This window comes from Rhinatrema bivittatum, chromosome 11, assembly GCF_901001135.1.
Source record: "Rhinatrema bivittatum chromosome 11, aRhiBiv1.1, whole genome shotgun sequence".
NCBI lineage: Eukaryota > Metazoa > Chordata > Amphibia > Gymnophiona > Rhinatrematidae > Rhinatrema > Rhinatrema bivittatum.
Genome location: NC_042625.1, coordinates 51,891,504 through 52,155,241, shown reverse-complemented (window position 1 = coordinate 52,155,241; position 263,738 = coordinate 51,891,504). Strand labels below are relative to the sequence as shown.

General features: G+C 46.3%; 2 protein-coding genes across 4 annotated transcripts; both read left to right on the top strand.

Moving 5' to 3' along the window:
* The first annotated feature begins 15,473 nt into the window (after nucleotides 1-15,473).
* LOC115073065 (glutathione hydrolase 1 proenzyme-like) lies at nucleotides 15,474-42,524 on the top strand. Its single transcript, XM_029571205.1, is given in 14 exon segments — nucleotides 15,474-15,498; nucleotides 15,501-15,521; nucleotides 18,373-18,462; nucleotides 19,441-19,633; nucleotides 25,686-25,737; nucleotides 25,740-25,848; nucleotides 28,092-28,241; nucleotides 29,982-30,118; nucleotides 30,796-30,840; nucleotides 30,842-30,984; nucleotides 31,898-32,025; nucleotides 32,977-33,089; nucleotides 39,571-39,684; nucleotides 41,322-42,524. Coding segments are annotated over 14 exon segments (1,467 nt in total). The 3' UTR covers nucleotides 41,469-42,524.
* A 24,047-nt stretch (nucleotides 42,525-66,571) lies between these two features.
* LOC115072958 (glutathione hydrolase 1 proenzyme-like) lies at nucleotides 66,572-251,296 on the top strand. Of its 3 annotated transcripts, XM_029571000.1 has the most exons (14): nucleotides 66,572-66,826; nucleotides 83,704-83,856; nucleotides 98,528-98,658; nucleotides 99,601-99,690; nucleotides 100,642-100,834; nucleotides 132,121-132,281; nucleotides 140,038-140,187; nucleotides 141,332-141,468; nucleotides 146,293-146,480; nucleotides 152,392-152,519; nucleotides 214,693-214,785; nucleotides 224,676-224,788; nucleotides 240,486-240,599; nucleotides 250,966-251,296. In XM_029571000.1, the coding sequence occupies exons 2-14, from the start codon at nucleotides 83,705-83,707 to the stop codon at nucleotides 251,110-251,112; spliced, it is 1,797 nt and encodes a 598-aa protein (XP_029426860.1). In that variant the 5' UTR covers nucleotides 66,572-66,826; nucleotide 83,704; the 3' UTR covers nucleotides 251,113-251,296. The 3 variants fall into 3 exon arrangements, with proteins under 3 accessions (XP_029426860.1, XP_029426861.1, XP_029426862.1); XM_029571001.1 differs by lacking the exon at nucleotides 99,601-99,690; XM_029571002.1 differs by lacking the exon at nucleotides 214,693-214,785.
* Nucleotides 251,297-263,738: the final 12,442 nt, after the last annotated feature.

The following is a 263,738-nucleotide window of genomic DNA, read 5'->3' as shown; positions in this document are numbered from 1 at the left end:
GTAGAGTTTCTGCCAAGCGATCTTTTCTGAATCCATAGTCTGCAGAAATCTCTGTTTAGGCCTAGATCAATTGGGTGAGGGGTCTGGATCTACTGGAGGGGTGTAGGGTGAAGAACCAGAGGGTTCCGAATGACATCGAGATGGACCGGGCAAACTGATGGACTAATGGGTAAAACTGGGAATGGCCTTCACGTGAGCAACTGTTAAAATGGACTTCCCTGCACACATTAAAGCTGACGAATCCTTAAGGAAGATACACAAAATACATTTGCTGGATTAATCGCTTAAAATTAGCAGCACACATAGGTGCGTAGGTGTACCCTAAATCTCATGTGTAAATGCACACATGATTTAAAATTCCAGCATATGTTCTCTTGCGCACCCATACACATCTGTATGGGCACCCATGTACTTGTTTTAAAGTTACTGTCTCTGTTTTTAAGGTCCTCCGTGATCTTATGCCTTCCAGTATTGCTTTTCTGTACAAAGACATTGCCCTATTCGTTCACTTAGCACCTGAAAATCTGCTAGAAATTCTTTCACTCGAGCATAGTTGTCTGGCTGTCTTGAGATCATATTTTTGGCATTGCAGGTCCAAGTCTATGGAACAAGTTATCGGATGAAATCAAAGCAGAAAGTGACCTTCCCTGGCTTAGAAAGTTGTTAAAAATGCATCTTTTCTCCTGTGCTTTCTCTGATTGATGCTGCATGCTGCTTTTCTAGCATTAAGTGTTGATTTTGAACTTAATACTTGCATGTATGGTTGCGTAGTCACTGTGCATCGTGTAAACTAGATTGCTGCTTTTGTTTTTATGCAGTTACTGTTAAACCTTTTACTATTTTATGTATGTGGTTATGTAGTCCACTGAGATGTGCGGATAGGTGGAATATAAATAAATAAAACATGAGTTTTTGTGTACATAATTCACAGCAGAGAGACTTCCCCACCCCGAGTTTAAAATGTGCATTCAGCCTGTGCCGAGCTCGGGTTTGTGTGTACCTTCTCCAGTCAGAGCACTGTTTTAACTCCCGACGCATCACCACAACATTAGCTTACTGCATCGCGAGTTAAACATTCTTTAAGCTGCGCATTAAAAAGATGTGCGCTGAATTTCAGCTCGCAGTTTTAATCCACACATTATTGCATCAGCTCCTTAAGATTGTGAACCCTCCAGGGACAGGGAAATACCTATAGTTCCTGAATGTAATCCACTTTGAAGCAGCATGAAAGGTGAAACATAAATAAATAAATAAATAAATAACAATATTAAATCAACCAACCAGAGACTCATAAATATCACAAGATATAATAACTTAAGAGCTATTACAAGAATATCAACTGGATAGAGCTGGTCAAGAGAATGGCTACTAAAACGATGGCTGGTCTTGGTTCTAAAGCTGAATAGTTGGTGTGGATAGGCAGACTAAATAGGCTGTAATGCTCGTTTTCTGCCATCAGGTTTCTATGTTTCTGTGGTGTTTGTTTGTCCAGAAAGTGCTGTATCTGACATACATACACCTTCTCTTCACCCAGCCTGCAATGTTTTCATGAGCCCCCCTCCCCCTCCTCATGGCTTTTCCCAATTTATAAACCCCTTTCTATGCTTTCAGAGGGAGGGATGTTCAGTTCAGTGCTTTGCAGGGATGCTCATCATCCAGCGAGCACTGAACTGAACATCCCTCCCTCTGGAAGCCACTGCCTGTGCATCCTCCTCCTGCTCAGTGACCCAAAGCAGCAGAACCAGAGCCCACTGGGGCATGAAACATTTCTGGGGCACATCTGTGGCAGTGGCTGCTCCTTCTATACTTTCCTGGTTTTAGTTTCATGCTCCATATATACATATATATTATATATTATATCTATATAATATATATGTATATATTATATATATATACATATATATTATATATTATATATATATATATAAAACATGTAATCTCGTACCCAGACAGTCAAATTCCATCTACTCCCCATGATATTGTAACTCCCCAATAGCAGTCACACTACTGCTTTGGCCCTGTTTGATCCAAGCAAAAGGCAAGTGAGGGTAAGAATTTACTTTTGGGTTTTGTTTTTTTTTTTAATATTGAAGGTAATTGAATTATATCTATGAAAGTTCTGCTAATGGCCTGTATTGAAGGTTGTGCTGCTGCTCACACGTCTCGAACTTGTGCTTAATTCAACCCTTATAGGTATAAAATAACAAGTTAAAATGACAATTTGACATTGCAAGTGACAGTTCTAGTTGATTACATTATTGCATCTCCCTGCTATTTTGTTATAAAAACAATTACAATCTGAAATTGTCATTTCACAAGAAGCCAGCCTTGAAACAAAAGGGACCTCGCTGCTGCTGACCAAAATGACTGGGGGAGGGGGATCCCCAGCCCCCCCCCCCCCCCCATGATCACATCTCCTATGAACACAACTGCTTGACCAATCATCACCCACGGTCAATGATTGTGAGCTGCTGGTACTTTGGAGCAATGCTAAGTAATCCTGGCTCCAGGTCTTCCCTTACAGCCAAACCTATCAGGAGAAAGACACTTTTAATAGGAATTCATCACCTATCAACTGTTCTGGCAGCTCCCGGTTGTACATTATTGGAAATGTGACTTTAAAGGTTACCATTTAGGACATTCTGTAATAACTCAAACCTCCCTTAGTAGCTTCAGGAAAGAATTTAACTCCATGCAGCAATCTCCCCACCTGGGCTCTTCTAGCGCTGAGCCCCATCTTCTGGCCAGGAAAAGGCTTCAGCATCTGCCTGGGACAGACAGTGAGTCACCGGGACACCTCTAAGCTACTTTTTCTGAAGAAAGCATGCCCTCCCTTTGAAGCTCTCCAGGGCTCAGCTGGGCTCCATTACTGACCTGTTTCCCGGGGTTGCTGGTGGTGCAGGGAACAGGCAGTACTTTTCCTGACATGCTCCAGGAGCAGGATGTATGGGAAGGGCGGGTACTCTGCCCACCTCCATGCCACCTTTTTGAAGCTGCTTTTAAATCTTAGGCCTGATTGTCTGCTTTTAGCCTCATTAATTAACTTTCTTTTTCTTTTCTTTTATGGTGTGCCCAAGTCTCTTGTCCTGTATGTTTGTCTTGTAAGCTCTATCGAGCAGGGACTGCCTTTTGTGTGTTTGTACAGTGCCGCGTATAGAAATGCGAAGTAATAGTAGTAGTAGTACCTAGCTGGGTGCAGCCCTGGATTTGTCAGTGCCTAGGGTGGAAAACATTGCAGAGCAGCAGGCTGGCTTAAGATTTGCTGCCTTCCCGCTCTGCTGAATCTCATTCAGCAGAGAACAGCTTTCTGTTACCTTGTAATGGGAGGTGGGGAGCTGAAATTAGATTGTAAGCCCTTTGGGGGATAGGGGAATACCTACAGAACCTGAATGTAAGCCGCTTTGAAGTGCCAACAAGCGGAATACAAAAAAAAATCTAAAGAAAGAAATACAAGTGCCTTAGGGGCAAGCAAGATCCTAAATCCTCCCTGGCCGTGTGCCCCCCCCCCCTGCCAAAAGGGCAGGAGGGCTCCAGACCTGCTGGCACAGACCCTGCTGCACCCCTCCTGCTTTCTGAAGCAGGCCAGGAATAAAAGGAGGATCGGAGTGAGCATGAAATACGATTATAAGGGCATCAGTTGGAATTCCGGTACCCAGGCCGCACCTCAGCGCGATGCCAGGTTCCAGTCATACCTGTGGCTGGGAGCCTGCCCTGGCCACTCCACGGGTGATGAAAGTTTAACCAGCCCTGGATGAGGCTGGCAGCAGGTGAACGCCAGCGAGAAGAGTCGGCATTCACCCCTCAGCACGGCGGCTTCCCTCCCTCCCTCCCTCCGGCAGGTAGGGAAGAGTTTCTCTCCTCGCCCCCCTTCCAGAGCTGATTGGGCTCGCCCGGTTCTGCTCAGACCGTTCCTGCAGTGAACCGGCCCTTCCTCTGTCTCTGGGATGCTTTTCAGCACATGGGACCTCCATGCTTAGAAGCAGGATGGGAGGTTTCCTACCCTGGCAGGGGTAGCAGGTCCCGTAAAACTACTAAGCAATGCTCAGAGTTGGATCGGGAAACGGTGCCTTAGAAAGTCAGCGAGAGAAGGGCTATTAGCACCTTCCGGTAAAAAAAAAACCAACAAAACAAACAAAACAAACCGATTTGGCTTGGTGCTTGATTTTCCTTGTTTAGTTGCAAATCGTTTTTTCTATAGAAGCAGGGGCCTTAAAACCATGACAGGACCCTCCCTGCTGGCTGCAGGGGGTAGGAAGTGAATTGGGAAGGCTCCGGAAGGCAGCGTCATTCCCAGAGCTGAGCCACCTTGGCAGCGTTTAGCAACTTGGGGGATGAGTAACGCGGGCGCACCGCTGCCAGGGCTTCGTTACCCTGCTGCTGCTACTGCTGCTGCTGCCACGGACCGAAACCTGCGCCCAAGAAGCTCGCAGAAGCAGAGGCCGAGGGCTCCACCTCGGCCCCGGGAATGGGGAGCCGGAGTCGTGGGAGAAGGAAAGCTTTTTGGGTTGGAGGGTGGGGGTCCTGTCCAATCTGATTGCACTCACTGTTCCCCTTCCTTTATCTGAATCCTAGATTACATACACGGCTCGGATTCTCAAACGAATTTTATTGGCACAGTAATATGAACTTTGTATCTTATATTTCTTTGATATATATATTTTTTACTGCTGATGTGATATTTTATGCTTGCGCGCACTGCTATATTTTACCACAATGTGTTTTGTTATTGATGTCATGGAATGGTTGGAAGCTGCTTGGCTCCTTGGAGTAGGGCAGTATCTAAGCCTGGCATGGAAAGAGATTCAGGCACTTCCTTGTGCCCTTTATGCTACTCAAAGACCAAACCGATCCATTGGACTCTTTCCGGAGTATAATCTGAGATGCGCTACTGCCTATGGGGGTCAAATCATTCCCGAGCCAGGTTGATCTCCATTTACATAGCAGCTTTTCTGAATGGCATAGAAGGAGCTCTTCGGAGCAGGCTCCACCCGTGCTCTACCTTCCCTCCCAACCTCTCCCCCCTCTCCATGCACAGCTTTTAACCATCTCTTAGCCTCTACCCCAACGTCTTTATTCCTGCTCAGGGCAGCTCCCCTTTTCCTCAGGCACCTCCTCTTCTGTCCTATGAGAGGAAATGGATTTCTCTTTTCTTCCTTATTTGCCTTTTACAATGGCAGCTCAAGGGGAAGTCTACATTTCTATCCCTCCCATGGAAAATCCTGGGAGCCAGTCTGTGTCACCCACTTTCTTTTCACTCTATCCAGTTCAGTTAGAATGGAAGCCAAAAAGTAAAAACAAAAAAAAAAAACAAAATAAAAAGCATTTGCAATCATTTCTACTGAATTTGAATTTATTACAACTTATCTACTGCACTTTCACAGGGAAACCATTTCAAGGCAGCTTGCATAACCACTTTCATAAAAAATAAATAAGTGCTACACTTCCAGAACAAACTATACATAAGATGATGCAACTAACAAAACAGGCAATCAAATCTTGAGAGCCTTTTAGGATAGCAAAGTTTAAGAGCACTCAGTCTGAGCTGGCTTAGTATTTAATTAAGCTGGAGAATCCAGGTTGTAAACCTGATTAAATAAATAGGTCTTTAAAAGGGACAGTATCTTAATCTGTGCCACACATTCTGGCACTTGACAGACTGTGAGTGCTGCACAAGCATTTCAGTACACATGCATTCACCACTTACTCCCCGGTACATACCATTATCAGGACCTACCCTCTAAACAGACATTCACATGCCTGCATTCACACACCCATCTTTTGTGTGCTCACACTCCTGCACTCACACCCATCCCTTGTGTGCTCACACTCCTGCACTCGCACCCATCCTTCATGCTCACACTCCTGCACTCGCACCCATCCCTTGTGTGCTCACACTCCTGCACTCGCACCCATCCTTCATGCTCACACTCCTGCACTCACACCCATCCTTTGTGTGCTCATACTCCTGTACTCGCACCCATCCTTTGTGTTCTCACACTCCTGCACTCACACCCATCTTTGGTGCTCACACTCCGCATTCGCACCTATCCTGTGCTCACACTTACCCACATCCGTGCTCACACTCGGCATTCGCACCCATCCTTTGTGTGCTCACTCCTGCACTCGCACCCATCCTTTGTGTGCTCACACTCCTGCATTCGCACCATCTTTTGTGTGCTCACACTCCTGTACTCGCACCCATCCTTTGTGTGCTCACACTCCTGCATTCGCACCCATCCTTTGTTGGCTCACACTCCTGCACTCAACCCATCCGTGTGCTCACACTCCTGCACTTTCACCTATCTTTTGTGTACTCACACTCCTGTACTCGCACCCATCCTTTGTGTGCTCACACTCCTGCACTCGCACCCATCCTTCATGCTCACACTCCTGCACTTGCACCCATCCTTCATGTGCTCACACTCCTGCATTCACACCCATCCTTTGTGTGCTCACACTCCTGCACTCGCACCCATCCTTCATGTGCTCACACTCCTGCATTCACACCCATCCTTTGTGCACTCACACTCTTGCACTCACACCCATCCTTTGTGTGCTCACACTCCTGCATTTACACCCATCCTTCATGTGCTCACACTCCTTCACTCGCACCCATCTTTCATGTGCTCACACTCTTGCACTCGCACCCATCCTTCAAGTGCTCCTGCATTTGCACCCATCTTTCTTGTACTCATTCCTAGTTTCACAAAAGCAGGTACTGTGAAACGGATATTAATCACAACATAAAAGTGAGCATCACACCCCTAAGAACTATATTATAATCTATCAAACAAGCGCTGTTTACCTCTGTTAACTCTGAACCAGAACCAAGCATTGAACTTTGTATGGAAATTGTAGAATATAAGAATGTTTAAAAAAAAATAAACAAGACCACCCCAACGTCTGTGACTGAGCTCCACTATGCTGCTAATGTAGAAGTGTGTGCTCCCTTGGAAATGGCTCTTTGGCAGTTGTTGTCATATTTACCAAGGCTTACAAGAAAATAGGGCAGATGCTTACCACTGAGAAACGTCAGGGGATACTCAGACATCCCCCAACTCCAGCAATTCAGCTTCACAGTGGGGCAGATGCAATAAATTTGCGTAGAAAGTGGGCGCTGAACAGTCGGTGCCCGCTCTCTTAATGCACTCCAGGCACCCCCAAGGGAGGGGGGGGGGGGGTCACTGTATTGCATCGGCCCTAGTGTGAGTAGAGAATACAAAACATTTCCTGTATCTCAGAATCTCTCTCTCTTGAAAAGCTGTGACAAAAATACCTGAAAGTGCCTTAAATTTTCAGCCTTCATTTATCTGACAAAATGGACACCCCACAATCACCAGCCACATTATCCTGTCCCTGAAGCAAGGTTTTTCTCCCTCCTCAGCTGGAGGCATAACTCAGGAGGGCAGAGAAAGCTCTTCATGGACATCCTCAAGGTCAGCATGAAAAGGTAGATAGTCACCACACCTGGAGACTAATGCCCAGCATCACCGCAGATGAAGAGTCTGCTACAAGGATCTCATCTCTATGATGGCAGCTGGAGGTGGAAAAATGGGAGCCTAATTGGCAACTGACTTGGAAATATGAGCCCAAGCCGAGACAGTGATAAGAACATAAGAATTGCCATACTGGGTCAGACCAAGGGTCCATCAAGCCCAGTATCCTGTTTCCAACAGTGGCCAATCCAGGCCATAAGAACCTGGCAAGTACCCAAAAACTAAGTCTATTCCATGTTACCATTGCTAATGGCAGTGGCTATTCTCTAAGTGAACTTAATAGCAGGTAATGGACTTCTCCTCCAAGAACTCATCCAATCCTCTTTTAAACACAGCCATACTAACTGCACTAACCACATCCTCTGACAACAAATTCCAGAGTTTAATTGTGCCTTGAGTGAAAAAGAACTTTCTCCAATTAGTTTTAAATGTGCCACATGCTAACTTCATGGAGTGTCCCCTAGTCTTTCTATTATCCGAAAGCGTAAATAACAGATTCACATCTACCTGTTCTAGACCTCTCATGATTTTAAACATCTCTATCATATCCCCCCTCAGCCGTCTCTTCTCCAAGCTGAAAAGCCCTAACCTCTTTAGTCTTTCCTCATAGGGGAGCTGTTCCATTCCCTTTATCATTTTGGTCACCCTTCTCTGTACCTTCTCCATCGCAATTATATCCTTTTTGAGATACGGCGACCAGAATTGTACACAGTATTCAAGGTGTGGTCTCTGCGATCTGACATCAGACTGACATCAGACTCCTTGGCCATCCTCAGACCGAGACACGGGACAATCCTCGACTGAGTGATTGCCAGTGATGATTATAATCGTCCTCTTCAATTCATGCATACACACAAACCCTGAGCCCTGTCCTGCCGACTGTCTGTACCTGAATTTGATTAAATTTCAACATGGTTATAGCCACTCAACAACTCATTTTCAGAGATTAGACTAATTACAGTTCTGACATACAGAAATTTCAGCCTTCAGTCACTCCCCAGTTGTTTTGACAGCAAAAGTCAGACACTAGTGCTCCTGATGAGAGACCTGGAAATGCTTCTTCCAAATGGCCAATGTGGGGCAGATGTTAGAGTGAGTAGTGAATGGCTATGATATATTGAAAAATAGAGTTTTAGGGGAATTTTCACACTGCCTGAAGAGGCTGCAGGTCTGTGGTGACAAACCAAGAAACTCTCTGCAGAGTCCCTTTCCCTGTGAAAATGTGGACCAGCAGGGAAAAGAGGCATCATATTTTTAAAGTCAGTCGAAAATGCATGCATTCATTTCCAGTGGGAGTGGAAAATGAAATCCCTGTGCGCACTATCCCTCTCCTGACCTAACCCAACCCACTTTTCTCTGCAGGTAAAGTCCATGAGCTGTGAAACACTGTGAAACATGCGCGAACCTTACTCGTGTAAAAACAGCATTTTAAATCTGCTCCCTATTAGCGTGGGCTACCTATAGCCATTTTAGCTTTTCTGAGGATATACGCCAAAGCCACTGATGTGTGAAAATCAATTCTCTCTAAACTGCCCTCCCTCTGTATATACTTTTAGCTAGGAAACTGCTTTTGGCTGGCCTCATTTTGATGTCAGCACCAGGGGGCAGGAGCGACTGAGCATTACTTCTGCCTCCTCCTGACCCATTGATGGAGTAAATGAATGGGTGGGGGATGGGCAGGAGGCTGGGGGGGGGAGGGGGGGCTCTTTTTGTTTTGCCATATTCAGAATTGTCATCGGTCTCAGGTCAGCCAGTGGCTCCTGTCCCCTTTTTCTCTTACGGGTGGGTAGGTGTCTGGGAGGGGGGCTTGGGGGTGAATGACTGCAATGTAAGCAAGTCTGGGAGGGCTTTCTTTGGGGAGGGGAGGGTGGCATCACAGGCTGATAGACACCATATTTTATTTTATTTTTGTTCTTTCCTTTATTTCATTTTACATGAAACAAATTGAACACGAAATGAAACCCACCCCCTCCTTTTAGCCACATTTAGAGGAGGGGTTTCTGTGGCACAGAAAATTATGCACCCAGACTGTGTTTTCATTATCATCTTATAGAAAATCTTGCAACAAGTTTGAAAGTGAAAGTTCACCCATAAACTGTGTCTGAGACATGGTGGGTAAAAAGTACCTACAAAGTGGACCATCTGGATATTGCTCCCTCTGTGTCTGGCTCAATCTGGGGCCTCCTTTGAATTGTCTCCACCTTGTCAGTGTCCTTTTGAAGATGCAGTGCAATAATATTTTTACCTTCTGGTGCTGCTGAATGGTACTTGGCAGAAATAAGGCACACATACAGTAATATATATGTATGTATATATGTCTTATGATAAAAGCAATGATTATAAGAAAATGCAATATAAGCAAAAGCAATATTCTGTTAAGCATACTGTGATTATATAGGACCACTTATGAGAATGTTCCAAGAAGAGAGAAACAAAACAGAGAAAAAATGGTTTACAATCAAGGTGAAGTGAGCCCCAGTCCCCTGAAAGGTCCCCTTCATTTGGGTATGTTGGCTCTAGAGGTCCCACTAAGAAGAGGAACATCGTTTTTCTCTCTCCCGGTTCTTGAGGATGCAGCACTGGAGAATCAGATCAGTTCAGGGTCTCATTTCATTTGTTCCATCTTTTTATGCAGTTGGCTTCCTTTTATAATGTATAAAAGGGATCTTACTGATACAGGCACAGTCCTGTTTTCTGTCCTTTGTAATTCAGCCAACACCCCAGTCAAGAGAAACAGGGGGTCCTTGCTTCTACTAAAGCAAAATGTAATTTCTTATTTCTAAGCTACAGTGGTTAATTCCTCATTGTCTGATTTACAAAGTCCCTTCAGACTATAGAAAGCATTCTATATATATTTCAAAATAATATTTAAAAGCAGTTTTCTGTTATTTAGCCTTGATAGTTCAAGACATTTTCTTATCTCTAGACTGTAGGTCTATGCGTGCAGGGGGCACAGAGGTCTCCTGTTAAAAAAGTACTTACATACATTTGCAACTTTGCTTACTAGCAGAGTTTCCTTATCTTTCAATGTCTCTTCATCTTATCTAGGCAAGAACAGCTTCACATATTTCAACTATAAACCTTTCTAAGCACAACAATATTCAGCACTTCAATGGTCATTCAGCTTAAACAATTCACATAGGAGGTAATTTTCAAAGGATTTACACTTGTAAATGTAACATACTATATCACAGCAATTTTTAAAAGCCATTTACTCAAATAAAGTGCACTTACACGAGTAAATACTATGGACAATTCAATTATATATATTGTAGCAATTTTCAAAAGCCCAATTACTTAAGTAAAGTGCATTTACAAATGTAAAACCCAATTTTAAGTGTGTAAATGCTTTTTAAAATCAGGCCCTAACTGTTTCTTTGCTGTGTTCCACTTTCTGGTGGCTTATTTGTTGCTATATATCACATCGAAGTGTCTTACAGTCCACTATCCCTAAATAAATCTAACACTCGCAACCTCAACGAATTAAGCACAATTCTGAAAGTAGTGCAGAGGTAGTACGATGCTTCTCTTCATATACTATCATCCTTCCCAACTTCTTTATCACATGGATTCATCACCATCAGCTCTTCAGAGATGACTTCTGGCTCTCCTTTCTGTTTGGTGACTCTTAGTTCTTCCCCGCACAAATGTTAGTGCAGAAATCCAGTCATATTTATTTGTTTATTAAAATTCAGTTACCAAATCCTTGAAGTGAAGTGACTGAAAGTGGCATATCCAAACTGTGACAGGAACCATCATTTCTTCTTCCTCTGATGTCTTTTCATTACCATCTTCTCTTCTCTAGTTTAGTTGAGAGGCTCACCAAGAGGCATAAAGGCTGTTTCCTATGCTTTTTTCAGTCCTCCATGAAGTTAGCAAGTAGCACATTTAAACAAATTGGAGAAAGTTCTTTTTCACTCAATACACAATTAAGCTGTGGAAATCATTGCCAGAGGATTTGGCTAAGGCAGTAAGAGTAGCTGTATTTAAAAAAAGGTTTGGATAAGTTCCTGGAGGAGAAGTCCATAAACTGCTATTAATCAATAGGGAATAGCCACTGCTTGTAACCGGCATTAGTAGCATGGGATCTATTTAATGTTTGGGTACTTGATAGTTACTTGTGACTTAGATTGGCCATTGTTGGAGACGGGATATAGGGCTTGATGGACCCTTGGTCTGATCCAGTATGGCATATCTTATGTTCTTATGTTATGATTGTATATCGTCTGGGTACAATCGTTTTTACACCGTCTGCTGATGAGTCTTCACCAGCTTCATGCCACAGTATCTTCTAAGATTCCCCCTCATCCTCCTACTTCTACGCTTGCATCACTCTTGTAGCTGCTTCCACTCAGAATTGCTCTGATTTACCAAACATTTCCATTTCTCTGTCTTCATTTCATTATCTGAATCAATAGTTAAAAATTATCTCTAATCTTCCTGGTGCCAACAGAGAAGAGGTAAAGGTAGGGTTAGCTGCTGGTGGAAATGGGATATGAGTTTGGTTGTGTTTGGAACCCGCTCCCATCTCTGAAATCCAAATGAAATGAAAGGTGCATGTCAAGCTCTGATTAGCTTCTTGCATTTATAATTTGTGTCTGCAGAATGATAAAAAAGAAGCATATGTTGGTTGGCCTCCTAGCCATACTCCTGTTGGCCCTGGTTCTGTTTCTGGGGCTTTACTTTGGACTCCGTTCTAGACCAACCACAAGCCAACACATCTACAAGAGAGCAGCAGTGGCCACAGATGCTGGGACGTGCTCAGAAACTCGGAAGGTAACTTTGTCAGTACATATTGAGGAGGGCGGGCAAGGGGAGGGGGGAAGTTGTTTGGTAATATTTACTCTGCGACTTTACTACTGAATCTGCAGTTATGGCACTGTATGCCAAGAAGATTCGCTCTTTGAGATAAGAAGGGAGATCTAGAGCTACCAGGCCATTTGTAACAGGTAGGATGAATGGTGATTATTATGTCATAGAATACACAACACACCTATTTATAAGTATAGAAATGTTACTTACAATTCTGAGAATAAGCAATGAAAGCATACAAGATTAGATTTTGCATTAAGAATATATACAAAGATATTTCCCCTCATAGTTTCCAGTGTGAGACTTATATATCTTGGAAAATTGGAAACACAGCATTGGAGAACAGGAACAGGTCAGGTCATTAGTCATTTTAATATCCAATAAGCTATTCTTCAGAGCTGTCCTTTCTCTGATCTAATCCAGTCTATCTTGACTTTGATCCTTTATGTTAATTGTCGTGACCTATGCCCCTGTTGCTTTTCTGGGCTACTCCCATATGTTCTTGTCATTTGTTGAGGTCTCAACTGTCTATGCTAATCATATCAGCAACAGTTATGTGTGGCCAGGTTGCTGATGTCTAAGACAGTAACCAGTCAAACATAGCCACAGCAAATAAAACAAAGCAAGACCGTATTTCATGGAAAGAAGTTCCTTTATTAATGTGATAAAAAAACAGCCCATTGGTCTGACCCAGCATAGCACTTCTTATGTTCTTATGTACAGGATGCTGGGCTCCATGCACCATTGGTCTGACCCAGCGCGGCACTTCTTATGTTCTTATGTACAGGATGCTGGGCTCCATGCACCATCGGTCTGACCCAGCACAGCACTTCTTATGTTCTTATGTACAGGATGCTGGGCTCCATGCACCATTGGTCTGACCCAGCGCGGCACTTCTTATGTTTTTATGTAGAGGATGCTGGGCTCAATGCACCATGATGTGACCCAGCATAGCACTTCTTATGTTCTTATCCTGTGTTAGGAAAAACAAAGATTTGTTTCATGATCAACCACAAGAATATTGGCTTGATTTTCAAAAGTATTTTCATGCTTACAACTGGGTTTTACATGTGTAAATGCACTTTACCCATATGACTGGGCTTTTGAAAACTGCTACAAAATCCAGCCGGATTTACGCACGCAGGGCACTCACGCGCCAGCGCGCCTATTTTGCATAGGACGCCGGCGCACGCATAGCCCCGGGAAGCATGTAAGTCCCGGGGCTTCGTAAAAGGGGCGGGAGGGGCGTGTCCGGGGGCGTCCGGGGGCGTGTCCGGGGTCAGGGGGCAGTTCGGGGTGGGGCCGGGGCATGGCGCCGGCCTGGGGGCGTGGTCGAGGCCTCCGGACCAGCCCCCAGGTCGGATGATGGCGCACCAGCAGCCCACTGGCGGCACAGATTTATGCCTGCTTTCGGCAGGCGTAAATCTGCCAACAAAGGTAGGGGGGGTTTAGATAGGGCCGGGGGGTGGTGGGTTAGGTAGGGGAAGGGGAGGGGAAGGTGAGGGGAGGCAGAAGGAAAGTTCCCTCCGAGGCCTCTCCGATTTCAGAGCGGCCTCAGAGGGAACAGGCAACACGTGCCAGGCTCGGCGCGCGCAGGTTGCACAAATGTGCACCCCCTTGCGCGCGCCGACCCCGGATTTTATAAGATACGCGCGGCTACACGCGTATCTTATAAAATCCAGCGTACTTTTGTTCACGCCTGGTGCACGAACAAAAGTACGCGGCGCGCGTAAATTTATAAAATCTATCCCTAAGTGCACTTAATGCAAGTAAATGGCTTTTGAAAATTGCTGCAATATTATGTGACATTATATGCTAACTTTGGGGCCAATGCAATTATGTGCGGCTGAAAGCGGGCACTGACTTTTCAGCGCCCACTTTTTTTAATGTACGCACGATGCCCACAAGGGGGGGTGCAATGCAATATGGAAATTAGGGGATCGCGCTAGGATGCAGAAGTTATCGGCGGCCATTTTTATTTCTGGCAGAAGGCAGTTATGAAAACCGACGCCAAGTTTACCGGTGGTTCGGCGGTCTGCCGAGTTATTTTATTTTATTTTTTTTACTCTTTAAAAAGAAGTACAGAAAAGCAGTTTTTCTGCTTTTCTGTACGTCTTTTCAATGCGCTCAGCTATTAACGCCTGCTCCAGGCAGGCGTTAATATCTGAGCAATAAATGTGCGTCTGAGACGCACATTATTCTTTTTGTATTTGGAGTGAATGAGTTAATAAGCTCATTCACATGCATTTGATTGTGATGAGCGCTATCTCATTCACTTCGCGTTGGACGCGCATTAAATAGGCGCTAATCCCCCTATTGCATTAGGGGTGGCTTAGCGCCTTTTTTCCTCCTGCGTCCGACTGCATCCGACTGCGGGTTATACAGTGTGCTCGGCTGAGTGCACTGTATTGCATCGGCCCCCTTTAATACTTATCTGGGTATATTCAGCAGCATTGCCGTGTCACTGAATATCACATGTAAGTAAGTTTTAACTGGCTAACTTGCACAGCTAGATTTATTTTAATATTGGTCCCACTGGGGTAATTTCAAAGGAGTTACGTGCATAAATGTAACTACTATTGTAGCAATTTTCAAAAGCCATTTACTCACGTAAAGTGCACTTATGCGAATAAATCCTATGGACGATTCAATGGCATATATTGTAGCAATTTTCAAAAGCCCACTTACTCGAGTAAAGTGCATTTACATGCGTAAATCTGGGTTTTACGCATGTAAATGCTTTTTAAAATCAGACCCACTGTTTCTATCCCAGGTTAATTTTAGCTTTCAATAAGAAACATTGCACTACATTACTGTAGATCTAGAAGAAAAACAGAATGTGAGATGGGAATATGAACGTCTGACCCACAATAAATCAAATAGACTAAAAGTACAGGGCAGGTTGGTGCAGTGGGGCTCTGCCATCAGCTCTCCAGCTGTAGTGCAGTGGAATGATCTCCCTGATAGGTGTCTGGTTCTGGAATCTATAGTTATTTATTTCTATCCAAAGTGGATTATAAATATATATCACATCCTGCACTGATGAAAGCCTGCTGTATCTGATCTTGTCCTTTTGGTGCAGGGATATCCTTCTGGAGAAAGGCCTCTGCAGTGGATGCTGCCATCGCAGCCCTGCTTTGTGTTGGTATCATGAACCCCCACAGCATGGGGATCGGCGGAGGAGTCATTCTCCTGTCTACAATGCCACCACAGGTGAGAGTAACAAGATAAACTTTCAGCCTGGGTATCATTATCTGCTCCAAATTACTTCAAAATCTTCATTGTATCAACAAAAAGAACCCTGATGAAACATTCATTTTTTAAATGAGGTTGTTAGAAATCCATATTAATCAGCATTATAACATGCTGTGCTTGGTCAATTCCTGTTCTGTTCTTAATGATATGGTATCAGTGATGTAATACCAAGTTGTCCTCAAACCGAAGACCTCCTGATCTGCTGTCTCTTTCTGCTGTCCTCAGACTGAAGATCTCCTGCTCTGCTGTCTCTTTCTTGCCATCCTCAGACTGAAGATCTCCTGTTCTGCTTGTCTCTTTCTGCTGTCCTTAGACTGAAGATCTCCTGTTTCTGCTGTCTCATTCTGCTGGCCTTAAGACTGAAATCTCCTGCTCTGCTGTCTCTTTCTGTTATCCTCAGACTGAAGATCTCCTGCACTTCAGTCTCTTTCTGCCGTCCTTAGACTGAAGATCTCCTGCCTTGCTGTTCTCTTTCTGCCATCCTCAGATTGAAGATCTCCTGGTCTGTTGTCTCTTTCTGCCATCCTCAGATTGAAGATCTCCTGCTCTGCTGTCTCTTTCTGGCATCCTCAGACTAACGATCTCCTCCTCTGCTGTCTCTTTCTGCCATCCTCAGACTGAAGATCCCTGCTGTGCTGTCTCTTTCTGCTGTCCTCAGACTGAAGATCCCCTGCTGTGCTCTGACTGCCATCCTCAGACTGAAGATCTCCTGCTCTGCTGTCCTCTTTCTGCCATCCTCAGACTGAAGATCTTCTGCTCTTTTCTCTCTTCTGCAGTCCTCAGACTGAAGATCTCCTGCACTTCAGTCTCTTTCTGCCGTCCTTAGACTGAAGATCTCCTGCTCTGCTGCCTCTTTCTGCCGTCCTCAGATTGAAGATCTCCTGGTCTGCTGTCTCTTTCTGCCATCCTCAGATTGAAGATCTCCTGCTCTGCTGTCTCTTTCTGCCATCCTCAGATTGAAGATCTCCTCCTCTGCTGTCTCTTTCTGCCATCCTCAGACTGAAGATCCCCTGCTTTGCTGTTTCTTTCTGCTGTCCTCAGACTGAAGATTCCCTGCTGTGCTCTGTCTGCCATCCTCAGACTGAAGGCCTCCTGCTCTGCTGCCTCTTTTTGCCGTCCTCAGACTGAATATCTCCTGCTCTGCTGTCTCTTTCTGCTATTTATCTTTCTGTAGATTCTCTCTGCCACTTCATAAAGATAGCCACAGCCAGGAGGGTCATCGTGCTGTGCTGGCGCTGGCACTGGCATGTTACCAGTTTTGGAGTGGCATACGTACATCCTCTTTGCTAATCTTCCTCAGTTTTCGCATGTGATTCATTTCTTGTATCATGTTTAAAAATTCAAAGGCATTTCCATGGGTACAAGAAGTTGAAATGGTTTGTTATAAATTTGCACTATGACGTTCACCGGCTCCCTTTTACCTTTGAATAACACAACTTGTTTATAAGGGACAGTCATAGAGAGGCCCACTCTGATGCTGGGCGTGCCATGAGTATAATCCTAGGCCCATTTTGGTACACATTATTTTTCATTCTTATTCATAGATCTGTCTCAAAATGAGTGCACACAGCAACTTAAAATCCAAGTTACAAAATCCTCAATGTTCACCTGATTTGCACAGGTTAGCAAAGGTAATTGTGTGCAGGCATTCATGGAAGGGTCCTTTTCAATGCAAACATTTGCGTGTAATTTCACTTTGAAAATTGCTGGGGTTTTTGCCATACATTTGCCGACTTTCTTATGGGGCTATTTTAAACTTACCCCCAGAGTGGAAGGCGAGCTGGTCCACACTGTGGTGCCATCACCAACAGAATCCAGAACTAGCAAAGTCATCAGAAGCAGAAACCTAAGTCAGGAAAGGATTAGTTATTTTAACCCCATCTCAGACTAACAACTCTGGGTCTTCCTAGGCATAAATTAAACACCAAAGATCTCTTCTAGTTTTCTCCTGGTGTTTTTCCTGGGATATCCGCATTGATTAGCTGTGGCACATGCAGTCTTCTGCAAAGGAAGAAACCTTTGACAATCTGCCTCTGCTCGGGGCATTTTCCAAAGGTGTCCCTTACAGAAGTACAGCCCGGCAGCTTTCCAAGGTGGCGTTCGGTTTATTTTTCTTTAATGTAAGAAGACAGGAAGCACCATGCTGGGTCAGACCAGGGTGCATTTCAGCCCAGCATTTTCCCTCTGACAGTGACCATTCTGGGTCGCAAGTATTTGGCAGATCCCATAAAGTAGACCCAATTCCTTTTACTCACTCCCAGGGATAGCTTACCTGGCTAATGGTAGGTTAAGCACTTTTCCTCCAGGAACTTCTGCAAACCTCTTTTAAACCCTGCTATGCTCAATGCCTTGATCATGTCCTCTGGCAACAGATTCCACTGCTTGATTGTGCACTTTCTCTGATTTGTTTTAAATATGCCAGTTGTTAGTTTCCTGGATTGTCCCCTTGCTTTAATTAATCCATATCTTTACCACCTTTTCAACATTTGCCCATGGTGGGGTACTTTCCAGTTCAACCCCTAATGATCACCTCCCAGTGAAAGACTTATTCCCTCCTATACTCTGAATCCAGTTATAGAAGAATTGATTTATTTTAAATTTGGTGACAAGGGAATACAGATTAAGACAAGTCTTGTTTTCAGCAGAGTTCCAAGGGAGAAGAGGCAGGTAGCAGTGCACATGGGATATTTTAAACGTAAAACTGTGGAACACATCTGTCATGTGACTACATAAATCACTAGATTCATTCAGAGCAGGATTGAACCTTGAGCATGCTGTGTATGAGACCTACAAACTCTTCATGTTCTAGGCAAAATGGAAGTAATTAATGCACGAGAGACTGCTCCAAAGAATGCATCGCGAGACATGTTTGGAAACAACACAGACCTGTCTCAGAAAGGTAAAGCATTGCCAGCATTTTATCAAGCCCTGAGCAAACCGTGCTGAAATCTCTGTTCTTCAGGAGGGCAGTGCAATACAGCGCTGTCTTTTTCTGGATTCTCCTTATCATTCTTCAATATCCTTTTTTTTCTTTATTATAATTTATATCTCAAATGTGTGTTCTTGTTGCATAAGATGAACACAGTGGTGATTTTTCTAAAAAAATAACAATACTGGGTTGGTACCAGTGGCAGTGTCCACCTTACACTCCAGTACAGTGGGGTAAAGGAAGCAATCTGTAGAGTTTGGTGATCTGGCAGAAAATCAGCATTGGGTTTACAACTTTTCTATTAGGATCATTCCCTGTTTGTACAGATCTTTCCTGAATCCACTCTCTCTGTGCTGAGTGAAAGAGATGCAGGCTCCTTCTCTGCTCAGAATCATCGGGACACAGTGCAAATAATGTCCAGAAATAAGACGAGAGTAAGTGAAGTCACATTCTGCAGAGCGCAGGCACATTATCCTGACGGTTCCTGCACTGCTAGCTCACATGTAGCATAGTACTTAGGCTCTCCTTTCTGGTTACTTAGGTGATTCTGGATTGTTGCCAGTATTTAGGCTTTTCATCCTATAAGTTCTGACACATCCATACATGGTATGCATTACTAAATGCTGCAGATTCTCTATTGCCAGATCAGTCAGGTACTTTGTGTGCAGATTATCAGCCAGCGACAGAGCATGGACCAAACTCCCACTTCCTCAGCCCCCTTTCAGAAGCCTGGACAACTATCATTGTTTCAGAAGTTAATTTGATCAGATGTTAAGCCCCTTCTTCCACCCTACATCGTTTGTGCCATTCATAGTCTGTCTGTCTAGGGGATCCTCGGCAGTGGACACCGAAGGGTTACCTCTCGTTTGTAGACTGCCATTGAACTGTTTGCAGATTTTGCTTAAGAGCCCCATAGAAGCTGACTGCTCTCTGCCCTCCCTGTGCTAGGAGGACTCTCCATTGCAGTCCCAGGAGAAATTCGGGGCTATGAAATGGCACATAAACGTCATGGAAAATTACCATGGAAACGACTATTTGAACCCAACATCAAGTTAGCAAGAAATGGTTTCCCTGTTGGAAAAGGGCTCATGCAGGGCCTCCGGAGTGCTCAACAGGACATTGAGAAGGACCAAGCATTGTGGTAGGTATCCCTGTTGTTGTCCTTTAATGCTGTCAATGCGTCATCACAAAACAATCTGATCCTATAAAGATGAGGGGGGATGGGGATTAAGGGTCTCATAGACACAAAATGGGAGAAATTCCTTAGTGCCTTTGAGGAGTGAGTTTTGATGAGGGGATAGAGAGTATCTTTTTAATTTCAAGTCTTGAGACTTCCACAGTAGCCCAATAGAAAGCCTGCCAGGTAAGTGCTGGCTGATATTTCTGCTTCAGGTTCCTAAATCTGCTCTCTCCTGCTCTCTGCAGACAGTGGCTCTATAGTGAGGCAGTTTCACATGCAGTGAACATCTCCTGAATTATAGTTCCCTTCCAGTGCATTTGAATGGAGGAAAGGTCCTGGCTCCAATGAACGAAGGTGTTATAGTGAAATAACTTGCTGAAAGAGCAGAGCGAAGAGGAATTCTGTCTTCTCTGCCAATTTCTATTAGCTTAAATCAAGTATGCACGTGGGATAATCCTACTCTCTTGCAGGATTTTTCAGTGATGTAATTCTGGATGCTCTGCTAACTCACCAGCCTTTTTGCTGGTTTTGGTAGGGAAAGGCCATGGGAGAGATGCTCTAGGCCAAAGTGGATTTGTTTTTGGTTGACATGTGAATGTCAACTATGGGTCAAGATACTCACAGTTTCCCTCTGTTTTTAGTGATGAGAATTGTTTTGTACTTCCTCTTCTTCTTGATAGTGGCCGAAGAGAACAAGCTTTGGGTTGAGAGCCCAAATGCAGGCATCTGAGGCAGGATCTCAGAGCAGATGTAGGAAGGCTCTACTCATGTAAAGGCTGGAGAGGGCTTCTGGGCTACGGCACTCTATAGTGCAAACTGGGGAAAAGGGACTTGGAAATCTTTTAATTTTTAACTTAAAATCAACATAGCACAGTTAGGTAGAATTGCTCTGGTTGCCGGATAGGATGGATCAAATTGATGGGGAAGGAGGGGTGGTGAGCCCAGAGTCAAATAGGATAAATATCCTGCAGGAGACACTTAATGCACTTTGGAATCCTTGAGAGTAACTTCAACAAAAGCACGCAAGCACTCATATATGAAGATAAATGTACACATGCGTGCCCGCTCATGTATTTTATATTACGCATGTAATTGCATGCGCGCACGATATAAAATATGCGTAAATCTACCTAACAATACATTCGTGTAGCTAAAAGATATGCGGCATGTAATGTTAAACATAGCTGGATGAGTTGCAGTTTTTTCAGACTTATCCGGCTAAGTATCACAAATCTGATTTTACGTGCGTAGTGTTGCTCCTAATTTTAATTATTTACACGAGAAGATTTAACTTGTGTATTTTTCTTATCGATTGTCGGCTACTACCTGCATAATTCCTCAAATTTTGTTAGTCCCTCCCATGCCACCCAGACCTCTCACCCAATCACTTTTTCACTTTCAAGACATTTACGACCACTTACACCAGATACTGAGCAGCAGTAAATATACGCAAGTAAAAGATTTAAGTGAGTCACTTTGGCAGGTTTTACGTTAGCGCAAATGTTGGCTGCACCTTTCTATTATGCCGTTTTTCTTTCGCTCACACACGTGCATGTACATGTCTACTTGGCCACTTTTAAAATAGGAGTTGTGCATGATTGGCCTTTATACTTGTGTATTTGGGCCCTTTTATGTAAGTAATTCCTTTCAAAATTCACTTATTTATGCAATAGAAATTTCACGTGTGATGGGGAGAGTATAGCAGTGGCCGAATGAACAGACAGACATGAAATGCTAACAGAAATTAGGGAAGCTAACACATTTGGCAGCACAGAAATAATGGCAGATTTTAATTACCCCCAATAATGATTGGGTAATTGTCACTTCAGGACATGCTAGGGAGGTAAAGTTTCTAGGTGAAATAAATGCCTGCTTCATGGAGCTGCTGATCCAGTAACCGAATGACAGGGGGAGCTATTTAGACCTAATTCTTAGGGGAATACAAGATTTGGTGCAAGAGGTAATAGTAGTGTGGTCACTTTTGCAACAGTGGTCATAGTGGAACAAATTTGACTTAATAACTGGGGGGGAGGACATTAAGGAAAACTACTGCACTAGCATTTACGTTTCAAAAGGGAGACTTTGATAAAATAAGGAAAATAGTTAGAAATAAACTAAAATCTGTAGCTGCATAGCTGCAAAGGTTAAGAGTTTATATCAGCCATGGACGTTGTTTAAAAATTGAAAAAGAAAATAGTGGCTTAGAACATTTTATATATATTATTGTGGCTCAGACTTTTTATGCCTTCCAGTTTATGATAGACATATGACAATTGCCAAACACCATGTTTTTCAAAATACTCAAGCCATCAATTGTGTACAAATTTTTATATTAAATAAAGGGTATCAAACGGACAAGTCAAATACATGTTTAAAAATAACATTTTGGAAGCCCAGACCAGATGCATTCCACACATTAGAAAAGGCGGAAGGAAGGCCAAATGACTGCTGGCATGGTTAAAAGGTGATATGAAAGAGGTTACTATAGCTAAAGAACTTCTTTCAAAAAATGTGAAAAAAATCCAAATTAGAAAATAGGAAAAAGCATAAGGAACTGGCAAGCAAAATGTAAAACATTGATAAGGCAGGCAAAAATTTGGAAAGAAGCTGGCCATAGAGGCAAAAAACTCATAATAAAATCCTTTTCAACATATCAAAAGCAGGAAGCTTTTAAGAGAGTTAGTTGGACAATTGGATAATTGACGAGTAAAAGAGGTAGTTAAAGAAGACAGGGCAATATTGGAAAGACCTAAATGAATTCTTTATGAAAGAAGATGTTAGAGAGATACTATCGAGACCAAACCAATTTCCCCAGGAAATTTATATATGTAATAAATTCTGAAAATTTTTTTATGTATGTAGGCCCATATTCAAAAAACCAGCCTAATTATAATGAAATAAGACTGCATACAGAGAGTCAGTCCAAATTGCTGTATTTTTTTGTATTTTTATAATCCAATGCAATTCAAAATAAATAAGTAACACAATCCTAACCAGCATAGAAAAAAAACAAAACCATTGAAATCCCAACGGACCCAAAAGGATAGAAAAATGTGGAGAATATAACACAGTATCCAAGCTGAAGAAAAACACTTAGCTTAATACCTTTGTTAACACCCTGACACGGTGCTATGTTTCGAGGAAATTGCTTCGGGGGTATAGTTGAAATCCCTTATGGATTTTCTCAAGTCAAGTATGGACTTGGTTTGATGTTACAGTCTTCCTAGTTCTTTGAAGTTGACTTCTAAAGTGAACTTGGAGGACCATAATATCAAACCATCATCAAATCTGCTCATTTTTTTGAAGTGGTTAATAAACATGTGGTTAATTGTATGCCGGTGGATATAGTACACTGTAGCAGAGGACGTTTGATAAAGTCCCTCATGACAGATTTCTGAGAAAAATTAAAAAGTAATGGGACAGGGGGATGGTGTCCTATTGTGGATTGTGAAGGTGTTAAGACAGGAAACAAAGCAGGACTAAATGGTCCATTTTCTCAGTGGAGTGGAAGAGCAGGCCTAGAGGTAGAGCAGTGGGCTGCAAACCAGGAAAACTAGGATTCACATCCCATTGACACTTCTTATGACCTTAGGAAGCTTCTTTGCTCTCCATGGCCTCAGGTACAATTTAGGGCCTGATTGCTTAAGGCTCTTCTCCAATTCTATGTCTATGGGAAAAATGCTTTAGTAAGTGAGGCCCATAGAATATGAGCCCTCTAGAGTCAGTGAAATACCCTGCACCACCTGAATGTAATCCACTCTGAAGTGTCATGAAAAGGTGACGTACAAGTAAAAAAAAAAAAAAATGGTATTAAATAGTGGAATCCCCTGGGGGTCTGTACTGGGTCTAGAGCTTTTTAATATATCTATAAATGGTCTGGAAAAGCGAACGACATGTGAGGTGATCAGATCTGCAGATGACACTAAATTATTTTGAGTTGTTAAACACAAGCAGATTGCAAGAAATTGCTTTGAGGACCTTATGAGACTGGCAGAACTGTGCATCCAAATGGCAGATTCAATTTTAATATAGATAAGTGAAGCACATGGGGGAAAAGTAATCCAAACTGTAGTTACATAATGTTAGACTCCATACTAGAAGTCACCACCCAGGAAAAGGATGCAGGCATCATCGTGGAAGATACATTGAAATCCTCAGCTCAGTGGACAGCAGTAATCAATAAAGCAAACAATGTTAGGAATTATTACAAAAGGAATGGAAAATAAAATAGAAAATATCATAATGCCTCGCTATTGCTCCAAGGTGAGACTCACATGGAGTACTGTGTGTAATTCTAGTTGTGACATCTCTAAAAGATATAGCAGAACTGGGAAATATTTAGAGAAGATAGACCAAAATGATAAATGGAATGGAACAATTTCCCTTTGAGGAAAGGCTAAAGAGGTTACGATTGTTCAGCTTGGAGAAGGGATAGCTAAGGGAGGATATGATAGAGGTCTATAAAATCATGAGTGGAGTGGAATGGATAATGGAAATCAATTGTTTAGTCTTTCAAAAAATAATTAGGAAGGGACACTCCTTGAAGTTAGTAAGTAGAACATTTAAAACAAATCTGCAAAAATACTTTTTCACTCTACTCACAATTAAGCTCTGGAATTCATTGATTGAGGATGTGGTAAAAGCAGTTAATCTACATGCATTTAAAAAGGTATGGGCAAATTCCTGGAGGAAAAGTTCATAAACTGTTATCAAACAGGTAGATTTGAAGAAAGCCAGTGCTTATCCCTTGGATAAGCAACTTGGAATTTCTCTACTATGGATCTTGCCAACTTGTGGCCACTGTTGGAAACAGGATTCTGGACTTGATGGATCCTCTGTCTGACCCAGTATGGCAGGCAGATCTTATGCTCTAATCCTATGCTCTGTCAATTGGGGAAGTTTTCAGGCACTGATTAGTGGACAATCGCTTTGCTTCTTACATGGAAAGAGTTGGGGGAAATGCTGGTTTTTGTGGCCAATGGTTCTCTGATAAGGTTTGGAAGAGAAAGAATAGAAGGTTTATAAGAGGATGATGAGCAGGAAAAAAAAAAAAAGATGCTGAGCTTCAGATAGTGTAAGCGCTTTAAAATTCAATTAAGCCTCCTATGTATGAACTTTTTTAAGTCTGCCTTTCTTTGCGGTAACCTGGGTTGGAGCTGAGCGTCAGGATGATATATGGCACTGTACTTGCTGCTGCTGGCCATTATGTAAGATTTTGTGGATGTAGAGCTGACCCAAGCTAGCAAGGTACAGGGCCTGGGGCAGATCAGCCTCAGTGCCGCTTCCTCCTCTCCAGTGTAATCCTCTCTCCTTCCCTCCTGCCAGCAGGAGAAGAGCAGCTCTCCTTACCTGTGTCTGCTCCCAGCTGTACCAGCTGCAGTCTGAAGCCCGACCTGTGCGAGAGTACAGGGCCCCCGCACATTCAGATTGAAGCTGGCAGAGGAGGGGGCAGCCACAGCTAAGAAGTGCAGCCCTGTCCTGCCAGTTCAGTGCCTATCAATGGAGAATGATGTCCTTATGAGATGTTGGTATCAAGAAGAAATAGCTCCACTTTTATCCTGATGATTAGCACGATTTGTAAATGGTTTTCAGCATTCCAGTTTCTTACAAGGGGAAAAATGAGCATTACAGTATAAAACACAGTGTACCTGCTCCAGGTGAGTTCTTCCATTGCTTGTTCAGGACCTGTTAGACTCATTATCACAGAGCATGAGGTTGCTTCTCCATGACATTAAATTCCATTATAAATGCAATGATCTCAGCTGCTTACCAAACTGCCTTTCAGATACATGCCGTCTCCTCGTTGATCTTTAAACCCTGCTTTTATACAGAGAAAATAGAGATCTGACATGGAAGCACTGAGGGAGAGGCCTGGCTGCACATTTCTTCCTTGCTAAGGCACTCACAAGCAATCTCCAGTCTCAGCTCTCTTCAAGTCCTCACTCACTCACTCACTCACTCACTATAAGACTTCCATGTTCACCATGCACATCTTGTCTCTCTATGTTCTCAGTGAGGTGTTTTGTAACTCGCAAAAGAAAATCCTGCAAGAGGGAGAAACCATCCCGATTTCCCAAACTGGGCAGAAACATTGGAAGTTATAGCCAACGAAGGCGCGGACAGTTTTTACCGTGGCTCGCTGACCCGGCAGATAGTTACAGACATCCAACAGGCAGGTGAGTGGCATTCAAATGTTTAGGGTCTGTGTGGCAAAAGCTTAGTAAAACTGGCACTGAGGACCTGATATTCAAAAAAGCTGAGTTTCTAAATGTAGGTATCTGAGTTATGTGTCTAATTTGAGCCAAATTTAGGGAATTACATTTTCCTGGATCACAGTTTCCCAACCATCGTGACCTGGCACATTGGTGTGCCTTCAGACGCAATCAGATGTGCCATGGAAAAATCACCACTGTCTGATGCACAGATCCAGGTCAGCACATGGGCTCTGCTCTCAGCACCTCGCAGCAACAAGCGACACCAGAGTTGGCTCTTAAACAAATAGGAGTTCCTTTCTGAGAACAGGAGTAATCATGCATGCCTCTCCTGCTTCTTCTCAGGTACAGCTTGTACTCTGGAGTGTGGTAATTAATGGGCAGCTTGCAGGGCAGGGATAGCCCGGTCCTGCATTGTGCAACATACATCACCTCCTCATCTCCTCTGAGTCCTTCCAGCCTCTGTCACATCTCCAGGCTGAGTGAGATGGGAATAGTGGGTAGTGAGCACTGGATGTGACTCTCTCTGAGTGCTGCAAGCTGCAGCCATATTCGGCAGCCTGAGCCAAGTAAGCGAGCCAGCTACCCACAGCACACTGACTTTTCCCTAATAAAGAAGGAGCTGGTCCATCTTGATAGAGTCATGGATGCCTCCATCCCCTCCCCCATTTGTTTTAAAATTTTGGAAGAGACACCGTTGGGGCTTTTAGTGCTACTCCAGCTCTTCTTTGACCATATGTCCGTACTGCCAAGGTATCTGGTAAGTCATTAGCTGAAAAATTATAACCAAATAACTTGGAGGTGTTCCAGGGACATTTCTGGGCAGAGTTAAGCGAATCTGGCTAACTATTGGGCCAATTCAGTAAAATGTGCGGGAGAGCCGGCGCTCCGAGGCGAGTGCTCGCTCTCCCAACGCGCGCCCAGACCACTCTCCTGGGCGCGCGATTCTCTATGCAAATAAGGGCCCGCAGTAAAAAGGAGGCACTAGGGACACTAGCGCGTCCCTAGCGCCTCCTTATTGGCAGAAGCGGCGGCTGTCAGCGGGTTTGACAGCCGATGCTTAATTTTACCGGCGTCGGTTGTCGAACCCGCTGACAGCCACGGGTTCGGAAAACGGATGCCGGCAAAATTGGGCATCTGTCTTCCACCCCGCGGGCCGTGGGCAAATTTTTTAATTTTTTTATTTTTGGGGCCTCTGACTTAATATCGCTATGATATTAAGTCGGAGGGGGTACAGAAAAGCAGTTTTTTCTGCTTTTCTGTGCACTTGCCCGGTGCTGCCCGAAATTAACGCCTGCCTTTGGGCAGGCGTTAATTTCTGAGAGTATAATGTGCGGCTTGGCTGCACATTTTACTTATTGTATCACGCGGACTAACCAATAGGCTCATCAACATGCATTTGCATGTTGAGGGCGCTATTAGTTTCGTGGGGGGGGGGGGGTGTGTGTTGGACGCACGTTTTCCCACGCACTATTACCCCTTACTGTATAAGGGGTAATAATAGCGCGTGGAAAATGCGTGTCCAAACGGGAGCTAACGGTGCACTCGGCCTGAGTGCACTGTACTGAATCGGCCTGTATGGTTGCACCCTAGTGTAGTCCTAACGTTTGCTGGATTATCTTCTCCGGCTATAAGAGAGCTGGGTAGATTCAGTGATGCCAGTGTGCACAGTTAGCGGTTAAGTTTATTCAGCTAATTCTGCTGGCTAAACAGAGGCTGGAAATGGACTCCTTGGTGTTTATGACATTTCCATTAGTGGAAGCCTCTTGCTTGGGACTTTTTTATTTCTTTTATGGGGAAGTGAGGAGACAAGCAGGGCAGTTGCCTGGGGAAAGCTGAGTGACATAACTGAGACATAGCCTTAGGGTGTCTGGCTTTGCTCAGGCCGAGCTTTCATTTCTGCCCTGGGCCCCAGTGTATCTATCAAGAACCCTCCTCTAGCTAATATAAAACAAATAATGTGGTGTGGTGTATAGGTTATCTTCCCCCACCCTCTCCACAGACACATAGTGAAACATTTGCTTTTCTACGTCTGCTCACTGATCTGCTAATTGGGAGATTATGTTGTAGAAACTGCCCAGTGTGTCTTGAATGAAGTTGAAAAACACTTCAAAGTCTCTGACCCATAATTCTGTGCTAAAGTTCCTTCTTTCCTCTTTGACTTTCTGGAGGTCTGGAAATGTGAACGGTTGTTCCTTATGTTGCAGGGGGAATCATTACAGAGGAAGATCTAAAAGATTATAAAGTTGACCTGAATGAGAATCCCCTTACTGCACAGCTGGGAGACTACACTCTGTACAGCCCCACTGCCCCCCTGAGTGGGTCTATCCTTATCCTCATCCTCAACATCCTAAAAGGTAAGAAGGGGATGGGTGAAGGCTTGCGCTGTCTGACATCTGAGCAGAAATTTCATTTCTTCCCGTCTCTCAGATTCTGGGCTTCTGCTGAATTATTTATTGATTGATTAAGTTATTTTAAAACAGCTTTTGCCTGCTTCATCCACAGTTCGAGGCAGGGAACACAGTTAAAACATACATCGCTTTGTAGGATGTAGAACCAAAGAAGATAAAAAGGAGATCTGAGCCAGAACCAATAATATCAGCTGCTGGCCCAATGCAGGAGGCCTCCATGATGCTGGCCAGTAAGGCAAGCATCAATAAAAAAGTGGCCATGGTGCTGGGGTTATGCCATGCCTGGCAACCATTTGGACTGACTGATCTTACTGCAAGAAACGTGGAGGATGGAGCATTAAGATGTTATAACCAAAGAAATAAAATCTTCGCTTCTGGGAGATGGCAGTTAAGGCCATCTCGGTTGGAAACAGTGGATAAACACTCCTAACTGATCACTGCAGAACTCATAACAGAACATTTAACAGCAATTTCAAGCTTGGGGGCCTGATTTATGAAGCATTTACCCCATTGAGAAGTATGCCTGAACCAAAATGGAGAAATCCCCAGAACCCTCTGCGTGTCTTTGGCCTGCCTGGGCTGAATGGACTTTGAGTGACTTACAGAATGTCCCTGGATATCTGTGGAGGCAAGCTGGCACCAGACAGGTGATGTCTATTCATAGAGTCACAAAGAAGAAACCACAGAGGAGCTTCAGGCACTATTCTCAGGAGTTTGTAATCCACACAGTCACAGACGTGTTGATTGTCTTGACCAGCAAGAGTTTACCAGAACAAAGAAAGTCATGGGAAATGGGCTACACATCCTGGGAAGCCAATCAGGGATAGTTAGCGATGATTTAATCATGCAGTTGACATCACAATTTATGTAAATGATCCTTTGGGCAGTCATGCAATTCTCTGGAACCTTCTACCCTGTATTTGAATGTAATCTATAAAACAAGGATCATTTTCTGTATACGGAGAGATGCTAGACAGTTCGAAAGCCTGAGGGCATCCAGTACTAGACATCTCCCGAGAACACTTATATTGACTAATAAAAATACATTATACTTTTTACTAAGTGTTCTTGTGTCCCTGGCCATAAGCACAGAGTAAGCTTAACACCATAGACAGAGAATGGGAGAAAAACCTTGTAAATGACCCCCACTGCCACACTTGGTGAGTTCCATTCTGCTATTCTAGGCTTGCTTAAGTAAATGTCTGTAGAGCCTTTTGACTGATTTAGTGTGAGTGATCATACACAAAGGCTCGGGAAGGGAACTGCAGAAGAGTGGGCCCACCACAGAGAAGACCCTGCCACAAGTCTCTGGAAGATGGGCAGCTCGTCACAAGGATACCGACCTCAGTATTCACAGTGGGGCATAGACCTGCAATAACGAATTAATCCATGGAGCAGAATTATTGTTAAGAAGTTTGTGAATTAACATAGCTAGTTTATACTTGATGCTTCATAGCTTCAGAGCACCGGGATCCAAGAACATTTTCCAGCTATTCACACTTACTGTAGAGACTTTCCAATAAATGTGTTCTGGTTGTCTCTTCATTCCACTGCAAATATTTTTAAGGAACTCTGCTATCATCAAAGCAGGTTGTGATTTTGGACAAAGTTTGTTCTTTTTTCTGTTTTAATAAGTTGCAGTACAAACTTTTATGTTAAAGTATCAAACTGAATTTGCTTGTCTAGGCTTTCATCTCACCAGTGAGGACGTAAAGACTCCACCAGCAAAAGGACTGACTTATCACAGAATTATGGAAGCTTTTCGTTTTGCATATGCCAAGAGGACTTTACTAGGGGATCCCAGTTTTGAAAATGTTACAGATGTAAGTGGAGATTGTAAGGCATGACCTTTTAATACCAATTAATCATGCGCAGGTTCTACCCAGATCTAAAGGAGCCCCAATCTCTCTGGGACACAGACATGTCACCTCTAGGACTGGAGGGGTCTGGGGATGGCACAGGGATACAGAGCCTGTCACATGTAGGAGTGGAAGGGTCAGGGGACGGGTGTAGGGATACAGAGTCTGTCACCTCTAGGACTGCAGGGTATGAGGATGGGTGCAGGCATTCAGACCCCGTCACATACAGGAGTGGAGGGGTCAGGGTTTGGGCACAGGGGTTACAGAATCTATCACTTCTAGGACTGGAGGGTTTGAGGATGGGTGCAGGGATACAGACCCGATTATGTGTAGAAGTGGAGGGGTCAGGAGGATGGGTGCAGGGATACAGACTCCATCACCTAAGGTCACTGCTGTTGGTAGTGGCCAAATGCAGTTTGGTGGCCTGGCTGAGTCTTGCTTACATCTGAGACATTATTTTTGCCTTCCACCATGCTTATGTGACTACTTTTTAATAATCATCCTGACAGCTCTTATAAAATGTGATTGTACCATAAGTTCTTCTAATGTTTAAGCACTTTTTCTGTGGACACCTTGGTGTGTAGATGAGGTTGTGCTATCTAGAAGTTTCACGTTAAGAACAGCTTTTCTTATTTTCACAGGTGCTCCAGAACATAACGTCTGAGTACTTTGCTGAAACACTCCGGCAAAAAAATCACGGACAATACAACCCATGATGTGAGCTACTATGAGCCTGATTTGTACACGCCAGATACTCATGGCACATCCCATCTCTCTGTGATGGGCGAAGATGGCAGCGCTGTGGCCGCAACCAGCACCGTTAATAAATAGTAGGGAGATTTTCCTCTGCTTCCAGTGCTTGTCCAGTAATAAATGGTCCACCATGTCCTGCCCACTCAGCTGAGCTGGACAGTATAAGCAGGGACAGTGGGTATCAAATGGCCAAAGCATGAAAGACATTATCACCTCACATTTTGTCCAAATTAATTTTGAAATGATGCAGGAACGTCCCACCTTTAATAATTAAATCAGCTTTGTCCCTGCCCCAAAGCCAAAGTAAATGCTGTATGTGGGATTCTCCTGCAGGCTGGGACCCAAAAGATCCTCGATTAACAGGACAGGATTGCAGTTTGCAGCCTTCTGCTCCGTCACTGATGATTTCATTCTCCAGCAGACATTCAAAGCTCAAAGCTGATGCTAACATAATCATGAAATGAGACCACAATGGTGATGAGGGAGAGGGGGCACCTGGGGATCTCAAGAGCCCCTTCTTGAGCTATTTTATACCTAATCAGAGTGCGTCACTAAGCGGAGCATTGCTAGTGACTGTGAGACTCCTGGTCACAGCCAGTTACTGAGGGTAGACCCCGACACCATGTTTGCCTGTTTTGTGCCCACCCCCCTTCTCTCTGGGACTCTGGCTCCCCTTCACTATGCCAAACTGGCCAAAGTAGGGAAGATTTGACACTTTAAAGAGAACAAAGATCATTCATGTTTTGTGTCCTTTCCCTTTCCAATTTACACAAAGCCCCTCTCCGCCCCATCATGTCTCACTTTTGTTGTTGTTTTTAGCGCATGCTATGCACAAAAATACGCACCAGTGTGCACGGGAACCGAAATGAAGAAAACAAATGAACCTGAAATGAAGGGTTTGCAGGCTCGCCCCGGCCTGGGCCAGCGCGCGCTGCTGCTCTGGGCCTCTGCAGCCTTAAAGCTTCATCTCCTTTCCCTGCTTGCCTGCAGCTTTGGATCTCTCGTCCTCTCCCGCGTCAGTGGAATCATCTTTAACGATGAGATGGATGACTTCAGCTCGCCAGGCTTCACCAATACGTTTGGGATCCCTCCTTCCCCGAATAATTTCATTAAACCAGGTAGCTACAACCACTCTCGTGGCCTTATCAAAGAGAATAAAATGTCTGAACATAGAGAAGCAAGCAGTGACATGCACTCAAGGTTCTGCTAAATGAACATTTAGGGGCAGATTTTAAAACCTGTGCGCGGCCTACATTTGTGCACGCTACCTGGCACACACAAATGTAGGCCCGATTTTATAACATGCGCGCGCAGCCGCGCGCATGTTATAAAATCCAGGGTCGGCGCACGCAAGGGGGTGCACACTAGTGCACCTTGCGTACGCCGAGCCCTAGGGAGCCCCGATGGCTTTCCCCGTTGCCTCCGAGGCTGCTCCAAAATTGGAGCGGCCTCGGAGGGAACTTTCCTTCCACCCCTCCCTTCCCCTACCTAACCCGCCCCCAGCCCTTCCTAACCCCCCCCTCCCACCTTTATTTGATTTATTTATTTATTTATTTATTTATTTTATTTAATTTAATTTATTAGTTGCGCCTGCCTCTGGGCAGGCGTAGGTTGTGCGTGCCAGCCAAGTGCCGGCGCGCGATCCCCTGGCCCATCGGCCATGGAGAGGCCTCTGGCCATAACCCTGGACCACCCCACTCCCACCCCGCCCCTTCTTTCAAGCCCCGGGACATACGCGTGCCCCGGGGCTTTACGCGCACTGCTGGGCCTATGCAAAATAGGCTCGGCGCACGTAAGTCTTTTAAAATCTGCCCCACATTGCCTCCCTGCTTTCAAAGTTTGGCAAAAACCAAAACCAGCAGAGAAAAACAGTCACATGTGTTGGGATAAGAGGGTGAGCCAGGGCTTTTCAGCAAGGCCTTACAGGCAGTGAATATCGGCCCACATATGGTCTAAGAACAAAGCTAGTTTGCATTGCTAGATCAGAGCTGAATGTGGCCCTGGAGAAACCATGAACTGGGTCCCTATACTGTGCTAGAGATGGTGACTTGTGTGTGTACTTTCAACAGGCAAACGCCCTTTATCCTCCATGACTCCTTCCATCATCCTGGACAAAGAGAAAAAGGTTAAGATGGTAGCAGGAGCTTCCGGAGGGTCGAAAATTACTACAGCAACAGCCCTGGTAAGTAGGATAAGTCACTTACATGATACCTGTAATCAAAGACTAAATACAGAACCTTATGCAAAAGCCAGATATATATCAAAATCCTTAAAAAAAAATCAGATTAAGAAATTCTAGGTCATTTAAGGGTTCTGAGTCTAGGCAGATGATAGGGATGGGTGAAGAGAGATTGTACATTATTCTCTGTATAAAGTATCAGCTGATATCAGCAAGGCTTGTTATTGAATCCCATGAACTATGTCTCTCTCTCCTCCAGTAAATATATTCCCAGTATCGGGGGTCCTGCCCTCCTACTGCCGGTGCACTTACAAAGCAATAACTCTGACAGAGTCCTTCTTGTATAGAATTTGGGATTGGTGATTTCAGCTGGTTCTCTCTCCAAATTAACCTCCCTCTAGCTATGTTTGCCAGCTTGGAAAAAAAAAAATCTTCCTCTCCTCACCCTGCGGACATTTATTTTTCAGGAGCCGGTGCAGAGCCTGATTCTGGTGGTGATAAAAGCTTGTTCTGAAGGTGTGCAAGCTGGAGACAGTGTCAGTATGCGCTTCGTGGCACTGCCTCCTATACAAAAGCCAGGAAGGGGCAGGGCACTACAGGGACCAACAGAGGAGAAAGCACTTCTCTCCCTGGCCCACATCCTTCAGAATAAGCTGACACCACCATGATCAGGCTTTGAACTAACCCTTCCTGGAAAAGAAAAGGTCTGTAGGCAGGAGATGGAATCTCTGCTAGGCTGGAGGCTAGTGGTCAGCAGAAAAATGGCAATTAGTATTGGCCGGTTTTGTGGTCCTTGCAACTGCCAGCCTGCCTAAAATAAGTCCCTTCTAATCAATACTCAATATACAATATGTCTAAACTTTATTGATATCACAAAAATCTAAAGCATCCTATCTGAACAATTAAAAAACTGTCTAATCACACAGCACACTCACACACTCGTACCACTTAAAAACAAATAACATTTGTAAACATAGTGACCATAAATACACTTTACAATTTATACAACTGTTTTTATACACTGGCATTTTTTACTGTGTCTTCTATATCAATTCCCCACTTATAACTCAGTCCAAGATTCTTATCTGGATCTCCCAACTCGGAATTCTCTTCTAATTTCCATCATAAAGAACAATCATGTTCCTCCAAGTCCAACAAAGATCTTTGTTTCACCCCCCACCTGGGGCTTCCTCAGGGACTCATCAATATAATAATATCCGAGATATCCTTTTTCCACACCTACCCACAGACACAAACATCATATTAACCACAATCATAATTTTTAAGTTACCAAACCTCACACTATTGTAAATTATCCATACTAACCTTCCGATCTGAACTTTTAATCACCGCAAAAGGCTTTACTTCAAAATATCCATCACCATTGCGCTCATCAATCTCATGGCTTATACTCAATATTTTCAATAGTTTATCTAAAAACCGAACAGGCAAAAACATGAAGTTCATCAAACCTCTACACATATATCCAACCCATTGCTTACAACCCCTACACCTTCAGTATACTCACAATCCAACCAGAACCGACAAACATCACATGGCATAGAACGTCATAACCTGGTACCACTTCCTCTTTCTTTATATATACTACTCAGAACCAAATTTCATTATCGAGATCGTCATTGGAAATACCATCTACGAGATGCCACGCACCTGTTCCCACCACAAACCAGCATTAAAAAAATACACTCCATTCAATAGGGCCATTTAAACCCCCGGGAACAACAGTTCCCCACTTTAAGATAAAGAGTTGCTCCATCCGTCTCAGTATGGATGACAAATCGCCCCCATTGGATAAATAAACCTTCTTAATGACAAAACATTTTATATCATCTAATGTGTGTCCACACTCAATCCAATGGCCAGGCCAACCGATGGGCATCCCTACACCTTTCTGCCTGGTGCCCCAGAATTTGGGGTCATCCTTTGCCTGGGATCCTCCCTGGTACCAACTATGGCTTGCACTCTCCAGGCATCTTTCTCTGTTCCTCCTGGGTCAGCCGGCTGCACCCACTTTTTCCTGTATTTTATTTTTAAATTCTTGCCTTGGCTGGGGGTTAGAGCCCGGGTCTCTTCTTTTTCGTCTCATGGTGTCACCCAGGGAGTCTCTTTGCCTGCTTTTAACTTTAGATTCTTTTATTTCTCTGATCAACTTTATTCAATATGCTTCGACTCTGGGGCTGGCTTTCTTCTTCTGGCTGCTGCTGTGCTTTGATGCATGCTCCCCCATCACATTTGTTTAACCATCAGAAAACTTTAAACTTTTGCTCTGGGAAGGGGTGGGGGAGATAGAAAATAATGGGGGGTGAGCCTAAGCCTATGTAATGCACTACAGAGTGAGCTTGTTCTAACATACTTGAGAAGATAAAGCAGATTTTATTCTATGCATAGGGCTTTTTGGTACAGCTTGAAATGGGAGGAAGTAGCATCTCTTAAGAGAAGGATCAGTAAGACAAAGAACTGAACAGAAAGCAACTACCACAAAATGCAGAGGATGAGCCAACAAGAAAAAAAACAAAAACATTTCTCTCCCTCTTAATTAAACCCCTCAAACAGAACAGTGCCACCAGTGGCCTTACAATACATTGCAAGCTCCATATAATAGGCTTTAAACTTATGGCTCTCCTGCTAAGTGAAGGTCCTGCAGAGCAGTAAAGAAACCCAGGGAAAGGATTAAAAAATGTAATGTTTTGATTAATTTATTGTAAAAGCGGTATATAAACATTTTAAATAAATAAATAAATAAGCCTAGAATTGTTGCCCCATTAAGGGCACCATCAGTTCCTCTTTTCCTGCCCTTCTAATATAAGAGGGTGCAGAGGACAGAGAGAAGGAGATTTAAAAGAAGCTCCTGGAGACCATGTCTGAATCCTGGCAGAGGCAGCTGGGGCAGAACATCAGGCTGTGGGGGGAAAGGAAGGAGGGAACCCGGAGCTGTATAAATGAGAAGCTCTGAGTTAAGCTTCTACATAATGAGCCCTAGCTCACAGCACATTCTAACTATTCAAAGCGTCTTAGAGTAAGTTCAGGTAGTTTTAAGATTATTCAGCTCCAGCAACATGGAAAGAGAGCTGAGCTGAGCAGGCCAGGAGGTCAATTTGACACCTTCTCCTGCCCCCCGATTAGCACATTCAACATTTTGTAAGCAGTTATCCTTATGCTAGAAAACAACAAACTTCTCCCATGCCCTCACCTTTAAACCTTAAACTCTAAGGGGCCAAGGCAATAAAGTGTGCTCAGCTTAGCGCACAGGTTAACCCATGGATGGATGTGTGTTTTGGATGCGCTGGAATAACAATCGCAATAAGGGGGATTAGCGCATCTAAAATGCATATCCAAACAAATGTGTAGCTAATAGCACTCATCACATGTAAATGCCATGTAGATGAGGCTATTTAGCTGTTACCTTCCCAATGCAAAAGATTGCCAGTTGACCAAGGTACCCTTTTTAACCTGGCAAATATTTTGCCAGCCCCAGCATTGATGTAGTCATACCACAAGTCAAGAGCACATGAAAAAACAAAGCAACCTGGTCTACGTGGTTTCTACGACTTAGTATCATTGAGATACTACAACATGGTGTCGTTCCTAAACTACTATAACAGGCCTCAGTCCTGCCCATAATCAAAAAACCATCAGCTGATCCAACTCTTATCTCCAATTACTGCCCGATCTTTTCTTTATCATTCATGGCCAAAAGCATAGAAACAGCAGTTCTTCACCAATTTTGCAACTACATTGACTCTAATAATATACTTAACCAATATCAATTTGCATTTAGGAAACATCATAGCACTGAACTACTGTTGCTTTCCAGCTTTGTCACGGTGAGACAGGGTTTTGATCAGGGTTCAACTTTCCTTCTATGTCTCCTTGACATCTCCTCTGCATTTGACACAGTAAATCATCCCATTCTACTTTCCCGATTGCACTCCATTGGTATAACTGGATCTGTTCTGTCCTGGTTTGCTTCGTCCCTCAATAACAGGACCCAACAAGTCCATATCAATTCTTTTACTTCCTCCGTGATGTCCCTGAGCTCTGGGGTATCCCAAGGGTCTACTCTCTCCACTGGCTTATTTAACATGTGTTTAACACCACTATGTCGTACCCTTGCTGGTCTTGGAGTTCATTATAAGATTTATGTGGTTGATATCTAATTCTTTTTTCCACTGAAAGAAACTTGGGCCCTCATGGAATCATTCCTTACTCACTGTCTTGTAACCATCCAAAAATGGCTTCACAGCAATAAATTAGCTCTCAATATCTCTAAAACAGAAATTATTTTCTATCTCACTTTCCTGTGGAAAACACACCCAACAATTTCTCTTTTGATACTCATTCCATCACAGTCTGCCAAACTGTATGTAATTTGGGAGTCACCATCGACCCTTCTCTCTCTCTGCATGACCATATAAGAGCCATTACCAACTCATCTTTCACAAACTCCGTCTGCTCGTCACCTCAAGCCCCTTCTTGAACCATTCTGATTTCCGGTCAGTCCCTTCAGTCCTTATTATTCTCTGGTATAGATTACTACAACTCTCACTTACAGGTCTCCCATTATACGCAATCCTTCCACTGCAGATTAACAAACTCGCAGCAAGACTGTTAACTAGCACTCCCATTCATGAACATATTACTCCTGTCCTCTTAACGTGGCACTGGAATCCAATCTCATACCATATACAATACAACCTCACCATGATCATATCCTCAACTATTTACAATTTACACTCCCCCTGGATTTCCTCGGTACTAAAAATCCACACTCCCTCCCAGTCCTTCAGGTCAGCAAACCAAAGCTTACCCACCTTGATGAAACCAGAGAGCGTGCTTTCTTTTCTGCAGGTCCTCTCTTATGGAACAGCTTACTAAAGGAAGTAAGATGCCTCCAGGAGAGAATATTCTTTAAAAAAGCACAAAAAACCTTGCTCTTCAGAAAAGCATTTCCAGCCTAAGTGATAATGTATTATCCCTGGTGTCTTCCTCCTCAGTGAGATCTTTGTAGCCAATTATTGGCTTCACTATCAGCTCCTCTATCTTAAGGGATGTTGTCATCTGCTGTGCAAGGTTCCCCCCCATATTGAAGAATTTTGGAATGTGTTATTTTATCATGTTCCTTTGATTTATGTATGTTCATACTGTATCCCACCCTGAACGTAGGAAGGGTGGGCAATAAATGCTTTTAAATAAATACTAAGTTCTACTGCTTGAGGCACTTAAAAGTAGGGAAAAATGTAAGGAATTGATTATAAAAAAAAATTTCTGGGCGCACAATATACACGCAACATTGTACACGCTGCTGGTATGTGTGTATATTGTATGTGTCAGTTATCTGTGGTGGGATAAAATGGACGCTCGCATTGAGTGCCCGTTTTCCTGGCCCGTGCGCAGCCAGGTCTCCCGGGCGCCCGATGCTTTTGAACACAATTTTAGCTGAGCATGTCCTTATTAATGTGGCAGCTCATTTACATATTGCATCAGGCACCCAGGAGACGTGGACGTGCGTGCGTTAAAAACGGGTGCAGAGTTTGGCCGCATGTTTTTTACTTGCACTTTATTGCATCGACCCCTATAATTGTACTGAAGAGAGCTTGAGGAGCTTTCCCTGGAGCAGAGGAAAGTTACAGAATCCCCTGCCAGGCACCCTGGCTACATGCACTGATCTGCCCTCCCCAGTAATCCCTGCAGCCAAAGTCTAGAATCGGTCATTCCTGTAACACAAGGGCAAGCTTTAACAAATGAAAGACGTCAAAACATCAACAACAGACACTAAGTGGAACATTTCATTACTGACTATAATCTGTCTTCTTAAAGGCTGAGCATTGACGTGGACTCACACTGCTATACTGTAACTCTGTATTTAACACTCAATATGCTAAGGCAGCACTGCAGAATAATCCCTGTAAACGATACTGCCACGTCTGTGCTTCAAGAGGTGTTCTCAGTCAGTGGCTCAGGGATAGCTGGAGACAGATTTTTGTACATGATGTTTCTTCATATTTAATCAGACTTGCTGGCAGGGTGTGCAGTCGGTTCTGGCTGGCAGAGCTGAGAGCGCAGGGCTGCATTACTTGAGTTTTCTGCTGCTTGGTGACTTGCATGATGGGAGGAGCAGCTGCTGAGGCTCACCTGTTACTAACACACGGGGGCCAGCTCTGAGAGGCTTGAGCTCCCCAATATTGAACAATCTCCTTCACTATGTCCAGGGAGGGGTAATTTGAGTTATTGGAAAGTAAAGAGCATTCAGTCTGCAGCTATACTCAGTGGGTACAGCAAGGTCTTACCAACTTGCAACAAGAAACCTAAAATGCTCATTGAGGGAGGGGGTTAGTGTAGGTTCTTCATGAAATGCTGTAAGAAAGCAGAACTTAGCTTTGGATGTTTCTGTCTTCTCGATCTATTTCTGTGTCCTAAAAGCAGGCCGGGGAAAGGTTCTCATTTAGGTTTTTCCTTCTTTCAGGTGATCATAAATGCGCTCTGGTTTGGCTACGACATTAAGAAAGCCGTAGAGGAGCCTCGTCTTCACAACCAGTTGCTTCCCAATGTCACACAGCTGGAGAAGACGGTAGAGCAGGTCCGTCTCCAATCCTGGGAGCGGGAGTGGTGCAAGAGACCTTTCTCAGCAATCTGCATGCGTGGCCCTGGCAGCGAGGATGCGCCATTCGTGCTTCAGGGCAGCGCTTTTAAAATTCCCCCTTTGTGTCTTGATCTCCAGTGATTACATGGGTTGAATCTTTAACCTCTACTGCCCACATTGCCTCCCGTCTCCCGGGTAGCTGGGATTTTCCTGCTCACCTGTGCAGCGGCCTGTGATGCCTGTTTATTCACCTGGCATCAGGCCTGGTCCTGTGCCACTGCCGGGATCTGCAAGACTGATGGAGCGGTGCATTGTGGGTTGCTGGGGGTCGGAGGTCTCTCCCATAGCTTAGCAGGTAAAGTGCCGCTATGGCACATGGACCCTCCCCCACCCCCCCTTCTGGAATTGAAGCAGAGGTTTGACAGAGGCAAGAGGGAGGGGCTCCTCGTCCTGCTCTAGACCACTCAGCAGTGGGCTCTTTTTCTTTTTTTTATTCCAGCAGCTGCCTCCTGCTCCCTTTGGCTACCAGCTTAATCAGAACTGGTCTCTACATTCACAATTAGCCAGGGCATTCCACCCAGCCATTGCAGTGACCCAGAAGCTAATACACCTGCAGCCTACGTCTGGCCAGCAGGGGTCACCGTTAAACCAGGGCTGAGAGTCCCACCTCTCAAGGGCTGGGAACGCTACTTCTGCAGCATTCACAGCCCTGGCTCTTCCAGGCAGCACGTCGCAGCTCTGCTTAAAGCAGGGACAGGGATCTCCCCTGGAACCGTGCAGCCCTGTTCCTGAGAGCACATTTTTGGCTGCAGTTGGATAGCATGGAGGCTGCTCCTCCCTCATGGCCAGTGCAGGGATTAGGCACCGCAGAAGCAGTGAGAGTATGGGGATTACCACCAGGGCTAACCTCATCCTGGCCTGGGGCACATGTGGCTGAGTCTTAAAGGAAGAAGCAGATAACTGCAGAAGTGAAAAGGTTCCATTGTTATGAAAAGTAGCACAAGGGAAAAGGAAGAAAATAGGAGGAAGGGATGCATGAGCCGCTAGAACAATTTCCTTTTTGAAGGCTACGTTTTCAAAAGGATTTGCACAAATAAAATCTGATTTAATGCACACAAATGGACAATTGAAAATTGGCTTAGTGATGGTGGAGGGGGGATATCTGTGTGTTTAAAAGCGCACGGCAAAGTGATTTTACACTCAGTAAGTGTTCTGGGGGAAGAATTGGGGTGGGAAAACCATTTCCGCGCACAGTTTTCAGGTTTTTAAAGTATGTGCAACCTGTACAGCTGCTAATGAGCAGACATCCATGTGTGTCCAGAGGCCACAGAGAGTTCTGCACCCACTTGCATGTACGTTAGCTTTCAATGTTTGGGCTGCAGTCTGCCTGTCCTTTCTATCCACACGATTACTAAATGACCCTCTAAATGTCTAAATACTAAGCCTTCTGGCCAGAGCGTGGAAATTCTCTGGGTAGTGGGTCCATCCTTCCTCCTGCACAGAACTGGGCCCGGTGCACAGAAGGCTGACCTGTTACTCCTCCAGCTGTGCCCGCAGTCTTTCAAGCTTCTTTATGTTTTCACATGTGCCAAGATGTTCAGCTGGGCATTTTCATGCTGTTTATTTCGTTTCAGAGTATAGAAGACAGTCTAAAGGAGAGACACCATGAGACCATGCGTATTCCAGAAGCTGGTTCAGTTGTTCAAGCTATTTTACGAATGGAGGACAAATGGGCTGCAGCATCAGATTCCCGGAAGGGGGGCTATCCGGCAGGCTACTGACCTTCGGCTGGGCAGCTGCTTTTCATGAATATGCTGATCAACTCATGTTGAGATGGACCTGGGCAAAATCTCAGGGGGTCAAGTCTTACTATTGAGGAAAGTGCTTGAAACTTCTGAGACCCTCTGAATATAAATGTATATAAATCCAGAGCAATTATAAAAACTGTAATAGTGGTAGCACCCTCACCCTGGCGTCACCTTCCCTTTTTCCTCCTTGCACACATGCACTGCGGCAGTTCTAGTTTTTTGGTTCGAGGCGGCAGTCTACAATTCTTGTAAATAGTTTACACCTCTCCCGCCTCTCCTTCTCTGCTCACACCCTCACCTTGTAACCTTTGTGAGTTGGGCTTCCCCTATGACCAATGCCAGAAAGTAATTTGGGTGCTAGAGGGCAAGTGGATGTCATAAGAACATAAGATATGCCATACATGCTCAGACCAAAGGTCCGTCAAGCCCACTATCCTGTCTCCAACAGCTGCCAATCCAAGTTACAAGGACCTGGCAAGTACCCAGACATTAAACAGATCCCAAGCTACTAATGCTGGCAACAAGCAGTGGCTACTCCCTATTAATAGCAGTTTATGGACTTCTCTTCCAGAAACTTATCCAAATCTATTTTAAGCTCAGCTACATTAGCTGCCTTAACCTCATTCTCTGTCAATGAATTCCACAGCTTAATTGAGCATTGAGCAAAACATAATTTTCTCTAATTTGTTTTCAATGAGCTACTTGCTAACTTTATGGAGTGCCCCCCTAGTCCTTGTATTATCTGAAAGAGTAAATAACCATTCCACATTTACCCGTTCAAGTCCTTTCATGATTTTGTAGACCTCTATCATTGTCCAGGTACTCTCACCACTATGAAAATGTCCAAGTGCTTAGAGGAGGATCGGAATAGCAGCTCCCCAAACCTTAAGCACAGGGTTTTTTGCTTTTGCATTTTATGGCTTCCTTAATTGAGAGCACAAAACCTATGAAAAAATATATTTTAAATTGTCTTCCTCCATTTCATTGTAAGAAGTGAAAAAAAACAAATATATATGTTTTTTAAAAGCAGAAATATAATTGTACAAGTTATTGGCAGTATGGGGGATGAGTCCACAGAAAGAAAGCCAGGGAGGTGACAGCTAGGACTGGCAGGAGTAGCAGTGAGCATCAATGAGATCAGGGTGAGATTGAGAGGAGGAGTAAATGAGGAGGAGAGAGCGATGAAGGTGGAATAGGACTGTAGAGGAATGGTGCTGGTGGAAGGGATGTGAAAGCGGAAGATATTAAAGAGCTGGGAAGGATTATGAGCCTGGAAGTAGTTAAGGGACTGGTCCCAGCTGAAGTTAGCAGGGTTTAAGGAGACAGTGAGATAAACAGAGCTGGTTTTCTTCTAAGGGTGTTCAGGTTTACAGAGTTGGGGACGATTACAGAGAGAGGTGTTTAATCATATTTGAGGATTTGATGCTGGAAGGATGATGATTGCACTGAATCCAGGGACAGGAGAGAGGACAGGAAAGTAGTGAGAAAGTCATGGATAGAAGAACCATGAAGGTCAAGGAAATGGTGATGGGCAATAACCCAGGCATTGCAGTCTGAGGGCGGGCACAGAGGAGGAGAATGAATTGAAAAGATAGTGGGTCAGGGACAGCAATGGTGGCTTCCATCTGCTTCGCTAGCTGCAGTCGGGGGAAAGGAAGCAATTTGCTGTAGTTCAAATATATTCCAGGTCATTGACTTGACAGAAAATCAGCCCTGGGCAAGACCTGCAACAGAAAGGCGAGATGAGGATGCAAAAGAGGCAACTAAAAGCAAATGGGAATGCACACAATGCGGGTAAGAGAATTTCTCCTGGGCCATGGACTGTAGAGAGACCAGTGCTGCCCAGGTACATGGAGAAGTCTGTACTGTGCAGTGCTGCTCTGATCCTTTGCTGCATGGCAGCTTTCAGAATATCCCTAACACATAGGCAGGAGATTGAGTAAGGAGGCAGTGTGCATGCAATCCATTGCCCATTCATTAGGGATCTCCTGAAAACCCATCCGGTTTGCGGACCTTGAGGACCAGAGGTTTTCCACGCCTGCTTTACTGTTTTCTTGATACCTGGGCCTGGCATCCTCTTTCTGTCACATCCTTGCTCACTCTGTGGAGAAGGATGGGCAGAAAAAGCAAACGTGCAGGGGGCAGAGCCTGCAGGAAGGTCAAGATCTTGGGGGGGTCAGGTTACCACTGCCCCCCCCCCCCCAAGCCTCAGCAGTCTCTCATCTTCCTCCTGCCAGTTTGCTTGGATTGTTCAGGGCCACATTCCTTGAGAGTGGCCACTTTTGTCTTCCCATCTTCCATCCTTTCAGAAAGGTTTGGGATACAGGAAAGATAGTTCAGTGATGATCACTTACGGCTCAAGGCCCAGCGGCTTCTCCACACTTTGGGGTAGGTTTTAAGAGACGCGCCGATTTTATAACGTGCGTGCGTTGCCATGCGCGTGCTATAAAATTAAGGAGCACACTGGGAGGGAAATTCCCTGTCCCCCGTCCTACTCTGCCTCGACCCCTAAAACCCCATTTCTTACCTTTTTTTTTTTCTATTTTGGAACTTCCTTCACCTGAATTGATGAAGTAAGTTCCGCGTGCCGGCCGACTGCCAGCGCGCGCTTCCCTGGGACAGGGTCTAATGGCCGCTGTCCCGGTCGGCCCCCCCCCCCGCCCACCCCTTTCACAAAGGCCAGCACCTCCGCGCGTATTGGAAGATATGCGCCTGGCCAGACTCTTGCGAAAATGCACTCGGCACAGCCATGGCCCGGTCACGTGCGTATCCCCCGGGTTTTTGCGCGTGCTGGGCTTTTAAAATTTGGGCTTTAGCTTTCAGAGTCAAACCTTGGGCAGGTGATTGCAAGGCACAGGGAAAGAAAGACATTCTCTTCATAAGATCACATTCTGCAAAATACATTTGTATTAGAATTTGGGTAAAACAGAAAACTAAAATGACATGGGGTAGACAGTGCTGTGCAATGCTGCTCTGCTCCTTCGAGGTCCGGCAGGTTTCAGAGTATCCCTAATACATCAGCAGGAGATAGAGCATGGAGGCAGTCTGCATGCAATCACATAGCCATTCATTAGGGATCTCCTGAAAACCCAAGCGGTTTGAGGACCAGAGGTTTCCCACGCCTGCTTTACTGTTTTCTTGACACCTGGACTCCTCTTTCTGTCACCTCCTTGCTCACTGTGTTATTATAAACACAGAAGGTGACAGGGCTGCCATGCCCCAGCTTCACATTCATTAAAGGACTGGGCCTTCCCTGCAATTCTTCTCCCTACAAGTCACTAATGGGCCGATACAGAGCGCACTGTTAACCCGCCATTGGACGTGCGTTTTCAATGCGCTGGCATTACCCCTTATTTAGTAAGGGGCCGAAAAAGCGCGTCCAACCCCTCGAACTAATAGCGCCCGCAACATGCAAATGCATGTTGATGACCCTATTAGGTATTCCCGTGCAATTCAGAAAACAAAATGTGCAGCCAAGCCGCACATTTTGCTTTCAGAAATTAGCGCCTACCCAAAGGTAGGCGCTAATTTCTCCGGGCACCGGGAAAGTGCACAGAAAAGCAGTAAAAACTGTTTTTCTGTGCACCCTCCGACTTAATATTATGGCGATATTAAGTCGGAGGTCCCGAAACTTTCCAAAAGTAAAAAAAAAAAAAATTTGAAGTCGGATCGCGGCTGTCGGGTCGAAAACCGGACGCTCAATTTTGCCGGCGTCCGGTTTCCGAGCCTGTGGCTGTCAGCGGGCTCGAGAACCGACGCCAGCAAAATTGAGCGTTGGCTATCAAACCCGCTGACAGCCACCGCTCCAGTCCAAAAGGAGGCGCTAGGGACGCGGACTTTACTGTATCGGCCCATTAGTGCTTCAGCACAAGGCAACATGGCCATCAGAAGTGCAGGTCAGAGGTTAGCGTGTGCAGAGCACCTAGAAGGGCTAACGTGGTGGTTCTGCAGTCGGCATGGCCATTGCACAGGGCAGGAGGGTTTGAGAAATGTGAATATCACAGGGAAAGGATTTTGTCACAGTTTCATATTTCACAGAATTTGTGCAGCCAAAGGGAGATGCAATGGAGAAGTTACCATTGCAGCCTCCCTCTACCCACATATCCAAGCACAACCTGAAAATCCAAATGTGAGACTCTGTGTTCTGGCCCAGGGCATGATAGGGAGGGCAGCATCCATTCCCCAAAGTTCACATCATCTTCATACCTGGGCCTTGCAGTTCTTTTTAGCTGCTTCTTCCTCACAAAAGTAAAAAATATATTCTTTAAGTGTATAAAAATATAAAGCATCATTCTCTTTCTATCTCCTGGTGATGGCAGATGTCCTCTGTTTCAGGGAACCCCAGGGTTGGGCAGCAGACATTGTCGATGGCATCCTGAGAGTCGCTGCTGGGTTTGGACTGGCTTCAGCTGCCCATGGCACTGTCTGTTAATACCCAGCGGCTATCCCTCGCTTCCTTTTGTCTGATTCAGCATAGATACAGGGACCCTGCTTCAGAACTGCCTGCACTACATTTAAAAAGTAGGGAGATGTTTTGATCTGGTGCCCTCTGTTCCTTAGACCATTCTTAAGAAGCTGGGGAAGAGAAGAAGAGACATTCGTGTTCAGGATACAAAAGATCTCCCTGTCTATCAGATCACAAGAGCATCTACGGATTCCAGGCTGTAATTGTGCATAGACTAGAGATGTGCATCGTTTTTTGTGTTTGTGTCGTTCTTCGTTTTTTGGCCGCCATGGAAAATGTCGGTTTTTTCGGTTTGGGTCTTTTTTTTCGCGAAAAATCGATTTTTAGTTAGTGCGCGCTAACTCCCCGTTAGTGCTCATTAACAAAAACCGTTAGATTTTGTTAGTTTTTGTTAGTTTTTGTCAGTGCGCGCTAACGGGGAGTTAGCGCGCACTGACTCCCGTTAGTGCGCACTAATCGGAAAAACGAATTTTTGCGAAAAAACGGGAAAATCCTGATTTTTTTCGGGCTCCCTGAAACATGCCGAATTGGACAATTTCGTTGCAATTTTCCAATTCGGCAAAAACGAATGCACATCTCTAGCATAGACTGCGTTTCCTCACTGAGCCTGTATCAAACACTTCACAAATAGCAGGGACGATGAATGCGATCCTCACATTTCTGGAATCCAGTAATGGATGCTCAACCCACATGCAGGTGGAGAGGAAATGGTGATTAGTATCTGAAGATCATTCAGGACATACGAAAAGCATCAATAGCAGGATTGGTTTAGATGCCGAGTGAGCTGGCGCTTTCCTGAATGTGAGGCACAAAGCAGGCAATGGTAAGCTCTGCTCCCAGGGCAATCTGACATAAAACCCTTCCCATATTTTTCTTTCACTGAGTACTTTTCCATTTGCCTCTCAAGTGACATCTTCCCTGCTTCCCCAGTCTTGGATGCATCTTCACCTTCTCCTGTATCTTCTCTGGTCATCTTCTCTTTCTTAGCCCAGAAACGTCCCTTCCAATCACAGAGCCACCTTTGGAAATAAATCCATGAAATATTCACACATTTATTTTCCAAAGTGGATTTCTAAATATTAATAGGACCGTCTTAAAACAAATTTTCTGGGTAGCAAAGTAGGTATTTAAGTAAAACAGCCCTTCAGAAAGTGCCCTCCTGTGCTGCAAAAGATCAGGGCTGGGAAAAGGAGAAAGTGGGGTTGCAAGAAATGTGCAGGAATATAATTTTGAAATCCCAGTTTTATGGTGCAAGGGGGAACAGATTACCCAAAGACCTGTAAGCAACTGGAGGACTTTAAAAACAGCCCCTTAACTCACTGGACTTGTTGAGGATTGCACTATTTGGCAGCCCTCGTAAGCGGAAGGACACTGTGACAGTGCTTTGTGCCTGGGAACTTTACTCCAAGCTTCCTAGCGAACGTGTGCAGGTCTGTTCCTTTTGGAAGTAGCCTGGGCACAGAGTACCTGCTCACATTTGCACCTGCTTTGTGCACGGGTTCTTTTTTCATGGAAAATCGCACACATTCAGTTGAAAATTTGATCTACGGGCATTAGGGTCATCCCCAGACCAACCCACCTCTGGAAATATTTCCTTGCAACTATGGATAAAGGTCTGCACATTGTGGAACACCTTGGAAACATTTACCCAGTTCATTTACAGTTGTACAATTACCCATCTTTGGAGATTCCCCTTCCCGCCTCGTGTATGAATATTTTACATTCCTCAAGACCATCAAACAGAAACTAGAGGTTCCACGCAGAATTAAGTTTCCAAACCATGGATCTTGCAGGCTCTCTTGACCAGGATTCACTCCCCTGCCCTCCCCTTACCTGCATCTCCCGGATCCAGCCCACCCTCTGCACGTAGGGCGCCGGGCTCTTCCTCTTCAGCACCCCGGACAGCTTCTCGGAGCCGAGCAGGAGGGAGGCCAGCTGCAGGGGCTTGCGGGCCGGGCTGGCAGCCAGGTCCTCTGCGGAGGGGCTCTCGTCCCCCAGGCTGCTCCGCCTGCTCAGCCTGCCGCCCATGGCGACTGCCCGGTGAAGGCGCGGGGGGAGGCTGCGGCTGATCCCCGGGAAGGACTTGCTGCAAGGCTGAGGAGGAGAGGCTTTGGCTGGGATTATCTGAGCAGTCGGGCTCCAGCCCTGCAAAGAGCCATGTTTGCACTGGGGCTCATTGTGCATGCAGAGCCTGTGCTGCTTGTGACTGTAGCCGGTCTGAGCCGGTGCTGCCGCTTGGCTCCTTACTGGACAGGGCCTTCCTGCAATCTGCTTTCATCTGTCGCAGGCGTCTACCCAGCAGAGAGTCATTTCATTATTTTGGAGCACTGATGGCTTTTAGAGATGGGAGCAACCTGTTTGCAATCCCCCAGCCCAATTCCATGAAAAAAAAGAGACAGAGAGACTTCAAAGCCTGAGTTTTGCACCGGACCTCGGCCCCTTCCTCGGTTCTGCCCATTTATTGTTGATCCAATGAAAGGGGTCACCAGCCATTGTATTTATTGATTGATTTACAGACCACCTGATAGGGGATTTCAGACTCATTTACCAGGCAATTTAACAGTAAAAGCAGTGTCAGTGTATGGGCAGAAGCTTGAGTTCTGTCATGGGACATGTAATCAAGATTTATGTATGGAAAACCTGCTCTGCATACACAAAGCATATTGTTATCTGCACATACAAATTCTTTCAGTGCAGAGAGTATTTTATGTGTGCATAAATCATGTTTTGTGCACAAAAATAACGGTTGAGAGACACCCCCCTCCCCCCCCCCCCCACATTTTACAATCTGTGCACTTTCATAACGCCGGATCATTAGCACACTATTAGCTTACTGCATCGGGAGCTGAAAAACATGCTAAACTGCTGAATTTTAGCGCACAGTTTTAACCGATGCGTTATTGCATCAGCTCCAAATTGAAGGAGTGCAGGAGTGCATCTGCGCTGCAGAATGGGAGCTGATGCAGTACCATGTGCTGCGGCTAGCATACGGCGTAACAAACGATTGGACGCGCATTTCGGTCCTGTGTCCATAACACCGGATGCAATACGGGGATTAGTGCATCTAAAACGCATGTTCAAACTACCTCGTAGCCAATAGTGCTCATTACGTGTAAATGTCAAGTAGATGAGGCTATTAGCTAATACCCGCAATGTAAAAAAATTTCCCACATGGCCAATGCATCCATTCCAACGCGGCAAATTTTACACCAGCCCGGGGCTTATTTTATTTATTTAGCATTTTTATATACCGACTTTCCAATAACAGAATTACTGATCAATTCGGTTTACATTCTAAACAATAACATTGACAAGTAATGTTTTACAATGAACAGGTCAATATAACTTGGATTAGTACATATGGGGTTAATAACATAAGTAAAAGATACGGTGCCTAATGTAGGCTAAATAAACAGTTGATAGTTATAAGACTGGGTTTTGATATTAGACTGCCAAAGTTCAAGTGAGTTCTAGAGATGATCTAAATAGTTCTCTAGTGGATTACCACTGAAGGGATCATTGGCAGGGATATTCCGCAGGTTGATGTTATGGGAAAGCTTGCGTAAAGGTTTGCCATGCTCAAAGGCTCATTGACAAAAGCAAAAATTCCTGTGTTCTGTGATCTCCCCTGTTAGTGTCATCGCAATACTAAATAGGAGGAACCACAGAAAGCAAATTCCAGTAAAAAAAAAAATTTCAATTAAATAAAAATAATTCTGGGTGCCCAATATAAACGCACAAGATTCACGGTGCGGGAGAAAATGGCCGCTCGTATTGAGCATCCGTTTTCCCAACCCACACCAATAGCCTCCTCTCCTGTGCGCCCGGTGCTGAGGAGGCGCTAGGGATGCACAATTTCCCCTCGGGCCTCCTTTTTAGCGCAATCCCTCATTTAAATAGCGCAACGCACGCCCAACATTGAGCGCCCGTTTTCTTTGCTCAAATATTGCATCGGCCCCAACGTGTGGCCAGGTCATACAAAGCCCAAATGTGCCTCCGTGCTGCTTTATTAATAAAGACTTCTGATGTTAGATTAGATCTTAACCAATAAACACAATATATTTGGGACTACCCATATCAACTATCCACCCTCTGCCACTTGTCCAAAATGCTACAGCTCGGATCCTGTTTAACCTACCTCGGAGAGAACATCGCGCCTATCCTCCAGCAGCTCCATTGGCTACCAGTATCCTATCGCATCACCTATAAAATTCTGTCAGTTCTCCACAACTTGTTATATAATTGTAACTCAATTTGGCTCTGCTCCCTACTAAGAATATACAAACCCACCAGACAGCTTCGATCCATGGACAAATGCACACTAGAAGTACCGTCTGTAAAAAACGCAAGTTTAGCGCTGACTTGAAAGCGGGCCTTCTCTGTTGCAGGCCCGATCCTATGGAACTCTCTCCCGGAACAAATTCGCCTAACCGCTAATAATGAAGAATTTAAGAAAGCTCTGACAACCCACCTTTATACCATTGCCTACAATATTCAATAACTATTTACCGCATACTCGCAGCAGAAATTATTTTAATAATGTTTTACTGTAAATGTTTTAATTTTATGATAGCTTGGTTTGTCTTCAAACTATGAATGTCTTTATTTATTTATTTATTTTTAATTTTTATATACCGAGGTTCCTGTATGAAATACAAATCACTCTGGTTTACATAAAACTGTAAATTAGCCAAAGGCTGTGCATAAAACCGTACATTAGCCAGAGGCTGTACATAGAACAGTGAAAAACGTTAAATACGTTACATATAACAAGAGAGAATGAATACGGTACATATAACAAGTGAATGAATAGGGAACATGTAACAAGTGCATGAATAAATAAAGCTGTATAATGAATACGGAACATAACAGCCGATGAATGAAAACATATAGCCAGTGAATGAATACGGAACGTATAACCGATGGGAAAATGAACTTAAGTCTGTCCTCACATCATGGCAGTTTTAAGTGTCAGGGTAAGCTTGGATGAAGAGCCAGTCTTTAGCTTTTTTCTGAACTCCAGGTGGCTTGGTTCTAGTCGTAGATCTGGGGGGGAGCGCATTCCATAGATGGGGGCCTGCTGTAGATAGTGCGTGCTTCCTTAGTGATGTATTAGCTGGAGGGGCATACAGTGTGCCTTTGTATGCACTTCTGATGGGTCTGGATGAAGTATGCGGTCGGAGTTGTGTGCTTAATATTATGGGAGAGAGGTTGTGTGTCGCTTTGGGGTAGATTTTAAAAAAATGCACATTCGCGTACTTTTGTTGGCGCACCAGGCGCCAACAAAAGTACGCTGGATTTTATAAGATACGCGCGTAGCCGTATCTTATAAATACGCGAGCAGGGCTTTTAAAATCCGCCCCTTTGTGAATAAAAACTTGGGGGAGCAGCGATGTTCCCTCCCTCTGAGTTCTTATCAATTCGAGGTGCAGCTGTGTGGCCTTCACGCTCTCAGGCTTTAGTATCAGTTAATTGCTTACTTTCTCATCATAGGACTACTGGAATAACTACTATAACAGACTCTCGCCTGTTCATAAGCATTTTACAGGGCAAAACAGTAAATATGAGTTCACTCAGCGGTTCACTAGTCTGTTTCTGGGTGAATCTATATAGCCTAACCTCTACATACATCCTCAGCCAAAGTAGTCAGATATAATTCCATTACAGAGCCTCATGAACCATCGCCAAGATGAGAACTTTAAAGAGGATCCTGTATTTGATAGGCAGCCAGTGTAGGTTACGGAGGATAGGGGTGATGTGTGGTCTTTTGTTGGAGTTTGTGGAGGATTCTAGCAGCGGCATTCTGTACCATCTGTAGAGGTTTGATGGTACTAGTAGGGAGTCCGAGTAGAAGGGAGTTGCAATAGTCGATCTTAGTTAGGATGATGGATTGTAACACCAAGCGGAAGTCATTGAAGTGAAGGAGTGGCTTTAGGTTTTTGAGGACTTGCAATTTGTAAAAGCAATCCTTTGTGGTGGTGTTTATAAATTTTTTTAGGTTTAGTTGGTTATCGAGCCAGGCTCCTAGACCTCTGATGTCCGGTGAGAGATTAATGTTTAAGCTGATAGGTTGAGAAGGGCTTGCTGGGTTGACGTCTTACTGTAAACTGCTTGGACGGTCAGATTCCTGTCCTATTTTGCGGTATATAAAAACTTTTAAATAAATAAATAAATACACCTCAAGCAAAAAAAATAAAATAAAAAAAACTTCATTCCCCTGTTAGCTTCTCAACCCTCTCCTTTGCTGACTTGGATCCTTTATTCTGTTCTTGTGCCTTTTCTGCAGCTGCACAGATGTGTGTATTAGGTACCTGCACCATATAAATACCAGGGGGTAGATTTTTAAACATATGCGCGCGCTACCCGGCGCAAGCACATGGACGCGCACATGTTATAAAATCCCGAGCGGCGCGCACAAGAGGCGGTGAAATAATGCAATTTTCGCACGGCGACAATTTGCAGGCTTCCCCTGTTCCCTACCGCTCTGCCCATACTCCCTCCCTCTTCCCCTGTGCTCCCCAACCCCTTAAAAGTACCTACTTTTTTTTTCTTTGTTTCAGAACTTACATCACCTCCCGAGCTGGCGTAAGTTGCGCACGCCGAAAAGCTGCCGGCGCGCGATCCCCCAGCACAGCAGCAAATGACCGCTGTAAGGGCTGCCTCCAGCTCTGCCCCTCCTCACCTCCGGACTGCCCCTTTTGTGAGGCCCGGCTCTTGTGCTCATAGCGGGGTTTACGTGCGTGGCCAGGCCCCTTCTAAAATGCGCAGCGCGCACAAGGCCCGGCCACACGCGTAACCCCCGGATTCTACGCGTGGCGGGTTTTAAAATTTGGCTGTAGGTTTTTTGGTACTCTCAAAGAACCCCTAATTAGCTGAAAAATAAATACTTAATTTACATCTTACATACACCTAAGAATAAAAGCACTAATTATTACGTAGCACCTATTTGTTCTAATAAATCTAAGCAGATCTATCACACTTATCACCCTATAGTTATTATGAAACTCTGAACAGTATCTTATAGGCACCTGTCTAGTTGGTATAATAAACGCATGTAGCAACATTAATTTATGTGCCTCATTGTTAACCGTTGTGACGGCTCCCAGCTTAATGACGGTATATAAAAGAATTTAAATAAATAAATAAAATAAATATTTAAAATGAAAGCAGAAGATGGATCTGTGCTCCTGGAAGTGCTGTGGAGGGGAGGTCATTGACCCAGATTTTCTGCCCCTGTGTAAAGACAGCAAGCAAGCCTGGAGAACAGAACACCCGCTTTCACACAACTTTTGTCTGCAAGGATAGCAACCAAAGAATGAAACCAAGACAATTCAATCCCCTTCGGTTCATCCCAGCATCTCCTCAAGGACAAGGAACCCACAGGCCAATGCAATATCAGTGCACGTTAAACAGGTGCTCATGTTTGAGCACCTGCTCCCTTAATGCGCGCCGATCCATCTCTCTGGGGCACCCAATGAAAAATGCAAATGGGCTGCTGCAGTAAAAAGTAGGTGCTAGAGGAAATTGCATGGGCCTAGCTTCTCCTCGGCAGCGGGCGCCCAGGAGAGATGGCTGTCAGCTGATTACGAAAACGGATGCTCAATTTTAGAGCGACCATTTTCCTAACCTGTGCAAAGCCACAGGTTAGGAAAATGGACGCTCGTTAATTGATCGTCCCTTTTGTTAACCTGACCTCCGGTATCCTTTTTTTTAAATATTTTTTTGGGGGGACTTTCTAATTTTTTAGTTCCTCCGACTTAATATTGATTTACTATCGTCACGATATTAAGTCGGAGGAAGTTCAGAAAAGCAATATTTTCTGCTTTTCTGTACACTTTTTGGGTTCCTCAGGCATTGATTTTGGCGAGTAAAAATGTGCGAGGCGGGTACACATTTTTTTTTTTTTGCATCAGGGGGAATAGATAATTGCCTCATCAACATGCATTTGCATGTGTTGAGCGCTATTACCTATGCATGCGATTGGACGCACTAACCCCGGTTTTGCATCGGGGGATTATGTGGGTTGAGCCGTACGCTGCAGCCAGCGCACGGCATTGCATCAGCCTGCCAGTTTGTAAGAGGAAGATCATCTTCAGAGTCATTTATCAGGGTCAATAGCAATTTACTAGCATAAATTGGCTGAATCATCCTTCCTTGATGGGGCCAAAATCCGCCTGCTGTTAGCTGCTTTAGGTGATGTTTTGGTTAGGATCGGAAAATAACTCCTAGATTGTCTTTTTGAGCCTCTGCATGATGATTTTTCTAGAAACTCTGGATAGGCAGATCAGATGCAGAGGTCCAGGGTTGCTTTGGATATGCATGATGTACCAGCGCATAGACCACAGGTAAAAAGCACCCACAGCCTCACCCCCTCCATGCCTTTAAAAGGCTTTTTATGTATTATAGCATCTTTAGCTTGGCGATGGTTCATGAGGCTCTGTAATGGAATTATATCTGACTACTTTGGCTGAGGATGTATGTAGAGGTTAGGCTATATAGATTCACCCAGAAACAGACTAGTGAACCGCTGAGTGAACTCATATTTACTGTTTTGCCCTGTAAAATGCTTATGAACAGGCGAGAGTCTGTTATAGTAGTTATTCCAGTAGTCCTATGATGAGAAAGTAAGCAATTAACTGATACTAAAGCCTGAGAGCGTGAAGGCCACACAGCTGCACCTCGAATTGATAAGAACTCAGAGGGAGGGAACATCGCTGCTCCCCCAAGTTTTTAATGTATAAGGGGAAATAACAGCTAGAGAGAGAGAGAGCTTCCAGATGTCATAGCACATAATGCTTTATATACATACATATGCAGCAATTGTTGTTATCCTCAACTGATTCTTCGTTATGATCTGATTTTATTTGTTCTGTCCTCTTATTGCTTAAATAAACTTACTTTCTTAAGACCCTGGAACCGTGCTGTACTAAATCAAGGTTTGTGTAGGGAATAAGCTCCTGGGTTCAAGCCGCCAGGTATAATCCCAGTAATTGTGTGTGTGTTTACATTGGGTAAGCCCCCTGAGGCAGTCCTGTGTGCAGGCAGACGAGAAGGCCCTCAGGTAACTCCCAGTGCAGACCTCAGTGAGATTATCACCCAGGTCAGAGCTCCTGGGAAGAATGCCAGTGTGCAAGGTCTGAACCCAGAACAAGCTCCTCATGTAGTCAAACCGGAATCAGTCCCGGATTTAGAAGTAGGGAACCGCCTCAGGTGCCAAATGTTGACGCTGTTGAAAAGGGGCCTGCTGCCACTTGCTGACAGGCTATGTGCCAGCACTGCTTTGAAGGGCTGTCAGCACAACATTGTCTTCCCATTCCTCTGCCTATTGGTTCAGCCCATGGGTGCCAAAATCTTTTTTTTTTTTTTTTTTTTTTTTTTTTAGAATATTTTTATTCCAGAGACAGCATTCAAAAACAATCCACAACGATATTTATTTACTTATTTTATTTAGACATTTTATATACTGTCATTCCCTGAAAAAGATCACAATGATTTACAAAAGTAACATTCATAGCTATAAATCAACATTCATAGTTATAAATCAAATAGCTGGAAACCTGCCTTCTTACCTTCAGACGAAAACTTAAGACTTGGCTTTTCCTCCAAGCCTTCCCCTAATTTCTAAAGTGTTCTACCCAGACTCAATCCAACTGAGGGGACGTTCGCAGTAGTCCCATTACTATTCATATGTATTTTACTTCTAGTTAATTGTTAATTGTTGTCTTTCTACTTCCTGGCTACTCTAGCCCCCAAGTTCTATCTCCTTGTTATATGTAACTTTGCTTCGGCTCTCTTGTTTGGTTTACTAGTTACTCCCCTAAGTTCCATGTAAACCGGCCTGATATGAATCCCTTCATGAAGACCGGTATAGAAATATGTTAAATAAATAAATAAATAAAAGTATTAATGGGTAACGGAGGTAGTTTTCATAAACAGGCATTGACATCAGTTAATCGAATTGTTCCTATATTTTTGACTCAAGGTTTAAAACATGGTTAAGGAGCAAAGAAAGTTAAAATAGGTTAAAGTCATTCTTAGTCTTCATAGTTCTTCAGAAGCCCTTTCTCTAGAAATCTCTGCAACAACAATTTTGGCTTCCAGATTTTATTTAGTGGGCAGCATCCAGTGGAAGGCGCTGTAGACCAGTTCAGCTACAACCAAATATTTACTGAATAATAGTGCATTTGGGACACAAAATCAGGTAACAAGGTAAGAACAGACAACCATGAAACGAGAGAAACTTAGAAGTAAACATCTCTGATTTTAAAGGCGGCCAGTCAGTGTGATAGAACGAGGAGGAATGCAAACAGTTTGCTCTGGTACATAAGAAGTTACTACCAGGAGCAAAAAAGTCCATCACTCTTGTACTGGACAGTGGTGGAATCCTCCTCCCTATCCCCAGAAGAATGCTACATTTGGTTCTGGAGGCTGTAACTTCATAAGGTCACTGGGAGGATGGAAACCATTCAGAGGATGGCCAAAATGGAACAAGTCTGCAGCACAGCCCCTCCACACACAAGCTTATGACACTCAAACGGGCCGATGCAATACAGTGTGCTCAGGACGCGCATCCACAACCCTTTATGCAATAAGGGGATTAGAGTGACCAAAATGTGCATCTAACCCTCCGCGAAACTAATAGTGCTCATCACATATAAATTACATCCCGATGCAAAAAAAAACAAACAACTGTGTGCCCGACACTCACATTTTCACCCTCAGAAATTAGTGCCTGCCCGGAGCATGTGCTAAGTTTTGAGGAGACCCTAAAGTTGACAGAAAAGCAGAAAATACTGCTTTTCTGTAGTTCCTCCAACTTAATATCGTGGTGATATTCAGTTAGAGGAAGTTAAAAAAAGGAGTTAGCTAAAAAAAAAAAAATTAAATAAAAAAAAAAAGTGCCAGCGGTCAGGTCAGGAATAGGAACGCTCAATTTACTAGCGACCGTTTACCTAAACTGTAGCTGTGCACAGGTTAGGAAAACAGATGCTCGTAAAATTGAGTGTCCGTTGTCCTAACCTGCCGACAGCCGACCTCTCCCGGGCGCCCGCTGCCGAGGAGACGCTAGGGGTGCACAATTTCCCCTAGCGCCTCCTTTTTATCATGGCAGCCCATTTGCATATTGCATCGGGAGCCCCAGAGAGGTCAATCAATGCGTGTTAGGAGAGCAGGCACTCAATTGTGAGCGCCCGTTTTCTGCGCGTCGATATTGCATCGACCTGAATGTGTACTTGAAGAAAAGGGGATAAGACAGAAACATTGAAAGATCTGGCAGACTTCAATAAGGAGAAGATGAGGAAATACTGAGAGGGGGGTGGACCAGCAGAGGTGGTGGAAATCAAAACTGACAGCATTTTAAGCACGGGAAGGGAAGCAAGAGGGTAAGGGGGTGGGAGCTTGCTTTGCTTGTACCCAGAACAGCAGAGACAACGCTGCCTTTCATGGAGCGGTGCTAGGGCCCTGTGACACTCTCAGGTGTAATTAAAGGGGAGATGGCAGATCACCAGCATAGGCAGTAGGATGACTTTTGTCCACTCCTAGTAAATGGCAAAAAGGATAAGGAGTGACATCCTGCAGACAGTCCGGCTTGTACAGCTGACAGCTGGGAGATCTCCTTAGCGCAGAGGGTAGTGATAAAGGCAAGGAAAGGTCACAACTACAGCACTGTAGGTGCAGACAATTGGGCAGGCTGCATGGGCACCATCCACTGTTACACCACACTGGTAAGCAGTCAGCAGGAGCTGAAGTGGCTCCTGTACCAGCAGCCACCCTTGCCTTGTCTGCCCTGTATGGAACTTGATTTATTGCTATGGTTATGGATAAGACAAGAAGCAAATATACTCGGTGCCAATACATTTCTATCAAACAATCTGAACAGTAAACCGTTTTTTTTTTCTTTTTGGAACCTTGCCCAGCCTATGTCAGCAGTACCGAGGCAGAGTTTGAGCACACACCCTCAGAAAAGAGACTTGGAGCTCTATTGCCCCCCTCCCCCTGTTTTAGAACATCTATACAGGGTTTGGTAGGACTGTCCAAGGACTAAGCACTGGGACTGAGTGTGTCCTCTATCATCATAGCTACAACTGGAAGAGGAGCTAATATCTATTAAAAAAAAAAAAAAAATGTGTGTCCTGCCATCCTTTAACATTCATAGTGGCTGTCAAGTAACATTGGCAACAATAACATAAATAAAACAGACAAGTAACTGATATAACAAACAAGCAAATAATATCAAGCAGAAAGGATGGAAAAATATCCCAGATTAAGAATTAGCCGAGAATTTTTTAAATGACAGATTTTCGGTTTGGATGACCTGAACCAAACCGAAAATCAGCTCATTCGGATCAATATCCCATTCAGATTATCTGAATGCACATCCCTACCATTAAAAGAGCTGCTGGAAGCATCTTATACCAGAATATGTCTGGTATAAGATGCTATGTGCTCAAAAATTGCTCAGGATTTCCAGTTGCAGTCAGGAGAAGTATTTTAGGCACTGTTTATACATCAAGGGCAATATCCAAAACCATTTCTCCTCTCCCTGCTCGTCTACAGGCAGGGCCGGCGTAACCACTAGGCGAGCTAGGCCTATGCCTAGGGTGCCGAGATTTAGGGGGCACCGCCGCTGCTCGCAACCACTTCAGGTGGCAGAATTTTGAAGGGGCACCTTTTGCCCCCTGCCTCACTCTGCCTCCCCCCCCCCCCCCCCCCCCGTCGTGCCATCCTCCTGACTCCCCGCTGGTGGTCCAGCAGAGGGCCCGGGAGCGATCTGCCACTCCTGGGGTCTCGGCTGCCACTAACCAAAATGGCGCTGGTGGCTTTTAGCCCCTACATGTGACAGGGGCCAACCAATGGCTGGACCAGGTGTTTTGTGAGGGTTTTTTTTGGGGGGGGGGGAGGTTGGGGGAGTGGCGGCATGTGGTCCCTGCCCCTGGAGTCGGGGCTGCGACCAGGGGCGGGGCTGGGGGCGGCGCAAGGCTGAAGGTGCCTAGGGCGCCCAATCCCCTTGCACCGGCCCTGTCTACAGGTGTGCATGGGCTTCCATAGTGTGTACGTTCTCAGCTCTCCCAGGGGTCTGTAGATTTCATTTGTCCCCGCTTGTAGTTTGTGGCTGCTAATTTCTCAAAGAGAAGCTACCCACGTGGGCTATCTTTGAAAGTTGACTACAAAGCATGTGGCCTGAAAGTGCCCTCCCTCCTTGTGCTGCAAATAATGCCAGAACCACCCTCTCAGTGGTCATAGCTGGTCCATATCCTGTAATGACTCTCCATGTGTTACATGGAAGGGCTTTGCATTGCTGGGCCAGAGAAAAAAGATGTTCAACCAAGTTCTCTGCCCAAACTTTCCTCCAGGATTCCTCAGCATTATAATCTGAAAGATGCTCGGCTTGTGCCCAGAAAGGATTTTGTGAAATCGTACAACGAGCAGGCGCATCCTAAAGGTTTATCCTCATTTATTTCTCTTCGTGTTGTGAAGGGGAATCACGGTTGATCCCCCAAAGTGGCAGAAATACTTCCTGTTGTGCACGATGCCCAGCTGCTGAGGAGAGATGTGCAGGACGGCAGCTTTTGTGCCAGCTTTCAGATCATATTCATTCATGCCTTCATTTTTATTGCTTTCTTTTGAAGGCGACGCTGTGAAAAAGTAAACATAATTCTACAGCACAACATTGGCGGACTCTGTTTTCCAAGGGGAGGTGAGAGTAACATTTAAGGCCGTCTGCTTGAAGCTTGCACTTTAAAAGATGATAAAGACTGGTGCTGCCACATCTTGCACTGCAGCTCCAGGTTGAGACATCCTGAATGTCACACTGAGACTGTCTGCCTCTGACTGCCACAGGGCCCGATAGATGCAGTAAGGAGATTTTGCCATATTTTGCCTATAGGAAACTGCTGAATACACCGGGCCTCTGAATGGATATCCTGGCTTGCTCCCGCACAGCTTAAGCGATTTTATTTATTTATTTATTTAAAAACTTTTTTATACCGGCATTCGTAGGACACATCATGTCGGTTTACAAATAACTGAGAAAGGAAAGGAAATTACAATGAACAGGGGAGGGGTTAACTGGGTGATATACAAAGTAGAGGAGAGGAGAGTCAAACAGGCAGCGTTACAAAAGAACCAGTATACATGGTTAATTGGCATGTGCACTTGGGATATTTAGTATATGAAACTTATTTACAGTAGGACATGGGCAGGTGCACGTAGGAACGATTAAAAGGGGGGGGGGGGGGGGGGGGTAGTGGGAACCGGGTACAAACGGTGATAGTTTTCAGGGAGAAGTTGATGGCAAGTTGTTGTCGTCTCTCTTTTGTTTCAAATTTTCTGCGTCTTAGCACATTTTCAAAAGGGATAATGCAGGTACTGAAAGGCTGCACTCTCTTGTTGCAGCCACAGCCATGGCCCAGGTGCAGCACAGCTCTCCCCCCGCGCCCCGCAGCGGGGCTAGCCTCAGAAGGCAGGGTTAACGGTGATGGGGAGGAATATTCCTGGGGTACACATGAAGATTACGTGTCTGTTCCCAGAAGGGACCCCTACCGATCCTGGACCGGGGTGGGCAAACATGACAGGCACCGAGGGCTGGGGAGGCCTCATCCAAAGCAGCTTCCATCAAGACAAAAGCTCTGCTCTTTCTGAGTTACTTTACCTGCAAACCTGTGCACCCTGCTTCCTGGTTCAATTTCCCTTGCCAGCAGGGTGTTCACAGAAGAGCCAATGATCCCTTCCGCTTTTCCTTCCCACGACTGAAACATGAAATGGCTTATTTGCTTTTCTTTTCTCTGACCTGTTGCCACACGTCGTCACCGTCCTCCAGCAGCCTTCCTGAGACTTACCCGGTGCTCCTGTTTCCCCTCCCAGCTCACATCCGTGTGCCTCCACTTCTGTCCCCGGGCCCACGCCCACCGACCTCCAGCAGCACGGCCCACAGCATCTACAGTGGCTGGTAGTGACGTGCTGATGCGCGTGATGTGGGACAGGCTGCTGGGGGATGGCAGGAGCATGGTGGCAGGCCAGAGACAACAGAGGATGCCCAGAGGTAGGCGTGCTGCTAAAAAGAGGGTGACGAGCCAAAGTTTGCCCACCTGTGCCATAAACTCATGTTCCTGTAGCTCTAACCTTGTGTTAATCTGATCAAAGAAGGGCAGGGGCAGTGGCTGCTGCGTCCTCCAACTCAGTGATAAGTGCTCTTCTGGTAGAGGTCGGGAGAGGGGGATTATGGAGAATTTTTCTAAAGAATGACACAAATCCACCTCTCTCCACAAGAATCTGCCCATGAATATGTTAAATTCTGTCTTCCTTCCATTCAGCGTTGAATCAGTAGATTTACAGACTTTGTTTCATTATTTTCTGAAGATGGAGGTTGTCTCACCAGGTAGGGCAGAGCCAGAGAGCCCCTGGAACATAAGTTGACAGACAGCATATCACTGATATAATGGCTGCCAGAGCTGAGGCTGGCATGGCCCTGATCTGCTTCCTGAAATCATGATGCCAGCTTTCTTTTCATCCAGAAACTGTAACCTCAACAAAGCAGTTGGGAGCTCGTTCACAGGTGTCCTTGAGCACTCTGGCACTTTCTTTCCGCATGTACCCGTGATAGCTTTCAGCTTTCATCATAGAGAGAGCAAATGGCTTGGGTTACAAGTGATTGGAAATCATCTAGTTTCTCAAAAGTGGGTACTGTGAAATGTGATCTTTTAATCACAACATAAAAGTGCGCTTAGTCAGGGCCGGCGGAACCACTAGGCGAGCTAGGCCTGTGCCTAGGGCGCCGAGACTTAGGGGGCGCCGCGGCAGGCAGCAGAATTTTGAAAGGGCAAAAAGTGCCCGTTCAAAATTCTGCCAGCCTTCGACTCGCCTAGATGGAGACCAAGCGCCGAGACTTAAGGGGCGCTGCGGCAGGCAGCCTCCACGCCAGTGCCACCCTCCTGACACCCCCCCTAGTGGTCCAGAGGAGGTCCCTGGAGCGATCTGCCGCTCCCGGGGCATTGGCTGCCACTAAGCAATATGGCGCCGGTGGCCTTCAGCCCCTACCATGTGACAGGGGCTACCGGTGCCATTGGTTGACCCCTGTCACATGGTAGGGGCGCCATTTTTCTTAGTGGCAGCCGAGGCCCCGGGAGCGGCAGATCACTCCCGGGACCTCTGCTGGACCACTAGGGGGTTGTCGGGAGGGTGGCACTGGTGGGGAGGGAGGACGAGTCGGGAGCTGGCTGTCTGCCGCGGCGCCCCCTAAGTCTCGGCGTCGATCTTCTTTCTGTGAGTGTGTGTGTGTATGTGAGAAAGGAATCTGACAGTTTAAAAAAATGAAATATGATAATACATATACCTGAACTTTTGAAAAGTTGGATGGAAGATAAAATTACTGAATTTTAAGCATTCCTCTTCTGGAAAATAAAATTTAACTTAAAGTGGGTAGAGACAAATACTAAAGCAAAACAAATTAAAGTATTTAAAATGTTCATCTCAGTAAAATCACAAATTTAAGATACTGATGCCAGGTGGGGTTTTTTTTTTTAAGCATAATTTAAGCATGAAGACTACATTAGAATCTGAAATGGTTTTGCTTTTTTTTTTAAGTCTTTAGAAAATGTATATTTTTAAATTACTAAGACTGGAATCTTCCCATTTAAAAGGGAAGCTGACTAAGGATGTCTTTCGGTTCCATATCTCCCACATGAATAATCATACGACTGATAGTTTGAAGAAAGACACTTGCTTTATTGCCTGGAAGCATAAAACAAGAGAAGCTGTACTGTGTGAGTGGCTGTCCCTTGGGAGGACAGAACCTGAAGGAAGGGTGTCATTTCCCCTTTTGATAGGAATGTGGTTTTCTTATTTAACGGTTGGGAGCATCACTTTCATTTTTAGTAAAAGTGAAAAATGCTGCAAGTCTGAAAGCAAGATGCTTCTGTGAGAGTGTAATATGTATGTGAGACAGGGAGGGTGCTTCTGTGCGTCAATGTGAATGTGCGAGAGAGATGGAGCATGTTTTTGGTTGGCTTGTGGCTGTGAGAGAGGGCATGTGTGCGATTGAGCCTGTTTGTAAGTGAGATAGAACATGTGTGTGATTGAGAGCTTGTGTGTAAGTGAAATAGAGCATGTGTGTGATTGAAAGCCTATGTGTAAGTAAGAGAGAGCAAGAGCATGTGTGATTGAGAGAGACTGACCAGAGAGGTGACGTGTGTTTGTGTGAGAAAGGCTGATCAGGGAGATGACTGGCGTGTGTGTGTGTATGTGTGTGTGTGTGTGTGTGTGTGTGTGTGAGAGACAGAAACTGGTCCTGAGGGTATGACTGGTGTGTGTGTGAGAGAGAGAAGAGACTGGTTGTGGTCCCTAAGGAAGAGGTCTGTGAGGACAGCTTCAGCAGCTACTGCTGCTTCTGGTATGGTCTGCAAGGGAAAGGAGTAGGAGAACTGCTGGAGAGGGTAAGTAAAGGTGGCTTTTTAAGTTCATTTTTCTTGATTGACTATCTTTTTAATTATTGGATAGTATGTGATGTGTCTGCTGTTTGAAATATTTTATTGGTGTTTGGTAAAGCTTTCAAAATTTGCATGACTCTTTAATTATTGGATATTCTATTCATCAGCTTTTTTGAAATTATTTTATTTGTATGATTTTATAATTATGATTAATGATTTATATATCTTTATTTTATTGATTTGTTTCATGAGGAATGATGAAATTTTTGTTTTTCCATTGTTACACTGTATAGAGTCTGGCGTGATACGTTTTACAGTTCAGTTTTTGACTGTACATTTCTATTTATACTTTTTGTGGCTTTATTCTGTATTTGGTGAGGGTTTGTGTTCTGCATGCAAAGACTGAGATGAAGCACTCTTTTAGCATGTGGTTTCTCTGTAGGGGTCTGTAGTAGCTTAGCCTGTTCTGTTTTCCTGATAGGAGGTGTATTGATATTTTAGATTCTGGTGTAATATTTTTGGTATTCTTTTTCATAGGTAGGGTTGTTATTCTTTGAATGTTGGCAGATAGTATTGTGTTGATACGGGAGGACCATGCCGAAATATATCATAATAGGTATGATGTCATATGAATTCCAAGATGCAAAGTTTTCTTGTTGGCATCACAACAGTGCATGAAATTATCACAACAACTTGTATATTAATTTTACCTCAGAATGTCATTTTTCATGTAAAATATGTTATAAATGCATAATTTAAAATTGTGCATGGGGAGGGGGCGCCAGACTGTAAGATTTGCCTAGGGTGCCTAATACCCTTGCACCGGCCCTGTATTATAATCTATCAAAGAAGCTATTTTACCTCCTTTGACTCTGATCCAGAACCAAGACTACTCCAACTTCCGCGACTGAGCTCCACTTTGCTGCTGAGGCAGAAGTGTGTGCTCCCTTGGAAATGGATCTTCAGGCAGTTGTTAACACGTTTAACAAGGCTTACAAGAAAATGCGGCAGATATTTACCACCGAGAAAAGTCAGGGGACACTCGGACATCCTCCAGCTTCACAGTGTGAGTGGAGAATACAAAGCATTCATATTCTCCACTACTCTTGCCATTGTTAGATTACCATAATTGTCTGTACATTGGCCTACCAAAGTCGGCCTTGAGAGCACTTCAGAGTTTGCAAAAGGCCGCAGCAAGACTGATTTCATATCACTCCTGTATTGAAAGACCTAAATTGGTTATCGATCACATCTAGAATCTGGTATAAAGTCTTGAAGTTGGTCCATAAGTTATTGGCAATGGACTCCAATCCTTAGGTGAATGTCCTTCTTCGTCACTAAATCCATCTCGTGCCTTGAGATCCTCGCAGAGAGATCTACTTGACGTGCTGTCAGTTCGCTAGGCATTACTGCCGACACATGAGAAGGTGCCTTTTCTGTGGCCACCCCTGAGCTCTGGAATTCTATCCCACACGAGCTGCAGGTAATGAATTGTACAAAAACTCCTTTTCAGGCTAGCATTTGATTTAGTGTTGAACTGTGGACGTTTCTGTTGTTCAATTTCATTTATGATCTTTTTATCCTTTGTTTTGTTATTTTAATTGAATTATGTATGTTTCATTGTTCACCGCCTAGGGCCATGGAATTGGCAGTACACAAAAATAAATAAATTACATTAAATAAATCAATCTCAGAAGTCATTGTCTTGAAAGACTATAACAACAATAAAAAATCTGATATTGCCTCAGATTTGCAAATACAACCTTCATTCATCTGAAGAAATGGACACTCCACAATCACAACATCAGATTAAAAACCAAGCTCATGATTTAGCTGGTCAAGATCCCCCAGCCTAGTGTACACAGCTGAGATGTGGATGACACTGGAGAGGTACCATCAATGTTGCTTCCAAATACAGTCAGATAAACAGATGCACCAACATCAGCCACCCCTCCAGGCAAAATACAACAAGCAGCAAGTTAATGGATCATTCAAAATCAACCTCACTGAGCTAGCCACATTATCCTGTCCCTGAAGCAAGATTTATTCTCCCTCCTCAGCTGGAGGCATAACGCAGGAGGGCAGAGAAAGCTCTTCATGGACATCCTCAAGGTCAGCATGAAAAGGTAGATAGTCACCAACACCTGGGAGACTAATGCCCAGGATCACCGCAGATAAAGAGTCTGCTACAAGGATCTCATCTCTATGATGGCAGCTGGAGGTGGAAAAATGGGAGCCTAATTGGCAACTGACTTGGAAATATGAGCCCAAGCTGAGACAGTCTGTCGATCTGAGATCAGACTCCTTGGCCATCCTCAGACCGAGACACGGGACAATCCTCGACTGAGCGATTGCCAGTGATGATTATAATCGTCCTCTCCAATTCATGCATACACACAAACCCTGGGCCCTGTCCTGCCAACCCTCTGTACCTGAATTTGATTAGATTTCAGCAGGGTTATAGCCACTCAATAACTCATTTTCAGAGATTAGACTAATTACAGTTCTGACAGACAGAAAGTTCAGCCTTCAGTCACTCCCCGTTTTGACAGTCCTAGCAAAAGTCAGACACTAGTGCTTCTGACGAAAGGCCTGGAAATGCTTCTTTCTAACGGCCCATGTGGGGCAGATGTTAGGGTGAGTAGTGAATGGCTATAAAATATTGAAAAATAGAGTTTTAGGGGGGATTTTCACACTGCCTGAAGAGGCTGCAGGTCTGTGGTTACAAACCAAGAAACTCTCTGCAGAGTCACTTTCTCTGTGAAAATGCAGACCAGCAGGGCAAAGAGACCACATACTTTTACAGTCAGTGCAAAGTGCATGCATTCACGTCCTTTGGGAGTGGAAAATGAAATCATTTCTTGTCTTTCTGCTCCACCTGTCCAGAAACAATTCATCCCTTTCCTCTCTGCTGATGGGGGGGGGGGGGGGGGATTCCGTTTTAATTATTTTTTTAATGTCTGACATCAGCAGCACTGTGAGGGTTGCCCTGAAGTACCGGGAGCCCTTCAAAGCTCTCTTGGAAGAGTTTCTTTTTCTGATTTGACATCTCTGCTGAGGCCTGGCTCCCAACCGAAGGAAGGGGTGGAAGGCCCTTTAAATTAATTATTTAATATGCCTGACATCAGCGACGCTCGCTGGTGCTGCTGGAACCCTCGCTGCTCAGTATTCTCTGCTTCCAACTGCTCTGAGGGTCGCCCTGAGCTACCAAGGAGCCCTTCAAAGCTGATTTGGAAGAGTTTGGTTTTCTGATTTGGCACCTTTGTTTGGGCCAGGCTCCCAGCTAGAAGGCTGAAGAAGCGAGCCCACCTTATATTTGCTCCCTCCCCTGCCAGCAGAGGGCACGGTGGAGCGCAGCGGCAGTTAAGTTCTGAAGCCATTTTTAAAAAATAAGAGGGACCCTCTCTAAGCTTTTCCTTTCCTTCAAAAGGTCAGCCTCCGAGGTAAGACTCATTTTAATAGGATGTATCAAACGGAAAAAGCAATGCATGAGCTTTACTGACAGGGTGCTGTTTATGAGAGAGGCGCTGCACTGAAGGTAGCAGAGTCACATTTGTGTTTGTAGCCAAAGTCCACTCTGGAAAAAAACAACTTAAAAAAAAGCACTATACAGGCAGAAAGAAGCCAATTTCAACGCAGATGCTTACTTCTGCTCTTGGTCAGGCACAAGTCTGAAAAAAAACCTGACTGGGTGAGGGATCTGGGTAAATCGGGGGTGTGGAGGCTGAAAATCCAGAGAGGTCTTGATGACCTGGAGATAGATTGAGCAAACTGGTGGACTAAGTGGTCAAAATGGTTCTTTCCTTCACATGCGCATATTTTAAAATGTGCTCACTTGCGCATGTAAAGCCGACAAGTCCTAAGGAAAGATACGTGAAGAACATTTCCTGGTGTAACTGCTTAAAATTTAGAGCACACGTGCATTAGCTGTAATTTAAATTATATGCGTGCACTTGCAGGAACAATTTAAAATTCCAGCATATGTGAGTTCACACCCACCACATACGTGCATATATACGGTAGGCACATGCGTGCTCATTTTTAAAGTTATCATCCCTGCCTATAAACTATGGCAACATCACACATTTCAGAGGAGGAGAGCTAAATGACAATGTGCAGTCTGACACTTATCCAGTCATGCTGCAGAGTTAGTGACCACTATTTAGTTGATACAGCCTATCTTGGGGCTGAGAGCACTGTATAACCCACAGTTGGACGGCGGTTGTATAGGCGTTACCTAATCCCCTCATGCAATATGCGGAGTGGAACTAATAGCGCTCATCACATGCAAATGCATGTGACTGAGGCTATTAATTATTCACTCTGAATGCAAAAAAAAAATGTGCGTCTATGATGCACATTTTTGCACTCAGAAATTGTCTGCCCGAGCAGACGTTAATTGCTGAGCGCTCCTAAAAGTAGTATAGAAAAAACTGCTTTTCTGTAATATCGCTGAGATATTAAACTTTTCTGTAATATCGCTGAGATATTAAGTAGGGGGAACAAATCTTTAAAAAAATAATTTTAAAAAAAGCGCTGGCAATTGGGTGCAGGAAATGGATGCTCAATTGACAAGTGTCTGTTTCCTGAACCCCTGGCTGTGCACCGTTTAGGAAAACAGACGCCGATAAATTCAGCATCTGTTTTCCTAACCGGCGGACGGCCAACGATTGCGGGCTCTTGTTTTCAAGGAGGTGCTAGAGGCGTGGAAGCGACCTTAGTGCCTCCTTGATAACATAAGCCCTAATTTAAATATTGCATGTTGCCCCCAGGAAGGGCAACATGCAATATTTGGGGCTCGGATCGATGAAATGAGTAGTGAATTCAGTGGAGGTCCTGGCATTTAACCAAACTAAGGACTCTGGCAAGAGCGAGGGTGCAGGGTGTCTTTTTTTTGTCAGCGTCCTTTTTTATAGTTCTCAGCAGCCTTACGAAAGAGTTGGTGAGTTCTGCCCCAGAGGTCCAGGGACCTGGCTGCTGGTGTCTCTGTGTTTAAGGGTACTGGAAGAGGTACCCTGGAGTGTCTACCATAGACAATGAAGAACGGAGAAACGCCTGAGGATTCTCGGGTATGATTGTTATAACAAAATTCTGTCCATGGTAGTAACTGTGGGAGGCATAAGCCCTAAGGAAGGCCTTCAGGGTCTGGTAGTTTTTTTCTGTGAGTCTGTTAGATTCTGGGTGATATGCCGAAGAGAAATCGAGAGATGTCTTGAGTTTAGCATACAGTCTCTTTCAGTACTTGTGTTTCTCACTATGGGGTAAATTTTAAGACCCGCATGAGTGCAAAAGTGAGCGCGTTTGCCGACTCGCGCACATGGACGCAGTGAATTTGAAACTATACGTGCATATATGCATGTATATGTGCGTGTGTTTTAAAATCGGCTGTTTGCGTGTACATGTGCACATGATTTCATATTAATCCACGCATGTGCGTGCAAATGCTGCCTTGCTTGCCTAAGCAGGGGGGATTTTACTAGATACACATGCCAACACAATTACCTTCTTTCCCAGTTCGTTCCCAGTCTGCCCCAGTAAAGGAGAGGAATTCATAACCCCCTGTTACGATTTTTGTGGATCCAATGAGAGAAAGTAACAGTCTTACCTTGAACGGAGACTGTTGGGCAGGCCTCAACTAGGTCAAATAGGAAATCAGGACAAGCAGAAGTCAACCTGTTCGAGATCAGACAATGGTTCTGGAGTTCAGCGCCAATCCTGGTCCAGAGTCCAGCAAGGGTCAGAGGAGGCAGAGAGCAATACAATCCAGAGTCCAGGCAAAGGGTCGAGGCAGGCAGCAAACAATGCGGGGAAATCCCCCGCGGCGCCCACGGATGATTTCATGGCTTGTGGCCCATAAAAGGGCCTTTCCTCCTACAGTCCACGCTGCAGCAAAGGTCGACTAACTTACGGGTCGATACAGTAAAGTCCGCGGGAGAGCGGACGAATGCCCGCTCCCCCGGCGCGCGCACCGGCCCCTCGCCGGTGCGCACGATTCACTATGCAAATTAGGCAGTGCAGTAGAAACGGGGAACAGGAGGCGCTAGGGACACTATCGCGTCCCTAGCGCCTCCTTTTTGACAGGAGCGGCGGCTGTCAGCGGGTTTGACAGCTGACGCTCAATTTTGCCGGCGTCGGTTCTCGAGCCCAATGACAGCTACGGGCTCGGAAACCAGACGCCGGCACAATTGAGCGTCCGGTTCTCGGCCTGACAGCCGCAGGCCGAATTCAAATTTTTATTTTTTTTTTACTCTTCGGGACCTCAGACTTAATATCGCCATGATATTAAGTCAGAGGGTGCACAGAAAAGCAGTTTTTACTGTTTTTCTGTGCACTTTCCCGGTGCTGGAAGAAATTAGCGCCGACCTTTGGGTCGGCGCTAATTTCTGAAAGTAAAATGTGCGGCTTGGCTGCACATTTTACTTTCTGTAACCTGCGCGCATAACTAATAGGGCCATCAACATGCATTTGCATGTTGAGGGCGCTATTAGGTGCCGCGGCTTGGATGCGCATTTTCCTCCCCTTACTGAATAAGGGGTAAGGGAAAACGCGCGTCCAATAGCAGGCTAACAGTGCGCTCCGTTGGAGCCGATACAGTACAGTGCGCGCCGTTGGCGCGCACTGTACTATATCGGCCTGCTAGCTAGAGCAAGTTGCCTCAGCATGTTCCTGGTCTTCGTTCCTGTGTTCCTGGTCTTTATTCTTGTGTTGCTAATTTTTGTTCCTCTGTTCCTGTTCTTTGTCTTCATAGTCATAGGTCTTCTTCTCTGAGTTCTTTGTCTTCATCTCATGGTCAGTCTTCAGTTCTTCATCTTCAGTCCTTCAGTGTCTCCTTTTGCCTGCCTGTGCTGTTCCTCGCTTCCCAGCCTGCCTATCCATCTTATCTTCCCTTGGATGGATCTCTGGTTCTAACTTTGGCTTGCCTGACACTTGACGACAACTGAACTCCACCTGCCATTGACGACTGCTTGTTTCTTGATTACAACTGAACTCTGCCTGCCACTGACCACTGCCTGTTTCTTGATTACAACTGAACTCTGCCTGCCACTGACCACTGCCTGATTCTCGACTATGCTTGAATTCTGCCTGTCATTGACCACTGCCTGCTCTTCGACTACATCTGAACTGCACCTGCCCTGGATCCTGGCCTGTCTACCCAACCAGCTCTATGGATCTCCAGTTCATCAGCAGAAGCCCTTGCCTAAGACCTGCTGTCCCCAACACCCGAAGGCTCAACCTAAGGTGAACAAGGGCTGGTATAGGTGAAGCTCCAGTTGGGCCTCTGCCTCATCCAGCCAGCTGTTGGTGAGGACCTGCAGGGCTCCACCCTGAAGGCTGCACCAGCTCCACCTCAGTTCAAGGATCCACACCCGCAACATTCCATGGCATTCTCAAATAGAAAAAACTGACAAAGAGAGGGAAAAGGATCAAAAGTCCAATCCAGAAATCTCAAACTAATTAATGGCAAATGACAATATCATAAAAATCTTTGCTTTGGAATTTCAATCTGCAGCCTCTCGCCTCGCAATGGGCCGCAAGCTTCAATCAGCTTAACAAAGCAGAATGTAATATTTAATCATTTATTGTCATCTTCGACTACATCTGAACTGCACCTGTTCTGGATCCTGGCCTGTCTACCCAACCAGCTCTACGGATCTCCAGTTCATCAGCACAAGCTCTTGCCTAAGACCTGCTGTCCCCAACACCCGAGGGCTCAACCTAAGGGGAACAAGGTATAGGTGAAGCTCCAGCTGGGCCTCTGCCTCATCCAGCCAGCTGTTGCTGAAGACCTGCATGGCTCCACCCTGAAGGTTGCACCAACTCCACCTCAGTTCAAGGATTCACACCCGCAACATTCCATGGCATTCTCAAATAGAAGACATTTTATCTTTTTTCCAAAAATGCTTAGATAAAGGCTTAGGTACGTTGAAGGTATAGATTGCAGTTACTGCACACTAGAAAAGAAAAATTAAAGGTTTGCCAATTTCTTCACATATGGATATTACTTGTTTCAAAAAAGCAGTTCAAAGGATTCACCCACCATTTAAACCTGTTGTTCTACAGTGGAAAATAAATTGGAGGTCCAACAAGTTATCCATCTAAAAGACAAAATAGGCTATTCACTCATTTATCTGGCTAAATTATGTAATTATCCAGCTATAATTTAGCCAGATAAAAAAAGGGGCATTACAGGGGCGTGTCTGGGAGGAGTTGAGTTATCCAGCTAACTTAGCAAATATCACAGATATCCGGCTACATTATCTGGCCTTGTGAGGCCAGATAATTTGCTACTTATCTGGATACCTTCAAAAGCTAAAGAAGTCTAAGAAGTAAGATGGGAGAATTAGAGTGTATAGCAGTGAATGATGATATAGTCTTAATTGGCATCTCAGAGACATGGTGGAAAGAGGATAACCAATGGGATAGTGCTATACTGGGGTACAAATTATATCGCAATGACAGAGAGGAGCATCTTGGTGGCGGGGTGGCACTTTATGTCCGGGATGGCATAGAGTCCAACAGGATAAAGATCCTGCATAAGACTAAATGTACAATCAAATCTTTATGGGTAGAAATCCCTTGTGTGCTGGGGAAGAGAATAGTGATAGGAGTACTACCATCCACCTGGCCAAATTTGCGAGACAGACAGTGGAATTCTAAGAAAAATTAAGGAAGCTAACCAAACTGGTAGTGCAGTAATAATGGGAGATTTCAATTACCCCAATATTGACTGGGTAAGTGAAACATCAGGGCATGCTAGAGAGACAAAGTTCCTGGATGGAATAAAAGACAGTTTTATGGAGCAATTGATTCAGGAGCTGACAAGAGAGGGAGAAATTTTAGATCTAATTCTCAGTGGAGCGCAGGATTTGGTGAGAGAGGTAAGGTGATGGGGCCGCTTGGCAAAAGTGATCATAATATGATCAAATTTGAATTAATGACTGGAAGGGGGATAGTATATAAATCAACGGCTCTAGCGCTAAGTTTTGACAAAATGAGAAAAATAGTTAGAAAAAAAATGAAAGGTGCAGCTACAAAGGTAAAAAGTATGCAACAGGCGTGAACATTGTTAAAAAATACCATCCTAGAAGCACAGACCAGATGTATTCCACGCATTAAGAAAGGTGGAAGGAAGGCAAAACAATTATCGGCATGGTTAAAAGGTGAGGTGAAAGAGGCTATGTTAGCCAAAAGATCTTCATTCAAAATTGGAAGAAGGATTTATCAGAAGAAAATAGGATAAAGCATAAGCACTGGCAAGTTAAATATAAAACATTGATAAGGCAGACTAAGTTAAAATTTGAAAAGAAGTTGGCTGTAGATGTAAAAACTCACAATAAAAACTTTTTAAAATATATCTTAAGCAGAAAGCCTGCAAGGTAGTCAGTTGGACTGTTGGATGATCAACGATCCAAGGGGTACTTAGAGAAGATAAGGTCATTGCGGAAAGATTAAATGATTTCTTTGCATCAGTGTTTACTGAAGAAGATATTGGAGATATACCCATTCCAGAGAAGGTATTCAACTGAATCAAATCACGGTGAACCTGGAAGATGTAGTAGGCCTGATTGATAAACTAAAGAGTTGCAAATCACCTGGACTGGATGAAAGAACTAAAAAATGAAATTTCAGATCTATAAGTAAAATTTGTGACATATCTGTTGCGACCGTCACTTCCCGACGGCTTCACTCCGCCTACCTTTTTTTTTTTGCGGCTCCTCCTACTCTTCACGGATGCCTGGCTGCCGCGGCGTCCACCTGCTGTCCTCTCCGGCATCCCCGAACCGGCTTGGGCGCTGCCTCCTGCCATGTTCTACAGGTTCCTTAGGGTGTGCGCGCTGCGCCGCCCTCATTCCTATTTCCTCATTGGCGCGTTCCTCGGGGGAGTCCCCCTGTGATGACGTCACGCTGCCCGGATATTTAAGCCTACAGTTTATTGCTAGCCGTTGAGTTAGCAAGGGGATTCTTATGGATGGGATTCGCTCTCCATACCCAGCTACTCTGCCTCTCCAACTTCCATTGGACTCTTTCTGCTAGTGGGGTACCCGCTCCTCGGGGGCCTCTTTTGCTTCTTTCAGGTCACTATCAGGTAACCGGTATTCGCTCCTCGAGGGCCCATGTTCCCTGACCAGCTACCTGCATCTATCTCCTCTTCTACTTGGAAGAATTCGCTACAGACACCATCAGTGAGTACTACTATCATCTACTCCTCAGAGCTGCCTCCCTGGAACCAGGTACTCGTTCCTGGAGGGCCTGCCTCCGTTCCAGCGCCAGTGCCATCTCCTATGTGGAACCGCTGCGTGAGTACTTTGCCAATGAGTCTCTCTACCTCCAGGGATCTGGTACTTGCTCCTCGAGGGCCAGCTCTCCCTATCTCGGGGCTTCTCCATATTTGGGACTCTGTGAATGTTCTATTGTACTCATTCTCTCAGTTCTTTCCACTACAGCACTGCTACCAGAGGAACCGCTGTTCCAGCGCCCTGGGGAATACTAGCCCAGCCGGGCTACATCTTCTATTTACTACTGCCACCTCTGGTGGCTTCTCAAACTGTCTAAATAAAGAAATATCTGTGTGTGTCCAGTGCTGAGCCTGACCTGTGGCCCCTCACGGGACTTCCCCCCGTGGGCATGGTCAGCTGCCACAGTATCCAAGGGTCCACCCAAACCTCACTAACTATAACAGATTGCTAACTCCATGGATCCGGCACAGCTCAATGCCCTGCAGGCCATTCCGGGCCTGGCCCTGCGCATTGCTGAACAACAAGACGCATTGGAGAAACTCACATCTGTGTTCCATCAGCTGCACGCACAGAAGAATCAATGCGCTGCTTCCAGTAATGAAGGTCAGTTACCTGAAGTAGCTATAAAGACTACGGTACCTCTGGCTGCTCCAGTTCGTTTTTCTGGAGAGATTCAAAGAACTAGAAGTTTCCTAAATCAGTGCTGCATGCATTTTGCATTACAGCCTTCTCACTTCCCCATAGCCTATGCCAAGACTACTTATATTTTATTTATTTATTTTATTTATTTAAAAGCATTTATATACCGTTTTTTTTAAATAAATTTTTGTCAAAAACGGTTCACAAAAATAAAATAAAACATAAAATAATCAAAATAAAATAGAATTTTTTAAATTTTACATAAAACGGTCAATGGCTAGTCAGAGTGCTAGCATTAAGGCTTATATAAATAAAAAGGGTTTGGTGCCGTGGGGCTTATTATTTTGGGGGAATGGGTAAGGTAGAGAAAATGTGAAATATAGAGGTTGTATAATATTATAAGGGGAGGGAAGGATGTGTTGAATAGAGAAAGTATGAGGTGAGAGTTATGGAGAGAGTGAGTATGTTTTGTAATTATAGATTGTGTGAGGTGAGAGTTATGGAGGGTGTAAGTAGCTTTGTAGATGTAGATTGGGTATTGGTAGCAGTTTAGTTAGATGAGGTATTAAATGCAAGTTGAAAAAGGTAGGTTTTGAGAGATTTTTTGAAGTGAGAGGGATTGGAAATTGAACGGAGATGGTTTGGTAGAGAATTCCAAAGTATTTGTCCGGCTATTGAAAAGGCTCTCTTTCTGGTGAGATCTAGTCTGGCTTGTTTGGGGGAAGGGATATCTAGTAGATTTTGGTTAAGTGATCTTAAATGTCGCGTTGGTTTATAGATGCGTAGTAGTGAGCAGAGCCAGGTGGATGTATGATTATGAATTAAGCTATGAATAATGGAGAGAATTTTGTATTTTATTCTGAACTTTATGGGTAATCAATGTAACGATTGTAAAATAGAGTAATATGGTGGCGTGGAGAGGTTCTGGTTAATATCCGAGCTGCAGCATTTTGAATCAGTTGAAGTGGGTAGAGTGAAGAGTCTGGCAATCCTAGGTAAAGAGCATTACAGTAATCTAGACCGGAGAAGATTAAAGATTGAAGAATGGTTTTGTAGTCTCGGTAGAAGAGTAGAGGGCGGAGATGTTTTAAGAGTCGTAGTTTGTAGAACGATTTTTTTGTGAGTAAGGAAATATGTTGTTTTAAGGAAAGATCTGAGTTTATGCCCTCTGGAACTCTATCCCACCAGATTTGAGACAGGAGTCATGCTCGCTAACATTTAGGAAAAGACTAAAAACTTGGCTTTTCAAAAAAGCATTTCCAAGCCCTGAATAAAACCTTCACGCAACAGCACAATTGGATCTATATACTGTGTCATATTTATTCATATTCTGTGGCATATTTAGCCATCCGGTTACTTATGTTCCGTTTCATAGTGATGTACCGCCACATTTATTCGCATAGTCTTATTTACTCATCTTGCTACTCTATTACATTAATTGTCTGAAATGTAATTACATTAATTGTCTGAAATGTAAATATTGCTCTGTTCTTTCTCTCCCCTCTTCCAGTTCCAAGTTAATTTTTCCCCGTTTTATTGTAACTTTCTCACATCCTTTTTCTGATTCCCTGTATTTAAAAGTTCAAGGTTCTTATTGAGAATATTGTTTATTACGCTACGTTATGCTTTCACACTTTGTTAATTGTAAACCGGGTTGATGTGATGCCTGTCATGAAACTCGGTATAACAAAAAACATTAAATAAATAAATAAATAAATAAATAAATAAATAAAATGTTTACACCAAGGCTTATGGCAGAACGTGTTATGGGAATAGTGACGTTATTGATTGTCAGATGTGATGGTGGACCTAGTGAAGTATCGGAGATAGAGGATAAGTGTATAAGTTCAGTTTTTGCCGGGTTTAGTTTTAATCGATTATGAGAGAGCCAGGAATTGATGGTAGATAAGTAGAGAGAAACTAGGGATAGGGTGTCTGACCATGATGTTTTATATGGAACGAAGAATTGGATGTCGTCTGCATATATTTTGAATTGAAGGTTGAGAGAGGATAGAATGTTACATAAAGGGAGAAGATATATATTGACCAGAATAGGAGAAAGAGATGAACCTTGAGGAACGCCGGAGTTAATAATGTAGGGAGAGGAGTGATGCTGATTGTAATTGACTTGTTGGGGTTGGTTGGAGAGAAATGATGAAAATCAATTCAAAACTGTACCTGTAATGCCTATGTTTTTAAGACCTGAAATGAGTATCTGATGATTAATGGTATCAAATGCTGCTGATATATCTAAGAAAACTATAATATAGTCTGTATATGAGTCACATGCGCAGAAGAAGGTATCAAAAGAAGATAGGAGGAGTGTTTCTGTGGAATGACCTTTTCTGAATCCATGTTGATTGACATGAAGGATATTATGTTCAGTTAGGAAGTCGGTTAGCTGGCGGAGTACTACAGATTCTATTAATTTGGCTAGGGAAGTAAGGGAAGCTATGGGTCTGTAATTGTTAAGATCGGATGTATCTTTTGCTTTTGCTTTTAAGTATGGAGGTCTTTTTCAGGATATGAGGGAATTCACCTTATCTTGATGGAAGGGCCTTGTCTTGGCCCTCAACGCTGTGGGAAAGTAAGGACCCATTTCTGCAGGATATTGATGGATTTTTGGTTTTGTTTAAATCCATTTTCGATGATCCTGCTCGAGTGACTGTTGCTGGTTCTGCTTTAGTGGACCTGAAGCAAGACAACCGACCACTGGCTGATTTTGCAACAGAGTTTAAGACTCTTGCTACGGAATTATGCTGGGATCCCAAATGTCTGAAAACCCTCTTCTTCAGAGGTCTGGATACTCGCTTGAAAGACGAGCTGGCCGCTCGTGAGACACCTGACTAGCTGGCTGAACTAGTGGCTTTGGCGACTAGAATTGACCACCGGCTTCGTGATAAGGTGAAAGAACTCAAGCCTAGTAAAGGACCGGTTTAGAAGGAGGCTCATGCTAAACCTGAACTTCGGATGGTTCCAGCAATACCTGTCGCCAGTGGAGAGGAACCGATGCAACTTGGTCACAGTCACCTGACTTCAAAAGAGAGAAGACTTCGGAAAGGCATGGCCTGTGTATGTACTGTGGACAAGCTGGTCACGATGTCCCAACATGCCCAATTCGTCCGGAAAACGGACGGGCCTAAGTCCTGTGGGAGGACTATTCTTAGGCCTTACTACGCCCTCTCCTCCGCTCTCTCTCCCAGTCTCTTTGATCTGCGAACCATCTGAATTTCAAACTCTTGCCCTGGTGGATTCAGGGGCAGGAGGCAACTTTATACTTCGATGCCTAGTGGAACATTTGAGGATTCCCCTCGTCACTTTGAAAGTTCCACTGCTCTTATCATCTAGCCATGGAGAGCCTTTGCGGGTGACGTGACCTGTCGCACCGACCCGGTGACCCTTCGCACCGGAGCCCTCCACACTGAGTCAATTCCCTTCTTTGTGTTAGAGAAGGCCATGCACCCTATCGTTCTGGGGTTACCCTGGTTGCAGTTGCATCAGCCTCAATTCGACTGGTCCACCTTGGAACTCTCCAGCTGGGGCCCAGGTTGTCCTGGCAATTGTATTAAGGAGATTTTTCCTGTCCTCTGCATGCCTACCACTCCAGTGATGTCAGGACTGCCCCCTCAATACGCATCATTCTGTGATGTGTTCTCCAAAGAAGTTGCTAACATCCTTCCTCCACATAGATCTTACGACTGTGCCATAAGGCTGAAACCGAACAATGAAACTCCTAAAGGACATGTCTATCCACTTTCTGTAATAGAGAATAAGGCTATGTCCAAGTACATCGAGGAGAATTTAAAGAAAGGATTCATTAGACCATCAAAGTCTCCAGCTAGCGCAGGCTTCTTCTTTGTGGGGAAGAAAGATGGTACTTTACGTCCTTGTATCGATTATCGAGGTCTGAATGAGATCACGATCAAAGACCAATATCCCCTGCCTTTAATCTTAGAGCTGTTCGACTGACTTCAGGGTGCCAAGATATTCTCGAAACTTGACCTGAAGGGAGCCTATAACTTAGTTCGCATTCGCGGTGGCGACGAATGGAAACAACCTTCAACGCTCAAGATGGTCATTTCAAGTACTTAGTAATGCCCTTCGGCCCATGCAATGCACCTGCTGTGTTCCAGAACATGATGAACGACATCTTGCGGGACCTGTTGTACAAGAGTGTCGTAGTATACCTAGATGACATCCTGATATTTTCTCAGGACTTGTCTACTCATCTAGAGGACGTCAAGCAAGTACTACGAAGACTTTGAGAACATCGGCTCTATGCCAAGCTATCCAAGTGCGAATTCCATAAGGACTCTGTGCCTTTTTTTGGCTATATTGTGTCTATAGATGGCTTCCAGATGGATCCCCAAAAATTAGAGAGTATTAAAAATTGGTCCCAACCTACCAGCTGAAGGCCCTGAGATGATTTTTGGGGTTCACTAATTACTATAGAAGCTTTATAAAGAATTATTCTTCTTTAACTGTGCCCTTAACGTCTATGACCTGGAAAGGGGCCAATGCTTCTAAATGGTCTGCGAAGGCCATTTCCGCGTTCGGGGATTTAAAGACTGCCTTTTCCACTGAACCATGCCTGCGTCATCCAGACCCCAATAAGCCATTCATCGTGCAGGTCAATGCTTCTGATGTCAGTGTGGGGGTTGTATTGAGCCAAACTGGAGACTCCAAATCCTTACGTCCCTGCTCCTTCTTCTTGCGACGTTTCTCTCCGGCAGAGAAGAACTATGGGATCGGAGATAAAGAGCTCCTGGCTATTAAGTTGGCATTCGAGGAATGGCAGCCTTGGCTCGAAGGCGCTCAACATCAAATTACCGTGTTTACGGACCATAAGAATCTAGAGTATCTCCGCCATGCGCAACGTCTTAACCATAGACAAGCCAGATGGTCCTTATTTTTTAACCGTTTTGACTTCGTGCTCAAATATTGCCCCGGAGACAAGAATACCAGAGCTGATGCCCTGTCACGCTACTTTCTCTCGGAGGATGTTCCAGAAGAACCTCAGCATATTATCGACCCGATGAAAGTCATCTTGGCGGCTACTCATACTGTGCCCGCTGGTAAAACCATCGTGCCTAAACATCTCAGGAAGAAAGTGCTCTATTGGGCTCACAATTCCAAGCTGGCTGGCCATCCTGGTCAACACCGTACCCTGCTGAAGCTACAGAAGTATTATTGGTGGCCAACTGTCAAGGAAGATACACTGTCCTACGTAGCATCTTGTGCCAACTGTGCCAAGCAGAAAGCTATTTCTGGCCAACCGTGGGGATTGCTGCAACTGTTTCCAGCTCCGGAACAGCCCTGGACGCATATTGCTACTGACTTTGTAGTCGATCTTCCCCTCTCTGGAGGTATGAATACCATTTGGGTCACAGTCGACCGTTTCAGCAAGATGGCCCAATTCATGGTGCTGCCTGACTTACCTTCAGCCTTGAAGCTTGCGAAGCTCTTTATAACCCACATCTTTTGCCTTCACGGCCTACCGAAGCGCATAATCTTGGATTGAGAATCACAGTTCACGGCAAGATTCTGGAAGGCTTTGTGCAAGCTTTTCGACATTTTTCTAGATTATACATCAGCCTATCATCCTCAATCAAATGGCCAAATAGAACAGATGAATAAACCCTGAAACAGTTCATTTGGGCCTATGTGAGTTGTAGTCAGAATAATTGAGCGGATCTGTTCCCATGGGCTGAATTCGTCATTAATTCTCATCCAGCATCATCCACTGGATCAACACCTTTTGAAGTGGTATATGGACGTTTACCATCACCGCCACTTCCACTGAAGCTCTCAGTGACGTCCCCAGCAACTCAATCCACTGCTGATGATATCCATCAATTATGGACTCAGACAAAAGAAATGCTACTCACTACTGCCACCTCTGGTGGCTTCTCATTTCCAATCCTCCGATGTCTTGGCAACATCACTTACAGTCTGAAGTTACCACCTGGATTAAACATCCACAACGCTTTCCATGTTTCACTTTTGAAACCACTCATTCTCAGTGAGTTCTCTTCCAAGTCTCAGGAACCATCTCCCATCAGTGCAGACGATGACCTAGAATACAAGGTCGAAGCCGTTCTTGATGTCCGAAGACAAGGCAAGTCTTGGGAATACCTTCTTTCATGGGAAGGTTTTGGCCCCGAAGAAAATTCTTGGGAGCCTCTGGCTAATATCCTTAACAAAGAGATGCTCCATCAGTTTCATCTCTCGTATCCTTGGAAATCAAAACCTGGTACCCGCAGTGGAGACCGCCCTTTCAAGGGGGGTACTGTTGCGACCATCACTTCCCTACGGCTTCACTCCGCCTACCTTTCCTTTTTTTGCGGCTCTTCCTGCTCTTCACGGACGCCTGGCCGCCGCAGTGTCCGCCTCACTGGCGTCCCCAGACCGGCTTGGGCGCTGCTTCCCACCATGTTCTACAGGTACCTTAGCACCGCGTGGCCCTCATTCTTATTTCCTCATTGGCGCGTTCCTGCCCGGATATTTAAGCCTACAGTTTATTGCTAGCCGTTGAGTTAGCAAGGGGATTCTTACGGATGGGATTCACTCTCCGTACCCAGCTACTCTGCCTCTCCAACTTCCATTGGACTCTTTCTGCTAACGGGGTACCCGCTCCTCGGGGGTCTCTTTTGTTTCTTTCAGGTCGCTATCAGGTAACCAGTACTCGCTCCTCAAGGGCCCATGTTCCCTGACCCGCTGCCTGTATCTATCTCCTCTTCTACTTGAAAGAATTTGCTACAGACACCATCAGTGAGTACTACTATCATCTACTCCTCAGAGCAGGTACTCGCTCCTCGAGGGCCTGCCTCCGTTCCAGCGCCAGTGCCATCTCCTACGTGGAACCGCTGCGTGAGTACTTTGCCAATGAGTCTCTCTGCTCCCAGGGATCTGGTACTCACTCCTCGAGGGCCAGCTCTCCCTATCTCGGGGCTTCTCCATATTTGGGACTCTGTGAATGTTCTATTGTACTCATTCTCTCAGTTCTCTCCACTACAGCACTGCTACGGAGGAACTGCTGTTCCAGAGCCCTGGGGAATACTAGCCCAGCCCGGGCTACATCTTCTACTCACTACTGCCACCTCTGGTGGCTTCTCAAACTGTCTAAATAAACAAATATCTGTGTTTGTGTGTCCAGAGCTGAACCTGACCTGTGGCCCCTCACGGGACTTCCCCCTGTGGGCGTGGTCAGCTGCTACAATGTCCAAGGGTCCACCCAGACCTAACTATAACAATATCATTAAAATCATCCGATGTATCTGAAGATTGGAAGATAGCTAATGTAACCCTGATATTTAAAAAGGGGTTATCCGGGAAACTATAGACCGGTGAGCCTGACTTCAGTGCTGGGAAAAATCGAGGAAACTGTTATAAAGAATAAATACACAAAACATTTAGATAGACATGGTTTGATGGGACACAGCCAGCATGGATTTACCCAAGGGAAGTCTTGCCTCACAAATCTCCTACATTTTTTTAATGGGTGAATAAACATGTGGATAAAGGTGAACCGGTAGATGTAGTGTATTTGGATTTTCAAAAGGCGTTCGACAAAGTCCCTCATGAGAAGCTTCTATGAAAACTAAAAAGTCATGGGATAGAAGGTGATGTCATTTTGTGGATTGCAAGTTGGTTAAAAGACAGGAAACAGAGAGTAGAATTAAATGGTCTGTTTTCACAGTGGAAAAAGGTAAACAGTGGAGTGCCTCAGGGATCTATACTTGGCCAGTGCTTTTTAATATATTTATAAATGATCTGGAAAGGAGTACAACGAGTCAGGTGATCAAATTTGCGGATGACACAAAATTAGCATAGTAGTTAATCTCAAGCGAATTGTGATGAATTGCAGGAGGACCTTACAAGACTGGAAGATTGTGCTTCCAAATGGCAGATGAGATTTAATGTGGACAAGGGCAAAGTAATGCACATAGGGAAAAATAACCCTTGCTGTAGTTACACAATGTTAGGTTCTATCTTAGGAATTACCACCCAGGAAAGAGATCTAGGCGTCATAGTGGATAATACATTGACATTGTCGGCCCAGTGTGCTATGGTGATCAAAAAAGCAAACAGAATATTAGGAATTATTAAGAGATTTTCAGAAGGTGTTTGACAAAGTCCCTCATGAGGATGTCATTATGACTCTGTATCGCTCCATGGTGAGACCACACCTTGAATACTGTGTGCAGTTCTGGTTATCACATCTCAAAAAGGATATAGCTGCACTGGACAAAGTGCAGAGAAAATGATAAGGGGCATGGAACGGCTGCCCTATGAGGAAAGGCTAAAGACGTTAGGACTGTTCAGTTTGGAGAAGTGACGACTGAGGGGGGATATGATAGAAGTCTACAAAATCATGAAAGGACTTGAACAATTTAATGTAAATTGGTTATTTACTCTCTCAGATAATAGAAGAACCAGGGGCCACTCCATGAAGTTAGCAAGTAGCTCTTTAAAACAAATCAAAGAAAATTCTTTTTCACTCAGTGCATAGTTAAGTTCTGGAATTCATTGCCAGAGGATGTGGTTGCAGCAGTTAGTGTAACTGGGTTTAAAAAAGATCTGGATAAGTTTCTAGAGGATAAATCCATAAACTGCTATGAAAGTAATTACTAAACAATAGAAGCTTCATAGCTTGTGATCTAATGTTTGGGTACTTGCCAGGTACTTGTGACTTGGATTGGCCACTGTTGGAAACAGGATACTGGGCTTGATGGACCCTTGGTCTTATGTATGTTCTTATGGGTAATTAGTGCTTTTGCCAACAAACAAAAGAATTAAAGGGAGCTTCCTCTCTCCCCTCACCTAATTTTAAAGATGCCCTATCGGCCTTTGCATCCCCCCACCTCACATCTCATAAATAGAAAAATATGCTGAGATCGATACGAGCCATCGCATGCACCTCCCCCCATGACAAACCCCATCCTCAGAGCAAAACCTATAACTGAGGACAGGCCCTCCCATCCACCGCCCACAATATAAACTAGCACCCCTCCCTCTGGACCTTCCCCCCACTTCCCGAGGCCTAGAAATCCGTCGGGAGCGGGGTCTGCACAGCTTCTGTCAAAACTGATCTGGAAGCATAAACTACACTAGCTTCATGCCACAGTATCTTCTAAGATTCCCCCTCATCCTCCTACTTCTACGCTTGCATCACTCTTGTAGCTGCTTCCACTCAGAATTGCTCTGATTTACCAAACATTTCCATTTCTCTGTCTTCATTCCATTATCTGAACCAATAGTTAAAGATTATCTCTAATCCTTCTGGCGCCAACAGAGAAGAGGTAAAGGTAGGGTTAGCTGCTGGTGAAAATGGGATATGAGTTTGGTTGTGCTTGGAACCGCTCCCTCTCTGAATCCAAATAAAATGAAAGGTGCATGTCAAGCTCTGATTAGCTTCTTGTATTTATTCTTTGTCCCTGCAGAATGAAGTTCTTGGTGGTTGGTCTCCTAGCTGCAGTCCTGTTGGCCCTGATTCTGTTTCTGGGGTTATTCTTTGGACTCCATTCTGCACCCCAATATATCTTCAAGAGAGCAGCAGTGGCCACAGATTCTGGGACGTGCTCAGAAATCGGAAGGTAACTTTGTCAGTACATATTGAGGAGGGCTGGCTGGGGGGGGGGATGAGTTGTTTTGGTAATACTTACTCTGCGACTTTACTCCTGAATCTTAGTTTCACTACAGAAGGTTCCCTGTTTAAAACAGCAGGGGACACCTGGAGATACCAGGCCGTTGGGAGCAGGCTGAGCCCCATCTTGCTATGTAGAAGGAAGATTCATAATTCTTACAATTTTCCTTTTGAAACTCAGAAATGCAAGAGGACGAAAGGAGTCAGGTTTGGGCTGTTCCTGATGTAGCAGAGAGAATGTTTCCCCAGAGTGATGCATCATCACACAAGCTCTCCCCACTGGATTGGAGGCTTCAGTTTAGGATAAGTCACTTCCTTTCTTAAGTGTGCGAATCCAAGTAAAATAACTGAATTAACCTTTTTCATCAGAGGCACGCAGTAAACCCCTCTGACAGGGCAGATCTTACACAGGAACCTGTTGTATCTTTTGCCATTGGTGTGCTCTATATTTCCTGACTGTCACTTTTACTATTACTACTATAGTGCTACATGACATACGCAGCACTGTTCAAACACACACACACACACACACACACACACACAAAAGACAGTCCCTGCTCAATAGAGCTTACAAACTAATAAGACAAACATACAGGACAAGAGACTTGGGGTATTTCATAAAGTAAGTCACTTTAAAAAAGAAAAGAAATGTAGTTAAACTTTACAGCCTTTATTCTAAAATAAAACAGAGAATATCAGAATGCCTCTGAATCAATCCATGGTGCAACCACACCTTGAGAATTGTGTGCAGATCTGGTCGCCCCCATCTCAAGAATTACGTAGTGGACATAGAAAAGGTACAGAGAATGGCAACCAAAATGATAAAGAGAATCCAACAATTCTCCTATGAGGAAAGGCTAAAAAGGTTAGGTGCTCTTCAGCTTAGAAAAGAGATGGCTGACGGGAGATATGATAGAGGGGTATTATAAAGTCACGAGTGGAGTAAAACAGGTAAATAGGGACTCCTCTACCTTCTGATCCACAGTCCTGAACTTATAGGTTAGTTCTCATCCAGCAGCATGCAGGTAGAATTCTATATACTTTTTTTGTTGAATGACATCACCAGCATATATATTACACTTGGAACTAATTCAGCCAGTGTTCTCGGCCTCCAGCCGCTGGATGGACTCTTTGAATTTCAGCACGTTTTGAACTGAAAGATATTTAGTTAGGATTTTAGCCTATTTACTAATCTGCTGAATGATTTTACGGGTTGTATTGATCCATGCTCCTGCAGTGAAGCGCGCTTTGACTGCATTATTGTTATCCCCGCTCCCTTTCCAAGGTCGGTAAGGTTGAGAGCAACAGCCGACTTTCGACCAGTGTTTTTAGCAGCGTTTTAAAAGTTTTATCATTTACTTTGTAAGCTGCTTGCTTTTCAGAGCCTTCAGCTTTGTTTAAAGCTTTAACGATGTCGGAGAAAATTCGCCGCTGTGGCGGGTGTGGTTCCAAACGCTTGTCAGCTGAAGGAGGTCTGTACTCGGTTTGCAGCAGCAAATCCGATTCACCCGAATTACCTAAATCATTTCTACCGTGAAGAAAATTTCGTCGATAATGGGGTCGGGTAAACAAAAGGTTTCTCCTAGAGCAAATTCGGCTTCGCTGGAGCCATTAGTGGCTTCTGTTCCAATGGCTGACTTGGATGGGCGGCCATTTTGAATGACTCAGCCAAATCGTTTCATCAAAGGCGGGTCCTTCGTTAAGTCAGGGACCTCTCAAATTGCTACCAGCCTTTGAATTTCTTCAGGTAGCTAGTCAGGAAGTCCCTAGTACTAGTGCTGGTTCTTTTTCACCTGATTTTCTTTTTCTTTTTCAAATTTCTACATCAGGCTTTTTCATGCCTTTCAAGGGCAGCATGATAATATTGTAGATCAGGGGCGGAGTAACATTTTACATTCTGGGATAAAGAGCCTCAAAAGAGAAAGAGATTTGATTCAGAGGAGGCTGAATCATACTCTCTAGATTTTGATTGTCCCCGTTAGTTAAGATTAGAGGATGAGAGAGTCGGTAGTACTCTGCATTCTTTAGAGGAAGGTGAAATCCAATTGGGAGAAGAGCAGATCAGGTTATTTCATAAAGAGGAGATGTCAGCATTAATTTTGCAGGTTATTTCTGCATTTTGTGTAGAAGAGTAAAAATATGAGGAGACACCCTGTTGGGATCCAATCTTGCGAGGAACATGGAAGACAGCATCTACTTCCCTCTTCACCCAGAAATTGAATCTGTGATTCTGAGTGGGAATCGTCTGAGGCAGCCTTTAGACGTCTAAGAATCTTTAATAGGCTATATCCTATGCCACCAGAGGTGCTAGATCATCTTTTTCAAAAACCAAAGGTTGATGCAATGGTTGCAGCAGTTACCAGGAAGAGTACTATTCCTATGGAAGGGAATGCAACTCTTCGGGATGCACTGGATAGGAAGCTTGAATCAAGCATCTATTTTCTGCAGGCTCTTTTCTGCTTCAAGGGGCAGTTTGTGCTAGTTATGTGTTCAGATCAACAATTATCTGAATTAGAAAGTACTGCAAAACTAGAATCGGCTACGGCTTACTTATCTGATGCATTATATGATATAATTAGAATGGCTTCTAGGTCATTATCTCTCTCTGTGGGAAGTAGATGTCTTCTGTGGCTAAGAAATTGGTCTGCAGATTCTTGGTCTGAGGACCTAGATATTCACGTTTGCTGTTTAAGGATAAATATTTCTTTGGTGAAGAACTGGATCATCTGATAAGAGATCTGGGAGATCCAAAATTACAGAGGTTACTAGAGGATAAAGCCCAGAAATGTTTTTATCCATACCAGACTCGTTCTCAATTTATGGATGCAAAGAGATATAGACCTAGAAAAGTTATCCCTCAGTTCATGAAGGGTAAAAGCAGGTCCCAGCCTTTTCACAGAGCAAAAAGACCAAGGAGCGATATTACTTGAACCCCCAGTACTTCTCAGAATTCACAATGAGGCCCAAGGGATTCATTCTCTAGGGGAGCCTATAGGGGCAGGTGACAGGCTTTTCTCAGGGAATGGATCCAGATTACCTCAGACCAATGGGTTTTAGATATAATCCAAAATGATTACACTCCAAATTTAAGAAGATTGGTAAGTACTAAGAGATCATTTTGTTGTTTCACCTGCCCATTCTCCAAACAAGGTTGCCGCAATTCATGGGACATTGAACAAATTGTGCAAGCAATTTGCCAAGTTCCAATCAAGGAACATCAAAGGGGCTACTATTCAATTTATTTTGTGATTCCAAAGAAGGACGGTTTTATTTAGACCCATTTTAGATCTAAAAGGTGTGAATCAGGATATATATATCCCTTGATTTCACATGAAATCTCTGCAAACGGTTATCGCTTCAGTTCGCAAGGCGGGTTTTCAATGTCTCTATATTTAAAGGAAGCTTACTTTCATATTCCAATGAAACCAGATTTCCTGAAATGTCTTCATTTTTGCATAATCAGCCAACGCTATCAATTTATTGCCCTACCTTTTGGTTAACAAATGCACCAAGGACTTTTACAAAAGTTATGGTTGTCGTAGCTGCCTTTTTAAGAAAGAAGGGAATTCTGCTTCACCCTTATCTGGATGATTGGTTAATAAGGGCCAAGTCTTATGCCGAGGGAATGGTTTCAACAGAGACAGTAATCTCTTTACTCCAAAGACTAGGTTGTGTGATCAATTTTACAAAGAGTCATTTGCAGCCCTCACATACAATAAAACATTTAGGAGCATGATTTGACACAGCTGCAGGCATGAGATACCTTCCTCAGAAGAGAGTTTTAAAAATTCAATCCCAGGTGTACAGTTTTTTAGATCAACAGGTACCAGCTGCTTGGCATTATCTACAGCTTCTAGGCTCAATGGCTTTGACTCTAGAATGAGTTCCTTGGGCAAGAGCTCACATGAGACCACTGCAGATCTCTCTTCTTTCGAGATGGAAACCTCAGCTTCAGGGCTATGGGGTACACCTTCCATTAACCAATGAGATTTGAAGGTCTCTAAAGCGGTGGATGCTTCACTCGAATTTGACAAAAGGAATGCCATTGGAAAGCCCAGACTGAGTTATCCTGACAACGGATGCCAGTTTAAGAGGCTGGGGAGCTCATTACAAGAATCTGAGCCTTTGGAGCCAAAGCCAGAGAGAGATACATTGGTCAATAAATTGCCTGGAGACCAGAGGTATCAGATTGACTCTTTCAGAATCTTCTTCAAGGGAGGCAGTGAAGGACTTATGTTATATAATGCAACAACAGTCGCTTTTATAAACAAGCAGGGTAGCACATGCAGTCAGAGTGTATCAGAAGAGACAGATCTATTGTTTGCTTGGGCTGAAATTCATCTAGTCCACTTAACAGTTCAACACATAGCAGGTAAGAGCAACATTCAGGCAAACTATCTCAGCCGGAACGTAATAGACCCTGGAGAATGGGAATTGTCAGGAAGCTTATGTTCAGATAGTGCAAAATGGGGCCTACATCAGATATTTCTGTTGGTTTCCAGCAAGAACAAGAAAGCTACAAGCTTCTGTATCTTTTCCCTCTTTGGCCATTAATAGCAAAAGTATTAAGGAAAATAGAAAATAAAAGAGTTTAGTGGTTCTAGGAGTTCCAGACTGGGCACAAAGCTAAAGAGGTTGTTACTAGATCAATCTCTACGTCTACATCAGGCCAAGGGCCTTCTACATCAGGGACCTATAGAGCTAGAGGATCCAACTCCATACTTACTTACAGCTTGGCTATTGAAAGGGCAAGGCTAGCTCGGCGAGGTTATTAACCTCGCCGAGCTAGCCTTGTGTGGTGCATTTTTTAAAAAATTTTGCAAGAATAGAAATTTATCACCATGGTCCACACAAATAGATGATATTCTTGATTTTTTGCAGTGCATATTGGATAAGGGTTTAGCCTTAAATTCTTTAAAGGTGCAGTTAGCTGCCATTTCTTGTTTTCATGGGTTTAATTTCTTCCCACTTGGAAGTTTGTCGTTTTCTTAGTGGATTAAAACACATATATCCACCTATCAGATCTGTTTTTCAAAATTTGAATTTAAATTTGGTTTTACAGGATTTATCTAGGTCACCATTTGAGTCTTTAGGTCAATCAACTATAAAGGATTTGACCTTAAAGACTATCTTTTAAGTAGCGATTACATCTGCAAGGCCCAAATTTCAGAATTGCAGGTGCTGTCATGCCAGACTTCCTTTTTGAGATTTACAAAAACTATTTATTTATTTATTTAACTCTTTTATATACCGACATTCGTTTGCACATCACATCGGTTTACATTAGAACAATTGAACTAAGAATTCAATCAGGCGGGCGTGGTCACAGGATAACACATGCTGGCGTTGTAGTGGATCAGCACGCACGTTCCAGGATTGTAATTTTGGGCATGCGTGTTCAACAGGCGTAGCTACACACCGACTGACAAGGTGCCCGGCGGTCCTACGACCGGGAGTAAGGCGGGAACGGTCTGGGAGCCAGCAGTTCAAGAAAACACCATCACCCAGCAAGTTGGAGGCAACATCAGGGTCCACAAAGTATATTTTGAGACATGTCCCTTTTTTCTACCTAAAGTTGTATCTTCATTTCATATTAATCAACAAATTGTTCTTCCTGCCTTTAATAAGAGAGAATGTAAAAATGATTTTCAATCATTAAAATATTTGAATGTAAGATATGATTATGAACTTATCTGGTAAGATCAAAGGAATTTCGTAAATCCGAAAGATTGTTTGTCCTTTTCTGTAGTCCACGAAAGGGAGAATCTGCTTCGAAAGCATCAATTGCTAGATGGTTGAAGAATGCCATTTCTCCTTTGTTGGCATATTTATTGCAGGGTAAAGTTGTACCTAAGATGATTAGGGCTCATTCAACACGAGTTCAGGCTTCATCTTGAGCAGAAAGAGGCGCAATAAATACAATGGAGATTTGTAAATCAGCCAAATGGACTTCTTCATTTGCAAGACACTATAGGTAGGATCTTCTCGCTAGACAAGATACCATTTTTGGTTCTTCAGTTTTAAAAGCAGGATTGTCATCCACCCACTCTTTAGATGGGCTTTGGTATTTCCCATAGGTTCGGGACTGGTGGAGCAGAAGGAAGAGGAAGGAGAAATTATGTCGTACCTATTAATTTCCTTTCCTTTACCTCTGCTACATCAATCCAGAACCCTTCCCATAAAAAAAATATGACTGTTTTGAAGTTTGTAGAGGAACAAGATAGGGGTGTCCACTATCTCCTATATTATTCGCCTTATTCCTGGAACCCCTGGCTATTAACATCAGACATAGTTATGAGATTGAGGGCTTTCGAGTAGGAACTGAATACTATAAGCTCTATTTGTTTGCGAATGACATCATGTTTATGGTCACGAAACTTCATACCTCTTTATTGGGGATAGAGAGAGTGCTCCATCTCTTTAGTGATGCCTCAGGGTTTAAGGTTAATTGGGAAAAATCCAAAATCCTTAATGTTACCTGTACAACAGCCAATGCCCAAAGGTTACAGCAAAATCACCCTTTTAGATGGGCTTCCCATAAAATCAAGTACTTGGGTATTTATTTGTCCAAACACCCCGCAGAGCTTTTTAATTTGAATTACACCCCTTTATTGCAAAAAATTTAAACAGATCGGGAACAATGGAGCAAACTACCTATCTCCTGGCTAGGGCGCATAGCCACTATCAAAATGAACATTTTGCCCAAACTGTTGTATCTGTTCCAATCGCTTCCCATATTTATCTCCACTGCTTTCCTAAAACAATGGCAACGGAAAACCTTTAGTTTCATCTGGAAACGAAGGCCACACAGAGTGAGCAGAAATGTGCTTTATCAAACCAAATTAGAGAGAGGACTAGGGGTTCCTCACTATCTCTGGCATTTTATGTCACTGTTATGATTTATATATGTGAATCCAAGGTAGTCCAGGATCTTATCTTCCGGAATGGTAGATCTGAGGGAGCTCTCAGCCAGTGGAAATGGCACACCGTACTTCAGGCCGGGGTAAGCTAGGTAAGTCCAGAAACAATCCAAAATCAAAGGCAGGCGGCAGGCAAACAGGTCCAGAGGCAATCCAAAGTCAAAGGCAGGCGGCAGGCAGAGCAGGTCCAGGGGCAATCCAAAGTCAAAGGCAGGCGGCAGGCAAACAGGTCCAGAGGCAATCCAAGGTCAGAGTCAGACAGGAACCAGAAGTCACTCACAGGAGCACCAGCACAAGCAAGCCTGTAGCCGAGGCAATGCTGTGCTGGGCTCAGTCCTTTAAATACCCGAAGTTCCCGCGTAAATGCGGGGACTTCCGGGTTAAAGTCCGATGCGCCATGTGGGGCGGAGCTAGTGACTGAATCGCGTCGGCCCGCGCTGCAGCCCGAGAACGTCGCTGAAGGAGCCGGGAACCTGACGTCCTCGCTCATCGCGAGGTAACAGTACCTCCCCCGCAAAGGCTCTCCCTCTTGTTTCTCGGGTGAGGTTTTTCCGGAAAATATTTATGAAACTCCTGGAGTAAACGAGGAGCCTGTATGTTATGGATAGGCTCCCAGGAATTCTCTTCTGGCCCATAATTTTTCCAAGAGATTAGATATTGTAATGTCCCTTTTGATCATCTGGCATCCAAGATCTCTTTGACTTCATATTGAGACCCGTCATGCAGCACTGCTGGGGTTTTCTGTTTAAACTTTCTGGTGGGCCAGGTTAGTAGTGCAGGTTTTAATAAAGAGATGTGAAACACATCTTGACTGTGTAAGGTAGGAGGCAGACGGAGTTTAAAGGATACCTTGCTAATTTGCCTGTCGATAGGAAAAGGTCCGACAAATCGTGGTGCAAATTTTTGGGACGGTGAACGTAATTTGGGATTCCATGTGCTCAGCCACACTAGGTCTCCCGCTTTTAGCGGGAGTTCCGGTCTTCTTCTCTTTTCTGCTTGTTTCCTCATTTTGCTGGTCGCTCGTCGTAATAAGACTTGGGTCTTGTCCCATAAAGTTGTCATGGAACGAACAATTTGTTCTACTGCCGGACAGGCAGAAGAGGTCGGAATGGGAAGTGGAAGTCTAGGGTGTCTTCCAAAGACCAAGAAGAAGGGTGATGAGTTAGAAGCCTGGTGGATGTGATTATTGTGACAGAGCTCAGCCCAGGGTAGTAAAGATGCCCAGTCGTCCTGATGTTGATTTATGTAACAACGTAAAAATGTTTTGAGTGTTTGATTTGTTCGTTCAGTTAGTCCGTTGGATTGGGGATGATAAGCGGAAGAAAAGTTCAGGTCTATTCCAAACATTTTACAAAGATCCCTCCAATATCATGCCGTAAACTGGACTCCTCTATCCGATACAATACTAGAGGGTAGACCATGGAGTCGGAAGATGTGCTGAAGAAATAATCGACCCAATTCAGACGCAGAGGGCAATCCTGGCAAAGGAACGAAATGTGCCATGTGAGAAAAGCGATCAATAACAACCCAGATTACGGAATTGCCTTCTGAGTGAGGGAGATCTGTAATAAAGTTTGTTGCGATGTGATTCCATGGCCGATCTGGAATCGGAAGAGGTTGCAAAAGTCCACTCAGTCGTTGTCTAGATGATTTTTGAGCCGCATAAGTAGGGCAGGAGTCCACATACTTCTTGATGTCGGCCACCCACTGTGGCCACCAATAGTGATGGGACACGAGGCTCTTAGTCCCGAGTCTGCCGAAGTGTCTAGCAAATAAAGAATCATGGGCCCAGCGTAACACTTTTTGTCTGGAACGTCTGGGTACCACTGTATTCCCCACCGGATTAGTGAAGGTTGCTGCCACTATTATGTGAGCCGGATCGATTATATGTCGGGGTGATTCAGGAATGTCATCAGGGGTAAAACTTCGTGATAATGCATCGGCATGAACATTCTTCTCAGAGGGTCGAAAATGTAAGTTAAAGTCGAATCGGCTAAAAAAGAGTGCCCAACGAGCTTGACGTGGATTTAGACGTTGAGCATGAGACAAATAGGCCAGATTCTTATGATCTGTATAGATGTTAATGGTAAATTTAGCCCCCTCCAAGAGATGTCGCCATTCCTCGCGTGCCCTTTTAATTGCCAAAAGTTCCCGCTCCCCAATGGTATAATTTTTTTCCGCAGGGGAGAATTTCCTGGAAAAATATGCACAGGTACCTAATTTTCCTGACTCGGAGGGCTGTAAAAGAACCGCCCCAACTCCTAGGGCTGAAGCGTCAACCTCCAAAATGAACAGTTTCTCCGGGTCAGGGTGTTGTAGACATGGGTCTCTAACAAACTCTCTCTTTAAAAGTTGAAAGGCCTGGATTGCTTCAGGAGGCCAATTACGATTTGGAGCTCCCCTCTTGGTTAGGGCAATCAGTGGAGCTACTAGAGTGGAGTATCGGTAAATAAGTTGACAGTAATAATTGGAAAACCCCAAAAAACGCTGCAGGGCTTTTAGTCCCACTGGTTGAGGCCAATCTAGGATGGCTTTAAGTTTTTCAGGGTCCATGCGCAGGCCTGCGCGAGACACAATATAACCTAAGAAGGGTAGTTGCTGCTGGTGAAAGAGGCATTTCTCCAATTTTGCATACAATCTGTTCTCCCGCAGTCGTTGAAAGACTTGTTTAATATGAATCCGATGTTGAGTTTCATTTTTAGAAAAAATTAAGATGTCGTCCAAATATACAATGACGTGAGAGTAAAGAAGGTCTCTGAAAATGTCATTAATCATAGTCTGAAATATTGCTGGGGCATTACATAGTCCAAACGGCATCACTAAGCATTCATAATGTCCGTCGCGAGTGTTAAACACCGTCTTCCATTCGTCTCCTTCGCGTATTCTGATTAAGTTATACGCTCCTCGGAGGTCCAATTTGGTGAATATCTGTGCTCCCTTTAATCGATCAAACAATTCTGAAATAAGTGGGATTGGATATCGGTTCTTTTTAGTGATAATATTAAGTCCTCTATAATCAATACAGGGTCATATCGATCCATCTTTTTTCGTAACAAAAAAAAATCCGGCCCCCGCCGGAGAGGAGGAGGGTTTGATGAAATCTCTGTCCAGGTTTTCCTGGATGTATTGCTTCATAGCTTCTGATTCAGGTTCTGACAGGGCATAGACCCTTCCCCTGGGGGTTCTTTCCCTGGAAGTAAATCTATCCCGCAGTCATAAGTGCGGTGGGGTGGTAACATCTCAGCCTGTTTTTTGGTAAACACGTCCCTAAATTCCACGTATACTTGTGGTAAACTGGATGGAATGGTTAATGAACAGAAGACGGTGGTAGTGGGTGGTGATATCCGTTTTACACAATTCTGATGACAGTACTTGCTCCAACTGGCTAATTGTAAGGTACCCAAATCGATCTGGGGTTGGTGAAGTCTTAACCATGGTAACCCAAGAATCACTTGGTTGACTGAGGAGGAAAGAACATATAATTGAATAGTCTCTTGGTGAAGAATTCCGGTGGTGAGATTGATGGGTTTAGTGACTTGAAAAATTTTATTCGACAATGGTTGCCCTGAAACAGATGACACAGTAAGGGGTACTGGTAGTAGCTCAGTAGGAATCTGGTATTGACGAACTAGGGCCTCCTCAATAAAGTTACCGGCCGCCCCTGAGTCCAAGAAGGCTTGCAGATGAACGGTACTATTATGAAGTGTTATAGAAACTGGAATTAGGATTTGTGGAGAGGAAATGACATGACCCAGGGAGGCTTCTACCAGTCCTAGATCCGGGAGTTTCCCGACTTGTTCGGGAATTTATTGATAAAATGTCCAGTGCCGGCACAATAAAGACAAAGATTGTTCATTCTTCGCCGACGTTCCTCGGGAGTTAAATGACACCGGTTGATCTGCATAGGCTCTTCGTCAGTTACCTGAGGTTCTGGAGTTTTTGGAGTAAGGAAAGGTCTTTGAAAAGATGGTGCCAGTCTAATAGGTCGTCTTGCGAGACCCCGTTCTCGAGATCTTTCCTGGAATCTAAGATCAATTCGGATCGTGAAATGAATTAATTCCTCTATGGACTCTGGAATTTCATGGCCTGCTAATTCGTCCTTTATAGCTTCGGAGAGGCCTTGTCGGAAGATGACAGTAAGACTGTCATTACCCCAACGTAGCTCTGGTTCTAATGTTCGAAATTGGACTGCATATTCTCCCACTGATCGTGACCCTTACTTAATTTGTAGTAATTCAGAGGCTGCCGAAGTCATCCGACCAGGTTCATCAAATATCAAACGGAAGTCTTTTAAGAATTGTTCCAGATTGTCCATTAATGGATCCTCTCGTTCCCAAAATAGTGATGCCCACGCCAATGCTGGTCCTTCTAAGAGGGATAATATAAAAGTGACCTTTGTTCTATCCATGGGGAATGACGCTGCTTGGAGTGAGAAATGCATTCTACATTGGTTCAGAAACCCCCGTCAAAGCTGAGGATTCCCATTAAAACGTGGTGGAGGCTTCAAACGTATAGGAGGAGAAAGTAATGAAGGAGCTGGATTTACTGAAGCGGCCATAGAAAGAGCGCCATTCTGGTCACCAGTCTTTCTAAGACTCCCATAACTTGGTCCAATGCTCCTTCTTGTTGATGAATTTGTGTCGCCAGTCCTGGGATGGCCTGCAAGGCTGAGAGGTCTACCAGATCCATGGCCTCGGCTACCTGTTATGATTTATATATGTGAATCCAAGGTAGTCCAGGATCTTACCTTCCGGAATGGTAGATCTGAGGGAGCTCTCAGCCAGTGGAAATGGCACACCGTACTTCAGGCTGGGGTAAGCTAGGTAAGTCCAGAAACAATCCGAAGTCAAGGCAGGTGGCAGGCAGAGCAGGTCCAGAGGCAATCCGTAGTCCAGGCAGGCAGCAGGCAAACAGGTCCAGAGGCAATCCAAAGTCAAGGGCAGGTGGCAGGCAGAGCAGGTCCAGGGGCAATCCAAAGGTATGCGGCAGGTAGAGCAGGTCCAGGGGCAATCCAAAGTCAAAGGCAGGCGGCAGGCAAACAGGTCCAGAGGCAATCCAAGGTCAGAGTCAGACAGGAACCAGAAGTCACTCACAGGAGCTCCAGCACAAGCAAGCCTGTAACCGAGGCAATGCTGTGCTGGGCTCAGTCCTTTAAATACCCGAAGTTCCCGTGTAAATGCGGGGACTTCCGAGTTAAAGTCCGATGCGCCGTGGGGGGCAGAGCTAGTGACTGAATTGCGTCGGCCCGCACTGCAGCCCGAGAACGTCGCCGAAGGAGCCTGGAACCTGACGTCCTCGCCGCCCCAGCTCATTGTGAGGTAACAGTCGCAGCTCAGTTGCGACCATTAGTCATGTGGCATAATATGCAGGATAGGAAACACTGGGCCCATATAGAAGAATCACAAATGTCTGGCATGCCATTATCATCTATACCATGGCAACCACGGAAAACTTGGAGGGCATGCCCTTCTATGCTCCCAACGACCAGGCATACCATGCAGATCTGGGATAGGTGGAAGGAAACATTAGTAGGCAAAAAAGAATATTTTTATTTGTCTCATTTATTTCATAACATTGAGTTCCTCCCGGGTCTGCCTATCACTGCCTTCCGGGTATGGAAGGAACAAACATTGACTAAGCTGGAATGTACATGGGGAGGGGACAAAATACTATCATTTGACTATTTATGTTAGAAGCATCAATTACCTGCAACTGAATTTTTAGCATATCATCAGATTTCCCATTTCTGTCAGAGCAAAAAAATTCAGTCAGCCTTAAAATTGGGAAAAACTTTGTTCGAGAGATTCTGTTCTACCTCAGCGTGACCAAAAGGTCTTATCTCTAAAGTTTATAAATTACTGAATGTCAGATTTAATGTGATACAGCCCCATATTAAAACCTGGGGGAAAGACCTAGCCAAAGAGATGACCCCTGAGACTTGGGAGGATATTTACTTCCATATCAGTAAAACCTCGGTATCATCTTCTATAATTGAAAATGGGTATAAGCTTTTATACCATTGGTATATTACTCTTGAGAAAATCTCCAGGAGTACTACTGATGGTTTATGTTGGCGGGGTTGTAAAGTCCCTGGGACGTTTCTATACATGTGGTGGTCAGGGGACTGCATCAAATCCCTCTGGACACAAGAGGTATTTCTAGTTCAAGTGTTATCCGCCACAGTAAAACTATCTATTGAAAGTGCATTGTTGCATTGTGTCGACGGGGAGGGAACACACTGGGGCGGATTTTCATACTCCGCGAATAGGCCTACTTTTGTTTGCGCTCCAGGCGCAAACAAAAGTACGCTGGATTTTAGTAGATACGCGCGGAGCCGCGCGTATCTGCTAAAAACCTGGATCGGCGCGCGCAAGGCTATCGATTTTGTATAGCCGGCGCGTGCCGAGCCGCGCAGCCTACCCCCGTTCCCTCCGAGGCCGCTCCGAAATCGGAGCGGCCTCGGAGGGAACTTCCTTTTGCCCTCCCCTCACCTTCCCCTCCCTAACCCACCCACCCGGCCCTGTCTAAGCCCCCCCCTTACCTTTGTCGGGGGATTTACGCCTCCCAGAGGGAGGCGTAAATCCCTGCGCGTCAGCGGGCCTCCTGCGCGCCGGGACGTGACCTGGGGGCAGGTCCGGAGGGCGTGGCCACGCCCCCGGGGCCGCCCCGGGCCATAGCCACACCCCCGGGCCCGCCCCCGGAATGCTCCCGACACGCCCCGAAAACGCCACGCGGTTCGGGCCCGCCCCCTGACACGCCCCCTCCGAAAACCCCGGGATGTGAATCGGAACCAGAATCCGAACCGATTCCGGTTCCGATTCACATCTCTACTCTGTACACCCTTTTTGTATTCAAGTCTGTATTGCGACCAGGCTGGAAGTAGAGAAAGCGTGGAGGAACAGAGAGGGTCCTACCCTCGCAGCCATCCTCAGACGATTGGATCAAGTGTGCACGATGAACAAGTTAACAGCAGAGAAACACCGAACTATGCAAAAATTTCATCAAATCTGGGATCCATACTTACGTTGGCGCGACTCTTGGGATACGTAAGGGCCTACTATGGATTACGAAGAACTGTTCCCATCCTACTGGATACTTATAAGTGCTTCTCTAGGGTGGGAGACTTTGATGGGGTAAGATACATTGTTGAGATTTCCATACAGGAACTGCGCACCATGTACAATCGGGAAGGATACTCATGATATGTTGGAATGTCTGATTATTGTTAAGATGGATAAAGGAGAGGGGAGGGAGGGGAGGGTCTTTAGGTGAAATAATGGACGCAAAACAGTGACATGATTGTATTTTATATTGTTTATTTACAATGTTCATTTGTTATCACCAATAAAAACATTAAAACAAAAAAAAAATATGAAAGCAGTTTTGGGTGAAGTTATATTTGCTGTTTGTTGTAAAGTGAGATTGACTTTCCTTCAATTATTTTATATTCTTATTTAAGTTAAACATTTATTTTAAGAAGTAAGCATAGTTTTGAAGGGTTGTGACAATGCATGAAAGGTCTTGCAGAGTACATGGCAGATTGGTGCAGTGAGGCTCTGCCATCTAGTGTCCAGCTGTAGTGCAGTGGAGTGGTTTCCCTGGAATTTCTAGTTATTTATTTCTATTTAAAGCAGATTACATATATATCACATCCTGCACTGATGAAAGCCTGCTATATCTTATCTTGTCCTTTTGGTGCAGGGATATCCTTTTGGAGAAAGGCTCTGCAGTGGATGCTGCCATCGCAGCCCTGCTTTGTTCTGGTATCGTGAACCCCCACAGCTTAGGGATCGGCGGGGGAGTCATTTTAATGATCTACAATGCCAACACAGGTGAGAGTAACAAGATGAATGTCCAGCTTGGGTATCTGCTCCAAAGTACTTCAAAATCTTCAGTGTATCAACAAAAGGAACCCTGATGAAATATTCATTTTTTGAGGATGGGGAGATCAATATTCAAAGCACGTCAGCACTATTTATCTGCATAAGTATAGCTTACAGGGCTAAGTAACAGCCATTGAATATGTGCTTACATTCAGTGTCTGCCGCTTAGCAACATAAGTCACTTATACAGCTAAAATGTTAGCCGCATAACTTGTTGGTGTGTAGTGGGCGGATCAGGGGGATCAAGTTAGTCATACAAGTTATATGGTTAACTATCAATATACGGTCTTAGCCCACATAAGTTATGTGGCAAAGTTTAGACAAGCTATACAGCAGGATTAAACTTTAGGGATGTGAATCGTGTGATCGATCGTCTTAACGATCGATTTTGGCTGGGGGGGGGGGAGGGAAATCTGATCGTCATGGTTTTTTTTGTTAAAAAATCATAAATTGGGGGAGGGTGGGAAAACCGGCACACCAAAACAACCCTAAAATCCACCCGACCCTTTAAAACAAATCCCCCACCCTCCCGAACCCCCCCAAAATGTTTTAAATTACCAGGGGTCCAGTGGGGGGGTCCCGGCGCTCATTGCCTAGATTACATCCTCTGGCAACAGATTCCCATTGATGGGTTTTGTCAACCCCTAATGATCACCTCCCAGTGAAAGACGTATTCCCTCCTATACTCTGAATCCAGTTATAGAAGAATTTTGTGACAAGGGAATACAGTCTTGTTTTCAGCAGAGTCCCAATGGAGAAGAGGCAGGTAGCAGTGCACATGGGATATTTTAAAAGTAAAACTGTGGAATACATAAATCACTAGATTCATTCAGAACAGGTATGAACCTTGAGCATGCTGTGTATGAGACCTATGAACTCTTCATGTTCTAGGCAAAATGGAAGTAATTAATGCACGAGAGACTGCTCCAAAGAGTGCATCGCAAGACATGTTTGGAAATGACTCACAACTAGCTCAGAAAGGTAAAGCATTGCCAGCATTTTATCAAGCTCTCAGCAGTGAGTGCTGAAATGTCAAATGGCGCTTCCTTTGTCTGGATTCTCCATACCATTCTTCAATTTCTTTTTTTTTTCTTTATTATAATTTACATCTCCAGTGTGTGTTCTTATTGCATAAGATGAACACAGTGGTGAATTTTCTAAAAAAATAACAATACTGGGTTGGTACCAGTGGCAGTCTCCACCTTACACTCCAGTACAGTGGGGTAAAGGAAGCAATCTGTAGAGTTTGGTGATCTGGCAGAAAATCAGCATGGGGTTTACAATTTTTCTATTAGGATCATTTCCTGTCTGTAGAGATCTTTCCTGAATCCACTCTCTCTGTGCTGAGTGAAAGAGATGCAGGCTCCTTCTCTGCTCAGAATCATCGGGACACAGTGCAAATAATGTCCAGAAATAAGAAGAGAGTAAGTAAAGTCACATTCTGCAGAGCGCAGGCACATTATCCTGACAGTTCCTGCACTGCTAGCTCACATGTAACATAATACTTACGCTCTCCTTTCTGGTTCCCTCGGTGATTTTGGATTGTTGCCAGTATTTAGGCTTTTCAACCTATAAGTTCTGACACATCCATACATGGTATGCATTACTAAATGCTGCAGATTCTCTATTGCCAGATCGGGTCAGGTACTTTGTGTGCAGATTATCAGCCAGCGACAGAGCATGGACCAAACTCCCACTTCCTCAGCCCCTTTCAGAAGCCTGGACAACTATCATTGTTCCAGAAGTTAATGTGATCAGATGTTAAGCCCCTTCTTCCACCCTACATCGTTTGTGCTATTCATAGTCTGTCTGTCTAGGCTCTAGGGGATCATCCTGTTATCTACGGATGTTTGTAGACTGCCATTGAACTATTTGCAGATTTTGCTTAAGAGCCCCATAGAAGCTGACTGCTCTCTGCCCTCCCTGTGCTAGGAGGACTCTCCATTGCTGTCCCAGGAGAACTTCGGGGTTATGAAATGGCACATAAACGTCATGGAAAATTAGCATGGAAAAGACTATTTGAACCCAGCATCAAGTTAGCAAGAAACGGTTTCCCTATTGGAAAAGCACTCATGAAGGCCCTCAAGCGTGTTCAACTCAACATTGAGCAGGACCAAGCATTGTGGTAGGTATCCCTGTTGTTGTCCTTTAATGCTGTCAATGCATCATCACAAAACAATCTGATCCTATAAAGATGAGGGGGGATGGGGATTAAGGGTCTCATAGACACAGAAAGGGAGAAATCCCTTAGTGCCGTTGAGGAGTGAGTTTTGATGAGGGGATAGATATATCTTTTTAATTTAAAGTCTTGAGACTTCCACCATAGCCCAATAGAAAGCCCTGCCAGGTAAGTGCTGGCAGAGATTTCTGCTTCAGGTTCCTAAATCTACTCCCTCCTGCTCTCTGCAGGCAGTTTCACATGCAGGGAACGTCTCCTGAATTATAGTTCCCTTCCAGTGCATTTGAATGGAGGAAAGGTCCTGCTCCAATGAACGAAGTTGTTATAGTGAAATAACTTGCTGAAGAGCAGAGCGAAGAGGAATTCTGCCTTCTCTGCCAATTCCTTTTTTATTGGCTTAAATCAGTATGCACTGTGGGATAATCCTAATCTCTTGCAGGATTTTTCAGTGCTGTAATTCTGGATGCTCTGCTAACTCACCAGCCTTTTTGCTGGTTTTGGTAGGGAAAGCCCATGGGGGAGATGCTCTAGGCCAAAGTGGATTTGTTTTTGGTTGACATGTGAATGTCAACTGTGGGTCAAAATACTTCACAGTTTCCTCTGTTTTTAGTGATGAGAATTGTTTTGTACTTCCTCTTCTTCTTGAGAGTAGCAGAAGAGAACAAGCTTTGGGTTGAGAGCCCAAATGCAGGCATCTGAGGTAGGATTTCAGAGCAGATGTAGGAAGGCTCTACTCATGTAGAGGCTGGAGAAGGCTTCTGGGCTACAGCACTCTATAGTGCAAACTGGGGAAAAGGGACTTGGAAATCTTTTAATTTTTGACTTAATATCAACATAGCACAGTTAGGAAGAAATGCTCTGGTTGCCTGATAGGATGGATCAAATTGATGGGGAAGGAGGGGTGGTGAGCCCAGAGTCAAACCGGATAAAGATCCTGCAGGAGACAATGCACTTTGGAATCTTTATGAATGGAAATTCCATGTGGGATGAGGAAAGGTTTAGCGGTGGGGGTGCATTACCATCCACCTGGCCAGAATGAACAGACAGCAATTAGGGAAGTTAACACATTTGGCAGCACAATAATAATGGCAGATTTTAATTACCCCCAGTATTGACTGGGTAATTGACCCATCAGGACATGCTAGAAAGGTAAAGTTTCTAGGTGAAATAAATGACTGCTTCATGGAGCAGCTGATCCAGGAACCAATGACAGGGGGAGCTATTTTAGACCTTAGTGGAATGCAAGATTTGGTGTGGCCACTTGGCAACTGTGATCTGGAGTCAGTCCATAGGGTGGCTACTAAAATGGTCAGTGGTCTTTGTTCTAAAGCATATGGGGATAGACTTAAAGATCTAAACATGTACACCCTAGAGGAAAAGCAAGATAGGGGAGATATGGTAGACATTCAAGTATCTCAAAGGTTTACATGACAGGAGGTGAGCCTTTTTCAATGGAAAGGAAGCTCTAAAACTAGGGATCATGAGATGAGGTTGAAAGGGGGTAGATTCAGGAGTAATCTTAGGAAATATTTCTTTATAGAAAGGGTGGTGGATGTGTGGAATGGCCTCACAGTGGAAGTGGTGGAAACAAGGACAGTATCTGAATTAAAAAATTCATGGGATAAATACAGGGAATCTCTAAGGAAATGGATGGTCTTTTTATGCCATCATGTTTCTATGTTTCTAAAACGCAATCAAATTTTGACTTAATAACTGGAGGGCGGACATTAAGGAAAACTACTGCTCTAGAATTTAATTTTCAAAAGGGAGACTTTGATAAAATGAGGAAAATAGAAAAAACTAAATCATAGAGCTTCAAAGGTAAAGAGTTTATATCAGGCATGGATGTGTTGTAACTTAGTGAGGAGGTAATGGAAGATGGTATTGGGGTTTTATTATTTAAGTTTATTTTGATCAGCTTGCTGGCGATTTTTTTCTTTCTTTTTTGTATTTCTTAATTATGCCCCAATTAATGTGGATTTATGAGTGAGGGTATGACCTTTTATATTCTTGTTTATTTGCTTACCATGTCTGGTATAACTCATCCAAAGCAGGAAGCCTGCGAGAGAGTTAGTAGCACCATTAGATGATTGAGGAGTAAAAGGGGCACTCAGAAATGACAAGGCCATAGCAGAAAGCCTAAATGAATTCCTAGCTTCAGTGTTTAGAAAGGAAAATGTTGGGGAGATTGTACTGTTCTCAGCTCTCAATCTGTAGCTTTAATGCTTATACGGTCAGTTAAACCTTACTCCTAGCTCAAATCAAGAGAAAACTCAGTCTTGAATACCAAACAACATTTATTTGAATGGTGAACAACTCAAACACGCACAGAATGAGGAGGCATCAAGAGTAGCCGCACAGAAAGGAGACCCTGTCTGGAAGCTCAGTAATCCGATGGAGGCAACTGAAGCTCAGATAGAAGCTATGGAGTGTAAATGGTGAAAAGCAATACTTCTGCGTAGCTTGAAACAGGAGCAGGAGATGTGGTTGCCTGCAGAGAGCCTGGTTCCAATTAAAGGAAATCAAAGGAGGCAAACTGTCCCAGGCATTCCTAGCAGCAAGGGACCAATAAGAGCAGGCAAGAGAAAGCAGACAGAGAAACAAAGCAAAACAGGAATGATCCAAATAGGAGCTTAGAATCATTCAAAAGACAATCAACCAAGAGAGTAAATTCTACAAGTAGAGAACTCACGTTGTGCAATATCAATAAAATGACAGAGTAACAGCATAACAGAGAAATGTTATATACATATTTTTAAGTATACTGTGAAGGCAGAACAGAGATACCCATGCCAGAAACAAGCAAGTTTGCTCAGCGTAAACAGTGTTTTCCATAGATAACAGGATGAATTAGCCATGCTATTTGGGTGACATCACCGACAGCGCACTCTAGCTGACATTTTTCTTCAAGAGCATGCACTGCACTTCCCATGCACAGAAATCATGGTCACTCTCTTCAGTTAATAAAAAAGCTAGAAGGCATCAGCAGCTAGAATACTAACTGGAAAAAGAAGGAGGGACCATATAACTGAAACCCTAGCAGAGTTACATTGGCTACCAATTGAACACAGAATTAAATGCAAAACCCTATGTATCATTCACAAACTAATTTATGATGAGAAATCAGACTGGTTGAACACAGCATTACGGGTACACATTCCACACAGGAACCTCCGATCAGCAAATAAATCACTCATAACCATTCCATCAGTTAAAACAGCAAAACTAACCCAAGTGAGAGAAAGAGCCCTATCACTAGCAGGACCCATAATATGGAACACAATGCCTCCAGAGATCAGACTACAAAGTGATCTCAAGGCATTCAAGAAAAGTTTAAAAACATAGCTTTTTAAACAAGCATTTTATAAAGAGACAGGAAAATAGAGAGAAATTATTCAGGAAAAGACAGAAAGGCACCGACACACAGTCCGAGGACTGTACAGTAGATTAGTCTACGAACTCCACACCACAATAAAGCATAACGATAATACTATATGTGACAAAACTACCGGTGTAAGTACCTTGGTACAATTGATCATGAACTACTTCACTAAAGGGCGGATTTTAAGAGCCCTGCTCGCCTAAATCTGCCCAAAACCGGGCGGATTTAGGCGAGCAGGGCCCTGCGCGCCGGTGAGCCTATTTTACTTGCGTAAGTCCCGGGGTTTTCGGAGGGGGGCGTGTTGGGGGCGTGTCGGGGGGCGGGCCGGAACCGCGCAGCGTTTTCGGGGCGTGTCGGGAGCGTTCCGGGGGCGGGCCCGGGGGCGTGGCTATGGCCCGGGGCGGCCCGGGGGCGTGGCCGCGCCCTCCGGACCCGCCCCCAGATCGCATCCCGGCGCGCTAGCGGCCCGCTGGCGCGCGGGGATTTACGTCTCCCTCCGGGAGGCGTAAATCCCCCAACAAAGGTAAGGGGGGGGTTTAGACAGGGCCGGGCGGGTGGGTTAGGTAGGGGAAGGGAGGGGAAGGTGAGGGGAGGGCAAAGGAAAGTTCCCTCCGAGGCCGCTCCGATTTCGGAGCGGCCTCGGAGGGAACGGGGGTAGGCTGCGCGGCTCGGCTCGGCGTGCGCCGGCTATACGAAATCGATAGCCTTGCGCTCGCCGATCCAGGATTATAGCGGATACGCGCGGCTCCGCGCGTATCTACTAAAATCCGGCGTACTTTTGTTGGCGCCTGGAGCGCCAACAAAAGTACGCCAACGCGCCTTGTTTGAAAATCTACCCCTAAATGTCTATGTTTAATGATATATTGTAACCGAACGTTTGACGGCACCTGTTAGATTGTACTATAGTACACTTTTACCTACATTAAATATGTGCCTACATGTAAACCGTTGCAATAGTATTTAACTTAGCAACGTTATAGAAAAGTTTTAAAATAAATAAATAAATGTACAGAAGCAGAAAACAACATGTCTAGGAAGGAGGGTGGGAAGCATAACTAATTTATCCTGCTATCTACGGAAAACACCATTTATAGTAAGCAAACTTGCTTTTTTCCATCAATAAACAAGCTGATTTAGCCCTGCTATTTGGGAGTCCCAAGCATATAAACAATAAATCGAGGGTATGGCTTATCTTACCTACTATTCCATACCCTACTTATCTTCTGTTTTTCTCTTTCTTTTTTTTTTATATACCTTAGTGGGCATGGTTTTCTGGTCTAGCACACAGGATAAAACTGCTTGCCCACTATGCTATCTGTAGCTGTTAAATGGTCTAAGCAGTAGTGAGCAGTAAAGGTGTGAACTGATGACCAAGTAGCAGCTCTACAAATGTCCTCTATGGGAACATCCCTCAGATGTGCAATGGAAGACGCTTTTGCGCATAGTTGAATGCAGTTCATGATCCAGTTTGATATGGTTCTTTTGGAAACTGCCACTCCTTGTGAGTTTGGATTGAATGATATGAATAGTTGGGAAGGCTTGTGGTAAGGCTGAGTTCTTTGTTTACAGTAGGCCAATATTCTTTTGCAATCTAATGTATGGAGCATAGATTCTCTCTTGTTGGCTTGAGGCTTTGGAAAGAAAATTGGAAGTGTGATGCTTTGATTGATATGAAAAGCTGACACTACCTTGGGAAGGAATTAGGATGAGTTTGGAGAACTACTTTGTCATGGTAAAACTGTAGGTAAGGCGAAAAATGAACTAGAGCTTGAAGTTCACTTACTGTTCAGGCTGAAGTTATTGCCATTAGAAAAACCATTTTCCAATTTAGATATTTATTTTATTTATTTATTTATTTATTTTTTAACTTTTATATACCAATGTTGCTGTATAGGATACATATCGCACCGGTTTACATTAAAATTGAACTGTCGCCTTGGGGCGAGTACAAGGAACATGGAACATATAATATCAGATGAATTATAAAATAATAGTAAAAGTCTAACAAAAGTCTAACAAAAACATCAGGTTAATCATGAAATCACTTCAAAAACATCTATGGTGAACGCAATAATATTGCGAAGCTAGAAAGGCTACATGCCAGGCGGTTGGACCGTGTTTGAACGTGATGTGACAGAACCAGAGTGTATGGCCAGAGAATTCGATTAGTCCTTGGGGAGGGGGCAGGGGGACCTTTGTGAAACGTTTATCTCTCTGCAAAGGCCTGATTGAAAAGCCATGTCTTGAGTTTTTCTTTGAAAACCAGCGGGCAGGGTTCTTGTTGAAGGTCCGGAGGGAGCAAGTTCCAAAGGGGAGGACCAGCTGTAGACAGGGCACACTTCCTTAGTGAGGTTTTGGTGGGTGGGGTATACAAAGTGTCTTTGTATGCGTTTCTGATAGGTCTGCTCGAGGTGTGTGGTCGTAGTTGGATACTTAGCTTGAGGGGGGAGATGTTATGCAAGGCCTTGTGGATCAACATGAGAACTTTAAAGAGAATCCTGTATTTGATTGGTAGCCAGTGGAGGTTTTGAAGGATGGGGGTGATGTGTTCTCTTTTATTGGCATTGGAAAGGATCCTGGCTGCCGCGTTCTGGACCATCTGCAGAGGCTTGATAGTGTTAGCGGGGAGGCCCAGAAGGAGGGAGTTGCAGTAATCGATTTTGGACAGGATGATAGATTGGAGCACTAAGCGGAAGTCTCTGAGGTGTAGGAGTGGTTTAAGTTTTCTTAGTGTTTGCAGCTTGAAAAAGCAATCATATTTCAAATGTGAAGACTGCAGCAGTTCAAATAGAAGTTTCATTAAGCTTGATAAGACTAGGTTGAGATCCCAAGGGACTGGAGGATGAAAATTAAAAAGTCCTTTTATGAAATGAGATATTAAAAGATGTGAGGCTATGGAGACGCCATTAAGTCTTTCATGATAAGCTGATATGGCGCTGAGGTGTACTCTCACTGATGAAGTAACTAAGCCTGATTTGGAAAGATGAAACAAGTAACTGAGGATTCCCGTAAGCATTGAAGAGAAAGGAAGAATGCTCTGAGTTTGGCACCATCTAGTATATTACTTCCATTTGAAGGAGTAGTTCTTCCTAATTAATGTCTTTCTTGCTGCTATTATGATATGTTGAATATCAGCTGAGAGAGTCAAACCTTGCAAAATTTTGCATTCAACATCCAGGCTATCAGGTGGAGGGAGGAATGAAGAGGGTAGAGGAGAGTGCCCCTTTCTTGAGTTAGCAGATTTGGGTCTTGACTGAGATCCCAAGGGTCAGTTTCAGAGTACTGTACTAGATAAGCAAACCAGGGTTATCTCGGTCATGCAGATGCTATGAGTATCATTCAAGATCGGTCTCAAATCAATTTCTGAACAATCCTTGAGATGAAAGGAATTGGAGGAAATGCATAAAGGAGATCTCAAGACTTCGACACCAGGAAGGTGTCTTGCTTGAACCTGATGGGGCTTGGGCGTACTGAGCAACATTGTAGAACTTTATGATTCTGTTCTGTTGCGAAAAGGTCTATCCAAGGACGACCCTACTGTAGAAAGATTTGGTTTGCTACTGATTGGTTGAGCAACCATTTGTGGAGATGAAATATTCTGCTGAGATGATCGGCTACAATATTCGCTATCCCTGGAAGGTAAGGTGCCTTTAACATTACTGAATTTTTGAGGGCCCATTCCCAGATCCAAACTGCTTCCCTGCAAAGAATTCAGGAACTTGACCCACCTTCCTTGTTTATATAAAACATCACAACTTGATTGTCCATATGTATCATTATGGTATGACCTCGTAAAAGAAATTGAATCCACTATGCCTTTAATCCCCATCGAAGACGACGCACATGTAGGTGAGTGAGGGGAACTATATGAATAGCAGCTGCCAAGTGACCCAGAAGAATCAGAATTTGGTGGACAGTTACTTATGTCTTTAATAGTAAGTCTGTACCTAGTTGATTAATTTGATCTATCCTCTCCTGAGAAGGAATGCATGAGCTTTGACCATGTTTATCCTCATCCCTATGAACAGAATAATCTGATTCAGTTTGAGTACCAATTTCTTGTAGTTGCAAGGAAACCCGGATATTCTAGACATGAGATTGTCATCTTCAATTGTTGAGACAAGGAGTTCAGGTCAAGAGAGACTATTAACCATTCATCTAGGTAAGGGAATAGACAAATACCTTGGCATCTCAAATGGGCTACTGCCACAGCCAAGCATTTGGTGAAGACTTTGGGAATGGAGAAAAGACCAAAGGGCAGAACCTTGTAGTGGTAGTGTATGAAGTTCACATGGAAGCACAGGAACCGCCAACAGTATCCTTTATGTACAATCTGGAGTACCCATGGTCTGTGGTAATTTGTTCCACTCTGTATAATAATTTTGAATTCTTCCCCCAGTTGGGGATCCTGGCTGTGGCTGAGATATCTCTAAAAAGATGGAGGAGGCTTTTGAAGAGAGGTTTGGGTTGGTTTTTGCTGTTTCCTCTCCCTCTGGCAGGGTATAGCTTGAGTTGATTGGGGCTGTGAGTGTGGCAATTGGTAAGATTGAAATTGCTGTGCTCTTTAAGGTTTGTAAGTTTTGTATGGCTTTCTTTGATAGTAGAAAGACTTTCATTGGTAATAGAGAGAGAATCTAAAGAACCTGAGAGAGACTGGACTGCTACATTTTGCTCTTTTAATTGAGCTACTGTATCTTTGAATTTTTCCCCAAATAAGTTGTCTCCTGTGCAAGGAAGATTTGCTAGTTTCTCATGGATGGCTTCTCTGATGGAACTAGAATGGAGCCATGCCAAGTGACAAGCTGCAATGGCTGAAGTTCTGCAGGATGTCTCAAAGGATTCATATACCGCTCTTAGTAAATGTCTCAGACCTTCTTCCATATCGTAAAATGGTTAAGGGGTAATTGGTTGTCCTGTCTCTGTATGAAGAAACAGCTTTAACAGCTGAAGGGATTTATAAAGGCATTGGACAATGTAAAATTGATGCTGTTGTATTCAAGAAATCAGCATCGAACTTTGAAAAGATCTTCTAGCATATTCATCAAGAATTCTATGATCCTTTATCGGAGCAGTTGATGAATGTAGCTTGGTCTTTTTCACTCGCTTCATCACTGACTCCACGACTACTCATGCATGGGGAAGCTGAACTACTCCGTAGGTGTTGGACTTCTATAATCCAAATTTCAAATCTAACTTTCTAGAAATGGGAGGCATTGATTGGAGAGACTCCCAAGTTTATGAGAGGATGGAGTCTGTGCGATGGTAAAGCTGATGGTTCAGCAGGAACATCCAGAATTTTAAGGATTCTGAATACTTCCTCCCTAGGGTCCGGTAGTTTTCAGATTTCCACTCCCAGGAGGTTCCCCAATTTTTCAATAAACCGAGAATATGTGAGGACTTCAGGTGGAGAGGAATGGTCAAGATCAGAAGATATACTAGTAGAACTTTCTGGGGAACAGTTGCCTGGGGAATCTAAAGATATTGAGTGAGGCGAATGCTCCTTGTCCCTAGATTCCTATGTGGTAAGAGAGGGGGAGGAGTTAGGGGAGCTGCATGGAGGAGCATCCCCTGCTGGATTTGAAAAATGAGTAGATGATACTTGCAGATGTAAGGATGAAAATAGATTTATTATAATTGAAGAAATTTGGCTTATGGCTTCCTGTGAATGAGATGTATTTAAATCCTCTTGATGCTTTGGTTGTTGTAGATTTATGTATGGAGAATGGGAAGACAACTTTTGGTGGTGTATACTCGTGGTGAGAATTTCTGAAGAAGATTGAGGTGCCCAAGAACCTTGCTCTTCCAGAGGAAGAAGTCTTCTCAGAGAAAGTTCTTCCTGTAGATTTGATCTTTCCCATTGAGAGCAGGAAGATAATCAGACCACGGGGAGTGGCTTCTTTGCGAGGAACCCGAGCTAATGAAAAGTGGTTTTGGAAGGGATACTCAAGGAGGATGCGATAAGATATCCAGGATGGGATCCTTTGCGAGTTGAGATTTAAATGGAGATCTCCTGCTTTTATGATCAGTGTATTCTGAAATTCTTTGTTTGGATGACTCATGTATTGATGGAAGTCCCTCATGCATTGTAGAGGCATAGTGATGGTGCGAATGAGTCGATTCGTCATGAGCCATATGATGAGGCTCCGCCGATGCGTTATGTTTGGTGGAATACGACACAATGGGGTAGATTTTATTTATTTATTTATTTATTTATTTATTTATTTAAGGTTTTTCTATACCGGCATTCATGAAAGCGTTCACATCATGCCGGTTTACATGAAACAGGGGTGTGAAGAACAAACCAAGAACATAACTAAACGTGATGAAGAGATGCAGTTACAATTAACAGGGGCTGTAAACTGGGAGGAGGAAAAATAGAGAGAGAAAGAGGAGGTTAATTATATACAATAGTACAGTATATATACATAATCCGAAATATATAGTTGCTGAGTGGAGTCTTTAATGGTTGGCGTGTTAAGTGGAGTTCGGGAAGGCTTGCCTAAACAGCCATGTTTCAAAGGGATATGCGCGAACCCCCCGAAAACCTACCCCAAACCCCCCCTGCACGCACCGATCCTATTTTGCATAGGCTCGGTGTTACGGCTATGGCTGCTGTGCAACCGCCTCACCACCAGGGGTCCTTCTAGAGCTGGCTCTCCTGACGAGCCCAGTCCATCTCCCTTGTTCACTCTATGTTCTGGACTTCCCTTTATATCCCTGCCTGGCAGTTCCCTCAGTGCTTCGGCATCGAGCTCGCCTGGGCTCCCTGCTCTAGCCTTTCTAGCTTGCTGTGCGTGTGGTCTTTGGACCCTGCTTTGCCTTGCCTTGCGCTGTGTGTGGCCTTCGGGCCTTCTACCCTGCTTTGCCTTGCCTTGCCTTGCCTTGCTTTGCGCTGTGTGTGGCCTTTGGGCCTTCTACTCTGCTTTGCTTTGCCTTGTGCTATGTGTGGCCTTCGGGCTTTCTACCCTGCTTTGCCTTGCCTTGCGCTGTGTGTGGCCTTCGGGCCTTCTACCCTGCTTTGCCTTGTCTTGCGCTGTGTGCGGCCTTCGGGCTCTCTGCCTTGCCGTGTGTGGCCTTCTGGCCCTCTGCCCTGCCGTGTGTGTGTGGCCTTCGGGCCCTCTGCCCTGCCGTGTGAGTGAGGCCTTCAGGCCTATTGCTCTGCTGTGTGAGTGAGGCCTTCGGGTCCGCTGTCCTACTGTGTGCATGTGTGGCCTTCGGGCTCTCTGCCTTACTACTAGGTACCTTGACCCAGCCTGGACTCTGACACTGTTGCCTGCCGCCTGCCCTGACCCAGCCTGGACTCTGACACTGTTGCCTGCTGTCTGCCCTGACCCAGCCTGGAATTTGACACTACTTCCAGCCATCCCTATCTCTCTCTACCTGGAGTCACTCCAGAAGGTGGTGTTCACAACACCAGAACACAGCCCGAGCATAACACTCGGTGGCGCGCACAAGCCCTGGGACGCGAGTAAGTCCTGGGGTTTGCATGGAGGTGCGTGTCAGGGGGGCGTGTCGGGGGCGTGCCGGGAGTGACGCAGCGTTTCGGGGACGTGTCGGGAGTGATGTGGTGTTTCGGGGGCGTTCCGGGGGCGTGGTTCCAGCCCGGGGGCGTTCCGGGGGCGTGACAGCGGGCCCCGGACTAGCCCCCGGACCGGAACATGGAGCGCGGCAGCCGGCCCGGCAGGCATAACTTTCGGGATAGAGGTAGGGGGGAGGTTTAGATAGGGCTGGGGGGGTGGATTAGGTAGGGGAAGGGAGGGGAAGGTGAGGAGAGGGCGAAGGAAAGTTCCCTCCGAGGCTGCTCCGATTTCGGAGCGACCTCGGAGGGAACAGAGGCAGGCTGTGCGGCTCAGCGCGCGCAGGCTGCCGATTTTGGGCAGCCTTGCGCGCGCCGACCCCGGATTTTAATGGATAAGCGCGGCTACGCACGTATCTATTGAAATCCCGCGTACTCTTGTTCGTACCTGGTGCGTGAACAAAAGTACGCGTGTGCGCAGATTTATAAAATCTGCCCCAATATGCATCAAGGTAGAATGCTTTGATTTGTGGGCTATTGATGGCATCGAAGTATCATGCATCGAAGTCGGCGAGGCACCTGACATCAATGTTTCCTTCGGCTCCTGCGTCATGTGCCGAATACTTTGCACACTGATGGCGCGACTGTGTTGGGTCCACGCGGGGCTTGCCCGGACTTTACCTTTTGATGATCCTAGTAAGAGCGATGTTTTTTGGGCCTCGGTTCAGCGGAAGAGGAACACTTAGGCATCTTTTGAGACTTCATCTGCAAACCCAGGGACGATTGAATTGAACATTCCAGAATGAGCGCATAAGATTTTGAAGCTGGTGAATGACTCTCCCGGAGGCTGGCAATTTTCGTGGCCCTATGTCTCTGGGCTCTGGGGGACATGCGTCCGCAGTCCCTACATGACACTTGGTAATGGTCTGGGCCCAGACAACTATAACAATAATTATGATCATCAGTTACGGACATTATATGTCCGCACTGACAATACTTGGAAGCCAGGTTTTTTTGCGGCCATGATAGCACTGAAAAGTGCTTTTTGGGAGTCACTAGTGCGAGTCAAGATTCCCTGAAGAGAGAGTGAGAAGAAAAAACATACATGCCTGAGCACGGAAAAAAAGTAACTGAAGAGTGACCACGAGTGGCACTGCGCATGCGGGACGTGCCACTCATGCGCAGTACAAAAAACTTTGAATCTTGAAGAAAAGTGTCTGCTAGAGTGCACTGTCGATGACATCGCCCAAATAGCAGGGCTAATTCAGGCTGCTTATTGACGGAAAATGTATTTAATGGTGATGATTTGGAGGAACTGAAACAAATCACAGAGAACCTGTAAAATGTAAGAGGGTAATCTGATAAACTAAAGAATAGAAAATTATCTGGACCAGGTATTAATTTCTGGAAGAACTCAAAAATGAAATTGAAGATTTATTACTAGTAATTTATAACCTGTCATTAAAATTGTCTGTTGACCTGAAGATTGGAGGGTGGCCATTCTTTAAAAAGGGTTCCAGGGATGATCCAGGAAACTATAGACCAGTGGGCCTGATGTCAGTGCTGGGAAAAATTATAGAAAGTATTCTTAAGAACAAAATCACAGAACATATACAGTAGATAGCTATAGTGTCATGGAAGATGACATGCAAGTAAAAAAAAAAAATTGTATTAATTAGTGGAATCCCCTGGGGATCTGTATTGGGTCAGAGCTTTTTCAATTATATATTTATTGATTATATCCATCAGAAAGAATATAAGAAATAAAAACATACAGCGAAGAAATAAACAAGGTAATTATAAACAATTATCAATAAGTACAAGTCATTGTCAAGGGGAATATTATAAGAAAAACATTTTTCATCAATCCTAGCATGCTGCTTGTCCCAATAGAACACATTATATTATAAGTACAAACCACCTCAGTAACAAACTCTTCAATTCTTGATGTTAACTGTATTCGATGGGGGGGGGAAGGCTGATGTGCACAGAGCAGGGGTGATAGTGTCTAATGATATGAAGTCTGCGAAACAATGTGACAAGGCGATAGCAAAAGCCAGAAGAATGCTGAGCTGCATAGAGAGAGGGATATCGAGTAAGAAAAGGGAAGGGATTATCCCCTTGTACAGGTCCTTGGTGAGGCCTCACCTGGAGTACTGTGTTCAGTTCTGGAGACCGTATCTACAAAGAGACAGAGACAAGATGGAAGCGGTACAGAGAAGGGCGACCGGAAAGGTGGAGGATCTTCATCGAATGACATACGAGGAGAGATTGAAGAATCTAAATATGTACACCCTGGAAGAAAGGAGGAGTAGGGGTGATATGATTCAGACTTTCAGATACTTGAAAGGTTTTAATGATCCAAAAACAACGACAAAACTTTTCCATCAGAAAAATATCAGAAGAACCAGAGGTGACGAGCTGAGGCTCCAGGGAGGAAGACTAAGAACCAATGTCAGGAAGTACTTCTTCACGGAGAGAGTGGTGGATGCCTGGAATGCCCTTCCGGAGGAAGTGGTGAAGACCAGAACTGTGAAGGACTTCAAAGGGGCATGGGATAAACACTGTGGATCCATCAAGTCCAGAGGACGTGAATGAAGAGGGGGTGGCTTACATACACTATGCCGAACAAGCAGCAGCCCTCAAGATAGAAGGGCTCAGAATAGAAGAACAACAGTAAGCCGCAAGGCCAGGGATGGGAGGAGGCAGCAGAACACTGCACGGAGCGGCAGTAGCCACAGAGGCATTCACGGAGCGGGATGCCAGTGGTTGGTGTTCCACCTTCACGGAGCGGAAGGCTGGAGTGGCATTCACGGAGCAGGATGCTAATGGTATACCACCTTCACGGAGCGGAAGGATGGAGGGCTGCCGTCTCCAAAAAAACAAACAAAAAAAACCAGAGGGGTGGATAAGAGTATGTAAATTTACCGGTTAAGACATAGGCTATAGGTTTTGCCAATTATTAGGCTTATTCAATATTTGTTGATTGTTAATGTGACTCGCGAGAATGAGGGCTACTACCTGGAGATGGTGCCCTTGTTCGATGTACATGCACATGGTTGGTGAGACTCCGGCGTTGCTCTGGGCTTCAGCAGCAAGAGGAAATGTGGAAGAAAAAAAAAAAAGAAAAAATGTTTTGCATTCACACAATGAGATGTGGCTTGCTTGTTACGGCGGTTGCTTCCCCAAAATCAGATAAGCCGATGCTTTGCTTTCGGTGCATGTCCAGCGTGGCTCTCTGATACAACGGCAGGGGGAGTGTGGAGGGGAGGATCTGTATATAGATGGCGACCAATAGGGTCCGAGTTGCATAGTCTGGGTGGACAGAGGTGTGGGTGTGGCTTGCTTGTTGCGGCGGCTACTACCCCTAATTAAGCTGGATGTTGACTTGGATGCAGTTCCAGCAATGCTCTCTGCATTGATGGTGGGGTGGAAGGGAAATAGAAAAGCCAAGAGTAACAAGTATGTGAAAAAAAAAATACATAGCTTGCTGGGCAGACTGGATGGGCCGTTTGGTCTTCTTCTGCCGTCATTTTCTATGTTTCTATCTATGTTTCTATGTTAAACCATAGGTGCTTTATCTTTAAGGAACGTCTCCAAATGAGAAGGATCTACAAACATATAGAAGTTCCCTTGATAGGTTACTAAACATTTACAGGGAATCTTTAAAAAGAAAGTAGCACCAAGTAGAACCCTATGCTATTTAAGGGACAGAAAAATGTTCCATTGTTGTGTTTCTCGGGATATATCAGGAAACACTTTATATTTTTGTCCAAAGAATTCTTCAGCCTTACATTTAAAATATTGCTTAAGTATTTACTTCTTATCCAATTCAAACATAAAAGAGACGAACAATGTAGTTCTAGCTGCAAGTTACATCCTGTGAATGCTGAAGGAAGTCAGATAAATTGGAATTATCTATGGGAGCAAGCAAATCCAAACTCCCTTCAGGCTTCTCAGAGAGATCACTTCATGTCTTTATTCTGGGGTATCTGTGAAACACCATTAAATAGTGGAGTCCCCTGGGGATCTGTACAGGGTACAGAGCTTTTTAATATATTTATAAATGATCTGGAAAAGGGAACAACATGTGCGATGATCAGATCTGCAGATGACACAAAATTATTCTGAGTTCTTAAATCAAGAAATTGCTTCAGGACCTTATGAGTTTGAGAGACTGTGCAACCAAATGGCAGGTTAAATTTTAATATGGATAAGTGCATAGTGATGCACATAGGGAAAAGTAATCCAAACTGAAGTTACACAGTTAGGCTCCATACTAGAAGTCACTACCCAGGAAAAGAATCTGGGCGTCATCATGGACAATACATTGAAATCGTTGTTTCAGTGTGCTGCGGTGGTCAAAAAAGCAAACAAATTTTAGGAAGGGAATAGTGAATAAAATGGAGAATGTCATAATTGTTGAGATCAGTGTTTTAGTGCGCCCTTAGGCCTCAGCCCGACCCAGACCTTCCGGACCGAGCCAAGGGTTGACAGTGGCTCCGCGTGGCTGAACAATCTGCCCTCGGCCAGGCCGGCAAGCTCCCATGGCCAACATCCAAGGATGATGGAAGGTGAATGGTCCTCCGACCATTCCGGGCCCTTTCGGACCTGCTGCGAGCAGCATGGAGCAGCAGGCCTGGCCTGAGGTTGAGGGCAGACGGGCCTTGACATGAAGAAATGACTATGGAGTGATGCAACGGCATCCAGACGAAGACACATGGCTGATGCAACGGCTTCCAGGGACGAAGACACATGGCTGATGCAATGGCATCCAGGGATGAAGACACATAGCTGATGCAATGGCATCCAGGGACGAGACTCTTGACATCCACAAAGGCAACACGAGGCATGGACATTGGTACTGTCCCTCAGGGCGCCCTACTCAGGCCACCCGCGGGACTGAGTCGCGGACCACCCTGTCCGTTACGCGTCCTACACAGCCCCAAAGGCTGGTCACGGACCACGACAGGAGTGGGACAGCACAGGAACACACATCCGGGACTTGACGGCTCAGGAGCACAGGACAACCGTCCACCGGCAGGCTAGTCCACTCAGGAGTACTGCATCTGAGGGAACCCCAGCCTACCGATACCAGAAGGCTCGAGAGCGAAGACGAGGCATGGCATAGGAAAGAACATCAAGGAAGGCAGGAACACTAGGACGTAGAGGATCACGAAGACACCTGGACATGGACCTCAGGGACGAAGACTTGACATGGAACAGCAGGACAAAACAAGGAGCTCCTTAAAGACTGGAAGACCTTTTAAGGGCTCTGGCAGGTAGGAGCCTCCAGAGCGAAGACTCCACGACGATGCAAGGCCAGGAACAACAGATGGAGCAACCCTTTATAGGGATGAGCAGGAAACAGTCATCAAGGTAGGGCCCAGACACTTCCTGTGTCTGGCCCTTTAAATATTGAAGAAAGACGCGGCCGTGCACCTAGGAGAAGAGCAGGAGCTGTGCAGGACCGCGGACAGCGGCCTGCACCGACGCAAGACGTCAGAAAAGGCAGGGCTGGCCTGGGACGCAGGCCCGATGTCAGCAGCGGCTCCAGTCACTGCAGGAGGCCCCGGGAGCGGCTCCAGCCGCTACTCCAGACCGGGGTTGTGGCCTTAGCGCCGCGAAAAGGAAGTCAGTGTCGGGGGCGGTCCCAGCCCCGAAGAAGGCCGCAGCTCCGGCTGCGGAAGCCAGAAGGATGCAGGGCAGCCTCCGGGCCGCGTGGGCAGGCCGACGGCAGCGTCCTGCCGCGTCGGTGAAGACAACAGCGTGGGGTGAGTGGCCTGCTCGCGGGGGACCCGCAGGCAGCGTGAATTATGACAGTACCCCCTCCTCAAAGCCCCCCTTCCTCAAGCCTCCTGTCAACAGCTCAAGGATAAGGGTATTAGTCCATACCGGATGGAGGTATTCGAGGGTCCCAAAAAAAATGGAAGCTGATAACTCCGGGGCAGCATGAATAAAACAAGGCAAAGGCGGCAGAAACATAGCAGACAAAGCACAGAAAACCAGACAAGAACAAGACAAAACAGAACACACCACACAAGCACAAGAGACACAACGAGAGACCAAGAGCACGAGACCGAGAGCAGACGAGACCGAGGGAACACGAAACCAAGCGAACACGGGACCGAGCGAGCAGCGATCGAGCGAACGGTGACCGCATGACCGACAACACAAAAAACAAAAGAGGGAGCAAGGGAACGGAGAGCGAGGGAACAGAGAGCAAGGGAACAGAGAGCGAAGGAGCAGAGAGCAAGGGAACAGAGAGCAAGGGAACAGAGAGCGAAGGAGCAGAGAGCAAGGGAACAGAGAGCGAAGGAGCAGAGTGCAAGGGAACAGAGAGTGAAGGAGCAGAGAGCAAGGGAACAGAGAGCGAAGGAGCAGAGTGCAAGGGAACAGAGAGCGAAGGAGCAGAGAGCAAGGGAGCAGAGAGTGAAGGAGCTCAAAGAGCGAAAGAGCCAAGAGCGAGAGAGCGGAAAGCAAAAGAGCGAAGGGCAAGGAAGGGAAACGAGGGAGCGGGAACGAGGACGGGGAACACACAAACAGAACCCAACAAGCAGGAAAGAAACAAAGGGAAAACAAACAAACAACTAACCAACACACATATCACAGACAATACGAAACAGACAACTGAGCAACAAGCAAGGACCAACAAGAAACTCCCAGAAATATCAAGAAGACTTGGGGGAGGGAACCCAGGGCGGGCAAAAGAAAACCAGCAAAACCAGTGGGGGTGCAGGCGCCTCTTGCAGGTCGTAAAACCCCAACCTGGCAGCAAGATGAAAAAAAGTCTGGAGCAGGCGCCTCCTGCAGGCCGTTAAAAAAAGAATCCAGACAGCTGGCGCCTCCAGCAGGTCGTGACTATGGCAAACTGGCGCCTCCAGTAGGTCGTACACATAAAATATATCCTGAAAATGTTTTTCGGTCCATAGACAGTCCAGGACATGGAGACAAGACTCTGGAACAAGGCAGATCTATCGGCGGGGCACCACAATTGGGCACATGGCCTTGCATTCTGTTGAGATCTGTGTTTTAGTGCGCCCTTAGGCCTCAGCCCGACCCAGACCTTCCGGACCGAGCCAAGGGTTGACGGCTCCACATGGCTGAACAATCTGCCCTCGGCCAGGCCGGCAAGCTCCCATGGCCAACATCCAAGGATGATGGAAGGTGAATGGTCCTCCGACCATTCCGGGCCCTTTCGGACCTGCTGCAAGCAGCATGGAGCAGCAGGCCTGGCCTGAGGTTGAGGGCAGACGGGCCTTGACATGAAGACATGACTATGGAGTGATGCGAAGGCATCCAGATGAAAACACGTGGCTGATGCAACGGCATCCAGGGACGAAGACACATGGCTGATGCAACGGCATCCAGGGACAAAGACACATAGCTGATGCAACGGCATCCAGGGACGAAGACACATGGCTGATGCAACGGCATCCAGGGACAAAGACACATAGCTGATGCAACGGCATCCAGGGACGAAGACACATGTCTGATGCAACGGTATCCAGGGACGAGACTCTTGACATCCACAAAGGCAACATGAGGCATGGACATTGATACTGTCTCTCAGGGCGCCCTACTCAGGCCACCCGCGGGACTGAGTCGCAGACCACCCTGTCCGTTACGCGCCCTACATAGCCCCAAAGGCTGGTCACGGACCACGACGGGAGTGGGACAGCACAGGAACACACATCCGGGACTTGACGGCTCAGGAGCACAGGACAACTGTCCACTGGCAGGCTAGTCCATTCAGGAGTACTACATCTGAGGGACCCCTGGCCTACCGGTACCAGAAGGCTCGAGAGCGAAGACGAGGCATGCATAGGAAAGAACATCAAGGAAGGCAGGAACACTAGGACCTAGAGGATCATGAAGACACCTGGTCATGGACCTCAGGGACGAAGACTTGAAAGGAACAGCAGGACGAAACAAGGAGCTCCTTAAAGACTGGAAGACCTTACAAGGGCTCTGGCAGGTAGGAGCCTCCAGAGCGAAGACTCCACGACGATGCAAGGCCAGGAACAACAGACGGAGCAGCCCTTTATAGGGCTCAGCAGGAAACAGTCATCAAGGTGGGGCCCAGACACTTCCTGTGTCTGGCCCTTTAAAAATTGAAGAAAGACGCGGCCGCGTGCCTAGGAGGAGAGCAGGAGCTGTGCAGGACCGCGGACAGCGGCCTCCACCGACACACGAAGTCAGAAGAGGCAGGACTGGCCTGGGACGCAGGCCCGACGTCGGCAGCGGCTCCCCCCGCTGCAGGAGGCCCCGGGAGCGGCTCCAGCCGCTACTCCAACCCGGGGCTGCGGCCTTAGCGCCGCGAAGAGGAAGTCAGCGTCGGGGGCAGCCCATCCCCAAAGAAAGCCGCGGCTCCGGCCGCAGAAGCCAGAAGGATGCAGGGCGGCCTCTGGGCCGCGGGGGCAGGCTGATGGCGGCGTCCTGCCGCGTCGGTGAAGACAACAGCGTGGGGTGAGTGGCCTGCTCGCGGGGGGACCCGCGGGCAGCGTGAATCATGATAATAATGCCACATGGTGTGACTGCACCTTGAGTACTGTGTGCAGTTCTGGTCACCATATCTCCAAAAAGATATAGTTGCACTGAAGAAAGTACAGAGAAGGGCGACCAAAATGATAAAGGGGATGGAATGGTTGCCCTACGAGGAAAGGCTAAATAGGTTAGGGCTGTTCTTGTTACAGAGGCCTTGCATTCTGTTACGGAAAGGGGAACGCTAGGAGAGCGATCCCATCTTGAGGGGGTTGTGTGCCCTTGGGCCTCGGCACCACCCCAGAGGACTCCAAGGCAGCGCCAAGGGTAGGTGAGGCGTGTCCCAGCATGGGTGGAGACAGACGGTCTGACCCTCTGCTGGACCTGCATGCTTCTGGAGCCAACACAATGGTGTTGGTAATTGAACAGTCCTCCGACCGTTCCCAGCCCTTTCGGACCTGCCACTGGGTCTCAGCAAGAAGCAGCAGGCCGGACTATGGGCAAGGGCAGATGAAGGCTCTGAAACATAGAGACTCTAGACGTAGACTCAGGAACGAGGTGCTTGGGTGCACAGACGTAGACTCAGGAACGAGGTACTTGGGTGCATAGACGAAGACTCAGGAACGAGGTACTGCAGGCAAGGTTTTCAGAAGCAGGATCAAGTACTGGGTTGAGACTGCGATGCAGCGTGCCCTAATGGGCTGGTCGTGGACCACGCTTGCATGCGAAGCAGGCTCTAGATGAGGTGTGGAATAACTGAAGCTGGAACATGGCGAAGATTCGGTAGAAGCCTGTACCAAGGTGCGCCCTACACAGCCCATCCTAGGCTGGACGCGGACCACGCTGGAATAGCACAGGTTCAGTCAGAGTCTTTGGCATGGACGGATGCAATGCAAGGAACTCCGAAGACCGGGACGGAAGCAAGCAAGGATTCAAAGACAACTCAGGACTAAAGCAGAAGTCTTCCGGAGGCTTGTACTTGTGCAGGTGAAGATGGCCTTGTACCATGAGCGCCCTACACAGCCACTACCCATGGGCTGGTCACGGACCACAGCATGGCACGTCAGAAAGGAGGCAACGAGGAACCTGGGGTACGGGACATCAGGAACAGGCGAGGAACATCAGGACTGGATCACAGACATCAGGAACAGGTGAGGAACATCAAGACGAGACATGGAGCTCCAATGAAGAACGAAGGCCTGACAGAGCGCTGGAAGGCGAGACATCCAGGAGCTTGAAACTCCAATGCAAGGCAAAGTAGAACTGAAAGAGAAGTCCTTTTATAGTGCAGGAAGCAGGCAACTCCCTGGGAAGAGTTTAGATGGGCCATACCCGGCTGGCCCTATAACTAGAGAGAAGAGCTGCGGGCCGGCCCCTTAGGAAGAAGGGGTGTGGCCCAAACCAGAGAGTCCAGGAGGAAGCAGAGCAGGACTCAGGCAGGCCCAGATGGCAAGGAAGGCCTCCCAGGCCATGGAGCAAAACCGAGATAGACTGTCCAGGCAAAGCCCCAGCTTCGGTGCAGCCTCCAGAGAAAAGGTGAGAGGCCTCCTGTGGCACAGCTACAGGAGGAATCGTAACAGTTCTGCTTAGGAGAAGAGATAATTGAGAGGAGGAGATGATAGAGGTCTATAAAATCATGAATGGAATAGAATGGGTAAATGCAAATCAGTTCTTTACTCTTTCAAAAAATAACAAGACTAGAGGTCATTGCATGAAGTTAGTAAGTAGCACATTTAAAACAACTGGTGAAAATAATTTTTCATTCTACTTACAATTAAGCTCTGGAATTCATTGCTTGAGGACTGTGTTTAAAAAAGGTTTGGACAAGTTCCTAGAGGAAAAGTTCATATACCATTATTAACCAGTTAGATTTGAGGAAAGCCAGTGCTGTTGCATCCATCGGTCTTTGAAGGCTTCACCCCATTTGCCTTACCTTAATCTTGGCTCCTCCCGCTTATCTGGGCAAGGTGGCTACAGCAGCGTCTACAAGCGGACCACTCTGGCATCCCCAGAACGGCTATGGTGCAGCCTCCCGCCATTGCTCCTCCCAGGTACCTACTAGGGTGCACGCGTGCAACCCACATCTTTATACAACCCTTGGCGCGAACCTCGAGGGCGTTCCCTCATGCTGATGTCACGACATCCGGATATATCAGCCTCATTGATTTGCTAGCTCCCCGAGTTAGCAAGGACTTGAATCGTTCCTGTCTACGCTACTCTGCCACTTCTGTGCTGCCGCTGGAAGCTTTCTCTCTGCCCTTTGGGGTATCGGCTAACCTGGGTACCCGCTCCTCGGGGCCCCTCTGCTTTATTTCAGGTGCCTTTCAGGGAACAGGTACTCGCTCCTCGAGGGCCTGCTCTCCCTTCCTCGGTGCCTGTACCTTCAACAACTTATCTGGTGGGATCGCATACCAACAGCTATTCTCAGTGAGTACTCTAACCTCTCAGTCTGTCTCACCCACAGTATCTCCTCACTGGGAAACTTGCTGCAGAACCTCCTGACGTCATCTTGGAGAGAAGGGCTCCCTCTGCCGAGGTCCCTGTGACTGCAACTACAGATTACCTCACTACTGCCACCTAGTGGCTACTATCCAGCTGTTTAATAAAAGAACTATTCCTGTGTTTTGTGTATTATCCCAGGACAAGCAGGATGCTAGTCCTCACATATGGGTGACATCAGTAATGGAGCCCTATGTACGGAAAACTTCTTTAAAAGTTTCTATGAAACTTTTGAATGGCACCAGAGTGCCTACTGAGCATGCCCAGCATGCCATGATATTCCCTGCCACAGGGGTCTCTCTTCAGTCTTCTTTTTTCCGCGAAGCGGTTAGCCTCGCGGTTTGATTGGAGTCTGAGGTGAAATTTCATCTCCAAAAAATTCGGAAAATTTCGAAAAATACTATTTTCATCGCAGGGGTTTTTCCCATTAGTTACCGGCGGTAACTTTTTCCTCTCTCGAATCCCGGCTGGGATCGAGATATATTCGGTTTTTTCGCCGTCGACGGCCGTCCGGCGTTATGGCATCCGGGTTTAAAAAGTGCCCGAATTGCAATAGAACAATGTCGATTACCGACCCGCATTTCGAATGTGTTCTTTGCCTAGGCAAGGATCACAACATTCAGACATGTCCATCTTGTGCTGAAATGACCACTAAGGGTCGGCGACTTAGGGCCGAGAAGATGGAACAGCTTTTTTCAATTCAGCTGCTTCCAAGACCGTCCACTTCGACTCAGTCGTCTCCATCGGCTTCGGTTCGCCAGCTGCAGTTAAAGAAAAAACTTCCAGCTGCGGGGGACGCATCCACTCCATCCCCGTTGATTTCATCGAGGGCATCCACTTCAGGAAGCGACAAGCAGCCCGAGAAGCATCGCCATCGACATCGACGACGGAGGGAATCGGTGGCCGAGGACACTACCACAGGTACGGCCTCTCCGGCTAAGAAAACCCGGTCGGAAGCAGAGGCTCCAAGGCCTACTGACGGGCGATCCCCACCGATATCGGTGCCGGGTTCCGAACCTCCTCAGGGCCCTGAGGAGGAATCGGCTTCGCCAACACCGCCTCCCTCCACAGCTGCTCTGTTTTCACCAGCTGTGCGAGTGGAACTTGACTCCCTAATCCGTCAAGCGGTGCAACAGGCTCTCCGAGAGGCGATTCCACCGTCGATGCCGATTCCACATCCATCGATGCCCATCTCCGCACCATCGATTCCGGGGTCATCGACGATGCCGCGGGAACCGATATCGATTCCAACCCCGGTGCATTCACCAATACCGCATGCGCCCCCACCGATTCCTTCTTCGGTGCCACCGATGCCCATACCGGTGCCCTCACCAGGAAGGCCGATTCCAGCACCGATTCCTCAGGAGGATATTCCCATTCTGCAACCAGTTTTCAACAAATTGGACACACTACTGGGAATCCTAACAAAACAAGTACCACAGGATCCACTTCCAGGCCCTTCTGGGGTGCCAGGGCCCCCTAGGCCGCACTCACCTATAAAGACGTCAGTTCCTTATCCAAGGCCACAGGATGAACCAGATGATTCCCATTCTGAATATTCTTCGGAGGAAGATTTATTCTCTGAACCGTCTCCAACTGAGGATCACAGAAAGTCTCCACCAGAAGACCTCTCCTTTACAAATTTTGTTAGGGAAATGGCTGATACCATTCCATTCCCTATACAAACAGAGGTGGATCAGAGACAAAAGACTTTGGAAGTCTTACAGTTTGTAGACCCTCCAAAGGAGATGTTGGCTATCCCGGTCCATGAAGTCTTACAAGAACTTCAACACAGGATCTGGGAGCATCCAAGTTCTGTCTCACCAGTTAACAAAAGAGCTGAAGCCACGTACTTGGTACAACCAACTCCAGGATTCCAAAGAACACAACTTCCCCACCAATCAGTGGTGGTGGAATCCGCCCAAAAGAAGGCAAAGAGACAAAAGTCCCATGCTTCAGTGCCGCCTGGGAAGGAAAGTAAGTTGTTAGACAACCTAGGCAGGAAAGTATTCCAGGGTTCAATGCTGGTATCAAAAATTACATCTTACCAGCTGTACATGAACCAATACCAAAGGAACCTTTGGAAACAGGTTCAGGAACTTTCTCTTGCTCTTCTGGATCAATATCAAGAGGCTTTTCAAACACTTGTACATAAAGGCCTTGACTCTGGCAAACACGAAGTCAGAGCAACTTATGACTGTTTTGAAACAGCAGCAAGGCTGTCAGCATCGGCTATAGCAGCAAGACGATGGGCATGGCTGAAGGCCTCGGATCTTCGCCCAGAAGTCCAAGATCATTTGTCTGATCTACCATGCTTAGGGGATAATCTCTTCAGAGACAAGATAAAAGAAGCGGTAGCGACCCTTAAGGATCACTCGGAGACATTAAAACAATTGTCGTCTCAGCCTCAGGAGTCGCAGGCCTCTTCTAGAAAGTTTCCAAGAAGAGACACTCGACGGCCTTACTATCGCCAACGTAGATACTACCCCCCAGCAGGTAGACAAAGACCTAGCCGCCCAGCACAATGCCAGCAGCCTAGGCAAAGGCAGCCGAGAGCTCAACCGCCTCCACAAACGACAGCCACGTCTGGTTTCTGAACATCCCCAGAGAGCAGCAGTCACATCAATCCGTTCCCAGAAACACCTGTAGGAGGTCGCATTCAGTACTTCCACAACAATTGGACCTCCATCACCACCGACCAGTGGGTGTTATCCATCACAACTCACGGTTACAGGCTGGATTTCTTAACTACCCCTATAGAGAATCCACCACTTCACTCTCACTCAATAAATCAACACTCCATAATTCTTCAAACAGAATTATCCACCCTTCTGAGAGCCAGGGCCATAGAACCAGTTCCTGGACCTCAAAAGGGCAGAGGATTCTACTCCAGATATTTCCTCATTCCAAAGAAAACAGGAGGCCTTCGTCCTATCCTAGACCTCAGGAATCTCAACAAATTTCTCAAAAAAGAAAAATTCAGAATGGTATCCCTAGGCTCCATTCTACCTCTTCTTCAAAGGGGAGATTGGCTCTGCTCTCTGGATCTTCAAGATGCCTACGCTCACATCCCCATCTATCCTCCTCATCGCCAGTACCTGCGTTTTCGGGTACTGGATCAACACTTTCAATACAGAGTGCTGCCATTCGGCCTCGCATCAGCACCAAGAGTATTCACGAAATGCATGGCTGCAGCAGTGGCACACCTACACAAACAAAAAGTGCACGTGTTCCCTTACTTAGACGATTGGCTCATCAAAAGTCATTCAAAAGAAGGAGCTGTCACTTCCCTCAAGCTCACCATCCAAGTCCTTCATTCCTTGGGATTTCTCATCAACTACCAGAAATCCCATCTGTCACTAACTCATCTACTACAGTTCATAGGTGCAGAGCTAAACACAACGCTAGCGACTGCTTTTCTACCAAGAGACCGTGCTCAAACACTTGTCCTCTTAACTCACGACCTTCGCAATCGATTCAAGGTGACAGCTCACCAGTGCCTCATTCTTCTAGGGCACATGGCTTCCACGGTTCATGTAACTCCCATGGCCAGACTGACCATGCGACTTCTACAATGGACACTCAAAACACAGTGGATACAAGCCACTCAACCAATGTCCACTCCTATTTACATCACACCAGAGCTCAGATCTGCGCTTCTCTGGTGGACGCTACTGCCCAACCTGCTCAAAGGCCTACCTTTTCAGCAACCAGTTCCACAAGTGACGTTGACTACAGATGCATCCACCTTAGGGTGGGGAGCGCATATTGGTCATCTAAAGACACAGGGCAAGTGGACACGACTCGAAGCCACTTTTCAGATAAACTTCCTAGAGCTTCGAGCTATACGCTATGCGCTGCATGCATTCAAAGACTGCCTATCACACAAGACTGTTTTAATCCAAATGGACAACACAGTAGCCATGTGGTACATCAACAAACAAGGAGGGACAGGTTCTTACCTTCTTTGTCAAGAAGCAGCACAGATTTGGGACTGGGCCCTGACACATTCAATTTTTCTAAGGGCCACCTACCTAGCGGGCGTCCACAACATAGTGGCGGATTGCCTCAGTCGTCAGTTCCAACCACACGAATGGTCATTGGATCCAATAATAGCATCCAAGATCTTCCAGCGCTGGGGACAACCGACAATAGATCTCTTTGCATCCCAGCTCAACTACAAAGTAAACAATTACTGCTCTCTACTCCGACAGCAGAACAGCCTACCAAAGGACGCATTTGCTCGCCATTGGAACTCAGGCCTGTTATACGCGTATCCTCCGATACCACTTATAACCAAAACACTAGTGAAACTACAACAGGACAAGGGGACAATGATACTCATAGCCCCATATTGGCCTCGACAAGTATGGTTCCCCACACTGCTAGATCTCTCAGTCAGGGATCCCATTCGCCTGGGAGTAGCTCCCAATCTCATCACTCAAGAACAGGGTCAGTTGCGACATCCCAACCTTCAATCCCTGTCCCTGACAGCATGGATGTTGAGAGCTTGATATTACAGCCACTCAACCTTCCATCCGCTATATCTCAAATACTTATAGCTGCACGTAAACCTTCCACTAGAAAGAATTATTCCTACAAATGGAAACGGTTTATGCTGTGGTGCACTCAGCAGGAGTTAGATCCTTTCACTTGCCCCACTACCTCGCTACTAGATTACCTTTACCATCTTTCAGACTCTGGTCTTAAGACATCATCGGTAAGGGTACACTTAAGTGCAATCTCAGCTTACCATAATAAGCTGGACGATGCTCCTATCTCCACACCGCCTCTCCTCAGTAAATTCATGAGAGGCCTAACTCACATTAAACCTCCAGTTCATTCCCCAAGCATACAATGGGATCTGAACGTAGTACTCACTAGACTTATGCGTTCTCCCTTTGAACCCATAAATACTTGTGACCTTAAATACCTTACATGGAAAACGGTATTTCTCATAGCCATTACATCAGCTAGAAGGGTCAGCGAACTACAAGCGCTAGTCACATACGAACCCTTTACAAAGTTCCTACATGATAGAGTAGTCCTCCGGACACACCCAAAATTCCTTCCAAAAGTTGTTACGGAATTCCACTTGAACCAATCCATAGTTTTACCTACCTTCTTTCCGAGGCCTCACTCTCACCAAGGAGAAAGAGCCTTACACACTTTGGACTGTAAGCGGGCGTTATCCTTCTATTTAAACCGCACTACAGCCCAAAGGAAATCCAATCAGCTGTTTGTATCCTATGACCCAAACAAACCAGGTAAAGCGGTGGGTAAGCATACTCTGTCAAACTGGCTAGCAGATTGCATACAGTTTTGTTATGACAAAGCAGGCCTTACTCTTCAAGGGCGAGTAAAAGCACACTCAGTCAGAGCGATGTCAACCTCAGTAGCACACCTTCGCTCTGTACCTATTCTGGACATTTGTAAAGCAGCAACGTGGAGTTCTCTTCACACCTTTACACCTTCACACCTTTACAAGCAACCTTTACAGCTCACTACTGTTTAGACAAGGAAGGAAGACAAGATTCAGCATATGGACAATCCGTCTTAAAGAACTTGTTTCCAGTATAACCCCAACTCCTTCTACATCCGAACTGCTGTGATTTCGGCTGATTCATTTCAATAACGATACCTCACGGTTACTTCAGCACAAAATGACTCAGCCTCTAGCTTGCTAATCACCCATATGTGAGGACTAGCATCCTGCTTGTCCTGGGATAAAGCAAAATTGCTTACCTTGTAATAGGTGTTATCCCAGGACAGCAGGATGTAGTCCTCACAGAACCCACCCGCCACCCCGCGGAGTTGGGTCCGATACGTTTCTTATTTTATTTTTGGCTAACGCTTATTGCTACAAAACAAGACTGAAGAGAGACCCCTGTGGCAGGGAATATCATGGCATGCTGGGCATGCTCAGTAGGCACTCTGGTGCCATTCAAAAGTTTCATAGAAACTTTTAAAGAAGTTTTCCGTACATAGGGCTCCATTACTGATGTCACCCATATGTGAGGACTACATAAGAACATAAGAAAATGCCATACTGGGTCAGACCAAGGGTCCATCAAGCCCAGCATCCTGTTTCCAACAGTGGCCAATCCAGGCCATAAGAACCTGGCAAGTACCCAAAAACTAAGTCTATTCCATGTAACCATTGCTAATGGCAGTGGCTATTCTCTAAGTGAACTTAATAGCAGGTAATGGACTTCTCCTCCAAGAACTTATCCAATCCTTTTTTAAACACAGCTATACTAACTGCACGAACCACATTCTCTGGCAACAAATTCCAGAGTTTAATTGTGCGTTGAGTAAAAAAGAACTTTCTCCGATTAGTTTTAAATGTGCCCCATGCTAACTTCATGGAGTGTCCCCTAGTCCTTCTACTATCCGAAAGAGTAAATAACCGATTCACATCTACCCGTTCTAGACCTCTCATGATTTTAAACACCTCTATCATATCCCCCCTCAGTCGTCTCTTCTCCAAGCTGAAAAGTCCTAACCTCTTTAGTCTTTCCTCATAGGGGAGGGAATAGGGAATAGGGAATAGGGAATAGGGGAGGGAATAGGGAATTACCCATTCCCCTTATCATTTTGGTAGCCCTTCTCTGTACCTTCTCCATCGCAATTATATCTTTTTTGAGATGCGGCGACCAGAATTGTACACAGTATTCAAGGTGCGGTCTCACCATGGAGCGATACAGAGGCATTATGACATTTTCCGTTTTATTCATCATTCCTTTTCTAATAATTCCCAACATTCTGTTTGCTTTTTTGACTGCCGCAGCACACTGAACCGACGATTTCAATGTGTTATCCACTATGACACCTAGATCTCTTTCTTGGGTTGTAGCACCTAATATGGAACCCAACATCGTGTAATTATAGCATGGGTTATTTTTCCCTATATGCATCACCTTGCACTTATCCACATTAAATTTCATCTGCCATTTGGATGCCCAATTTTCCAGTCTCACAAGGTCTTCCTGCAATTTATCACAATCTGCTTGTGATTTAACTACTCTGCACAATTTTGTGTCATCTGCAAATTTGATTATCTCACTTGTCGTATTTCTTTCCAGATCATTTATAAATATATTGAACAGTAAGGGTCCCAACACAGAACCCTGAGGCACTCCACTGTCCACTCCCTTCCACTGAGAAAATTGCCCATTTAATCCTACTCTCTGTTTCCTGTCTTTTAGCCAGTTTGCAATCCACGAAAGGACATCGCCACCTATCCCATGACTTTTTACTTTTCCTAGAAGCCTCTCATGAGGAACTTTGTCAAACGCCTTCTGAAAATCCAAGTATACTATATCTACCGGTTCACCTTTATCCACATGTTTATTAACTCCTTCAAAAAAGTGAAGCAGATTTGTGAGGCAAGACTTGCCCTGGGTAAAGCCATGCTGACTTTGTTCCATTAAACCATGTCTTTCTATATGTTCTGTGATTTTGATGTTTATAACACTGTCCACTATTTTTCCTGGCACTGAAGTCAGGCTAACCGGTCTGTAGTTTCCCGGATCGCCCCTGGAGCCCTTTTTAAATATTGGGGTTAAATTTGCTATCCTCCAGTCTTCAGGTACAATGGATGATTTTAATGATAAGTTACAAATTTTTACTAATAGGTCTGAAATTTCATTTTTTAGTTCCTTCAGAACTCTGGGGTGTATACCATCCGGTCCAGGTGATTTACTACTCTTCAGTTTGTCAATCAGGCCTACCACATCTTCTAGGTTCACCGTGATTTGATTCAGTCCATCTGAATCATTACCCATGAAAACCTTCTCCATTACGGGTACCTCCCCAACATCCTCTTCAGTAAACACCGAAGCAAAGAAATCATTTAATCTTTCCGCGATGGCCTTATCTTCTCTAAGTGCCCCTTTAACCCCTCGATCATCTAACGGTCCAACTGACTCCCTCACAGGCTTTCTGCTGTCCTGGGATAACACCTATTACAAGTCTAGCCCAGTGCTGTGGCTCCTCACGGTGCTCCTCCCCATGGGCGTGGTCACCTCCACAGCACCCAAGGATCCACTAAAACACACGTAACCATAACAAGTGCTTATCCCTGGGATAAGTAGCATGGAATCTCTCTAATATTTGGGAACCTGCCAACTTGTGGCCACTGTTGGAAACAGGATTCTGGACTTGATGCATCCTCTATCTGATCCAGTATGGCAGGCAGAGCTTATGCTCTAATCCTATGCTCTGTCAATGGGGGAAATTTCAGGCACTGATTAGTGACAATTGCTTTGTTTCTTACATGGAAAGAGTTGGGGGAAATGCTGGTTTTTGTGGCCAGTGGTTCCCTGATAAGGGTTGGAAGAGAAATAATAGTACGTTTATAAGAGGAGGATGAGCAGGAAAAAAGATTTTTCGGTTTTAAATTTAATTAAGCCTCCTGTGTATGAATTTTTTAATTAAGCCTCCTATATATGAACTTTTTTAAGTCTGCCTTTCTTTGCGGTAACCTGGGTTGGAGCTGAGCGTCAGGATGATATATGGCACTGTACTTGCTGCTGCTGGCCATTATGTAAGATTTTGTGGATGTAGAGCTGACCCAAGCTAGCAAGGTACAGGGCCTGGGGCAGATCAGCCTAAGTGCCGCTTCCTCCTCTCCAGTGTAATCCTCTCTCCTTCCCTCCTGCCAGCAGGAGAAGAGTAGCTCTCCTTACCTGTGTCTGCTCCCAGCTGTACCAGCTGCAGTCTGAAGCCCGACCTGTGCGAGAGTACAGGGCCCCGCACATTCAGATTGAAGCTGGCAGAGGAGGGGGCAGCCACAGCTAAGAAGTGCAGCCCTGTCCTGCCAGTTCAGTGCCTATCAATGGAGAATGATGTCCTTATGAGATGTTGGTATCAAGAAGAAATAGCTCCACTTTTATCCTGATGATTAGCACGATTTGTAAATGGTTTTCAGCATTCCAGTTTCTTACAAGGGGAAAAATGAGCATTACAGTATAAAACACAGTGTACCTGCTCCAGGTGAGTTCTTCCATTGCTTGTTCAGGACCTGATAGACTCATTATCACAGAGCATGAGGTTGCTTCTCCATGACATTAAATATCATTATAAATGCAATGATCCTCAGCTGCTTACCAAACTGCCTTTCAGATACATGCCGTTCTCTCGTTGATCTTTAAACCCTGCTTTTATACAGAGAAAATAGAGATCTGACATGGAAGCACTGAGGGAGAGGCCCTGGCTGCACATTTCTTCCTTGCTAAGGCACTCACAAGCAATCTCCAGTCTCAGCTCTCTTCAAGTCCTCACTCACTCACTCACTCACTATAAGACTTCCATGTTCACCATGCACATCTTGTCTCTCTATGTTCTCAGTGAGGTGTTTTGTAACTCGCAAAAGAAAATCCTGCAAGAGGGAGAAACCATCCGATTTCCCAAACTGGCAGAAACATTGGAAGTTATAGCCAACGAAGGCGCGGATGGTTTTTACTGTGGCTCGCTGACCCAGCAGATAGTTGCAGACATCAAACAGGCAGGTGAGTGGCATTCAAATGTTTAGGGTCTGTGCGGCAAAAGCTTAGTAAAACTGGCACTGAGGACCTGATATTCAAAAAAGCTGAGTTTTAAAATTTAGGCATCTGAGTTATGTGTTTAATTTGAGCCAAATTTAGTGAATTAAATTTTCCTGGATCATGGTTTCCCAACCATTGTGACCTGGCATATTGGTGTGCCTTCAGACGCAATCAGATGTGCCATGGAAAAATCACCACTGCCTCATGCACAGATCCAGGTCAGCACTTGGGCTCTGCTCTCAGCACCTCGCAGCAACAAGCGACACCAGAGGTGGCTCTTAAACAAATAGGAGTTCCTTTCTGAGAACAGGAGTAATCATGTGTGCCTCTCCTGCTTCTTCTCAGGTACAGCATGAGCTCTGGAGTGTGGTAATTAATGAGCAGCTTGCAGGGCAGGGATAGCCCAGTCCTGCATTGTGCAACACACATCACCTCCTCATCCCCTCTGAGTCCTTCCAGCCTCTGTCACATCTCCAGGCTGAGTGAGACAGGGAGACTGTTCTCTGAGCACTGGATGTTAGAAGCATGTAGCAGTGAAGGAGCTCTGGCTGTCTACTATTTGCCTACTTCTTTTGCCCATGTGAATCTTTTCCCTGTCTGCACTGCTTCCTTGCTGGTGAAATAGGATGTATTCGGTGTTGCATTTGGTGGTCCACGGGTTCATCCCTCGAACCACCACGCTCACCTTCTGCCTGGACTCCCACTGCCCTCTCTCACTGCTGACATAACGCAGCGGAAGGCTGCTGGTCCAAAGCTGCTGGGCCCTCGAGTGATGCAACTGCTGTCCTCTTCGCAGCCAACATTGCTGCGGCTCCTGCATGGCTCAGATGTCCCAAGGCATGCACATGTGCATCTCTCGAAGATTTAAAGGGGTCAAGGTGGGAAAAGTTCCAAGGCTCCTGAGAATGATGTCAATTTTGGCCTATAAAAGGCCATTGCCTGCCTTCAGTACTTGCCTCTGCAACAGGTTCTCTGCTGTCCAATAGTAGTGTTAGTTGCTCCAGCGTCTTATCTTCATTCTTCAATCCCAGCATCCTCTGTGCTCAGTCTTCAGCCCTGTGGCCTTCGTCTTCATCACCTCTATAGTCCTTGTCTTCTTGTCTCTATAGTCCTTGTCTTCTTGTCTGTCCTTGTGGTTGCATCTGTAGTGTGCTTCTCCTACTTGTTCCAACCCTTGCCTGCCTGTCCTGCCTATCTGTTACGACTGCGCTCAAATATTAGTGGAACCCCAGTTAGAGACCGCTTACCTCGTGCAGGAGGAAACTGGCACTGGAATGGTACAGGGTAATCCGACAAACAGTCCAAGTCAGGGCAGGCAGCAGGCAATCAGGAACCACAGCAGATAATCCAGTAGGCAGGCAGCAGGCAGAGTAATCCAATAGGCAGTCCGAGTCAGGGCAGGCAGCAAGCAATCAGGAACCACAGCAGATAATCCAGTAGGCAGGCAGCAGGCAGAGTAATCCAGTAGGCAGTCCGAGTCAGGGCAGGCAGCAGGCAATCAAGAACCACAGCAGATAATCCAGTAGGCAGGCAGCAGGCAGAGTAATCCAGTAGGCAGTCCGAGTCAGGGCAGGCAGCAAGCAATCAGGAACCACAGCAGATAATCCAGTAGGCAGGCAGCAGGCAGAGTAATCCAGTAGGCAGTCCAAGTCAGGGCAGGCAGCAAGCAATCAGGAATCAAGGCAGACCGGGTCAGAGCAGAAGGAAAAAACAAGCAAATCCCCAAGCGCGAGAGCTCCAAAAAACACTCGTGGCCGAAGCAGAGAGCAGAGAAAAAGGCTCTCTTTAAATAGCCTGTTTCCCGCGCAGACTGACTCTCCGTCGGCGTCTGATGTCAAGAGGGGCGTGTCCTAGCTCCGAATCGCGCGGGACCAGCTGCCGACATCAGCGCAGAAACGTTGGCTTCAGCGCCGGAGGGAGTGCCCCGAAGTGCACGGGACCGTGCTGCCAACGCCGCCATGCCAGCCCTGCCGCTCCCAGGACCACGGGCGATCCCTCCCGCGCGGCACCCCGCTGTCGGCCCCGCGGCAGAGGTAACACTATCCATCTCTCCTTGTCCCTTCAGAAGGATACTTGTTATAGACCTCGGCCTGTCCCCTAGACCAGTCTGACTGCCGCTTGCCTCCAATCATAGCCTGCCTCCAGATATGTCTTGCCTTCTCTTCTTCAAATCCAGCTATATTCACATATCACGCCACAAGCAGAGGCCCCCATCAGCCATGTACCCTGTCAGCTATGGCTGATGGACCCAAAGACTCAACCCGATGAGAACATGGGCTGGTAAAGGCAAAGCTACAGTTGAGCCTCTGCCTCGTTTGAGTCTGCCTGCTGACGGTGGGAACCTTGCAGGTAGCACCTGTTAGTGTACAAGGTAGTTGTGGGTGGATCCTTGGGCAGGTGGCAGATGACCACGCCCCCAGGGGAAGATCCCGAGAGGGACCTCCAGTCAGGCTCAGAGTATGGAGACAGACACACACTAGTTCTTTTATTAGACAGTATATGGAACCATCAGAGGTGGCAGTAGTGAGCTGGAACGCCCGGCTGGGCTTTAGTCCCTCAGATACTGGAATAGTGATTCTGGATAACTGAGCTGTAAAGAAAATAAATATAGTGAGTAGGCAGGGTATGCAGAGTTCAGGAGCAGATCCTTGATGGTAACACTCACACAATAGTCTCTTCGAAGCAGCCCAGGAGCTGGAAAGGATTAGGCCCTCGAGGAGCGAGTACCTGGTTCCAGGGAACGCTCTGAGAGAGATGGTAACTCACTGGTGTAGAAGGCAGTGATGACTTCCAAGCAGAAGTAGATTTCAGTAGCAAGACGGAGTACGTGGGCCCTCAAGGAGTGAGTACCGGTTCCAGACTGCGATCTGAAAAGCAAAGAGAAAGCGAGGCCCCCGAGGAGCGGGTACCCCTGGTAAGTCCGAGGAGGCAGAGTAGCAAGGAAACCCTTTGCTAACTCGATTAGTTAGCAAATTCAGAGACCTTAAATATCCGATGGAGATGACCTCACCTCAGGGGGACGCCCCTGAGGTTCACGCCACTTCTGGTACTTGAGTCGGGGCTGTGCGCGCGCCCTTAGGCTGCTGGGAAGCACGGCAGAGCGTGGCGTCCAGCTGCCCCAGAACGCTGGAGGAGAATGGCACAATGACGCCGCGGCAGCCAAACCTCCAACAGGCAAAGAGGGAGTTGCCAAAGAGGTAAGGTGGGCGGAGTGGAGACGTCGGGCAGCGACGGTCGCAACAGCACCAACTCCACCACGGTCCAAGAGTCCACGCTCGCAATAGATTGCAGAGGCAATGGACCCGGCGGACTTGTCCACATTACAGATTATCCCTGGCCTCGCCTGTAACATCTAGGAACTACAGGTGGCACTAGTGCTTTTAGCCACTGACATGAATAGTCTTACTGCATGGATCAACAGCCTGACCACACCTATTGTTCCACCTCCACCAGTAGCGGTACTAGAGCCGTCCCCAGTAACTAATTGGCTTATACCTCAATTATCTGCCTGACCCCGGTATGTCGGGAATTTTTGAATCAGTGCCGCATGCACTTCTTCTTAAAAGCTCAATTGTTCCCGGATGATTTGACAAAACCACTTACATCCTCTCGTTATTGAATGGGAAGGCCCTAGGCTGGGCCTGTTCCCTACGGGAGCAGACAGATTTATTGCTGCAGAATCTGCAACAATTTACTAAGCTGTTTAAAACAGTCTTTGAGAAATCTGGCTGCACAACTATCATGAGTTCTGATTTATTGCACCTGCAACAAGGTACCAGAACACTGGCAGAATTTGCCATCAAATTTAGAACCCTGGCAACAGAGCTTAATTGGCATGAAGACTGCCTTCTTACTTTCTTCCTTGAATGTGTCTCTCCTCAAGTTAAGAATAAGCTTGCCGCCTGAGAATTGCCTACCTCATTGAAAGCGATCATTGACCTTATGAGGAAGATAGATAGATGCTTCCAGGAGTGAGCCTGAGAGGGTCGCTTGGGAAAGAGAAATGTAACCTGAACACCATGGTTTGAACCTTCTCTTCTGTCTGATTCTGCCATGCCAGTGACCATGCCACCAGAAGCGCCCATGCAGTTGGGACACTCTCATTTGGCACCTGAGGAGAGAACGCAATGCAGACAACTAGCCCTCTGCTTATACTGCATGGCTCCAGGCCACCTTTTAGCTCGATACCCAGAGAGAAGGAAAAGCTTGTCCAGTCCAGAGTCACCTGGGTGAATGACACTAGGCTTGACTACTTTGACTCTCCAGTTGCTTATGCCAGTCATACTGCAGCAGTCCTCCCTCTGTTTCTCCACTTGGGGTCCAGTGAACTCTGGCTCTGAGGGAATTTCATACAGCAGGAGCTTGTTGATTAGTTCCAAATTCCTACAGTCCCTCTGACCACCCCCCTTCCCCCCTTGGCACTCTCGTCCATCTACAGAGATCTTCTTCCAGAATGGGTGACGTTAACCACTGTGACATTTGCATTACTTATTGGCCCTTCACAACTGAGATAGCTTCCATGTCCTGTCCAGAGCTGTAAGCCCAGTTGTGTTAAGACTACCATGGTTCCAGTGACATCAGCCCCAATTTGACTGGTCCCCACCAGAATCTATCCAGTGGGGCCGGGGGGGTACCAAATCCTGTATGGACTCTGAAGGTTCATCTTGCTCTATGATCGTGGCTTTTGCTCTTCTGAGACTTCCATCTCCATGTAAGGAATCCAGGGAAATTTAGACCTCTCCACAGCGCCTCCAGGAACATACCCTTGAAGATCTTTACAAGCAAATACAAGAACACTTGGTACCAATACAAGCAAATACAAGAAAACTTGGTACGAAGGAGGTCCAAGTGTAAGAGTCTGGAAAGAGAATACAATTATGCCAAGAAAAAACTTGAGTCCTTCATGATCAAGAAAGATGAAGAGATGCGAATCCTGCATACCTGACGTCAACAAGAGAGAGAGAGGAACTCTATACTTCAGTCTAGTCCTACTAATTCAGATTCTGCAAAGAAGATAGTCATCCCCACCTTCACAATTGGGCCTGTCCTCTGCCAAAGCAGAGGAGAAGAGACTATCCCTTTGCATGAGGCTCCACTTTCGTCCCTGGAATTGCATGAACTAGGGGAGAAAACCAATCGTTTGGTTGTGGAATTTGCCACCAAAGCCAAGAGTATCGCTGGGATCCGAAGGAGTCTTCATGGAAGGTACCCCCACAAACTCAAGGCCTCAGGAAGAGGCTTAAGAGGGGGGGGGGCTTTGCATTTGGCAGTCCGCAGATAACCCCGTGAACCGCCACACTCACTTTCTGCCTGGACCCCCACTGCCCTCTCTCACCGCCATCTCCATGCTGCGGAAGACCACCACTCCAAAGCCACTGGGCTCTTGACTGACATGGCCACTGTCCTCTTCTCGGCCAATGCCGCTGCCAGCTCCTGCATGGCACAAACGTAAGCATCTCTCGAAGATTTAAAGGGACAGTGGCAGGAAACGCTCAGTGGCTCCTGAGAATGATGTCAGGAGTTTAGACCTATAAAAGGCTTTTGCCTGCTTTCAGTACTTGCCTTGGCCACAAGTTCTCTTCTGCCCATAGAAGAGTGAGTTGCTCCAGGGTCTGTCTTCGCTCTTCAGTTCCAACATCCTATGTCTTCAGCCCAGCATCCTGCGTCTTCAGTCTTCAGCCCAGCGGTTTTCGTCTCCTGTCTCTATGGTCCTTGTCTTCCCGTCTGTCCGTATAGTTGCCTCTGCAGTGTGCTTTTCCTGCTTGATCCACTCATCATCTGCCTGCCCTGCCTATCCATTCCTCTTTGTCCCTTCAGATGGATACGTGATATTGAACTCATCCTGTCCCCTAGACAAGCCTGACTGCCACCCGCTTTCGACCATAGCCTACCACTGGATTTGTCTTGCCTTCTCCTGTTCCAATCCAGCTACTTTCACAGATCATGCCGCAAGCAGAGGCCCCCACCTAAGACATAGCAGCCCTGGTACCCAAAGGCTGAAGCCAAAGGGAATGTGGGCTGGAAAAAGCGAAGTTGCAGTTGGGCCTCTGCCTCGTCTGAGTCCACCTGCCGACAGTATGGACCTGCAGGGTGGATCCCTGCATGAAGTCTGTCTCAGTCCAAGGGTTCACGCTTGCAATACTCAGGGCTTTTTTCTTAGGGGGAGTGGGGAGGCAAGCAGGGCAGTTGCCTGGGGAAAGCTGAGTGACATCACTGAAACACAACCTCAGGGTATCTGGCATTGCTCAGGCCGAGCCTTCATTTCTGCCCTGGGCCCCAGTGTGTCTTTTGCTAGCCCTCCTCTAGCTAATATAAAGAAATCATGGCCTTTAGGTTTGGTGTATAGGTTATCTGCCCCACCCCCTCCACAGGTACATAGTGAAACGTTTGCTTTTCTACTTGTGCTCACTGATCCACTAAATGGAAGACTCTGTCTTAACATAGAAACATAGAAACATGGAAATGACGGCAGAAGAAGACCAAACGGCCCATCCAGTCTGCCCAGCAAGCCATGCAGTCCATCCATTTATTTATTTATTTATTTATTTATTTTTTGTTTTTTCCCAGCCTTTTCTCCCTCCACCCTTTTTTTTTTTCCCCTTTTTATTCCCACCCTTTTCCTCCCTCCACCCTTTTTCTCCCTCCCACCCACTATTGGCTTCCAGCACCCTCCGGCCCCAACTCCCTTCCACCCCTTCCCACCCATCACTATTGGCTTCCAGCACCCTCCAGCCCCAACTCCCTTCCACCCCTCCACCATGCAGAGAGCAGCGCTGTATCCGCATCCCAGTGAACATACAGCTCAAACAGGGGTAGCAACCGCCGCAACATGCAGGCCACACCCCTGCCCCATACTCCTACCCACCCCTGCTTTGTTTGTTTCTTGTTTTAGTTTTATTTGTAGATGGCAGCCCTCCGTGAAGGCGGAACACCAACCACTGGCCCCTGGCATCCCGCTCCGTGAATGCCTCTGTGGCTACTGCCGCTCCGTGCAGTGTTTTGCTGCCTGAAGGTGGAACACCAACTACTGGCCACTGGCATCCCGCTCCGTGAATGCCTCTGTGGCTACTGCCGCTCCGTGCAGTGTTTTGCTGCCTGAAGGTGGAACACCAACTACTGGCCACTGGCATCCCGCTCCGTGAATGCCTCTGTGGCTACTGCCGCTCCGTGCAGTGTTTTGCTGCCTGAAGGTGGAGCACCTACTGGCCACTGGCATCCCGCTCTGTGAATGCCTCTGTGGCTACTGCCGCTCCGTGCAGTGTTTTGCTGGCTCCTCTTTATTTACGCCCACTAGACTTGATGGATCCACAGTGTTTATCCCACGCCCCTTTGAAGTCCATCACAGTTTTAGACTTCACCACTTCCTCCGGAAGGGCATTCCAGGCATCCACCACCCTTTCCGTGAAGAAATACTTCCTGACATTGGTTCTTAGTCTTCCTCCCCGGAGCCTCAGCTCGTGACCTCTGGTTCTGCTGATTTTTTTCCTATGGAAAAGGTTTGTCGTTGTCTTTGGACTACTTTGACTCTCCAGTTGCTTATGCCAGTCATACTGCAGCAGTCCTCCCTCTGTTTCTCCACTGTGTCTTGGATAGAGTTGTCTTGGATAGAGTTGCAAGCAGCTCTGAAGTCTCTGACCCATAATACTCTGCTAAAGTTCCTTCTTTCCTCTTTGACTTTCTGGAGGTCTGGAAATGTGAACGGTTGTTCCTTATGTTGCAGGGGGAATCATTACAGAGGAAGATCTAAAAGATTATAAAGTTGACCTGAATGAGAATCCCCTTACTGCACAGCTGGGAGACTACACTCTGTACAGCCCCACTGCCCCCCTGAGTGGGTCTATCCTTATCCTCATCCTCAACATCCTAAAAGGTAAGAAGGGGATGGGTGAAGGCTTGCGCTGTCTGACATCTGAGCAGAAATTTCATTTCTTCCCATCTCTCAGATTCTGGGCTTCGGCTGAATTATTTATTGATTGATTAAGTTATTTTAAAAAAGCTTTTGCCTGCTTCATCCACAGTTCGAGGCAGGGAACACAGTTAAAACATACATCACTTTGTAGGATGTAGAACCAAAGAAAGATAAAAAGGAGATCTGAGCCAGAACCAATAATATCAGCTGCTGGCCCGATGCAGGAGGCCTCCATGATGCTGGCCAGTAAGGCAAGCATCAGTAAAAGTGCCATGGTGCTGGGGTTATGCCATGCCTAGCAACCATTTGGACTGACTGATCTTACTGCAAGAAACGTGAGGATGGAGCATTAAGATGTTATAACCAAAGAAATAAAATCTTCGCTTCTGGGAGATGGCAGTTAAGGCCATCTCGGTTGGAAACAGTGGAATAAACACTCCTAACTGATCACTGCAGAACTCATAACAGAACATTTAACAGCAATTTCAAGCTTTGGGCCTGATTTATGAAGCATTTACCCCATAGACAGAGAATGGGAGAAAAACCTTGTAAATGACCCCCACCGCCACACTTGGTGAGTTCCATTCTGCTATTCTAGGCTTGCTTAAGTAAATGTCTGTAGAGCCTTTTGACTGATTTAGTGTGAGTGATCATACACAAAGGCTCGGGAAGGGAACTGCAGAAGAGTGGGCCCACCACAGAGAAGACCCTGCCACAAGTCTCTGGAAGATGGGCAGCTCGTCACAAGGATACCGACCTCAGTATTCACAGTGGGGCATAGACCTGCAATAACGAATTAATCCATGGAGCAGAATTATTGTTAAGAAGTTTGTGAATTAACATAGCTAGTTTATACTTGATGCTCCATAGCCTCAGAGCACCAGGATCCAAGAACATTTTCCAGCTATTCACACTTATTGTAGAGACTTTCCAATACATGTGTTCTGGTTGTCTCTTCATTCCACTGCAAATATTTTTAAGGAACTCTGCTATCACTTACCAAAACAGGTTGTGATTTTAGACAGAGCTCATTCTTTTTTTCTATTTTAATAAGGTGCAGCACGAACTTTAATGTTAAATTATCAAACTGAATTTGCTTTTTTAGGCTTTCAATTCTCCAGTGAGGACATAAAGACTCCTCAAGCAAAAGGACTGACTTATCACAGAATTTTGGAAGCTTTTCGTTTAGCATTTGCCAAAAGAACTTTACTAGGGGATCCCAAAACTGAAGATATTACAAATGTAAGTGGAGTGATGACATATGACACTTTAATATCAATTAATCATGGACAGGTTTTATCAAAAAATAAAGGAGCCCATTCTTCAGGACATGGACCTATTGCCTCTAGGACTAGAGGGCTTGAGGACGGGCATAGAGATACAGAGCCTATCATGTGTAGGAGTGGAGGGGTCAGGGTGCAGGAATCCAAATCCTGTCACCTCTAGAACTGGAGGGTTTTTGGATGGGTGCAGAAATACAGAGTCCATCTTGTAGGCATGGTGGGGTCAAGGGTCACTTCTAGGACTGGAGGACTTAAGATCCTGTCCCTTCTAGGACTGGAGGATTTGAGGACAGGTGCAGGGATACAAAGCCTATCACGTGTAGGTGTGGAGGGGTCTCAGGAGGATAGGTACAGGAATACAGAGCCCATCACTTAAGGTCACTAAGCCAAATCTATTATGGTTGGTAGAGTCGAAGTGCAATTTGGTGGCCTGCCTGAGTCTTGCTTATATCTGAGACATTATTTTTGCCGTCTACCATGCTTATAAGACTTCTTTTTAATAAATATTCTGAACGTTCCCTGTACGTACCAGGATCAGTCCAGACAGTGACTATGTCCCTGTCCAGCAGGTGGAGACAGACCAAAATGTCCCTTTAAGGGGAGAACCTGTACACTAACCCCTTCAGTATTCGTCTGTCTCCAGCAGGTGCAACAGCTCCCCTTCGGCTCTCTGTCTCGGGCTAGTCAGCCTTTTCCATTCCTTTTTAGGTTCAAGCAAGTACTTCAGAAAAGTTATATTTCTGTCTCTATTCTGTATTTCTGGGGTTTTTTGGTCCCTAGTGTCTTTTTCTTTTTCCTTGGGAGACGACTTCGTCTCCTCGCTCTTGCCGGACTCACGGGGCTATTTGCCCCTTTTGCGCTGCATAGTCTGAGTCCGGGTTAACTTCCAGGTGTGGGACCGTCTCCCTCTGGGACTCGCTCCCCTTTTTCTGGCAGCCGAAAGGGTTTTAGACCCGCTGCTGCGCTCAGTAACAACTGATTTAAAAAAAAAAAAAAAAAAATCAGTTTAAAAGGTACCAAAGTTCTGAAGTCGCAGGTGCTCAAATATCTCTGACTTCTGCAGCAGTTAACCAGAATTTTTCTTACTTTTTTATCTTTTTTGTACCTTTTCTGGTCCTCAGGCTTTAATCCAGCAGTCAGACAGGCAGGAGTCAGCAGGGTCTCCCTTCTCTCTCCTTGGTGCTGAGGCTGTCACTTTAAGACTTTTTACTATTTTTTTTTCAACTTTTTTTTTCCTCAGCACAGCTTGGGCCATGCCTTGGAAGGCAGTTTGCGTTGCCTGTGGGCTTTTTTACTCCCGTGTTTCGTGGCAGGGTCTTTGCCCTGCCTGCCTGCCATGTGGGGAAGGTCCCTCCTTGGCTGGGAGGGCAAATTCAGCCCGGGGATCGACTCCCCCTGCCTTGGCCAGGCCGTTTTCGAGCCGGTAAAGCTCCACAATAGCGGCCATTTTGGATTTTTCAATGGCTCCGATTTCGGAGCTCCCTGGGGCTGGGGGGCCAGATTTTTTTGATTTACCCCCCGATTTGAGCCCTGTGGACCCCCAGGAGGTGAGTACTGACCACCCCTTGACCCCCCTGTCCCGTTTTTCCAGGGTCCCTTTTTCAGCTGAATTTGTTCTCCTCATGCATAAATCTTATTTAGCAAGCTTGCATGAGGAGCAGGAACCCCCCCTTCCCGACCCCCCCCTTCAAAAATGCCCCGTTCCTCGCCGTTGACTACTAGCCCAGCTACGGAACCCCAGGGGCCAGTTGGGGTGTGGGTGGTCCCCGGGGTGGCTCCTCTACCTGATCCTCAGACGGCTCTGGTCTCTCTGGACCCTGATCCCTCCCCAGATCCTACGGATACCTCCCCGCTGGAGGGAGATGACCCCAGAGTCCTTCGCTTGTTCCGCAGGGAGGAGCTGGGGCCTCTTATCCCCTTCGTCCTACAGGAATTAGGTCTGGAGGGTCCCTCAGTAGATAATCTACTGGACTCCCTGCCCAAGAATATGGATCCGTTCCTAGGGGGGCTTAGTGCCCCGGCCACGGCGTTTCCCTTTCACCCTATGCTGAAGCTTTTGATTTTACCGGAGTGGGAGGCTCCTGAGGGGGCTCTCCGGGTGGGACGCGCCATGGAGAAACTGTATCCCCTTCCTGAGGAAGGCTTGGATCTGTTAAGGTACCCCGCGGTTGATTCTTATGTCTCCGCGTTCACGCTGGAAGCCGGTGTCGGAGCAGTTCCAGATGGTCCTTCCACTCTCCGCCTCTACAGTCGACGATTTGCAGTGGTGGCTCTACCTACCGCATCTCCTTCGGGGGATGCCTCTCGAAGCTCTGCAGTGGACGATAGTCACCACGGATGCCAGCCTTTCGGATTGGGGCGCGGTTTGCCTCTCCCAGTCCATTCAAGGCATCTGGAATCCGGCTCAATCTCGCTGGCACATCAATCGTCTGGAGACCTTGGCGGTGCGCCTGGCTCTTCAGGAGTTCCTTCCTCTCATCCGCGGCAAGGCGGTGAGGGTACTCTCTGACAACTCCACCACGGTGTCTTACATCAACTGCCAGGGGGGTACTCGAAGCCCCCTGGTAGCTCTGGAAGCGAGTCTTCTCCTCTCCTGGGCGGAACTTCATCTGCAATGCCTGACAGCCTCCCACATTGCGGGAAGGAGAACATTCAAGTGGATTTCCTCAGCCGGCAAGTCCTCGATCCGGGAGAGTGGGAACTCTCGGAGGCGGCCATGGCTTTGATAGTGGCCAGGTGGGGTCTCCCTCACCTCGATCTCATGGCGACTCTACGCAATGCCAAGGCCAATTGGTTCTTCAGCCGCTGAAGGGAGCACGAATCGGAGGGCGTGGACATGCTAGCTCTGTCCTGGCCATCGGGCGTACTCCTGTACGTGTTCCCTCCGAGGCCCCTGGTGGGGAAGGTTCTCAGAAGAATCGAGCTCCACCGGGGTCCGGTCATTCTCGTAGCTCCCGAGTGGCCGCGAAGACCGTGGTTCGCGGATCTCGTCAATCTGGCGTCGGACAGGCCCCTGCGTCTCGGTCACCTACCTCGTCTTCTTCGGCAGAGACCTGTATTTTTTGACCAGGCCAATCGCTTCTGTCTAGCGGCCTGGCTTTTGAACGGCGATGCCTGAGGCGCAAGGGTTATAGAGAAGAGGTTATCTCCACCCTCCTTCGAGCGCGGAAGCAATCTACTTCCCTGGCCTACGTACGGGTCTGGAAGGTTTTTGAGTCTGTTTGTGCGGAATCAGGCTCCTCTGTCCGCTCTGCTTCGGTCCCAACGATTCTTTCTTTCCTCCAGAAGGGTCTTTCTAAGGGCCTCTTGTTCAGCTCGCTCCGCGTTCAGGTCTCGGCTCTTGACTCTCTCCTAGGGCCCATGGACGGTCACCCTCTTGCGAGTCATCCCGACGTGGTTCGTTTTCTCTAGGGTGTTCGACATCTTCATCCTCCCTCTCGAGCCACTTGTCCGTCGTGGAGTCTCAATCTGGTCCTTCGGGCGCTCTGTGTGGCTCCCTTCGAATCTCTACACCACGCTACGCTCAAGGATCTTATGCTTAAGACCGTCTTCTTGGTCTCTATCTCCTCTGCGCGGCGAATTTCTTGCCGGGAGCCCTTCCTGCGATTCTCCGATTCTGGGGTCTCTTTCAAGACGGTGCCCTCCTTTTTGCCCAAGGTGGTTACCTCTTTCCACGTCAATCAGTCGGTAGAGCTCCCAGCATTTTCTGAGGTGGAACTTGCGGGCCCCACTGGCGGGGATCTCCGTCGGTTGGATGTTAAACGGGTCCTGCTTCGCTATCTTCAGGTTACTAATGACTTCCGTCTTTTGGACCATCTCTTCATCCTCTGGAGTGGTCCTAACCGTGGTAAGCAAGCTTCTAAGACCACTATTGCCCGGTGGTTGAAGGAGGCGATCTCTTTGGCCTATCTCTGTCAAGGTCGCCCCATTCCTGAGGGTCTGAAAGCTCATTCTCTTCGCTCTCAGGCTACTTCTTGGGCGGAGAGTCAAGCTGTCTCTCCGCAGGAAATTTGCCGGGCTGCCACTTGGACGTCCTTGCATACCTTTGCTCGACACTACCGTGTGGATGTTCACGCTCCGGTGTTCGGTTCCTTCAGGCGGCAAGTGCTTCAAGCGGGACTGTCTCGGTCCCACCCGGTTTAGGGAAGCTTTGGTACATCCCACTGTCTGGACTGATCCTGGTACGTACAGGGAAAGGAAAATTAGTTCTTACCTGATAATTTTCATTCCTGTAGTACCAAGGATCAGTCCAGACTCCCTTCCCTGTTTTTCATTTTGTCTGTCCTCTCGAAGCTTTTCTTGCAGGTTCTCAGTTTTTCAAATGGGCATGGAGTAAGATTACTGAGCAATTACACCGGAAGTCTTGGTCATCTGCCCATACCAAGTATATTCAAGAGCGTATAGGTTCCATGGGTTCTATTGTTGCTCCGTTGAGCTTTACTGTTACTTGCTTGACCCTAGTTTGGGTTCTTTGTTTTTTATGCTTTGACAGTCGTTATACTGAAGGGGTTAGTGTACAGGTTCTCCCCTTAAAGGGATATCCTCACAATTTTGGTCTGTCTCCACCTGCTGGACAGGGGACATAACCACTGTCTGGACTGATCCTTGGTACTACAGGAACAAAAATTATCAGGTAAGAACTAATTTTCCTCTCTTATAAAATGTGATTGCATCACAAGTTCTTCTAATGTTTAAGCACTTTTTCTGTGGACACCTTGGTGTGTAGATGAGGTTGTGCTATCTAAAAGTTTCACGTTAAGCACAGCTTTTCTTACTTTCTCAGGTGCTCCAGAACCAAACGTCGGAGTACTTTGCTGAAAGACTCCGGCAAAAAATCATGGACGCTACAACCCATGATGTGAGCTACTATGAGCCTGATTTGTACACGCCAGATACTCATGGCACATCCCATCTCTCTGTGATGGCCGAAGATGGTAGCGCTGTTTCCGCGAGCAGCACCGTTAATAGATAGTAGGGAGAATTTCTTCTGCTTCCAGTGCTTGTCCAGTAATAAATGGTCCGCCATGTCCTGCCCACTCAGCTGAGCTGGACAGTATAAGCAGGGACAGTGGGTATCAAATGGCCAAAGCATGAAAGACATTATCACCTCACATTTTGTCCAAATTAATTTTGAAATGATGCAGGAACGTCCCACCTTTAATAATTAAATCAGCTTTGTCCCTGCCCCAAAGCCAAAGTAAATGCTGTATGTGGGATTCTCCTGCAGGCTGGGACCCAAAAGATCCTCGATTAACAGGACAGGATTGCAGTTTGCATCCTTCTGCTCTGTCACTGATGATTTCATTGTCCAGCAGACATTCAAAGCTCAAAGCTGATGCTAACATAATCATGAAATGAGACCACAATGGTGATGAGGGAGAGGGGGCACCTGGGGATCTCAAGAGCCCCTTCTTGAGCTATTTTATACCTAATCAGAGTGCGTCACTAAGCGGAGCATTGCTAGTGACTGTGAGACTCCTGGTCACAGCCAGTTACTGAGGGTAGACCCCGACACCATGTTTGCCTGTTTTATGCCCACCCCCCTTCTCTCTGGGATTCTGGCTCCCCTTCACTATGCCAAACTGGCCAAAGTAGGGATGATTTGACACTTTAAAGAGAACAAAGATCATTCCCTGTATGTACCCAGATCAGTCCAGAATCCTGGGTTTTGTACTCTTGCCAGCAGATAGAGACAGATAAGGTTTTATTTAAACTACTGTATAACGTAGAGTGCTACCTGCAGTCCCTCAGTATTTTTCTGTCTCCAGCAGATGGCAATAAGTGCAAATCCTGCAATCTGAGCAAAAAAAAAAAAAAAGAAAAGGATTTGGAGAAATTTCAAAAGGAATCTCCTGGGAAGTTGCGAGGTCCTGGTAGGGCTATCCTCCCTGGTCGAAGCGGACGAGCAGGGTGTTGCTGACTCTTCTTTAGCTTGCTTCTGTTACCATATGGTGGTCCAGATCCCTCAGCTTTCATGAGCAGCGCTGTGACCCACTGGTGATCCTGTCCGCTCCATCAAGGTCGCAGGGAAGTATCTTATTTCTTTTGGCTTCCCTTTTTTTCTTGGTAAAGTTTTCTTAAAAAACTAAAAGAAGTATGTGATTCTTTTTCCTTATCTCTGCCAGTGTTTTGCCACTTAGTTCGGGGGGGACAGGTGACCGAGGGGGGTGCAATGCAGCAGGCGAGTCTTTTCCCGGTCTGTTTTTTTTGCGGTACTGTGAGGGACTGGTTTCATTGTGTGTTTTGGTCATGCTACATGATGCACTTTGCCAGGTCTGCAGGGAGCTGCGGTCTATGCGCCGAGTGTGCTGCTGGTGGGAAAGGCATGTTGGCAAGGTCCTTCTCTCATTTTTTCACTGCATCTTCAGTGCACCATGCCAGAGCTTCTCCCAGGGCTTCTCTATCCAGTGTAGGGGGGTCAATGGCCATTTTGGATGGCGCCGCACAGCCAGCCATGCAGTTTCCTGCACTTTCAGGTAAGCCCGGGCCTTCTGCTTTGCATCTCTTCCCAGCTGCTTCAGGTTCTGGGATGGTTCAGGATGACCTCAAAGGGGAAGATTTCCCTCTGGACATGGAGCCCAAGGATGCTGGATTCCCTCAGGATCATGAGTCTGATAACTCTCAGGCTTTTTCCTCAGAGTTTGTTCTCCTGATGTACAAGGCTTTTCTGGTCAGGAAAGCATCTGGTGGGCAAGGTGACTCTTGGCCTTGACTCCTGGGGGGGTCTAAAACGCAAACAAAATCTAATCCTCCTAAGAGCGCACTGAAGGACCTCAGGATTTTTTCGGCTTGGCTTTGGGTTCTGGGGACCCACAGGATGATACAGATGATTCGGAGGATCAGCAGGAGATCCCTGCAGTGGTCCTAGAAGAGACTGCGCTGCAGGATGTGCCAGATTTGATCCAGGATCCACAGGAGGTGCCTGTGGCTGAAAGGCATGATTCCAAGGTAATTCACCTCTTTCTCAGAGAGGAACTTGGACTACTGATTCCACAGGTTCTTCAGGAGCTTGGAATCAAGGGGCAGCAGGAAGAGTCAGACTTGGAGGGCACAGATCCAGTTTTGGATGGAGTGAGAGAGCCGGCTAAGGCTTTTCCCTTCCACAAGTCTGTGAAGAAGCTGGTGGTCAGGGAGTAGGATATTCCTGAGTCCGGTCTGTGAGTCGGAAGAGCTATGGCGAAGCTCCATCTTTTACTGGAGGACAACTTGGAGTTATCTCTGCCCAAGATGGATGCCTCGGTATCAGCAGTCACCAAGAAAACTACTATTCCAGTAGGAACTACTATTCCAGTAGGATTGAAAGTTGGAGCTCCATCTCAAGCAGATTTTTGAAGTTTACACTCTGGCAATTAGGGCTGTGGTGTGCAGAAGTCTGGTGCAGAAGGGGTGCCTCTGGTGGGCCCAACAGCTGCAAAAGTCACATCCTGCTGGAGCAGCAGAAGCACAACAGGTGAATTGGCTGGAAGCAGCGGTGGCATATGGAACCAATGCCATTAATGATCTAATCAGGACCTCTTCACAGATTATGATGTTGGCAGTGTCCGCTAGGCATCTGCTATGGTTGTGGAATTGGTCAGCAGATATTTGGTCCAAGTCACAGCTTGGAGCACTTCCTTTTAAAGGAAAGTTGTAGTTTTGGTTACAGTTTGGAGAAGATTATGAAGCATCTTGGTGAAATCAAGTGCACAAGTTGCTGGAGAACAAGCCTAAGAGTTGAAAGATGGAACCGCCGCAAATTAGGTTTTGGGACAACAAAAGATTCTGTCAGTCCAAAAATTCCGAGGGACCACAGCCCCAGTTTTCTGCCAGGATCTCATCCTGGGGACAGCCTTTTCGAGGGGGGCTGTAGAGCCACCAGGGACAATTCTGGGACAGGTTCAAGAAGTGCAAAGCCTTCGCAATGATGCAAGTCTGGCTCATTCTTCAGTTCCAGCTGTCAGAGAGCAATAATTGCTTTTTTCAACCAATGGGTCCTCAAGGTGATAAGAGATGACTACTCTTTAGATTTTGCTCATCCCATCAGGGATCCTTTGTTTTCCCTTGCAATCCACTTGCAAAGCAGTTGGCGGTCCGAGAAACGGTGGATCACTTGAAACTTCTGGGGTTGGTAGTGCCAATTCCAGTAGAGGAACCGAGAATGGGGAGGTATTCCATCTATTTCCTGGTTCCAAAGAAGAAAGGGTCTCTCAGGCCCATCCGGAATATAAAGAAGCTAAATTCAGTCCTCAGAGTTCCACGATTTTGCATGGAACATTAAAGTCAATTATTGCGGTGGTAAAAGGAGGCGATTTCTTGGCATCTCTTGATCTGACAGAAGCTTATCTGCACATCGCATCAGGCAGAACCACCAAAGGTTTCTGCGGTTTATGATTCTCATGGAACATCTTCAGTTTCAAGCCCTTCCCTTTGACCTAGCAATGGCACTGCGTACGTTCACCAAGGTGATGGTGGTGGCATTAAGAAGGAAAGGAGTGCTAGTGAATCCGTATCTGGAAGACTGGCCCATCAGAGCAAAGTCAGAGGATCTCTGTCAGTGGTCAGTGCAAAAGGTGCTGGACCGATTAAGTCACTAGGCTGGGTGTGAATCTTCCAAAGAGCCAGCTTGTTCCCTCTCAGTCCCTGGAGTTTTTAGGGGCGCAGTTCGACACAAGGAAGGGGAGAGTATTCCTCATGAAGGAGAGGTTGCAGAAGCTTCAGGGGCAAATTTGTTGCCTGCTGGGGCTGTCAATGCCCAGGTTTTGGGACTATTTCAGGTCCTGGATTCTATGGCTTCAATCTTGGAGTTGGTCCCTTGGGCATTCTCACATATGCAACCTCTCCAGAGGGCTCTTCTCTCCTGATGGAATTCTTTGTTGGAATGTCAGATCCCCCTTCCACTTGTGGGGGAAGGCAGGAGCAGTCTCCCTTAGTGGCTACTTCGGACCAATCTGGAACAGGGGCATTCCTTTGGAAGTTCCGGATTGGGTGGTAGTTACTACTGATACCAGTCTCTCAGGCTGGGGAGCTGTGTGTCAGGATCAGGTGGCCCAGGGCCGGTGGTCGAAGAAAGAGGCTTCTTGATCTATCAATCGGCTAGAGACGAGAGTGGTATGATTCACTTTATGTGCGTTTCTTCCAAGATTACGAGGTTGTTCAGTGAGAGTTCTGACAAACAATGCAACTACGGTGGCTTATATCAACAGCCAGGGTGGAACCAGGAGTCTAGCAGTGGCACGGGAGGCAGCATTTGAAGAAGTTAGCAGCATTTGGAGAGGATAGCAGCATTGCATATTGCTGTGGTGTACAATGTACAGGTGGACTTCCTGAGTCACAAGTCATTGGACCCAGGAGAGTGGGAGCTGTCAGAGGCAGTGATGTCTCTAATTTGCGAGAGGTGGGGATCACCTCATATGGACCTAATGGTGACCAGAAGAAACTCTAAAGTGCTGCAGTTCTTTAGTCAAAGAAGAGAGCTCGGTGCGGAGGGCATTGATGCTCTAATCCTGCTGTGGCTTCACAACATGCTGTTGTATGTCTTTCTTCCATGGCTTCTGGTGGGCAAGATGATAAGGCGGATAGAGAAGCATCTAGGAAACATGATTTTAGTGGCTCTGGTGTGGCCGCGCTGTCCTTGGTTCCCAGACATCGTCACCATGGCCATAGATGAGCTCCTAAGGTTCAGCCATCTAGAGAATCTTCTCTATCAGGGTCCCATATTTTTGGAACATGTGGCTTACTTCTCACGGCCTGGCTTTTGAGAGGAGGCAATTAAGATGGCGGGGTTACCCAGAACTGATTATTACTACCTTACTGCATGCCAGATGGACTTCCATGTCTATATCTTATGTGTGGTTCTGGAAGGTCTTCGGGTCCTGGTGTATGGGTCAAGATATGAAGGCATTGCAAGCTACAGTGACACATATTTTGACATTCTTGCAGGAGGGTTTGGTAAAAGGTTTGGCCTTTAATTCTCTAAGGGTACAGGTAGCAGCCCTCAGTTGTCTTCATGGTAAAGTACAAGGTTATTCCCTGTCCATGTATCCAGATGTTGTATATTTTCTTCATGAGACAAAGAATTTACAACCACCCATGAGGAAGATGTGTCCATCCTGGAATCTAAATTTGGTGCTTACCGCTTTTTGTGCGCCTCCTTTTGAACTTCCAAAGTCACTCTCCTTCAGACTTAACACTTAAGATGTTTTTTCTGGTGGCCATTTGCTCAGCGAAGAGAATTTTGGAACTACAGCCGTTATCATGCTGGGATCCTTCTGCAGATTTCTGAGGCAGGGGTGTCTTTATGCACAGTGCCCTCCTTTCTGTCTAAGGTAGTCTCATCATTCCATTTTAATGAGATGATGGAACTTCTGGCCTTTCTGAATCTGGATTCTTCAGCTCCTCATGCAAGGGAGCTGAGACTTTTGGATATCTTCCGGGCATTGTCACAATATCTGAAGGTCACTTATGATTTTTGTAATTAGACCACCTTTCTGTTCTATGGAATGATCCAAGGAAGGGGTGACAAGTTTACAAAGCTATAATTGAGCATTGGCTCGTGGGGAATTAGGGTGGGCTGTTAAAATTGTTTTAATTTTACTTGGTTTGGATACAGTTCCATACTGAGGGATTGCAGGTGGCACTCTACGTTATATAGCAGTTTATTTGTCTCCATCTGCTGGCAGGGGTACAAAACATAGGAGTCTGGACTGATCTGTAGTACTACAGGAACAAAAATTATCAGGTTAAGAACCAATTTTCATTTCACGTTTTGTGTCCTTTCCCTTCCCAAATTACACAAACATTTGTTGCTTGTTTAGTGCATGCTACTCGCAAAAATATGCACCTTGTAAAACCAGTGTGCCTCTACAACCTTAAAGCTTCATCTCCTTTTACTGCTTGCCTGCAGCTTTGGATCTCTTGTCATCTCCCGCGTCAATGGAATCATCTTTAACGATGAGATGGATGACTTCAGCTCGCCATTATTCATCAATACGTTTGGTTACCCTCCTTCCCCGAATAATTTCATTAAACCAGGTAGCTACAACCACTCTAGTGGCCTTATCAAAGAGAATAAAATGTCTGAACATAGAGAAGCAAACAGTGACATGCACTCAAGATTGTGCTAAACGACATTTCCTTATTCTTCTATTCATCCAGTCAAGAACATGTGGGTTTAGTCCCCTCAACCAGCAGCTAGAGGCAGAGTTTGTTTGGGTTTTTTAAATTCTTTATATTTTTTAGATTTGAACAAGCATTATATACTTTGCAGAATAAAGAGATTAATGTTCAAAAAAACTGTAGCATATCACAAAATAATTAAATGAGAACCTCTAAACCTAGTCCCCAAGAGAAAAGGAAGGAGAGTGAGAGACAAATCATAAGAAAAATTAAAAGAAAAATATACTAAAGATCCTAATACTTAAACAGGAGAAGATGTAGAAGGCATCACAATCTTATTATTAGCCAGAAAGACAAAAAATATAGATTTATTACCTAAACCAGGGAATGGAAGTGGAAAAAGTGACTCCTTTTGCTGCAACAGGCTCCCTAAGCTGAAGAATGCTTTCCTTCTAGCTGGAGTATGTTTACAGCTGTCTGGAAATAGCCACACTTTCTGTCCCATAAAGAAATACTGCTTATTACAAAAGAAAAGCCGCAGAATCAAAAAATGTGTACAATTGAGACTGTTAGAACTGGGGAAGGGAATACCCTCACTACCCAAATCTTTTTTCCCTTTAAATGGCAGGTAAGAAACTTTTGTCAGAAAAGGAAAGGTTTCTTCCAATAAACCAAGGCCATTTTGCATATATCACTTAAATAATTTAGAGGGAGAAATAAGAGTGACACGTGGAAAAGTAAGAATATGCAAATTCAAAGAATGAGACTTGTTCTCAAACAGCTCCAGTTTCCCGTGTATCACATCACAATCTTTTAACAGTAACTGCTTGAAATTCTAGGAAACAAAAATTCTGAGATTCTAAAGATTGAAGTTTAACATCATGTTCGATAGAAATAGACTGAACCACTGCTAGTTGACCTTTAATTAAGTCAACTGAGGATTTAGGGCTGGATTCACCAGCGAAAACGGGGGGGTGGGCCTGCGAAAGCCGGCAGCCTTCGCACCACCGCGGTGTTTTCGCTGCCGGCTTTTGCACCCAATAGCGCCACCATGAAAGGTGGCGCTATTGGGCGCACTACTAGCAACGATAACATGGCCTACCTTATCGCCGCCAGCGAAGACATTGCAGAGTTGCCCCCTCGCCGCCCTGACTCCAGCCCTAGGAAGCTAACGCACGCAAAAAGGGACTTTTTGCATGCAATAGCGGCTTATCATATGCGATAAGCCTTACAAAATGACCCCCTTAATGTCTTCCAAACATTTACTCGCTAACATAGTAACAAAGTAACATAGTAATGAGAACAGAAAAAGACCAAATGGTCCATCCAGTCTTCCCAGCAATTTGCTTATGGTAGTATCTGATGGGCTTGCATGTTACCCACCGTGCTTTCTGTTAAGGGTAGTAACTGTCATTCTTTTTTTTTCGTTATTAAATTTTCAATATATAATATACAGAATACAAGAAAAGCAGATTATGCAGTAAGAAACGCATTCGAGATAGGTAAAGATTATTACAACAAAGATTTTCATCTAAGGAAAAAATTAATAATAGGTAGAGAGGAGTTTAATTACTTATTGGCCCTTATTGTTGTGGTACCGGTCACGCTCCTCGCGACCAGCCCCTTTCCTGGCTCCGGTCCCGGGGGCCGACATGGCTCCCGATCGCCCCGCTCCTACTCCGGCCTAGCTCGCGGAGCTCCCATGACGGAGACGCCGTCGGAAGCTGTCGGCCCCGACCCTAGGGCTCTCTCGCGCACACGCGCGTGCAGAGGGAACCCTTTTAAAGGGCCTGTGGCGCGAAGAGCCGGATCCGCCCCCGGAGTGACATCAGACGCCGAGGGGAATTTAACTCGGCGTCTGACTCCCCTTCAGTGCCTTGCAACGCGGTCGCTCCTGGGAGTAAAGAGTTGCTGATCCTGCCAGCTTGTTCCTGTGTTCCTGATCCTGCCAGCCTGTTCCAGTGTTCCAGATCCTGCCAGCCTGTTCCGGTAATCCTGATCCTGGTCCGTCTCATCGTCTTTGACTTCTGCTGCCTGCCCTGATCCTAGTCCGTCTCATCGTCTTCGACTTCTGCTGCCTGCCTTGATCCTGGTCCGTCTCATCGTCTTCGACTTCTGCTGCCTGCCCTGATCCTGGTCCGTGCCTCCGGTCATCGCTCGCTCCATAGCCGCTCTCCTAAGTCCCAGCAGCCCGGGTCCCTACAGGCTCCTCCTGGGGGGACTACGGGCTTCCAGGGCGAAGCCACCTAAGTCCCAGCGGTCCGGGCCTCCACAGCTCCTCTGGAGGGGTCATGGACTTCCAGGGTGAAGATCTTGCTTCGGCTGCGGGAGACTGCCTTCCGACCGCCCCTCATCACCGGTCGGACCAAGGATCCACTTCCGGACCACAACACTTACAACTTAAGTTAAGCTAAGGAGGACAATCTCTCAAGTTAGTTTTATCAACTAAAAATATTTCCAAATGGGAAGGGTCAGTAAAAATAAATTTCTTAGCCTGGAAAGTAACAAAACATTTGCAAGGAAACTTTAAGAAAAAAGTTGCAGCAATAGCTAAGATTTTATCTTTCAATGATAAGAAATGCCTCCTACGAGCCCAGAGACATCAGGAAATAAAAAAAATCCTCTGACCACAAAATGAAACATCTTTACTCCAAGCAGAATGAAACAAACAATATGGCTTTTTTAGATATCACATCCACTGACTCTACTGCTCCTCTGATTTTAATGTACACCGTTGTTATAAATGTAAACCGGAGTGAAGGCCAACAGCAATACTTCGGTATATAAAAACTTACAAATAAGTAAATAAATAAATACTAAAAAAGTAGTAATTCCTGGACTAGAAAGCTTGATTTTCCCTCTGATCTGAAATTGTGCTACCTTTCTGCTTAAGGAAATAGAAAATATGTGATATATTAGAATATTACCCTCATTATAAGACAAAATTTCTTTAAGAAATTTCTTAAACATCTCATTGAGAATAAACCGGTCTAAGGAAAATTGACTAAACACACATTTTTAGATCTAATCAAGTTTTCAACATTTTCCATTTCAGTATGAAGTAGCAAACTATCCTTAATATATATATTCTCAGTATTTTGCAACAATTAAACTTTAGTATTCAGTGTTGAAACATACTTCTAACTCAGATATTTTCTTACTATGTTGTTCAATAGAAGATCTAGTAGCATTAACTAGAGAGGAAAGATGAGCATTTACTTGAGAGACATTTGAGTCCAACTTAGCTAGCATCCTCCACAAGTCTGTGAGTGTAACATTAGTGGACTCATTAGAGCGCTGTTGTACCATAATCCATATTAGATGACAAAACAGATTCACTCACACTTCCAGATGTTGATCTGCAGGAATCCTCACAGATTGAGAAATCTCTAATGGGGGTTCACATTCATTCTGGTGAGAATTTGACAACTCTGCTGGTTGGTGATCTTCATCGGTACCTGGACTCAGAGAGGCACTGGAAGTGCCTACAACGCAGTCACTATTTGGCATTTTGCTACCTCTGATCAGGTGAGCGTCTATAGGCTGTGATTAAGCTGGAAAGTAGGAGAGGAAGTAACAGTTCTGGCCTTTCTCTTCTTCCCCATGAAATGACCAAACAATTAAAAAGGGAGAAGGAAAAAAAGAAAAAAAAATCAAAGCCGTGTGCCCCCTTGGTGCATGTACAATTTAACAACCAAACTATGTTTTAACGACTAAGATAACTTTATTAATAAGCATATGAATTTTTGTACACTCTGTTAAACATCGAAACTTTGTTAACATCACAAAACATTGTGATGGCGAAACCAAATGACGGTATATAAAACTCGATAAATAAATAAAAATAAATAAATAAATGTGACTTAGTCGGCGTACTGGTGGCGGTGGTGCGCCGTTAGGCCAGCAGATTTAAGGAGCCGGCAGTCGCAGGGATGATGATGTTGCCTTTGCAAGAGTTAGGGGCGGGCCTAGCAGTCCAGGATAGGCCAGGTGGTAAGAATCAGCCTCTAAAACTCTCACAGGGGAGGAGAATGCCCTGAATACTTCCTCACAGCTCCCCCTGTAACTGTCATTCTGTGCAGGTTACCCCCATGTTTCTGTTAAGGGTAGTAACTGCCACTCTGTGCAGGTTACCCCCAAGTTACTGTAAAGAGAGGTGACAAAACATTTTTCAGCTATATTGGTGAAAAGAGAAAAGTTCAAAGTGGTATAGTGAAATTGAAAGGTGGAAAGGATCAATGTGTGGAGAGGTGAAGAAATGGCAGAAATATTAAACGAATACTTCAGTTCTGTGTTCACTAAAGAGGACCCTGGAGAAGGACTGTCGCTAGTTAACAAGAAACTGGAGGGGAGTGGAGTAGATGTAACTGAAACTGCCTGCCTCTGGTGACCTGCGCGTGGAACAGGGAGCATTTCAGAGAATGCTACCCTGGAGGTTCTGGATTTAAGCTTTCTATCTAAGAGCCTAAATTTGGCTTCCAGAACCTCCCTCCCACATTTTCCTATGTCGTTGGTGCCCACATGTACCATGATAGCTGATTCCTCCCCAGCACTGTCTAAAATCCTATCTAGGTGACGCGTGAGGTCCGCCACCTTCGCACCAGGTAGGCATGTTACCAGGCAATCCTCATGCCCACCAGCCACCCAGCTATCTACATTTCTAATAATCGAATCACCAACTATGATGGCCGACCTAACCCTTCCCTCCTGGGCTGTAGGCCTTGGGGAGATATCCTCGGTGCGAAAGGACAATGCATCACCTGGAGTGCAGGTCCTTGCTACAGGATCCTTTCCTGCTGCACCAGGTTGATGCTCTCCAATCATGAGACCTTCTTCCTCCAAGGCAGCACCAGGGCTGCCAGTCTGAAGTTGGGACTTGGCTACTATGTCCCTGAAGGTCTCATCTATATATCTCTCTGTCTGCCCCAGCTCCAATTATACTATTGGACGGCCAGGCTCCAATTATACTATTGGGCGGCCAGGCTCCATCCTTTAAAAGTTGGATGAGATGTGGTGAGGATGCGAGACTGCAACTAGAGAGGCTCCAGGCTGAAACTGTTAATTTGGGGGTTCTCCCTTTTTGCCCCGTCATTCACAAAATAGTAGGCGAATATGCCGTGCGAATCCTCTCATTGCACATACCTTGCATGTCTGGCGGCAGGTACTCAAATACTTGGGTCATTCTGAGGCAGATGCTCTGCTTATAGCACCAATATACGAAAATCCTAACATCTCTGGTTGTACCTTTTCCCCTATGTTTTGAGAGTGGAGGGATAATGGTCTCATACATATACCACAGCTATGGGATGACTCTGGTTTTCTCTCCTTTCAGAAGTTATGCGAAGATGACGATATTTCCCCTCATTCTCATGCATTTTATCTTTAACTAAGTTTGACCTGCTCACCCTTTGTGCACCCTAAACGGCCTGGAGACTTATTTTAGCGACCCAGATGCTTATGGGAAGGGTATATCTCTTATTTGGGTATCCTACATAGTAAATTCGGCCTCTATACACCACAAGTTTTGATTAACGCTTGGAATGCTGACCTTGGCTTTCATTAGATCATAAATCCTGGAAGCGCATTTGGAATATTTCTCATCACGTTTCCATTTGCGCTCGCCGAAAGGAGTTGATGCTTAAATTGTTGAACAGAATTTACCGCACCCCTCTCTTTTATTCTAAATGTTTTCCTGCCTCTAGTATATGTTACTGGCGTGGGTGTGGTCAGATTGGATCTTATATTCATATGTGGTGGTATTGCTCTAACATAAGCTCGTTCTGGGCACAAGTCACTCAGGAAATAGCGAACATGCTGGGGTCCTCTGTGTATGTGACTCCGGAGCTAGGTCTTTTGGGCCACTAGAATAGGTCTCTTGTTCCTGTTAGACATAGAGCTTTGGTAGGACATTTGCTTCTTGTGGCGAGATTTACCATTGCCACATTTTGGAAGACCTGTCCTTTGCTAATTTACTGGATGTTATGGTTTTGGTAGAAATGTGAACCCTGGGCTGAGATGTCTCCACCCACAGGGAGGAGCCCTGTGAGCCTCACAATCAGCAGGCATAGTCTCAATGGCGTGGGACACAGCTAGAAGTAGAGACTTTATTATGAAGGAAGGAAAAAGTAATATCCACAGAGTTATAGATGTTATATTGTAGTACAGAGCAATGGGGAATACCCAGAGTGAGGCCACAGGTGAGAAGATCCGTTAGTGACCCGCAGAGCGGGGTACGCCGAGGATCCCCTCTGATGAATGTAGGCACCTCAGGAATATAGATCCGTAGTGGCCCGCGGAGTGGGGTATGCCAAGGATTAATGTACCGTAGGTTTTGCAGAGCTGGTAGAGATGCCAGAACCCAGAAGTGGCTCCCGTAGCTGGTGACAATACTCTGTAGCGCAGGAAAGCTGAATGGATGGTCTCTACTGGAGTACAGCCGTAGTGGCCCGAGGCTCGGGGTACACCACGGGACAGCTTCAATTCAGTTCGTATGATGTAGTCAGTAGAGGTACTCACAAGAGATAGTTCCAGGAGTGAGAGAGACCTGGGGAGCATGTCTGGTAGAAGTCAGGCAGGTAGACCCTCCGAGGAGCGGATAGCCGGGAATGCAGGGGAGCCCCCGAGGAGCGGGTATTCAGAGTGTTAGTTGCCAAGACCAGTCAGGAACAGGAAGTCCTTGAATGAGGTGGATTCAGCAAGACGGAACTCCTTGCTAACTCGAGGAAGTCAAGGGCTGGTCAGGTTAAGTACACTAGCGGTTTGACGTCATCGGGAGGGGACGCCCCCGAGGTTCCCGCCATGACATATTCAAAAGGAGGCCCTTGCGCGTGCGCCTAGGTAATTCCGGATCAAAGATGGCGGTCGGCAGTGCACATGCAGTCCCGGGAACATCAAAGAGGTCGGCGGGGGTTCGCAGAGATAGCCATTCTTCCCAGACTTGACGGTACAGGGAAAAAAGAGGTGAGCATGAGAGGTCGCAGCCGTCTGCAAGTGCAAAAAATTGCTGATTACAATCTAAAGAATGAACATGCTAAATATATGTCTATATTACTTGAATTGAATACTTGTCAACAGGATGCTTGATTATATATTACTTGCTTGACTATTGTATCTTGGTGAGAGGTTGTTCCTCTCTGCTTTATTCCTTTCGATGCCTATATTACCCTTTATCTCCGGCATGTGCCTTGTGAAGTTTGTGGGATGTGTTTGTTTAAAAAATGTATAATTAAAGTGTTATAAAAAAAATATCTGTTACGCTCCGCGGCCGCAGACGGCTGCGACCGCTACTGCTCACCTCTTTGTTTGCTGCCTTGGCTCTGTTGGGCGAACTCGTGGCCTCTGCCAGCTACCACTAGCCTTCCGGCCTCTGTTCTCGGGCCTACTGGAGCAGCATGGAAGCTGCCGACTGCCATCTTACCCGCGGGGTTCCTTAGGCCAGCTTTAACCACGTCATGGTGAGAACCTCGGGGGCGTCCCCACCAGATGACTTCACTCAACTTGGATATTTAAGCTCGCCAGCCCAGACAGACGGCGACTTGGCAACGAGTTCATTTGCTACAACTACCTACTCTCACTTCAGCGTTGTTCCAGTTCCTCGGGGGCCCTTTCTCGTCTATTGGTTATCTGGGCCTTTCACACGGGCCTGCCTCGCTTCCCAAGGCTTTCTTCGGAACTACTAGTGTCTTCAGTCGCTGTGAGTACCTCGCTGCAGATCCCTGTTGTGATATCTATGTGGGAACCCTCTCCGGTGTACCCAGCTCTGCGGACCATTGCCGTGATATCTATAGAGGAACCTTGTCCGGTGTACCCCGATTTGCGGACCATTGCCATGACATCTATAGAGGAACCCTCGCCGGTGTACTCCGCTCTGCGAATCATTACCATGACCTTCTACCGAGAAACCCTCTTGTGTACCATCTCTATGGACCCAGTGTAACTTCAGTGACTGTAACTTTCTCCCGGCCCCTCCTGCTCCTCGGGTAGTGCCACAACTTCTAACTGACTCCAATTCCCCGAGCTGAGTCTGATGTCAGCAGCTGTGCTGTCGTTCTGTGGCCAGCCTCCGGGGGTCACCCTCTCTCTCTCTTTCTCTACCTCTGCTGTATCCCATCCCGCAGCCGAGACTCTGCCTACCAATGGTGAGGCTCAGTGGGGCTCCTCCCCTGGGCAGTTCCACCTCTCGCCTCGGCCAGAGGGTCCACATACTTACAAATCCTAACAATATCTTTACTAAAATCCAAGTAAATCACATTGAGCGCTCTTCCCTGATCCAATTCTCTTGTCACACAATCAAAAAAATCAATCAGATTTGTCTGACAGGACCTTCCCCTGGTGAAGCCTTGCTGCCTCGGGTCGAGCAGCCCACTGGATTGTAGTTAATTCACTATCCTTTTCTTCAGTAAATTCTCCGTTAATTTTCCTACCACCAAGGTGAGGCTAACAGGCCTGTGGTTTCCAGCCTCCTCTCTGCTCCCATTCTTGTGAAGCAGGACCACCACCGTTCTTCTCCAATCACACAGCACTTCAGTTTCCAGGGATTTATTGAACAGGTCTTTAAGCAGACCCACCAGTACATCTCTGAGCTCCCTCAGTATCCTGGGGTGTATCTCATCCGGCCTCATGTCCTTGTCCACTTTCAGTTTTCCTAACTCTTCCCATACAATCTCTTCTATAAACAGAGTTTTGTCTACTCGGTGGTGGGAAAAGTAATGGAGTCACTGTTGAAAGAGAGAATAGTGAACTATCTACAGTCGGGAGAATTGCTGGACCAGAGGCAGCATGGATTCACCATTGGAAGATCCTGTCAGACAAATCTGATTGACTTTTTTGACTGGGTAACCAAGGAATTGGATCGAGGAAGAGCACTCGATGTCATCTACTTGGATTTCAGCAAAGCTTTTGACACTGTCCCGCACAGGAGACTGGTGAATAAAATGAAAAGCTTAGGAGTGAGTGCCGAGGTGGTGGCCTGGATTGCAAACTGGTTGACGGACAGAAGACAATGTGTGATGGTAAATGGAACTCTCTCTGAAGAGAGAGCGGTTTTAAGCGGTGTACCGCAGGGATCGGTGTTGGGACCGGTCCTTTTCAATATCTTTGTGAGCGACATTGCAGAAGGGATAGAAGGTAAGGTATGTCTTTTTGCGGATGACACTAAGATCTGCAACAGAGTGGACTCGCCGGAAGGAGTGGAGAGAATGAGACGGGATTTAAGGAAGATGGAAGAGTGGTCGAAGACATGGCAGCTGACATTCAATGCCAAGAAGTGCAAAGTCATGCATATGGGGAATGGAAATCCGAATGAACTGTATTCGATGGGGGGAGAAAGGCTGATGTGCACGGAGCAGGAGAGAGACCTTGGGGTGATGGTGTCTAATGATCTGAAGTCGGCGAAACAATGTGACAAGGCGATAGCTAAAGCCAGAAGAATGCTGGGCTGCATAGAGAGAGGAATATCGAGTAAGAAAAGGGAAGTGATTATCCCCTTGTACAGGTCCTTGGTGAGACCTCACCTGGAGTATTGTGTTCAGTTCTGGAGACCGTATCTCCGAAGAGACAGAGACAAGATGGAGGCGGTCCAGAGAAGGGTGACCAAAAAGGTGGAAGGTCTTCATCAAATGACTTATGAGGAGAGATTGAAGAATCTAAATATGTACACCCTGGAGGAAAGGAGGAGCAGAGGTGATATGATACAGACTTTCAGATACTTGAAAGGTTTTAATGATCCAAAGACAACGACAAACCTTTTCCATAGGAAAAAAATCAGCAGAACCAGGGGTCACGATTTGAAGCTCCAGGGAGGAAGATTCAGAACCAATGTCAGGAAGTATTTCTTCACGGAGAGGGTGGTGGATGCCTGGAATGCCCTTCCAGAGGAAGTGGTGAAGACCAGAACTGTGAAGGACTTCAAAGGGGCGTGGGATAAACACTGTGGATCCATAAAATCAAGAGGCCGTCAATAAAGAGTGGGTGGCTAGCCAGAATGACGGCTACTGCCTGGAGACAATACCTTTATTCAATAAACATACACATGGTTACTGTGACTCCAACATCGCTCTAAGCTACAACAGCAAGAGGAAATGTGGAAAAAAGGATTTGCACTCACAAAGTGGGGAGTAGCTGGCTTGTTACGGCGGTTACTACCCCAAACCAAATAAGCCTGATACTTCACTTTCAATGCATATCCAGCATAGCTCTCTGCTTCAATGGCAGGGGAGAAGAAAAACTGATACTTCACGCATATCCAGCATAGCTCCCTGCTTCAACGGCAGGGGAGAAGAAAACCTGATACTTCACGCATATCCAGCATAGCTCTCTGCTTCAACGGCAGGGGAGAAGAAAAACTGATACTTCACGCATATCCAGCATAGCTCTCTGCTTCAACGGCAGGGGAGAAGAAAAACTGATACTTCACGCATATCCAGCATAGCTCTCTGCTTCAACAGCAGGGGAGAAGAAAAAAGGATTCGCACTCACAAAGCGGGGAGTAGCTGGCTTGTTACGGCGGTTACTACCCCAAACCAAATAAGCCTGATACTTCACTTTCAATGCATATCCTGCTTCATCGGCAGGGGAGAAGAAAAACTGATACCTCACGCATATCCAGCATAGCTCTCTGCTTCAACGGCAGGGGAGAAGAAAAACTGATACTACAAGCATATCCAGCATAGCTCCCTGCTTCAACAGCAGGGGAGAAGAAAAACAACCAATAAGGGCTGAACAACACAGTCTGGGTAAAACAAATAAGCATGGGTGTAGCTTGCTTATTGCGGCGGTTACTTCCCCTACTACCCATAACTAATCAAGCTTGATATTTCACTTGGTTGCAGCTCCATCACTGCTCTCTACATTAATGGTGGGGGTGGAAGGGAAATAGAACCAAAGAGCTAAGAGAAACAGATAAGTATGAGAAAAAAATGTGAAGCTTGCTGGGCAGACTGGATGGGCCGTTTGGTCTTCTTCTGCCGTCATTTCTATGTTTCTATGTTCTATGTTACTCCACCCCCATCATCGGTCTTGTCAACCAGTGACAGTCCTTCTACAGGGTCTTCTTTAGTGAAGAGCGAATGAAGTATTTGTTTAATATTTCTGCCATTTCTTTCATCTTTCTCCACACATTGCTCCTTGTCACTTTTCAATTTCACTATAACACTTTGGACCTTACTCTACCTACTTTGAGAACCAAATTGGTTTCTTATTCCTCTTACTTTTGTTTACTTTTCTAACATATAGATTTGTTGCTTTTGTAATTGTTCCCTTTAGTTTGGTCCACTGTTGTTTCACCTCTCCTATTTTCTCCCAGTCTTCTAGTTCTTCCTCTAGGTTCATCCCTATTTTGACAAAACCTGTATTTTTGAAATTTAAAACTCGGGTCTTCATGACCTCTCTGTATCCTATTTCCTGTATTAAACCATACTGTTTGATGATCACTGGCGCTCAGGTGGGCATCCACCCAGACATTTGAGACATTATCCCTGTTAGTGAGCACTAGGTCGAGTATAACTCCTTCCCTCGTGGGTTCCATTACCATTTGTTAGAGCAGAGCCTTTTGCAGGGCATCCACTATCTCTCTACTTCTCACAGATTCCGCAAAAGGGATTCTCCAGTCTACATCCGGCAGATTCAAATCTCCAACAAGCAACACTTCTCCCTTCTTTCCTACGTTTTGGATGTCTTCAACCAGATCTCTATCTAGTTCTTTCAGAATTACATACTGCAGGTCAGGAGAATGTTCAAGCAGAGTTTCTGAGCTGAAACACTATAGATCCAGGAGAGTGGCAGTTAAGCTGTTGGGCATTCAAATAGATAGTACAGAAATGAGGAAGACCCCAGATGGATCTAATGCAGGCCTGGTGCGACCGGGAGTGCATACCATGCATTTGCACTTGGCTGCACACCCAGGGGAGGCGGTGAGCCGGTGGCAGCCGAAGGAGAGATGCAGGCCATCGGCGGGGCCCGTCTTCTGTTTGCATGTGCACATGAGTGCACAACTTCCGATCTCCCCCCCCCCCAAATCAGGAAGGCCTCTGGGGCCATGATGAAGCTCATCCCACTACGGCCCAACGACATCAGGAGGCCCACAGGGCCATGGTGGAGCTCATCCCAAAACGGCCCGACGACAACGGGAGGCCATATGTGTGTGTATGAGAGCCTGTGTGTTTGTGCATGTGTGTGTGTCTTTGTGTGAGAGCCTATGTGTGTGAATGTGCGTGTCTGTGTGAGAGCCTGTGCGTATGTTTGTGTGCCTGTGAAAGCCCATATGTCAAATATAGGTTCTCACAGTCACTCACACACACATAGGGCCAGATTTTATAACATGCGCGCGGGCACAGATTTGTTCGCGCAATCCGGCGCGAACAAATCTATGCCTGATTTTATAACATGCGCGCGCTACCGTGCGCATGTTATAAAATCCAGGGTCGGCGCACGCAGGGGGGGTACACAATTGTGCAACCTGCGCGCGCCGAGCCGAGCGGAGCAGCCTCGGAGGGAACTTTCCTTCCGCCCCCCCCCTCACCTTTGTTGGAGAAGTTACGCCTGCCTCCGGCCAGGCGTAACTAGCGCGCGCCGGCTCTCCATCCTCCGGCCCGGTGGCTGTTCCGGAGGCCTCGGTCCCGCCCCCAGAACGCCCATTTTTTCAAGCCCCGGGACTTACGCGCGTCCCGGGGTGCAGGCAGGGGTAGGTTTTCCGGGGTTGTACGCATATCTACCCCATAAAGTATCTGTGAGGGAGAAGGAACCTGTGTATGTTACAGAGAGGGAGGGTGTGAGAGAATTGATGTGTTATGTGTGTGTGTAAGAGAGAAGATAAAATTTGGACATCCCTACCTCCCCCAATTCACGACAATCTCAGGGTGATTGGAAATCAGAAGATCATAGGTGTGGAGAGCAGGAGATTTTTTTTAATCCTTATTAGTTTTAATTATTGTGTGTAATTTGATAATTCTGCTCTTTTGAAATATTTAATTTTGGGGGAGAATAGAACATTGTTTAATTATTGGATTTTTTTATTCATCAGATATTTTGAAATATTTTCTTGGTGTTTGGGAAATTTTGTATATTCCATTCATTAACTGTTTGAAATATTTATTCTTTTTATGAATATGATTTTACTATTATGATGTTTTTTATTTCTTGATTTTATTATTTAATGTAATGTTTATTTATGTATTTTATTTTATTTATTTAAATAATTTTGATATACCGATACTCAAGACTAGTGTCTTATCATACCGGTTTACATTGAAACAAGGGGTAACCAATTAACTAGGAAGATAAAGTTACAATGAACAGGGGTTTACAGAGTGGGAGAGTAGAGAGTAAACGCATACGATTAACATAATAGATTATAACGTAACTAAGTGTAGTGTAACAAAGTATAACATAGGAACTTAGACAATAGCTTAGGGGGTCATTTTCAAAGGAGTTACGCATGTAAATGTCACATACTATCGTAGCAATTTTCAAAAGCTATTTACTCGAGTAAAGTGCACTTACTTGAGTAAATCCTATGGACAATTCAATGGCATATATTGTAGCAATTTTGAAAAGCCCACTTACTTGAGTAAAGTGTATTTACTCGAGCAAAAACCAGTTTTGCTCGAGTAAATGCTTTTTAAAATCTACCCCTAAATCTTTAGGTCTATAAAACTGTAGGCACGAATGAGTGAGGAGGAGGGGGCGGATTTGTGAAAATAGAGTGCATAGCAGTACTGATAGTAGGGTGTCCATTAAGGGAAGGCTTGTGTGAACAGCCACGTTTTTAGTTTCTTTCTGAATGAAAACGGGCATTGTTCTTGTCGAAGTTCAGGGGGCAGAAGATTCCAATGATATGGGCCGGCCGTGGATAAGGTTCGTTTCTGGATGGAAGTGTAACTGGTGGATTTATTAGGGGGGGGCTTGGAGTGATCCTTTGTAAACCGATCTGATCGGTCTTGTGGAAACGTGAAGTTCGAGAGGTATTTTGAGTTGTAGAGTAGATCGGTGATATATGTTTTTGTGGATAAGGTCTTGAACATTATTCTGTGGTTGATAGGTAGCCAATGTAGGTTTTTTAGGATTGGTGTAATGTGGTCCTTGCGCCGAGAATTTGTAAGGATCCTTGCTGCGGCATTTTGAAGCATCTGTAGTGGTTTCGTTGAGGTGGCTGGAAGACCAAGGAGGAGCACGTTACAGTAGTCTATCTTTGAAAACAGTATGGCTTGGAGTACTGACCTGTAGTCTTGAAAGTGAAGGAGAGGTTTTATTTGTTTCAGGACATGGAGCTTGTGGAAGCATTCCTTGGTGGTTGTGTTAATGAATTTTTTGAGATTCATTCTGGTGTCAAGCATGGCTCCTAGATCTCTTACATGGTTTACAAATGGTGAGAGATGGAGAGTAAGGGGGTTGTTGTCCTTTGGAGAAATGAATAGAAGTTCTGTTTTTGAGGTGTTGAGTACTAGATTGAGACTTGAGAGTAGACTATTGATGGAGCTGAGGCAGTTGTTCCAGAAGTGCATGGAGCTAGAGATGGGGTCCGTGACAGGGATTAAGATCTGTACATCGTCAGCATATACAAAATGAGTTAGGTTTAGGCTCTCTAGATGCTGGCATAAAGGTAACAGATAAATATTAAACAGTGTGGGCGATAGCGAGGATCCTTGGGGGATGCCATGGTTGGAGTGGATGGGATGGGATTCTTTATCATTTATTCTCACCTTGTATTTTCTGTTATTGAGGAAGGATTCGAACCATTTGAGCGCCAAGCCTGTGATGCCGATTTCCTTTAGGCGGTTGATGAGAATTGCATGGTTTACCGTGTCGAATGCTGCTGAGATGTCGAGAAGGGCCAGAAGGTAGGATTGGCCTTTGTCTAGGCCCATTAGGATGTTGTCTGTTAAAGATAGTAGTAGTGTTTCCGTGTTTAGGTGTTTACGGACCTAAACACCGTATTGTGACGTATTGTGACGGAAAGAAAATGTTGTAAGAATCTAAGTAGTCTATGAGTTGGTTATTGATTAGTTTTTCCATTAGTTTGGCGATAAATGGAAAGTTTGCTATGGGGCGAAAGTTTGCCGGGTTGGTTGGATCCAGATTAGGTTTCTTTAGTAAAGGTTTTAGAGAGGCGGTTTTGAGTGAGTCTGGAACGTATCCTTGTGTCAGGGAACAATTTATTATGTCTGCCAGTGGTTTGGAAATGGTATTTGGGATTGTAAGTAGGAGTTTGGTGGGTATTTGATCAGATGGATGTGACGATGGCTTCATTTTCTTGATTAACGATTCAATTTCCAGGGAAGATGTGGGTTCAAATGATTCTAGAAGCGGTTTGTGTGTGGAGGGTGATGGTTTGTAGATGGGAGGGGGTTGGGTGTTTGAGTTATTCAGTGGTGCCAGTAGGTTGTGAATTTTCTTCACGAAGAATAGAGCCAATTCAGTGGATTTGTTTTGGGCTTCTTCTTCTGGGATGGTTGGTGGGACTGGTGTAGTGAGGGCTGATACATAAGAGAATAGTGTTTTTGGATCATACATGAAGCTGTGTATTCTTTTGGCATAGAAATCTTTCTTTGTGCGTAATATGGTGGTTCTGTAGATACTCATAGTTGTTTTATAATTGGCTAGAAGGGAGGGTGAGGGATCTTTGCGCCAACGTTGCTCTTTGTGTTGTAGGTCTTGTTTGAGATTTTTCAGTGTTGTAGAGAACCAGGGTTTCTTATTTGAAAGTGCTGGGTTGATTTCTTTAGAAGTCAAAGGGCAGGTTTTGTTAGCTACTGAGCGAGTGATGTTAAGCCATGATGTTATAGCAGTGTCGGCGTTGGTGAGATCCAAATTGGGTAGGTCCTTGGCCAGATTTGAGTTAAGGTCATCCATTGAGCAAGGTTTTCTGAACCATATTGTTGATTTGGGGATGCAGGGAGTCTGTTTTCTCTTTATTGATAGTTCTATAGTGATCAATGAGTGATCTGACCAGGGGATGGGGGTACAGGTGGGGGGGGGGGTATGGGAGATGGGTTCATTTAAGAAAATGAGGTCCAGAGTGTGGCCGGCTTTATGGGTGGGTTTATTTATAATTTGCTTAAAACCCATGGCTTGGAAAGAGCGTAGAAGGGCTTCGCAGTTGGGGGTAGGAGATGGAGAGTCCGCATGAATGTTGAAGTCCCCTAGGATGATGTGTTTGGTGATGATTTCGATGAGAGGGGAGGGGTCAGACTCTAGGAGCCCAGGGGGGGGCATAAATTAGACAGATTTGTAGGGTATTCGATTTGAATAGCCCAATTTCTAGTTTGGTCGTTGAGATCACTGGTTGATGGGATATTCTCAGATCTTTTTTTGCAGCTAGCAGTATTCCTCCTCCTCTTTTTTTTTTGTCTGGGTAGGGAGAATATGTCGTAATCTTGTAGTGGCAATTGGTTAATTAAGGCAGTGTCTGTGTTTTGCAGCCATGTTTCAGTGATTGCGTAGATAGCAGGTTGAGAGTCCAGGAGGTAGTCATTAAGGATATGTGATTTTTTTGTGAGGGATTGTGAGTTGAGAAGCGTTAGGGAAATTAGAGAGAGGCCCAGGAATTGAGTAAGGGGTGAAGTCATGATAGGGATCATTGATCTCTTTGAGCGTTGATGGTTGAGGATCGATGGTTTATCTCTGCTAAGGATAGAGTGAGATATAATGGGGATGGGGAACGCTTGAATCATGGTGTATGAGAGAGGAGCAAAGCTGGAGGTTTCTGGATGAAGTCAAGATGAGTTCTAGAAACTGCTTGGTGACAATGTTGTTTCTAGAGGATGTCTGGATGATCTGTGGTGTGGTTGTGTTGGAATAGGTGCTGGAGTGGCTGGATGCTTGCTGGAGTGGCTGGACGAATGCTGGGGTGGCAGGATGCACGCTGGAATGGCTGGAAGAGTGCTTGGATGAATGCTGGAGTGCCTGGAAGCACGCTGTAGAAGCTGGATGTATGCTGGAGTGCCTGGAAGCACGCTGGAGTAGCTGGATGAATGCTGGAGTGGCTGGATGCACGTAGGTGTGCCTGGATGAATGCTGGAGTGTCTGGAAGCACACTGGAGTAGCTGGATGAATGCTGGAGTGGATGGATGCACGTAGGTGTGCCTGGATGAATGCTGGAGTGCCTGGAAGCACGCTGGAGTAGCTGGATGAATGCTGGAGTGGCTGGATGCATGTAGGTGTGCCTGGATGAATGCTGGAGTGCCTGGAAGCACGCTGGAGAAGCTGGATGTATGCTGGAGTGGCTGGAAGCACGTAGGTGTGTCTGGATGAATGCTGGAGTGCCTGGAAGCACGCTGGAGTAGCTGGATGTATGCTGGAGTGGCTGGATGCACGTAGGTGTGCCTGGATGAATGCTGGAGTGCCTGGAAGCACGCTGGAGAAGCTGGATGAATGCTGGAGTGGCTGGATGCACATAGGTGTGCCTGGATGAATGCTGGAGTGCCTGGAAGCACGCTGGAGAAGCTGGATGTATGCTGGAGTGGCTGGAAGCACGTAAGTGTGCCTGGATGAATGTATGTTGAAGGGAGGGCAGTAGATGGAGTTGCTATTATTTATTTATTTATTTATTTATTTATTAATATGGTTAATATGGTTCGGTTTCTGTTGGTTTCTAGAGGTATCTAGAAGTAGTCAGAGTAAGTGGTTTCTATTTCGTTCTTCAGTTGCGCACGAAGGGGCGCACAAAGGGGCGGGCCCCTTTGTCGCGCTCCTTCGTGCGCGCGACGCCTGGATCTGTCTGAGCCCCTTAAAGGGCTTTGGGGAGCCGGTTGTGACGTCGGGGCTTCCGGGGGAGGGCTTGCCTGGCCGCGCGGTTTGCTTTCTTATTTTGTTTTATAAGTTTAAATCGCTTGCCTGCGTATGCCTTGTCTCGGGTCCACCTCCCCTGGCCCTGATGGGCTGGCGCCGATCGCGCAGGGAGGGCCGACTCGAGCCGGGGGGGGGGGGCGGCGTGCAGGTCGACGGCGAGGGGAGAGAGAGAGAGCAAGCCAGGATCCGTCTGAGCCCCTTAAAGGGCTTTGGGGAGCCGGTCGTGACGTCGGGGCTTCCGGGGGAGGGCTTGCCTGGCCGCGCGGTTCGCTTTCTTATTTTGTTTTATAAGTTTAAATCGCTTGCCTGTGTGTGCCTTGTCTCGGGTCCACCTCCCCTATGTCTCTGTATTTCCATTCTTGCTCTGCATATAGAGGCTGGCTTGTTGAGGGTTTCTGTTCAGTTCTTCTCAGCACGTTTCTGTTTATACTTTCTGATCTCTTCATTCAGTATTTGGTCAGGGTCTCTCTGTGTTCTGCATATGTGACCGAGGTGAGGTATTTTGCTGGCATGTAATTTCTGTGTAGGGATCTATAGCAGCCTGATTTACTAATAAGAGTTTTGTTGGTGTTCTAGGGCTATCTTTTCAAAGATAAGGTTGTTAGGGTTGTTTTGGTATGGGGGGTTTACTATATTGTAATGGTAATTTTGTTTGTTCATGGCTTTCTGAGGGCCAAGCTCACACCCAATATGCATTACAAAAAGTCTAATTTCATAGGAGCTCCAAGTAGCTATTTTGCAGTTTTCTTGGTGGCACCACAGCAGTGCATGTAAATATAATATCCATGTTGCATTATTTTTGCCTCAGCAGATTGTACTTTTGAATGTTCTTTTCCATGTAAAATTGTGTGTGACTGTAAAGGATGTGGGAGTGTGTGAGGTGGCGTGTGTGCAGAGCTGTAAGGATTGCCTAGAGTACCTAATACTCTTCCCTATCCATGGGTTCTGGGGGAGGGCGTGTCAGTTTTTAAAAATATAGATTGCAGCATGAAGCTGGGCTTTATTTGATGGGCCTAGGACAGACACTAAATGAATCGGGGGGGGGGGGGGGGGGGGGAAACGACAGTAATTTTTCGCACAGGGCAGCATGAAAACTAGTACTGGCTCTGATCTAATGGCAACCAAGCAGAACACAAAGGCAGGAAGGTACTACAGCCAATGAAAGGAGTATGGCAGTGAGGCAAATACAGAAGTGGCAAAGGGACATGTTATTGTATGTTTTTCCACCTTGGCCACTAATAGACTGCATAATAAAGAAAGTTGAGAAGAAGCGAATATATGTGGTCCTAGTGGCACCAGACTGGCCATGAAGATCTTGGTATACATATCTTTTTTTTTTTTTTAATTTTATTTTTATTGAATTTTCACATAATAGAACACAAATGTTCTCAGAAAAAAACCCAGATACTATAAGTATATATCTGTTCCGACTTGGAAGGTGGACCCTTGGTCCGGCGAGGGGTGAAGTCCTCTCGTCCGAAGGCGAGGCCACTCACAAAGGTCGCTGGAGGTAATAGATGAAAATCTGGATGCAGGCGCCTCCTGCAGGTCGTTTAATCCAGATAGCTGGCGCCTCCAGCAGGTCGAGAGAACAGAAACTGGCGCCTCCAGCGGGTCGTGGAAACAGAAGCTGGCGCCTCCAGCAGGTCGAGAGAGAGAGAGGAGGAACGAAAGCAGGTCCGGGGAACAAGAGCCAGCACACTCCGCAGCCAGTCCAGGGGTCGAGAGCCAGAAAGTACCGCAGCCAGTCCAGGGGTCGAGAGCCAGAATACTCTGCAGCCAGTCCAGGGGTCGAGAGCCAGAAGGTACCTCAGCCAGTCTAGGGATTGAGAGCCAGAATAATCCGTAACCAGTCCAGGAGTCAAGAGCCAAGCAGGAACGACAGCCAATCCAGGGATCACAACATGGAGGAGCAAATCAGGAACCGAAAGCAGGAAAACCACCAGAGCCACGAAGCCAAGGCAAGGTCTGAAGGCTCAGACCTTGCCTTAAATAGTTGATCGAAGATGGAGTCAGGCAGGAAGGAACCCCTAACTTCCTGTAGGGGTTCCGTAAAGGCCAGGTTCTAGCTGCCCGCGCGGCCCTAGTAAGATTCAGGGGGCGTGGCTTAACCGTGCTGAGGGGACGCCGCGGCCATCTTGTAGGGCAGCAGCCCTGCCGCTGAGGCAGGCTGCCGATGCCGGTCCCAACGTCTGAGCCTGGCCCTGCCGCGCGGGTGAGTAACCGACCCCCGGTCGCGGTCTGTCGCAGCCGGCGGTCATAACAGTACCCCCTCCTTTAGGCCTCCCCCTGGAAGGCTTGGGCTTCCCAGGATGACTGATATGGAAATTTTTGAGGAGATCCTTGTCCAAGATGTTCGTAGCAGGCTCCCATGAATTCTCCTCTGGGCCGAATCCCTCCCAAGCCAGAAGATACTCCCACTTACGACCACGCCTGCGAATATCAAGAACTTCTCGAACTTGATAAGCGTCGTCTTCTGCCCTCACTGGAGAAGAAACAGGAACCTTCCGAGAGGGCAGTTGAGGAGTAATGGCTTCAAAAGAGAAACGTGAAATGAGTTGTGAATGCGTAGGGTAGCCGGGAGGCGTAATCGATAAGTCACTGGACCCAATTGTTTGATTACCGGGAAAGGCCCGATGTACCGAGGAGCTAGACGCATCGAGGGAACTCGTAGACGAATATATCTGGTGCTGAGCCAGACCTTATCTCCAGGGCGAAAACATGGTGCAGGTCTCCGATGTCGGTCGGCGAATTTCTTAGCGGTCAGAGCCGCTCTCTGTAACATTTGTTGCGTACGTGTCCAATGTTTTTCAAAGTGGATGGCGGTGAACTGGGCCGCCAGAGAGGAGACAGGCAGAGGTAGCGGTACTGGTGGGGCCGGTTGGTGACTGAAGACAATTTGAAATGGAGAGGACCCAGTTGAAGTACAGGAATGGAAATTGTGGGAAAATTCTGCCCAAGGCAGCAAAGCCGCCCAGTCATCCTGTCGGGTGTTGACGTAAGAGCGCAGGAATTGTTTCAGAGCTCGATTCATTCTCTCTGCCTGCCCGTTGGCCTGGGGGTGGAAGGCCGAGGTGAAGTCCAGTGCAATCTGAAACTTGGTACAGAGACTTCGCCAATATCGAGCCGTAAATTGAGACCCACGATCGGACGTGATGTGCTGGGGTATATCGTGGAGATGAAAAATATGTGCCATAAATAGCTGTGCCAATTGGGGAGTGGAGGGAAGGGCGCACAATGGTGTAAAGTGAGCCATTTTAGAGAATCTATCAACTATCACCCATATTACCGTATGTCCTTCGGAAGCTGGAAGGTCGACAATAAAGTCAGTGGAGATGTGTGTCCATGGTCTTGTGGGTGTAGGAAGTGGTTGCAACTGTCCCCAGGGTTTCCCTGTAGGGTTCTTGTGCTGCGCACAAACAGGGCAGGAGTCAACATACGCTTGAATGTCCTTGTGCATCCCTGGCCACCAATAGTGTTGTTGAAGCAGATCCTGTGTACGTCTGCATCCTGGATGCCCGGCCAACTGAGAGTCATGTCCCCACTTCAAAACTTTATTACGGAGCCTCTTGAGTACCACGGTCTTACCAACGGGAACCGTGAAGGTTGCTGAAAGAATGACACGGGCTGGGTCAATGATGTACTGTAAAGGTTCTTCTATATCTTCAGAAATAAATGATCCCGATAATGCATCGGCCTTAATAGTCTTACTTGCTGGTCGGTATCTTAATTCAAAGTCGAAACGTGTAAAAAATAACGCCCAGCGAGCTTGACGCGGGTTCAGGCGGTGGGGCTTGTTGTAAAAATGTCAGATTTTTATGGTCCGTAAAGACTGTTATCCGATGTTGAGCTCCCTCTAACCACTGCCGCCACTCTTCAAATGCAAGTTTGATGGCTAACAGTTCTTTATCGCCAATGGAATAATTGCGTGTGAAAATTTCTTCAAAAAATAGGAACAAGGGTGGAATTTCCCGCCAGCATTGTTCTGACTCAAAACTGCTCCAACCCTCTCCGTAGAAGCATCTACCTCCACCGTGAACGGACGTCTAGGATCCGGGTGGCAGAGACAGGGTTGCCGCAGAAAAGCGTCCTTGAGAGTTTGGAATGCTTCAATCGCTTCTACCGGCCAGGTTTTGATGTTGACCCCCTTACGTGTAAGTGCAGATAACGGTGCGGTCAGTTTAGAAAAATTCTTGATGAAATGACGATAATAGTTAGCAAAACCAAGAAAACGTTGGAGAGCTCGTAGCTCATTGGGTTGGGGCCATTCTTTTATACATTTCACTTTGGTCGGATCCGTTTCGAACCCTTGTTTTGAAACAATATATCCTAGAAAAGGTAAGGACTCTGCTTCAAAGATGCATTTCTCCAGTTTGGCATATAATCGATGTTCCCTTAAACGTTGTAGAACTTGCGTCACATGTTGGCGATGCGACTGTAGGTCCCTGGAAAAAATCAAAATATCATCGAGATAAACAATCACACAGATATATAATAAGTCTCGAAAAATCTCATTAATAAAGTGTTGAAAGACAGCAGGGGCATTAGTTAAACCAAAGGGCATAACTAGATATTCATAGTGTCCATCTCTGGTGTTGAATGCTATTTTCCACTCGTCTCCCTCCCAAATCTGAACTAGATTATACGCCCCCCACAGGTCCAATTTGGAGAATATTTGAGCTCCTTGCAGACGATCAAACAGTTCAGCAATAAGAGGCAGGGGATAACGATCCTTGATGGTGATAGCATTGAGACCATGAAAGTCAATGCAAGGACGTAAAGTCCCATCTTTCTTTTCAACAAAGAAAAAACCAGCCCCCGCAGGAGAGGTGGATTGACGGATAAACCCCTTCTGTAGATTGTCCTGGATGTATTCAGACATCGCCCGTGTCTCCATGGCAGATAAAGGATAAACTCTACCACGCGGTGGAGTGGATCCTGGAACCAATCGAATAGCGCAGTCGAATTCTCGATGCAGGGGTAAAATATCCGCGGCCTCCTTGGAAAAGACGTCTATGAATTGTGCATATTGCGGGGGTGTAGCTTCCATAATACAGAAGTGCAGATGAGGCTAGAAACAGAAGTAGGTCTCCGTAAGCAAGTCCCATGGCATCCGGATCCCCATTGGGTAAGTTTTAAAGATGTCCAGTCGAATTGTGGATTGTGGCGTTGTAGCCAGGGAATCCCGAGAACAACTGGGTGGATGGCTTTGCTGAGGACGTAGAAGGTGATTTGTTCGGTATGGTTGGGTGCAATGCGGCAGTTTATTGGTACTGTGTGATGTGTTATCTTCCCGGGTAATGGTTCCCCGTGGATAGAAGAGATGATCAACGGTGTGGAGCAGAGTTGAGTGGGGATCTGGAGTTGATCCACTAGTTCTTGTAATATGAATTCTCCCCCCGCACCAGAGTCTATTAAAGCCAAAGTGTTAAATTCATGTCCACTGATGTCCAGAGTGATTTGTTAAGTGAGTGGGGAGATGGGAGACAAGACCTAGAGTGACTCCCCCTGAGCACCCTAGGCTTTGGAGTTTCCCAGCCAAATAGGGCAAGTGGCAATACGATGGCCAGCTCCCCCACAATAAAGACAAAGGCCTGCCTTGCTACGTCTCAGACGTTCTTCGGGTGTTAGAGGTCCTCGGCCCAATTGCATGGGTTCGGCCACGGGTCCCTCAGGAATGGAGGATTCTCGCGAAGTAAGTAGTAGAGGCGAAAGGCGGAACATAAGGGGTTCCCGGGCGTCTCCGTGATCCTAGCGTCTCCCGGGCCCCTTTCTGTAGCCGTCGGTCGATCCTGGTAGCTATTTCAATTACTGCATTTAAGGAGGATGGAAGTTCACGAGCGGCTAGCTCGTCCTTGATTCTGGCAGATAGTCCCTCTAGATAAATAGATCGTAGAACAGGTTCTTCCCAATGAAGTTCCATAGCCAGAGTCCGAAACTCAATGTTGTAATCTGTAATGGATCGTCCTCCTTGTCGGAGATGTAACAGGTCCGTACTGGCAGCAGTTTGCTTCCCTGGTTCCTCAAATGCTGTTCGAAACAGTTCAAGAAATCGTGGTAGACCTGTAATACCGGATGCGAGCACTGCCAAGTGGAGAGGCCCAGGTCAGAGCTTTACCTTCAAGTAAAGATAGATATAGGTGGTTTTTGTTATATCATCCGGAAACAGAGTTTGTTGAAGGCGAAAATTCATGCCACATTGATCCAGGAATCCTAAGCAGAGACGAGAATCCCCGCCATATCAGGGTGGAGTGGGTAGAGGAAGAACAGGCGGATGGTAGCTCTGAGTAACAGGCAGAGCTGGTTACTTGGCGGAAGGGAATGGGAGCCGGAGGACTATAGAATGAGTTGACAACTACAGCGTCAAGCCGAGCGCTGAGCGTTTCTATGGAGGCAGCCATAGATTCTAACATGCTCTGTTGCTCCATGATATTCTGGGCCAAACCAGGAACTGCTCTTAGGGCGGAGGCCTCGGCTGGGTCCATGGCCTTGGCTTACTGTTCCGACTTGGAAGGTGGACCCTTGGTCCGGCGAGGGTGACATCCTCTCGTCGGAAGGCGAGGCCACTCACAAAGGTCGCTGGATGGTAATAGATGAAATTGGATGCAGGCGCCTCCTGCGGGTCGTTTAATCCAGATAGCTGGCACCTCAGCAGGTCGAGAGAACAGAAACTGACGCCTCCAGCGGGTCGTGGAAACAGAAGCTGGCACCTCCAGCAGGTTCGAGAGGAGAGGAGGAGGAAACGAAAGCCGGTCCGGGGAACAAGAGCCAGCACACTCCCGCAGCCGGTCCAGGGGTCGAGAGCCAGAAAGTACCGCAGCCAGTCCAGGGGTCGAGAGCCAGAAGGTACCTCAGCCAAGTCCAGGGATCGAGAGCCAGAATAATCCGTAACCAGTCCAGGAGTCAAGAGCCAAGCAGGAACGACAGCCAATGAAGGCTCAGACCTTGCCTTAAATAGGTGATCAAAGATGGAGTCCAGGCAGGAAGGAACCCCCTAACTTCCTGTAGGGGTTCCTTAAAGGCCAGGTTCTAGCCGTCCGCGCGGCCCTAGTAAGATTCAGGGGGCGTGACTTAACCGTGCCGAGGGGGACGCCGCGGCCATCTTGTAGGGCAGCAGCCCTGCCGTTGAGGCGGGCTGCCGATGCGGCCCCAACGTCTGAGCCTGGCCCCTGCCGCTCGGGTGAGTAATCGGACCCGGCGCGGTCTGCCGCAGCCAGCGATCATAAACAATATATAAACATAATCATGAAATATTCTTCCAAATTAGCAAGCAATATCTGAATATTATAAGAAATAGAGGAGAACCAAGATGTAAAGAAGCAGTCATTCAAAGAAATCAGCTCAAGCATATTACATTATTGCAGTATAGTATAACCCATAATTTTACCATCTTAGGGCCATACCCCCCCATGGAGTATAGGTTTAGGAATATGAGTCCAAATAAGTACGTAATTGGAGTAGGGTCTGTAAAAATATATTTGTAATTTTGGTAAGTAATCAGACATTTACACGGAAAACGTAAATTAAATTTTGCCCCCCCTTGATATTGCTTCATTCTGATCACTAAAAATGTTTTCCTCTGTTCCTGTGTAATTTTTATGATGTCTGGAAATATCCCAACTTTCTGCCCATGAAAGCAGTTAGATTGGTTGGTGAAAAACATCTCAACACAGAGTCCCTTTCTGAGATAAACGCGAATGAAACCAAAAGGGTAGCTTTTGTCTCAATAACTGTCTCATGAGTTACCTCCAAGACTGCTGATAAATTCAAGGATGAAGCTGATTTTGTATTTGCTGATCGTTTTCCCTTTCTTTAAATGTAGATAGATAATATATCTTGGAGATTACTCGTACCGCTTGCTCAGGAAATTTCAAAATGCTCACTAAGTAATTTTTGAATGAATCTCGCAAAGAAACCATTTTGAGCTTTGGGAAGTTCAGTATCCTCAGATTCGATCTTCTTATTTCATTTTCTAAATTCTTCATTTTATTAAAATGAAGATTCTCCGATTTTATTAAATTATTCCACACCGCCTCAACTCCTTCAATTTTTGCTTCAATTGTTGCGGAGCGCTCGGAGAGCGATCCCACTTCCTGAGAGATGTGTGTCCTTGGGCCGCGGCTCGACCCCAGAGGATTCCGAAGAGGGCCGCGGGAGGCATGGCATGCCCGAGCATGGGTTGGACGGAAGCAAGACTGGAGTGATGACCAGGCGACAGGCCCTCCTCCGGACCTGCACGCTTCGGAAGACCCAACAACGCAAAGTTGGTCTTGTGAACAGTCCTCCGACCTTTCCCAGCCCTTTCGGACCTGCCGCAGGGCACGGCACGAAGCGGCAGGCCGGATGGAGGCCAGGACAGCGAAGACTGGGACATAGATTCAGACGAGACTCAGAAGCAGGGTACTGGAAGTGCAGACGTATACTCAGAAGTAGGGTACTGGACGTGCTGACGTAGACTCAGAAGCAAGGTACTGGAAGTGCAGACGAAGACTCAGAGACAAGATACTGGGCGTGCTGACATAGACTCAGAAGCAAGGTACTGGGAGTGCAGAGGTAAACTCAGAAGCGAGTTACTGAAGATGCAGAGGTAGATTCAGAAGCGAGGTACTGAAGGTGCAGAGGTAGATTCAGGAACAAGGACTGAAGGAAGACATGGGCACTGTCCCTCAGGGCGCCCTGCTCAGACCACCCCCGGGACTGAGTCAAGGGCCACCCTGTCCCACGCGTCCCCAACACTGCCTTGGAGGGCAGGTCACGGACCACGCTGAGAACAGGAAAATGCAGGAGAGATCCAGGCGAGGAGAACTCCGATGCTGGGATACTGACATCCGAAGCCCCGTCGGCTGGCAGGAAGGGAAGGCTCCAAAGCACAGGGACGAATCCCACCTGTTGGCCACTCCTGGGCCCCAACAGGCCAGAAGGCTCAGGAGCCAGATGAAGACAAAGGGCAAGAACATCGGGACTGGATCAGGAACTGGATCAGGCAGCACCGACATCAAGGCAACGGGAAGAAGCAGGTTGCTGCACACCGGCAGCCCAAGGTAGGATTGCTGCACACCTGGCAGCCAAAGTAGGATTGCTGCCACACTGGCAGCCAAGGCAGGGTAACAGGGTCAGGAACAAGGACTTCTCAGAGACTTAAGAAACGAGGGACAGGCTGCCTGCTTTTTTCTTGGAGGAGAGGGTTCACTGCGAGAGGCCCACTTTCCCTGTTGACATTTTTACCTCGTGGAAGCCAGAGCGCCGCAAGGAAGCCGGAACAACCTGCAGTAATCGCTTCCTGCATTCAGGGTCAGCCCAGGTGACGTCAGGAGGAGGAGCCGGGTAGGCATAAAAACCAGCCTACGCCGGCGAGAGATGCTGCCTGCTTTTTTCTTGGAGGAGAGGGGTCCTGCGAGAGGACCACTTTCCCTGTTGACTTTTTTACCTCGTGGAAGCCAGAGCACCGCAAGGAAGCCGGAACAACCTGCAGTAATCGCTTCCTGCATCCGGGGCCAGCCAGGTGACGTCAGGAGGAGGAGCCGGGTAGGCCAAGGGGCGCGCGGCTTGTCCCGGCGCAGAACGGCCTGAACGGGGACTATCGAGTAAAGCAGTAAAGCAGCCCTAGAGATCAACAAAGCTAAGTATAGTTTGTTATTGTCCTTCTGAAATTGTCCTTTCTGGGTTTTCTTAGCTATGCCTCATACAAAGAGGAAAGCTAAGATTAGAGACGTTTCCTCTACATCCTCTCCTATAAAAAATCTGCAACCCAGAATAGCTGAATGTTTCAGAAGAGTATCTGCATCAACCCCGGTGGGGGCCGCTAATGATTCATTCGTGGAGCGGGAAAAGGATCATTTGGCTACAGAAACATCATTAACCCCCGGGGCCCCAGAGAAGCCAGAGCCCCCTCCAGCAATGGTAGCTGGAATATCGCCTGTAAAAGATCTCAATACCTCTATGGGGAGGGTTTTGAATAGCGATAAACCTATAAGTTTGGACAGTTCTGAAAATATGGACATACAAACCCCCCAATTGGTATTAAGCGAGGAGGGACCCTACAATCCACATAAATTGGAAGATCAAGCAGTTGGACTTGAAGACATATCTGTTATAGTACCTCAAAAATTTTCCTTAGAAGAACTGGGGCTAATAATGTTAAAAATGCAAAAATCTATTAATTGTTTAATGAAATCAGTACAAGAGGCCTTGAAAAATGATGTAGTACTAAGGAGAAAATAGTAAAGATGGAGACTAATGTGAATGAGTTTGGGAAGAAATTAGAAGGTGTACAGGAAGTACAAATTAATATAATAAAATCTATAGAGGATCATCAAGGGAAATTAGAGAATCTAGAAAATTTGAATAGGAGAACGAATTTGAGATTTCTGAATTTTCCTAAAACCCATTTGATAACATCTAGGGAGTTAGTAAATAGTTACTTAAAAAATGTATTAAGGTATTCGGATGACTCTCTGCTAACTATCCTAAAGAGTTACTATCTTCAGCAACCACAAAATGGAGAGATGGTGGAGAGTAAAGAAAATCTAGATTTGACAGAATTCATAGAGAAATCTTTTGAGTCAAAAATCAATGTAAGATCTACTTTATTAGTACAATTTTTATCTCCGGTAGAAAGAGATACAGTACTGAAATTACATTTTAAATATCAAAAAATAGATTTCTATGGATCCCTTATTAGGATTTTCCCGGATGTGGTACGCACAACTCAATTACGTAGAAGAAAATTCATTGAAATGCGAAGTGAGGTTATTGAGAAAGGTGCCCAATTTGTATTAAAGTACCCCTGCAAATGTCATATTAGATTTGGGAAAGACAAATATGTCTTTAATGATCCAAATCAGCTTAGGGTGTATTTGGATACACATGTATAATGATGTGATAAGATTGAAGGGGGGGAAAGTTTGAAATATGTAGATAGCAATAAGTATTTCTTTAAGCCTATTCTTATTGGATCGCTCCAGATTTATTCTTAGCAGTAAATTGAATCTTCTGGTTTACTTATTTTATTTCCTTGGAGAATAGAATGAAGTTATAAAAAGTAAGTTGTTAATTTTTAGTTTGGAATAATAATTGCTGTGTAACTCATTCTATGTGTATACCTGTGTGTAAAAAAAATTGAAATGCAATAAAAATAAAATTAAAAAAAAAAAAAAAAAGAAACGAGGTACATGGCTTGCACAACAGATGGCCCTAATCAGCTCGCCCCGAGGGCTGGTCACGGACACAACGTGGCTTGCCGCGATTGGGTACCAGGACATTGGAAGACACAGGATCAAGGTGCTAGCTTTCAGGAGATTTCAAGAGCAAGGTACTTAGCTTTCAGGCGAGTTCAGGATCAAGGTACAAGGCTAGTATCATCTGGGCTGGACCATGGATACTGGATTAGGCATCAGACCTCAAGGCAGGAACAGAACAAGCAAACATTCAGGACTGGAACAACTGGAGACATCAGGACTGGAAACAACTGGAAACATCAGGACTGGAACAAATAGGAAACATCAGGACTGAACAACTGGACAAGAAGCTCCGACGGAAAACATGGAACACTGGATCTTGCAGAGGCTGGAACACAAGGCAGCTCCTGGAACGAGGATCTCAGGAGTGACCAACTCCTTGCGAAGGCAAAGGCAGACTGAACTCTGAAGCCCTTTAGTAGCGCTGAGGTGGACAACGCCCAGGGAGGGGTCAGCAGAGGGCCACACCTGGCTGACCCTTGAAGAGAACATAAGAACATAAGAAAATGCCATACTGGGTCAGACCAAGGGTCTCAAGCCCAGCATCCTGTTTCCAACAGTGGCCAATCCAGGCCATAAGAACCTGGCAAGTACCCAAAAACTAAGTCCATTCCATGTAACCATTGCTAATGGCAGTGGCTATTCTCTAAGTGAAACTTAATAGCAGGCAATGGACTTCTCCTCCAAGAACTCATCCAATCCTTTTTTAAACACAGCTATACTAACTGCACTAACCACATTCGCTGGCAACAAATTCCAGAGTTTAATTGTGCGTTGAGTAAAAAAGAACTTCTCCGATTAGTTTTTAAATGTGCCCCATGCTAACTTCATGGAGTGCCGCGCCTAAGGAAGCTGGAGAGCTGGTGCTGGAAGCTGGTGGCGTCCTCAGCCACGTGGAGGACCCATGGAAGCCAGGCAAGCATGGGGGCAGCCCTGCCCTGAAGCTGGAGAAGTGGCAGGCTGCTGGAGCGGCTTCCAGCCGCGAAGTCAGAAGCAGGAGAAAAGGTAAGGCTGGCTGCAGGGGCTGTAGTGACTGAGTAGGCTGCAGGCATTGGCAGGGACGGCCTCCCTGCCGGCAGAGGCACGTCGGGGAGAGCCGGGAAAGACAGCGGGGTTCCCGGCCGCGAGGGAGAGCTTGCAGTGGGTCGGCCCCGCTGCTCGGAGGAGAAGGCAGCCGGGGAGGAGCCCGGACACCGCGGAGAGACTGCGGCAGCGGCAGCAGCGTCGGCGGCTCGACTAGCCGCGTGAAGGTGAGGGCCTGCCCGCGCTCCTCGCGGGCAGGCCCTCACATCAATTTCTTTCAATGAGGATTCCAAATTATTACTTTAGTGTCCAATTTCTGTGTTTTATGCATAGTTTTCCTTCATCATGGCTGTTAGTGCTTTTATTGACTTACCATTGAAACCAAAACAGTCCATATTGCATCTAATGTAATATTTTGAAGTCTACTCAAGGGGGGATTAGAAATCACATGTCCTCTTGGTCTCTTTTCCTCCTTCCACGGGGTCCCCAACTCCGTCGTCGAAATGCTGTGCCTCTACCAATAGGCCCACGGACCCTTGAGAAACAAGGCTCCTCTGAAGGATTCGGTGCTTCACCATTCCTTCTCAGGACAACAGATTTTACTGAGGCCGTTTGTCCCTCCAGCAGCTTTTCCGGGATTTCCTCAAGATTTCTTGAGGTTCCATGCGGCAGTTTAGGGGTCGACAGCACTCCAGGGCTGAGGGAGCCTCTTCAGCCTGCGGCTCAGCGTCTGCTCCTCGTCGAGACTTCCTGCGGCTCCTCCCACTGGCATCGGTTGTATGGGTCCTGCAAACATTGTTTCGATCCGGGCTTTGTCTAGAATCCGTTTTCGGTGTCGAGGTAATAATGTCTCTTACTTTAGCCTTTCTTTTAATGTGCGGCATTATTAAATCCAGAAAGAAATAAAAAAATAAGGCTAAGTTTAGAAAGAACCCACAGAGCAAAAATGTTTGCGTGCTTCTATACGGCGGTCATCTTGGTTCTCCCGCCTTGGTGTGCAAATCTAAGTAGGCTGATAGTGGAGCAATAATTGTATGTTCCAGCAATCAGGGGTCTCCTTTACCAGGAACCAGTAGTAATGGAAGACTCATCTTCATTCTTTCTTACGGCATAGCTCTTGAAAGTGCAAACTAGCTATAAAGGTTATGGCCCAATCAGTTATTAGAACAATGTTAAATTCTAAAATAATTCCACAATGTGAGCTTATGCAAGGGTCTGGGGAATTTTTGAGTCATTTGTAGACAAATTGGGGTAGATTTTAAAAGGTGCGAAGGGAGTAGATTTGTTCGCGCAACCCGGCACGAACAAATCTACTCCCAATCGCCCCCCAGAACAAACTATTTCCTCGTGCTTTGTTCTGTTCCCTTGTCCCTGTCCCTTTGTCTCTGTCTTTCCCTAATAAAGTCTCAAGTTACCTATTGCAGCTGTACTTTCTTTAGAGTAAACAATACCCTGTTCATATTTCTCGAAGAAGTTCTCGCCGGCAGAAAGCAACTACTGTGTTGGTGATAAAGAGCTGCTAGCCGTGAAACTTGCCCTGGAGGAATGGAGACAGTGGTTGGAGGGGGCCAACCATCCGGTTACGATTTACACCGACCACAAAAACTTAGCATTTTTGAAGCAAGCCCAACGCCTGAACCCACGGCAAGCCCGGTGGTCGCTGTTTTTTGATCGGTTTGACTTTACTCTACGCTACCGACCCGGCTCTAAGAATGTTCGAGCCGACGTGCTCTCGCACTCCACTGAGATAGAAGAGACTTCTGACACTCCTCAGTACATCTTGGACCCCATGAAAGTGAGCCTTGCAGCAACCCCGGTGTCCGCCCAAGGAAAGACCATCGTGCCACGTCGCTCCCGGAGGGCCATCCTCACTTGGGCCCATGACTCCCTCACGGGGGGCCATTCTGGCTGTAAAGGGACCTTAGACCTGTTGAATCGGTTCTACTGGTAGCCGACGGTGAGACAGGAAGTTCAAGCCTTTGTGGGCTCTTGCCCTACCTGCACCGTTCAGAAGCCGCCCATCGGGAAGCCCAGGGGCCTGTTACAAACCTATCCCGGTGGAACCTTGGACACACATCTCCACCGACTTCGTCGTGGACCTTCCCGTCTCAGGAGGTAATTTGGTCATTTTGGTGACCGTAGACCGGTTTTCCAAGATGGCGCACTTTGTCCCCTTGCCAAAGTTGCCTTCTGCTCCTGACTTAGCCAATCTCTTTGCTCAACATATCTTCAGACTTCATGGCCTTCCACAGGATATAGTCTCAGATCAAGGACCACAGTTTACCGCTCGATATTGGAAGGCACTTGCAATGCTTCAATGTGCAACTCAGCCTTTCGTCTGCGTTCCATCCCCTGAGTAATGGGCAAACAGACAGACTAACTGGGAGGAAGTGACGTCACCAAAGGAGATGGCTGCCTGAGACCCGGGCTCCGCTCCACATCGTGGTATAAACGGTGACCATCCGCCCTCAAAGCGCAGTATTTTCGCCGCGAAACGCTTCCCAACTTGCTCTGGAGTGCAGGACGAGCTCTCATGTCGCTGCGGAAAAAAACCCCGGACCTGCAGCATTTGCTTTTGCGGGAGCAGCCGAGCCGCAGCGGGACAAAATGGCCGACCACGTGGCCGCCGGCAGAGAGCAAGGAGCACCAAACAATCCACGGAGGAGGCCGAATCACCTGGGGCAGCCGGTGAGCATGCTGTGACTCGGGGAGACTTCCAGAGGTGGTTCGGGGAAATGAAAGAAGGGCTGGGGCACTTAAAATGTGAAATACAGCAGATCGCTGCTGACCTCCGCAGGGATTTTGCCGGACTGGGGAGCGCATAGACACGCTGGAGAACCAGCATGAAGAACAATATTCTACTGTGATGTCGTTGCAAAAAGAATGGGGACTATGAAGCAAAGTGTGAGGGATCAGGCGTGTTGGCTGGAGGATCTGGAGAATCGCTCCAGGAGGGGCAACCTTCGTTTTCGGGGGGTCCCAGAGGATGAAAAATACCAGGATTGCCATAAGGTGATCGCGGACATTTGTGCACAAATTTGGCATGATTCCCAGGCAGAGGAGACCCTTCCCGAGATCTTGCTGGATAGAGCCCACAGAGCCCTCACCAAGCCCAGAGGTAACTTTCCCAGAGATATTGTGGTCTGTTTCCACAGTTTTTCCATCAAAGAGAAAATTATGCAGAAAGCAAGGACACTGGAGGATTTTCACTGGCACAGTGCGAAATAGAGATTTTCCAGGATTTGTCACCAATTACTATTAAGAAAAGAAGAGAATTTCGTGAGGTGCTACAAGTTCTGCGAGCAGGGAATCACAGATACAAATGGCTGTTCCCTTTTGGCTTACAGTTTACAATCCAGGGAGTTTCATCCAGAGTATCTACGGTGGAGGAAGCGGCAAAAATCTTACAAGCGGCTGGTCTCATGACACTCACTCAGGCCGTTAAGCCCTCGGAGGAGACGAGGCCCTCTGCAAATACTACACAGCGCTGGCAGAGAGTCACTCACGGAGGAAAAAGGCTTCGCAGGAATATCAGTGATCACCGGGAGGCTCAAGATACAGGGACTTGAACAATTCCGCTAAGCCTACAGGTTTTTATCTACTGAGTTCGGAGGTCCAACCTGTGGGAGGACTGGTGCTGCAAGTACCGGGTTCACCCAGATGGGGTGGACCCTGCGATGAGCAAGTTTGTTTATAAGGTTATTAAGTTTACTGCGTAATGTAAGCATACAGTTGTTATGTTCGGATGGTCATCTGGTTTTGAATAGATCAGTAGCAGGAGGGGGAGGTGGGGGCTCAGGGAAGTTAGCCAATTTCTGAATGGCGTTAGTCCTTCACAGACGGGGGATGAGGGTCGATGACTTGGGGAGGGGAGGGGGGGAGGGATGGGGGAGAGGGAGGGATGGGTCCAGGTATTCGGGTGGGGAGACAGGGGCGGTAGCGGCAACTCGGCTAATTTTACCACCAGTGAGGCGATTGGGGACTTTGAGCGAGACCATGAGTGCTAGGAAACACAGGTATAGTCACAACCACATGGACCATGGGTGAGTAAAGGTTATGTCCTGGAATGTAAAAGGGCCTCAATACTTTCCACAAGAGGAAACAATTATTACAGGATGCGGTTAGGGATAAGGTACACATACTACTTTGTCAGGAGACGCATCTGCGCAAGGAAATATGAGAAACTTATGATATCGCACCATTACCCTGTACAATTTTATGCAGCGGCTAGCGTGGGTCATAAGTACGGGGGGTGGGGATATTATTTTCTAAGGATCTGACAGTCGACGCCGGATTCTGTGGTGAGAGACGTAGAAGGTCGGTACATTATAGTGAAATTTAAGCTGGGTAAACAATATGTATAAAGTAGTTAATATCTATGCGCCCATATACAGGGCAGGGACCTTCTTTGAAAAGCTATCGGAGACCTTAAAGCAGTGGGTGGAAGGTTCCCTCATAATTGGGGGGGACTTTAATCTGACCAGATACCCCTTTCTTGATTCTAATGGAGGGGGCGGCAGTCACTCACGGAGGCACAGGAAAGGGTTTAAAACATTTAATGAGAGACTGGCAGCTCCTGGATATTTGGAGACTTCACCATCCTACCGAAAGGAATTATTCTTATTATTCATCAGCACATAAAACCTATACCCGCATAGATTACTTCCTAGTGGACAGGGACCTAGCTAACAAAGTATGTGCCTCCGATATATGTCCCATTACATGGTCTGATCATGCGGCTGTCTCCCTTACTTTACATAAACTAGGACTCCAGACTGGTGATCGTTTTTGGCGCCTCAATGAGAGTTTACTAGCGGATGCTGATTATGTCACACAGCTTAAAGCAGAGATGGAAACATTTATAGTAGAAAATACAGATTCCGGGATATCCGCCAATGTGTTGTGGGACTGTTTTAAGGCTGTGGCAAGGGGTAAACTAATTGCTAGAGCGTCCCACTTATTGAAACAGAGAAACCATGAGACGGACTGAAATTCTACAATTATTGGGGACATTGGAAATACGGCATCATAAGAGGGAGGGGGTGTGCAGCTGTAGCCAGGCAACTTGTGACCCTGAGAGAGGAATTGACGTCCCTCTCGCTGGGGGAAATAGCTTTTCAAATGGACAGGGCCAAGCAGGAAGGAGTTTTTTGAAGGGGGCAATAAAGCCGGGAGGTTACTGGCTCGCCGGTTAAAGGTGAGGGCTGCCCCAGAATCAGATTCTAAAAATCAAGTCCGAAGTCTGGAGAGGTCCTTACTGATACCGATGCAATTCGTGAGAGATTTATCCAGTTTATCAAAAATTGTACTCCCAGCAAAAAGAGATCAGGCAAACTGAGATAGATACTTACCTGCGGGTGTCACTTTTGCCACGGGTGGAGGAGGCTTTAACAAAGAATCTTTGAATAAACCTATCACGGGGGAGGAGGTGTGTCCAGGGCTATTCACAGGATTGAAGTCCGGCAAGTCTCCCGGTGTAGATGGATATACCGGTAGTTTCTATAAATCTCTTAGGGAGGTGATTACCCCACTTCTGGTGGCAGCCTTCAACAATCTATTGCTGACTGGGGAAATAGCTAAAGATGCTAACAAAGCGGGGATCACTATCCTGGCTAAACCAGGTAGGGATGTCACCTTGTGGTTCCTATAGACCCATTTCCCTAATTAATTTAGATCTAAAATTTTGGCTAAAATCTTGGCTACTAGATTGGGACATGTGGCTCCCTCGCTTATAAACTCAGACCAAACGGGTTTTGTCCCAGGACGATTAGCGGGAGATAATGTGCGGAGGGTTGCGGACCTCATCTGGTATGCTAAGGTTAAACAATACCCCATGGTCCTTTTCACAGTAGATGCGGAAAAGGCATTTGACCTTGTCCACTGGGATTACCTTTTTTCGGTTCTGCATACGATGGGGATGGGTGGTAATTTCCTTACATGGATTAGGAGATTATATACCAATCCCAATGCGTGCATTAAGGTGAATGGGGGCTACTCTAAAGTTTTCCCGATTGAACGGGGAACCAGACAGGGCTGCCCTCTGTCCCCGCTCTTATTTGCTCTATATTTAGAGCCCTTAGCAGAATATATCCGAAGTTCAAGAGAGATCCGGGGGATTAACATAGGCGGTCAGGACTACAAACTTTCGCTTTTCGCAGATGATGTGCTCTTTACGGTGGTGGATCCCTCAACTTCCCTTCCACCGTTAGTCAGGGCCTTCCACACATTCAGCAATGTATCTGGCTATAAATTAAATATGGACAAGTCTGAACTACTTAATATCACTCTCAACGCCGCAGAGGTAAGAGAGATACAACAAAAGTTCCCTTTTAAACTGGTCAAAAAATCTTTTAAAATATCTGGGCGTAGAAATAGGGGCAGAACTTGGGATCTATATTCTTTGAATTATGAACCAGCCTGGAATACCATTAAGGAGGATCATGCAAAACTGGGACAGACTGGAGTTGTCCTGGTGGGGGAGGATATTCTACTATTAAGATGAATGTCTTACCCGGCTTTTATATCTATTTCAAGTATTACCGATCCTGTTCCATCCTCAGCTCTACGTTTGTGGCAGAGACACCTTTTATCGCTTCCTGTGGAAGAGGCGACCCCCCAGGGTTAGCAGTAAGGTCTTACAACTACACAAAGATAGAGGTGGATTGAGTGTACCGTGCTTGCAGTATTACTATGCTGCAGCCTCAGCTACGGTATGTCATTGACTGGCATGTAGGGACGTCATAAACGATGGGTGACTCTGGAGGGGGCCCTCATGGGAGACTTACCCCCAAAGATGGTGGTCTGGCTTCCTCAGTCAGCACGTATACTGCCGAAGGAGGCTTGTTCCATCCATTGCACATATCTCCTCTCCATATGGGGACAGGTGGCGAGAGGAATTGGTGGGGGATCCGAACAATATTCTTTAGACCCCTATTTTTATAACAAAGTCTTTCCCCCCTGGAGTGTCTCAGGCCTTGGCCTCTAGGTGGAGGGCCCTTGGGGTGTGAAGCATTGGAACAGGTGTGGAACCGGGGGGTGATTAAGGAATTTTCTGAGCTTTCTACAGATTTCCCCTTATCGAGAACAGACCATTATTTCTATCTGCAAATTAGACACTACATATCACAACGCCCCGTTCTGTCCGACTTAAGTAAAGGTAAATCACTGTTTGAGGTTTTTGTGACCATGCGAATAAACTTAAGAAGGCTTTATCTTAGGATTTACACTCTACTTAACAAGGGTCTAGCAGTGCCCCAGCACATGTTACTAATTGGGAAAAGGATTTGGGCGGAAAACTGTCGGAGTCCGAGTGGGTCCGCATGTTACAGGAGCGGGCAAAGAGGGGTCCGTGTCTGCTTCTCTTATAGAGCAAAATTATAAAATGCTATACAGATGGTACTTGACTCCGATGAAATTACATAAATTCTATCCTTCAGTATCTGCTCAATGTTGGAGAGAATGCGGGCAACAGGGCACTTTTATACATATTGGTGGGAGTGGGCCTAATCCAGGGTTACTGGAACATGATCAGTGCGCTAAATATTTGAGATTTTACAGGTGTCAATTCCTACTCAACCAAAAATATTTCTGCTTACATATTTCCACCCGATATATGCTGAGGGGGGACACTTATTTAATCAGCAGATCACTCAGGACCAGTAGGGTCGGAGCTGGCTATGCTCTGGCGTCAGAATGAGATTACCGTCACGGGCCCGGGTTGGTACTTCAGCGCCTCACCAAAGTGTGGTATCTCACCCGGCTGACTGCCATTTAAACAGAAGGCTTTGAAAAGCCACATGTCCGGGGGGGATGAACTGTTTCGAACATGGAAACGGCATCAGGAGGGGTAGATTGCGGAGGAGGTGGATGTACTATGATGTGCTTGAGTTTGTACCATTGTCCAGATTGCTTCTTTGTGTGGAGTGTCTGCCTGAGTGTGCCTCAACTATCTGGAGGGATTAGTAATTTTGGTAGCTGCCTTTATCGGGATGTTCTACCTGGGCTTGAGGCATCCCAGTACTATGTTGTTCTTCCTGGTACTAGATGTTTCATGCTACGTGTTTGCCTCGCGTCAACAGCAGCATGGGATGGGGGGGGAGGGAGGGGGGGAGTGTGGGAAGGGGGGGGGAAATAAACACATAACGAAAGCATTCACATGCGAGTCTGTATTCCAAACCTCATGTTTATTGTTCAACATTTCCTGTTTATTATAATTGTGTTACGTTTGCCATACATGTACGTTTTGAGAAATGCATACTTGATTTTGTATGAATGCATAAATTACAAATAAAAAAAAAATAAAAAAAAAAAGAACAGACTAACTGAACCCTCAAGACTTTTCTCCGGTCATTTGTGAATGAACGACAAGATAATTGGGCCAAGCTACTCCCATGGGCGGAGTTCTCGTATAATAATCATACGCATGCCGCTACTGGAAGTTCGCCCTTCCTCATTGTTTATGGGAAGCAACTTCGACCGCCCTTGCCTTTGCCCAAACCTAGTGCACTCCCGGCAGTGCAACTTTCAACTCGCCAGCTTCTTTCCCTATGGACCTCTATCCAGGGAAAGCTCCGTAAAGCCGCCCAGTCCGCCAAGAAGTGGGTGGATAGCATCATCAGCCAGCGCCTATATTCCTTCCAGGAGACCGCGTCTGGCTTAGTACTAAGAATCTACAGCTACGACTTCCCGTCTCGAAGACTCGCTCCGAGATATTGTTGGCCTTTCCGAGTCGCCGAACGAGTGGGAGCAGCCTCGTACCAACTACGCCTACCCTCCTCCGTGCGTCTATACATGATGTGTTCCATGTGTCATTACTAAAACCTCTTGTCCTGTCTAGATACCACTCCCGGGCTCCCGAAGCATTGGATCCTTCAGTACCAGGATGATACTACGTATCAAGTACGTGAAGTCTTGGATGTACAATTCCATCAGCGACGCTGGGAGTACTTGCTTGCCTGGGAGGGTTGCGGACCCGAGGATAATTCGTGGAACTGCCCGTAACATCCTTGACAAGGACGTACTACGGGAGTTCATCTGGATCACCCAAGTAAACCTGGACTGCTCAGAGGGGGCGTTAAGAGGGGAGGTACTGTTACGGTTCTGGCTTGCGAGCGCCGCAACCCAGACCCTTACCTCCGAGCTCCTGGACATGTTCCCGCTTCTCGTGGCCTAGTTCGCGGCCTGTTCAGAGGAGTCCCCGCGGGGGCCGTGCCGCTGGAAACCTCCCATGGACGCCCTTGCCGTCTAGGCGCGCGCTGCTTGGGCACTTTTCTAGACCGTTTCCCGCCAGTGGTGACTCTGCCCAATTTCCTGATGTCAAGACGCCATGGCCTTGATAAGCCGGCTGTGGACACTCAGTCTTTGCCTTGCAACGGGCTTACCTACCGGATCCCTGTTGCTACGTGCCCCGGAGTGAGTTGCCTCGAACTCGCTCCGTTCCTGCTTACCTGCTTGGTTTCAGTTACCTGCTACAGTAACCTGCTTGGTTCCAGTTACCTGCCTCAGTACCTGCCTGGTTTCTGCTTGCCTGCTACAGTACCTGCCTGGTTCCTGCTTGCTTGCTACAGTACCTGCCTGGTTCCAGTACCCAAGTCTTGCTACAGTCCCTGCCTGGTTTCCATTACCCGAGTCTTGCTACAATTCCAGCCTGGTTCCAATACCCGAGTCTTGCTACAGTTTCTGCCTGGTTCCAGTACCTGAGTCTTGCTACAGTCTCCTGCCTGGTTCCAGAACCCGAGCCCTGCTACAGTTCTGTCTACTGTTCTAGTCTGGTTCCAGTCCTGTTCATCAACTAGCCTGCGCTAGTCTCAAGATCACCTTACCGCCTAAGTCCCAGGGGCCGGGCTCCTATGGGCTCCTCCCGGGGGGGGCTCGGCTTCCAAAGGTGAAGCCACCTAAGTCCCAGCTGCTGGGCTCCTACGGGCTTCTCCCGGGGGATTGCCAGCTTCCAGGGTGAAGAGCACCTCTATGTCCAGCCTGAACATCTGCCTCCCGGCCTGCACAGTATTAGAGACTTTGAATACCTTTCCCAGTCTCCTGCAGGTCGGCCCAAGGGTCCACTAAACTGAGACTCCATAACAGCTTTGTCATCATTTTTTCAAGATCTTGACGAGCTACACCCAAGGGACCCGGGTTCTCAATCCCCAATTTCTACTCCACATATCCCAATGGTTCCACCACCACCAAAGCAAAGAGAAAAATCAGTTCCAGATCCCGATCGGCCAGACTCTCCTCACAATGGTCCACGGCTTCCCCTTCGTCATCTACGGGTTTCCATCAGACCCACCGGAAGGTCTTCCCGACCATATTCTCCTCCAGTGGATCTATCCTACGCTAAGTTTATTGAGAAAGTAGGATCTTTGTTAAATATTGAAATGGGGAAACTTCCTGATCCTAGGGCAGAGGTTCTCGGCATCCTAAAAATTTTTGAAATGCCTCCTGAACCAACTGCCTTACCACCATATGCGGTGGTAAGGCAGTTGGTTCAGAGGGAATTTCAGGAGGCATCCAACACCATTTTACATTTTGTGTAAAGGTGTTGGATGACGTTTTACACAAATTGTGGGAGAAGCCTTTTCTACCTTGGCAGCTTCAAGGAAACAGATTTAAAGTATAGGATGAGAAATTCACAATATATGACTCCACCCAGTTACCTCACAATTCGATAGTGGTTGAATCGGCACTCTTAAAGGCAAAGAGATCAAAACTCCATGCAATTCACCAACAGGGAAAGATCACAGTCCTTGGATGACTTTGGTTGTAAGATTTATCACTCCTCCATGCTGTCCACAAAAAATACACCACCATCAGTTTTATGTCATACAGTATCTCTTCGAATGCTTGCAGAAATTACGTCCAGTATGTATGGCAGAAGATACTTCTTTATCACAACCATTCACAGATATGGAGGAGGGGCTCAGACACTTACTGGCATTCTGTTTACGAGTCTTTTGAGTCATCGGCTCGTTTCCTCAGCGACAGCAATAGCGGCTCGTCGAATAGCTTGGTTACGAGCTAGTTCCATAAGAGACGATGCCCCATGACAAACTTGTCGATATTCCTTGTTTGGGGGACAATCTCTTTGGTTCCAAGTTTGGAGAAACAGTAACTCTTCTCAAGGAGCAGAATATGGCCGTACAATCTCTGACTTCTTCAGATCCACATTCTTCCGCTATCGAAGAAGACCTTACGGAAGAACCCCCCTTTAGACCCTACAATACATACAGATCTCAGTATTACCAGCATCAATGTTTCAACAACCACAGGCGTCTCGTGGCCGACCCCGCCAACCATGACCGCCAAACCAACTCTGGCAGCACCATCAAACCAATTCAGTCTTTTTGAGTTACCAGAGCCACCTCCACCACATTACATAGGAGGACGCCTTCAACATTTTTATCCCAACTGGGAAAGCATTACCTCAGATCACTGGGTGCTAAAACATCATAAAGAGGGTTACAGATTAAAGGGTAGATTTTCTAAATTTGGCAAGTGCGTACTTTTGTTCGCGCACCAGGGCGTGAACAAGAGTACGAGGGATTTCAATAGATACGTGAGTATCCATTAAAATCCTGGATCGGCGCGCGCAAGGCTGCCAATTTTGGGCAGCCTGCGCGCCCGAGCCACTCAGCCTGCCTCCCTTCCCCTCCGAGGCCTCTCGCCCTCCCCTCACCTCCCCCTCCCTTCCCCTACCTAACCCCCCCCCCTGGCCCTATCTACCCCCCCCCCCCACCTTTATCCATGGATTTACGCCTTCCGGAGGCAGATGTAAATCCGCGCGCGCCAGCGGGCTGCTGGCGCGCCAAGACCCGACCCGGGGGCTGTTCCGGAGGGCGCTGCCACGCCCCCGGAACACCCCCGGGCCGAAACCACGCCCGCAGCCCCGCCCCCGAAACGCTGCGTCACTCCGGGCACGCCCCCGACATGTCCCTTCATGCAAGCCCCGGGACTTACACGCGTCCCGGGGCTTGCGCGCGCCACTGAGCCTATGCAAAATAGGCTCGGCGCGCGCAGGGGGGGTTGGGGTAGGTTTTTGGGGGTACGCGCGTATCCCTTTGAAAATCTACCCCTAAATCTGTTGACTCTTCCCACACTTCCACAAATTTCCTCTCTCAACACCATATCAACTTATGCAGCAGATCTACAAGAACAATTAGTCTGCAAACGCACAGATCATTCCGAATTCTCCCCAATTCGCTACTCAATCAGGGATTTTACTCTCCATATTTTCTCATTCGAAAAAAATCAGGAGGACTTCGACCCATCTTAGATTTAAAAAATCTCAACAAAACATTCAAAAAGAAAAATTCAAGATGACATCTCTCAAGACTATTCTACCCCTCCTGCAACCCAATGACTGGCTATGTTCCATAGACCTGAAGGATGCTTATTCCCATATACTCATGCACCCTTCCTCCTGGCAATACTTTTGTTTCCAAGTTCAGAACATCCATTACCAGTTCAAAGTACTACCCTTTGGCCTTTCCTCAGCCCTGAGGGTGTTCACAAAATGCTTAGTGGTGGTGGTGACTCATCTCCGACAGCTCTCGATACAGATTTTTCCCTGTCTCGACGACTGGCTGTTAGTAGCCTCAGATCCGACTACCTTAAAGGCTTATACATTTCAATCAATTGTCTTCAGAAACTGGGATTCATAATCAATTACGAAAAATCACACCTTCAACCTACTCAAGTTCTACAGTTCATTGGAGCCCTCATAAACACGATTCATCAGAGGGCGTACCTCTCACAGGACAGGATACAAACTCTGTCTTCTCTGGCACAATGTCTGTTCACCTAGTCACAGGCATCGGCACGACAAGTTCTTCAATTGTTGGATCATATAGCAGCTGCCATCCATGTAGTCCCATATACAAGACTCCACATGCGTCGCCTACAATAGGGTCTCAAGAACCAGTGGTCACAGTTCTGGCAACCACTATCAACCAGAGTATGCCTCACCAGACAAATGCGAACCGACATTCAATGGTGGATGAATATCAACCACCTGAACTCAGGAGCACCGTTTCAGCGACCTCCCTATCAAGTCACTCTCACTACAGATGCTTCACGGAAGGGCTGGGGAGTCCATCTAAACACCTTAAAGACTCAGGGCCGTTGGTCTCTACGGGAGTCCAATTTTCAAATCAACCTCCTCGAGCTTTGAGCCATCTGGAAAGCACTTCAAACCTTCTCAGACCAGCTTCGAGGAAAACATATCATGGTGTACACCGACAACCAAGTAGCCATGTTTTATATAAACAAAGAAGGAGGGTCAGGTTCCTGGATCCTCTGTCGAGAAACGCTTCGCATACTGACGTGGGCAGTATCCAACCAAGTATTGATTCGAGCCACTTATCTCCCTGGTCTCGACAATGTAACAGCGGATCGCCTCAGCAGAATTTTCTATCCACATGAATGGACACTGAACCAGGATGTAGTGACCAACATATTCCATCAGTGGAGATTTCCAACAATAGATCTGTTCGCCACAGAGAGCAATCGACAAACTCAAACATTTTGCTCAATATACCACAGCAAACTCCGTTACGCTCCAGATGCTTTCCTCATTCCATGGACGGAGGGACTATTTACGCTTACCCTCCCATTAGACTAATTTCCAGAACAATACAAAAATGCATCATCGATGCAGCGGACATGATACTCATAGCCCCATCTTGGCCGAGGCAACCATGGTATCCGTATCTCAAGCGACTATCCATTCGCCCTCCGATTCTATTAGAAGACCATCCCCATCTTCTTACGCAAAAGGGGGATCCCTTCTTCATCCAATGCATCAATCCCTCCACCTGACCACATGGAGATTGAAAGGCATGTATTATATTATCTGGAGCTCTCATCACACCTTGAAGATGTTCTCATTGAATCCAGAAAACTGTCCACTAGGCCTAACTACGCATGGAAATGGTGCAGATATTCAGAATGGTGCAGCCCAAAGAACCTGGATCCTTTCTCTACTGAGATAACACATCTCCTTGAATACCTGCATACTCTCTTCACAGCAGGTCTCGCCTACGCCTCAGTGAGAGTGCACGTTAGCACAATAGCAGCTTTTCATAATACTCAAAACAGGCTACCTATTTCCAACCACCCTTTAATCTCCAGATTCTTGCGTGGTATTCTACATCTCCGGCTACCGGTTACGAAACCACCGGTACCATGGAATCTCAATATAGTACTGGAACAACTAATGTTCCCTCCTTTTGAACCTATTAGAGATGTGAATCATGTGCCAGATCGTCTTAACGATCAGATTCAGCTGGGGGGGGGGGGGAAATCTGATCGTTAAGATATGTGAATTGGAATTGTTTCCGATTCCAATTCACATCGCTAATTTTTTTTTAGGGAGGCCCGCACCACTAAAAAAAAAAGGCTGATGAGTAAAGATGGCCGGCGCCATCTTTAAAGATGGCGCCGGCCATCCAGTGCTCCTACCATGTGACAGGGGCTGGCCAATGGCATGGATACCCTGTCACATGGTAAGGGCAAAGGGGCATCAGTGCCATTTTTTTTTTTAGAACAGCTGATGCCTGGGAACGGGAAATCTCTCCCCGAGGCCCCCCTGGATCTCTCCTCTCCCCGAGGCCCCCCTGGATCTCTTCCCGAGGCCCCCCTGGACCACCAGGTAATTTTAAAAGGTTTTGGGGGGGTCGAGGTTGATTTAAAGGGTTGGGTGGTTTGTTTGTTTTTAGCGGCGCATGCCTCCCTAAAAAAAAGGGTCGGGAGGGTGGGGGAGGCTAAGGGGGGTCGATTTAAAGGGTCGGGTGAGGTTTTTTTTTTTTTATCGGGCCATCAGCGCCATTTTAATTAGTGGCAGCCAAAATGGTGCTGATGGCCCGAGAGCGGGAGATCGCGCCGGGACCCCCCCCCCCCCCCCCACTGGACCACCAGGTAACTTAACATTTTGGGGGGGTTTGGGAGGGTGGGGGAGGGTAAGGAATTTGTTTTAAAGGGTCGGGGTGGGTTTAGGGGTTGTTTTGGTGTGCCGGTTTTCCCGCCCTCCCCCAAATAATTCCCGTGCCCTATTTAATGATACAATACAAATGCCCCTGACGATAAATCGGGGGCATTTGTATTGTATCGTGCACTCTAACGATTTAGAATGATTTTAAAATTATCTGACGATAATTTTAATCGTTCAAAAACGATTCACATCCCTAGAACCTATGGACACCTGTCATATCAAATACCTCACTTGGAAAACAATTTTCTTAGTAGCAGTAACATCAGCAAGAAGAGTACATAAGAACATAAGAAATTGCCATGCTGGGTCAGACCAAGGGTCCATCAAGCCCAGCATTCTGTTTCCAACAGAGGCAAAACCAGGCCACAAGAACCTAGCAATTACCCACACACTAAGAAGATCCCATGCTACTGATGCAATTAATAGCAGTGGCTATTCCCTAAGTAAACTTGATTAATAGCCGTTAATGGATTTCTCCTCCAAGAACTTATCCAAACCTTTTTTGAAACCAGCTACACTAACTGAACTAACAATATTCTCTGGCAACAAATTCCAGAGCTTTATTGTGCGTTGAGTAAAAAAGAATTTTCTCCGATTAGTCTTAAATGTGCTACTTGCTAACATCATGGAATGCCCCCTAGTCCTTCTATTATTCGAAAGTGTAAATAACCGAGTCACATCTACTCATTCAAGACCTCTCATGATCTTAAAGACCTCTATCATATCTCCCCTCAGCCGTCTCTTCTCCAAGCTGAACAGCCCTAACCTCTTCAGCCTTTCCTCATAGGGGAGCTGTTCCATCCCCTTTATCATTTTGGTTGCCCTTCTCTGTACCTTCTCCATCGCAACTATATCTTTTTTGAGATGCGGCGACCAGAATTGTACACAGTATTCAAGGTGCGGTCTCACCATGGAGCGATATAGAGGCATTATGACATTTTCCGTTTTATTAACCATTCCCTTCCTAATAATTCCTAACATTCTGTTTACTTTTTTGACTGCTGCATCACACTGAGCCGACGGTTTTAAAGTATTATCCACTATGATGCCTAGATCTTTTTCCTGGGTGGTAGCTCCTATTATCGAACCTAACATCGTGTAACTACAGCAAGGGTTATTTTTCCCTATATGCAACACCTTGCACTTGTCCACATTAAATTTCATCTGCCATTTGGATGCCCAATCTTACAGTCTTGCAAGGTCCTCCTGTAATGTATCACAGTCTGCTTGTGATTTAACTACTCTGAATAATTTTGTATCATCCGCAAATTTGTTAACCTCACTCGTCGTATTCCTTTCCAGATCATTTATATATATATATATATATATATATATTGAAAAGCACCGGTCCAAGTACAGATCCCTGAGGCACTCCACTGTTTATCCTTTTCCACTGAGAAAATTGACCATTTAATCCTACTCTCTGTTTCCTGTCTTTTAACCAGTTTGTAATCCACAAAAGGACATCGCCTCCTATCCCATGACTTTTTAGTTTTCGTAGAAGCCTCTCATGAGGGACTTTGTCAAATGCCTTCTGAAAATCCAAATATACTACATCTACTGGTTCAACTTTAGCCACATGTTTATTAACCCCTTCAAAAAAATGAAGCAGATTTGTTAGACAAGACTTCCCTTGGGTAAATCCATGTTGAGTGTATTCCATTAAACCATGTCTTTCTATATGCTCTACGATTTTGATCTTGAGAATAGTTTCCACTATTTTTCCCGGCACTGAAGTCAGGCTCACTGGTCTATAGTTACCCGGATCATCCCTGGAGCCTTTTTTAAATATTGGGGTTACACTGGCCACCCTCCAGTCTTCAGGTGCAGTGGATGATTTTAATGATGGGTTACAAATTTTAACTAATAGATCAGAAATTTCATTTTTTAGCTCCTTCAGTACCCTAGGATGCATACCATCTGATCCAGGTGATTTGCTACTTTTTAGTTTGTCAATCTGGCCTACTACATCTTCCAGGTTCACAGTGATTTCGTTCAGTTTGTCTGACTCATCACCCCTGAAAACCATCTCCGGAACTGGTATCTCCCCAACATCCTCATTGGTAAACATGGAAGCAAAGAATTCATTTAGTCTTTCTGCAATGGCCTTATCTTCCCTAAGAGCCCCTTACCCCCTCGGTCATCTAATGGTCCAACCTACTCCCTCACAGGTTTCTTGCTTCGGATACATTTAAAAAAGTTTTTATTATGAGTTTTTGCCTCTATGGCCAACTTCATTTCAAATTCTCTCTTTGCCTGTCTTATCAATGTTTTACACTTAACTTGACAATGCTTATGTTTTATCCTATTTTCTTCAGATGGATCCTTTTTCCAATTTTTGAAGGATGTTTTTTTGGCTAAAATAGCATCTTTCACCTCACCTTTTAACCATGACGGTAATCGTTTTGCCTTCTTTCCACCTTTCTTAATATGTGGAATACATATGGACTGCGCCTCTAGTATTGTATTTTTAAACAATGTCCAAGCCTGTTGAACACTTTTAACCTTTGCAGCTGCACCTTTCAGTTTTTTTCTAACTATTTTCCTCATTTTATCAAAATTTCCCTTTTGAAAGTTTAGTGTTAGAGCTGCAGATTTACTTATTGTCCTCTTTCCAGTTATTAGTTTAAATTTGATCATGTTATGATCACTGTTGCCAAGTGGCCCCACCACCATTACCTCTCTCACCAAATCCTGCATTCCACTAAGAATTAAATCTAAGATAGCTCCCTCTCTTGTTGGTTCCTTAACCAATTGCTCCATGAAGCAATCATTTATTACATCCGGGAACTTTATGTCTCTAGCAAGTCCTGATGTTACATTTACCCAGTCAACATTGGGGTAATTGAAATCTCCCATTATTATTGCACTGCCAAATTGGTTTGCTTCCTTGATTTCTCTTAGCATTTCATCATCTGTCTGACCATTTTGTCCAAGTGGACGTTAGTTTACTCCTATCTCTATACTCTTACCCAACACACATGGGATTTCTACCCATATAGATTCTACTGAGCATTTAAAGGTAGATTTTAAAAACATACGCGCGTGTGTGTACTTTTGTTCGCGCCACCGTCGCGAACAAAAGTACACCGGATTTTATAAGATACATGCATAGCCGCGCGTATCTTATAAAATCCGGGCTCGGCGCGCGTGCCGAGTCGCGCAGCCTGCCTCCATTCCCTCCACGTCCCCCCACCTTCCCCTCCCTTCCCCTATCTACCCCACCCCCCAGTCCTACCTAAATCCCTCCCCTACCTTTTGTTGTGCAAGTTACGCCTGCTTAACTTGCTCACGCCGCCTTAGCATCCCCCAGCACAGGCTGCAATGCCGGGGGAATCGGGACTGCCCTCCCGGCCCGCCTCCGAACCCGCCCCGGACCGCCCCCTGACCCCGGAAACACCCCAGGACATGCCCCCAGACTGCCACCACGCCACCCGGACACACCCCCTCCTGCCCCTTTTATGATGCCCCGGGACTTATGCGCGTCCCGGGGCTTTGCGCGCGCTGGCGGCCTATGCAAAATAGGCGTGCCAGCGTGCGCAGGGGTTTTAAAATCTACCCCTTAGTGTCTTGTATGATCTTTATCTTGTTGGACTCTATACCCTCCCAGACATAAAGTGCCACACCCCCACCAAGTTGATCCTCCCTATCATTGCGATATAATTTGTACCCTGATATAGCACTGTCCCATTGGTTATCCTCCTTCCATCAAGTCTCTGTGATGCCAATTATGTCAACCTCATCATTTGCTGCTATACACTCTAACTCTCCCATCTTACTTCTTAGACTTCTGTCATTGGCATACAGACATTTCAAAGTGTGGTTTTTGCTTGTTTTAGCAACCTGCTTTTCAGTTGTTTGGGATAATTCGGAATACAAGAATACAAGGAACAGATAAATACAGTTAACTTTAGGGCTATGCCCTAAAGTTAACTGTATTTATCTGTTCCTTGTAAGGGCTTCGCCCATAAAGTTCATGTTTTACTGTGAACCGATGCGATGTGCAAACGGACATCGGTATATAAGAGACATTAAATAAATAAATAAATAAATAATAAACTCATTACCTTTGGTGATTTTTTACATATAGGCATTTGGACTATGTTTGCTTTTAATGGAACCTCTCTGTTGGGATGCCCTAACTCTCCTGTTTCATTAGTATCCTTCAAGGATACATTTCTCCGAACCATGAACTGCTGAGTGACTGTCGGCTTTCCCCCTTGTTTTAGTTTAAAAGCTGCTCTATCTCCTTTTTGAAAGTTAGTACCAGCAGCTTGGTTCTACTCTGGTTAAGGTGGAGCCCTGAGCCCATCCTTTCGGAAAAGTCTCCCCTTTCCCCAAAAGTTTCCCCAGTTCCTTACAAAGCTGAATCCCTCTTCCCTGCACCATCGTCTCATCCACACATTGAAACTCTGGAGCTCTCTCTGCCTCTGGGGACTTGCACGTGGAACAGGAAGCATTTCAGAAAATGCCACCCTGGAGGATCTGGACTTTAGCTTCCTACCTAAAATCCTAAATTTGGCTTCCAGAACATCTCTCCCACATTTTCCTATGTCGTTGGTGCCCATGTGTACCACGACAGCCGGCTCCTCTCCATGGTGAGACCACACCTTGAATACTGTGTACAATTCTGGTCGCCGCATCTCAAAAAAGATATAGTTGCGATGGAGAAGGTACAGAGAAGGGCAACCAAAATGATAAAGGGGATGGAACAGCTCCCCTATGAGGAAAGGCTGAAGAGGTTAGGGCTGTTCAGCTTGGAGAAGAGACGGCTGAGGGGGGATATGATAGAGGTCTTTAAGATCATGAGAGGTCTTGAACGAGTAGATGTGACTCGGTTATTTACACTTTCGAATAATAGAAGGACGTGGGGGCATTCCATGAAGTTAGCAAGTAACACATTTAAGACTAATCGGAGAAAATTCTTTTTCACTCAACGCACAATAAAGCTCTGGAATTTGTTGCCAGAGAAGGTAGTTAGTGCAGTTAGTGTAGCTGGGTTCAAAAAAGGTTTGGATAAGTTCTTGGAGGAGAAGTCCATTAATGGCTATTAATCAATTATACTTAGGGAATAGCCACTGCTATTAATTGCATCAGTAGCATGGGTTCTTCTTAGTGTTTGGGTAATTGCCAAGTTCTTGTGGCCTGGTTTTTGGCCTCTGTTGGAAACAGGATGCTGGGCTTGATGGACCCTTGGTCTGTCCCAGCATGGCAATTTCTTATGTTCTTATGTTCACTGTCTATAATCCTATCTAGGTGGCGCGTGAGGTCTGCCACCTTCGTACCAGGCAGGCAAGTTACCAGGCGGTCCTCACGTCCACCAGCCACCCTGCTATCTACATTTTTAATAATTGAATCACCAACTATGATGGCCGGCCAAACCCTTCCCTCCTGGGCAGTAGCTCTGGGAGACTTGTCCTCAGTGAAGAGGACAATACATCACCTGGAGAGCAGGTCCTTGCTACAGGATGTTCATCTGGGACTTCCATATAAGAGATGGAAAAATACTGAATCTACTCTAAAACTATGGATAATGTTACAGGTTGCCAAGTGTCTTATCTGAGATATATTTTTTCTGTTCACTGGCTTCTTGGCCTTGGGCTGCTCATATTTCTCACAGAAATGCCTGTTTTTCACTTGTGCTCCATTTTTGCTGAATTAGTCTTTTTATTATTTAATTTTTTTATCCATTCTATCTTCAATCCCCTCTTGAAGAATAACGTTAGCAGCCACCACCCGCTCAATTTGTATTGGCGTTCCTTTTCCGCCAGCCCTCTTTTCCCATTTGTTTTTACCCCACTACCACACCATGATCAAATAAACACGTTACAACTGTTAATTGGTATAAACAAAAGGCCGCAGCTTTATTCCTTTTACATTTTGAATAACTTCTCTGGTATACCCGAGCCAAATGCGCTTCCCTTAACTGCCCGCCGTACCTAGCCAGGCGTCTTTTTCGCCAGGGCCGCCGTGGGTCCCGCCATGTGCGCTTTGCCGCGCCACCGCCTTTTCCACGCCTCCCCTGGCGCTGACGGCTATCACGCCGTCCGGTGATGCCTCCGGCATCCCTTACCATATAGTCATCCGGCCCGGGTAACCGCCTTCCTTCAAGCTGCGACAATAACCCTTCCCTTGTATCCCGTGATTAAGAATTTGACTAACACAGACTTCTAACTTACCCTTTCGGTTTTCCCGTATACCTATCTAACTTTTTTTTTTTTTTTTTTGAACTTCCTGCAGGGTGGGTGGGTGGGCTTTCGCCCTGCTCGCTGCTCTCGTCTAAAAAGGGGTGACTGCTGGTCGGCCACGGCCCTTTAAGGGGGCCGTTGTGTCATCTGCCGGCGCCGCGGGCGCCCGCTAATGACGCCCTAAGCTCGCTCCCTCTCGCCCCGCCCTCCTGCTCCTACGGACCGCCGCTGGGCCCGGGGTGGCGCGTCCGTTATTGGAGTGGGCTCGGCGATTCCGCCTGGGCCCACCTATTAACGTTAGCAGCCACCACCCGCTCAATTTGTATTGGCGTTCCTTTTCCGCCAGCCCTCTTTTCCCATTTGTTTTTACCCCACTACCACACCATGATCAAATAAACACGTTACAACTGTTAATTGGTATAAACAAAAGGCCGCAGCTTTATTCCTTTTACATTTTGAATAACTTCTCTGGTATACCCGAGCCAAATGCGCTTCCCTTAACTGCCCGCTGTACCTAGCCAGGCGTCTTTTTAGCCAGGGCCGCCGTGGGTCCCGCCATGTGCGCTTTGCCGCGCCACCGCCTTTTCCACGCCTCCCCTGGCGCTGACGGCTATCACGCCGTCCGGTGATGCCTCCGGCATCCCTTACCATATAGTCATCCGGCCCGGGTAACCGCCATAACGCGAGGTAGGTGTAACCTTGCCTCGCGTTCCCCCATTTACTTGACTAGCTGCGGCCTTTTTCTAACTTTGAACCCACTGCTTCTATTGCATCCTGTAACATATTATTAAATATGTCATATCCTATGTCGGATAAGTGAATCCCGTCCTCTCTGTACAAACCCTGACACCCGTCCTCTGCCCATTGATTTCTAATCTGGTGCCAACCTCTCTTACGTGTCCATGTTTCCATCTGCTTATTAACCTTCTTTCTACCTCTGCTCCACAATTTAGAGTCCTTCCACTTGGGCCTCGGAATGATCTCTGACCAGACCAATGCGGTGTTCGGGTATATTTCAGATATTAATACTAAGTCTCTCTGTATCATTTGTATTAAACTTTTGCCTGTTAGTGAATTCAGGTCGTTGCCCCCCAGATGCAGGATTATCGCGTCTGGAGCCGCCTTGGATTCTTTCAGGCGCCGTAACCAGGGCAATAATTGCGTCCAATGCATGCCCGATTTTCCTTGCCAAGTGATGTTCCATCCTTGTGTTGCCAGACCGAGGTGTTGCCCATACGGTCGTCCGATCGCTCTCTTGGCTGCCCATCTTACGTATGAGTGGCCAATGATCCAGGCGGACCGCTGTACCCTCTGTTGTTCTGTAAAATAGAATCAATAGGTTTGGTTAATGCGATTGAATATAACCTTGTCCAGCCGTACGTAAGTGTCGACGGCGTTCGATCTCCATCTTCCGATCTTCTTAATTGTTTCCCTGTCTAATCCAGCCTGCGCCGCACTTGTCGCCGCACCGATTCGGAACGAATGGGAGCTGAGCTTCCCCGTGTCCCACTCCAATTTGGTTGCCGCTGCTTTTAGTACTGCTATCAGCTGGAATCTTGTCAGTGGCGATCCGTCGTGATGTATCAGTAGATGTTTGCCTCCTTCTGGACGGGCGGCTAGATATTCTAGTGAGTTAAAGATTGGGCATGTCTTACAGCCCGCTATTCTATTGAGGTTTAATGTAACGCCTTTCCCTTGCTGATCGGTCTTTGATCTGTTTATTGTAATGCTGAGGGTCTCCGATGTACACTGGACATTCTTCCGCATCAACCCATTCTCTCCCTCACCTTTCTTGTTGCGGGCCACTAGTTCGCTGATTCTGAGCGCTCCGAAGAATGCCAGCGAGAAAGCGAGCCTGAATAACTTGGTCTCGAAATTAGATGAGCAGATTTCCGCTAACGCTTCCCATAACGCTTTCAACATGAGGTGCGTGATAGGGTGCCTCCCGTCTCTGTTGGGGCCGATCTTCCTTGCCCATCCCGTCAACATTTTTCTTATCAGGAATGATTTCGTGGGGTCGCCCCATCCGAAGGCTTTGAAAAAGAATGCTGCTCCGGCCAGACGCTTGATAACTGTGTTCCTGGATACTCCATTGTCTTTTTCCGAGGCGATGAATTTAATGAGAAGCTCTTCTTTTGCCGGTCCTTGTCTCCAGCCGTTTTCCCGAAGGTAACTGGATACTATTTCGTAGCTCCTGCAATAAGAGGTCCATGTCGCTGTCGCTACTGATCTTCGGAGCAGGTCTTTTGTTGTGGCAGACCAATTTGCCATAACCGATCCGGCATTGCTGTCGGTGATTCGTCTGCTGTAGGGACCTGCTTGCGAAATAAATTCCATTTAGCACGGGATAACGCGTCGGCCGCGCCGTTTAACGCCCCTGGCACATGTCTAGCTCTTATGGTTATGTTGTGTTTAAGCGCCTGCAACACTATTTCCCTCAGTAAATTAACCACTAGCGCGCATTTTGCTGATTGTGCGTTCAAGACGTGCACTACCGCCTGGTTGTCGCACCAGAATATGATGTGACGGTTGCTTAGTTTCTTGCTCCACAGCACCAGCGTTACCCATATTGGGAAAAGCTCTAAGAAAGTGATGTTTTTTGTTATGCCCTTCTCTTTCCATTCCTCCGGCCAAGGTTCCGCGCACCATTCCCCTTGACACAGGGCTCCGAATCCCCATCCGCCCGAGGCATCTGTTTGTATGTTCAGGTCCTGATTGGATAGCGGGGCATCTTGAATGACGGACACTCCGTTGTATTTGTCTAGGAAGGAGTTCCAAATTCTGAAGTCATCTTTAATCTCTTTTGACACCCGCAGGTAATGATGCGGCTTCTTTATCCCTACGGTTGCTGCCGCTAACCTTCTCATAAACGCTCTTCCCATAGGGATTACCCGGCAGGCGAAGTTCAGGGTTCCTAATATGGCTTGCGCGTCTCGCAGTGTTATTTTCTTTGCGGATCCCGCTTGCCGGATCATGTCGCGAAGCTTCGCTACTTTTTCTATGGGTAGACTCGCTGTCATTCTCTTTGAATCCAGCTCTATGCCTAAGAATGATATCGTTGTTGCTGGGCCTTCCGTCTTGTTGTTGGCTAGTGGCACTCCTAATTCGGCGGTGACTAACTGAAACTGCGCGAGCAGGCTTCCGCATGAGTTGGAATCTTGGGGGCCGACGAATAGAAAATCGTCGAGGTAGTGAATGATATTGTTCGATTCCGCTTTCTTTGCTACGACCCAATGCAGGAACGTGCTGAAGAGCTCGAAGTAAGCGCATGAAATGGAGCACCCCATGGGCATGCATTTGTCAAAATAAAATTGGTTGTTGAAGGTAAAACCGAGCAATGGGAAGCTATCTGGGTGAACTGGAAGTAGCCTGAAGGCGGACTCAATGTCTGCCTTCGCCATCAGCGCTCCTTTTCCGCATGTCCGCAGCAGTGCCAGTGCTGAATCGAAAGATGCATATTGCACCGAACAGTCCTCCTGCAACAAGTGGTCGTTTACCGACCTTCCCGGAGGAAATGATAAATTTAATATGAGTCGATACTTCCCTTTTTCCTTCTTCGGGATTACAGCTAATGGCGATAGGCACATGAGGTGGAATGGTTGTCGCCCGAATGGACCTGCGATTCTTCCTAATTCTAATTCCGTTTGTAGCTTCTCCAGCACGATGTCCTTGTGCTTCGTTGCCGAAGGAGAGTTGTTGGTATTTTCTCCTTGTATTTGTCCCTGAAATGGGATAATGAACCCTTCTTTGAATCCTTGCCAGATTTTATTTGCCTTGTCCTTGTTTGGATACATCTGGAGCCATGGTTTCAACGCTTCCAGTTGTATTGGCGAAGGTGCTTTCTCAAATTGTATCTTCTCATGGATTAACCTTACTCCCCGGCGATGCTTTCTTGTTGCATTTTATCATCGGGTGTGGTGCGGCGCAAATCGTGCACACGTGCTTGAATTTGCAGTCCTGAAATGTACATACCGCTTTGTTATACTTCCAACAAGTGTTGTCGTGTGCTTGTACCGGCTTCGTTGCTAATCTATACGGGGAAGCTCTTCTTGAGTTCCTAGCTCTCACTCCTTGCTCTGCTGTTTTGCACGTCATGTGCTGAATCCAAAGACTGACGTCTTGAGTTCCCCATGTCATATATCGGTTCTCCTCCATCTTATCCCGAAACTGTTCGTCGTAATTTAGCCACGACCATCCGCCGTGTTGCTGATAAGCTCTGGCGATATTGACTGCATATGCCAACATCGGTCCGTATTGTGAAGGATCCTTCCTACCGACTACGCTGGCCATGTATAGAAATGACGTAAGCCAATTAACTATAGTCTTCGGTATTCTCCTCTCCTTTTCTTTGTTGTGCATTGTTTTTGACTTTTTGTGCCCCTCGGCTTTCCGTCTTCCTAATAGTATGCTAAAGATATCTATGTATTTCTTCTTCTGTATCTTCTTTCTTAGTCGCTTGGGCACTTCCTCCCATAACTCGGATAACGTTGTCAGTGCGGGTGGCCCTCTTGAGTCTTTGTTGCTCCATTTCTTGGGTTCTTGCTCGTCGCTGTTAGACTCGGAGGATGATGAGCTAGAAGAGCTAGAGGAGCTACTTGAGCTGGTGCTGTCTCTTCGCTTGCGCTTAGCTTTATGGCTCTTCTTCCCTGAACTGGAGCTATTGCGCGACCCTGTACGCTCTGCCCCATCTAACGGATCCTTGAGCCCCGTGTCCCCGTCTTTGCTCCCACACTCACCCTCTGTTCGTTCCTGTATCTGCGGCTGCCTTGCTTGCCTTGTATATGGTTGTTCGTCTTGTTCTCTTTCGTTGCCCTGTGACCCTCTTTGCTTTCCTTGCAGTGTTAAACCTCTGCCTCTAATTTGGGTCATGGTCCTCGGGCTCCAGTCGAACCCTCCCCGTGCTGCGCTGTTCGTACTTGGTCCTGCTCCCGTGTCATGGAAAGTAGGTCTTGAGTACTGCAGAGATGTGTTTTGTCCCACGTCTGAGTCCTGGTATTGTGGTACTCGTCGGGGGGGTTCTGCCCAATCCCGCTCTTCGTGTCGGTATTGTTGTTCGTATGTATTTCCTTGTAGTTGCTCGTACGGTGGTCTCGTCGTGAAGTTCCAACTAGGGTGGGTGGCTTGATTTTTCCATCTTTGCCTACCTCTCCCAGTGTTCCAATTTCTCGTTCCTCCCTGGATCTCTCCTAAGCCGTCTTGGGACGTCCAGGGATAATCATCCGGATAGTTGCGCTCGTATTGGTTGTGGGGGTGGGACTCACTTTCTTGGTAGTTATTATATCCTGGCGTGGTACACTGCCAGTCTTCGCCTGTCCCTCTATCATAGTTCGGGGAGCGGTCTCTATAACGTGGCTGAGTGATGTTCGGCTGGCTCGCCGTATCCTGCTCCTTGTTGGGAGCGTTTTCAGCTTCCATCTCCACTGCCTCTGCTGCTACCCCTTCGGTAGTTACATCGATAACTGGTCCGGCAGGTGTGGATTTCTCAATGACTGGCGCTCTGCCATCCACTCCTCCGCTCCTTCCACGCTCGCCTCTTGTTCTCTTCCTGCCACGGGTCTTCTGTTTCCTTGGCGGCTTGGGGCTCGTCGTTCCTCCTGCGTTGATGCCTTTTTCTGCCGCCTTGGATCTTGTCATTCTTTGCAAATGGGCCGTACTCCCGGACCTCGATGCCCGACCTGTATTTCTGCGGGGTGACATTCTGTGTCTACAAATGCTGTAAGAAAGTGTGCTGTTGTTAATATTGATCAAGCAGCAATTCATACCGGTACCGGCTCTCCCTATTAAATTACGAAGACGACCCTTTTTTTTTTTTTTGAACAGGAATTGAACCCGTGGCTTAAGGCTCCCACTAATTCTCTGCTGCCCTTTCGCTCTGCCAACTGAGCTATCCACGCTGCCCTTTTTGAGCCCCCCCCCCCCCCCCCCCGGGCTCCAGGGCCCTCCCGCGGCCAGTTCGCCCCCTTTGAGTTAAAGGCTTGCTAGCACCTGCTTTTCATTTCCCTCCCTTTTTTCGTTTCGCTGTATTCAAACTCGCCGCCCCTTGCACTCAGCGGCGAAACTCGCAGTGCTCCCATTATTCTTCTGCCCCCTTTTTTTTTTTTTTTTTTTTTTTTTTCCCTCTATCCTGCTGCTCCTCTTCCCCGGTCCCTCCCGATTACCTCCTCTGGACTGTCATGCTGACTTTTCTGCTCCGCTAAATCACCGGAGCGGCCTTTGCTTGTGCCTGGGCCCCGCTGCCCATGCGAAGTCAACTGGCTCCCTCTGCCCCCCTCCGGCTTCTAGGTTGCCTGCTTCCCTCCGGAGCCCCCCAAACGCCCCGCATCCCCCCCACCGTTTCCTTCTTCCCCGGCTCGGGCGTGCGCCACTTACCTTCGCCCCCCTTCGGCTCGTGGGTCATCGTGGGTCCTCCTGGGCCGTCACGGGGGGGGGGGGTAGCTGGGCTCCCCCCGGCCATAGTGACATGATAGGCGACGGTCACACAAACAAGCAATTCAAACACATCGCATCTATGTTTTTATTAGTAATTTAAAAATTTTTTTTTTTTTTTTTTTTGGTAATCAAATATGCTTTCAGGTTTATTATTATATAAATACATGTATATACATAAATTTATTTATTTATTTATTTTATTTATTTATTTATTTATTTTTTTTAAGCTGTAGGCTTGGGCGCGAGGCAATGCAACCCGGGGGGGGGGGCCGCCGGCGGCCACGTAGGACAGCGGGGCCGATTTTTTTTTTTTTTTTTTTGCGCTGGCGGTAGGAGCCGTCTGGGTGCCGCCGCGTGGGGGGGGCAGCGGGCATGCATGGGGGGGGGTAGTGGCGCGCTGGCGGTGGGGGCCGCCGCGGTGGGGGGGGACGTGAGGCGCATGGGGTATTTTTTTTTTTTTTTTTTGCGAGCCCGGGCAGGGTGCCGGTGCCTACGGCAGGGGAGGGAGCGGGGGGTCGGGACCCGACCTGCTGGGGGGGTGTGGCCCAGCAGCGTGGCGGTAATGGTTTGACCGGCCGGCGCCAGCAGCTGCCGCGCGGGGGCGAGGGGGGGGGGGGGTCCGGCCTGCTGGGGTAACCTGGCCGCGCGGCGCATGATGCGGATCGTAGCCGCGGGAGGGTGCCGGCACCTGCCGCTGCAGGGGGATCGCGGGAAGGCGGAGTCCGGCCTGCAGGGGGGCGGCGTGTCCGGGACAAAGCATAGGGAAGGTAGGAGCCGGGCATGCTGCTTGGGGGTATGCCTGCCGTGGAGGGCGGGTGGTGAGGGTGGGGGCGGCCTGCCTTTCTGCAGGCAGACGAACCTCGGGAGGCTGCCGGGACAAGTTTGGGGTGGGTTATCGGGGGTGAGGAGGCTTACCGTGTGGCGAGTTTTTTTTCGGTGCTGCTGCTGCTCTGCTTTCGCCCTGCTCGCTGCTCTGCTTTCGCCCTGCTCGCTGCTCTCGTCTAAAAAGGGGTGGCTGCTGGTCGGCCACGGCCCTTTAAGGGGGCCGTTGCGTCATCTGCCGGCGCCGCGGGCGCCCGCTAATGACGCCCTAAGCTCGCTCCCTCTCGCCCCGCCCTCCTGCTCCTACGGACCGCCGCTGGGCCCGGGGTGGCGCGTCCGTTATTGGAGTGGGCTCGGCGATTCCGCCTGGGCCCACCTATTTATAGCTAATAATTCTAAAAAAACTTTTACTTCTGTGAAACAGCAAAACATTGTTTGCAAGAAAAAACCTAGGGAGTAAATGTACTGTTGTGAGTACTAAACCTTTGACCAACCCCCATAAGTGATTGAACGCCAAAGAATCTTCCTTCCGTTTAATTAACATACCACAACTCTATCTTTGATTCGTATACGCACACCGTCATCTAACTTCCAATAATGCTCTGTTTAAACAAGGATCACTTCCTGCTACACCAGGGTGATGTTCTCCTACTGGGAGACCTTTCTGATCCAAGACAAGCACTAGTTCACTACTCTCCGTATTTACAATTTTTTCATGACAAAGTCACACTTCGGGCCTTATTTACTAAGGCTTTTTTCCCATTCTATGTCTATGAGAAAAATGCTTAGTAAATGAGGCCCTTCGTCCTCATCCCACCTTCCTTCCAAAAGTGGTATCGGCATTTCATATCAACCAGACCATTACTCTACCGATCTTCAAGCCAAAACCTCATCAGAATGACAGAGATAAACTTCTCCACACCTTAGACTGTAAAAGAGCGTTGGCCTATTACAAACAAAGAACTCATTCGGAATCCAGGCCATCTCAATTATTTCTCTCTTTTAACCCAAATTTTCCTAACCAACCAGTCACCAAACGGACTTTGGCTAGTTGGCTGTCCCAATGTATTACGTTTTGCTACAACAAGCGTAATCTGCCACTACAAACAAAGCCTAAAGCACACCAAATCAGAGCAACTGCAACATCAATTGCCCATTACAGAAACGTTTCGTTAATAGACATTTGCAAAGCGGCAACTTGGTCTTCTCTACATACTTTCACAGTGCACTACTGCTTACAACAGCAAAGTGCTTCTGATGCGGCCATGGGCTCCGCAATCCTGTCAACCATGACAAAAAGATAAGACTGTCTACCGTATAAGCTGGTCTACGGGTGGGCGCCGTAACCTACAAGAAAAACATCTAGACACCACCCGGGAGCTTGGGACTCCCAGACAGCATGGCTAATTCAGCCTGCTATCACCGGGAAAAAGCAAGTTTGCTTACCGTAAACAGTGTTTCCGTAGATTGCAGAATGAATTAGCCATGCGATTCCCCCCTCCTCCCTAGCCATGCGATCCCCCCCTCCTCCCTAGAATCCACTGAATACATTTATTTTTTCTTTGTACATTTTTTCTCGCTTTGAAACAAGAGACTGAGGTAAATGATACAATCGCGCGGGAACCTCATCGCGCAGAAGCAAAGAGTTCAAAACTTTGAACTCTAGGAGAAGCTCCGCCTGCCAGTCACGCGATGATGCTCCCGGACAATATGGCTAATTCATCCTATCTACGGAAACACCGTTTACGGTAAGCAAACTTGCTCTTTTTGTTGGTATACAAACTCCCTGAATGCTGCAGAGGAGAATATCACTAGAGTTTCTAGATTGGATATTAAGACAACAGATGCCCATTTTAAAAGATTGGGGTGCCTTTTGCCAGAATCGTTTCACTCCAGGTTGAGCAAAGTGATAGAGTTCGGAGTACAAAAATCAGTTAGAGTCAAAGGCCATAAAACTATCATTACTCCATTTTCAGTCAATGATTAGTTGAGGAGCAGTAAGTGTACTATGCAACTATGTAACTTCAGTAACATACATAAATAAACAACAAGATACCCGGAAACAAAGAGTTTCAAAGGAAACGGAGCTCCTATTTGCATGGAAGGAAAAAAATCTGCTACAGCTTTCAGCATTACACATTGCAGGTGAGAAGAATGGGCAAATAGATTTTTGAGCCAAAATACAAAGGCAAGGGAGAATCGGCTTCAAATTCTTCGATAGCTAGATGGCTGAAGAATTCTATTTCTTCAGCTTAATTGTTACAAGCTAAGATGGTACCTAATATGATTAAGGCCCTTTCAACATGCGTGGTAGCCTCATCATGGGCTGAAAGATGTTCGATAAATCCATTGGAGATATGAAAGGCGGCAACATGGACTTCTTTGGGAACATTTGCAAAACATTATAGACTGGATCTTCTCGCTAGACAAGATGCCAGTGTTGGTTCGTCTGTCTTAAAAGCGGGATTGTCATCCACTCACCCTTAGATGGGCTTTGGGATTTCCCATAGGTTGGGGACTGGTGGAGCAGAAGGAAGAGGAAGGAGAAATTATGTCTTACCTGTTAATTTCCTTTCCTTCTGCTCCATGAGTCCACAACCCCGCCCTTTATATTTGAAGATAAGATTTCTAATCAAGTTATTTTGAGTGTTTCATTTTTACTATTGGTTGCATTGTGTGGCAAGTGTGGCATATCGAAGATATGCCACACTTCCACCAGGCCAACCGTCCTACCAGAAACTCCCTTGCGGGCACCCTCCACACCCCTTCACTCAAAATTGCTCACCTCACAAACACCAGAGCGAGAGCCTTCTCCATCGCCGGCCCCACCCTTTGGAACTCCCTCCCCACCGAGCTCCGACTAGAACCTTCACTTAATCAATTCAAAAAAGGAATCAAGACCTGGTTATTTAAACAGGCCTATCCCAACGCCTCTCAACCCTAGCATTTGACTTCTCCTCAACACTCATTATTTCCCTCTCCCTAGTACAGTGTCCCCCCGCCCCCCTACACACCCTCCCTCCCTCACCACCCCATCCATATTATGGCTTCCTGATATTCAGTCACCACCTCTCCTTCCCATCGCCACCCCCTGCCCCCTTGTACAGTTCCTACCCCACCCCGCCTCCCCTATGCGCTTCATCCCCCACCCCCGCGCTACCCCCCACTTTGTCGTCTCTTGTATATAATTAATTTATGTCCAACCTGGTTAACCACATGTAATCTCATTTAATAACTGTGGCGCCCGTTGGCTCTACAGTAAAGTTGTCACCTTTTAACTTCCTATCCTTCCTCCATCTATCATTGTAATTTCCTTTCTCAGTTGTCTGTAAACCGACATGATGTTTTTTTTTACGAATGCCAGTATATAAAAGTTATAAATAAATAAATAAATAAATAAATAAATAAATTTGGGCTTGGTTTCCTTCAAGTACGGATTGCAATTATTCATTTTAGTTATTATGAAATTTTCAGTTTTTCGGCTGTGGCACTTTAAGATTCATTTTCAGAACTTGTTACTTTTACGATGTTTGTTTTTGTTAATTTTAGCTTTGATATTAGTAAACTATTTGAATGTGTTCTAATTATCACTTATATTCTTGTGATGTCATTTAAAAAAAAAGTTTTAGAACTCTGCCTCCATTTGTGCTGGATGACGGAAAATATTCATAGGTTCTGGACTGGTAAAGCGGAAGTAAAGGAAATGAAATTAACAGGTAAGACATAATTTCTCCATCTGTGCTAGGCAAAATAGTAGAAATTTTGTTCATAAACATTAAAATTGCTGAACATAGATAAGCATAGTTTATTGTGACAAAGCCAACATGGATTTAGCCAAAGGAAGTCTTGCCTCACAGATTTGCTACATTTTTTTGAGGGTATAAATAAACATATAGATAAAGGTCAACCAGTTGATAAAGTGTATCTGGATTTCCAGAAAGCATTTGACAAAATCCCTCATAAGAAACTTCTTAGGAAATTAGAAAGTCATGGAATAAGTGGCAGTGTCCTATTGTGGATTGCCAACTGATTAAACATTTGAAAACAAAGAATAGGGCTAAATGGTAAATTTTCCCAATGGAAAAAAGGTGAATAGTGGAGTGCCCCAGGGATCTGTTCTGGGTCCACTGCTTTTTAATATATTTATAAATGACCCGGAAATAGGAGCAACAAGTGAGGTGATCAAATTTGCCAATGACACAAAATTATTCAAATTTGTCAAATCACAAGAGGATTGTGAGAAATTGCAAGAGGATATTGCAAAACTGAGAGACTGGGCATGCAAATGGCAAATGAAATTTAATGTAGACAAGTGCAAAGTGATGCACTTTGGGAAGAGTAACCCAAATTATAGCTACAAAATCAAGGTTCCACATTAGGAGTCCCCACTCAGGAAAAGGATCTACGTGTCATTGTTGAAAATATGTTAATCTTCTGCTCCATGTGCAGCAGCAGCCAAGAAAGCAAACAAAATGCTAGGGATTATTAGGAAAGGAATGGAGAATAAAACAGAGAATATCATAATGCTTCTGTATCACTCCATGATGCAGCCTCATCTTGAGTATTGTGTTCAGTTCTGGTCATCACATCTCAAGAAAGATATAGAAGAATTAGAAAAGGTACAGAACAGGGTGACCAAGATTATAAAGGGATGGAACAATTTCCCTATGAAGAAAGGCTAAAGAGGTTAGGACTCTTCAGCTTGGAGAAGAGATGGTTGAGGAGAGATATGATAAAGGTCCAGAAGATAATGAGTGGAATGGAACAAGTAAACTTTAATCAGTTGTTTATTATTTTGAAAAGTACAAAGACCACGGAATGCACAATGAAGTTACTGAGTAATACATTTAAAACTAACAAGAGAGAATATTTTTTTACTCAATGCATATTAAGCTCTGGAATTAATTGCCAGAGGATGTGGTGAAAGCTATTAGTATAGCTGCTTTTAAAAAAATGTTTGGACAAGTTCTTGAAGGAAAAGTCCATTAACCATTATTAAGGAAATCCACTGTTTATTCTTGGGATAAGCAGCTTGGAATCTATCTACCCCTTGGGATCCTGCGAGGTACTTGTGACCTGGCTTGGCCACTGTTGAAAACAGGATGCCGGGCTTGATGGACCTTTGGTCTGACCCAGTATGGCAAGCCTTATGTTGTTATTAGGGATGTGAATCGTGTGATCGATCATCTTAACGATCGATTTTGGCTGAGGGGGTGGGGAAATCTGATCGTCATGGTTTTTTTTGGTTAAAAAATCGTTTTATCGGGGGAGGGGGGAGGGCAGGAAACCGGCCACACCAAAATAATCCTAAAACCCACCCCGACCCTTTAAAACAAATCCCCCCCCCCCCCCCAACCCCCCCAAAATGTTTTAAATTACCTGGGGTCCAGTGGGGGGGCCCCGCGCAATCTCCCGCTCTCGGGCCACGGCTGCGTTAATAGAAATGGCGCCGGTGGCCCTTTGCCCTTACCATGTGACAGGGCAAAGGTAGCGCCGGCGCCATTTTGGTTCCTGGCACCCGACGTCATGAGTGCAGGAGATCGCTCCCGGACCCCCGCTGGACCCCCAGGGACTTTTGGCCAGCTTGGGAGGGGCCTCCTGACCCCCACAAGACTTGCCAAAAGTCCAGCGGGGGGTCCGGGAGCGACCTCCTGCACGCGGGCCGTATTGCCAATATTCAAAATGGCGCCGGCGCTACCTTTGCCCTGTCATATGATAAGGGCAAAGGGCCACCGGTGCCATTTCTATTAACGCAGCCGTGGCCAGAGAGCGGGAGATCGCGCTGGGACCCCCCCACTGGACCCCAGGTAATTTAAAACATTTTGGGGGGGTTCGGGAGGGTGGGGGATTTGTTTTAAAGGGTCGGGGTGGGTTTTAGGGTTATTTTGGTTTGTGCCGGTTTTCCCGCCCTCCCCCCTCCCCCGATTTACGTTTTTTTGATGATAAATCGGGGGAATTGCTATTGTATCACAGCTCTAACGATTTTTGACGATTTAAAATATATCTGACGATTGTTTTAAATCGTCAAAAAACGATTCACATCCCTAGTTATTATGTATGTGTGTATGAGAGCATGTCTGTGTGTGCATGGCTGTGAGAGCAAGTGTGTATGTGCATGTGACAGTATGTCTGTCTCTGTGTGTGTGTAAGAGCATGTCTGTGTGTATGCATGTGAGAGAATGTTCTGTGATTTAGCATGTGTGTATATATGAAAGAGAAAGACTGTGAGCAACAAACCCTGTCCTCTTCCCTGCTAATTCACAACAATCTCAGGGCATCTGGAAATCAAAAGATACCAGGAATGGACAAGCAGGGGTTATATCTTTTTAAGTTTTAAGTATTGGTTGGTGTATGTGTCTGCTGTTTTGAAATATTTTATTGGTCTTTAGAAAATGTATATACGTTTTTATTTTATTGGATGTTATTCAGTTTTTTTGAAATATTCTTTTTACTAGTATGGTTTTACTTCTATTAATGATTTATATTTCCTGATTTTATTGTTTGATGTTTTATGAGGAAGTGTAATGATTCTGATTTTCCATTGTACTGCAAACATAGTCTGGCTTGTTACAGTTTACAGTTCAGTTTTTGTCTGTACGTTTCTATTACAACTTTATGGTTACTTTATTCTGCAATTGATGAGGGTCTGTTTGCATTTTACATGTGTGATCGAACTGAAGTATTATGTAAGTGTGTAGGTTCTGTGTAGGGATCTATAGCAGCTTAGCTTTTACTATTTTCCTAATAGTAGGTGTATTGGCGTTTTAGGGCCTGATTGTAATAATTGCAGTGTTGCTTTTTCATTAACAGGATTATTAGTGTTTGAGGGCTGGCAGTTATTGCAGTTTTGGTATGGGAGATTTACCATATTGAAATTGTAATTAAATTTACTTGTGGCTTTCTGAAGGCCAAGCCCATATCCAACACACATTACAATAGACCTAATACCAATTCCAAGGGACATTTTTACATTTTTTCACGGTTTTCTAGCACTGCATGTAAATATAATATTTTATTTATTTTATTTATTTAAGGATTTATATACCGGAGGTTCCTGTATAATATACATATCACCCCGGTTTACAATGAACAGTAACTATCGCATCAAGTTGGCGGTTTACAATGAACATAGTTAATCCAAGAAACAGAAAAAAAAATATATATATAACAATGCTAACAATTAATAAATAACAATTAATAAATGAAAATAAATGCAATAAACAATTAATAAATAATTAATAATAAATAAATAAACAACAATAAATATCAATGAAAAATGGCAATAAAAAATGACAATAAATAAAATACAATAGCAGTTGGTAAAATAACATGAGGGTTAATGAGAAAATAACATGGTTAAATAACAAGGTTATGTGAAATATGCTGGGGTAATCGGAAAAATATGTGACTGATTTTCTTCCTGCTCTTGGTTCTACGGGAATGCTTGTTTGAATAACCAAGTCTTAAGTTTCTTTTTGAATGTAGCGTGGCATGGTTCAAGGCGAAGGTCTGGAGGAAGCGAGTTCCAGAGTGAAGGGCCCGCTGTGGATAGAGCGCGTTTCCTCAGCGAGGATTTAGCCGGTTGGGTGGTTAGTCTGTTTTGATAAGCGCTTCTGGTCGGTTTTGTAGATGTGTGTAGTTGAATTTGGAATGTTAACTTGAGCGGTTGCGATGTTGTGCAAGGCTTTATGTATCATCATTAAGGATTTGAATTGGATCCTGAATTTAATCGGGAGCCAGTGGAGATGAAGAAGGATTGGGGTAATATGATCTCTTTTTTTTGGCATTTGAGAGGATTCTTGCTGAGGGCATTAAGGACCATCTGAAGTGGTTTTGTGGTGCATGCTGGTAGGCCTAGAAGGAGGGAGTTGCAGTAGTCCAGTTTTGGGAGTATGATGGCCTGTAGAACCATGAGGAAGTCTCTGTATAGGAGGAGTGGTTTTAGTTTCTTTAAGGTTTGTAGTTTAAAGAAACATTCTTTTGTAGTGTTATTAACGAATTTGTTGAGGCTGAATCCACTGTCTAGGATGACTCCCAGGTCTTTTATTTGTTGCGAAAAGGTATCTTGGCTTTGGCTAGCATTAAGAGGTGTGGGTGGGACATAGTTTTCCGGTGCTATAATGAGAATTTCAGTTTTGTTTGTGTTTAGGACTAGGTGAGGCTGGAGAGAAGATTGTTGATAGTTGACAGACAATTATTCCAGTGTGACATAGCTTTGTGTAGTGAGTCTTCTATAGGGATGAGGATTTGTATGTCATCCGCATATAGAAAGTGAGTTAGCTTGAGGTTGGTGAGTAATTGACAGAGCGGGAGAAGATATATATTGAAGAGAGTCGGGGAGAGGGATGATCCTTGCGGTACTCCCCTTTTGGATTCGATGGCGTGAGACTCTTTGTTATTTATCTTGACCTTGTATGATCTGTTTTCCAAAAATGATTTGAACCAGTTGAATGCTGTTCCTGTAATGCCTATGTCCGTTAGTCGTTGCAGGAGGCACTGGTGGTTTACTGTGTCAAACGCTGATGAGAGATCGAGGAGAGCGAGGAGGCAAAGGTTGGCCTTTTTTCTAGATTAAAGATACTAGTGTCTGATAGGGTGGCTAATAACGATTCGGTATTCCTAGTCTTACGAAAACCAAATTGGTTTGGGGTGAGGATGTTGTTTTCTTCAAGAAAATTCTGTGAGTTGTTTGTTAACAACTTTCTCCATAGTTTTGGCTATCATAGGGAGGTTTTGCTATGGGTCTGAAGTTAGCTGGGTCTGAGGTGGGAAGGTTGGGTTTTTTAAGGAGCGGTTTGAGCATGGCTAACTTGAGTTGGTTAGGTACATGGCCTTGGGTGAGCGAGCAGTGATGATGTCTGTGACAGGTTTGGCTATGGTGTTGGTGATCAGACTCAGGGTGTTTGATGGAATATGGTCTGATTGGGTGAGAGGATGGTTTAATCTTCTTGAGGATATTCTCTATTTCTAGTGTGGAAGTGGGGCTCGAACTTGTCGAGCACTGTTGGGGTTGTGTTGGGTTGTAAAGTGGTTGAGTGCGATGGTTGTTGCGTGTGTGAAGGCGGAGATTGCTGGACGATAGAGTGATAGGTTTGTTGATTTGTTGCGTGCAATGATTGTTGAACGGTTGAGTGTGATGATTGTTGCTTGTGGTTTGGAAGTGTAGCTGTTCCCTTGAGGGGGGCTAGTAGTGCTGTGATTTTGTCTGTCGAAGAAGTCGGCTAGTTCATTTGCTTTGTTGAGAGCTTGATCATCTGGAATGGAGGGTGCAGGGGGTTTTGTGAGAGTTGAAACATATGAGAAAAGTGCCCTTGAGTCAAAGACAAGGTGGTGGATTTTTTTGGAGTAGAATTCTCTTTTGGCTTTGTTGATGTCGTTTTGTGTCTGAGTTGAGGCACGCTTTGTAGATGTAGGAGGGTGGTTGAAGATGGGTTTTTTTTCTCCAATTTTGTTCCTTGCATCTCAGTTCTTGTTTATGTTTTTTCAGCTCCTGGGTGAACCAGGGTTTCCTGTTGTCTTTGTTAGGGTTTGATATATTTAGTCGTCATGGGCAACATCTGGTCTGCAACTTTTTTGGTGATGCTGGTCCATGATGAAGTTGCAGAGTTGGCGTCTGAGAAGGTCCAGGTGCACTAGTTCCTTGGCCAGGTGTTCGCTTAGTTGGTCGCCAGAACACTGTTTCTGACGGATATGATTGTGTTGGATTTCGGAGGGAAGCTCTTTTATTTATAATACCGAAGATATGATACAATGGTCTGTCCACGGTACCGGAAGGCAGTTGGGATGGTGTGTGTGAGATTCCCTCGTTTTATGAAGACGAGGCTCAACACGTTCATGAACCTCTTCTTTATGGGTTGGTTCTGTCACAATCTGTCTGAAGCCCATGTTGCTGAGAGAGGCGAGAAGAGTTTTACAGTTGGTGGAGTGAGGTTGTACATCTATGTGCAAGTTAAAATCTCTACCGGAGGATGGCGGTGTTTTCGGAGAGTTAGGTGTTTTGCTGGTGAGTTCTATTATTGATGAAGTGTCTGTTTCCAGTGCTCCAGGCGGGGGCATAAATTAGACCGATTGTCAGGTGTTTCGAGTTGAAGAGCGCCAAATTCAATATTTGGATATGATATTAGAAGTCTGCAATATCAGACTAGTGTTTTTTTAGCTGCTAGGAGGAGTCCACCTCCTCTTTTTTGGGCCTGGGTATAGAGAGAAGATCGTATGCTGGATGGGAAGCTGATTTATTAGAGCAGTGTCGGTGGGTTTTAACCAAGTTTCTGTGATGGCACAGATGTCCGTGTTTGCGTCAGATAGTAAGTCATTGAGTATATGACTCTTCTTAGAGATGGATTGTGCGTTGACAAGCGTGAGAGAGAAGAGAGCCAGCCCAAGAAATTGGGTGATCGGTGTCAGTAGGATAGGTCTAAGTCTCTGCTGACGGTTATGATGGGGAGGAGTGGGGGGCTTGGGTGCTCTCAAGTTGTAGTTGTGGATGATGGGAATAGTGAAGATTCCCATGTTAAATGTGAGAAGGTGGAGGTGGCTGAAGTCTGAGTGACTGAAGTTGTCGTTGCGTTCCGAGGATTGCTGAGCGAATGCAGTCGTAGTAGTCGGAAAAATGCTGGGCGAATGCAGTCAGAAGAATGCTGGGCGAATGCAGTCGGAAGAATGCTGGGCGAATGCAGTCGGAAGAATGCTGGGCGAATGCAGTCGGAGGAATGCTGGGCGAATGCAGTCGGAGGAATGCTGGGCGAATGCAGTCGGAAGAATGCTGGGCGAATGCAGTCGGAGGAATGCTGGGCGAATGCAGTCGGAGGAATGCTGGGCGAATGCAGTCGGAAGAATGCTGGGCGAATGCAGTCGGAAGAATGCTGGGCGAATGCAGTCGGAGGAATGCTGGGCGAATGCAGTCGGAGGAATGCTGGGCGAATGCAGTCGGAAGAATGCTGGGCGAATGCAGTCGGAGGAATGCTGGGCGAATGCAGTCGTTGCCGTCTGAAGAATGCTGGTTGGTATCTGTACGAGTGAGCGTGAGGGTTTGGAGATGGAGCAGTTTCCAGATGTTTGCGGATCCTGTATTGTATGTTTGCAGGTTAGCTCTGCTCTTCGGGTCTGCACGAAGGGGCGCACAAAGGGGCGGGCCCCTTTGTCGCGCGACGCCGGTCGGGAGAGCCCTGAAAAATATGCATGTGATATTTTTATCTCAGAAGACTGTACTTTAAATGTTCTTGTTCATGTAAAATCTATTGTAAATACATAATTTCTAAATATGTGTGTGGGGAGGGTGTGATGGGGGAAGGCATGGCAGGCTGTAAGTTTTGCGTAGGGTGCCTAATACCCTTGGGAGTCGGTAATGCTAAGATCTATTCCATCCTTCTTACCAAAGGTGGTTTCAGCATTTCATTTAAATCAGAGGCTATTTTCATTACAATTCTTAGATGTGGAGAAGGTTGTCCTGCTAGGTTATTTAGAGCTGACTCAGGAATTTTGAAAATGAGATCGATTTATTTGTGTTGTTCAGTAGTGCACTTAAAGGAGAGGCTGTTCTTCAAGGCAACAATCTTCAAGATGGATAAAGGAGGCAATATCTGGCAGCACATTTGTTACAAGGCCAACAAATGCCAAGGTGCATCAGGTCCCTTTTGACTAGAACACAGTTCTCTTCTTGGACCAAAAATAGCGGTTCTAAGTCCGATTGACAGTTTGCAAGCAGCAGCTTGGATAACTTTAAGTCCCTTTACCAAGCATTATAGGTTGGATATTCTCGTGAGAAAGATGCGAACTTTGGCGCTATGTCTGAAAGCAAGTTTTGACAATCCACCCACCCATTCTAAATTGCTTTGGTACTTCCCATATGTTCTTGCCTGATGGAATAGAAGGAAAAGGAAAGGTGAAATTAAGACTTACCTGATCATTTCCTTTCCTTTACTTCTACCCACCGGGATGAATAACTAGGCTAGCTGTATGATATTATTTTGTGTTGGTTGATTAAATTCTAATATGGGGTGGAAGGAAAGCTTTATTCCTCTAAAGAAGTTTAAGACTAATTTCTTTGTAAAAGTGCTTCTCATTGCATAGGACTTGTAAAGTTTTGTCAATTTAGAATACTATATTGGTGTTTTACATATTCTTGAAGAAGTTATAGCTTTTAAGATTAAGTTTTGGGTAATTTGCTATATTTATAGTTAGCTGTCCACTGTAATATATTTGGCCGCATCTGGTTCCATGAAGGTGATGTCATAAAAAAAATCCAAAACTCTGCCTCCAACTGCTTGTGTGAGGGGCATAACCAGGGCCTAGGGAGCTAGCAATTAGGGGGGTAGCAAAGAGCATCCATGTGGGGCCGCGAGCGGAGCCATCTCATTCATGGCAGAGAGGAGTAGAGACTCGGCCAGCTGCAAGCAGCTGAGACTCGGCAGTTGCAAGCAGCACCCATCCTGTTCATGTCCCATAAATGCAAGGCAAGCATCGCTCATCCCTGCTCACGTGCCAAGAGAAGCAGAGTCTTGGCAGGCCAGGAGCGGTGCCTCTGTTTGTGTGTGTGTGTGAGCGAGAGGGATTGTGTGTGACGAGAGAACAATCAGGCCGATACAGAAAGAAACACGGGAGACTGGGCGAGCGCCCGCTATCCCGGCGCACGCACAGGCCAGTGTCCTGTGCACGCGATGCAGTAAAGAAAATTATTTAAATGAGGGCCCGTGGTAAAAAAGAGGCGCTAGGGACACTAGCGCGTCCCTAGCACCTCTTTTTGGACAGGAGCGACGGCTGTCAGCGGGTTTGACAGCCGACGCTCAATTTTGCCGGTGTCAGTTCTCAAACCTTCTGACAACCACGGGTTCGGAAACCGGACGCCAGCAAAATTGCGCATCGGTTTTCAAGCCGCGGGCCCATCTTAAATTTTTTTTTTTTTTTTTCACTTTTGGGACCTCCGACTTAATATCGCCACCATTCAGGTTGTACTGTATCAGCCTGAATGGTGTTAATGAGAGAGGGAGGGAGCCTGTGTAAGGATGTGTATAGGAATGAGACAAGGAATCTAAGTGGTGAAAGAGGTGTAAGAGAGGGGGGCCGGAGCCGGGGCTTGGACCCGAAGGGGGAAGGGGGTGGGCAGAGGCAGAATGTTTGCCTAGGGCACCTACGACCCTTGCACTGATCCTGGGCATAACCCACATATTCTCAACTGGTCTACCAGAAGTAAAGAAAAGGAAATTATCAGGTAAGCCTTAATTTCACCTTAGTATTTACTAATTTATGCCAATAAGTTCACAGAAAATTGAATTTAGCATATCAGGAATGTTTTCTCCCACTTCTGGAGCTGTTTTTTTTTTTTTTAAAAACCCTGAAACATTGTCTCCCTGCTTTCAGAGTTTGGCGAGTACCCAAACCAGCACAGAAAACTGATCACATGTGTTTGCTGTCAAGAAAGAGTTGGGATAAGAGGGTGAGCCAGGGGTTTTCAGCAAGGCCTACAGGCAGTGAATGTCGACACACGTATGGTCTAAGAACAAAGCTACTTTGCTTTGGTAGATCAGAGCTGAATGTGGCCCTGGAGAAACCATGAACTGGGACCATATAGTATGCTAGAGATGGTGACTTGTGTGTGTACTTTCAACAGGCAAACGCCCTTTATCCTCCATGACTCCTTCCATCATCCTGGACAAAGAGAAAAAGGTTAAGATGGTAATAGGAGGTTCCGGAGGGTCGAAAATTATCACATCATTAACCCTGGTAAGTGGGAAGGGTCACTTACATGGTACCTTTAATCAAAGACTAATTACAGAACCTTATGCAAAATCCAGGCATAAGTCAAAATCCTTAAAAACCCAGATTAAAAAATTCAAGGTCATTAAGTGTGAAAAACAAGATTCTGATTCCCGAGGTGAGAATAGGGGTGGGTGGGAAGAGATTGTGGATTATTCTCTGCTATAAAGTACCAGCAGATATCACCAAAGCTTGTTACTGGATCCCGTGAACCATGTCTCTTCCCCCTCCAGCAAATACATTCTCAGTAATTCTGATAGAGCCTTTCCTGTCTAGAAATTGGGATCAGCAATTTCAGATGGTTCCTTCTCCAAACTAACTTCCCACTAGCTATGCTTGCCAAATTGAAAAAAAACCCCAAAAACCCTCCTCTCCTCACCCTGCGGACATTTATTTTTCAGAAGCTGGTCCAGAGCCTGATTCTGGTGGTGATAAAAGCTTTTCTCACAGGACAAGCAGGATGGTTGTCCTCACAAATGGGTGACATCGAGGATGGAGCCCACCACGGAAAACTTCTGTCAAAGTTTAAACAGAACTTTGACTGGCCCCTACTGGGCATGCCCAGCAAGGCACTGACCCTGCAGCCAGCAGGGGTCTCCCTTCAGTCTTCTTTTTTCCGCGCAGCAGTTGCCACGCGGTGAACGGAGCTCTCTAACCACGTTCCTGACAGGAATTTGGAAGTTAATTTCCTAAGAAAATTTGCCCCTCAGGGGTCTCCCTTCGACAAATTTTTAGTCATCTTACGGAACCCGGTAAGTTTTTTGCCTTTTTCCATCGACTACCGTCGAATTTGGCCCTTGAGGCCTATTGGCACTTACCGATCCCCAGCCTAAATTTTGGCTTCAGGCCATGGCAACGGGGTTCCGCCGTTGTCCGGATTGTACCCGGACTATGTCCATCACAGACCCCCACAGGGTTTGTGTGATGTGTTTGGGTAGTGAGCATGATGTCCTGACTTGCACCAAATGTGCAAGTCAGGACCATGCTTGCACCATGACTTGCACCATGATGTCCTGACTTGCACCAAATGTGCCCAAGGGTCGCAAAGCCAGGATGGAGAAGATGGGGCTCCTCTTCCATGCACCCACCCCAACGCCATGCAAGGACCATGACTTGCACCATGATGTCCTGACTTGCACCAAATGTGCCCAAGGGTCGCAAAGCCAGGATGGAGAAGATGGGGCTCCTCTTCCATGCACCCACCCCAACGCCATCGATAGCATCGACGTCATCGGAACCGGCACCGTCGAAGTTGTACCATCATCGTCAACCCTCCGGTGACCGCCCACCATCGATCGCTTCTCGGCCGTCGACTCCCGTCCCTTCCCTGGATGGGCGAGGGGATCGGAAGGAAAAGCACCGCTATCGACGGCACAAATCTCGGCCTGTCGAGGATCCACAGCCATCGACCTCTGCTCAAGCCGAGCCACCGACAAAGAAGCCGCGAACAGACCGGACACCCTCCACGTCTCGTTCGCAGGCATCGAGGAAACCCTCACCCTCCCGGGGTGCGGGGGCCGTGATCCCACCGGTTACGGTGGTCCCTCCGGCCCTGCCTCAGCCTCCCTCTCCCGTCGAGCCGGGTATGGTTACCCCTGGTCTCCGGGCAGAACTGGACCGGCTGGTCCAGGAGGCCATCGAGAAAGCGATGAAGAAATTGCAACCTCCATCGGCACCGTCTCCGGCACCGGTTCCAGGGCCCCCCCCGGCACCGGCACCGGCTTCGCCACCGAGGAGGGAACCGACCACCGAGCCGTTGATACAAGCGCTAGCACCGCTACTGAGCCGCATGGAGGCGCTCATGACGGCCCTTCCATCGGTGATTCCAGTGCCATCGACAACACCACCGTCTCCGACTGGATTTTCATCGGCAGGAGAAACACCGTTCCGGATTCCCCCTTCCGGGGTGGTTCCATCGGTGCCTTCTGGTATATCTCCACCGATATATCCTTCGGTTCCATCCATTCCACGCCAGGCACCGATTCCATCGACAGCACCGAAGCCATCGATGCCATTTCTGGTTCCACCTACGGCACCGATTCCACCTCGGTTTCCATCGATGCCTTTAGAGCCTCAGCCAGGTCCATCAGGGTTACAAACCCCACTTGATCCCTACGATACCTGGGGTGATGATGATGATACATCTTCTGACACGGATTTGCCTTCGCCTCCATCTCCTACAGAGAGTAGAAAAAGATCTCCTCCTGAGGATCTATCTTTCATTAATTTTGTGAAAGAGATGTCAGAAGTTGTACCTTTTCAACTACAATCTGAAGCTGATGACAGACACCAGATGATGGAACTCCTTCAATTTCTGGATGCTCCAAAAATCATCGCTTCCATCCCTATACACCAGGTGTTTTTGGATCTGCTCAAGAAAAACTGGGAATCTCCTTCATCAGTGTCCCCAGTTAACAAAAAAGCTGACTCCACCTACCTTGTCCAGTCAGCACCAGGTTTCCAAAAACCTCAACTGGATCATCGCTCTGTTGTGGTTGAGTCCGCGCAGAAGAAGGCCAAGCGTCTTAAGCCACACTCTTCTACCCCACCTACCAGGGACAACAAGTTCCTAGATAGTGTTGGACGGAAAGTCTATCATGGAGCTATGTTGATTTCACGCATAGCTTCATATCAACTTTATATGACTCAGTACAACAGAGCCATCCTTAAGCAGATGCAAGACTATGCTGACACATTACCAGACCAATACCAACCGCAGCTTCAAGCCCTTCTTCACAAGGGATTTGAGGCAGGGAAGCACGAGATTAGGACTGCCTACGACATATTCGATGCTTCCACAAAAGTTTCAGCCACAGCCATCTCAGCCAGACGTTGGGCTTGGTTAAAATCATCCAACCTTCGCCCAGAGGTTCAGGATCGTCTTGCTGATTTACCCTGCTTAGGCGATAATTTGTTTGGAGAGCAAATTCAGCAGATTGTGGCGGAGTTGAAAGACCACCATGAGACGTTGAAACAACTCTCATCTGTCCCACCTGAGCTGACCTCCAAGCAACCGCAAAAGAAAGACTCTAAGAAGTCATTCTTTCGACCACGCCGTTATTACCCTCCATCGGCCAGGCCTCGTCCAGCTCGATCCTCTACTAGGCCTCAGCCGCGTCAGCCTAGGAAACAAAGGCCTACTGTAGCCCCTCCTCCTGGGCCTGCGGCTGGCCTTTGACTCCCCTGTAGGGAACACATGCCAAACCCCTCTTCCGGACATCCCTGTAGGAGGTCGACTGTACCATTTTCTACAACCTTGGTTGCAGATCACCTCAGATCAGTGGGTGCTAACAATTATCGCACAGGGTTACCACCTCAACTTCATAACTCTTCCGGCAGACTCCCCGCCTCTTCAAGCGTGGAGTCTATCCACCCATTTGGCTCAATTACAACAGGAAGTATCTCTTCTTCTGCAATCAAATGCTATAGAACCCGTTCCTCCCTCTCAACGAGGCAAGGGATTCTATTCCAGATACTTCCTAATACCAAAGAAATCGGGGGGACTACGTCCCATTTTGGACCTTCGAGCCCTCAACAAATACCTTCAAAAAGAGAAGTTCAAAATGGTAACCCTAGACGCGCTGCTCCCTCTGCTACAAAGAGGGGATTGGCTGTGCTCTCTCCACCTCAAGCACGCTTATACCCACATTGCGATCACACAATCCCATCGCAAATATCTGCGGTTTCTAGTTGGCCACGACCATTATCAATACCGTGTCCTCCCTTTCGGTCTAGCTTTCTGCCCCACGAGTCTTACCAAATGTCTCGTAGTGGTAGCAGCATTCCTCAGGAAGGAAGGTGTCCACGTCTACCCATACCTGGACGATTGGCTAATCAGGGCCTCCACCCAACAGATAGCTCAATCCTCCCTAAAATTGACAATTCAAACACTCCTTTCCTTAGGGTTTCTCGTCAATTACGAGAAATCTTGCTTAGTCCCGTCTCAAACCTTATCCTTCATTGGAGCAGACTTGGACACCTTGCAGGCAAGGCTTACCTTCCTCTTCAGAGGGTCCACACCCTAATATCCCTGGCTCGCCAGCTCCAGTCTCAGAACACTGCCACGGCTCGCCAGTTCCTCATTCTCCTAGGGCACATGGCATCCTCGGTTTCAAGTCACTCCCATGACCCGACTAGCCATGAGAGTAACACAATGGACTCTACGACACCAATGGATTCAAGCTTTTCAGCCTCTGTCCTCCATAGTCACAGTCACACAAGCGCTGCGCCTATCCTTAACCTGGTGGACGACTCAGGTCAACCTCCTTCAGGGCTTACCCTTTCTTCCACCGGATCCGCAAGTAATCCTAACCACCGACGCTTCTCACATCGGTTGGGGAGCCCATGTGGACGACTTTCAAACCCAAGGGTTATGGTCCAACGAGGAAGCCGAACACCAGATCAATTTCTTGGAACTTCGAGCAATCCGCTATGCGCTCCGCACTTTCAAGATCATCTCTTTCATCAGATAATCTTAATCCAGACGGCAACCAAGTGGCCATGTGGTACATAAACAAGCAGGGAGGCACAGGCTCCTTCCTTCTGTGTCAGGAAGCTGCGCAGATCTGGGCGGAAGCCCTCTCCCACTCCATGTACCTCAGGGCCACTTACCTGCCGGGAGTAGACAATGTATTGGCAGACCAGCTGAGCCGTGTCTTCCAACCGCACGAGTGGTCACTCGATCCTCTGGTAGCGACCTCTCTGTTTCACAAGTGGGGTTCTCCCGCATAGACCTCTTTGCGTCCCCTCAGAACCACAAAGTGGACGATTACTGCTCTCTCATTCGGAGCCAGCACTCTCGGCCGAGGGATGCATTCTCCCTCAAGGGACAACCGGTCTGCTCTATGCATTCCCTCCACTTCCTCTTGTGTCAAAGACTCTCGTGAAGCTACGCCAGGACGGGGGAACCATGATCCTGATAGCACCTTACTGGCCACGCCAAGTATGGTTTCCAATACTCCAGGATCTCTCCATCCGCAGGCACATTCCTCTGGGAAAGGACCCGCATCTGCTCACTCAAAACGACGGATGCCTCCTCCATCCCAACCTCCAAGCCTTGTCCCTGACGGCATGGATGTTGAAAGGTTAGTCCTTCAGCCTTTCAACCTTTCAGATTCCGTTTCTCGGGTCCTGATAGCTTCACGAAAGCCTTCCACAAGAAAGTCTTACTCATACAAATGGAAAAGGTACACATCATGGTGCACTTCTCAGTCCCTTGATCCCCTTTCCTGTCCAATCTCCAAATTCTTGGACTATTTATGGCATCTCTCTGAATCAGGTCTTAAAAACCTCTTCTATCAGAATGCATGTCAGTGCGGTAGCCGCCTTCCATAAAGGTGTACAGGGTGTCCCTATTTCAGTACAACCCCTAGTAACACGTTTTCTTAAAGGCTTGCTCCATCTGAAGCCACCCTTACGTCCTCCGGCCCCATCTTGGGACCTTAACCTGGTTCTTGGTCGTCTAATGAAACCTCCTTTCGAACCTCTGCACTCCTGTGAGTTAAAGTATCTCACATGGAAAGTGTTATTCCTTTGGCTATCACTTCAGCTCGCAGGGTTAGTGAATTGCAGGCCCTAGTTACCTATCCGCCTTACACTAAGCTCCTGCAGGACCGGGCGGTACCTCCGCACTCACCCTAAATTTTTACCTAAGGTAGTTTCTGAGTTTCATATTAATCAATCCATCATACTACCTATCTTTTTCCCAGGCCCCACTCCAACTCCGGGGAACAGACTCTGCATACCCTAGACTGCAAACGAGCTCTAGCTTTTATCTAGACCGTACAGTTGCTCACAGAAGAGCACTCAATTATTTGTCTCTTTTCATCCTAACAAGTTAGGACATCCTGTGGGTAAGCAGGCTCTTTCCTCTGGTTGGCGGACTGCATTTCTTTTTGCTATCAGCAAGCTGGCATTCCCTTTCAAGACCGTGTGAAAGCACACTCTGTGAGGGCCATGGCGACGTCAGTGGCACAACTTCGATCGGTGCCGCTTCCTGACATCTGCAGGGCTGCAACCTGGAGTTCTCTCCATACCTTTGCAGCCCACTATTGTTTGGACAAAGCTGGAAGACAGGACTCCATCTTCGGCCCAATCTATCTTGCGTAACCTTTTTTCCAACGTGATGGACCAACACCCTTCCACCTTCCCGGTAGGGGTGCGGATGCCCTTTACCAAATTCCACCCCAGTTTGTAGTGCCTGTTGCACGTCGTTGGGTGCATTTGGTGCAAGTCAGGGACATCCTCAGCTCGGTACTCACCCATTTGTGAGGACAACCATCCTGCTTGTCCTGTGAGAAAGCAAATGTTGCTTACCTGATGTAACAGGTGTTCTCACAGGACAGCAGGATGTTAGTCCTCACGAAACCCGCCCCGCCACCCCGCGGTGTTGGGTTTGTTTTGTTTTTACTTTCTAGGCACTGCCTGTAGCTTTGAAAATCAGACTGAAGGGAGACCCCTGCTGGCTGCAGGGTCAGTGCCTTGCTGGGCATGCCCAGTAGGGGCCAGTCAAAGTTCTGTTTAAACTTTGACAGAAGTTTTCCGTGGTGGGCTCCATCCTCGATGTCACCCATTTGTGAGGACTAACATCCTGCTGTCCTGTGAGAACACCTGTTACATCAGGTAAGCAACATTTGCTGTTCTGAAGGCATGCAAGCTGGAGGACAGTGTCAGTATGCGCTCCATGGCACTGCCTCCTATACAAAAGCCGAAAGGAGCAGGGACTCCAAGGGGCTTGGGAGCGGAGCTGGAGATTGAGCCAGAATGCGCTTTGTGGTGCTGCCTACTATACAAAGCCAGGAAGGGGCAGGGCCACCCCAGGGACTGGGAGAGGAACGTGAACTGGCCTCGCCCTGGTCCACATAAATTCAGAATAAGATGACACCACCAAGATCAGGCTTTGAACTAACCTGGGCAGGAGAGGGAATCTCTGCTAGTCTGGAGGCTAGTGGTCAGCAGAAAATGGCAATTACATGTCTGGTTTCTGGTCCTTCCAGCTTCCAGCCTGCCTTAAAAAGAATCTCTGCAGGCCAACCGATGGGCATCTCTATCCCTTGCTCCCAGAATTTTGGGGTCATCCTTTGCCTGGGATCCTCCCTGGTACCAACTATGGCTTGCACTCTCAGGCATCTTTCTCTGTTCCTCCTGGGTCAGCCGGCTGCACCCACTTTTTCCTGTATTTTATTTTTTAATTCTTGCCTTGGCTGGGGTTAGAGCCCGGTCTCTTCTTTTTCGTCTCATGGTGTCACCCAGGGAGTCTCTTTGCCTGCTTTTAAACTTTAGATTCTTTATTTTTCTGATCAACTTTATTCAATATGCTTTGACTCTGGGCTGGCTTTCTTCTCTCTGGCTGCTGCTGTGCTTTGATACATACTCCCCCATCACACTTGTTTAACCATCAGAAAACTTTAATCTTTTGCTCTGGGAAGGGGTGGGGGAGATAGAAAATAATGGGGTGAGCCTAAGCCTATGTCATGCATTACAGAGTGAGCTTGTTCTAACATACTTGAGAAGATAAAGCAGGATTTTATTCTATGCATAGGGCTTTTGGTACAGCTTGAAATGGGGAGTAAGTAGCATCTCTTAAGAGAAGGATCAGTAAGACAAAGAACTGAACAGGAAGCAATTACCACAAAATGCAAAGGTTTAGCAACAAGACGAAAAAAAGCATTTCTCTCCCTCTTAATTAAAACCCATCAAACAGAACAGTGCCCCCGGTGGCCTTACCAATACATTGCAAGCTCCATTATAGCGGCTTTACATGGCTGTTGTATATGTCAATACCACCCTCTCTTGTTAAGAAATATTGCCTAAAATACTCCTGAATCTTCTCCTTTCACCCTCATCTCATGACCCTCATTCTAGAGCCTCCTTTCCATGTAAAACATTCACCTACTGTGCATGGAAACCTTTGAGATATTTGAGGTCTCTAACATATCTCTTCTTTCTTGCCTTTCCTCTAGGGCGTACATGTTTAGATCTTTAAATCTGCTTGACAACAAAGACCACTGACCATTTAGTAGCCACCCTCTGGACTGACTCCATCCTGTTTATATCCTTTTTGAAGGTGCGGTCTTCAGAATTATGCACAGTATTCCAAGTGAGGTCTCACCAGGAACCCATACAGGGCAATATCACCTCCCTTTTTCTGCTATTCCTCTCCCTATGCAGCAAGCATCTTTCTGGCTTTTACTGTCACTTTATCCACCTGTTTGGCCACCTTAACATCATCGGATACAATTACCCCCAGATCCTGCTCTTCCTTTATGCTTAGAAGAATTTCACCTCCAATATTATACCTTTCTCTTGGGTTTTTGCACCCTAAAATGCATTACTCTGCATTTTTAGCATTAAATCTTAGCTGCCAGACCTTAGACCATTCCTCAAGCTTTGGCTAGATCCCTCCTCATGTTTTCCATTCCTTCCTGGCTGTCCACCCTGTTACAGACTTTGGTATCATCGGTATAAAGACAAACCTTTCCTGACATCCCTTCTGTTTTGTCGCTCATAAAATGTTTGAAAAGAACCGGTTCAAGGATTGATCCTGAGGCAAACCACTAGTAACAACCCCCTCCTCAGAGAAAACTCCATTTACCACTAACCTTTGTTGCCTCCCACTCAGCCAGTATCAAACACAGTCAGTCCACACACATCACCCCCATACTAAAAGACCTACACTGGCTCCCCATAACCCACAGAATTCAATATAAAGCCCTCACCCTCATGCACAAATCCATCATCAGCGAGAAAACAGACTGGCTAAAGGACACCCTTCATCCATACACCACGCAAAGAAACCTGCACTCTAAAAACACTGGACTACTCACTATCCCTCCATCAAACAAGCCCACCTCACCCCAACACGACAACGTGCAATCTCAATAGCAGGCCCCGCACTGTGGAACAAACTACCAGCAAAACTCCAGACATCACAAAACATCAAGAAAGCACTAAAAACCTGGCTCTTCTGAAAAGCCTATCCCACTAACAATTAATCCTCGCCACTGAGATCCAACCCCAAACAACCAGCGCTATAACCCACATAACCCACTAGAGTTCTCAATTCATCTCCAACCAAAGGCCCATACTTTTCACAATTATGTTAGCCATTATAATGTTAAAAATTACATTGTGTTTGTTATTCAATGTAATAATATTATAATTGTTAGAGCAATACATAGATGCAGTTTTTTACTATGTTACAAGGTTACAATGTAAAGATAATATGACCTGTTGTCACACTATCACTTAAATTATTGTGTAAACCGATGTGATACTTATGTTTGAATATCGGTATATAAAAACAAATAAATAAAAAAATAAATAAATAAACTCTAGGATCCATACCAATAGTGCACAATGCATTTATAAGTCTTCTGTGCGGAACCATGTCAAAAGCCTTGCTGAAATCCAAGTACACTACGCCTAGTGCTCTCCCTTGATCCAACTCTCTGGTCACCCAATCAAAGAAATTGATCAGATTCGTTTGACAAGATTTATCTCTGGTAAAACCATGCTGCCTCAGATCTTGCAATCCATTGGATTCCAAAAATTGCACTATCCTCTGTTCCCTGTACTTACCCAGATCAGTCCAGACTCTTGGGTTTTGCCTTCCTTCCAGCAGATGGAGACAGAGAAATTTTCACAGCCACCGACACATAACCTGGTGTAGCACCTGCAGTCCCTCAGTATTTCTCTGTCTCCAGCAGATGGAGCAGGTGCAAAACCTGCAGTTCTGAATCTCAAAAAAAAAAAAGAAAGAAAGAGAGATTTCTCTCCTAGGAGGTTGTCAGGTCCTGGTTGGATCATCCCTGCTGGTCGTAGAGATGAACAAGCAGGGGTTGGGGACTCTAATTTGCTCTTGGCGACCCGTTGGGGGTGAAAGCTGGTGGACCAGTTCCCTCACCTCCAGGAGCCTGGGGAAGATCCCTTTGCCACTCTTCAGTTAAACCTGTTTGTTTATCTGTCTGTGTCTTTCCTCTTTTTAAGCCAGTTTGTTTTTCTGTCTGTGTCTTTCCATTTTTATATAAAGTCTAAAAAAAAAAAAAAAAAGCAAGGATACAGGAGAAGATCGTGTAGCCTTTTCCCCGCACCAGCAGTGCCGAAGTCAGGAATTTTGGAGGGGTTTCCTCCAATGAATCTGATGGGGAATTGCCTCCAGTGGTTGGCGCCTCAGACACCGATCCTGATCGGGGTCCTCAGGACCCATCCGATGAAGCAGAGAAGGATCCGTCCATAGAGGACAATGATCCCAAGGTGCTTTGCCTTTTTCATAAGGAGCAGTTTGGGCCCTTGACATGTCCTGGGAGAGTTAGGCATAGCTGCATCCCATGTGGATTCGGACCATGAGGAGGTGGACCCAGTGATGGCGGGCCTGCGGGGTCCAGCCAAGCCTTTTCCTTTTCATAAGTTAGTGAAACAGTTGATGGTCAGAGAGTAGGATACTCCAGAAACTGGCCTTAAGGTGAGCAGAGCTATGGACAAACTGTATCCGCTGTCTGAGGACACTTTGGAGCTGCTTCGGGTTTTGAAGGTGGATGCCTCCGTTTTGGAGGTTACAAAGAGAACTACCATTCCAGTTGCAGGGGCCACTGCTCTGAAAGATGTGCAAGACAAGAAGCTTGAGCTGCATCTTAAAAAGATTTTTGAGGTGTCAGTGCTGGGCATTCGGACAGCTGTCTGTAGCAGTTTTATGCTTCGAACATCTCTGAGATGGGTGCAACAGTTACAAGAACGCACGGATATGTCACCTTTGGAGTCTTAGCAGGCAGAGCGTCTAGAGGATGCAGTTGCTTATGGTGCTGATTCCTTATATGATCTCATCCATACTTTGTCCAGAACGATGATTTCTGCAGACTGATAGGAGGCTTCTTTGGTTGCGGAAGGTTGGCTGATGTTTTCTCTAAAGTTCAGCTTGGAGCATTGCCATTCAAGGGCAAGCTTCTTTTTAGTGAGGATTTGGATCAGCTGATAAAGCTTTTGGGTGAGAATAAGATTCACAAATTGCCAGAGGACAAGTCCAAGGGGGTCTAAGAGGTCCTTTCAGTCTCGCTCCCGGTTCCGGGGTCAAAGGCCCTTCCGTTCGGCTTGGCGATAGCAACCCAGACCTTCACCAAGGTGATGGTAGCGGTGGTGGTGGCCTTCAGGAAAGAAGGCATGCTTGTGCCCCCATATCTGGACGACTGGCTGATTCGAGCAAAGTCGCAAGACCTGTGCAGGTAAGCGGTGGTGGAAGTAGTAATGTGTCACTTGCAGTCATTGGGTTGGATAGTGAACTTATCCAAGAGCCAGCTTCTCCCCTCCCAAGTATTGGATTTTCTGGGCTCACAATCCCACCTAGTTTAGGGAAGCTTTGGTACATCCCAGGAGTCTGGACTGATATGGGTATGTACAGGGAAAGGAAAATTGGCTCTTACCTGCTAATTTTCATTCCTGTAGTACCACAGATCAGTCCAGAGTCCTGCCGAAGGGGGTGTGTGCTTTTGGAGAGTCCGCTCGACCTGTCTTTTGTCTGTTGACTTTATTGTCTGAAGAATAGCACAGGTTTCTTTTTCTCCGTAAAGTTTTCAAGATTGTATATGGTTATATGTTTTTTTTTCCTCTGCTCGTTCGAGAACGGTTGATTGTAAAATTTGCTGGAGATTGTTTTACTGTATCAGCTTGGGTACAGAATAATACTGAGCAACTGGTTTATGTGCCGATGGCTGTGAAAATTTCTTTGCCTCCATCTGCTGGAGGGAAGGCAAAACCCAGGAGTCTGGACTGATCTGTGGTTCTACAGGAACGAAAATTAGCAAGTAAGAACCAATTTTCCTTTTTAGCAGTAATTCCAAGAGTTTGCTCACCACAGAGGTCACTAACTGGCCTGTAGTTCCCAGCCTCCGCCTCACTTTCACTTTTATGAATAGGAACCACTTCTGCCACTCTTCAGTCCTCTGGAACTACTCCAGACTCTAAAGCATTTAAAAGGTCAGCCAGCAGAGCTGCCAGTTCCCTTACTTCCCTCATATGTATCCCATTCAGCCCCATCACCTTATCTACTTTAATTTTAATTAGCTTCTCACAAATACACTGTTTTGAAAATCGATTGAGGTTTACCTCACTTCAATCTTATTTGTGTTTGTTTTATGTGGTCTGCTGCAGGCCCTTCCACAGTGAACACTGAACAGAAATATTTGTTAAGCAATTTTGCTTTTTCCTCATCTGCCTCTACATATTCCTCCCCTCCACTTTTGAGTCTCACAATGTCACTTTTGCACTTCCTTTTATCACTAACATATCTAAAAAAAAAAAAAATCTTGTCCCCCCATTTACAGTGTTTGCTATTTTTTCTTCTGTTTGAATTTTTGCATTCCTGACTTATTTATATTTAGCTTTTTGCACTTTAAAGTGGATTACATTCAAGGTATGTCCCTATGCCCAGAGAGTTTACAATCTAAGTTTGCACCTGAGACAATTGAAGGTAGAGTGACTTACCAAGGTCACAAGGAGCAACAGCAGGACTTGAACCCTGGACTCATAGCCCATAGCACTTGAACCCTGGTTCATAGCCCATAGCACTACTGCTCTTAATGTTTTCAGATGTTGTTACCTGTCTTCCTCTTTCTGCGGGAGAAGAGATGGGGAGTAAGCAGCATTTCTTAAGAGATGGACCTGTAGGAACAAGAACTGAAGAAAAGCAACTACCGCACTTGCAGGCCAATGTAATACAGTGCGCTCGGCTGAAGTGCACAACTTTTCTGGCTCTTGGACATGCATTTTGGACGCACATTCAAAACCCCTCATTCAATAAGGGGATTAGCGTGTCCAAAGCACGTATCCAAACAAGCGCAAAACTATTACCCCGATGTAAAAAAAAAAAAGGTGCACTCGATGCACACATTTTTATTTCTCAAAAATTACTGCCTGCCTCAGAGCAGGCGTTAATTCTTGAGGAGCCCCAAAAGTTTACAAAAAGCAGAAATTCTGCTTTTCTGTAGTTCCTCCAACTTGATATTGTGGTGATATTAAGTCAGAGGAACCTAAAAAAGGAGAGCAGGAAAAAAAAAGTTGCTGGCAGTCAGGTTAGGAAAACGAACACTCAATTAATGAGCATCCATTTTCCTAACCTGTGGCTGTGCACAAGTTAGGTAAACGGACTCTCGTAAAATTGAGCATCCGTTTTCCTAACCCGCTGACAGCCACCTCTCCTGGGTGCCCAATGCTGAGGAGGCGCTACGGACGCAAACTTTTCCCTAGCACCTCCTTTGTACTGTGACAGCCCATTTAAATATTAAATCGTGCACCCGGGAGAGGTGGATCAGCGTGGGTTAAGAGAGCAGGCGCTCAATTATGAATGCCCATTTAACGTGCGCCAATATTGCATCGGCCTGAATGTAGAGAATAAGAAACAAGAAAAAAAAAATTCTCCCCCTCTTACTTAAACCCCTCAAACAGAACAGTGCCACCCGATGGCCTTACAATAGATTGCAAGCTCCATTATAGCAGGCTTTAACTTACAGCTGTTGTATATGTCAACACCTTGCCCCTCTCCTGCTAAAGTGCAGGTCCTGCAAAAGCAGTAAAGAAACCCAGGGAAAGGATTAAAAAGAATATTATGTTACAAGTATGGAATTGTTGCCCCATTAAGGGCACCATCAGTTCCTCTTTTCCTGCCCTTCTAATATAAGAGGGTGCAGAGGACAGAGTGAAGGAGATTTAAAAGAAGCTCCTGGAGACCATGTCTGAATCCTGGCAGAGGCAGCTGGGCAGGACACCAGGCTGTGGGGGAAAGGAAGGAGGGAACCCGGAGCTGTATAAATAAGAAGCTCTGAGTTAAGCTTCTACATAATGAGCCCTAGCTCACAGCACATTCTAACTATTCAAAGCTTCTTAGAGTAAGTTCAGGTAGTTTTAAGATTATTCAACTCCAGCGGCATGGAAAGAGAGCTGAGCTGAGCAGGCCAGGAGGTCAATTTGACACCTCCTCCCCCCCCCCCCCCCCCCCCAATTAGCACATTCAAACATTTTTGTAAGCAGTTATCCTTGTGCTAGAAAACAACAAACTTCTCCCACAACATCACCTTGAAACCTAAACTCTATGGGGCCGATTGCAATACAGTTCGCCCAGCGTAGCACACAGCTTAACGAGTGGTTGGATACTCATCCATAACCCCTGATGCAATAAGGGGTTCAGCGCATCCAAAACGCAAATCCAAAGAAAGGCAGAGCTAATAGCGCTCACACATGTAAAAGCCATGTAGATGAAGCTATTATTTATTATCCCGCAATGCAAAAAATCCCCGTGCACCCGAGGCGCACTTTTTTAACCCATAAAATTTTACGCCTGCCCTGGAGCAGGCATAAAGTCTTCCCGCATGTCAAGGGCTCAACTTGCATTTCTGTGGGTCCTCCTACTTTGTATCATTGCACTACTAAGAAGGAACCACAGAAAGCAGCACCATGCAAAAAAAAAAAAAAAAAGTCTTTTGACATAAAAAAAAAAAATTGGGAGGCGCAGAATAATCACCCACAATATACATGCTCCGGATCGTGTATATTGTGTGTGCGTATTGTGCTGGTAAAATTGCTGCCGCGGGATAAAAACAGATGCTCATAAATTGAACGTGTGTTTTCCTAATCCACACACAGCCAGGTTTCCCGGGCGCCCGATGCTTTTGAACACAATTTTAGCTGAGCATGTCCTTATTAATGCGGCAGCTCATTTACATATTGCATCAGGCATCCAGGAGAGGTGGATGTGCGTGCGTTAAAAACGGGTGCCGAGTTTGTCCGCATGTTTTTTACTCGCACTTTATTGCATCGACCCCTATAATTGTACTGAAGAGAGCTTGAGGAGCTTTCCCTGGAGCAGAGGAAAGTTACAGAATCCCCTGCCAGGCACCCTGGCTACATGCAATGATCTGCCCTCCCCAGTAATCCCTGCAGCCAAAGTCTAGAATCGGTCATTCCTGTAACACAAGGGCAAGCTTTAACAAATGAAAGACGTCAAAACATCAACAACAGACCACTAAGTGGAACATTTCATTACTGACTATAATCTGTCTTCTTAAAGGCTGAGCATGACATGGACTCACACTGCTATACTGTAACTCTGTATTTAACACTCAATATGCTAAGGCAGCACTGCAGAATAATCCCTGTAAACGATACTGCCACGTCTGTGCTTCAAGAGGTGTTAAGTCAGTGGCTCAGGGACAGCTGGAGACAGATTTTTGTACATGACGTTTCTTCATATTTAATCAGACTGCTGGCAGGGTGTGCAGTCGGTTCTGGCTGGCAGAGCTGAGAGCGCAGGGCTGCATTGCTTGAGTTTTCTGCTGCTTGGTGACTTGCATGATGGGAGGGGCAGCTCTGAGAGGGCTTGAGCTCCCCAATATTGAACAATCTCCTTCACTATGTCCAGGGAGGGGTAATTTGAGTTATTGGAAAGTAAAGAGCATTCAGTCTGCAGCTATACTCAGTGGGTACAGCAAGGTCTTACCAACTTGCAACAAGAAACCTAAAATGCTCATTGAGGGAGGGGGTTAGTGTAGGTTCTTCATGAAATGTTGTAAGAAAGCAGAACTTTTGATTTGGATGTTTCTGTCTTCTCGATCTATTTCTGTGTCCTAAAATCAGGCCGGGTAGGGCTGGCACCTCTCATTTAGGTTTCTCCTTCTTTCAGGTGATCATAAATGCGCTCTGGTTTGGCTACGACATTAAGAAAGCCGTAGAGGAGCCTCGTCTTCACAACCAGTTGCTTCCCAATGTCACACAGCTGGAGAAGACGGTAGAGCAGGTCCGTCTCCAATCCTGGGAGCGGGAGTGGTGCAAGAGACCTTTCTCAGCAATCTGCATGCATGGCCCTGGCAGCGAGATGCGCCATTCGAGCTTCAGGGCAGCGCTTATAAAATTCCCCCTTCCTCTTCCTTCTGCTCCACCAGTCCACAACCTATGGGTTATATCCTCTCATCCAGCACACATACAGGTCGATCCAGTAAAGTTCAGTTGAAGATTTCTCGTCTGTAACGAGCTTGCTGCGCACAATTCGGACGCGTAAGGCCAACCAGCGATACAGTCTCCAGGTTTTGCGCATCCGTAGTGCTTCTTAAACAGACGCGTAACCCTTCCCGCACCCGGCATGTAAATGAACGAATTAGCTGTAAATGAAGGACTTAGCTATTCCCCTCCGATACCGTAACGCGCGCTCAGGTTCTCTCATTAGTAACGCACTGTTTTGCCGCGGCCGTAACGTGTTAGTTTACCGCCTCCCCCTAGTAGGAGTTAGGACTTGAGTCTAGTAACAATCATCGACACCGCTTTTAAGATACTCAAAAACAATAAAACACAATTTTAAAAAAAAGCGATACAGAGATGATCGAGAAATGTAATGATGTGGGACACATAAAACCTGTCAGAAGAAAAAATAAAAATTTTTAAATAACCTGTCGGAGGGCCCGCGTTGGGTCCAGCTGCGGTCCGGTGGCGGCGGGAGCCGGGTGGTCGCGTGTTAAATCTAGGCCGCGGCGGGTGGGCGCCTGTTCCGGGCGGCAGCGGCGGCGGGGGACACGCGTTAGTTCGAGACGGCCAGCGGGCGGCGGGTGGTCGCGTGTTAAATCTAGGCCGGGTCCGCACAGGCGCGCATTCATCCAGGCGGAGGAGCCGGCTGCTTTCGCCACCGGCTCCTCCGCCTGGATGAATGAATGAATGCGCGCCTGTGCGACCCCCTGCGATTCGGCGCTCAAGGCAGTCACATGCCGTGACGTCACGCCTTGAGCGCGAATTGCAGGGGTCGCAACAGGCGCGCCATTCATTCATCCAGGCGGAGGAGCCGGGTTGGGCAGAAAGCAGCCGGCTCTCCGCCTGGATTGAATGAATTTCATTCACTGCCAGTGGGGGCTGACCTCTCCGGCAGCCCCCACCGGCAGTGAATGAATGACGATGCGCGGCCTGTGCGACCCCTGCCGATTCGGCGCTCAAGGCAGTCCACATGCCGTGACGTCACTCCCTGCGCGCCGAATCGCAGGTGGTTCGCCACAGGTGCGCATTCATTCACTGCCGGTGGGGGCTGGACCCCACCGGCAGTGAATGAATGCGCGCCTTGCGGACACCGGCCTAGATTTAACACGCGGACCACGCCCGCCGGCCGTCCTCGAACTAACGCGTGTCCCCCCCGCCGCCGCTGCCGCCGCCCGCCCGGAACAGGCGCCACCCACCCGCGGCCTAGATTTAACACGCGGACCACCCGGCTCCCCGCCGCCGCCGGCCGCCTGGACCCACGCGGCCGTCTGAAAACTAACGCGCGTCCACCCCCCGCCGCCCGGAACAGGCGCCCACCCGCCCGCGGCCTAGATTTAAACACGGCGACCACCGGCCCCCCCGGATCCCGCCGGCCGCGCCTGGACCCACGCGGCCCTCCGACAGGTATTTAAAAATTTTGATTTTTACACTTCCTGGTACCTGTCATTTCAAATGTCATTTGAATGACAGGTACCAAGCGCACCCTGGTTACTGTATAGGCGCTGTATTTAAGCGCCTATACAGTAAAATGGGTTACGCGGCCCATAACCCTCCCCTACCGCTTTAAAGCCGCGGCATGCATTTGCATGCGATTAGAGGAGAGTATCGGGGAGGTTAGTGAAGAGAACTGTGCGTGCGGGGAGGAAGGGTGCGCCTGACACTACCGCACTGTTTCTACCGCGGCCCTTACTGTGATCGACCTGATAGAGGAGCAGAGTTGTTTTTTTTTATTGACATCATTAGAATATACGTCATATTGGAACCAAATCAACCAGTGTTCTCTGCCTCCAGCCGCTGGATGAACGATTTTGAATTCATCTCTTCTTGAACAGAAAGGATTTTTTTTTTCAGTTTTCAGCCTCCTTACTACTTTCTAAGTTGTATTTTAGGCTGTTTCTGTGAGCCATGCTCCTGTGGATGTTTGCTCCTGCTGTGCAGCCAGCTCACACAGCATAAATTCTGTTAATTGCCCCCTTCTCCCTTTAGGCAAGGTTGAGCCCTTCTGCTTGATTTGCTGGTGTTTACAAAGCAATTATAGGAGAGATTTACTCACTTTCTTCAGCAAGCTGTTTTACTCTGTCACAGCCTCAAGCTACCTTTCAACCAAATTTTTAAATGGCCACGCGCGCAAATATGCGCATGGCCGGACCCCTGCACAAGCCGTGCACATTTCAGAAGGGCCCAGCCACACGCGTAAGGGCTGATACGAGCAACAATTGCTGGGCCCTGAAAAAGGGCAGGCCAGGGGCATTGTCTGGGCAGGGAGGGGCGGGGCAGAGGCTGGCCGGGACTGCTGGGGTGCGCAAGTTGCTTCTCCTCCAACAGAGCAGTAAGTAAAAAAATTTCTTTTACTTAGGTAGGGGGCAGGGGTCAGGATGGAGAGGGGAAGGGGTAGGATGGTTAGGCAAGGGGGGTAGGGAAGTTCCCAGTTCCCTCCCAGTCCCGCTCCTTAATTGGCGTGGGGGAGGCCTGACTGCATCGCCATGCATACTTTGGTAAAATTCCCCCCGCGTGCATGGATTGTAAAATCTATGCGTCCATGTGCGCATGCCAGGAACCACACGCACCTTTTAAAATCTACCCCTTTATGTTGATTTGATGGCTGAAAAAGCCATCCTTGTGGCATTTTGGCGCTAAGCGCTCAGCGACTGAGGGGAGTCTCTGTGATCTATGCTGCAGTAAATATAATTCACCCAGTTTGATTAAATCTACTCTTTCGGGCAACAAATCTTCCTTTGCAGAGGCTCCGGGTAAGCAAAAGTCTTCTTCCAGAGCGACTGCAGCAGCAGCCATTCTGTCGGCTGGCTCGGACGCGGCAGCCATTTTGGTTGATTCTCCGGAATGACATCACTAAGGGGAGATCCGGTTTTATCTCAGGGACCTCCCAAATTGCTGCCAGGTTTAGATTTTTCTCATGATTTGAAGCAGGAGCTCCCCAAACACCAATGTTGGTGCTTTTTCTCCTGATTTTTTCAAGTTTCTCCACCAGGCTTTTCATGCCTTACAAGGGCAAAGAGAGGGTGCAGTAGAACAAGGATAGATTGAATTTCCAGTTGCTGAAATGTCTACATCTCAAAAGAGAAAGAGATTTCATTCAGATTAAGCTGAATCACTTTCACTGGAACTGGATTGTCCCTCTGTTTTAAGATTTGAAGATGAGAGAGGTGGTAGTGGTCTGGATTCACTGGAAGTTTCAATCTGAGGAAGATGAAGAGGAACAGATTAGATTGTTCCATAAAATGGAAATCACTGCTTTAATTGAGCAGTTTGTGTGAGTTGTGTTTCAAGATCTTTACTGCGTTGGATTCAGCAATTATCTGAAATTGTTAGCACGGGTAAGTTAGAGTTGACTATGGCATATTTATCTGATGCCTTGTATGATATAATTAGAATCTCTGCTAGGTCTTTAGTTCTCTCTGTAGGAGCTAGACATCTGCTGTGGCTAAGAAATTGTCTGTGGATTCTTTGTCAAAATCTAGACTTTCGCGATTACCCTTTAAGGGTAAATACCTTTTTGATGGGGAAGTGGATCATCTAATTAAAATTTGGGACATCCAAAATTGCAGAGATTACCAGAAGATAAATCTCGGGCCAGTTTTCTTTCCTACCAGGCATGCAGTCATTTCTTGGAAGCAAAGAGATATAGACCTGGTAGGAGAGTACGTCCTCAGTTTTTGAGAGGTAGAGGCAGAACTCAGCCTTTTCATGGAGCAAGAAGATCGAGTTCTGAAACTGCATGACCCTCCAGCGCTCCACAGAATACATAATGAAGCCCAGGGGATTTATTCTCTGAGGAATCCTATAGGGGGCAGGTTACAGGCTTTTCTCAGAGAATGGATCCAGATTACTTCAGATCAATGGGTTTTGGATATAATCCAATTTGGTTACATTCCAGAATTAAGAAGACCAATAAGAGATCATTATGTTGTTCTCCTGCCCATGCTCCAGATAAGATTGCCGCTATTCAGGTCACATTGAACAACTTAATTCAATTGCAGGCAATTCAGGAGGTTCCAATCAAGGAACGTCAGGAAGGTTATTATTCAATATATTTCCTAATTCCAAAAAAGGACGGTTCATTCAGACCCATGTTGGATCTAAAAAGAGTAAATTGAAATACTTATATCCCTCATTTTCACATGGAATCTCTTCACAAGGTTATTGCTTCTATTTGCAGGGACGAGTTTTTGGCATCTGTTGATTTAAAGGAGGCTTACTTTCATATTCCAATGAGACCAGACTTCCAAACATTTCTCCATTTTTGTGTAATCAGCCAACATTATCAGTTTATTGCCCTACCTTTTGGGCTGGCTACAGCCCCACGAACCTTCACGAAGGTTATGGTTGTTGTAGCTGCCTTTTTTGAGAAGAAGGAATTTTAGCCCCCCCCCTTATTTAGACGACTGGTTAATAAGGGCCAAATCATATTCCAAGGGAATAGCTTCAAGAGAAGGTTTACTCTCATTACTCCAACATTTAGTTGCAGCCCTCTCAAACTATAGAGCATCTAGGGGCATTAATCAACACAGCCGCTGGCATGGTATACCTTTCTCAGAAGAGAATCTCAAAGATACTTTACCAAGTTAAGAAATTTCTAGATCAGCAGGCTCCAACTGCTTGACCTTATCTGCAGCTTCTAGGTTCAATGGCTTCGGCTCTGGATTTAGTACCGTGGGCAAGGGATCATATGAGACCTCTTCAACTCTCGCTTCTGTTGAGATGAAATCCACAGCTTCATGGCTATGGGGTATGCCTTCCATTATCCAACAAGACTCGGGCATCTCTAAAATGGTGGTTACATCCTCTGAATTTAAAAAAAGGAATGGCACTGGAAAGTCCAGATTGGCTTCTTCTGACAATGGATGCCAGTGTAAAGGGCTGGGGAGCTCATTTTAAGAATCATTATACTCAGGGTCTCTGGAACCAAAGCGAGTACCATTGGTCTGTAAATTGCCTAGAAACCAGAGGAATCAGATTGGCTCTGTTACATTTTCAGAATCTCCTTCAGGGGAAGGCAGTGAGAATTTTATGCGACAATGCAACTGCAATTGCATATATAAACAAGCAGGGCGGCACGTGCAGTCAGGATGTTTCAAAAGAGACATATCTCTTATTTGCCGAGAGTCACTTAGGTCAATTGTCAGCCCAATACATAGCAGGCCAGATCAATCTGCAGGCAGCTTATCTCAGCAGGAATCTAATAGATCCAAGCTAGTGGGAGTTAAGTCAGGAGGCTTATGTTCTGGTAGTGCAAAGATGGGGACCTCATCAGATGGCTTCCTGTCAGAACAGAAAAGTATGAAGGTTTTTCAGTCATCGCAGAGAAGTAGGCAGTGAAGCGATAGATAAGTTTCAGCAAAGTTGGATGGGATGCAATCTCCTATATCTTTTCCTGCCATGGCTGTTAATAGCAAGAGTTCTAAGAAAAAAAAGGTATTAGTGGTTTTATTATTCCCGACTGGCCACAAAGACCATGCTATGCAGACCAAAGGAGGTTACTAACAGATCAAGTCAAGGGCCTTTTATATCAAGGACCTATAGTGATGGAGGATCCAACTCCATTCTTGCTTGTGGCTTGGCTATTGAAAGGGCAAGGCTAGCTCAGAGAGGCTGTTCTCCTTCAGTGATTTCAATGATGTTGCATTCAAGAAAGAAATCCACTTCTCTTTCTTATGTAAGAGTTTAGCATATTTTTGAGGAATTTTGTAAGAATAGAAATTTGTCGCCTTGATCATCTCAAATAAGTGATAATCTTTCATTTTTGCAGCATGGTTTGAATAAAGCATTACATTCTTTAAAGGTTCAGATAGCAGCCATTTCTTGTTTTCGTGGTCATATTAAAGGCAGTTTAATTTCTACCAATATGGATATTTCCTGTTTTCTTACTAGGGTGAAGCATATTTGTCCTCCTGTCCGATCTGTTTTTCCTCATTGGCATTTAAATTTGGTTCTTCAAGCCTTAGCTAGATCTCTTTTTGAGCCTTTAAATCAATCCACAATAAAGGATTTGACTTTAAAGACAATCTCTATAGTAGCGATTACTTCAGCCAGGCGAATTTCTGAGTTTTATCGTGGCAAAAACCCTATTTGAGGTTTACAGCAGATTCAGTTATTTTAGGACCGGTCCCTTCTTTTCTTCTTAAGGTAGTATCATCGTTTCATTTAAATCAATGAAGAGTTCTTCCTGACAATTCAGAGTTTTTAAAGTATCTAGATGTTAAAAGATGTTTAAAAACATTACCTTGAGAGGATGAAGGATTTCCATAATTCTGAGAGGTTGTTTGCTCTCTTTTATGGACCGTGGAAAGGAGAATCGGCTTCAAAGGCTTCCATTGCTAGATGGTTAAAAATGCTACTTCTGCTTATTTACTGCAGGGTAGAGTTGTGCTGAGATTAATGAGGCCCATTCAACAAGAGCACAGGCTTCATCTTGGGCTGAGTCCAGTGGAGATTTGTAAAGCAGCCACATGGGCTTCTTTGGGAACATTTGCAAAACATTATAGGTTGGATCTTCTCGCTAGACAAGATGCCAGTGTTGGTTCATCTGTCTTAAAAGCGGGATTGTCATCCACCCACCTTAGATGAGGTTTGGGATTTCCCATAGGTTGGGGACTGGTGGAGCAGAAGGAAGGAGGAAGGAGAAATTATTCTTTACCTGTTAATTTCCTTTACTTCTGTTACAGCAGTCCACAACCCACCCATAAAATAAAAATAAAAGTTAAAAAGAGGATAGTAAATATTTACTGTATTTATTGCATAGAGAGTTTTGACTCTCCAGGAGAATCTTCTTTAAAAACAAAAAAGAAAGAAAATTGTTAAAAATTAAATTTTTAAAGTAATAAGTAAGCTGATAGGCTAGGCTGTGACATTGCAAGATGTCTTGCAAGGGGTTTCTTTCTTTGTCTGTATTCTTTTTCTTCTTACATTAAATTGTTTTCATTGATTGATATTTTTAGTGCTTGTTTAGCTTTGACAGTAGTAAATTGACTGATTTAGTTCTTAATATGACATATATTCTAATGATATCATTAAAAAAAAAACCAACCCAACAAAACCCTGCCTGCATGGGTGCTGGATGCAGAGGCGTACCTATAGTACTTGGCACCTGGGGCGGATACTTCTTTGGCACACACCCCCTGCAATATATAATTTTATAATTTCCTAAACATTGATAAAATATTTCAAAACAGCAGACACATCAGATAACACCCAATAATTAAAACTAATAAGGATTTTAAAAATCTCCCACTCTCCATAGCTGTCATCCTAAGATTGTTGCATGCATAGACACACACACACACACACACACAGTATGCTCCCTGTCTCTCATACACACACATACATGCTTGGTGAGAGACAGAGGGAGCTTGCGTGTGTGAGAGAGACACACGCACACTTTCTCTATACCTCTTTCACACACACACACACTTCCTTTGTGTCTCTCTCATACACAGACATGCTTCCTCCATCTCTCTCTCTCTCTCTCTCTCACACACACACACACTCACTAACACACACATGCTTCCTCCATCTCTCTCTCACATGCACACATGCAGACAAAAAACTGAACTGGAAACCGCAAGCCAGATTCTGTATGCAGTGCAACAGTGGAAAAGCAGAAAATCACTATTCCTCAAAACTATACAATCAAGAAATATAAATCAATCAGAATAGTAAAAACCATACTAAAAATATACATTTCAGAACAGCTGATGAATAGAATAATATTCAATAATTGGAAGTTCCTGTACAGTAATCTTACTCTGTATAAATTTTTAAAATGTTCTAAACATCGATAAAATATTTCAAAACAGCAGACATCAATAACACTCAGTAATTAAAACTAATAAGGATTTTTAAAAATCCCCCACTCCCCATACCTGTCACCCTGAGATTGTCATGAACTAGGGGTACACACACACACAGAGACACAAACAAAATATGCTCCCTTTGTCTCTCACACACATACATGCTTGGTGAGAGTCAGCGAGAACTTGAGTGTGTGTGTGTGTGAAAGAGACAAACACATGTTTCCTCCGTCTCTCTCACACATACACGCTCCCTCATCTCTCACACAAGATTCCTCTAACACACACACACACACACACACACGCTTCCTCTCTCATCCCCCCCCCCCCCCCCCGCACACAAGCACCCTCTCACACATATGCACTCACAGGCACACTCACACAACCACACACCCTCATACAAACACACCCCCCACCACACCCTCATACATACACACACTCATACACTGGCACTTACTCTCACAGGGCCAGTCTCTCCCTTCTTCGGTCGCCGGCAGCAATGCTAGGCCTGTTCTTCTGCTGCTGGCTCCTGGAGCGTCCCCGCTCCGGCTCCAGGAAATGCCGGCAGCGCCGCTGGCCTTTGCCACTGCAGCTCCTTGCTTTTGCTGGCAGGGTTTCCCCCGCCACGTGAGTGTTCTGCGCCACCGCAGGACCTTCCGGACAGCAGCAATGGCACCCTCTCCCCCTGTTGCCACCTGGAGCGGACCACCCCCCTTGCCCTCCCCTTAGCACGCCTCTGGCTGGATGAGAGGATATAACCCATGGGTTGTGGACTGGTGTAGCAGAAGTAAAGGAAAGGAAATTAACAGGTAAGACATAATTTCTCCTATGTGTCTTGATCTCCAGTGATTATGGGTTGAATCTTTAACCTCTACTGCCCACATTGCCTCCCGTCTCCCGGGTAGCTGGGATTTTCCTGCTCACCTATGCAGCGGCCTGTGATGCCTGTTTATTCACCTGGCATCAGGCCTGGTCCTGTGCCACTGCCAGGATTTGCAGGACTGATGGAGCGGTGCCATGTGGGTTGCTGGGGGTCGGAGGTCTCTCCCATAGCTTAGCAGGTAAAGTGCCGCTATGGCACATGGACCCTCCCCCCCCCCCTTCTGGAATTGAAGCAGAGGTTTGGCAGAGGCAAGAGGGAGGGGCTCCTCGTCCTGCTCTAGACCACTCAGCAGTGGGCTCTTTTTCTTTTTTTTATTCCAGCAGCTGCCTCCTGCTCCCTTTGGCTACCAGCTTAATCAGAACTGGTCTCTACATTCACAATTAGCCAGGGCATTCCACCCAGCCATTGCAGTGACCCAGAAGCTAATACACCTGCAGCCTACGTCTGGCCAGCAGGGGTCACCGTTAAACCAGGGCTGAGAGTCCCGCCTCTCAAGGACTCGGAACGCTACTTCTGCAGCATTCACAGCCCTGGCTCTTCCAGGCAGCACGTCGCAGCTCTGCTTAAAGCAGGGACAGGGATCTCCCCTGGAACCGTGCAGCCCTGTTCCTGAGAGCACATTTTTGGCTGCAGTTGGATAGCATGGAGGCTGCTCCTCCCTCATGGCCAGTGCAGGGATTAGGCACCGCAGAAGCAGTGAGAGTATGGGGATTACCACCAGGGCTAACCTCATCCTGGCCTGGGGCACATGTGGCTGAGTCTTAAAGGAAGAAGCAGATAACTGCAGAAGTGAAAAGGTTCCATTGTTATGAAAAGTAGCACAAGGGAAAAGGAAGAAAATAGGAGGAAGGGATGCATGAGCCGCTAGAACAATTTCCTTTTTGAAGGCTACGTTTTCAAAGGATTTGCACAAATAAATCTGATTTAATGCACACAAATGGACAATTGAAAATTGGCTTAGTGATGGTGGAGGGGGGGATATCTGTGTGTTTAAAAGCGCATGGCAAAGTGATTTTACACTCAGTAAGGGTTCTGGGGGAAGAATTGGGGTGGGGAAACCATTTTTGCACACAGTTTTCAGGTTTTTAAAGTATGTGCAACCTGTACAGCTGCTAATGAGCAGACATTCATGTGTGTCCAGAGGCCACAATGGGTTCTTCACCCACTTGCATGTACGTTAGCTTTCAATGTTTGGGCTGCAGTCTGCCTGTCCTTTCTATCCACACGATTACTAAATGACCCTCTAAATGTCTAAATACTAAGCCTTCTGGCCAGAGCGTGGAAATTCTCTGGGTAGTGGGTCCATCCTTCCTCCTGCACAGAACTGGGCCCGGTGCACAGAAGGCTGACCTGTTACTCCTCCAGCTGTGCCCGCAGTCTTTCAAGCTTCTTTGTGTTTTCACATGTGCCAAGATGTTCAGCTGGGCATTTTCATGCTGTTTATTCCGTTTCAGAGTATAGAAGACAGTCTAAAGGAGAGACACCATGAGATCATGCGTATTCCAATTGCTGGTTCAATTGTTCAAGCTATTTTGCGAAAGGAGGACAAATTGTTTGCAGCATCAGATTCCCGGAAGGGGGGCTATCCGGCAGGCTACTGACCTTCGGCTGGGCAGCTGCTTTTCATGAATATGCTGATCAACTCATGTTGAGATGGACCTGGGCAAAATCTCAGGGGTCAAGTCTTACTATTGAGGAAAGTGCTTGAAACTTCTGAGACCCTCTGAATATAAATGTATATAAATCCAGAGCAATTATAAAAACTGTAATAGTGGTAGCACCCCTCGCCATGGCGTCGCCTTTCTTTTTTCCTCCTTGCACACATGCACTGCGGCAGTTCTAGTTTTTTGGTTCGAGGAGGCAGTCTACAGTTCTTATAAATAGTTTACACCTTTCCTGCCACTCCTCCTCTGCTCACACCCTCACCTTGTAACCTTGCTGTCACCCTGATTTTGCAACCTCTTTAATATCTTCCACTCTCACATCCCTTCCACCAGCACCATTCCTCTACACTCCTAATCCACCTTCATCCACTCTCCTCATTTACTCCTCCTCTCAATCTCACCCTGATTTCATTGATGCTCACTGCTACTACTGCCAGTCCTAGCTGTCACCTCCCTGGCTTTCTTTCTGTGGACTCATCCCCCATACTGCCAATAACTTGTACAATTATATTTCTGCTTTTAAAAAACATATATATTTGTTATTTTTCAGTTCTGACAATGAAATGGAGGTCAGTTTAAAATGTATTTTTTCATAGGATTTGTGCTCTCAATTAAGGAAGCCATAAAATGCATAAGCAAAAAAACCTGTGCTTAAGGTTTGGGGAGCTGCTATTCCGATCCTCCTCTAAGCACTTGAGCATTTTCATGGTGGGGAGAGTACCTGGACAATGATAGAGGTCTACAAAATCATGAAAGGACTTGAACAGATAAATGTGGAATGATTATTTACTCTTTCAGATAATACAAGGACTAGGGGGCACTCTATGAAGTTAGTAAGTAGCACATTTAAAATGAATCAGAGAAAATTCTTTTTCACTCAGTGCACAATTAAGCTCTGGAATTCATTGCTGGAGGATGTGGTTAAGGCAGCTAGTGTAGCTGAGTTTTAAAAAGGTTTGGATAAGTTCCTGGAGAAGTCCATAAACTGCTATTAATAGGGAATAGCCACTGCTTGTTGCCAGCATTAGTAGCTTTGGGATCTGTTTAAATATTTGGGTACTTGCCAGGTACTTGTAACTTGGATTGGCAGCTGTTGGAGACAGGATAGTGGGCTTGATGGACCCTTGTCTGACCCAGTATGGCATATCTTATGTTCTTATGACATCCACCTATCCTCTAGCACCCAAATTACTTTCTCGCATTGGTCCCATGCTGGGAGAAAATAATGTTAATGCAAGACCCAAGGAGCGGGTAAAGTAAACACAGTCACTGAGCTTAGGGAAATGATACTGTAGTGAAGAAGATCTGGAATGGTCCACAGTATGAGGTACACCTGTAGACTCCTGTGTACCGATGAGAATCCCTCTGAGCGCAGATCCGGTAGTGGCCCGCAGCGCAGGGTATGCCAAGGATAGATGATACCAGCTGTAGAGGGTATGGTGGCAGTACAGGAATCCAGTCATGGATCAAGTAGAGGCAGCAGTACCCTGTAGCTCAGGATAGGAGGCAGAAGAGTGCCGATGCACGATAGTGACCCGAAGCTCGGGGTAACCGGTGGAGGAATTAGCAGCATAGAGAAGGCAATTGTAGAGAAGGTACTCACACCAGGAAGTCCCAGGTAGAATCCAAGGGCTGGAGAGAAATGTCCTAGGCAGAAGCGGCCCTCCGAGGAGCGGAAGGCCGCTTCTGGTAAGCGGCCCCTGGTAAGTCCGAGGAGGCAGAGTAGCTTGGTAGTGAACCATAGTCAACTCCTTGCTAACTCATTTAGTTAGCGATTTCAGAGACCTTATATATCCGGTGCGGATGACGTCATCTCAGGGGGACGCCCCTGAGGTTCGCGCACCGCACACGCGCCCCTAGGCTTCCTGGGAACATGGCGATGTGCAGCTTCTAGAGGGTCGGCAGAAAGACGCCATGGCAACCAAACTTCCAGATGCGGAAGGCCCCCGAGAAGTGGGAACCCGGAGTGTCTAAATGTCAAAGCGATTCTGGAACGGGATCCCAACGTGGAGCGGAATTATGCAACGAAAGGAATGCCTTGCTAATTCATCAGTGGGCCGGAAGGTTTAAGTATACCAGCAGGTTGACGTCATCGGAAGGGGACGCCCCCGAGTTCCCGCCATGACATGCACAAAAGGACACATGCGCACCTATGTGATACCAGGAACAAGATGGTGGTCGGCAGCGCCCACGCTGTCCCGAGGATGCCGGAGAAGTCGTCGCTGGCTAGCGGAGGCCGCCATTCTCCCAATGATTGACGGTGCAGGAAAAAAGGAGGTAAGCATGAGAGGTCACAGCCATCTGCGACCGACAGGCGCAACAGTACCCCCCTTCTTAGGGCCCTTCCCCGGGGGGTTTCGGTTTCCTGGGGTGAACCAGATGAAATTGCCTTATCAATTCTTTATCAAGAATGTTACCTGCGGGTTCCCAGCTATTTTCTTCTGGTCCAATCCTTCCCAGGATATAAGACACTCCCAGCATCTTCCTCGTTTTCGTACGTCAAGGACATCCTCCACCTGGTAGGTGATATCTTCCTCCACAGAGATGGGCTGCGGATCAGGTGTCTTCTTAGAAAACTTGGATAAGATGAGTGATTTTAAGAGAGAAACGTGGAAGGCATTGTGGATCTTTAATGAAGATGGTAACTGTAAGCTGTATGTGACGGAACTCATACGACGTAGTATAGGAAAAGGTCCTATATAGCATGGGGCGAAACGAACTGAAGGTAATTTGAGACATAAGAATCGGGTACTGAGCCATACCTTGTCCCCAGGCTGAAGCTCTGGAGCAGCTCTGTGGTGAGCATCATAAAACTTCTTTGCTTGTAGTCCGGCTTTTTGAATAAGCCCTTTAGTATGTTCTCACAGATGATGCAATTCCTGTGCTGAAGCTTGAGTGGCCGGGGAGGCTATTGTTAGAGGTATTGGTAGCGGTGGTAAAGGATGGCGCCCATAGACCAGCTGAAAGGACAAGGACCCTGTGGACAAATAAGGATGCAAGTTCAACGTGAATTCCACCCAGGATAGTAGATCAGCCCAATTGCTTTGTCTGGAGTTGCTGTAGGCCCAGAGGAACTGCTTTAAAGTGTGATTCATTCGTTCGGTTTTGCCCATTGGCTTGTGGGTGGTATCCAGATGTCAGATCAAAGGAAATATCAAACTTCTTACAGAGTGACCTCCTGAACATTGCGGTGAATTGTACTCCCCGATCTGAGAGGATGTGCTTAGGTATGCCATGCAAACAGAAGATATGACGAATGAAGAATTTTGCAAGCTCAGGAGAAGATGGTCATCCGGGTAAGGCCACAAAATGAGCCATTTTGGAAAACCGGTCAACAGTGATCCAAATGGTGTTGTTTCCATTAGACACAGGAAGGTCCACAATGAAGTCCGTGGATATGTGAGTCCATGGTTCGTCTGGAGCGGGCAATGGTTGGAGAAGGCCCCAAGGGCAACCAGCTGGTGGTTTCTGCCTTGCGCACGTGGCACAAGACTCCACTTAGATCCGTACATCTTCCTTCAGCGAGGGCCACCAATAGTATATCTGTATGGCGGACAGAATTCTAGACTGCCCAGGATGACCGGCAAGAAGGGACTCGTGAGCCCATTTGAGGATTTTCTTCCTGATAGCCCTGGGTACTATGCTTCTCCCTGTTGGAACAGTTAGGGGCGGATTTTAAGAGCCCTGCTCGCCTAAATCCGCCTAAATCCGGGTGGATTTAGGCGAGCAGGGCCCTGCGCGCCGGTGCGCCTATTTTACATAGGCCTACCGGCGCGCGCAGAGCCCCGGGACTCGTGTAAGTCCCGGGGTTTTCTGAGGGGGGCGTGTCGGGGGCGGGCCCGATCCGCGCTGCGTTTTCGGGGCGTGTCGGGAGCATTTCAGGGGCGGGCCCGGGGGCGTGGTTACGGCCCGGAGCGGTCCGGGGGCGTGGCCGCGCCCTCCGGACCCGCCCCCAGGTCGCGTCCCGGCGCGCGGGGATTTACGTCTCCCTCCGGGAGGCGTAAATCCCCCGACAAAGGTAAGGGGGGGGTTTAGACAGGGCCGGGCGGGTGGGTTAGGTGGGGGAAGGGAGGGGAAGGTGAGAGGAGGGCAAAAGAAAGTTCCCTCCGAGGCCGCTCCGATTTCGGAGCGGCCTCGGAGGGAACGGGGGTAGGCTGCGCGGCTCGGCGCGCGCCGGCTATACGGAATCGATAGCCTTGCGCGCGCTGATCCAGGATTTTAGCGGCTACGCGCGTATCTACTAAAATCCCACGTACTTTTGCTTGCGCCTGATGCGCCAGCAAAAGTACGCCAAATCGCGCGGTTTGAAAATCTACCCCTATGTGTGGCTGAAAGTAACATTTTAGAGGGGTAAATAATGTGATGAGGTTGGTCCGGAATGTTCTCTGGAGTGAATGAGTGAGAAAGGGCATCCGCTCAGGTGTTTTTATCTGCTGGGCGATACTTCAAGAGGAAATTGAATCTGTTGAAAAACAGTGACCATCGAGCTTGTCTATGGTTTAAACGTTGCGCATGACGTAAATTCTCGAGATTTTTATGGTCCGTAAAGTCCGTTATCTGGTGTTGAGCACCCTCTAGACAGGGACACCACTTCTCAAATGCCATCTTGATAGTGAGTAGTTCTTTGTCCCCTATGCCGTAGTTTCTCTTCGCAGGGGAAAAGCGGCGAGAAAAAAAAGAGCATGGTGCAGTGTGTGTGTGTCACTATGCTGGCTGAGGACAGCGTCGACTCCGACATCTGAGGCATCTACCTCAACTACGAAAGGGCGTCGAGGATCCGGATGGCATAGACACGGTTCACGCAGGAACACCTGTTTCAGTTTTTGGAAAGCGGCTACGGCCTCAGGAGACCATTGAGAGGGATTGGCTCCCTTGCACGTCATGGCAGTAAGAGATGTGGTCAATGTGGAGTAATGATAAATAAAAGATCTATAGCAGTTGGTGAATCTGAGGAATTGGCGTAGGGCTTTTATACCAGTAGGTTGAGGCCTGTCTTGGATACTTTTGGTCTTCTGCGGGTCCATCTGAAAACCCTGGCTGGATATGATGTATCCCAGCAAAGGAACTGACTCTTGATGGAAGGCACACTTCTCCAGTGTAGCGTAGAGATGGTTGTCTCAAAGCCGCTGAAGTACCTTGGAGACATGGGCATGATGAGTCTGAAGATCTTGAGAGAAGACCAAAATATCATCTAAGTACACCACTACGCAATCATACAGCATGTCTCTAAAGATCTCATTCATCATGTTTTGGAATACAGCCAGAGTGTTGCAAAAGCCAAAGGGCATGACCAAGTACTCAAAATGGCCGTTGCGAGTATTGAAAGCTGTTTTCCATTCGTCACCTCGGCATATATGAATAAGATTATAAGCACATCTGAGGTCCAACTTTGTAAAACGTTTGGCTCCTTGGAACCCATCAAAAAGTTCAGAGATTAATGGTAGTGGGTAACAGTCTTTCATGGTAATTTCATTTAACCCTCGATAGTCAATACATGGGTGGAGAGATCCGTCCTTCTTGCTCACGAAGAAGAATCTAGCCCCAGCTGGAGACTTTGAAGGCCGAATGAACCCCTTTTCCAAGTTCTCCTGAATGTAGGCAGACATAGCCTTAGTTTCAGATAAAGAGAGTGGGTATACCTTACCCTTCGGGGTTCGGAACCCGGAATTAAGTTGATGGCACATAGAATGATCGGTGTGGTGGAAGTGTGTCTGCTGCTTGTTTGAAAAATACGTCCTGGTAGGATTGGTACTGTGCAGGTAGACCAGGGAGAGTGGTGTTGGTGACTAAACAGAGCATTGGAGTCACTGTCTCCAGGCATCTTCCATGGCAGGTTTCTCCCCATTGGGCCAACTTAAGAGTACTCCAATCAAATTGGGGTGAGTGAAGCTGTAGCCACGGTATTCCTAGTACCACCGGATGTATAGCTTTATCCAGAATCAAGAATGTGATGGTCTCCGAATGTAGGGATCCCGTACAAAGACAAAGTGGTTGTGTAGTAAAAGAGATCTCACCTGGCAACGGTTCACCGTGTATGGATGATAGCAGCAACGGCGTGGGCATCCGAACTGTAGGAATTCATAGGTGCTCAACTAGTTGGCGAAGTATGAAGTTTCCACCGGCCCCTGAGACCACTAGAGCAAGCGTATGAAACTCCAGAGCATCTGAGATTATAGAGACGGGAAGTGTGAGCGGAGGAGCTGAGGATGTTTGACCTAGGAAGAGTCCTCTGATGGATCCTAGGTGTTGGTATTTGGGATGGTTGTGGGTGGATCCTTGGGCCGGTGGCAGATGACCACGCCCCCGGGGGAAGATCCCGAGAGGGACCACTGGTTAGACTCAGAATTTGGAGACATTCACACACTAGTTCTTTTATTAGACAATATATTGAACCACCAGAGATGGCAGTAGTGAGCTGGAAGTGCCCGGCTGGGCTGTAGTCCCTCAGATATTGGAACAGCGATCCCAGGATGGCTGAGCTGTAGAGAAACTAGATATAGTGAGTAGGCAGGGTATGCATAGTTCATGTACTGATCCTTGATGGTAACACTCACAAGTAGTCTCATAGAAGCAGCCCAGGAGCTGGAATGAATAGGCCCTCGAGCGAGTACCTGGTTCCAGGGAAAGCTCTGAGAGAGAGTTGTAACTCGCTGGTGTTGTAGGCAGCAACTTCCAGGCAGAAGGTTGTCCAGAGACGAGTCCGGGAACAAGAGCCCTCGAGGAGCAAGTGCCGGTTCCTAACTGTAATCTGAAAAGTAAAAGAGCTAGGCCCACGAGGAGCGGGTACCCCTGGTAAGTCCGAGGAGGCAGAGTAGCTTGGTAGTGAACCATAGTCAACTCCTTGCTAACTCATTTAGTTAGCGATTTCAGAGACCTTATATATCCGGTGCGGATGACGTCATCTCAGGGGGACGCCCCTGAGGTTCGCGCACCGCACACGCGCCCCTAGGCTTCCTGGGAACATGGCAATGTGCAGCGTCTAGAGGGTCGGCAGAAAGACGCCATGGCAACCAAACTTCCATCGAGCGGAGAGAGAGTCACCAAAGAGGTAAAGAGGGCGGGGTGGAGACGTCGGGCAGCAACGGTTGCAACACTAGGTCTGGAAGTTTTCCAGACAGATTGGGCAGGAAGGCACAGCATGGCCTGGTTCTCCACAGTACATGCAAAGACCAAGCCTCCTTCAATAATGTCTCTCTTTCGATGTGAGGCAGCTCCGACCTAGCTGCATTGGCTCCTCCTCCTCAGCATTGGGTGTAGGAATGGTCTGTGCAACTGGCGTGGAACGAGGGCGAGTACCTCCAGATGTTATTTTCTTGGACCCTCTTAACTCCTGGGAGCATTTGCAGAGTCGACAATCCACCCGTCCAGCGAAATCGATGAAGGAATCCAAAGTATCAGGGAGCTCATGTGCCGCCAACTCAACTTTGATGTGAGTGTTCAAACCCTCTAAGAAGACTGTCCTTAGACAATATGAGTCCCAATGTAGTTCTGAGGCCAAGGTCTTAAACTCAATAACAAATTCTGTTAGAGGTTTGGTACCTTGTTGCAAATGTAGGAGAGCAGATCCAATGATGGTCTTGCGAGCGGGGTCATCGAACACTGAACGAAAGAGGGCGAGAAATCCTGTCAAGTCCTGGAGGACAAGATCATTCCATTCCCAGAGTGGTGAAGCCCAGGCCAGGGCTTTTCCTTTGAGCAGGGAGAGAATGTGCTTAGTTTTTGAGACTATGTCAGGGAAGTAAGTTGGTTGAAGCGAAAAGTGCATACAGCACTGGTTGAGGAAACCCCTGCATGACCGTGGATCACCGGTAAAGCATACTGGTGCAGGCAAGGGTACAGAGTGACATACCAGCGTCATCTGTGAAGGTGGAACAGCTTTGTCAGATGTTCCCGAGGAATGCAGCTGAGAACTTAGCTGATTGAAGGCGTGCGTCAAAGTCTCCAGTGTCCATTGTTGTTCGGTTAGACATTGGGCCAGGCCAGGAATGGCCTGAAGGGCTGAGAGTTGAGCCGGGTCCATGGAGTTAGCAATCTATTATGGTTTGTGGAAATTGTGGACCCTAGGCCTAGATGAGTGATGACACTGCCCACAAGGAGGAGCCCTGTGAGCCTCACCATAGGTGGGTGTGGTCTCAGCGAGGAAGGACTCTGCTGTAGAGAGACATTAATAAGGAGAAAATAATGTTAGTGCAAGACCCGAGGAGCGGATAAAGTAAACACAGTCACTGAGCTTAGTGGAATGATACTGTAGTGAAGAAGATCCGGAATGGTCCGCAGTGTGAGGTACACCTGTAGACTCCTGTATACCAATGAGAATCCCTCTGAGCACAGATCCGGTAGTGGCCCGTAGCGCGGGGTATGCCGAGGATCTATGATACAAGATGTAGAGGGTATGGTGGCAGTACAGGAATCCAGTCGTGGATCAAGTAGAGGCAGCAGTACCCTGTAGCTCAGGATAGGAGGCAGAAGAGTGCCGATGCACGATAGTGACCCGAGGCTCGGAGTAACCCATGGAGGAATCAGCAGCATAGAGAAGACAATGGTAGAGAAGGTACTCACACCGGGAAGTCCCAGGTAGAATCCAAGGACTGGAGAGAAATGTCCTAGGCAGGAGCAGCCCTTCGAGGAGCGGATGACCTAGAAGCAGAAGGCCCCTGAGGAGCGGGTACCCGGAGCGTCTAAATGCCAAAGCGATTCTGGAACAAGATCCCAGCATGGAGTGGAATTATGCAATGAAAGGAACTCCTTGCTAACTCGTCTTAGCAGTGGGCCGGAAGGTTTAAGTATACCAGCAGGTTGACGTCATCGGAAGGGGATGCCCCCGAGATTCCCGCCATGACATGCACAAAAGGAGGCCCTGCGCGCGCCTATGTGATACCAGGAATGAAGTGATGGTCGGCAGTGCCCACGCTGTCCCGAGGACACTGAGAAGTTGTCGCTGGCTAGCGGAGGCCGCCATTCTCCCAATGATTGACGTGCAGCCATCTGCGACCGATGGGCACAACATGTACAAGTTATTGGCAGTGTGGGGGATGAGTCCATAGAAAGAAAGCCAGGGAGGTGACAGCTAGGACTGGCAGTAGTAGCAGTGAGCATCAATGAAATCAGGTTGAGATTGAGAGGAGGAGTAAATGAGGAGAGAGCGATGAAGGTGGATTAGGAGTGTAGAGGAATGGTGCTGGTGGAAGGGAAATAGAGTGGAAAATATTAAAGAGCTGGGAAGGATTATGAGCCTGGAAGTAGATAAGGGACTGATCCCTAAGGATACAGTGAGATAAATAGGGCTGGTTTTCTTCTAAGGGTGTTCAGGTTTGTAGACGTGACATTGGAGTCAGAGGCGCTTAATCATATTTGAAGATTTGATGCTGGAAGGATGACGATTGCACTGATTCTCTGGCCAGGGACAGGAGAGAGGACAGGAAAGTAGTGAGAAAGTCATGGATAGAACCATGAAGGTCAAGGAAATGGTGATGGGCAATAACCCAGGCATTGCAGTCTGAGGGCGGGCACAGAGGAGGAGAATGAATTGAAAAGATAGTGGGTCAGGGCCAGCGGTGGTGGCTTCCATCTGCTTCGCTGGCTGCAGTGGGGAAAAGGAAGCAATTTGCTGTAGTTCAAATATATTCCAGGTCATTGACATGACAGAAAATCAGCCCTGGGCAAGACCTACAACAGAAAGGCGAGATGAGGATGCAAAAGAGGCAACTAAAAGCAAATGGGAATGCACACAATGCGGGTAAGAGAATTCTCCAAGGTCAAGCAGGATGGTAGTCCTCACACATGGGTGATATCATCGGATGGAGCCTGGACAGGAACTTTGATCTCAAAGCTTGTGAGCATGTGCAGCTATAGTTATCACCCAGCCCCCTAGGCAGAGTCCCTTCGTCTCTTTTTTTTCTGCGGAGCGATGTGGTCGTGGGAGCCGTGTGTGTCACGGTATTCAGTTTTGCTCTCTCCTCACAGTTTTTGTAATTGATTTTTTTCTAGCGCTGCAGCTGTTTTTCTTTCCTTTACCTTATGGTAGTTTTCTTTTTTCTTTGTCTTCTTTCCACTGTCTGCCCGCCGCATGGCAGGCCTTAGGCGCTGTGCAGTCTAGCAGAAGCTAATACTATCCCTTATTAAATAAATACTGCAACTGCAGTTTAGTATCTGTGTCCTCTCCTTGCTCTGTCTGTTTTTGGACCTTTGTCAGGTGCTGGCAGGACTGACAGAATGCCATCCGTGAATTTAGGCCGCTGAGCTTGGGACTCACCTGAATTCTACCTGGGCAGAAGTTCCATGTTGTTTCACCGATCGATCACATCGATGGAGGTTCGGACAGTGAAGAGACCTGCAGATAAGTGCATACAGTTTTCCAATTTTTGGAGTCTGGACTTGGTGCTCAAAGCCCTATGTGCTGCGCCCTTTGAGCCTCTCAAGAGGGCGACTTTGAAGGATCTTATGTTGAAGGTGGTGTTTCTCGTGGCCCATCTATCCAAACGTTCGAGGATTTGCTTTTCATCCCCTGAAACTCTTGATGCTGTCCTGCTTGGTCAGCTATGTCTGGTACTTTGGCATGTAGGGTCTGTCACAGACCCTGCCGTTATTGCTGATTATTCTTACAAGCATTGCTTGGGTTTTTCTGCCCATTGTGCCTATCAGGCAAACATGGGGCACACTTCAGCAAATGCATTTTGTCCTTCAGTTGCCAGTGGACCACAATTTCTTTCTGGGATGCTCTCAGGCCCCTGTTGGTTTTTTGGTTATCTTGTAACGCCGAAGGAAACTCTGCGGTCTTTGTCCAAGAGTCCTTTTCTTGTTTACATCTCTAGACGTAGGAAGTTCTAGACATACATCATTGTCAGGGTTTACTGATCCGAAACCCTACTTGTAACGTTTTCTGTGATGTGGAGTATGTTTCTTGCTGGCACTCGCGTCACTCCCCTACCTTATGCATCTCTGCTATGCATTGGGATTTTGTGTCTCAGTCTTTCCTCTGGTTTTCTCTTTGTAGAACCCAAGTCTTTTCCCACCTAGACCCCTTTGTGGGTTGGCTGCCTCACAGGCAAAAGGGAGCGAGGTGGTACTTTCTGCACAGTACGGTTTCCTGCTTTGTCCTGCTCGGACAGCTTATAGCTTGGGAATCACCCATGTGTGAGGACTACCATCCTGCTTGTACTCGGAGAAAGCAGATTTGCTTACCTGTAACAGGTGTTCTCCAAGCACAGCAGAATGTTAGATCTCACAAAACCCACCTGCTTCCCCTGGGAGTTGGCTTCTCCATGTATTAGCCATATTATGGCCTGAGGGACTCTGCCTAGGGTGCAGGGTGATAACTAGTGCTGCACATGCTCAGTAGGGCATGTTTGAAAGTTCTAGAATCTTTGAGATCAAAGTTCTAGACCAAGGCGCCATCTGATGATGTCACCTCATGTGTGAGGACTGACATCCTGCTGTCCTTGGAGAACACCTGTTACAGGTAAGCAACTCTGCTTTTCTAATGCACAATATACCCTGGCCCATAGACTGTAGAGAGACCAGTGCTGCACAGGTAAATGGAGAAGTCTGTACTGTGCAATTCTGCTCTGATCCTTTGCGGCATGGCAGGTTTCAGAATATGAAATGAATATGAATGAAGAGAAGAGGCACGGGAATGGCTTGCTTGTGGGAATGACAGCTACTACCTGGAGATTAATATCCTTATTCAATAAACATACACACAGTTAATGCGAGTCCAACATTGCTCTATGCTTCAACGGCAAGAGGAAATGTGGAAAAAAGGATTTGCATCCACAAAAAAGCAGGGGAGTGGCTTGCTTGTTACGGCAGTTACTACCCCAAACCAAATAAGCCTGATACTTCGCTTTCAATGCATATCCAGTATAGCTCTCTGCTTCAACGGCAGGGAGAATGAAGAAAAGATGATTTATATTCAGACAACAACCAACAAGGAATGAATTACATAGTCTGGGTAAACAAGAATGGGTGTAACTTGCTTGTTATAGCGGTTACTACCCCGAATCAATTAAGCCTGCTACTTCACTTGGAATACATATCCAGCGCAGCTCACTGCTACAACGGCAGGGGGGGAATGAAGTAAAGATGATTTATATTCAGACAACCAACAAGGACTGAATTGCACAGGCAGGGTAAACATGCATGGGAGTAGCTTGCTTATTATGGCGGTTAGTACCCCAAATCAATTAGCTAGATACTTCACTTAGATGCAGCTCCAGCACTGCTGTCTGCATCGATGGTGGGGGTGGAAGGGAATTGGAACCAAAAAGTTACTTATAAGGGCCAAGAGTAACAGATAAGTATGAAAACAAATAGGTGTGAAAGCTTGCTGGGCAGACTGGATGGGCCATTTGGTCTTCTTCTGCCGTCACTTCTATGTTTCTATGTCACTTCTATGTTTCTATCCCTAACACATAGGCAGGAGATTGAGTAAGGAGGCAGAGTGCATGCAATCCATTGCCCATTCATTAGGGATCTCCTGAAAACCCATCCGGTTTGCGGACCTTGAGGACCAGAGGTTTTCCACGCCTGCTTTACTATTTTCTTGATACCTGGGCCTGGCATCC

Bases quoted from the DNA above. Each gene is read 5' to 3' on its own strand.
- LOC115072958 (XM_029571000.1), top strand. From the start codon at position 83,705: ATGAAGTTCTTGGTGGTTGGTCTCCTAGCTGCAGTCCTGTTGGCCCTG. The intron at 98,659-99,600 runs GTGAGAGTAACA...TTCATGTTCTAG, and splicing joins GATCTACAATGCCAACACAG to GCAAAATGGAAGTAATTAAT. The intron at 214,786-224,675 runs GTAAGACATAAT...TACTTTCAACAG, and splicing joins AAAGGAAATGAAATTAACAG to GCAAACGCCCTTTATCCTCC.